The following is a 288358-nucleotide window of genomic DNA, read 5'->3' as shown; positions in this document are numbered from 1 at the left end:
ATCTATTTCACATTCATAAGGAGTATGAAATCCAAAACCAGCATAGACTCAATTATCCTCATTACTTGATCTTAAATGTAATTCCCTAACATATGGAAGAGGGAACATTTTGGGAAAACGTTAATGGGTCTGAAGCATCAGGGTGACAAAGTTCTCAAAGTTGGATACTCATCCAAACATATTTAATCCCCCTCATTATAAAAATTACACTAGAAATTTCATGAGAACCATCTTACTAGCAGAATTCTAGGTATTTCCTGTTCCCAAGGGCAGAGAAATACTGCAAAATCAACATTTTTAAAATGACATTTCAGTACTGTCTCTCTTGGCTGAAAACAGAAAAAGCAAGAGACACATAAAAATGAAAAAGAAAATAAAGGTTAATTAAACATTTTCAATGCTTAAATAGTTGATTTTTATGTTAACCTTTATGCAAATTTGTATTTTATCCAAATGAATTTGCTATCCTTGGTGACAACATCATGAATACATTAAACACATCTGCTTCCTCTAAGTTTAATTCTTCCACAATTACTCTAAAGAGAAATGAGTATTATCATTTCAGTGTAAAGACCAAGCATCATTTGATTCAACTGTTTGGCTGTTTCTGCATTTTAGAAAAAAAAAATTCTATCTTCTATCACTCATTTTGAATACAATCTTAGATAAGCTCAGTTGAACTGGTGGCAGAGTGTAATGTTTGTTGAAGTCTGTGAAATGAATTCACTTTGAATATGATCTCTTGGTCTGAAAGTTGAGTATCAAGCCAGCATAAACTCTTCTAGCAGTAAAGTTATAAATTTCTCTCAATTTGAAAAACTCCCACCCCACCACCACCACCACTCATAACACACGCACACACACACACCCTCCATCACATTACCTAGAAGCCTCCTCCTATAAAGTAGAGCAGGCTGCTCCTTTGTGCATTTGTTCTCAAATCTATTCTTCCCTGGCACCATGTTTTGCCCTGTAACAAGGATGTGCTGACTCCTGCAGGCTGCCTTCCCCAAGTTCCCAGTGGGCCTCTGGCATTTGCTAAAGAGAAGTAACTTGTGGGAAAATTGGAGAGCAGGAAAAAAGGAAATGCCCGATATTTCTACCTCTCTGTTTTCTTCAGGCTGTGTCTCCAGCATGCCTTCATGGCAGGAAAGGCCAGCCACAGTTCCAAATTCCACTGGATGACCCTCAATCCCTGGGATCCCATAAAAATGTCCCCCCCTTAGTCTCTCTTGGCATGGCATTCTTTGTTGCTAATCTCTGGGTTGCCTCTCTATCTTCTGTTTCATTTCTCAGATCTCTCATCATGCATATAATCAAGTCCTTCTATTAAGCTTCCACTATTTTACATACTTAGGGAGTTTCCTGTGTTCCTCCTTGGAAACTGACTAATACAGTTTCAGTCAAAGCTGACAAGGATTATAACTCATTGTTTTCTGTTATTCTTAACATTTGCTTCTTAGAAACATAAACTGTGAGAGAAAGTAAGAAAAGAAAGAAGAGGTGAAGAAGAGAAAAGAGGAGAAGACAGAATGGAAGAGAAAAAGGGAGGGTGGAGAGGAGAGGGGAGGAGGAAAGGGAAGGGGAGAGAACTCTTCCCACGTGCCTACAAAGGTTCAGTGTCGTTCTCTGTGGAGATTACTACCTGGATCTTTTTGTTTCTTCCCCATTTACCTCGAAATGCAATTGATTTGGAAAGTATTGGCTATAACATTCTCCACCCCTCTGCAGTCTCTGCTCTTCTTGTAATCAGAACAACCTATCCCTCAACACAATCCCCACCAGAATGCCACTTCTCACAGCAAAGATGGGAATAGTCCATGGCTGACTGATCCATCTGAGGTTCTAAGTCAGAAGCTATCTCTGCTCTGCCCCTTTTCATGGAGAAGCAAGAGCCTGGAATGGCCAAGAACTCCTCAAAAAATTCAAGAAGTTCAGTTGCTTAAAGGAGCAACATGATATCCTATGACGCACAGACTCGGGCCTGAGAAGCCTCATTTCTGGCACTGCCGGCCCTGAGAACTCCAACACGCCTGCCAAGGGAGTTGCCTCCAGAAGCTCCCAAAACTTAGTTTGCAGAAGGCATGAGCATTTCTCCCCAACTCCGCACTTCACTTTCCACCTGGGCTCCAAAGAATCTCTGCTTGCCAAAATCTCCAACACTCTCTCGAATAGCCAGTTCTTTGACACTCATTTCTCTAACAATAGGAATTGAAAACAGTCCACTGAAGCAAATGAGAGTGGCCATCCTCATCTTCTTGCTTCCGCCTTCCCTTGTTCAATCCTACATCTGCTTTCCCCCAACACCAAAACAAAACAAAAATGACAGCGGATATCAAGAAATGTAAAAAGTTCCTTAGCAGTAATGAGTAAAGCAACTATAAAGAAGGACAGACCTTCTTTAGGAAGTCATGTGAGATTCAACCTCAGACCTCCGTATATTTCTGCATTCTGAGAAAAATGAGTGTGTACATATGAGTGACACCACTCTATGTACAAAGTGCTATGGGACAGCATGGAAGAGAGAAGCCAAGCCTGCTTCAGAGGCATTAAAGACAGGCCTCTGTCCACACTTCTGCTGCAGCCAACAGATCAAGAACACAAGGGTCAAAAATCACATTCACTTTGGCTATAGTACCTTAGTCAGTTCAGGTTGCCATTACAAAGTATCATACACTGGGTGACTTATAAGTAAGAAAATTTTATTTCTCACAGTTTTGGAGACTAGAAGTATCCAAGATCAAGGTGCCAGCATGGTCATTTCCAGTAAGAACCCTTTTCTGGGCTGCAGACTGCCAGCTTCTCCTTGTGTCCTCACATGACAGAGAGAGGACTTGAAAGCTCTCTGCTGGAGTCCCTTTTATAAGGGCACTAATTTCATTCATGAGGGCTCCACCCTCATGACCTAATCATCTTCCAAAGGCCCCACCTCCTACTGCTAATACCCTCACATTGGAGGTTAGAATTTCAACATATGAATTCAGGGAGGACACGGAGAATATAGGGATTAAAGGAATTCAATTACTCTTTTACTTTTCTTGTTTCCCTCTTTGGGCTTTTATTGCTGTTGTTGCTTCTGTTCATTTTTCATAATAATCAAGTTCTGTGAAAAAATTCTGTTTGCTGTAAATAAATGCTCTTGTTGCCAAAATTTCTTACTGTGAGAAGTATTACAAAGTAGAAGAAGGAGCTGGGAAAAGAGAAGTTAATTCTGAGTTTGTGGGCCTAATAATTATTCTTATATTTGTAATTTGCAAAGCTTTTATGAAATACTCTGATTTCTTTTTTTTCTGGTGAGTTTTTTCTCTACTTTTTAAATAAAGGCATCAATATTTATAAATAACTACTGGCTATGTTGATTAAATAGAGCAGCCTAGACATCCAGGCCTTGGAAAGTAAATTGGTCTTAGTTTTTGACTGGTCAATTAATCTTGAGACTTAGCACTCACAGACTAGTACCTGCACTTTAATTCAATGTTATCTTTTTGGGGTTTTCTTTCATTCTCTCTCTCTCATTGATGCTATAAAATTCCAGTGCAGGCCTAATCTTTAACAAATACATAGCTAGAATGCTTTATTCCTTAGCTGCATGTACATTTAGCTTATGAGAAAGAATGATACTCACAGTAATGTGAAGAACTTCCGGAGGGGTCTCTATGAGCAGAGATTTCCATATTAGTCCTTTTCAGGGGGGAAAAAACAAGTCTAGGTTGCATACTTGAAATGTTTTCATTCGGCAGCTTCACATGCCAAGCTAAATCCGCTTTCTACTTCCCTAGTCAAATCTCTGAGATTTGTAAGGACTGTGGACTTTTTCAACTGGTCAGCCCCTTTTTGGAGTCAGATGTTCCTATCCTAAGCTCTAAGTTCAGTTGTGCAAAATTAACCACCTATACTGTGGGCAGCTTTCTGTCAGCCAGGTTTATGTGAGCTCAATCTCTGTCATTCTTCTTGGACTGGGGGTTTGAAAAATCAACCCAAGGCTACTCTGAATCTCTGAGTTAGCCCATTCTTCACTTCGGTTTCTGGAAATTAGCAAGTCATCCTGCTACACTAACCTCCTGGCTATAGACCACAGTATTGCATTAGAAATGCAAAGGAAAGCAATTTCTGCTCCTACTTTTCCCATATAATATAAAGCAAGACAAAGCAATATCATAGAGGGTTATAGGGAAGAAGCTATGGGTTTTTGAATTCAGACAAAGCTAATTTTGAATGCTAGTAACACCTGATATGAGCTACAAGATCTTGTCTCAAAACCTTAGTTTCTTATCTGTGAAGTGGAGATATTAAGAACTGTGCTACTGAAATTGTTACGGAAATTAGAGATGACAAACAGTAAGTAAAGCAGTTGCTACTGTTATTAATATTAATAGTGTGTTTTCAGTGAGAAACACAAACAGACTTCTATTAGATAATGGCACAACTGAGAAAAGAAAATATGCACATGGGAATATAAAATGGACAAATATCACTGCCCGGGGGCTTTACCCAGGCACAAGCAGATATTCTACGGCCATGTGTAGAGAAGCCTATAGCCCTCCCTGGAGGGAGGCACACTGTTGAAATGACATGCCAGGAAGTTAGGGAAGGTAACTATCACATAACTGTACAGCTTTAATGTAGTTTCACCAAGTGAGTGCCACAGCAGCCTTTCACTAAATAAAGGAGAAAAGTGTCTTTCCCATGTGAGTGACAGAGGCTGTGGTGGCTGGCCAGGGTATAGAGTAAGTCTGCAGTAGCAAACACTCAGCAGCACTCATACCCCAGGCTACATCCAAAACCATGGGGTCAGGCCATAACGAACAATAGTATTTTGGGAGGCCTGACAGTTGTCATCTTGTTATTTAGCCAACTTTTTCTTTTTTAAATTCATTCTGGCTGATTTTTAAAGCAACCCTCTTACTTGATCTTTAAGTATTTTTCTTCTTGATCTTAATGGGTAAATCACTTACAGCTGTCTATATAGTTGTGCGCTGGGTCTATTAGGGATTGTAAAGAGAAAAAAAAAGTGTAAAAGACTTGAAAATGCTATGATGCCCTTGTTCTTTTGGCTCTTTTGACAACTGTGCCTATCTTCAAATAGTTTTCCCAGGCACATGGCTCTGAACTTGGTTTAAACTCAATAAATGCTTCTGGAACCCCTGCTAAAATTAAGGACCCATTATGCCTTCCTCTAATTGACAGCATTACTTTTTTTAAAGGAGATTATAGTACTTTCCAGTCATCAAAGCTTCCCATTATTACAGATCAGCATTTCTGGTGTAGATTAACAAATGCCAGAATTATCCTTCAGCTCACAGCATAGATTCAGGTTTGAACTCTGTATGTAGAGCAGCTTACAATTTATGGGCAGCAGAAATGACACCATTGAGAAAAGTTATCATGAACCACAAACAAAAGATTAAATTGTTTCCCCAGATGCAGCTTCTGATTTTTTAAGTTTTAAGTAAATCTTTCACCCAATTAAAGCTTATTATAACTACAGAGTTTTCATTATTAATACATAGCCAGAAAATTCATTACCTCTATCGAATCTCTAGTTTTCTCTAGATTAACTTGAATCATTGAGTTTTAAGTGTGTTTGGGCTTTCTGCTGCTTGAAACATGGCATTTACTGGGCCAATCTCTGTCCTATGTTGGGAAAGATAGGAAAATTGAGATAGAGATGAGCAAGTCATCAAATTGTCAAACCTGAAAATACATTGGCCAGAGTGAAAAGCATTCAGGTGGAATACATGGGTAGAGCTCAGTTCAATATGTCAGATATCTACTGAGTAGTTCAAAGCTAAAAACTATGGATAGAAGTTCAGAGAAAGAAGTGACTGTTTAAATATACTTTAAACACATGAGTCTGAGCATTAATTACATTTAGAAAACTTGAGACCAGCCGGGAAAAGAGTTAGCTCAATCTTGAGTAAAATTGATTATTTGAGGAAAAAAATGAACAAAACTGTTTCCACTGAGTCAATAGCCCTAGACATTTGCACTGACCTTTAAGAAAGTCTGTACACAGCAGTCTTACAAAACACGTAGTGATTTCCCATTTTACATGAAGAATTCAGCAAAATTCCATCTGACATTTATGACTTGTGATTCAAATCTATCTCTTATAGGTAAGCCTAGAGATGGTGCTGCTATTATATAAATAACCTGAAGCTGGGGTTCTCAAAGTATGACCCATAGTCAAACAACATCATCATTACCTGGGAACTTGTATTGTAGAAATGCAAATTCTAGGACCCTCCCGGAGAACTGCTTTATCAGAAACTGTTGGGAGTGAACCCAGCAATGCTTGTTACCATTCTGACAGCAACTGGCCTACAGACTTACAGTTACAGATTGCAAAGTAAAGATGCTTCTACCTCTATTCTCTTCTCTGAAATTGGCTGAAAATAACAATAAGAAAAAAAAAAGGAAATTCCATTTTAAATGATATTAGCTACTACAATACCAAACCAAAAACTATGAGGAATACAGTGAGATTTGGATTCAATTGAGCGTAATAGATGCATACCTTAACAGACCTCAGGCAGAGCATGGAATTCTACAAAGGAAAGAGACACAGCCCTAAGGTGCCTGACCAGGGATTTTTTATTTGAAACAGCAAATTGTAGAGTGACAGGCAACGTGGGGTCAAATGATGAAGGAGGCAGACACACCATCTTTCAAACTACTAGGCTGGCAATATGGCAAGGAGAAATGGTGGGTAACAGTTGCTGTTTTACAGTTGCTGTTCAAAATTGCTAAAGTAAAACTAATAAATATGAATTCCAACACATTGCTCCATTGCAAGATAAGCAAACTGAAAAGGCACATCTGTGAAAGAAGTGAGCAAAAATCTGTCCACTGGCAGAAACTTTGGAAAAAGAATTGAAACAGCATAACCATAATAAAGCTATCTTCTGCCCCAACTTACTTCCCCAGCCCTTTTTCAGACTATTGCTTAGCAAATAGCTAGCTACCCCCCGAAACAATGGCCCCATTTAAAGATGAGAAAAATACCAGAAAGAAGCTGGAATAAAACCAACATATAGAGATAATACAAGAAAAAAATTAAAAAATTATACAAAAGAGGCACACAAATTAAATGTAACAATTATAGAAGAAATATATTATTTCCTCAAATAATTTTCAATGATATTGAAAAACAATTTTAAATAAAGCCTTTTTGAAGAAGTACTTAGAACAAGATAGAATGGCTCAAAGAAGAAAAGACAAGCCTATGGAAGGATAAAAAAGTAAGCTAGCAGAATTTAGCAAGGAAATAAAAGAAAGAAATATGACTCATTCAGAAATAAAATCCACTTTAGAAGCAGACATCGTTTAATGGATATCACCAAAAATACAGACTTGATTATGGAAGTTAGACTTGAAAACACAGAGTAAAATGAACAGGAGAAAAATAATTCGAAATCATTGGAAAGAAAAATTGAAGATAAATTAAAATTAATATGGAAGACAAATAAATAAGATCCAACATGCATATCCATGAAAAGAAGTAAATGAATTAGAAACAAATTCAAAGATGTATTAGAGAAAAACATTCCAGGACATTTTAATTAAAAAGCAAGTTACAATTTCAAGGCAAAAATTATTAAGTTAGTCAAAGAATGGGACTTGATAATGATGAAGTATATACTCCATAATGAAGGCCTAGCTACCTAGCTATACTTAATATCTATGCACCAAATAATATAACATCAAAATGCATAATGCAAAAAACTGGAAGAAGTAGACATAAATGGATAGTAATACAAAATATACACACAGTCTTTGACAAATGATATAGATTTAAAATAAGTACCAGCTGGGCGCAGTGGCTCACACCTGTAATCACAGCACTTTGGGAGGCCGAGGCGGGCGGATCACCTGACGTCAGGAGTTCAAGACCAGCCTCAACATGGAGAAACCCCGTCTCTACTAAAAATACAAAATTAGCTGGGCGTGGTGGTGCATGCCTGTAATCCCAGCTACTCGGGAGGCTGAGGCAGGAGAATTGCTTGAACCTGGGAGGTGGAGGTTGCGGTGAGCTGAGATCATGCCACTGCACTCCAGCCTGGGCAACAAGAGCGAAACTCAGTCTCAAAAATTAAAATAAAATAAAATAAAATAAAATAAAATAAAATAAGTACCAATACGGAAAAAAAAGTAACATAATAATATGGATGTTATATACATACACACATATATAAAATCAAATGAAGCAACTTTTAAAGACAAATGGAAAATGTGTTAAAGTTGGCAGGTAATAGCCCATAAAGAAAATTTCCATAAATTTTGTATTCTAATTAAAGAATGTCATCTATACTATTTCACACTAGAAAATGTATTAAGATTTTCCTTAAGAGCTATACTTAGATAATAGTTTTTAATTATGATGCCAGACATAAGAAATTTGCATTAACAATTAAGGCCAACAAACCAAGAACTGAAACATTCTCAAACAATTCAAGTCAAACAGGAAATCAAATTGAAATAGCCATATTAGGAGGTTGAAGGCTTGAGGGTTCTTGGTTTTAATTTCCAGCCAAGGCCATCAGGTTAAACCTTTAGAAATAACTTCAAAGAGAAAATAAGAGAATACATAAGATTATAAGTAATAAAAATCATACATAAAATTAATTGCTATCCTATACACAAATAATAACTTTTAAAATATAGGAGCTAGAAACATCTCACTTTCAATAGTAACTCTATCAGTCAGGGCCCAGCTAGCAATACAGAGTCCTGACATATAATAATTAAATAAGATAATTTAATGTGGGAACTAATTATAAAGGTATTAGAATAGCTGAAAGAGTAAATGAAGGAAGGTGCCATCAAAAAATTATTAACAGTGGAAATTTGCTAATATCCCGAAGCTGGAAGGACAAAAGGAGAGGACGATATTCCTAGGGTCTAGGCACTGGGCCCACCAAAAATGCTGGAACTCTGACAGGACTGCCTCTTCAAAGCTGGGACTAAAGAGGGAGTTAAAGCACAGAGGAGACTGGACCAGAGCTGCCACCAGGAGCAGAGGGGTGGGGAGAACTAGCCTCCCTTCTTTCCTGCTCCTTCCTTCCTGTATCTTCCCAGTGCCCCCTACTGGCAAACCTTAGATGAAAGTCACCCGGCAAGGGAGCCTGGGAATACAGCTCACATGGTGTTCTATCTTGTAACCTACAGGGAAAGGGAAAGAGATGGAATTGAAAGCAAACAGAAAAAAGACCACCGGCACAGCAAGCAAAAGAAAAAGAAGAAAAGAGAGAGAAAATTAGCTCTATTTCCCATACTTCACCTAAAGGTCCTTGATAGGAGATGTGTTGTGGGCAATGCATGTGTTTATTTAATTATTTTAAAATATGAGGGGAAAAACCCACATATATTGTATACAAATTCTATACAATAAAAAACAAGTTTATGTCTCACTTCATACCCCCAGTCCCTCTACACAGCATAGCCACTGTTACTTATTTTGTGTATTCTCCTGGAAATTTCCCATATACACGCATGAATATTTTTAAATGTCCACAAGCATAAAATGCATATTATTCTATCTCTGTTTTTTTTCCACTTAGGTATACATGTTGGAAACCTTGTCATAATTTATTTTTAAAAGTCTCCATTTGATGCGTAAATAGGCCATTTCAAGGTTTTTTTTTATTATAGAGAATATATTACAAAAGTAAGGGAGTAATGATAAAATTATTTGGCTAGTGTCTGTTACATGTCTGGTATTTGAAACAATCCAGTTAGCATGTGTTGGGCCAGGGGCAATACAGCTAAAAGTAGAACATAAGTGGGATATGGGATTTAAAAGTAAGTCACTAAAACATGGAGCTATCTCACATTCATTGCTACTTATAACTCATTCCCATATGTTTGTGAATGTTTGGAAGGACTTGCAGATGTAACGAACATGTGCATCTTTACCCCCAAGGCAATTGCACCTACCAATATTTTTATTCTCCCAAAACTAAATAAAACCTGATCCCCTCTGTTTTAGCCAGGCCTATTCACTTGCCTCTGAAATTTTTCAGGTTTTTGGGATTGCTTAATTGTGTAACCTTGGACAAGGCCCTAATCTCTCTGTCCCTCCGTTTCCTCATTAAAATGAAAGTGTCATCTTAATCTATCCTGCTCTTACAAATTCAACAATTCTACTTGTCCTAGCTCTGACTATCACATTTTCAAGAGAAAAGAAAGAGCAGGCCGGGCATGGTGGCTCACGCTTATAATCTTAGCACTTTGGGAGGCTGAGGAGGACAGATAGCTTGAGCTCAGGAGTTCAAGACCAGCCTGGGTAACATGACGAAGCCCTGTGTCTACAAAAAATAAAAAATAAAAAAATTAGTCAAGTATGGTGGCATGCACCTGTAGTCCCAGTTACTTGGGAGGCTGACATAGAAGGATGGCTTGAGCCCAGGAGTTGGAGGTTGCAGTGAGCCAAGATTGCGCCACTGGACTCCAACCTGTGAGACAGAGCCAGACCCTGTCAAAAAAAAAAAAAAAAAAGAGTGGACAAAATCCCCTCCCCTTAAAGACAGGAGAGTTTGAAGCCCATTCTCAAATAATTTAAAATTTTCACACTGGGGCCGGGTGCTGTGGCTCACGCCTGTAATCCCAGCACTTTGGGAGGCTGAGGTGGGAGGATCACCTGAGGTCAGGAGTTCAAGATCAGCCTGGCCAAAATGGCGAAACCACGTCTCTACTAAAAGTATAAAAATTAGCTGCGCGTAGTGGCAGGCGCCTGTAATCCCAGCTACTCAGGAGGCTGAGGCAGGAGAATTACTTGAACCCGGGAGGTGGAGGTTGCAGTGAGCGGAGATCATACCACTGCACTCCAGCCTGGGCAACAAGAGTGAGACTCTGTCTCAAAAAACAAAAAAAGAAACAAAACAAAAAAAAAATCACATTGATCTTTCTCTGTAATCCCTGTATTCTCCCCTTGATTCTTGCAAAGCACTGGAGCTTCCACATGTTTCTTCCCAGGAAGAAAATTAGAAGAATAAAATATTGGAGAGAGTAAGAGAAAGAAACTGTTGAACAATTTCCATAAATTCAGACTGCTGTTGCTTTTACTGTCTTCAAAGAGAATAAATTATGATGCAACCTTAAAATGAAAGTTCTATACTCAGTCAACCACTGTAACATGACAAGTCATGAAATTAAGGCAATAAAAGTTTCCAAATTTGAGGAAAGATCATAGAATTTTTAAAGTTAAAAGAGTTTAGTGGGAATACATAGGTCCTGACAGACTACTACCAGGAAAATTCTAAATACTTGGCCACTTAAAGTTTTCAGAAAATTTGTAAGGAAGTTGTTTAATTTTCAGTGACACATAATTCAGTTAAGGGAAAAAAAATCAAAAGTTTCATCAAATAGGAAACGAACTTAAAACTCTGCTATTCTTGAACACATCTTAGAATTATTTTATCAGTTCTAAAAGTGGAACTGCCTAAATCTCCAGGATGGATTATGAAAAACAAAGAGTTCTCATGTCTTCAAACACCACTGCCAAAGGACAAAGGTCCTGAGAAGTCTTTAGAGGAGCAATATTTAAAATGTACAGACTCAACTTTGGGGTGTTGAAAAAAGTGGTAAGTTGATTTGCCTTCCTTTAGAAATTATTTATACATTAAATATAATGTTTTGGAAAGATGACATTAAATGAATAGTTGCATTGAGGAATTATAAAAATTAGATGAGCTATGTTTCAGTAGCATATTATTGAGCTAGAGAGGCTAAAGAGTACTGTGAGGACATAGAATTGGCAGTCCCCAAAAAGGTGATTCATGAAGTCAGCCCAGGAGAGTCAGGAAAGATTCTACATAAGAAGTCAAATTTTAAATCAATTTTGATGGATGAAATGTAGATTACCAGTCTTAGAAGAAGGAAAATGTATTCCAGGAAGAGAAAATAGCAAGTACAAAGGCACTGAGGCATGTTTGGAAAGAAAAGAGAAAAGTTTAGTATGATTTCTGGAACAGAATTGTGTATGCATAATGGGAGGAGATCAGGCAGGAATGTAGGGTGGGGCCAGAATGTGCTGTGGAGTTTGAGGTATGCTTAGACACCCTGGCCTCTTTAACAACAAGAATCTATGCTAAACTATGGAACCATATGTTTTATCACAACATATTAATGACCACATGTTAACAGAGAGGGAACTGGAAAATAACCACTGGCTACGGCAATGACTCAGACCTTCTCCTATTTCAGTCTTCAAAGCACCAGCATGCAAGATGACACTTGAGAGTATACTTTCTTTACATCGTATTAAAATAAGCAGAAGCCCAGCAATCCAGCATTTAAAAAAACACTAGATCTTGGATGAAAACTAACTAAATAAAAGTGGTGGAGTTAAATTCAATTCTTGGAGTGTTATATGTCTTTATTACAGTTAATGGAAGCGCACCCAGGAAATACACAGAAAACACAGTGCCAGAGAACCACAGACCTCTCAAGATCCCAGCGTTTCTCAGCTTCTGAAACCAAAAAGCAGATTTGACTTTTTTTAGAACTTATGTAGAAAGTAACTGTCATTTTCCCAGTTATATCTCCTATTTTTCCCACCGTGCTGGCATATTTACTCTTGCACAAGCATATCTTGGTTTTTGCCACGTTCAGTGTTCATGCCATTCTCAACACCCTCTTCATCAAATCTACCCATTTTAATTCTACCCATTCCTTTTCCTTCCAGTTTGAGCATTACTGAGCATGTATAGGAAGCAAAAAATATGTTTTTGGCATAGGGTAGTAGTGAAACAAGAGGAATAGAGCAAACATAGGTTAAACACCTAGAACATATTCAGCTTGGGTTCAGTTTTTATTTTTTATTTTTTATTTTTTTTTGAGACGGAGTCTCGCTCTGTCACCCAGGCTGGAGTGCAGTGGCGCGATCTCGGCTCACTGCAAGCTCCGCCTCCCGGGTTCACGCCATTCTCCTGCCTCAGCCTCTCCGAGTAGCTGGGACTACAGGCGCCTGCCACCATGCCCGGCTAATTTTTTGTATTTTTAGTAGAGACTGGGTTTCATCGTGGTCTTGATCTCCTGACCTCGTGATCCGCCCGCCTCGGCCTCCCAAAGTGCTGGGATTACAAGCGCAAGCCACCGCGCCCGGCCTGGGTTCAGTTTTAAATGATTAATTTGATGTCATCATGTGTCAAGACCTCTCAGTGCCCTAGAGTCTAGACCCAAATGCCTGCCACTCTTCTCTTCACTGATTACAGTCCCATGCAACCCTGGCCCCTTCCTCCCTTTATCCATTCTACTATTCTTTCACTGGATTTATTAAAATCCTTATGTTTTCTTATTTTCTTTATAACAACCTTTTCTTCAAATACTTCTTATCCTTCACCAAAACTAAAAGGTCATTTCAAAGCCCTAAAAATATATTTAAAATTAAAAAATTTTAAAAACATCACTGTTACCATCATAAAAGTCCTTCTAATCAGTTTTCTCATCAATCAAAAGGAGAAATTTTCAAGATCATTTCCCTAGTTCTTTACAGGTAATTGGTAACAAATAATAAGAATTTCCCTAATTTAGTTATTAATGTATTATAGTCCTGATTTCTTTGAAGTGACAGCTCAATCATTTCTTACGTCAGCCAAATCATTTCTCTTCAGGGAGAGAATATAAGGTACCCAAGAGGTGAGGGCACCCAAATCATGGTATTGCACTCTCATGACTAAGACAGTTATTAGCTCATGTCTTCAGTCTCCAAACTGTTCCCTTCTGGGTAAGCCAACAAACAAGGATTCAAATGGCGAGTGGGACACAAAAATATTAAAAATAACATCAAAGATCAACTGGTTAAGGTCAAGGACTATTGAATATGAATTTCTGCATTTTGAAGGATGAAACTGCACCATTTTGCACTTCAAAAATGTGGTGAACTACGTCTTTAGAACATCAGTGTTTGCCAGACACAACATGTTTCAAGGACTTGATTACAAAATCCTGCCAGAAACAGGAATCTGATCCCTAGGGAATTATTAAGTTCTGTTTATTCTAGTTACATGAAAGCATACTTAAGTGAAAAAAATTAATGTTAGTTAAATCAGATAACAAATAGCTCTTTGGAGACTCTGGTGTGAGTCTCATGTGGGTCTGCGGTGTTTCTGTAACACTTCAGCTGGCTGAGATGTCCTGCCCCATATTGTCATCTTGCTCCCTCCACTTTCTGTCTTCTTTGAGACTGAAAGATAGATATGAGAGTTCTTCTAATCCAAAACCCCAAACAGGTGAAATTAGAAGTTTGGCTTAAATTTTATCTCAAATTTGAGGGTTATCAGACAGCATAAAAGGCAAAGCTGACAAAAAGGCAAGCAGAATGGAAGCAAAAACGATAATCAAATACATAGCCACGCTCTCCACACAGTCTCAAGAAATAAAAGCAGCTGAAATGGGACCAACTCTCCTTGCTTACCCTTCAGAGACAAAGCAGCAGGAAATTGTAAGATTCCTCCCAGAGCCCCACTTGCGAGGAAGCCCATTTAGTAAATGGTATGAGTTGTGGGATCTGTTGTTATTGGTTTTCTTCCCTGGGAACATAGCACACTGGGGATTCAACTGTACCACAAAACGGTCTTCTAAAGCCTCAGACATGTCAAATGCAGACTGAGAACTGCTCCTTCTGGGTTTGCAAAGAGCTGTAACTCTCCTTCTTGGCCCACTCATTCTTGGCACTCTTGAATTGCTGAGGAAAGGCTTTTGAACCCATCAGTCGAAGAGCTTGGTGCCATGGGCGGCCATTAGCTCAGCCTCATAACATCTGTTCTGTGTTTTTGTTGTATAGGGAGCCTGAAGCCCACAGGATGAAAGTGAGGGGACCAGAACCAAGTCATGGAGAGGCTTCAGGGAGAGAAGCCCCTAAAACATAGCCTGCGTCTTCATATTTATCAATATTGGGTCCTTTTTTTTCATTAACAAAGGTTTCTCTCAAAATGAAAAAGAAAAAAAGACCTCCAAAATAATGTATTATAACAAAAATATAGAGAAAATAATTCCCAAATGTATATATTTTGGGTGAGATTTTTATTATGTATAATAATATCTTCTGGGTGCCTCCTATATGCCAAGCAGTACTCTAAGCATTTTACGTTTATTAATTAATGTAGTACTCACAATAAGCCACAATAAATCAGTGGGGTAGATAACAGTATCATCTTTATCTCACAAGTGAGGGAAATGGGGTATGTCACATGTCTAAGGTCCCAGAACTACAAAATAGCAGAGCTGGGACTTGAACCCATGCAGCCTGGTTCCAGAACTCAGATTCTTAGCTATCAGATCATATTGCCTCTCATGCTTACCAAAGCATAAAAAGTCAAACAGAAAAATGAAAATCCAGTTTGGAGGCAGAAATTTCTCTTAAAGTACTTGTAATTGCTCCTACAGGAATCTAGAAATATCCAATATCTCTTTCTGGGGTCCATGGTGGGTGCACAGGACTCCACAAAAGTTATCTTTGAGTTCCTTCTGGTTCGTAGACTCAGTATCGCTGTGCCACATCAGGCAGCAACGGTGCTTACTGCACTTCCTACACTTGTGTGAGAAAGAAGTTCATGTGCCTTTGGAGCGATCATTCCCCTGTTGATAATAAGCTATGTGAGTTAGGAATTGTGTCTCTTGGGCTCACTGCTGTACCTCCAGTGTATAATAAAGTGCCTGACTACAGCAGATATTCAGTCGCTGTTTAGTAAAGAGTTAATTCTGTCATGTGTATGTATCACATGCATGCCATATATGTTTACTGTGACTCTATCGTGAATGTATGCTTTTATTTTATTTTATTATGGAGAGGGTTTTCCATAATTGTGAGTTGATAGAAAACAAACATCATACTTGACGAAATACCTAAATGAGTGCAGACTAGACTGTAAACATTACATTTTTAAAGGAAGAAGGAATCTTTGCTTAAATCTAACTAAAATTAATCTGACAAAACTGTACATTTAATGGAAAATGGTTGAATAAAATATAGATGATATCCCTTTAAAGCATTTTTAATAAATTGGGGGCTCAAAATAAATTAGAGGTTCTCATTATAATTTAGAGCTGCCAACTATTTATTAGAGAGATTGACTTTGGTGGATATAATTTTTATGATACTATCTTTACTGCCCACATATTTTTGAAAAATATAGTCTATTAAATAGGATAATGATTCCTATTGAAGATTGTACCAAAATAGTAAAAAAAAAAAAAAATCAGTTGTATTTCATCCAGAACAAAAAGAGATTAAATTTACCTCATCCCTGGATATGGTAATTGGCTCAAATTGCATTTTTGCAGTAGGGTGGAGTTTGAGATCAAAAACACCAGAAAATTATGCATTTATTGAAAGCCAACTTTCTGGCAACTAGGGTAAGCATTGTTTTGTCCTACTTCTGTGGAATTTTGGTCACATCCCAGCTATCAAAGAATATTATTTATTCCTACAGAACTATAGCCTCAGGAAAGACAGATACCATATTTGCAATAGTCCTTAATTTAAATGTCAATTGTGTTTCTCCGTTCACTGAAACAAAAGTACATATGGATAAACCAAGAGAAAACATTATACATTTAAACCCTTCACTTTAAAAATGAAAAACAAATGAAAGAAAGAGGCTGACAATTGATTGCCAGTTATACTGGCAAATCATTAACATTTTAGAGCTAAAAAAAAACCTTGAAAATAATTGTGGTGGTGAACACTGAGTGTCAACTTGATTGGATTGAAGGATGCAAAGTATAGATTCTGGGTGTCTCTGTGAGGGTGCTGCCAAAGGAGATTAGCATTTGAGTCAGTGGACTGGGAAAGTTAGACGGACCCTCAATCTGGGTGGGCACCATCTAGTCACCCACCATCATGGCCAGAATATAAAGCAGGCAGGAAAAACATGAAAAGACTAGACTGGCCTAGCCTCCCGGCCTACATCTTTCTCCCATGCTGGATGCTTTCTGCCTTTGAACATTGGATTCCAAGTTCTTCAGTTTTGTTACTCGGACTGGCTCTCCTTGCTCCTCACCTTGCAGACAGCCTATTGTGAGATCATGTGTTCGTGTAACTTAATAAACTCCCATCCTATTAGTTCTGTCCGTCTAGAGAACCCTGACTAATACAATAATCTATTCCTATCTTCTGGTTTCACAAACAAATAAGTGGGGATAGTAAAAAGTACAATGATTTATCCATGAACTCACAACTGCTGAAGGACAAAGCTGAGACTAGGACCCAGGCGTTCCATTTGTAGTCCAGATGTGTTTCATTGTCCCATGCAGTCCAGCTGCAATGCTGCCTTGTGCCACTCTTAGGAGATCTTGCTCAGTAGCATGGCATACTCAGCCTCTGGTGATAGTTCTGTGACTGGCTTTAACTTGAAGATACAAGGCAGCTCCTTTGGAACCTGGCACCAAATGCCCTTGAGTCTGTGTATAGTGGTTATCAACACCATTGTCTGGACTTTGTTGGGTGTGTGGGAGTTTAGTTTCTTTTCAATTGTGTCATTCACTCATGACAGCCTGGATCAAACACATCATGGCCATGTATATTTTGTGCTATTATATAATAGAGATCTCTAAGAAACTTACCTAAGAGTTATTTTTTTCTGAGTAGTAAAATTCACTATATTTGCCATTATCTGAAAAGAATTCCCTCTCTCAATCCCATGTCTTCATCCTCTTTCAAAAAAAAATCACATCTAATTTTTCATGGAGCATGAAAATTCCATGATAGAGCAGCACATATGAGAGTCAGAAAGACAAAACTCTGGTGTAACAAGTAACCTGTAAAGACTTGAGATGACTTCTTTGGTGCACCTAATCCTGTAATCCCATCAGTCACCAAGCCAGAAAGGTCAATCCTGATGGTGTTAATCCACCAACAAAAACTTTGTTTCTGATGATATTTCTGTCCATTCAGCTGAAGTTTTACCACACAGGATACCAGCAGATGCTTGGTTGTTCTCAGTGATGGCCTGATACTGTCATGTCCATGTTCACACGTAACATCCCATTTACATTCTCATTTAGAAAACAAATTCCTTCTAAAATAAAGAATTATGGCCCATTTACTTTATCTCTCTCATTCTGCAAAACCTGGAGATGAATAGACATTATGCCATTCGCAACAGCCTATATGATTATAATGAGGAAAGCCACCTGAGTTAGAAGTAAATCCAAACACTGTTTCATAATTGTTCATTTTCCTAGAATTGATAGAAGCACCATTTAGAGATGCAAGAAGCAGGGCAGTTGAAGTAATCATCAACCTAATTGCCTCAACCCTTGGCTTTGTTTGAGCCCCAGGGGTCCACTTTTGGGAACTGACAGACTTAGATTGCGATGCCAGTCTTGTTTCTTGCATGCTTTCACTCAACAGGCCCCTTCATGACCGCATGCATTTGATATCCACCAAGAGGACATAACATCTGCTTCCTCTAAAAAGTTCCATGTAATTTGTAGAGATCAGTGGGAAATAGTCTCTGAAGCATAGAGCTATCAAGATTATTACTGTAAATTCCTAATTCTACCTATTTCATTTTAATAGAAATTCCAGTTTCATAAAATAAAAATTATTGGTAAGAGAGACTGGGGTGACATTTATAAGTCCTTTATGTAACATTTTATAGCTTTACACATAATTCAGTAATAAGAAGAAAAAGAAGAAACATTCCATATTTTCTCTCAAAATTATTTGGTCGCATATATTCTTAATAGAATTCTTAAGAGAAATGATCAATTTTTATGAAATGACCTTAGTTATACCCATTGTATAAGGATATTTTAAATTATATTATCAGTTTCATATTATAATTATTGAAAATAATGACAAATAATTCTCCAAAATATTCTAGCAGAAAACTGGAACTTTATTCCCTTTTTCATATACTCAAAGCATCATTCACTTCAGTTATTGCTATCATAACTTACAACTCAATAATGATGTGTATGCTTGATTCTGTACTTTGCCTCAGTCAAGATCCCACATAGCAAAACCTTCCAAACCTTTTGACATGGAAGCATATTTTCAAATTTCTAAACTATTTATAAGAGGTAACTAATACATAACAAGCAGAGCAGATGAGGTGCAATAATATCTCATCCGTATCTATATCTATAGTATATATCCTGTATCTCAGGAATAGCAGTTAACAGCACAACTCAGAATAGAAACCCCAGTGTGAACCCCAGCCTAAATTTCAGGTTGAAGCAGAATTAACTGACTAGAGTGGATGAGTGGAGTTGGTCTTTATTATTAGTGATCTGAATTTTTTTTATTAAATACAATCACAACCATTCATGTAAGGTGCCAAATCTTGTGCTAAGCCCTTTACATAGAATTTCCTCATTACAGATTATGTACTTGAAGCTCTAAGAAGTAGATCACACGTAAGTAGCAAAGCCAAGAGTTGAACCTAGGCTTTCTGAGTCCAAGGTCAAGATCTTAATCTCATATGTAAATAGATAGGTAAAAACTTTAAAAACTCAGGAGTTCAAGGCTGCAATGTGTTATGATCTTGCCACTACACTCCAGCCTAGGCAACAGAGTGAAACACTGTCTCTAAAAAAACAAAAACAAAACCACACCATATTCTATCCCTTAATAAATTCTAATAACCGGAAAACTAAATGGTCAATTTCAAATAGACAATTTGAAAAGAAGTACAAATGACTCTGAACGTCAGAAAAGCTGTTTAATCTCTATTAATCAGGAAAATATGAATTGAAACAGCAATGTATTATCTGCTTTATCATCCATTATATTTGGATGTAAGTGTTAAAAACATTAACAATATCTGTTTTGGGTGAAGATGCTGATCTTCCTATTTCCTGTTCTGTTCAGGAGATTTTGGAGAGTTGCCTGTCTCCCCTTGTCCTGGCAGCCTGGGACACTGTTATCACATTTCCCTCCCTCTGCTAATACAGAAAACCCCATGGCTAGCCCCTCTATGTGTGTTCTAAGTTGAAGGAAGATATCACATCAGAGTTCCCTTTCTCCTGAATCAGAAGCCTCTAGCAACCTCTACTCCTTCATCGTGACAAAGTAGCAGTGGGGTTTCGAGGTCTGACTTACCTGGCATTTATTCCAGTTCCAAGACTACCACATGCACCAGGGAAGAGCTCTGCTGTCCTCTCATCAGGCACCTGTGCTGCAACCCTGCCTCTGAGGTCACTTCTTTTTCACATTCCTTTCTATAGATTTTGCAAGGCCCATTCCTTGCTGCTTAATCTCACTTCCTCTGACTTAACCCATTTCCTGTCTAGTACCTGTTTGCTCCTCCCTTCCTCTGGCACTCGATGTCCTTGTCTGCCTTATTTATAGTGTCTGCAGGATCTTCCTTTTCCCCTCCAAGCTTTCCTGGCCACCTCTGTTCCTGAAGACCTGAACACCCTAGTTTCCCAACTTTGGGAATTCAACAGCCAGTAAATTTTTAATAAAATGTAGAGAATTGTCAGAAAACTGCCAAGTGTCAATTTTGCCAAGCTGGCCCATCAAAAACAAGAAATACCATCTATCATCACCCTCATTTTGTGAACAACAGGCATTTTAAATTTAAAAATGGGGAAAGGTCATAATCTCAGACAATAAAAGTGTTTCTCAAAGAATACCAATTAAACAACTTTGGGTGGAGGGGAACCCTGATGTGGGGGAGGGACCTATGACTAGAAGAAGCTGATGTATTAGAAAACAGTCTGTCTGTCCAGCACAGGGATCCTCTTGGAAGTCAAAGCAAAACCACTGTTTGCAGCCCATCCCCACCTCCTCTCTCACCTCAAGGTCCCTTGCTTGAGTTCCTCATCTGCTTATGCTAAAGGATCATATTAGCTGCTCATCTCTCTCAGAAAACACCATGCATCAACAGCTGCTGGCAAGCCACAGTGGAAATGCCAGCAAAATGAAGCTCACTCATGTCTGGAGTATGCTGCCCTCCATCCAGAGACACTACATAGACCCCTCATTGTGTTCTATAGCTTAGGGTACTTTAAGCCCCTCCCAAAGAGTAGAGTTCTTGACAGGCAGAGAGGCTGTGGAGGTGTAGAGGAAAAGCCTCAGCAGAAGTATTAGGGTGAAACTAGACAGTGGTGTCCCTATAGTGCTCATTTCATCAAGGATATGTAACTGTCCATCGAAAGGTTTTTAGGGCAATCACTGGCACGTACTTCAGTGTAAGATTTTAAATCCAAAGTGTTCTAATTATGGAGAATATTTTTAGGTGAACATAGTTTTGAAATGCAGCTCTTTTCTTATAATCAAGTAAACTTTATTATTCATCCTGATTACTCATCAAAAATTTGTTCCAAAATCACAAGCTTAAGTGACTAAATGGCTTTTTTTCTTATTATTAAATGCCTAGGTTCTAAGGTGTCAACTACTAGGTTCCAAGGTTTCAGTCCTCTCTTGGTATCAGTGGGGGATTGGTTTCAGTACCCCCCACAGATACCAAAATTCAAGGATGCTGAAGTCCCTGATATAAAATGACATAGTATTTGTATATAGCCTATGTACATTCTCTCATAATCTTTAAGTCATCTCTAGAGTAGTTATAATATCTAATACAAATAAATGCTATGTATTAATACACATAAATGCTATGTAAGTAGCTATTATACTGTACTACTTAGGGGATAATGACAAGAAAAAAAGTCTGCACATATTCAGTACAGATGCAATCATTTTTCCTAATATTTTCAGTCTACATTTGGTTGAATCTGTGGGTGTGGAACCCGCAGAAGTGCTAGCAGATTTTGACCTGCATGTGCTAGCGGTAGAAATATCCTCACCCTCTGACTCAGGGCATCAAATCTTATACTTCTTATCAGGAAGCAGGGAAAGGAAATGGAAGGAACAGAGATAGGCCCATGGCCAAAAGGGCCTGAGTGTTGAAAAGAAATTGGTCAACTTGGTCTACATGAGGATATCTGGGAAGGACAAACTGCATAGATGTCCCAGCTCTCCACGTGCCAAAGAAATATTAATGGTGTATTTGCTCCACTAACATTTGGTAGCAAAGGCAGTGTCTTGCCCCAGGCTTATTGCTAAATAATACAGAAGCTAGAAGGAAATGTAAGAAGAAAGTTGGGAATGTGAAACATGTGGTGAGGTCAGGACACACACACCCACATGCCCACACAACACATGACTATGTGGTTTTTTTCTATCACTGTGAACACAACTGCCATTTCTGTCACCATCATTAATTAAGAATGAAAATTCTTAAAACTCGCTGCACCATTCATCTGTAGAGCTAAGTAGGATTATTCCGGGCTTTCAGCCCAAGTTTTCTAAAAGCCTAGCTGATTAAAAGGCATTAACATTTGTGTTTTGCCAACACTGATTATACTGATTGCTGGCAAGTGTTTATGTGATAACCAAGACCTAACAAGAGAGATGCAGAAAAGCACGGTGAGCATAACACTTGTATATAAGGGATACCCACCAGTTGCTGAAGTAATCACTTCTTCCTTGGCAAAGGAAGAAAGTTAACTCATTGTGGTCTTCCAGTCACCTTCTAGGGCTAACATTTTATGACTCTGATGAACAGAAAACTTTTCAGAAGGCATCTGCCAAATAACGTGAATAAAAATGCTTCAAAGGCTAGTTACCCATTTTAAGTACTCCATACTCTATTTTTACCTCTTTTCCTTCTGTTTCTTACCCGGTATTCATTTTTCATTAATATTGCTAAGCAAAGAGGAGAGAAAGAGAAGTTTTATTAAGTCAAATTTGATGGGATAGAAAGTTGAAGTTCTGAGATTATGCACAGAATTTTCCCACGTTTAGATTCTCTCAAATATATCTTTCTTCAGTGGCTCTGAACAGGAAGAGTTAGCTGCGATTTGAACCTTAGCAAGCTTAAAGATTGGTTGTAAAAGCACCTCTAAAGGAGAATGCTGGCAGAAAATGCAATGAACTTCTGCTAGAGACCTCAACACAGCTGAGAATCTGGAAATTTGTGCTATATGTGATAAGAATTTAAGCAACCAAAAGTCTTTTGTTTCTTGAAAATGAAACAAACAAAAAAAAAGCAGGCAAGTATACAGGAAGCTTATCTCCTTCAGTTCAGGAGTATTTGTTTGCCAACCAAGTGTTACTTTTCACAAATGTAAAGTTAAGTCAACAACTTTCTTGGCATTTATGACACTATATATAAAAGAGCCTGTGAAATATGAAATGAACTTTTCAGGTTTTGAAATTGATACACTAAGATTAGGAAAGTAAACCATTTGATGAGTGTTTTGCTGGCTCATTTAAACTACATTCCTAATCATAACTCTTGATTTCCCAAGCAAGGAAACAGAAAGAGAAAGAGAATACAGTGTGTTCGGAACAGAACTGAGTGCTCCTTGCATGACTTAAGAGTTAGATCCACATGAAACATTTATGCTTACCATTACTTACCACTCCCATTGTTACTATTATTAATGTTGTACATTAGAATTAAGTAGTTTCCAGAGTGCTTTCATATATTTTTTCTCATTTTTACATGACTTCCCAATACTGTGATGTAGATTAAACAGGAAGTATTCAGATATATTAAGTAATTTAGCATCCATCACCACTATCATCACCATCATCATCATTTAATGAGCACTTACTATTTGCTAGGCCCTGCACTAAATGTCTTATGTGAATAATCTCATTTAACCTTCACAACAATTCTATGCAATTGACATTATTATTGTCTGTGTTTTACAGAAGAGAAAACATGGTTGATTGGGAACTGGAACCTGGAGCTTATGAGACCAATTTCAGTGTTCTCTCCATACTGTTTTAATAACAGAGTTTAAAAAGAACAAAGAGAATCCTAAAGTTTCCAATTCATTTCATATCAGTTTCTTTTAGACATAAATAAGACAAGAAAGAGACCATGAAAAGACGGTTAAATTTTCAGCCTCTTCCCAAAATAAAGACTTAGAAAAATGCAATAGGCAAAAATATTTGCCATTATCTTTTGGAATTTTGTAAATTGCAATAAACTTGCAATTCCACTATATTTGCAGCTAAATGCAAAATTCTACTTTAATCCTGCTACTGACCAAACAATGTCTTTTGTTAAAAAAAAAAAAAAAGTCTTTGTTAAAAAGCCTGACAGTGTGTTGTAGCCTAACATGACTGATAAAGCTCTTGAGCTTCCAAACCAGCCTGGTTGCAGCTTGGTTGGTCTTTAACTAGGTCAGATTCAATTTCCACTCAGTAAGTCTTTAATGAGTGTCTACTACGTGATTGGTGTCAGGAGATGTGGAAGTAAACAGAACACTTGTTGTTTCTGCTCTTCTGAAGCTTATAATCAGACCAAGACAGATATAAGAGATTAATTATAGTGTAGTTTTACAACAGAAGATTTATCCTTGTCTTGGGACTTACAGGAGGCTTCCCTGAAAAAAAAAAAAATGGCATTTAGATGAAACCTGAAGGAATGCCATTAGTCTGATGGAGAAATGGCATGAGGACTAGGAGACATTTACAAACTTAAGCAAAATTTACATCCCCCATGAGATGAAGGAGGTTTCCATAACCTACTACAGCGTAGAGGTTTTGAAAGAGAAGAGGTTAATATATAAAAAGTCAATGGTTAAAACATTTTCCTTTCTTGGTCAAGAATTCTCACTCTGAAGAATCTAGTTTATAACTACCTATTCTGGAAGGAGGGTGAAAGCAACACACTACTGATGGTATCTTAGCTAATTGCAATAATGGTTTCATCAGCATCAGGGAAAAAAAGTAGGGTATGCATTTTAAAGCACATAAGACAAGAAAGTACAGATTGAAAAAACTGGAGAAGGAATAAAAATAGAGAAAATGGAAGAATACTCTAAGTTAAATAGAATTATAGTAAGAAAAAATAAAATTTTTACTATGATGAGTTCTCAATTATTTGCATGTGGCTGGAATAACTTATAACATATCATTCCATATTCATTTATACTGCACTTGGGACTACAAGGGAAGATTATATATTTGAGCAGATTCACTTTCCTGTGTTCTGCTTAAGTTGGTTAAGACTATGTATGGGAAGCAAAAATACAGCAGAATCCTTGATTATTTTCCCTTCCCTTTGAATGTGAGTTCCCAATTCACTTTAAAAATTATGCATTTGTTTTGGATTGCTGAAGACACCAACTGACAGAATAAGAAAGCAGCCCATTGAGTGCTAGGAAAGGAAGAAACTGATAGCTTTCCAGAAGTAATCCACGCAGTGAATAACCTCTATTTGTCCACCTGTATACACACATCAATCTTTTCCACCCTGCTCTGTGCTCCAAAGGTTGACCTGCATCAAGGAGCCCCTTGAGCTTTCAATTGGGTGTGGTCAATGGGAAACACCAGTAGAAGATAAGAGAATGAGAGACCTATGAGATTAATGTACTCTACCATCCCTTGGTGGTTTCCACTAAGGCTGCTCACACCCTGAAAAATAGTCCTTCATTAATCTCTCCTTAATGGCCTAAGCTTAATGTGCCATCTCTTTCCTCACCCCCAAAATGGAAAAAGAAGTGCAATGCAAGGTTAAGGCAATGATGACAGACAAAGAAAAGGTATATTTAGGAGATAGTATGTTAGATTAAGAAACCTATTTGAAAACATCTTTGAGAGATGTCCATTGTTTTCCTCTCATACCAAGAAGAGAGAGAACACCACATTAGAAGCGAATGAAAAAAGAGACAGCCAAACTATTTTGGACAGTGATTCACAATAACCCCTGAGGGATGGGGCATTTGGAGGAACTATTTGGGAGGAGTTGAAGATAAGCACATTGAACATTTCTGTAGCCTTTAAAAACAATAGTGCCTTCTAAATATTTACCTATGCAAATCTCTAGTGCCCTTTTCCCTCTTTGCCCAGGCTTCAGTAAACGAAGCCAAGATGACTTCAGTGGCCTCGTTCTCACCTTCTTTCCAAAAGTGAATATTTTATAAGAATAGCTACCAATTTAGTAACCTTTTGCATAAGTAAGTATCAAGTTACAGACCTCAGTCTGCTGATGGTATAATGAAAAATAATAACTTCTTGTCTCTTTACAACCACTGTGGTAAAGTTCTATTGGCTTCGTCTCAGTTGTATACATAAAAAAAACAATTTAGCTAGATGATAAATACTAACAAGTGAATCTCTCTCTAATATGTTTAAATCAATCATCAAATATTTATTAACTACCTCTGCATCTTAGAGGGAAAAAAGATTATACTTCTTGAGGTAAAGTTGCTTATTTTAATGTCTCACATCTTCCGGTGTTACTCCTTAAATAACAATGACAGCTAAATTATTTTTTCTCAGCCCAAGAATAATGCGTTGGGCTTCCTTTTTAATGACAACAATCTCTTTGTTGCCAAATGCTTCACGTCTTAAATAATGGCTTGGATCTTGGCTGCAATTACAAGATAAGCTTTTTTCTCATAACCTTTTCACAATAGATTTTCATCATCTCATTTATAAAGAAAATTAAAATATGCATTTAACTTTAAGCTCTTGTATCTAAAATTGGACACACCACTGGCACGTTTAGACAGTATTTATAAAGGAATAGAGTTTGCTTTAGAAGTTTTTATTTTTATTTAATTTTATCTCTAAAGGAAAAGAGAAGGAAAAATCTAATTGAAGTTAATAGTCAATGGAGGTTGAATGGCAAAGTGGCAGAGTAACTTAAAAGTGAAGACAATAAATATATTTCTATTAAGTACAGTGTGCTAAGTCCCAGATATTTCCCAAAAAATCAATTTACCTTACAACATTTCTCAGTAACATCTGAGATCCAGATAATATGGCTCTACATAGATTTGATATATAACAAAATGCATGTTGCCAGGTAATAAAGGCCACCATACATATGAATTTGACACAGTGAGTGACATCTTCATTGCTCTGAACAAACCTCACAATAATAGCCATGGTCTAATAAAATCAAGATGTACCTAGGAATTAGCAAGAAACTTCTTTCAGGCAAAGTTGTCAGTTCAATTTTTCCAGAACCCAAGCAGGGACTTTGTATAACCTGAGAGTAAACATCCCTCAGGCCAGGACTTGAGAAATACCAAACTCTAAACTTGTGGAGAAGTGTCTGTTCCTGATCCGGTGTTCCAGCTCCCTGGCTTGCTCTAAATGTCTCCTTCCTTCAATATTAGGCAAGTATTGCCAGCTTTTATGGTAGGTGGGATTTGCCCATATTACAGTCTCAACTCAGAGAAAACATTCAAAACTAAATGAGACAATGGCTAATTCAAAGGCAACATCTGTGGGAAATATGGTTGCAAACTAAGAAGGCAAGCTGTCTATCAGGAGACAAGTGATTCATAAATGTTTCTGGCAGGCACTCACACAGATGGAGTTGTACACACATGCTATTTTTTTTCCACTAAGATTTCTGCCTAAAACAGAGTAAGTGATCGCAGGCCTGAGTGAATATGCATTGCAATCTGAAGCAAATGTAATGAACTTTCTGATCAAAGCACAATTGAATCTCTTTCCATGTGGAATTCACAACTCTGGCTTCTTCCTTTCAGTAGGCAAGTTGGGGAGATTCTCCACTGAAATGTTTGTGCAGGTGCAAATATTGTGACTTCTCTCCTGAAGGGGATTTCAACCTTGACAGGATATAGAGGAAAGAAAAGTCCTGTGCTTATTTCCCAGGAGCTCTAGAAAAAAACATGCCGTAAGGCCTGTTTGTGCCTAGGGTTGAGACATAGAGATGGTCTCTAAGTGAAAACACCACACACACAGAATTTGAGAATGGTAGAATTGGGGTATTAAAAGTTCACAGTCCTAACTTCTCATTGGACAGAAACTGAGATCCAAGAAAGTCAAATGATTCATAATTAGTCAATGAGGGAACCAGGATTAGAACCCAGTTGTCTTGATTCCTCTTGATTCCAAGTTTAGTAAGCTTTTTCCACATTATGACATCAATGTTTTTTTCATTCATCAATTCATTGTCCACCATATGGCAAGCTACATTCTGAGTTCTGGACAAAGAACAAGCAACAAGACAGACAAAAGTTCTACCTCAATTAGTTTATATTCTTCTGGAAGAGATGAACAAAATTTAGATCAACAGATAGTATCATGTCAGGTGGGTAAATGCTACAAGGAGAATAAATGAAAATCAAGGGACAGAGAATGATGAAGGGATGCTATACAAAAGAGATTAATCAGCCTGGGCATGGTGGCTCATGTCTGTAATCCCAGCACTTTGGGAGACTGAAGTGGGAGAATTGCTTGAGGCCAGAAGTTTGAGATCTGCCTGAGCAACATAGCAAGACCCCATCTCTATAAATAAAAAATTAGGCAGGTGGAGTGGCAGGCACCTGTAGTGCCAGCTACTCAGGAAGCTGAGCTGAGAGCATCACTCAAACTGGGAATTTGAGGCTGCAATGAGCTATGATAGCTCCACTGTACTCCAGCCTGGGTGATAGAACAAGATTCTGTGTCTAAAAAAAAGAGAGAGAGAGGTGAGGGTTAATCACAGGAACTTTCTCCAAATGATATTTAAGCAGAGTCTGAATGAAGTAAGGGTGCAAGCCACGCAAACAATGTGGGAAGAACTTTCTCACTGAGAGAACAATATGTGCAAAGTCCAGGAAGCTGGAATGAGCTTAATGTGTTTTTGTATGGCTGTCATGGAATAAATGAAGGTGGGGAGGAGTGAAGAGGAGGGTAGAGAAGCCACTAGAGGGCTTTCAGCAGGGAAACAATGATCTTATTCAGCTTTTTACAAGATTATTCTGGCTGTTATGTGAAGAATGGGGGAAAGAATAAGAGGAGATCCAAGAGGCCAATGGGGAAGCATCTCCCTAAAGCAGAACTTAAGTTCTTGAGAGAAGGGGCTTTTATTTGACTTACTCATTGTTGCAAAATTAGCACCAAGCATAGTGCCTGATACACTACAGGCACCTTCTAAGTCTTTGCTGAACAAATGGACACCTGAGAGGTAGAGCTAAGGAGAAAGTTGATACTGGCTTGGACGAGGATAATAGCAGTAAAAACAATAAGAAATTTTTGGGTGGAAGTATGTTTTGAAAGTAGAAGTGACAAGAACAGTTTCAAGATTAAAGGTGAATATTTTGTAAGAAAGAACTTAAGATTGGCTCCTAGGTTTATAGTCTAAGCCCACCAGGTGAATAGCATTGACTTCTCAGGTCAGTGGGAGAAATTAAGAATTCTGATCATGTTACATTTGAGCTATATACTGGTCTTTAAAATGAAAATATTGAGTAAGGGCCGGGCGTGGTGGCTCACACTTGTAATCCCAGCACTTTGGGAGGCCGAGGTGGGTGGATCACGAGGTCAGGAGATCGAGACCAGGTGAAACCCCGTCTCTACTAAAAATACAAAAAATTAGCCAGGCGTGGTGGCGGGCGCCTGTAGTCCCAGCTACTCAGAGAGGCTGAGGCAGGAGAATGGCATGAACCCGGGAGGCGGAGCTTGCAGTGAGCCGAGATTGCGCCACTGCACTCCAGCCTGGGTGACAGAGCGAGACTCCATCTCAAAAAAAAAAAAAAAAAAAAAAAAGAAAATATTGAGTAAGAAGTTGAATTAAGATGTCTGGAGTTCAGAGGAGAGATTAAGATTGGAGACACAAGTGGATAGTGTTTAAAATCATTGAACGTAATAAGATGACCCAAAGAATAAGTGTGATGGGAAATTGATAAAGTCCAAGAAACTCTTGTCATTCCAACATTTACAGGTCAGTAATGAAAGGACCAACAAAGGATTTCTTTTTTTTTTGAGACAGAGTCTGGCTCTGTTGCCCAGGATGGAGTGCAGTGGCGCAGTCTTGGCTCACTGCAAGCTCTGCCTCCCAGGTTCACACATTCTCCTTCCTCAGCCTCCTGTGTAGCTGGGACTACAGGCGCCCACCATCACGCCCGGCTAATTTTTTGTATTTTTAGTAGCGATGGGTTTCACCATGTTAGCCAGGATGGTCTCGATCTCCTGACCTCATGATCCTTCCGCCTCGGCCTCCCAAAGTGCTGGGATTACAGGCATGAGCCACTGCACCCAGCCAAGGATTTTTGATTAACACAAAATAATACAGATGAAGAAGCCTGAAAAGAAGAAACACCAAAAATTGTGGTGTGCTAGAAGCCAAGTGTGAAAGTGCATTTTAAAAAGGAGTGATGAACACTTTTAGTTTCTCCCCAAAGGTCAAGATGAAGACTGAGAATTGACCACAGAATTTGGGAACACCTAGAGCACTGATACTCAGTTTTCATGGCATGATGAGGACAAACCTCACTAAGTGAGTTCAAGAGGAAATGAAAGAAAAAAAAGGGAGGCAATAACAGGCAATCTTTGCAGAAATTTTGCCTCACATAAAGGGAGTAAAGAAATGGAGAAACAGCTGGAAAATAACAAGGAGATCAAAGGAGGGTTTGATGGGCTTTTTTTTTTTTAAGTGCAAGACATTACAGCATGTTTATATTCTGATAGGAAGATCCAGTAGAACTGAAGGAATTCATGTTGGAAAGAAATGGGCAAGAGAAAAATCTAGGTTAGACAACAGAAAACAAGATCCATTGCACAAGTGGAGGACTTAACAGTAGAAAAGAGTAGACACAGTATATCTGAAAGGGACTAAAGGTACAATATACTGGTACAGATATTATTTGGTGGTAGAAAAGAAAGTCCTTTTCTACTTGCTTCTTTTTCTCCAGTGATAGAGAACTTCAAAAAGCCCATGGACACGGAATTGAAAGATAAAAAATATGCAGTATTTCTTACCATAAGCCCCATCAAGTTCAGGATGCTTTTGTAAGCAATGAAATCAGCCATTGGTCTATCGCTAAAGAACTGAGGGTCTTGGGAATTTAACCATGTCACTGGAGACTTTTTTACACTATTCACTGAAAAGAAAATGGGCACCTTTTACAGATTTTTTAAGATTGGGCAACAAAAAGAAGTTAGAAGAGGCCAAATTAGGATGGTAATCGTGCCCCATTTAAATTCCAAAATTGTTCTTTGATGAGAGGAATGAGCAGGAGCACTCTCATGGAGAAGGACTCTCTGGTGAAGCTTTCCCAGGCATTTTTCTGCAAAGCTTTGACTAACATGCTCAAAACACTCTAATAATGTTATTTCTTTGGCATTCTAGAAAGTCAACAAGCAAAATATCTCAAGTATCCCCAAAAAACTGTTTCCATGAATTTGGTTCTTGACTGGTCCATTTTTGCTTTGACTGGACCAATTCCACTGCTTAGTAGCCATTGCTTTGATTGTACTTTGTATTCAGGATCATATTAGTGAAGCCATTTTCAACCTCCTGTTAACAATTCTTCAAAGAACTTCTTCAGGATCTTAATCCCACTGGTTTAAAATTTCCATCAAAAGCTTTGCTCTTATCTGCAGCTGATCTGGGTGCAATGATGTTGACCCTAGTTGAGTACAAAGTTTGCTCAACTTTAATTTTTCCATAAGAATTGTGTAAGCTGGGCCAGTTGAGATGTCTATGGTGTTGAAATTGTTTCTGCTGTTAATCATCAATCCTCTTCAATTTGTGCAGATGAGATTAATTTTTTCCTCACAAATTGATGTGGTTCATTTGCCACCATGGGCTTCAACTCCAACATTGTCTCATCCTTTCTTAAAATGAGATATCCATTTTTAAACTGCTGATTTCTTTGTGGTTTTTCCCCCATAAACTTTTCATAAAGCATCAATAATTTCAACATTCTTTTATGCAAGCTTCACCATAAATTTGCTGTTCTGACTTCAATTTTAGCAGGATTCATGTTATGCTGACAGGAGCTCTTTTTAAACTGATTTCTTATCCTTGTTAGTGTCTTCAACTAGATTCCATTCAGTCATGTTATAATAAGTACAAGTTTATTTTAGTACAAAATTTTGAAATCCATGCATAGTTTTTTTGTAATATGCATTTCCCATGAACATTTGAAGACAAATCGAATAACGAGAAAGGTCGTCAACTGAGAACAATGGGAAGGAAAGAGTATCTGAGATCTGGAGAAAAGGAAGAAAGTGAGAAAATGTGTAGGACATTGATTTCTGGCAAGGTACCCTAGGTAGCAGCAGCAGAGAGTGAAATAGCATCGGAAAACATCAAACACAGTCATTAAGTGGCCAAAGAATGGGGAACATTCTATGGAGCCAGGTGTGCACATATAAGGGGGAGAGGTGGCTCCAAATAAGAAAAAAGAGGTAGGAGTTGTTTTAGACAACTTCTACCTACTTCAAATCCAGCTGCAAAGCTAGTAGAAGAAAGGAAATAACTAAAATCAGAAAAGAACTAAATGAAATTGAGACCCAAAAGTCCATTAAAAAGATCAATAAAATCAAGAGTTGGTTCTCTGAGAGAATAAGAAAGAAAAAAAATCTCATTTGCACAAATTGAAGAGGATAGATCATTAGTTTGATTAACAGAGATGATCCAAATAAGCACAATCAGAAATGAAAAAGATGATATTACAACTGATCCCACAGAAATATAAAGGATCCTCAGAGACTATTATAAACATCTCTCTGCACACAAATTAGAAAATCTAGAGGAATTCATAAATTTCTGGAAATACACAAACTCCCAAGATTGAATCAGGAGGAAAGTGGGAAGAGACCAATAATAAGTTTAAAAATGGAATCAGTAATAAGAAACCTATCAACCAAAAAGAGCCCTAAACCAGATGGATTCACAGCCAAATTCCACCAGACATAGAAATAGCAACTGATACCAATCCTACTGAAAAATCAAGGAGGGGCTTGTCCCTAACTCATTCTATGAAGCCAGCATCAGCCTGATATCAAAATCTGGAAGAGACACAATGAACCAAGAAAACTTCAGGCCAATATCCTTGATGAACATGAACACCCTTAACAAAATACTAGCAAACAAAACTCAGCAGCACGTCAAAAAGTTAATTCATCTTAATGAAGAAGGATTTATTTCTGGGATGCAAGGTCGGTTCAACATATGCAAATCAATAAATGTGATTCACCACATGAAAGAATTAAAACCAAAAACCATACAATCATTAGAGTAGGTGCAGAAAAAGCCTTCAATAAAATCCAATATCCCTCATGATAAAAACCCTCAACAGACTAGCATCAAATGAACATACCTCAAAATATTAAGAGCCATCTATGGCAAGCCCACAGCCAACATCATGCTGAATGAGCAAAAGCTGAAATCCTCCCCTTGAGAACTGGAACAAGACAAGGATGTCCACTCTCACCACTTCTATTCAACATAGTAATAGAAGTTCTAGCCATGGCTGGGCATGGTGGCTTATGCCTGTAATCCCAGCACTTTGGGAGGCAGAGGCAGGCAGATCACCTGAGGTCAGGAGTTTGATACCAGCCTGGCCAACATGGCAAAACCCCATCTCTACTAAAAACACAAAAATTAGCCGGGCATGGTGGCTTATGCTCATAATCCCAGCTACTCTGGAGCTGAGGCAGGAGAATTGCTTGAACCCAGGAGGTGGAGGTTTTAGTGAGCCAAGATTGTGCCACTGCACTCCAACCTAAGTGACAGAGTAAGACTCCGTCTAAAAAAAAAAAAAAAAAAAGTCTTAGCCAGAGCAAATTTGGAAAAGAAGTCAAACTGTTTTTTTGACTCTCTTTTTGCCAATGTTATGATTCAATACATAGAAAACCCTAAAGACACTCCCAAAAGGCTCCTGGAACTGATAAATGACACAAAGTTTCAGGATACAAAATCAATGTACAAAAATCAGAATTATTTTTATAAATCAATAGCGTTCTAGCTGAGAACCAAATCAAGAACACAATCGCACTCTTAATAGCCACAAAAAATAAATAATGGCCTGGCGCGGTGGCTCATGCGTGTAATCCCAGCACTTTGGGAGGCTGAGGAGGGTGGATTACCTGAGGTCAGGAGTTCGAGACCAGCCTGACCAACATGGTGAAACCCCGTCTCTACTAAAAGTACAAAAATTAGCCAGACGTGGTGGTGGGTGCCTATAATCCCAGCTACTCAGGGAGCCAAGGCAGGAGAATCGCTTGAACCCAAGAGACGGATGTTGCAGTGAGCCGAGATCACACCACTGCACTCCAGTCTGGGTGACAAAGCAAGACTTTGTCTCAAGAAAAAAAAAAAAAGTGTAACTGTTATTTTATTTTGCTATCTCCTACCTTATATCCTTTTAGTGGCTTTTAATTGCATCTCGGGTAAAAACTTATATCATTACTGTTAGTATAGTCAACAAAACTATTGAGTTTTGCCTATCTATAGCCAGTGAGGTTGCAGTGAGCCAAGATCGTGCCATTGCACTCCAGTCTAAGCAACAAGAGAAGAAGAAAAAAAGAAAATTAAATACCTAAGAATTTATCTAACAAAGGGGGTGAAAGATCTCTACAATGAGAACTACAAAATACTACTGAAAGAAATCAGAGATGACACAAATAAAATGGAAAAATATTCCATGCTGATGGATTGGAAGAATGAATAAAATTAAAATGGCCATATTGTCCAATGCAATTTGCAGATTCAACACTATCCCTATAAAAATACCAATGTCATTTTTCACAAAATTAGAAAAAGCTATTCTAAAATTAATTGGGAATGAAAACAGAGCCAAAGCAATTCTAAGCAAAAAGAATAAAGTCTGAGGCATCACATTGCCTGACTTCAAACTATACTACAAGGCCACAGTAATCAAAACACTATGGTACTAGAAAAAAAAAAAAGACATATAGACCAGTGGAACAGAATAGAGAACCCACAAATAAACCTGCACACCTACAACCATCTGATCTTTGACAAAATCAACAAAAGTAACCAATGAGGAAAGGATCCCCTGTTCAATAAATGGTGTTGGAATAACAGGCTAGCCACAGGCAGAAGAAGGAAACTGGACTGCTACTTCTCCCCATATATAAAAATTACTCAAGATGTATTAAAGATTTAAATGTAGAATCCAAAACTATAAACGTCCTAGAAGAAAACCCAGGAAATACCCTTTTTGACATAGGTTTTGGCAAATAATTTATGACTCTTTCCAAAAACAATTACAACAAAAACAAAAATAGACAAATGGGACCTAATTAAACTAAACAGCCTCTGCACAGCAAAAGATATTACCAACAGAGTAAACAGATAGCCTACACAATGGGAGAAAATATTCACAAACTATGCACCTGACAAAGTTCTTACATCCAGAAACTATACGGAATTTAAACAAATCCACAAGCAAAACCCAAAAAATCTAATAATAAATGGGCAAAGGACATGAACAGACACTTCTCAAAAGAAGACATATATGTGGCCGACAAACATGAAAAATTACTCAACATCACTAATCATCAGAGAAATGCCAATTGAAACCACAATGCGATACCATCTCACACCAGTCAAGAGTGGTGATTATTAAACAACAAATGCTGGGGAGGCTGTGGAGAAAAGGACATGCTTACAAATTGTTAGTGGGAATGTAAACTAGTTCAGTTCCTGTGGAAAGCAATTTGGAGATTTCTCAAGGAACTTAAAACAGAACTAGCATTCAACCAAGCAATCCCACTACTGAGTATATACCCAAAGGAAAATAATTCACCCTGTCAAAAAGACACATATATATGTTCATTGCGCACTATTTGCTAGCAAAGACACGAAATCAACCTAAGTACCCATTAACAATAGATTGGATAAACAAAATACGGTATATATACACCATGGAATACTATGCAGCCACATAAAAAAGAATGAAATCATGTTCTTTGCACTATGGATGGAGTTGGAGGCCATCATCCCAAGCAAGTTAACCCAAGAGCAGAAAACCAAATACCACATATTGTCACTTATAAGTGGGAGCTAAACTTTGAATACACATGAATGTAAAGAGGGGAACCACAGATACTGGGACACTAGATGCGGGAGGGAGGGAGGAAGGTATAAACTGAAGAACCACCTGTTGGGTACTATGCTTACTGCCTGGGTGATGGGATCATTGGAACTCCACACCTCAACATCATTTAATTTACTATGTAACAAACCTGCATGTGTATCCTGTAATCTATAATAAAAATTGAAATTATAAAAAAATTGAAAGAGAACATCAAAATGGAATAGATAAATCTTGCTCATTATGGATATGAAAATATTAAAAAGTAATAAAATATTTTTTCTGAATAAAGGAGGAAAGCATTTGTCACCTAAAAGTATTAGTTCTTTCATTTGAATACCTCAAAATGAAAAAATATAGTCACACTCTGAGTCAACAATCACACTGACTCTGTAGGATCCATGAAGTAGGATCCATGAATACTATGACATTTAATTACACAGTAAAGCATTCTGTATAGGAAAGATTAATAACATAAGTTAATTACCTAAGAACAATAATAGTAATAATTACAGAACTATATTTTCCTTCAATGTGCTTGAGAGTATAATAATTGGAAAGACTTACTCATTTAATCTGAATAGTTCTATTATTTATTCTCTATGGTGGTTTTTATTTTTAGATGCTTGCTTCCTTTTTATGGAAGGTTTTAATTAATTCCTTTTATTGTTTTATTAATCTTTTATATATATTTTATTATACTTTAAGTTCTAGGGTACATGTGCACAACGTGCAGTTTTATTACATTTGTATACATGTGCCATGTTGGTGTGCTGCACCCATTAACTCGTCATTTACATTAGGTGTATCTCCTAATGCCATCCCTCCCCCCTTCCCCCACCCCACACACTGGGGCCTGTTGTTTTATTAATCTTTCTCTTAACCACAGTTTTAGATAACAGTGAGGTTCAAATCTTTGAGTAGTTTGAGGGTTTCCTTTTTCCTTTAACACTTCTAAAGCACATAAATTCCAACATGAAAGGTCCAAAAAAAGCGACATAAAAAAAAAACAGCTTAGCAAGCTTGGAATTTCTTTGGGTTAAAGGACCCATAACATTATTATTTTCAAACTGGGTTCTTGCATCACTTTGTTGGGAAAGAGGATCTACAAAACATGCACATAACACAAATACACACACACACACAAACTTTATTTCAAAGTCGAATTTAGGGAAAGTCTTTGCATAGGGTTTAGATTTCATTGCAAGGAAATGTTCTCATAGTTAATTTTCTTTCGTTTTTATTTGAATTTAAAATGAACTTTCTATTTGAAATATCTTGCATTTTGCTAATTTGGTGTTGAACAGAATATTTTCAAAGTGATTCATTCAACATATTCTTCTAAGTTAAAACCCTTCTGACTTTCAAAAAAATTCTTCTTTGTTTTTTCATGAGCTCCTTTTACGTATTTTGCTGAGCTACATCCACACTGAGTTTCTGGAGGAATGTCACTATGAACACAAGATACACCTGCATATTCCCATTTGGATTTCTTCGTGTGAAGCAGAAGCCCTCTGGCCCCATCAGTCAAGACCACAGCTAGATGGCTACTTTTTTGAATGAGCGGAACCCAGTAGAAAGGAGACAAAAGAGTCATTGCTCTACAGTGTTCATTCCTGCTACAGTGTTCATCCCTTTTTTTTTATCCCTTTTTTTTTCATCCCTACAGTGTTCATCTCTACAGTGTTCATTTTTTTTTTTTTTTTTTTTGAGACGGAGTCTTGCGCTGTTGCCCAGTCTGGAGTACAGTGGTGTGATCTTGGCTCACAGTAAGCTCTGCCTCCTGGGTTCACACCATTCTCCTGCCTCAGCCTCCCAAGTAGCTGGGACTACAGGCACCCACCACCAAGCCTGGCTATTTTTTTTTTTTTTGTATTTTTAGTAGAGACGGGGTTTCACCATGTTAGCCAGGATGGTCTCAATCTCCTTACCTTGTGATCTGCCCGCCTTGGCCTCCCCAAGTGCTGGGATTACAGGCGTGAGCCACCACACCCAACCAATCAATCCCTTCTATCTATGTTGCTATACCCAAGTAACTGCATAATCTGAGGGCTGAGAACCAGGGCTAAGTAAGATAAAGGCTTGGGAGCCTAGGAGTTACAGAAAAGGGCCTGGATTGGAACAATTAGCCAATCTAAGGTCATATAATGTCAAAAGCTCAATCTTTGAAGTTAGACCTATATTTAAGATCTAGCCACACAATTTAGTGGGTGTTTAATCTTCAAAAAATGTACTTAGTTTCTCTGACCTGAACTATACAATGGGGATAATAATGGCCCTACCTCAAAGGCTTGTAAGGCTTAAAAGATATGATGATGTAAGGTGCTATACAGTTTGAATATTTGTCCCCTCCAAAACTCATGTTGCAATTTAATTGCCACTGTAACAGTATTAAGAAGTGGGACTTTTAAGAGGTGATAAGGCCATGAGGGCTTCACTCTCTTGGGTGGGGTTGGTAACTCTTGGCCTCTCTTGCCCTTCCACCTTCCACTATTGGATGACAAAGCAAGAAGGCCCTTGTCTAATGCTAGTCCCTCAATCTTGGACTTCCCAGCCTCCAGAACTGTGAGAAGATTAATTTTGTTCATTATAAATTACCCAGTCTGTGGTATTTTGTTATAGCAGCACAGAGCCAATAAGATGTAAGGCAACTAGCATATAAAGCATGAGTTAAGCTTTCATTGGTTCAGTTTATAGAAGAGGAAATGGATCTCAGTGAATGCTCAAAAAAGTCCCATGAGGTAGGCTCCATTGTAACAATCTCTGTTTTATAGATAAAGAAACCAAAGCACAGAGAGTTTGAGTAGCTTGCTCAAGAATATAGCCAGTCAGGGCCAGAGATGTAATCTAAACCCAGGCAATCTGGCTTTGGAATCTCTCTTCCTAACCAGAGAAAGATAGATTGGATAAACAAAATATCCAGTTTTTTCTGTTCTTGGGTTGGTTTGCTATATAGCACTGCCTTTCATAGTTCTTTGTTGAAAAGAGAGTTAAGACAGTGATTGAAATTAGTCACTAGATGGAAAAGTGGAAGACATAGCAACAATGATGCCAGACAAAATCTAGCATTAGGATCCAAATAGGCAGAACTTGCTCTTATGTCCAATATGCCCATAGAAAGATAGACATCAGACAGTAGGACAAGAACCAGGAAAGATGAGGAATGTAGGAGGGGACCAGCTTCTGTCTGATGTCTAGTGTTCATAGAGCAAAGCTTCAAAGCAGGGTATAGAGATGCAGCTAATGCTTCAACTACAGGCTATAGAGTGCCAGGTCTCCCCTTCATTACCCTAAACTCTAAGTTTAATTGGTGAGGGAAATAACATGGTACACAAAAGACAACCACAGACCATAAAGAAAAAAAAATCAAAGCAAGAACAAGCACCATCTATTTCCAGGGCACCACCCATAAAGTAGGATGGATTTGTTGAGACCTCTCTCATAATCAGCAGGGTATTTTATACTTTTTTCCTATTGATGGACACTTTATGATGGTTATAGACTTAGGATATCAGTCTGGATACACTTTGCTGATTTTGCTTAACAGAAGCATGACTCACGGTTTCAGATTAAACAGAAAACATTATGCTGGTCAAAGGCTTCTTTTTTTTAGACCTCTAAGGGTCTGCACCCTTTTGTATAACCTCTACTTAAACGGCCCTCTCCTTAAACTGGGCAGTAGCTTGACATTGTAAATTTGTAATTAAACTTGCTTATACTATAATTCTGACGTTTCAAAAGTTTATTTCCAACAATGGACTACTGGAGATATGACAAAACAATCCTACGATTAGGTTGTATCTGGTTTCCCTCATATTGTGAAGTAGGTATTGAGATTCTTCCATGATTACCTGCAAAGGGCCTAGAGAAACAGCAGCCCTTCAAACAGATCATCTTTATCTAGTTTGTGTTCATATCAATGCTGTTTTTCTTCCTCTCCTTTCCTCTTTTCTTTCCTCTTCTCCTCTCTTCTGTTCTCTCCTTTCCTCACGCCTTTCCAGATGGGACTCACTAAGACCATCAACCTATTCCCACGTATTTTTTCCTGTTCCTGATGGGCAAACAAGCTGTGGGCAATCAGCACCAACACCAAGGACAGCTCCTTTCCCTAGGGCTTCTCTGTCAGGTTAGGTTCCCAATTGTGATTTTTATTGCAAGGCTGACATTGTAGCTAGAAGGTTCTTCAATCTCCCACCCTCATTGTAGCTTTTAATACCAGAATCTGGCTGAAGTATTAAGTGTATCTGCTGCAATATTTTCTTAGCTCTCAAGGTCTAGTGGTAGATAAATGGAGACAGCAAAAACTCACAGGAAGCATATTTGATCACAGTCCAGTCTAAAGTCAGCATTCACTAATCAGACTCTACTGGCATTTGTGAAGGGCCAAGCCTCAGATGGATGCTTGGGTACATTCGGAATCATGGAGGGTATGGGTAAGGAATAATATAACCTCTACCTCAGTATTTCAGGGTCCTTCCTGGCCTGAGTTGAACTTGCTAGGCTGGGCTCCTGAAACATCTCTTTGCTTCTAGGGCCTCAGTAAGCTCTGTTGATGCCTCCACAAGGTCTCACGAGTGTCAGCACTGTTCAGACAGACCTAACAAGCTTTAAATGGCACTTCTAGTATAATTTTAGCACATTTCATGACATAGCCCATGTGCTCTGTGATATTTTAGACAATCCCTTGGAGTCCCAACTCAGGTTCATATGTTCTCTGTAGGCATCCACAGAGACTGAGTTGGAATGTGGTTCAGAGACAAGGACTGTTACATTTTGGGGAGTCAGTGTGCCCTGGAGGAAACTTATAGAGCCAATTAAGTCTCTTCAGGGAAGCCACATAAGGTACTCCTGTCTGGGAAAGCAGGTTCCTCCAGAGCTAATACAGAGTACTGATTTATTACAGAGTAGTCCCTATATTCTCCAACCTACCTGATCTAACTCACAGAGAAATTTATGACCTATATTAATGGAATTCCAAGCACATATTTTTCCCATGTGTTATCAGAGTAATAAAACATTTGAGGATTCTTTTCATATTTCTCATGTGGGGGTCTAGCACCTCAGCATATATTTCTAGGAAGAAATAAGCAAGAACAGTTGGTATGAGTTTTCTAAGCTAAAAAAAAACTTTCTATAACAAATAGCTTTCTGAGATTCAATATGTTCAGCTGTGACTATGCCAGAAAGTTCTAAGTAGGCAGCTTGACACTTGCCCTTAAGTTCAGTGAGCATGTTTCAAGGAATTCAGAAAATGAGAAGCTGGGTACCTCAGCTCAAGAGAGCTAAATGAGTTTGTAGTTATAGGCTCAAAGACACTGGGCTGCTAGTGGTATGAGTGTAGCTATAAGAGTGGGCCATCTTTAAGTTGAGGAGACACATTTATCAAACTCTTGAACTCTAAGGAGCCACTGGATTATCCTGACCTACATAAATGTGATTTTAGAAAGAGTTAACGTTGCTAGTGGATCAAGGCATTTTACAGGAAACTGTGTCAACTCCTTGAGGGGAGGCCTTTGTCTCAGTTATTTACTATTGAATCACTAGATCCTATAACATACCTGGCAAGAATATGTATTGACTGATTGGTGAGGCAATCCAGAGCACAATTAAAATGCCCAATAAGCTTGGCATATATGGCCAAAGGAGGCTTAAAGCTTCAGGAGAGCCAGATATGGCCTGTTTCTCAGGATACTTTCCGAGTATTAAGATCATTCAGGAAGCTTGTTAAACTGAATATTCTCAGGCCTCTGCCCAAAGATTCTGATTCAATATAGCTTCTAGAGTAGGGCTTTAGAATTTCTTTTTAGCAAGCCTCCGGTGAGGTGAATTTAAAGTGGTTTGTAATTTGAGAGTTACTAAACTAATCTCTCCAAAAATGTGACTGGTCCCTAGTCCTAGAACTAGGAGCATAATTGCATTGGTCTTCACAGGAAATAAATACAGAGCACTGGCTAGCTATCTTTGGGCCATCTCTAGAATAGCCTTGTTCCCTGGGAACACCCAGAAGCCTACGTCTAAACTCAATCAAATACTTAGAGAACCTATATTGAAGGGAGTGCTTCAAATAGAGACATAAAATGTGAATTTTTCTAAACATTTCAGTTTTAAGGCAGTCATTTCAATGGTGGAAGTAATAGATAGTATCTTATTCCATCCTGTGTCTCACAGGACAATTTATCTAAAATTTCTAGGCATTCATAATAATGTTATGCTAGTTTCATATGTACACGTTCTCTTGATTATGAGAGCTTGGTCTGAGCTTCATTATATCCAACAAAATTAACTGAAATGTAATAGATATTTTACAAGTATTCCAGAGGTGCCATTTTGACTGTATATGCCAGAAGACACACATTACCCTAGTACTAAACTCACCCACTTCTGTTTGATGAGAGAGCAGAAGTAAAACATGTCTAGGAAATTTTAGGAGCGACTCAGAAGCTACAGAGATCCCAGTAGATGAGAAGGACCTCTCTTTTCAAGAACTTTTTTTTTCTATGGAAATTGAATTTCCTGATTTTTTTTCAACTTTTATTTTAGGTTCCTGGGGGTACATGTGCATATTTGTTATACGGGTAAATTGCGTGTCACTGAGTTTGGTGTACAAATAAATGATCCTGTCACCCAGGTTGTGAGCATAGTACCTGAAAAGTAGTTTTTAACCCTTACTCCCCTCCTAGGCGTACCCCAGGTGGTCTTCAGTATCTATTGTTCCCATATTATGTCCATGTGTACTTGATGTTTAGCCCCCAGTTATAAGTGACAACCTGTGGTATTTGGGCTTCTGTTCCTGTACTAATTCACTTAGGATAATGGCTTCCAGCTTCATCCATGTTGCTGCAAAGGACAAGATTTCGTTCTTTTTATGGCTATATAGTAGTCCATGGCACATATCTATGACACTTTCTTTACCTAGTCAACCATTGATGGGCATCTCAGTTGATTCAATGCCTTTGTTATTGTGAATAGTGCTCCAGTGAACATACAAGTGCATGTGTCTTTTGGTAGAACCATTTATTTTCCTTTTGGTATATAGCCAGTAATGGAATCACTGGCTCTAATTGTACTTCTGTTTTAAGTTTTTAGAGAAATCGCCAAACTGCTCAGCCCCTGTGGAAGACAGTTTGGAGATTTCTCAAAAAACTTAAAACAAGCTTGCATTCCCACCAACAGTGTATAAGCATTCTCTTTTCTCCACACTCACCAACATCTGTTTTTTTTTCTTTTTTTTGGCTTTTTATTAATAGCCATTCTGATGGATGTGAGATGGCATCTCATTGTGGTTTTGATTTTCATTTCTCTGATGAGCAGTTTTTCATGTATTTGTTGGCCACGTTATTTTGAGAAGTGTCTGTTTAGTCCTTTGCTCGTTTTTAATTGAATTTTTTGTTTTTTACTTGTTCAATCATTTAAGTTCCTTACAGACTATGAATATTAGACTTTTGTTAGATGCACAGCTTGCAAATATTTTCCTCCATTCTGTAGGTTGTCTGTTTATTCTGTTAGCTTCTTTTGCTGTGTAGAAGTTCTTTAGTTCAGTTATGTCCCACTTGTCTATTTTTGTTTTTGTTGCAGTTGCTTTTGGAGACTTAATCACAAATTTTTTGCCAAGGTAGATGTTTACAAGAGTATTTCCTAGGTTTTCTTCCAGGATTTTTATAGTTTTAAGTCTTATATTTGAATCTTGAGTTATTTTTGTATATGATAAGAGGTAGGGGTCCAGTTTCATCCTTCTGCATATGGTTAGCCAGTCATCCCAGTACCATGTATTAAAAGGAGAGTCCTTTCCTCTTTGCTTGTTATTATCAACATTGTTGAAGATCAGATGCTTGTAGGTGTGTGATTTTATTCTTGGTTTGTCTATCCTGTTACACTGCTTTGCATTTTTATATCAATACCATACTGTTTTGGTTACTGTAGCCTTGCAGTATGGTTTAAAATCAGGTAGTGTGATGCCTTGGATTGCTTTGCCTAATTAGGCTCTGTTTTGGTTTTATATGAATTAAAATAGACGTTTCCAATTATGTGAAAAATGACATTGTTAGTTTGTAAATTGCTTTGGGCAGTATATTTATTTTAATGATATTGATTCTTCCAATCCATGAGCATGAGATGCTTTTCCATTGGTTTTTCTCATCTATGATTTCTTTCAGCAGTGTTTTATAGTCCTCCTTGTAGAAGTCTTTCACTTCCCCGGTTAGACATATTCCAAGTATTTTGCGTGTGTGACTATTGTAAATAGAATTGTCTTCCTGATTTGGCTGTCAACTTGAATGTTATTTGTGTGTAGAAATGCTACTTATTTTTGTACATTAATTTTTGTATCCTGAGACTTTACTGAAGTCATGTATTAGTTCCGGGAGCCTTTTGGTGGAGTCTTTATGGTTTTCTAGGTATAGAATTATATCATCAGTAAAGAGAGATAATTTCTTTTTTTTTTCCTATTTGAATGCCTTTTATTTCTTTTTCTTGCCTGATTGTTCTGGCTAGGACATCCTTTAGAAATCTTTACTGAAGCATTACATCTGCAGCTGGACAAGATATGGCATAGTCACATATGGGTTCTTTCTGTAGGAAGCCATTAACTTATTATAAGGTAGGAACTGTACAGCACGGTGATTGTAATCCTAGACTTTTTACTCAATAAACTCCTAGGAGATTCCAGAAATAATACCTAGGGAAAGAAGTTTAGTCTGCAGCAATTGTACTAATAATTTTAACATTTTCAATGTACCCAGTGATAAATCCTCGTTATATCAAAATTACTTGAAGTAATGGTGTCTTTGAATGCTTTCATAACTCAGTCGGGTTCCAACATGAAGCCTCCTATAATCTTGCACATGAAGAGAAAGGAAAAGAACTAGTGGAGATGTGATTTTTGGAACCTGACTAAATACAGAGAAGGTCTCGGCCAGAGCAGCTGAACATATGTATATTTTAGTATATGGTGTGTAAAGGTCAAGTGATATCCTGACAAACTTAACCGCTGTTTGATGTTTTTGTGAGCCCAGAAAGAGTAAGTACATGGATCTAGAGCTCAAGAATAAAGCCAGGAATCCATTTTTTTGTTGTTGTTGTTCTGCAAATTGCTTTATTCTCTTAACTCAAATGTGTATATTCCTGAAAAGCCACATTTTACTTATTTTTTTATTTTTCTGGACTTAGGGGTACAAGTGCAGTTGTGTTACACGCATATCTTACACAGTGGTGAAATCTGGGCTTTTAGTATACTCATGATCCTGATAGTGTACATTGTACCCCACAGGTGACATTTTATCTCTCACCCCTCTTCCAATCTCCCAACATTTGGTCTTTCCAATATCTGTTATTCCACTCCACATGTCCATATATACCCATTGTTTAGCTCCCACTTATAAGTGATAACGTGCAGTTTTTAATTTTCTGTTTCTGCAGAGCTCAAATTAATTCCTTATTTAATCCACAAGACAAAGATCAACTTCTAAAATCTGACAGGGCCAAGAAATTTCCTGAAAATCACATGTGGATTTGGAGGGCCTATCAATCAATTATCGCTACAATAATGTTGCATAACAAAATCTACTAAACATTATTGGCAAACAACAATAAGCACTTATTTAGCTCATGCAGTGCAGGTCTACTAGAGGTAGCTAATCCCGGCTGGACTTGACTGAATAGTTACCACCCCACCCCCATGTGTCTCTCAGCTTTCTCTTAAGACTACCAGACTAGCCTGGGAATGTTATTCTCATGGATTGCAGAAGCACAAGACAGCAAGTCGATACACACAAAGTCTCTAGGGCCTAGGTTCATAACTGGCACCCTAGACTTGCAACTAATTCTACTGGCCAAAACAAGCCTTGTGACCAATCCCCAAAGTCAAGGGGGAGGAAATAAACGGTAGCCTTTTAATGAGGGAAACTGAACAGTCACATGGCAAAGAAGATGAATACAGGGGAGAGAATAGAATTGTGATCTGCCACAGAGGTGGTCAATAAGCAGACCAAATAACAAGCAGACAATAAATGGGACTTCTGTACAGATACGAAGATGAGCAGCAGACCTGTCATCTTAGGCCAAGGCTACTTCTGCAAAGTGTGCTCCCTTTACGTGATAGTTGGCCTTTGTTACTATTGAATCCACAATAAGAATAATGAATATTGAATCAAATCTACTCTGGTCAATATATACCTTCTGAAATAGCTTAACAAAAATGAAATGAATACTCATTCTGCTCCTTAAATATTGTTCTTTAAATTTACTTAGCATATCACTAATACTTATGAATAAGTGAAAATATTCAAAATAGTCTATAAACTCCTTATTATTTGGACACAGAGCGGTGCTCACTAGTTATTGTATAATAACTAATGGGGAAGAGATAACCTCTCATAATCTTTACCAAGCTTTAATGATTTGACCATCTGGGTGTAGATAGCATGAATTTCAAAATTTCTCTTCAGAGATTTCCAAATGTATTAAATTCTCAGTAGGCTTGGCAGTAATTGTAGATTGTGTTATGACTATCAAGTGAGAAAGCTAGGTCCATCCATCTGCTACTTAGGAATTACTATAACATTAAAAGGAATTCAATAAGGCTTTGGCAACTTAACTTCAAAATGTCCTTGCATTTTGAAGAGGGTGTGAATCCATTCAAATTATCCTCCCTGGTGATAGTGAAAATATTTTTTAGAATCAGAGAGATTAACACACATTTGCCATTTATTTGATTTTTGGATCATACTTTCAAGGTTGTCATCTGTCTTCACAGACTTTCTTGTTTGTTTTTCAAGTGTCTTGCCAGAGTATTTTAGCTCAGAAAATTTAACCACGTGCAACTCAGCAGCTGTTCTTAGTTATTATCTTCAGGTTAAATCAGTACACACACTATAAACTAAAACTTGCCCTGCATGTTTGTTTTTAAAGTTAGCAAGTGCATTCACAGCTTTGAGACTTGTATTCCCTCTCCCAACCCCTAGCATTCTCCAAATCAGGATGTTTCAAGGAGTATCAATAAGTCATCAAACTTGAAAAAGTGAACATATTTTTCAAAATATAAACACCATTAAGGAAAAGTAAGATGCATATTACTTTGGTTGCCTGGATTGTCAATGACTGCTACTAGAAAATGTATCTGCCTATTCGACCATAGTCTCACAAAGGCATATAAATAAATAAACACATTTAGACATGATTAAATAAAACCTCATTCACTAGATAATCCTCTTTATTTTTCTAAATAAGGTATGCCACCTAGCTTCCAGGGAAAGAAATAATACTTCAAAAGATTCTTCCTCTAAGATGACTGCTAGGCAAATGTAAGCTGTTTCCATTTAGGAAAAGCATATGAGGGCTTTTAAGACATTTTAATACTTTTCAAAGTAAGAAATTAGGGCACCAAAAGTTTCCATTGATAGGACATTGTGAATGCACAACTGGATGTCATAGTTATAACATGAACTCATCACTTCATGTAGCTGCTGCCTAGACCAGTGACTTTCAAACATTTCTGACAATGACACACAGCAAAATACACATTTAACATCACAACTCAGTATGCACATACTCACACCCTCAAACATACACACATACATGAATCAACAGTTTTAGGAAATGGTGCTTATATTCAGTATATAAGATATACCCTGATATTTTGCATCTGTTCTATTTCATTATGTTCTCAAATGCTGATGGTGATGCACTGAAAATGATTGCATAAACTACTAACAGACTGTGACATACTGTTTAAACTTGGGAGAAGTTGAAACTTAGCAGATGTCCAAGTTCAGATTTCCTGGAAATCAGACCCCATGGTAAGGTTTTAGTGTTTGGGGGGCTTTATCTCAGGAAAGCAAGAGTAAAAGGAAGAGTGAGTCGGGGAAAAGGAAGATCACATATAAGATGGTGCATTATTCTGCTGGCCACAGCTTTATAAGAACAAACAGGTGGTTGCTCAGTCACAAGGGAGGGACATCTCCAGAGTGGCCACATGGAGCCATTACATCCTAGAAGAGTCCTTTGTAGAGGGTGGATGAGGAAGGGCAAGCTATTGATTACTAGCTCCTTCTCATTTGCAGTCTCTCATTGGTCAAACTTCATCCCAGCTCAACTCCTCTCCCCACTATTTCTAGATTGCATCACTCAGTCCTTCTGGGCAGAGACTCCTCCAGTGAGGTGAGACTTGTGCCAAGGCTCAGCCTGGAAACACCTGCCCTTGGAAACAGTGTCAATGGCCAGGTTTTACCCTCAAGGGAGGCTGAGACAACATAAGATTAGGGACTGGTCATACAGCTAGTGCTTAATACCTTAGAAATGACACAACCTGTCACTGTTCTCTAGCTAGGAAAAGGAACAAGCAGCTAAGGCTCAGGAGTCATATAGGGCTGAGCACATTTGGGGATGTCCAAAATTAGGGCCACTATTTGGGAAAAAGCACAGATCTTGGAGTTGAACACTCCTAGATTCAAATCCTCACATCTCTACTTCCCAGCTATGTGAAATCTTTGTAAGCTGCTTTACCACTTTGAAGGATGATACTAATATCCTTGCAGAGCTGCTATAAAAGCTAGAGATAACATGATTTCCTCCAGAAAGGTCTTTCCCTTCCTATATTTATTTCCAGTTTATTATAGTTTATGTTTTTATGCTAGCATTATTTTTTTCCTTTCTTCTGTTAATTAATGCAATTAAATAGGCAAACTTTTATTTCTGGTATCGGAGGAGAAGTTTTCAGTTTCACCATTAAGTTTTATTTCTGTAATAAGGTTTTGTTAGTTGCTTTTTTTCAAGTTAACAAGTTCTTTTTTATTTCTAGTGTTCTGAATTTGTATCATGAATGTATTTTGAGTTTTATGAAATGATTTTCAACATCTATTGATATATTGCTTTTTGCTTTTATCTGTCAATATGGAGAAAAATATTGACTTTTCTAATGTTTCTTAAAAACTTTGCATTCCTGCAATAAACACAACTTCAGTATAATGCGTTATTCTTTTCATATATTGCCGGGTTGGCTTTAAGAATACTTTGCTTAAGATTATTTTTATCTATGCTCCTAAATAAGATTTGCCTTGAATTTTCCTTTCTTGTACTGTCCACATTTGGTTTTTGGTATCAAGGTTACAACAGCCTCATAAAATGAATGGCCAGACACAGTGGCTCACGCTTTAATCCCAGCACTTTGAGAGGCTGAAGTGGGAAGTTCAGTTGAGCCCAGGAGTTCAAGACCTGCCTCGACATGGCAAAAACTCATCTCTACAAAAATTACAAAAATTAGCCAGGCATAGCGGCATGCACCTGTATTCCCAGCTACTCTGGAGGCAGAGGCAGGATCATCAATTGATCCTGGGAGATTGAGGCTGCAGTGAGCAGTGATCATGACACTGCACACCAGCCTGGGCAACAGAATGAGACTCTGTCGCAAAAAATAAATAAATAAAATAAAATGAGTTCTCTTTCACTCTAAAATGTTCCCTCTTTTACTCTATTTCAAAATTGTTTCTATAAAGTTGAAATTATTTGCTCTTTGAATGTTTGGCTGGACAGCATGATAAATTATCTAGGTCTGGAGTTATCCTCTGTGGGAAGATATTTAACTACCTGTTCAATTTCTTCAATGATTATGACCTTTCATGTGTCCTATTTTTTAAAATCAATTTATGTAGCATTTTCCTAGGAATTTGTCCATTTCATATAAATTTTCAAAGTAACTGGCATGAAATTATTCATACTATCATTTTATTTTCTCCTTAATAGTGGCAATTATATTCTCTTTTTTACTCTTCATATTATTTACTTGGGATAGCTCTTATTTCCATGATCAAAGATTTGTCAAATTTATTAGTCACTCCAAACAACCAACTTTTGTTTTTGTTCATCCTTTCTACTCTATGCTTATTTTCCATTACATTAATTTCTGCTCATATCTTCATTATTTCCTTTCTCCAAGATTCTCTGCATTTACTTCAGTTTTCTTTTCCATTCCTCTTAAGATGGCTGTATCAGTCATTAATTTTCAATCTTTGTTTTTGTTGTAATATAATCATTAGAAGCTAGAATTCTTTCTAATTGCTGCTTTATCTGCATCTTATAAGTTTTAATGGTAGTATTTTCACCATCATTCCATTCTAAATATTTTCTGGCTTTACTATGATTACTTTATTTAACTTGTGGTTTATGTAGAAATGTATTTCGTAATTTCCCAATACATGAAGTTTTATTGGTTATCTGTTGGTTATTGATTTCTAGCTTAACTGAACTGTGTTCAAAGAATGACAGATAACTTTGGAAATTATTGAGACTCGCTATATGGTCAATTTTTGCAAATGTTCCTTGTGTTCTTGTACAGAATTTGTATTCTGCATTGTGTGAGTACAATATTACATAAGTCTAGTAGGATAAAGTTGGTAAATTGTATTGTTTAAATTTTCATTTCCCTTACTGATTCCTTATCTGCTCCATCACTTGTCTTCTGATAGATATCTTAAAACCTCCTTTATAATTGAGAATTTATTTATTTATCTTTAATTTCTGTCCATTTTTGTTTCATTAATTTTGAGATATGCTATTAGGTTCTATTTATCTTGCCTTTTCTTGATTCCTTTTTTCTCTCATTTCATGCCTTTTTAAAACTGGTTATTTTTTTTATCACCTTTTTTCCTCTACTAGTTTCAAAGACATGTACCATTTTTACTATTTTAATGGTCTTCCTAGAAATTATAACATTCATACCATAGAAAATCTTCATTTCTCTCTTGAACAACACAATTTTAACTTTATTCATTCTCTTCCCAATTTAAGTGCTATTATTTTCCAGTATTTTAGTTCCACCTTTTGTTTCAGTATTTTACTTTTGACCTATTCCTCATGCCCTTCTTTCTTTCTCTTTGTTTTTTTCTTTTCTTTCTTCCTTTATTTATTTCTTTCTTTCCTTCATTTTTTTGAGACAGAGTCTTGTTCTGTTGCCCAGACTGGAGTGCAAAGGCATCATCTCAGCTCACTGCAACCTCTACCTCCAGGGTTCAAACAATTCTCATACCTCAGCCTCCTGAGTAGCTGGGATTCCAGGTGCACACCACCATGCCTGGCTAATTTTTGTACCTTTCGTAGAGACAGGATTTCATCGTGTTGCCCAGGCTGGTCTTGAACTCTAGACCTCAGGTGATTCACCTGCCTTGGCCTCCCAAAGTGCCACCTTTATTTAAATTTACCATAATCTTTGCTCTGCATTTCTTACTGCATCTCAGATTTCCCATCTAGAATCATTTTCATCCTTCTTGAAATATATTATTTAGAAATATATCCTTTGATACAAAATCCATGTACAAAAATCAATAGCATTTCTATACACCAACAACATCCAAGCTGAGAGCCATATCAAGAATGCAATCCCATTAACAATAGCCACACAGAAAAATAAAATAAAATGCTTTGGAATACAGCTAACAAGGGAGGTGAAAGAGCTCTACAATGAGAATTACAAAACACTGCTGAAAGAAATCAAAGATGATACAAACAAATGGAAAAATATTCCATGCTCATGGATAGGAAGATTCAAAGTCACTAAAATGGCCATACTGCTCAAAGCAATTGACCGTTTCAATGCTGTTCTATCAAACTACCAATGACATTTTTCACAAAAGTAGAAAAAAAGACACTATTGTAAAATTCGTATGGAACTAAAAAAGAGCCAGAATATCCAAAGTCATCCTAAACAAAAAGAACAAAGCTGGAGACATCACACTACTCAACTTCAAACTATACTACAAGGCTACAATAGCCAAAACAACATGGTTAAGTTACAAAAACAGACATGTAGACCAATGGAACAAATTAAAGAAATCATATATAAAGGCACACACCTACAGTAATCTAATCTTTGACAAAATCGACAAAGCAAGCAATGGGAAAAAGAACCCCTTATTCAATAAATGGTGCTGGTATAACTGGTTAGGTTAGCCAGATGCAAAAGATTGAAACTGGACCCCTTCCTTTCAGCATATACAAAAATAAACTCAAAATGGATTAAAGACTTAAATATAAAACCTCGAACTACAAAAAACCTATAAGAAAACCTAGGAAATGCCATTCTGGATGTCAGCCTTGGCAAAGATTTTACAACAAAGCTCCAAAATCAATTGCAACAAAAACAAAAATTGACAAAGGAGACCTAAGTAAACTAAAGACCTTCTGCACAGCATAAGAAACTATCGACAGAGTATACAGACAACCTACAGAATGGGAGAAAATATTTGCAAACTATGCATCCAACATAGGTCTCATATCTAGAATCTATTAATACAAGAAACTTAAATTAACAAGCAAAAAAATAAACAACTGCAGTAAAAAATGGACAAAGGACATGAACAGACACTTCTTAAAAAAAGACATATATGTGGTCAACCAATATATGAAAAAATGCTCAGCATCACTAATGATTAAAGAAATGCAAATCAAAACCACAATGAGCTATCATCTCACACCAGTCAGAATAGCTATTGCCAAAAGGACAAAAAATAACAGATGTTGGTGAGGTTGTGGAGAAAAGGGAATGTTTATATACTTTTTGTGGAAATGTAAATTAGCTCAGCCTCTGTGGAAAGCAGTTTGGAGATTTTTCAAAGAACTTATTAATAAAACGAAACTACCATTTGACCCAGCAATCCCCATTACTGGATATATACCAAAGGAAAATAAATTATTCTACCATAAAAACACATGCACACATATGTTCATAGAAGCACTATTCATAATTAGGAAAGGCATGGAATCAACCTAGATGCTCATCGATGGTTGACAGATAAAGAAAATGTGATACATATACAGCATGAAATACTATGCGGCCACAAAAAAAGCACAAGATCATGTCCTTCACAGCAACATGGATGAAGCTGCAGACCATTAACCTAAGTGAATTAATACAGGAACAGAAAACCAAATACCACATCTTTTCATTACAAATGGGTGCTAAACACTGAGAACACGTGTACCCAAAGAAGGGAATGATGGACACTGGGGCCTGCTTGAGAACAAAGGGTGAGGATGGAAAAATAACTATCCTAGTACTATGCTCATTACCTGGGTGACAAAATAATCTGTACACCAAATCTCAGCAACATGCAATTTACCCACATAACAAACCTACACATGCACCCACTGAACCTAAAATAAAGTTGGAGAGAAGGGGGAAAATCTAATATTATGATGTAAATTTAAAAATAAAAAATAAAAAGAAACATATCCTTTAGAAAGTACTTCAATGATGATCTTTGGGTAGTCAGTTGAGTTTCACTTTAGGTTTGCCTGAAAATGCTGTCATTTTGCCTTTGATTTATAGATAGTTTCACTCAGTTAAAACTTCCTATTCAGCAATTATTGTCTCTTACCATACGGAATATACTATTTCTCTTCTTCTGGCTCTCATTGTTGCTGCAAGAGATCAGCTGTCAACCATTTCTCTATAGGTGATCAGTTTATTTCTTCTGACTGCTTTAAAGATATTTTCTTTGTCTTTGGTGTTTTGTAGCTTACTCATGTATTTTGGTAAGGATTTCTTTTTTAATGTCTGCTCTGGATTTATTGGAATTTATGTATCTTAGGATTTATGTCTTTCAATAATTTTGGGAAATCCCCAGCCATCATCTCTTTGGATATTACCTTTTCCCATTCTCTTTTTTTTTTATTGAAACTCAAATTATACTTACATTAGATATCTCACCCTCTCCTGTGTGACTTTTAAGCTCTTTCATATTTTCCAAATATTTATCTTAGTGGAGGGTGTGGAATTTATAGTTCACCCTCCCTGTTTTTCACTCTCTCTGTTGAAGGGAGAGTGTTTTTGTCCCAGTGTCCCATGGTCTCTGTTTCTTGTCTCGTAACTCTATGAGGAAATTGAATCTGAAGGCTACTATGTTCAGTAAATGTCCTCTGGATAAAGTAAAATTTAGCAGTAGTTTAGCTGTCTGGACTTCTGTTTTATCAACCTAGATTTTAGCCAGATAGTTATCTACCTTATTGCCTGCTCATTGATGCTTTTAAGCACTATTAGATAGCATTTTTTAATGGTTTTCATTGGGAAAGTTTATTTGAGTATCTGTCCCACCATATTATCAGAAATAGAAGGTGACATTATTTATATAAATTATCAGACATGGGTTAGGCATTTAATAAACAGTAGCTATTGTTATTATTGTTTATTCTCCTAGCCTAAACAGCTTCTGTCTGTTATCTTCTTTCCTTCATGAAAATGTCATGCATGGAAAAAAATGATAAGTTTTTTAATCATTAAGGGAATAATTCTTCATTTGTTTTTCTATTAGCGGAATGCCAAGGACAAGTTCTGAATTCTAATAATTCAAACCAGAAAAGTAAAAAGCATGGTCATACACGTGTTCCAAGGCTCTGTAATAATAATATGGAAAAGACAAACAACTCCCTTTATTTTAGTTTTGAAGAAAATAACTTTGATCATGCAAAACACAGTGAATAGTTGAAAAAAAAAAACAAAAAAGCACTCAAATAGATTAAATTATACAGCAAACTTTGTCAGAAAAAAAGAAAATTAAAGACCTATTTTTCCACATGAATCATAAATATCAGTTGATTAATATAAAATAAATATAAATAATAAAATTAATATAAAATAAATATAAATTAAAAAATAATATAAAATAAAATGTTTTCATGGCTACATGGCCATATCTGATCAAAACTGCAGTGTTTGATGAGTGTTGCTGCTTCTGTCTGCAGGAATAGGAAAGAAGTAAAACACTGTAATTTCAGAATTTATAAACCAGACAGGGTTGCTGTTAGGATACTGACCATGAAAGCTGTCATAATCCTAAATCATAAAAGTAAGTATGAACACGCCTAAATGCCAATATCTCTTTACTATTATCTCTTGCCAAGTTTGTACTGACAGAACTAATTAAAGGAAAAGTGATACCGCATTCATCTCATTGGTAAAATATCAACCACATGACTAGCTTTTGAACTGTCAAGATTATGGCAACATTTAACACTTCTCAAGGGAAGATATTAAATAGAGTCCCAGATTGTTGCTCAATGCTGTTGCCTCCTTTCAGATGTGAAGATATGATTCTGAGGACAGAAGTAAGGACGTCAAGAACAGCACATCTGTTGAACAGAGTCAATCATGACAGAATAGTTATTTTATCTGTTTGTTTAGTTTTGCCCAGATATTTTCTATGGATCAAAGTTACTGAAACTCTAAACTCTCACAGCTCAGAAATGCGAAGTATTCATTAGCCATCCTACAGAAGGATATCACAATTTAAGAGTATGTGGATATTTCCTGTTAGGTAGCAGAATCATAAGGAAAGTAAATGTGGGGTCACATAAGTTGCATCCCCATTCCTGAGTAAAAGATAAGCAGTAAAATAAGGGGAAGTAAGCCAGTAAGGAGGCAGTTTGGAAGTAGTGGAAAGTGTAGAGGACGAGTTGTTTGTAAATCTCAAACAAGCCCTGGGAGAGGAACTAATAACTGGGACTGGCAGGGATCGAAGGAGTGAGGGGGACAGAATTCAGACATCTGACTGGTGTATAGAGGAACTTTACTCTGGAGTATCAACATGCAAAGGGAGGGCCAGCACACACTGGACAACCTGGAACCGTGACAAGGGACAAATACTGATAACTAGATTGGACACTGATGGTAGTCACCAAGGAGAAAATGCTAACTAAGCCTAATCACATTAAATTTTTGAGAAGCAGGTATAATTGCTGAATTTGCTGATTCTTGAATCTGCTCCAGGCATTAAGCCTTAAATGTGCTGATGGTTGGGGCACTTAAACCATAAGCCATAAATAATCACAATTAATCTTAGTAATGAATCAAAATATGGATCATTGTGAACACCAAGAAGATCTATATTTTAAAGAGAAAGAAATAAACCTAAGCACTTAAAGAAGTTTTTCCTTCTTCACATATAAGTTGAAGACCAGAGCAGAAAACATTCCCTAAAGCATAACTTCCAAACCACACCAAAGCCTTTGGCTCTTGACTCCCCAGTACCATGTGCTGTTGAATCAACAGTATTGTAAAACCATTCAGTCTAGTGGGACAAATAGAAGTTGAGCTCCTATTATGTGCCAGGAAGGTGTCCGGAGACAGAGAGATAAATAAGACATTGTCCTTGCCACTGTACCAAGCATTCTTTTTTCTTCCAAGCATTCATTATAAAAAGGCCATAAAGCCTTTGAAGAGAACTTTGTGTAATTATTTTTGGTATTTACTTAGTGTTTGTGTCCATGTGGCTCTAGACATTAGACATGAGGCAGGGGCTCCATAAACCTTACTAAATGGAAAAATACCACTTATTTCACTTACATGTTAGTTTTTTCTTGCTGCCATAACAAATAAACACGAAGTTAGTGTCTTAAACAATAGCCACTTATTATCTCACAGTTTTGTGCGTCAGAAGTCCAGGTACAGCCTGCCTTAAATGGGTCTTCTACTTGGGGAATCATAAGGAATAAATCCAGATGTTGGCTGGGATGGGCTCTTATCTGGATGCTCTGGGGAAGATTCTGCTTCTGAGTAACATTCAGTTCTCTGTGGTTATAGAAATAAGGCCTCCATTTCCTTCACACACGTAGCCAACAGTAGCACCTTAATTCCCTGACTTCCCCTTCTGTTACTAGCCAAATAAAGAACTCAGCTTTTCAGTGCTTATGTTATTAGATTAGACCTGCCCAGATAATCCGGGATAATCTCTCTGTTTTAAGGTCAGTTGATAAGTAACCCCAATTATACCTGCAAAGTTCCTTGTGCCATGTAACATAACATATTCACAGGAGGAACACAAGGGAGCCAAATGTCTGTCTACCACAGCCCATTTAATTGCAAGTGATATAAAACTGCCCTAAGTGGTTTACACCAAAAGAGAGTCAAAAGAGAATGTATTAGGTAAATGGGAAGTAAAGGAGTGATGCATCTTTACCATGAATACAATCATGCCTGAAGACATTATCAGATCTCAGTCTCTGACTCTTTTTAATTTTTCATCTCTGCTCCCCTCTGTGTGGCCTTATTCTCTCCAAGGGCAGACTAATTTTCTTTAATTCCAATTTTGTTTATTTCCAGATTAGTGACCCACCGAAAAAAAAAAGAAAGAAAGAAAGGAAAAAAAAAAAAGCTTTTCTCTTGCAATGTCGAATCAGAGCCCCGCTGCCTGGACTTTGAATTTAAGTAGTTTTCCAGTAATGGGTAAATGGTTGTGACTCATTAATTCCAATACCATGATAACTCATTCTTGATACTGAGGACTCTGGTCCATGGTCACAACCCCACTAGGGCCATATGGAGTGGGAATGAAGGTTGTGTTGGGAAAGGTAGGAAAAAAATAGCATTATAGTCTACTTCACTAGTAGTTATTTTCAAGAGTCTCAAATTTCTGACTAGTTTGTATATCTGAGAGCCAGGGCCATGTGCTAGTCACCTTTATATATTCCATAGCATATGGCATAAGGCTTTGCACAAAGCAGAATCTCAATAAATATGAATGGATCAATTGCACAGAGGTAAATTCCCCAAAGTGTTTACTATCTAACAAAAGGCAACAAGGAAACAGACAAACTGAAAAAAATAGTGGTTTTACTACATAGTTCATGCTAATTACAACTAGCTTTACATAGTAAATTCCAGTTTACATAGCATGTCTACATATAAAGACAGCTATAATAGAAGTTGGGTTTTAACAATAACCCCATTTTACAGATGAGCCTGAGTGAGGTAGAGACTTGCCCAAAATAGTCAAAGTAGTAAGTATTGAACAAGAACATCTGATTCATATGTTCTGTTTTTTCTACGACTAAATATTGGACAGGGAGTCACACCCCACCCTCAACTTGGCCTTGTGTTCCTTGTGCTGGGTGCTTTTGGCACCTGAGACGAAGGAGACTGACTGGACTGTGGTGATGAGAAAGTGTGCTCTGTGAACTGCCAGTCATTTCAAAAGAGAGGTTAATGGCGGCATGAAGTAAGACCACAAGGGGTGCCTACCTTAGACCTGCAAAAGACAGCCAGCCAGGGATATATGAAGAAAGAGGAAAGACCCTACCCTATTCAGAGTTAGGCTTTATTATTATTTTCTTCTAATTCCTGGCATCTATTATTTCAGCTACTGAGCACTTTCAATTTCTCCCCCAAGAAGAAAGCAAAGCCAATCCAATTTCTCTTCAGTAATGTAGTTTTGCTCATATCCTTTAAACATAATTAATTAGGGTGGTGGGTGACCACTTCCGGACCAAGAGCCAAAACTTTTCCTGTAGCCGTTAAGAAAACATCTCCCACCCAAAAAGAAAGCCCTCTTTGCTCGTTCTCAATGCCAAAAAGCAGAGAGTGAGAACAGGTCATCTGTCTCAAATCTATAGGTACCATCTGAGCCCCATGTCTGGTGTCTGAGGTCCAAGAAAACACAGAATCCCATTTGAGTAGCTCTCAAAAAATTCCTTTGCAAATCTGTTTGAAATTGTCTGCTGGCTAGAGCTTTCATGTTCACACTGATGGTGTCTGATTTTCCATTTTTTCCTTTAATAATGTGTTTCTACCTGGGACTATTGATTTCAAACTATTTTACTTCAGGAATATTAGACTTCATACTGGCCAGAAAAACAAGAGAACCCTCCCTTGGATCAGCTTCCCTGCCTGTCCATCCCCCACTAACAGGAGTCCCTATGATCTTTCCTGTCAATGTCCTCAGCTTTAGAAGATTCTTCCAAGCAGAATCCAACACTAACAGAAAACAAAAGTCATCTGCCCTGTTACATTTGTCCTTTACTGGAGAATTTCAAAGCACCTCTCCAAGAACCAAAAAATAAAATATCCCTCCATAGAGAATGTTTTGGTGGCCAGTATTGTTACAGCCAAAAAGATCTCAGTCCCATATTTGCTGATGTTCTGATTCAAGGGTTAGAGAGGTTAAGGGACACACCCCAAATCATGCAGGGGTTCAGCAGTCAGAGGTGGAGCTTCTTGTCCACACTCCACTCCCTAAGTCTTAGCATGGTTGTTTTCAAATACCATTTTCTTTGAAAGAGTTTGTGAGTTTTTCTTAAATTAAACCAATTACCTTGGTGCTAAAATCCCAAATACTTTACCACCCTTTTTGTCTTTCATGTTCCCTAATTAAAAGGTCATTATTTTTTAAACATCTAATGCTTATTAATTTCATGGAGAGAAGGTGTGGAGTTGAAGAAAGGAGGTCCGAATAGGAAAGTGAAGGCATACCCAAAAGTACAATAATTCAGAGAAAGGGTGTATTTCTGAAGGATGTGTGAGTTTGGGGGAACCACAAAGGCTAGTTCAGTAACCTAGAAAGAGTGAGAGCTGTTTGAACCACCAGCTGAAAGAGAGAGAGGAGGAAGCAATTATCAGAATCCAGAATGAGGAGAGTTGGTTGGAGTCCACTATCTTGAGAAGAATTGTGACTTTTGGTAAAGGGACACAGCCAGTGTCACAAGGAAGGGGCCAAGGGATAGTACATCCTTGACCTCACCGTCTTTCCCTGCCACAGGATCCTGCAGGATCTTTCCGTTGGCCAAATCGTGAAGAAAACCTCAGGACATGGAGAGCACTGCTGATGTAGTCCACACAGGAAAGCCTTTCAGAACCGATAATTTTTGTGAGTTCTTGCAACTCTTAGAAATGATAATAACAAAAACCATGTATAGTATTTATTGTATGTACTAGTCACTAGCACTTTATTTCTTTGCTATCTCTACCACCACCCTCTGTGGTGGATATTTCCTCTCTGTCTTACAGATGTGGAAACTGAGGTTCAAAGACTTTCAATAATTTGCCCAATGTCATCACATGGCTAGTAAGTGCCACGTCCTGGTTTAAAACTCCATTCTGTCTACCATCAAAGCTAGTGTGTTCCTAATATGCCCCACTGCATACAAAGTGCCAATCATCATGCTTAGTACATAACAAGGTTCAGAAAATAGTAGCTAGGCAGGTAATATTATTAATGATAATAAAAAAAGACCTGTCTCTTACTATCACTGCAAGCTATTTGCTGTGCTAAGCCCTTTATATACATTATCTCAGTTAATCTTCACAGCCACCAATAGATGCTCTCAAAAGAAAGCTCCCCTTGTTGCTGGACAAATGCACAAAACTTGACCAAAGACTACATTTTAGCCATGAGACTACGCCTCTTGGATCTCCCTCTGCAGGGTGGGTTATTGACAACAGCTCCAGAGGTGGCACTCTCAAATCTCATCAATGCCTTTGCTCCTAGGTCACACTTTCCACCAGCTACTCCCAGGCCAGTGATTGAGTGCAACAGGGACACTAAGTCAGGCCTTTTCCTGGGAAATGCAAGATTCCTTTGATAGCCAATTTTGGCCCAAGGACTCTTCAGCAGGGAGGTCAACCTTTTCTTAGAACTCTGCTTCAGTCAAACATGTTTCCACTCAAACTTTCCTCCTTCTTTCTCGCCTTCATTTGCTGTTAGACCTGTGTTTACAAACTGATGTCTTTCCCAGCTCCCCCCTTGTTTTTGCTCTCAGGCATTTTCCCTAAAAATTTCCCCTAAAATATTCTTGCAAATTTAATCTTGTCTTGGTGCCTGTGCCTGCTTCTTCGCAGACCCCACTAACAGAGATCGTAGCAGTTTCACTGAATTGTAATCCTAAATGTAGTACTATTGACAATTATTGAGTATCTATTATTTACTAAGTTGCTATAAAAAAATTAAAAAAGAAACCAATTAAGAACTGAAATTCAAGTCACTTACAATCTAGCAACAAGTTGTGTATGTACAAAGATACACTGTTAGCTGGTTACCTGGTGTTCCAGAAGAAGAGACCACACTGGGAGGTCAGCCTGTTATCCTTTCATGTTTTATGCTATTATTGGTGGGAATTCCATGTATGTCCCCTGGCAATGAATTTCTTTGAAAATTTGGTTCTGAATTCAATATCGAACTGTGGTTTTTTTTTTTAATCCTAAGTAGAAATGGCTTGGCAGGAAGAAAAAAAATGAACCAGCTGTCTTTGTCCAACTGTTTAAAATATGTTTTTTCCAAGCATCCCATTCTTTCCACTGTTTCGTTTGTTTTTTTTTTTCCAACAAAGACCCCCACTCCTTTTCACAAAATATGTTTGCACTCAGGAAGTCTTCCTTTCCTCTGAGGCAGATGAAGTTAACAACAAAGCCACTGGTCTACAGCATTCTTTTAATTTATGTAACAGACTACTATGGTACATCCCCCTACCCCATTCCACTTCCCAAAAAGAAGGGTCTCCTAAAATTGTCTTATGCAGATATTTGACCAGCTTTATTTTCTTTCCTCATAATACATTTTGGGGTATATGTGAAATATATAAAGAGATACACAGAGAGAAATAATTCTAGTTGCTTTTGTTGTCAGGTCTGAAACTTATCTTGCACAAGTTAAAGAATTAAGAAATGAAAGACAATTCCAATTTTCTACCATTTTCTTACTTAAGGCAGTTACGGACTTTTGTTAAGCCGTGAAGTCCAAAAAAAAAAACACACACACACAATGACTTTTTTTAACAAGCATGGGGTGTATAGCAACTAATTAATCACTCAGGAGATAGGATAATAAGTATAGGGATAGATCATGAATTCCAGTTATGCTAAGTTAGTTTACTGAGTGATTCAAGTGATTTATCACCTTAGGCACATTGGTGTGTTATTGAAAAAAAAATAAACTTATCAAACTATTACCTGAAGGAAACAGGGAGCCTCCAAAGCTTTCAGATGTTTTCCCAACTAGCAGGAGGCCCCTGCTTGCTGAAAACAGTCTATGCTTTTTGTTTTCTGGGTGTTTGTTTGTTTGTCTGTTTGTTTGTTTGTTTAGAGACAGGGTTTTGCCATGTTGCACAGGCTGATTGATCTCAAACTCCTGGATTCCTGGGCTCAAGTTATCCACCCAGCTCAGCCTCCCAAAGTCCTGGGATTACAGGTGCGAGCCACCATGTCTGGCCTTAGTCTATACAATTTAAGCAAGAGATTAATGGAGAAAGTCTGCTTTTCTAAGGGTCTCTAAACTTTGTGGCAAGATGTCTTCAGTTGTTATATTTATATCATCTCACTGATTCTGAGAATCCCAGCATGTATTCTGACAAGGACTCAATAAAACATCAATTCCAAGTCATCTCCTCACCAAGCTTGACTTATCAGCATCCTCCATCAACTGCCTGGCAGAAATTCACACCAGAAATCATTCAGGGCACCAATACAGCTGAGGGTCAGAATCCTCTCTACCTTACATTTCAGATACCCCCAAATAATTGCTCTTATTTGTAAATAACTCTTAACAAAAAGTAGAAGAAAAATAAGAAGGTATCCAAGACTCAATAAAATGAATGAAATAGCTATTTCTAGTCAATTTTATATAAACTTTATTAGGGCTCAAGAAGAGTCTGTCCTTTTTACAGAGCCATGTGTCCCTTCTCTGTAGCTTTAAAATTTTCACTGTCTTGGTGTAAAATTTAACCCAATTTATCTTAAATGTGCTGTTCTTATCTTCCTTTAATGTAACTCCTTGGATATTGATGCAAAAATTCTCAACAAAATACTAGCAAACCACATTCAACAATACATTAGAAAGAACATTTATCATGACTAAGTAGGATTTAATCCCTGGACTGCAAGGATGGCTCAACATATGCAAATCCATCATTGTGATATATCACATCAACAAAATAAAGGATAAAAAAAAAATATGATAATTTCAGTTGATGCTGAAAAAGCATTTGACATTATAAAATTCAACATCACTTCATGATAAACACCCTAAAAAAATTGGAGATAGAAGGAACATACCTCAACATAGTAAAAGCCATATATGACAGACCCATAGCTAGTATTGTACTGAGTAAGGAAAAACTGAAAGCCTTTCCTCTAAGATTTGGAACTTGATAAGGGTGCACACTTTCACCACTATTATTCAGCGTAGTACTGGAAGTCCTGGCTAGAGCAATCAGACAAGAGACAGATATAAAGGGCATCCGAATTGGAAAAGAAATAGTCAAATTACCCTTGTTTTCCAATGATATGATCTTATATTTGGAAAAACCTAAAGACTCCACAAGAAAACTTTTAGAACTGATAGGCAAACTCAATAGAATTGCAGGATACAAAATCAGCATACAAAAATCAGTAGCATTTCTATATGCCAACAGTGAAAAATGTGAAAAGGGAACACATGTATGCTGTTGGTTAGAATGTAACTTAGTACAACCACTACAGAGAACAGTTTGGAGGTTCCTTAAAAAAACTAAAAATTGAGCCACCATATGATTCAGCAATCCCGCTATTGGGTATATACCAAAGATAGGAAATCAGTATATTGAAGAGATATCTGCACCCCCTATGTTTGTTGCAGCACTGTTTACAATAGCTAAGATTTGGAAGCAACCTAAGTGTCCATCAACAGATTAACAGATAAAGAAAATGTGCCACATATGCACAATGGAGTACTATTCAGCCATAAGAAAACAATGAAATCCAGTCATTTGCAACAACATGGATGGAACTGGAGATAACTAGGTTAAGTGAAAATAAGCCAGGCACAGAAAGACAAATATTGCTTGTTCTCACTTATTTGTGGGACCTAAAAATCAAAACAATTGAACTCATGAATAAAGAGTAGAAGGGTGGTTAACAGAGTCTAGGAAGGGTAGTGGGGGGCTCAGGGAAAGGTTGGGAAGGTTCATGGGTACCAAAAAAATAGAAAGAGTAAATAAATCCTACTATTTGATTGGACGATAGGGTGACTATAGTCAATAATCACTCAATCATACATTTTAAAATAACTTAAAAAGTATAATTGGACTGTTTGTAACTCAAAAGATAAATTCTTGAAGGAATGGATACCCCATTCTCCATGATGTGCTTATTTCACATTACTTGCCTATATCAAAATATCTCATGTATCCTATAAATATATTCACCTACTATGTACCCACAAAAATTAGAAAATTTGTTTAATAGTTTAATGTAGCTCCTTGAGGGTAAGAATCAGCATATTTCCTCACTGTACCCAAACCACCCCTCCCAGCAACATACACAATAGTTTGCACCAAGTAGATCAATAAATAGGTAATAAAAATTAGATGCCCCAGAAAAATAATCAATTATTTTTACCTTCTAGACAACTGATTGATGACCAAAGTATTAAAAGAGAATTTCAAAAATTCAAAAAGATCTTTTCTATAAAAGCATACAGACATGTAAAATGAACAATCTTTGTCATTATATTTCTGGGACAAAAGGTTTATGTGACCACAGAATTATCAACTGATTATTTTTGCTCTGAAGCCATTTTGAGTCATTTTTTATTTCTTCCTCTTTTGTGACTTGCTTTCTTTCATTAAGTCTTCCTGGGAAACTTCCCTTTCAGATTGGGTCAAAAGGCTATGGATTTCCTGGTTTCTGTGAGACAAATGGCTGGAGGAAAATGAGAATTTACCAGGAAGGGTGGAGATGAGAATTCTTTGAGGAACAGTTGAGCTTCAAGAGACATTCCCCAAGATTATGTGGAATGGCCTTTCAAGGTGGTTATTCAGGATTGTCACTGGAGGAACTCAAGATTATAGTAGTAAGGTTAAAACATTCCAAATCTGACACAGAACTGATCAAGATTTAAGGAGACATCTGGGAAGCAATTCTCAGTCCACAAACAGCATTTGCCTGTTTTGTTTCATGCCCAGAATATTTGGAGAGGATTGATAGGAGAGTCAGGACAGGAAGACGGAAGGTGTTTAAGGAAATCCTTCTATGCTGACTGCTTTTCTCTTCCTTAGATGTTATCTTGATTAAGAAACAAACCATAATCCTTATTAAAGACAAATACAACAGGGGCTATTTTTGCCTGGGAATTGCCCTCTATAACTTAAAGCTACCATGTGCTTTTCCTGGCACATCTGGTGTTATTAATGACCTGGAATATTGAAAGAATTTTCAAACCCTCAGACAAAAACACAAGTAGTTGCATCAGTAATTAGCACTAAAGAGAATTTATAGCATCTGGATATTTCAGTAATTAAGATGGCCCAGAGCATTTCAGTCTGTTATTAAGCACAGACCATCAAAGGAGTGATTTCCACAATGTGTAGATTTATTCCCTGTCTCACCTTACTTGCAGCCTATAGAGGCTGAGTGCTGGACTTAAGTCCCAAGAACTGTAATTGAACCCCAGCTATCCCTTACTACTTTGTAACTTTGGGCAAGTTTCTTAGTCCCTCCAAACTGGAGCTCTCCCATCTATAAAATTGGAATATTTTCATCTACCTTACTTAGACAAAAGGATTTTTGTGAGGTTCAAAAAGGAAAATAGATGTGAAAGCATTTTACAAATCCAAGGCACCATGCAGGAGTTACTGAATAGGATCGCTGTTGTAGGGGGTCCTTTGATGACCCTTGCCTAAGTTATACTAACAGTTGTGTGGTCCTCAACTGACCATCATCCAGCACTCAGGCAGACTTTCCATTGCCCAAATCCAGCATCAAGTGGAGCATGAATGAATTGAAACGAAGTCAAATCTGTGTTCACCTTGTTCCTGACAGCTCTCCTGTTAATTAGTACTCCAGAGCTGTTTTCAAAGATAAAAATTGAGAGATAAATCCTAATTGCATTGTCAGTTTCATGTATTCTATTACATTACTTTTGGAGAGGCTGTATTAAATGATGTAACAAAGGTATATGTATTTCACAAGAATGTACATAAATATTAATATTCTTTGCTTAAGTTCAGGAAAACTATTATGAAAAGTATTCCTTTGCCCCTCAGACCTCAGTAAAGATGTTTTATCCTTCCTACTAAATCACTTCAGATTATGTTCCATGCCAGTGGTATACGTTATATATCCTGCAGGTCAATAGCTGGACAGCAATGGCATTCATCCAGATTCTCATTTTTACATAAATGGCTTTAAAACACATTCTCTATATTACACCCTCATCTTACCCTGGCCCAGCAAAATACACATGATTCCATATAATGTGAATATTATTATGATGAGAAAGAGTTACTAAGGAGTCAAAATGGTGTTATAACAACTTACTATAAAATCCATGTGCTTGGTCTGAAAATAATCCAGATAAGCACTAGAAACTGACAGTTTAATGTGGTACTGAAAAGGTCAGATCAAGAAGCAGGAAGGCTCATGAAACAAAAGCATATGCAAAAGAAATAGCTAAAAGAGTATCATGACTCCTGCAAAGATTTTTATTTGGAGACCCAAATTTCTAGCCCTAAACTTGATATACTTCTGTTCATATCAGAGAAAAAAAATCTCCTTATTAGAAACGTTGGAAAAGTAGAATAATGTAGATATTGTGTGTTTGCACTGATTCAAATCAATGGAAATTTATACATTTTTAGAATTAATAAATGTGAACACTTAGATTTTAAATCTGCCCACATACCAAGATGTTACATATCCATCTGCCATTTAATTCAGCTGGTCTGATGAGAATTCTTCATGTGCATTATACTTGAATACAGTTATGCTTTTCTACACAGTTATACTTTTCCACATTATACTTTTCTACACAGTTTGCTGTTGGCTTTTTAAGAATAATGTTTTCAAGCATGATTATAGATTTATATATTCTAATAGTGCTTTGGGGGGCAAACCTCTTAAATAATTTTTGCTTAATTAAGTGTAACTTCAAATGTGCATCTTCTAAAAGTGGACTTGAAGGATTTGCCAAGGTCTCATAATTATTTAGATTTATGGCCCAGTAAAGCATCGTTCCTATATTATACCCTATACAACACCATTTGTATATTCCAGGTGGAGAAACTGAGGCAGAAATGGGAAAACCTTGATTTAGAATATTCAGTGATTGAGTCCAGCAAGAGAAATCATGTTTCAAAATTCCTTTTCCTGTAATTGTTTTCTAGAGCTGCCTTAGAAGACCTTGCTATTGGTATGACCAGAATTATGACAGACAACTTACTGCTTTTTAAGACGAAATTGACTGCTGGCACTCCCTCTAATTGGTATGAGTGAAATCAAAATCTGGTAGAAACCAAAGAACCTTGGCTCACGCTACATGACAATTCTAACAGTAAAATTCTGAAATGCAAACAGTCAGCCATTCAACAGAAAAAAAAATAAAAAGCTTCAACATGTGTCTCACGCCAAAATAAATCAAAATAAACAATAATAGAATCATGAGATGCTTTCGACTTGGCCTGGATAAAGCAAATAACAAAGTTGTAGCATAAAATAATTGAGGAGAAGCCCTCTTTTTGAGATTGGGCAAAGAACCCCAGGTATCATGTCCCTCCCTCTTCTAGCTTTCCCACCAGGACGGTAGCTACCCGACTCGGTCTGAAACTGAGGCTGCTGCCTAGTGAACAGAGCTCAGTGGGAAGATGCTGCCACCTCCCTTTAAACGAGAATGAGTCAACAAAGTACTTAATCAGACATTTTCTGTATTGAGAAAACACAAAACAAAAACAAAAAGGACCACAGAAATCATAGGCAGAAAATAGGATATCCCAGCATTCCTCTATCCCAGAATGAGAAGTTGGAACAAAAACAAGAAAATATTAAATTTTGAGGATTCTTTGGTTTGTGGCAACTGCTACAGATTCCTATGTTTTGATTCAAAAGTTATTTATTCCTTACAGCAAAATTGGTAGCAATGTGCACTCAGGAAATGGCAATACTTTTTAATTCCAAACTTGAGAAATTGTTTCTACTTCAACAATTATTATATGAAGTGAGAATTAGAAAAAGATATAAATAACAGTGTCACAGAGATTGGTTGTAAGTCAGTGAAAATAATAGCAATAGAAATAAAAATCTTAACTTGCTAGCTCAGCAACTCTTCTTCCTTTTCAGCAATGTTTGTTACTATGTAAGTACAATTTTATGTTTGCCTTGCTATGTATTTTATGACAAGTTCTTCCTCAGTTGAAGGGTAATTTTGAAAATGTTTTGAACAGCAAAGTCTTTCGAATCACTCAATAATTCTTGGCAAGTTAAATTAAGCAAAAATAAATTATATACAACCCAAAGACAAATCTAACTTGAGAGCCATTCAAAGAAGTGACTGTTTATATATATACCTGCATTCTATCTGTTACGAGTGTGTGATTTTTTTTAAAAGGAAGCTGTCCGTAGAGATGCCAGGATCATAAACCTAATAAGCCTAAGTGGAGAAGCCACAAGTTACCATCCCTTCAGTAGAAAATGAGACTGGGTCGCTCAGCCTTCAACCTGACGGTTTCAAAGAGAAAAGAAATCTATTAGCAAGTTGCTGATGGCTTACAAAAAACATATTGCAGAATTCTTGCTCTTCTATTTAAAGGCATATTCCTGTCCTTTCTCATTAACTCTAAAAGAAAAAAAAAAGAAATCAGATTTGACATCCTGTAACTTGCTCCTTAAATATCAGAAGCCATATGTACACAGCAAGTTCTTTATAATTATAATTTTATACCTTCTTTTCTACTTTCCTATACCTTAAAATATGTTTTTCAAAGTTGTGTGTGATGTGTGTATTTTTAAGAACTATTGTGAGCATAGAGGAAATACAAGTAGATGCCTCTTTTTGGTGTTTGAAGAGAAAAAAGATTTGTATTCCTGGCTGCATGTAATGAATGTTCACTGTTGAAATCATTGTGATATTTCAGGGGGAAAAAAAGTCATCAAATTTCTGAGGGGTTGGGCCAGGCATGATGGCTCATGCCTATAATCTCAGCACTTTGGGAGGCCGAGGTGGGTGCATCACCTGAGGTCAGGAGTTTGAGACCAGCCTGAGCAACATGGTGAAACCCGGTCTCTACTAAAAATACAAAAATTAGCTGGGCGTGGTGGTGCACGCCTGTAACCCCAGCTACTTGGGAGGCTGAGGCAGGAGAATCTCTTGAACCCAGGAGGCAGAGGTTGCAGTGAGCCAAGATCATGCCACTGCACTCCAGCCTGGGCACACAGAGAGACTCTGTCTCAAAAAAAAGAAAAAATTCTGAGTGGTTATAGTGAATGTATTATAAATAATACCCATTGGCTATGCTTTCTTCTTGCAGAAGGAGTGCATAGAATTCATAAGCATAAGCTGACATGCTAGAACACGCTAGCCATGGATCCTTCACCCAAACAAGAGACTGCATTTGATAACTGTTCTTTTTTACCAAATAAATCTGCTCATAAGAGCCTATATTTCAGGAAAGTTAAAAGGTAAACAAAAAATAGCATGTATAAAAACATATATATATATGTTTGGTATGCAATCTGTCAGCATCTTAAAAACTCCATTAGTACATACAGATACATATATATTTTACCTGACTCATCATGTCTAAAATGCTTAGAGTTTAAGTCAGGACAGTGTTTCTCCCTCAGCTATATTACTAACATGTAATGTTTGTCTTTTGGAAAACCCCACCAGCCTTTTGGGGTCACTGTTTGACTTGTATTATAGTGAATTATTTATGAATCTGGATCCTGCAACAAATTGGGAAGCACCAATTATCTATGTTTATGTTTGTTAACCTGTTTGTTCTTAAAAACTCCCATTGCACACAGCGCATCGCCTCACCCGGGAAGCGCAAGGGGTCAGGGGATTTCCCTTTCTAGCCAAGGGAAGCTGTGACAGACTGTACCTGGAAAAACGGGACACTCCCACCCAAATACTGCACTTTTCCCAAGGTCTTAGCAACAGGCAGACAAGGAGATTCTCCTATGCCTGGCTCGACGGGTCCCATGCCCATGGAGCCTTGCTCACTGCTGGTGCAGCAGTCTGAAATCAAACTGCGAGGTGGCAGCCTGGCTGGGGGAGGGGCATCCTCCATTGCTGAGGCTTGAGTAGGTAAACAAAGCAGCCAGGAAGCTTGAACTGGGTGGAGCCCACCGCAGCTCAGCAAGGCCTACTGCCTCAAGACTCCACCTCTGTGGTCAGGGCTTAGCTGAACAAAAGGTGGCAGACAACTTCTGCAGACTTAAACGTCCCTGTCTGACAGCTCTGAAGAGAGGAGTGGTTCTCCCAACATGGTGTTTGAGCTCTGAGAACAGACAAACTGCTTCCTCAAGTGGGTCCCTGACCCCTGTGTAGCCAAACTGGGAGACATCTCTCAGTAGGGGCCAACAGATACCTCATATAGGTGGGTGCCCCTCTAGGACGAAGCTTCCAGAGGAAGGATCAGGCAGCAATATTTGCTGTTCTGCAATATTTGCTGTTCTGCAGCCTCCACTGGTGATACCCAAGCAAACAGGGTCTGGAGTGGACCTCCAGGAAACTCCAACAGACCTGCTGCTGAAGGTCCTGACTGTTAGAAGGAAAACTAACAAACAGAAAGGAATAGCATCAACATCAACAAAAAGGACATCCACACCAAAACCCCATCTGTAGATCACCAACATCAAAAACCAAAGTTAGATAAAACCACAAAGATGGGGAGAAACCAGAGCAGAAAAGCTGAAAATTCTGAAAATCAGAGTGCCTCTTCTCCTCCAAACGATGGCAGCTCCTCGCCAGCAACAGAACAAAGCTGGATGGAAAATGACTTTGACAAGTTGACGGAAGTAGGCTTCAGAAGATCGGTAATAAAAAACTTATCCAAGCTAAAAGAGCAAGTTCAAACCCACTGCAAGGAAGCTAAAAACCTTGAAAAAAAGGTTAGATGAATGGCTAACTAGAATAAACAGTGTAGAGTAGACCTTAAATGACCTGATGGAGCTCAAAATCGTGGCATGAGAACTTCATGATGCATGCACAAGCTTTAATAGCTGATTCAATTAAGTGGAAGAAAGGGTATCAGTGATTGAAGATTAAATTAATGAAATAAAGCAAGAAGACAAGGTTAGACAAAAAAGAGTAAAAAGAAATGAACAAAGCCTCCAAGAAATATGGGACTATGTGAAAAGACCAAATCTACATCTGATTGGTGTACCTGAAAGTAATGGGGAGAATGGAACCAAGTTGGAAAACACTCTTCAGGATATTATCCAGGACAACTTCCTCAACCTAGCAAGGCAGGCCAACATTCAAATTCAGGAAATACAGAGAACACCACAAAGATACTCCTAGAGAAGAGCAACCCCTAGACACATAATTGTCAGATTCACCAAGGTTGAAATGAAGGAAAAAATGTTAAGGGCAGCCAGAGAGAAAGGTCGGGTGACCCACAAAGGGAAGTCCATCAGACTAACAGCAGATCTCTTGGCAGAAACTCTACAAGCCAGAAGAGAGTGGGGGCCAATATTCAACATTCTTAAAGAAAAGAATTTTCAACCCAGAATTTCATATACAGCCAAACTAAGCTTCATAAGTGAAGGAGAAATAAACTCCTTTACAGACAAGCAAATGCTGAGAGATTTTGTCACCACCAGGCCTGCTTTACAAGAGCTCCTGAAGGAAGCACTAAACATGGAAAGAAACAACCAGTACCAGCGACTGCAAAAACATACCAAATTGTAAAGGCCATCGATACTATGAAGAAACTGCATCAAGTAATGGGCAAAATAGCCAGCTAACATCATAATGACAGGATCAAATACACATACAACAATATTAACCTTAAATGTAAATGGGCTAAATGCCCCAATTAAAGGACACAGATTAGCAAATTGGATAAAGAGTCGAGACCCATCAGTGTGTAGTATTCTGAAGACCCATCTCACATGCAAAGATTCACATAGGCTCAAAATAAAGCAATGGAGGAAGATCTACCAAGCAAATGGAAAGCAAAAAAAGCAGGGATAGCAATCCTAGTCTCTGATAAAACAGAGTTTAAACCAACAAAGATCAAAAGAGACAAAAAAGGCCATTACATAATGGTAAAGGGATCAATTCAACAAGAAGAGCTAATGATCCTAAATATATATGCACCCAATACAGGAGCACCGAGATTCATAAAGCAAGTCCTTAGAGACCTACAAGAAGACTTAGACTCCCACACAATAATAGTGGGAGACTTTAATACCCTACTGTCAATATTAGACAGATCAATGAGACAGACGGTTAACAAGGATATACAGGACTTGAACTCAGCTCTGCACCAAGCAGACCTAATAGACATCTACAGAACTCTCTACCAGGAATCAACAGAATATACATTATTCTCAGCACCACATCTCACTTATTCTAAAATTGGCCACATAATTGGAAGTAAAGCACTCCTTAGCAAATGTAAAAGAACAAAAATCACAATAAACTGTCTCTCAGAACACGGTGCAATCATATTAGAACTCAGGATTGAGAAACTCACTCAAAACTGCACAACTACATGGAAACTCAACAACTTGCTCCTGAATGACTACTGGGTACATAATGAAATGAAGGCAGAAATAAAGGTGTTCTTTGAAACCAATGAGAACAAAGACACAACATACCAGAATCTCTAGGACACATTTAAAGCAGTGTGTAGAGGGAACACTAAATGCCCACAAGGAAAAGTAGGAAAGATCTACAATCGACACCCTAACATCACACTTAAAAGAACTAGACAAGCAAGAGCAAAGAAATTTGAAAGGTAGCAGAATGCAAGAAATAACTAAGATCAGAGCAGAACTGAAAGGGATAGAGACACAAAAGCCCTTCAAAAAATCAATGAATCCAGGAGCTGCTTTTTTTAAAAGATTAACAAAATTGGTAGACTGCTAGCAAGACTAATAAAGAAGAAAAGAGAGAAGAATCAAAATAGATGCCATAAAAAATGATAAAGGAGATATCACCACTGATCCCACAGAAATACAAACTACCATCAAAGAATACTATAAACACCTCTACACAAATAAACTAGAAAATCTAGAAGAAATGGATAAATTCCTCTACAAATACACTCTCCCAAGACTAAACCAGGAAGAAGTTGAATCCCTGAATAGACCAATAACAGGTTCTGAAATTGAGACAATAATAAATAGCTTACCAACCAAAAAAAGTCCAGGACCAGATGGATTCACAGCTGAATTCTACCAGAGATACAAAGAGGAGCTGGTACCATTCCTTCTAAAACTTTTCCAATCAATACAAAAAGAAGGAATCCTCCCTAACTCATTTTATGAGGTCAACATCATCCCGATACCAAAACCTGGCAGAGACACAGTGAAAAAAGAGCATTTTGGACCACCATCCCTGATGAACTCAATACGAAAATCCTCAGAAAAATACTGGCAAACTGAATCCAGCAGCACATCAAAAAGCTTATCCACCATGATCAGGTTGGCTTCATCCCTGGGATGCAAGGATGGTTCAATGTACACAAATCAATAAACATTATCCATCACATAAACAGAACCAATGACAAAAACCACATGATTATCTCAATAGATGCAGAAAAGGTGTTTGAAAAAATTCAACAGCCCTTCATGCCCTCAATAAACTAGGTATTGATGGAATGTATCTCAAAATAATGAGAGCTATTTATGACAAACCCACAGCCAATATCATACTGAATGGGCAAAAACTGGAAGCATTACCTTTGAAAACTGGCACAAGACGAGGATGCCCTCTCTCACCACTGCTATTCAACATAGTGCTGGAAGTTGTGGCCAGGGCAATCAGGCAAGAGAAAAAAATAAAGGATATTCAATTAGGAAAAGAGGGAGTCAAATTGTCCCTGTTTGCAAATGACATGATTGTATATTTAGAAAACCCCAGCGTCTCAGCCCAAAATCTCCTTAAGCTGATAAGCAACTTCAGCAAAGTCTCAGGATACAAAATCAATGTTCAAAAATCACAAGCATTCCTATACACCAATAACAGACAAATGGCCAAATCAAGAGTGAACTCCCATTCACAATTGCTTCAAAGAGAATAAAATACCTAGGAATCCAACTTACAAGTGATGTGAAGGACCCCTTCAAGGAGAACTGCAAGCCATTGCTCAACAAAATAAAAGAGGGCACAAACAAATGAAGAACATTCCATGCTCATGGAAAGGAAGAATCAATATTGTGAAAATGGCCACAATGCCCAAGTTAATTTATAGATTCAATGGCATCCCCATCAAGCTACCAATGACTTTCTTTACAGAACTGGAAAAAACCTACTTTAAAGTTCATATGGAACCAAAAAGAGCCCTCATTGCCAAGACAATCCTAAGCAAAAAGAACAAAGCTGGAAGCATCATGCTACCTGACTTCAAACTCTCAAGGCTACAGTAACCAAAACAGCATGGTACTGGTACCAAAACAGAGATATAGACCAATGAAACAGAACATAGGACTCAGAAATAAAGCCACACATCTACAGCCATCTGATCTTTGACAAACCTGACAAAAACAAGAAATGGGGAAAGGATTCCCTATTTAATAAATGGTGCTGGGAAAACTGGCTAGCCATATGTAGAAAGCTGAAACTGGATCCCTTCCTTACACCTTATACAAAAATTAATTCAAGATGGATTAAAGACTTACATGTTAGACCTAAAACCATAAAAACCCTAGAAGAAAACCTAGACAATACCATTTAGGACATAGGCATGGGAAAGGACTTCATGACTAAAACACCAAAAGCAATGGCAACAAAAGCCAAAATGAAAAATGGGATCTAATTAAACTAAAGATTCTGCACAGCAAAAGAAACTACCATCAGAGTGAACAGGCAACCTACAGAATGGGAGAAAATTTGTGCAATCTACTCATCTGACAAAGGGCTAATATCCAGAATCTACAAAGAACTCAAAGAAATTTACAAGAAAAAGCAAACCCATCAACAAGTGGGAAAAGGATATGAACAGACACTTCTCAAAAGAGGACATCTACGCAACCAATAGACACATGAAAAAATGCTCATCATTACTGGTCATCAGAGAAATGCAAATCAAAACCACAATGAGATACAATCTCATGCCAGTCAGAATGGCAATCATTAAAAAATTAGGAAACAACAGATGCTGGAGAGGATGTGGAGAAATAGGAACTCTTTTACACTGTTGGTGGGAATGCATTAGTTCAACCATTGTGGAAGACAGTATGGTGATCCCTCAAGGATCTAGAACTAGAAATACCATTTGACCCAGTGATCCCATTACGGGGTATATACCCAAAGGATTATAAATCATGCTACTATAAAGACACATCTACAGGTATGTTTATTGTGGCACCATTCACTATAGCAAAGACTTGGAACCAACCCAAATGTCCATCAGTGATAGACTGGATTAAGAAAATGTGGCACATATACACCATGGAATACTATGCAGCCATAAAAAATGATGAGTTCATGTCCTTGGCAGGGACATGGATGAAGCTGTAAACCATCATTCTCAGCAAATTATCACAAGGACAGAAAACCAAACACCACATGTTCTCACTCATAGGTGGGAACTGAACAATGAGATCACTTGGACACAAGGTAGGGAATATCAAACACTGGGGCCTGTCGGGGGTGGGCAGTGGGGGAGGGATAGCATTAGGAAAAATACCTAATGTAAATGACGAGTTGATGGATACAGCAAACCAACATGGCACATGTATATCTATGTATCAAACCTGCACCTTGTGCACATGTGCCCTAGGACTTAAAGTACAATAAAATAATAATAATAATAATAATAATAATAATGTTTAAAATTTTTTTAAAAACTCCCATTGCACTCATTTACATTTGTGTGCCCAAACATAATTTTAGGTAAACTACATACCAAAACAGCATAACATCGTGTCTGACATATAGTAGGTACTAAAATATATATATAGCTACACTACATTATGAAAATCTTCCTAAGGTGCTTTTATAGCATTAATGCACTCTTTTTAAAGACTGCACTATTCCATGGCCTGAATAAACCCATTTTATTCAATCATACCCTATGAAAGACATTTACTTTCTTTCTTATTTTCAGCCATTACGAACAGAGTAAATAGTCTTATATACTCAGCTGCAGTAAATAATCTTATATACTCAGTTCTGCTATAAGATAATATATGCATCCTGAAAATCACTATGCAATGCAAAATTGTGCAATAAAAATCACAGAGCTTCTGGAGAAAAATGGGTTGGGGACACAACATTCAAAAAGTCTCCCAAAACAGCAACATATAAAAAAGATAGGAACCTAAAAAATGGTTTAAAATGGTAATACGCCAAATCATGAGTGAACTCCCATTCACAATTGCTTCAAAGAGAATAAAATACCTAGGAATCCAACTTACAAGGGATGTAAAGGACCTCTTCAAGGAGAACTACAAACCACTGCTCAATGAAATAAAAGAGGATACAAACAAATGGAAGAACATTCCATGCTCATGGGTTGGAAGAATCAATATCGTGAAAATGGCCATACTGCCCAAGGTAATTTATAGATTCAATGCCATCCCCATCAAGCTACCAATGACTTTCTTCACAGAATTGGAAAAAACTACTTTAAAGTTCATATGGAACCAAAAAAGAGCCCGCATCGCCAAGTCAATCCTAAGCCAAAAGAACAAAGCTGGAGGCATCACCCTACCTCACTCCAAACTATACTACAAGGCTACAGTAACCAAAACAGCATGGTACTGGTACCACAACAGAGACATAGATCAATGGAACAGAACAGAGCCCTCAGAAATGATGCCGCATATCTACAACTATCTGATCTTTGACAAACCTGACAAAAACAAGAAATGGGGAAAGGATTCCCTATTTAACAAATGGTGCTGGGAAAACTGGCTAGCCATATGTAGAAAGCTGAAACTGGATCCCTTCCTTACTTACACCTTATACAAAAATTAATTCAAGATGGATTAAAGACTTAAATGTTATACCTAAAACCATTAAAATCCTACAAGAAAACCTAGGCAATACCATTCAGGACACAGGCGTGGGCAAGGACTTCATGTCTAAAACACCAAAAGCAATGGCAACAAAAGCCAAAATTGACAAATGGGATCTAATTAAACTAAAGAGCTTCTGCACAGCAAAAGAAACTACCATCAGAGTGAACAGGCAACCTACAGATTGGGAGAAAATTTTTGCAACCTACTCATTGGACAAAGGGCTAATATCCAGAATCTACAATGAACTCAAACAAATTTACAAGAAAAAAACAAACAACCCCATCAAAAAGTGGGCAAAGGACATGAACAGACACTTCTCAAAAGAAGACATTTATGCAGCCAAAAAACACATGAAGAAATGCTCATCATCACTGGTCATCAGAGAAATGCAAATCAAAACCACAGTGAGATACCATCTCACACCAGTTAGAATGGCCATCATTAAAAAATCAGGAAACAACAGGTGCTGGAGAGGATGTGGAGAAATCAGAACACTTTTACACTGTTGGTGGGACTGTAAACTAGTTCAACCATTGTGGAAGTCAGTGTGGCAATTCCTCAGGGATCTAGAACTAGAAATACCATTTGACCCAGCCATCCCATTACTGGGTATATACCCAAAGGACTATAAATCATGCTGCTATAAAGACACATGCACACGTATGTTTATTGCAGCACTATTCACAATAGCAAAGACTTGGAACCAAAAATGTCCAACAACGATAGACTGGATTAAGAAAATGTGGCACATATACACCATGGAATACTATGCAGCCATAAAAAATGATGAGTTCGTGTCCTTTGTAGGGACATGGATGAAACTGGAAAACATCATTCTCAGTAAACTATCGCAAGGACAAAAAACCAAACACCGCATGTTCTCACTCATAGGTGGGAATTGAACAATGAGAACTCATGGACACAGGAAGGGGAACATCACACTCCGGGGACTGTTGTGGGGTGGGGGGAGGGGGGAGGGACAGCGTTAGGAGATATACCTAATGCTAAATGACGAGTTAATGGGTGCAGGAAATCAACATGGCACATGGATACATATGTAACAAACCTGCACATTGTGCACATGTACCCTAAAACCTAAAGTATAATAAAAAAAAAATGGTAATACGTGTGTTAAATACACATTAAGAAATACATAAATACTATAATAAATATGACACTTAACCTTGAAGAAAACCTGAAATTTGCATGGAGAACTGGGCAGCAGTAGGGTTGCAATTTGTGAGTTATTGTGAAGTGGTAGATGGATGGTTATCTGAAATCAGACGGAACATTGGAATACTAGATGTGGATAGGTACAGCTCATAACACGGTGAACTGAGGTAACGGGAGATATTTGAGGTGTCTGTTTTGTGTTTTGCCAGGCAGCTTGGTTCAGCCGGATGCAGTTTCCTGCCATACTCTAGTATTTCTCACAGAAAAAATAATGCAGAAGCAAATGCAAAATCCACATTATGTTCAATGTGTTCCCTAATATATCAATTTCACTCCAACAAATTCACATTTTAAAAGTCAAGTGTTACAGCAGTATTGACTATATATGTGTCATTATATGCCAATGCTTTCATTCCTATGAATTAGATTTCCAGGATAGAGACTAATGGATTTTTTTAAGATGCTAACAGATTGCATCCCAAACAGCTTTAATAATTTCAAGATATTTTCTATTTTCACAACCTCAGAGAAGACAATTCAGTCCCACACCCTGAACCTAATTTTTTTTTTCTTTCTCTGAGATAGAGTCTCATTCTGTCACCCAGGCTGGAGTGCAGTGGTGCAAACGAGGCTCACATCAACCTCTGCCCCCCAGGTTCAAGCGATTCTCCTGCCTCAGCCTCCCTAGTAGCTGGGACTACAGGCATGCGACACCACACACAGCTAATTTTTGTATTGTTAGAAGAGAGAGGGTTTCACCATGTTGGCAAGGTTTGTCTCGAACTCCTCACCTCAGATCATCCGCCTGCCTCAGCCTCCCAAATGAACTTCATTTTTTACAAAGTTTGAGACAATTGTGAGACTGGGTGAGATTTCTAATAATGGACACTGACTCTGCTTCCTACTAGTCAAAGTAACCAAATGATTCATTTAAAGAACCAGGCGTTTCTGGGGACAAGCAGGAAAAGGAACCATCCCCTACTTATCCACCCTTCACCTCTGCCTCTGTAGCTCAGCATCAGAAGTAAAAGATTAGACCACAAGGTCTACTTTCTGAAATAAAATTTGCCGCATTGTAAAATTTAAAAATTCTCTCTTGGAAAGGGTTGAAATATACATTTAAAAAGATAAAATGAAAATAATGTATTTATTACTTTACCGGGGGAGAAAACCATTTTTAATATCTTGTCAAAGTCTCTGTCTTTGTGTTTTGACATGATATTTAGCTTTATCTTGACTATTTTCATGTCATAATTATCCTTAAGTTGCTTCATATTAACACTACATACCTGCATAATACATTCTACTATGTGCCATAATTTACCTGGACATTTTTCTATTATTGAAAATTTGGTTGTTTTCAAATGGATTCCGTCATAAAAAATCCCTTCCAATTGGCATTTTTGTCTATGTATATTATATGTGTGTGTGTGATATTATATATATAACTTCTTCAGAACAGTTTCTAAGAAGGAGAATTTCTGGATCAATATAGGAGTATGTTTAAGGCTAATATATTTTACAAAATACCTTTTCAAAAATGTTACACCAACTTATAGCTCTACAAATCTGGCCTTAACCAGATTTTATTACCTTTTGTAAACCTCTTCTAATTTGATATTTGAAATAATATAGCCCAGCACATCTCTGGCTGGGTTATATTGTAAATTAACTCTAGTTTTTTTATCTGGTGCCCAGAAGTGCAGGTAAGGAGAGTTCCTGAAAAGAGCATGTGTTGTCTTTCAAAGCCTGTGTGTCATCTTCAAACAGGATTTATTGGGGAGTGGGCTACTTATGTGGGCCCAGAGGATTCAAAGAAATAGGCAGGTAAAAGATTTTTAAGGAAATTAACCTAGATGTCCCCATTTCAAATCTTAAGAGTCCTTCTGCTTCCTACCTAGGCCCTGATCTTGGTATAGTAGACTTGCTGAGGTTGAAATGACAACCTTCTCTGCAGTTCCACTATTCCCATAATTAAGTCCTGGAATTAATCTTAGACTTTTTCTTCTGTTTATAAAAGATAAAATTCATTTTGTATGCTGCCAAGAAAGCCCCCTGGCTTTCATACTTTACCTTAAAGTGGGGATTAATCACCCTTAGCCTTTCCTTGTCTTTCTTCTTCAGTGCATTGCTAGTATCTAGGAAAAGCAATCTGATTCCCTTGGCCTGGTAATTGCTACTTCCCTAGAACCGCTCAAATGCCTGAGATATTGCTCCTGCCAGTGCATTACCTTCCACTCGTGTCCTATTCCAACTCAGAACTTGTAAAAGTTCTAACAACTGCACTGCTATAGCATGCTAGGGGCTATCAGTTCCCCACCTAATACCAGTGGCAGGGTTCTCATTTCCCTGCAGCCAGCAGGGGATCCAGCTTCAAAGTTGCATTTTAAAGTCTGCTTCCTCAGACATTCTAACTGGTGTTTAAATTGGGTTCCCTAGGAAACAGATTCTAAGATGGAACAATACTCATAAAGGAATGAGAAATAAGAATTGGACAGACGGGGAAGTCGAACGTCAGTGTGCAATTCTAACAGGTCTTAGCCAGTCCTTCAAGAGCCCAGGAGCTAGAATGGCTCTTCCAAGTTTTCCAGAATTGAGACAAAAAGTTCAGGTCTTTGTACATCTGCATAGACCAGTTCTTTGATGTGAGCTAACTCCAGTAAGAGGGTATAACCTTGAGCAAAGCAGCTCCCTTTATTCTAGAGCAATCTCCAAAGAGGTACTCAGCCATGAAATGTCTACAGCCAATACTTCTCGCAGGTGTGGGAATGCACGCTTCGGACCTGAAGGGGCAATGCAGAAAGCATACCACAGCATCCACCACATGCTTCCACAACAACAAAAAATAGTTTGAATATTACTTAGCTTAATAGTTCGAAGATGTGTCCATAAAAGTCAGCATAATGTTCAGGTAAGAGAACAAATGATGTTTTAAACAGGTAAATCAATATGCTTAAGCAAAAATGTAGTTTGAATATTAAAGTTGGGGAAGATGTTCATAAACATCAATATATAAACAGGTAGGATAATAATTATTTTATAATATAGAGAAATTAATAGTATATAGCCAATAGTAAACAAAAATAGGGAGGGACCAAACTCTTTGGCCAAGAAATAAGCTTTCTTTATGGCACATGGTGTGTTCTGTAAGTTGCACATCCTCTCCACTCCCGGATTTTTCTCCACCTTTGAGTTGCTGTGCCGTCTATAAAATTTGTTTATACAAATTTTTATCTGCCTAAGTTCCATGCTGCCTCTCATTATGCTCAGCCTCATAGGCAAGGAACAGTGGTAAAGAAGAGAGGGCATGGTTCCCAAAATAGATTTCATTTTGTGCAATTCCACTAACTACTGTTCAGTCAGCTCCCTGCTTTAACTAGAAAAAAAATATAGTAAGAAGAGGTTGAAATTACTTGAATCCTCTTACCTCCAATATGAAGATTATTAATCAGCATAGATTATTATAGGAAGCATGAATTTCAAAATTCTGTGGTCTAGGTGATTCTGAGAATTTATCTAGATTAGTCTTCCTCATTCAATTTAGTGTGTATTCTAGTCAAGACCCTTGAGACCCACCGGTTTGCCATGGCAAAGAAAATTCTTAATCCCATTAATGAAGAAAATTCTTAATCCCATTAATGAATGAATCAGCACCATTTCAAATAAAGAGCTAATGAACTTTATTGAAGTCATAGATAAATTACTATGCTATAAAAGTGTAGAAATTATTATATTGTGACTATAACTATCCTACTAAGCAACCCAAGGCCAATTGTCAACTCTAATGAGATCTGGTAATATGGCCCATATGATCTTGGGATTTCAATAAACCCAGGTTCAAGTCCTGGCTCTGCTACCTGGTAGCTTTGTTTTCATAAGCAAATGATTAACTTCTCTAAGCTTCAGTTGCCTGTTTCATAAAATACATATATCAATGCCACCTACTTCATAGAGTTTTGCAATAATATGAGCAAATAGCATAGTACTGGCACCGAGAAAGTACTAAATAACTTTTATCTATATTAATTTAATATTATTTGTAGTGTAACAATAATTGTTATTTGTATTAATGTTTTTCAACGTGTAACTGATCTTTCTCAATGTTCTTGGGTTGTAAGAACAAAGCCTAACAGAAGCAGAGTTGATTTTTCGTGTTTTAAATTGTGGCCCTCCAGAGGACGAGCAGCCCAACTGTGCTTGTTTAATGTGGTTTGTTCTGCACCATATGCGTGTGGGCTTTTAATAAATGCTGTTTGATGATGATGATGAGTTCTTGGAGACAGAGCTGTGTTCAGCAGAGTCACTACATTATGCTTGGCCTTGCTTTCTACTACTCAACTCCAGGAATGCTCTTGTGAGCAGTACCAAAACTTCTGAAATTTCCATTTGAGGTAAAGTATCGCTGCCAGCAAGCCGCACGAAGGGAGTCATTAACCCTCACCCTCTTTTCTTGTGGCTCTTGCCAAACTGACCCTCGGAAGGGCTTTCTCAGTGGGCTGTCCTGCAGCTCTCAGCAGCATTCCACAGCAGTGCTATCTGCTGTCCTTCCTGAGAAAGCAAGGGGAGAATAGCCACTGAGCTCAGTGGGCCAACTCCCAAAGTCCAAACTATGGGGAAAAATTTATTACAACCCTACCTAGAGGAAAAACAAAACCAAGGACTCGGTCTATAGTCAGTCCCTAATCAATGCAAAAGATGCTTACAGCTCCAGGGACTCAAATAGGATTTAAACATTTTAGAAATGTTTACATTAAAAACAATGATATATTAAAGCAACAAGCCTGAAAACTAAGATCAAAAACAAAAATTCTTTCTCCCCAAACTTACATTAAAGTGACTGGGCAGTATGAAGCGTTTTCTGTCCACTGGCAATCAGGCTTTTCAAGAGCCCAAGCCCTTTTTCTTGGACAGTTCACTTTCCAATCCAAGATAGACCTTTCAACTGAGTTTTGTCTAGTACATTCTCATCATTGCTATAAAACAATTATAATTGTCTTTGAATTAAGTCTCTTTTGTTTCAGATGTGCCTCCCAATTTTTAGAAGAAAAGTATTTTTTCTTGAGTGAAATGTCAAGTTTCTTACGGACAAAACTTTCACTCTCCTATCTAGGAGTTATCACTGGAAAGGGTCTAGAGACCCCTGGTACAATCTTTCCAAAAAGGATACTTTAAATAAACAATGCAGAAAATGCTGTAAATGAATAATGCTTCTTTTCAGACAACCTGGGTTCTCCAAACACAGACATAGCTGTGATGTTTTGCCAGGTCAAGAAAGACCCCATGTTTAACAATGATGACCTGGATTTTCAGCAACATTATTAGCTTTGCTGAAAGTCTGCCTATGCAAGCTTAGACCTGATTTCCAAGGTTCGTTGAGACTATTGCCTGAAATATCAGAGAAGAGTTAATAGAGTGAATAGAGATTCAAAAGAGCAGAAGAACATCAAATCACTTTTGGGGGGAGAGGGGACACAGGGAGAAGCCTGAGTCAATGTACCTTGACTTGGAAAAAGACAACAAGACTATAAGTTTAACCTTGCAAAAGTCACAGAAATGAGAAATTTTGCCTTACTACACCTAAGTTTATGTGTTTACAGTTGCACTCTAAGTCACTCTTTGCTCTTTGATCCACTTAATCAGATTTTACATCCAGTTGATCAATCATTTCATCGTTTGTTTGTTTGTTCATTTGTTTGTTTGTTAGTTTGTTTGTTTGTTTTTGGAGACAGAGTCTCGTTCTGTTACCCAGGCTGGAGTGCAGTGGCACGATCTCAGCTCACTGCAACCTCTGCCTTCTGGGTTCAGGTAATTCTCCTGCCTCAGCCTCCTGAGTAGCTGGGACTACAGGCGCATGCCACTACGCCCGGCTAATTTTTTGAATTTTAGTAGAGACAGGGTTTCACCATGTTGCCCAGGCTGGTCTCGAACTCCTGAGCTCAGGCAATCAGCCTGCCTGGGCCTCCCAAAGTGCCAGGATCACAGACATGAGCCACCATGCCCGGTCTTCATCAAATTTTTAAATCCATCCACAGAGACTTTGCAACAATATTCCAAGCATTTTTTTTTTTTTATTGTTGACAAGTCTGTTGTTACTGGCAATGTGTGTAGGAACTAGTCCTGGTGACCTCCCTGTGAACCCACCAAAAAGTCAAAATTTGCAATTTCTTGTTCAGTGTAAAACTGAGCTTTGACCTTGAGGACTTTGTTGTGGTGGCTTCCCCTAGGAAATCAAAGAGACTGGTCATTTCTCAAGTCCCCAGAAGCAGTTCTGTTGTCAGAATCTCTCAGGGGCCTTTGAGTAAGAATCTTTCAACTTAATGGTTCGAGTTCAAGTTTTCATTGGTATACAGAAGCCGTAATCTAAATAACAAGTCTTTCAAGAAGTGACAGGAAGACACAAGGGAGAGAAAAAGAGGAAACTGTTTTTGAGAAGAGGTAAGATAATACAAAAAGTAGTAGGAGGGAGTCAGTTTGAGCTACATAGCCACATCAGTCTCTCCATCTTTTTGGAATGTCTCATTCATTTGCTGGGTCCTTTCCATTGTTCTCGCTGGCTCTTCTCATGTAGAAAGAAAATACTTTCTCTGCCAATTACAATTGAATCTTTTACACCTCAGCTGAGAACATTCTGTAGGTTGGACTTTATTCTAATTTACTTGGATACCCTTCCTATTGGCCTTATTTTTCTTGTGTCTCAGTTATAAGCCTTCCCTAAGATGTTAGGTACTGCTATTCTACACCTTACTCAGATGTTGACATAACTTTTATAACCAGCAGTTCTACTTGTCAAAAGTAATTAGGCATGCTATCAAATGTCTGGCGCCAGGCAGATCTTCTTCATGATACACTTCAGCGAGACGCTCAATTTGTAGGTTTATTCATCCATATCCTTCTCTGCATGTTTGCCCAACCCGTAGGACCACTTCTCTTTCTTAGAACCACATGATTTTGTGAAGGCCAGGATCAGTCAGTATTTTTTGAATGAGTACCCATTATGTGCCAAAACTGTGTGTGAGAAACAAAAAATAAACATGAACAGAGCTGAAAAAGACCCTAAAGCTTTAGTCTAAAATTTTCTTGTCTCCCAACAATGAAATTGAGATCCAGAGAAATAATTTTTTCAAGTCATTCTATAATATCATGGTGGGACTGGAATAAGAAAACAGTTCTTACCACAACTCCTGGACTTTCACAGGTTCATAAGTCTTTCAATTAGTTGCAACGACAAATTCCAGAACATCGTAACCCAAAAACATTTCCATATACACTTATATGGTCCCCTCTAGTCAGAAAAATCTATCCTGTTTGAAAATGTTTATTAATGCCTCATCTTTCTAAGATTTTCCACAAAACCAAGCTCTAAAGAGAAAGGTAAGGAGTTCTTTCCATTTTTTTGTTATTCAAATTCTCACTGACCTCACAAGTCATAGAAAATCACTATCAACAATTCTGCAAGAGTTACGAAGTAACACGCAAGTCAGCAGTGGCCTCAGTGAATACAGAACCGCATATGTCAGGAAGCCTGTGAGAAGAGCCATATGTAAAAACTGAAATGTGGTAACTCTTTTGTTTTTTAACTTTTATTCTAGGTTCAGTGATGCTTGTACAGGTTTGTAACATAGGTAAATTTTGTGTCACAGGGGGGTGGTGTATAGATTATTCCATCACCTGGGTAATAAGCATAGCAGCTGACAGGCAGTGTTTCAGTCCTCACTGATCTCCCGCCCTCCACCCTCAAGTAGGCCCTGGTGTCTGTTGTTCCCCATTTTGTGTCCATGTGTACTCAAAGATGAGCTCACACTTGTAAATGAGAACATGTGGTATTTGGTTTTTCTCTTCCTGTGTTAGTTCACTTAGGATAATGGCCTCCAGCTCCATCCTTGTTGCTGCAAAGGACATGATCTCATTCATTGTTATGGCTATGTAATATTCTACAGTATATATGTATCATATTTTCTTTATCCAGTCTACCATTGATGGGCATTTAGGTTGATTCCCTGTCTTTGCTATTGTGAATAGTTCCACAATAAATATACGTGTGTCTTCATGGTGGTACCCTATGATTTATATTTGGGGGGCATATACCAAATAATGGGGTTGCTATGTGGAATGATAATCCTGTTTTTAGTTCTTTCAGAAATCGCCAACTGCTTTCCACAATACCTGAACTAATTTACACTCCAACAAGCAGTGTATAAACGTTCCCTTTGCTCTGCAACCTTGCCAGCATCTGTTATTTTTTTTTTATACTTTAAGTTTTAGGGTACCTGTGCACAACGTGCAGGTTTGTTACATATGTATACATGTGCCATGTTGGTGTGCTGCACCCATTAACTCGTCATTTACATTAGGTATATCTCCTAATGCTATCCCTCCCCCCACCCCCCACCCCACAACAGGCCCCGGTGTGTGATGTTCCCCTGCCTGTGTCCAAGTGTTCTCATTGTTCAATTCCCACCTATGAGTGAGAACATGCGGTGTTTGGTTTTTGTCCTTGCAATAGTTTGCTAAGAATGATGGTTTCCAGCTTCATCCATGTCCCTACAAAGGACATGAACTCATCATTTTTTATGGCTGCATAGTATTCCATGGTGTATATGTACCACATTGTCTTAATCCAGTCTGTCATTGTTGGACATTTGGGTTGGTTCCAAGACTTTGCTATTGTGAATAGTGCCACAATAAACATATGTGTGCATGTGTCTTTATAGCAGCATGATTTATAATCCTTTGGGTATATATCTAGTAATACGATGGTTGGGTCAAATGGCATTTCTAGTTCTAGATCCCTGAGGAATCGCCACACCGACTTCCACAATGGTTGAACTAGTTTACAGTCCCACCAACAGTGTAAAAATGTTCCTATTTCTCCACATCCTCTCCAGCATCTGTTGTTTCCTGACTTGTTAATGATCACCATTCTAACTGGTGTGAGATGGTAGCTCATTGTGGTTTTGATTTGCATTTCTCTGATGGCCAGTGATGATGAGCATTTTTTCATGTGTCTTTTGGCTGCATAAATGTCTTCTTTTGAGAAGTGTCTGTTCATATCCTTTTCCCACTTGTTGATGGGGTTGTTTGTTTTTTTCTTGTAAATTTGTTTGAGTTCATTGTAGATTCTGGATATTAGCCCTTTGTCAGATGAGTAGATTGCAAAAATTTTCTCCCATTCTGTAGGTTACCTTTTCACTCTGATGGTAGTTTCTTTTACCGTGCAGAAGCTCTTTAGTTTAATTAGATCCCATTTGTCAATTTTGGCTTTTGTTGCCATTGCTTTTGGTGTTTTAGACATGAAGTCCTTGCCCATGCCTATGTCCTGAATGGTATTGTCTAGGTTTCCTTCTAGGGTTTTTAGGGTTTTAGGTCTAACATTTAAGTCTTTAATCCATCTTGAATTAATTTTTGTATAAGGTGTAAGGAAGGGATCCAGTTTCAGCTTTCTACATATGGCTAGCCAGTTTTCCCAGCACCATTTGTTAAATAGGGAATCCTTTCCCCATTTCTTGTTTTTGTCAGGTTTGTCAAAGATCAGATAGTTGTAGATGTGTGGCATTATTTCTGAGGCCTGTGTTCTGTTCCATTGGTCTATATCTCTGTTTTGGTACCAGTACCATGCTGTTTTGGTTACTGTAGCCTTGTAGTATAGTTTGGAGTGAGGTAGCGTGATGCCTCCAGCTTTGTTCTTTTGGCTTAGGATTGACTTGGCAATGCGGGCTCTTTTTTGGTTCCATATGAACTTTAAAGTAGTTTTTTCCAATTCTGTGAAGAAAGTCATTGATAGCTTGATGGGGATGGCATTGAATCTATAAATTACCTAGGGCAGTGTGGCCATTTTCATGATATTGATTCTTCCAACGCATGAGCATGGAATGTTCTTCCATTTGTTTGTATCCTCTTTTATTTCGTTGAGCAGTGGTTTCTAGTTCTCCTTGAAGAGGTCCTTCACATCACTTGTAAGTTGGATTCCTAGGTATTTTATTCTCTTTGAAGCAATTGTGAATGGGAGTTCGCTCTCCGTTTGTCTGTTATTGGTGTATAAGAACGCTTGTGATTTTTGAACATTGATTTTGTATCCTGAGACTTTGCTGAAGTTGCTTATAAGCTTAAGGAGATTTTGGGCTGAGACTATGGGGTTTTCTAAATATACAATCATGTCATCTGCAAACAGGGACAATTTGACTTCCTCTTTTCCTAATTGAATACCCTTTATTTCCTTCTCTTCCCTGATTGCCCTGGCCAGAACTTCCAACACTATGTTGAACAGGAGTGGTGAGAGAGGGCATCCCTGTCTTGTGCCCATTTTCAAAGGGAATGCTTCCAGTTTTTGCCCATTCAGTATGATATTGGCTGTGGGTTTGTCATAGATAGCTCTTATTATTTTGAGATACATTCCATCACTACCTAGTTTATTGAGAATTTTTAGCATGAAGGGTTGTTGAATTTTGTCAAAGGCCTTTTCTGCATCTATTGAGATAATCATGTGGTTTTTGTCTTTGGTTCTGTTTATATGCTGGATTACATTTATTGATTTGTGTATGTTGAACCACCCTTGCATCCCAGGGATGAAGCCCACTTGATCATGGTGGATAAGCTTTTTGATGTGTTGCTGGATTCGGTTTGCCAGTATTTTATTGAGGATTTTTGCATCGATGTTCATCAGGGATATTGGTCTAAAATTCTCCTTTTTTGTTGTGTCTCTTCCAGGCTTTGGTATCAAGATGCAGCATCTGTTATTTTTTGACTTTTTAGTAATAGCCTTTCTGACTGATGTGATGGGGCATGGTGGTTTGCATCTTAATCTCGGATTCTTGGAAGGCTGAGGCCAGGAGTTTGAAATCTGCCTGGGCAACATAGTGAACTGTCAGCACACCACTATATTCCAGCCTAGGCAAGAGAGAGAGACCCCATCTCTAAAATAAATAATTAAATAAAGAATGGGGTTTTTTTTTTAGAACAACCCTTAAATTAGCAGAACCTACTTAGCTCTGGCTTTCAAATAATCTAAACTTTTTAAAAACATGGTCAACTTTCTGTCAGAAAAATTAGAAGTCATTAAAACAAACTTACATAAGGAATTCGCTCTAAAAGTATTCCTGTGTGTCCTGGGATCAGGATCAGTGTTAGCAATCTCACACTAACCATCCTAAACCAAGAATAGTCTATTATTCACTGGTTAAGGATTAAAATGGCCCCCATAGCCTCATGGATACCAAAGTAGGAGCATACGTCGATGTATGTTAGAATGATTTTCAATACTAAAAGCTTTGTCCCTTAATATTACAGCAAAAATTAACTAAACAACACTAACTTTTAATATTCCAATCAACCGAGATTTTAAGATATTGAATACAATAGAAATCCATTACAATCTTTAGTATGTCTAACAACTGAGCATCAGTTTCCTAAAATACACCTGCATTGAGATAACATCACTAATCCTACATTCAACAGTAGCTATACCTAGTCAAGTAACTTCAAGTCTTTAAGTATCACCTCTCTTAGGCTTAAAGTATAGGTGGTGAGCATTCAGCTAAGTGAGTTTTAAAGTCCTTCCCAACTGTGAAGTTATTTGATTATGTGGATTCTATAGCACTGTTTGTGTTATCACCCAAATGTTATTCCTGTCCTCTGGCAATAAAAGAAAAAAAAAGCACAAAATAAAGTCTTATACAACCTCTCCAGTGTGCTGAAACCCTGTAATTCTCATTGACTCTAAAAGCAGCTCTGCGGATGTAAGAGGAAGAACATAAATAGTGTGCACCTCTGCAAAGTGAAACTGAATGACTGTGAGCCAGCCAGCTGCACCAAGAATGACTTCACTTGAGCTATGAGTTGGTAACTGGTTCTCAAACCAGCTCTGCCACAATCCTTGATCCAGTCTTATTTGCAACAAGAATGTGTACGGAGACCCAAGGGAAAACATTTATTTGCCTGCAAGAGATTAAAGATAGAGATACCACAACCAATTTGCAAGTCATTGGTGACTATAAGAAATTTCTCAAAACAGAAATATTTGCTGAGTATTTTGTTTTTTGTTTTGTTTTGTTTTAAACCAATACCCAGTTGAGTATCTACAATGTATCAGAATAGTAATAGACACTGTGGAGATAGAAAGATGAATAAGGCATAGCTCTTGCCTTCAACTCTGTAGGGGAAATAAGACATACACAAATAGATACAACACAATGCAGTAGGGATGGGCCTACAAATAATGGAGACAAAATTCTTTAAGAATCAAAGTAGGTTTTTGGCTTGTCATCATCAAGTCATTTTGACATATATCACATAATCATTAAAGATATTTATACACATACACACTGGTTGCAAGCCAAGAAATATGACCATGGCAATTAATTTTAAGAAAACAATAACAAATTAAACAAAGTTGGTGAAAATTTAGTGAGGTTTGTAATTATAACTCTAGTTTTATCCCATTAACAAAGGTATTGGAATTTGGTGTTTTAGAGATTAGTAAATCTGATCAAAGTAGACATTTCATACATGTCACTCTATTAAATGAAATGTGTTTTTGAAAACACTAAACTAAAAGCAAAATGGATGACCTCACCCCAACATGCTATTCTTGGAATTTCTGACAGTCTTGTTTAATACTGTTTCATTGTCTTTTTATCAAAAAAAGTTTTTAATGGAGCCCTTCATATCTTTAGTGGAAATGGTATATTTAGTAGAAAATACAGAGTAAACCTAAATTCTTATATACAGACAACTTAAATTTCCTTATGAGATTGACCATATGCATGTAACTATTCTCTCCAAAAAATGTGCTACAATGTCAGTAGAGGAATAAAAAGATATCAGTTCTAAAAAAACAAAATAAATTATGAATAAGACAACATCAGAGTGTGAGAAATTTCAGCAAATTTTTGGAAAACTAATGGAGCGGTGGTAACTAAGCTTATGGAGGAATACAATCTCAAGTGCCTGAAAGGTCTTAGGTCAGGTTCCTTAGAAGCAGAGCCTTAAACGGAGATTCCTGCGTGAATGACGTATTGATGAAATACCCTCAGGAGAAACTTATAGGAAAATGAGGGATGTTGGCTAGAGCATAAGAAAAGGCTAGGCAAAAATGTGATTTCAGAGAAGTCTAGCTTCAGCCTGATCCCACAAAGAGTGCTGGAGGATAAATAGTACCAAAAGGTTATCCCTTCCAGACAGAAGAATGCTGGGCTATTATATCCCTGCATCAGTCAGTTACAGGTCTGCCCCAGGCAGAGGGAGAGAAGTGTAATCTCCCATGTGTCTCTGAACCAACAAGCTCCCCTTCGCCAAGGACAATCTTTCAAAGAAGTGTACAGGTGTGAGCCACTAGAGCAGCCAGCATCTCCAACAGCTGGAGGCTGGGTGTACACCCTTAGTAAATGGAATCTGGGCAAGGTACCAACAGTATCTTCTCTAGCCATCACTTACACAGCTTAGGCCACTTGCTTCTCACTTTAAATGTACTCCATCTGGTCACTGCTTCTTCAGGGTTCTAATGGTTGCAATTTCCAGTAAAATTTACAGGAGGAGAGTTATTGGGAATGAGCTACTGCCTCCCTGCTGAAATAGGTTTCAAGACCTTAACTAATATACAACATCTTCCTCTTCTTCCATCCTTTCTATATTTCCTCCCCTTCTGATAGCACTTCTGATAATCTAGGTGACTTAGCTATTGGGAAGACACAGGCCTTCATCCTCGAGTAGTCAAAGCCCCTTGTTAGCAAGCATTTATTGTTTCACTTGCCAGTTTACAATTGAGATTGGGTGTGACTTTATCGAGAGATGTCACACTGGCCCAGTGGATCATCTGAATGCCAAATATATTCCTCCCTGCCTCTTCATATGGCAGTAATTTTACCACTTCAATGGTGAAAAGGGTCAAAATTAGCCTTCCCAATAGACAATTCCTTTCTTTGCCTGCTGGTAGGCCACGATGCCAGGTGTTAGCTGTAGTTTTGTTTTTATTTGGTTTTTCTTAGCCACTAGGCCACCAGGGACATAGTTTTAAATTAGGTTGAATGCTTTCTGTGTTCCCAGGTGAAAGAATTTCCCGTGTGGGAACCAGGATCTCTAGACTCAGAGAGCCTAGAGCTTCATGGTAATGTGAATTGGATCATGCTTACTTATATCCCTTAATTTCTATTTTTATTATTACCTTTTATTTAGGTTCAGGGTTATGTGGGCGGGTTTGTTATACAGGTAAACTGCATGTCACAGTGGTTTGATGTACAGATAATTTCATCATCCCTAGTAATAAACATAGTACCTGATAGGTATTTTTTGATCCTCTCTCTCCTCCCACTCTCCACCCTCAAGTAGGCCCCAGTGTCTGTTGTTCACCCCCTAATATCCCTGTGTTCTCATTATTTAGTTCCCACTTATAAGTGAGAATATGCTGTATTTGGTTTTCTGTTCCTGTGTTAGTTTGCTTAGGATGATGGCCTGCAGTTCTATCCATGTTGCTGCAAAGGATATTATCTCATTCATTTTTATGGCTGCATAGTATTCCATGGCATATATGTGCCACATTTTCTTTATCCAGTCTACCACTGATGGGCATTTAGGTTGATTCTACATCTTTTCTTTCATTTTTTTGAGACGGAGCCTCGCTCTGTCGCCCAGGCTGGAGTGCAGTGGCGCAATCTCGGCTCACTATAAGCAATTCTACATCTTTTCTATCAGGCATATATTCTACAGTGCTGCAATGAATATATGCCTGCATGTGTCTTTATGGTAGAACAATTTATTTTCCTTTGAGTATATATCCAGTAATGGGATTACTGGGTCAAATGGTAATTCTGTTTTAAGTTCTTTGAGGAATTGCCACACTGCTTTCCATAGAGGCTGAACCCCCACTAGCAATGTATAAGCGTTTCCTCTTCTCCTCAAACTTGCCAGCATCTGTTATTCTTTGGCCTTTTTCTAATGGCCATTCTGAATAGTGTGAGCTGGCATCTCATTATGGTTTTGATTTGCATTTCTTTAGTGATCAGTGATATTGGACTTTTTTCATGTGCTTGTCAGCTACATGTATGTCTTCTTTTGAAAAGCGTGTGTTCATGTCCTTTGCTCACTTCTTAATGGAGTTGTTTTTAGCTTGTAAATTTGTTTAAGTTCTTTATAGAGGCTGGATATCAGACCTTTGTCAGATGCATAGTTTACAAATATGTTCTCCCATTCTGTAGGTTGTCTGTCTACTCTGTTAATGGTTTCTTTTGATGTGCAGAAGCTCTTTAGTTTAATTAGAGCTCATCTGTCAATTTTTGTGTTTGCTGCAATTGTTTTCAATGTCTTCATCCTAAAATCTTTGCCAAGTCCTAAGTCAAGATAGAATTTCCTAGATTATCTTCCAGAGTTTTTATAGTTTGAGGTTTTACATTTAAGTCTTTAATCCATCTTGAGTTGACCTTCGTATATGGTATAAGGTAGGGGTCCAGTTTCATTCTTCTGCATATGGCTAACCAGTTATCTCAACACCATTTATTGAATGGGGAGTCCTTTCCCCATTGCTTGTTTTTGTCAGCTTTGTCAAAGATCAGATGGTTGTAGGTATATGGCATTATTTCTGACTTGTCTATCCTGTTTAATTGGTCTATGTGTCTGTTTTTGTACCAGTACCATGCTGTTTTGGTTACTGCAGCCCTATAGCATATTTTGAAGTTGGATAAGTGATGCCTCCAGCTTTGTTCTTTTTGCTTAACATTGCCTTGGCTATTCTGGCTCTTTTTTGGTTCCGTATGAATTTTAAAATAGTTGTATCTAATTCTGTGAAGAATGTTTTTGGGAATTTGAGAGGAATAGCACTGAACCTGTACATTGCTTTGGGCAGTATGGTCATTTTAACAATATTTATTCTTCCTATCTATGATCATGGAATTTTTATCTATTTGTTTGCGTCATCTGATTTCTTTGAGAAGTGCCATAATTCTTGTTGTAGAGACCTTTCACCTCCCTAGTTAACTGTATTCCTAGGTATTTTTTTTGTGTGTGGCAATTGTGAATGGAATTGACTTTTTTTTTTTTTCTTGCCTTCTTAATTTGGTTCTCCGCTTGGCTGTTGTTGGTTTATAGGAACGCTAGTGATTTTGTACATTGATTTTGTATCCTGAAACTTTGCTCAAGCTGTTTACCAGGTCAGGGAGATTTTGGTCAGAGACTCTGGGGTTTTCCAGATATAGAATCATGTCATCTGCCAACCGGGATAGTTTGACTTCCTCTCTTCCTATTTGTATGTCTTTTATTTCTTTCTCTTGCCTGATTGCTCTGACCAGGACTTCCAATACTATGTTGAATAGGAGTGGTGAGAGAGGGCATCTTTGTCTTGTGCCAGTTTTCAAGGGGAATGCGTCCAGGTTTTGCCCACTGAGTATGAGGGTGGCTGTGGGTTTGTCATAGGCTCTTGTTATTTGGAAGTATATACCTTCAATTCCGAGTTTATTGAGATATTCCTTAGTTTCTAGATCCATATAGTCTACCTACTGGGGACAATAAAACATACAAAGGTCATTGGTTTTGAGCAAATACAGTATCCTGAAGAGCAGTGCCCAACATTGGCAGGTGTCAGTGGATCCCTCAATTGTACCACCAAGAGATCATTCCAATGCTCTATCAGGACAACAGCTTCCAAAGAAGGCTGCAGATGTAAGCTATTAGCAAGCACCATCCCCTGAAGCAGAGGAATGTGTGCAGCAGCCTAGTAAAAAGAATCTGGCAGTACACCAACAGCATCTGCTACAGGAAGATCAACCAGAATTTAAAATTGAGCTGATTCATATTTCAGAACCCAAAAAGGCTAAGAATTCTACAGAATACAGGTAATACAGGTAACAGAAACAAAAAATCATTAATAAGTTTAAATTTTCAAAAAGATTAGTAAGAAACAGCATCACAAAATAGAAAGATGTAATTTTGAGGGTGCTTGGATAAAGAAACAATCCAAAAATAATGAAGAACTTTTAGAAAACAGAAATGTGATAAAATAAAAAATTCAATTGAGTGATTAAAAGATAAATCAAAGCTATCTCTCAAAAATAGAATTAGAAGATTTTAAAAACTGAAAAATAGGAGAGAGAGAATAATAAGTTTAGAATATTCCAACATTTGACAGAAATGGGGGGAAGAAAATCATCAGTTAAATTATTCAAGAAAATTTCCCCATCAAGACATGCCTCCACAGACTAAGAGAATCGACTAAATGCTCACACAATGAAAAGACCTATTGCACACACATCATCACAAATATCCATAAGCAACCAGGATACAGAGTGCAGAAGTTTCCAGAAAGGGAAAAGTTGCATTCAAGATAATTAGAATTGTATTAGAATTCTCAAGAGCACCATTAGATGATAAAATACCATGGGAAATTCCTTTCAAGTTCTGAAGGAACGTTATTTTCAACCTAAAATTCCATATCTAGCTAAACTGTCAATCAAGGTTGAGGGAAAAGTAAATGCTGTTTTCTTTGCATTCTTTATTGGGAAGCCACTAAAGTATGTGTTCCAGCCAAAGAGGAAAAGACAAGATCCAGGCTATGGGACATTTAACCCAAGAAAACAAGTATGAATGTTAAGCCCAGGGTAACAGCTATGCAGAAGGCTCAAAGAGCAGTGTTTTTGGAGCAGAAGAATAGGGACTTCAACAGGAAAGATCTCGAGGGAAAAAAATAGTTACTATATTAACCAAAACACTTGACCACGTGAGGCAAAAATACTATGGGTATATGACCCATCTGATAGAGCAAATGGGAAATAGTAAGAATAGGTACAAAGAAAATTGTGCAAGATAAAATTGAAATAAATAATTAACTCCAGGCAAAATAGATATACAAGAAAAGAAAGGAATCATAATACATTGTAGCTGTACATGGAACTATTTGCACTATTATTATTATGACTACTGTCTATTGATTTAACTAAAATTGAGAGGATATATAAACAAAGGCATTTAGAAGATCTAAATTTTCCTCTATCCTAAAAGCAAGTCAATAGATGAAGTCTAAAATGGGTAACCCAGGGACTCAGGGGAAGACTGGGAAGGGGTGAGGGATAAAATACTACATATTGGGTGGAGTACGCACTGCTTAGGTGATGGGTGCACTAAAATCTCAGAAATCACCACTAAAGAACTTATCCATGTAACTGAAAGACCACCTGTACCCCAAAAACTATTGAAATAAAAATAAAAATTAAATAAAGTAAAATGGACGATTCTCCCCTCCACACACACACACACACACACATACAAAGGACTATCATTTAGAAAAATGGAGGCAATTCCAGAAAAGGCAGCTAACAGAGTTGATAGTGATGGTATCTGAGCATAGCGAGAGATGTATCAGAGAATTACTGACTTTTTATAAGCCTTGTCTATAAATATTATATTATCTACCAATAGGTATGCATTATCTTGATAAAAAATTTCAATATTAGATTAAGGAAATAATATATTGTGCAATAACAAAAATGTGTTTCACATTTCTAGCTTCTCTATATAGGTAAGACAGATAATTTTTGGCATGCTAAGAAGGAACATGTGAGGCAAGTGTTTAGCAAGTAGAAAAAACAAAAGTAATCCAAATGAGAAGCTGAAAACCTTGCTTTGACCCCATTATTGCTTCCTATGCTTAGAACAGCACAATCGTCATTTGTCTTATTTTTATAAGCTTGGTTTGAAGTAGTATTAACTAAGTACTGTTTTATATATTTGTACTTACATAAAGTATGTAGAACATAGGGTGCTTAGGACTGTATTTCTAACTTTACAGATCAAAGTGCACAGAAGAATATTTTTAAGAAGTGTATCTGATAAATGACTTGAATCAATAATATACTTTTTAAGGGCTGGGTGCGGTGGCTTATGCCTGTAACCCCTACACTTTGGAGGGCCCAGGCAGGTGGATCACTTGAGCCCAGAAGTCCAAGACCAGCCTACGCAACATGGAGAAACCTCATCTCCACAAAAAAACACAAAAGAAATTAACTGGGCATGATGGCACATGCCTATAGTCCCAGCTCTTCAGAACACTGAGGTGAGAGAATCACCTGACCCTGGGAGATCGAGGCTGCAGTGAGCCATGATCATGCCACTACACTCCAGCCTGGGAGATAGGGTGACACCCTGTCTCAAAAAAAAAAGTATGATTTATGTTTTTAAACATAAAAACTCAGTAATAAGTAAACAGGCAATTCAATTTAAATATAATATATATCATATATATTTAAAATATATTATTATTTTAAAATACATAAATATATTACATATTATATATATAATGCATATATGCAAAAGATTTGAATGGTTACTTTACCAAAGAAGATATATACATGGCAAATAAACACATGAAAAAATGTTCATTACAGAATTAGTCAGTACAGAAGTGAAAATTAAAACCACAATGAGATACCACTACATACCCATTAGAATGGCTAAAATTTAAAAGATTGTCCATACCAAATGTTGGTAAGGAAGTTGAGGGACTAGAATCCCCATAAACTGCAAGTGAAAATTTTAAATGGTACAATCACTTTTCAAAAAAGTTCGGCAGTTTCTTAAAAATTTTAAAACATACCATATTTAAACCTCAAACAATATGATCTCACCATTATATTCCTATGTATTTATCCAAGAAAAAATAAAGCATATGTCCATATAGAGACTTGTACATGAGTATTCTTGACAGCTTTATTCATCCTAGCCAAAAGCTAGAAAAAAATGCAAATCATCAATAAGTGAATGAATAAACAATTATGGTATGTCCATACAATGTAGTACTACTCTTCAATAACAACTAATGAGCTTTCAAAAATAAGGAATGAACTACTGACACATGCAACAACACAACATAGATGAATCTCAAAATAATTGCACCAATTGAGAGGAGCAATACAAAAAAGAGTATACACTGTATGATACCTTTTATATAAAATTCTAGAAAATGAAAACTCATCGATAGTGACAAAAAGATGGTGGTTTCTTAGGGAAAAGATAAGTGGTATGGGCAGGAAAGGTAATTAAAAGGAAGAATGGAGAAACTTTTGGGGGTAATGTCTATGTTCACTATCTTGATTGTGAGAATGTTTTCTAAACTTATGAAATTATATGCTTTAAACACATATAGGTTATTACAGTCTATTATAACTCACAGCACACTATTTTTTTCACCAAAACCGAAGTTATTTTATTTTTAATTTTTTAACTTTTATTTTAAGTTCAGGAGTACAAGTGCAGGTTTCCTACATAGGTAAACTTGAATCATAGGGATTTGTTGTACAGATTATTTCACTACCCAGGTATTAACCCTAGTACCCATTAGTTATTTTTCCTGATCCTCTCCCTCCTCCCACCTTCCACCTTCTGAAAGGCCCCAGTGTATGTCCTTCCCCTTTATGTGTCCATGTATTCTCATCCTTTAGCTCCCATTTATAAGTGAGAACATGTGGTATTTAGTTTTCTGTTCCTACGGTAGTTTGCTAAGGGTAATGGCCTCCAGCTCCATCTATGTCCCTGCAAAGGACATGATCTTGTTCTTTTTTATGGCTGCATAGTATTCCATGGTGTAGTTGTACCACATTTTCTCTATCCAGTCTATCATTGATGGGCATTTAGGTTGATTGCATGTCTTTGCTACTGTGAATAGTGCTGCAATGAACAAACATGCAGTAATTGGATTTGCTAGATTGAATGGTAGTTCTGTCTTTAGGTCTTTGAAGAATTGCCATGCTGTCTTCCACAATGGCTGAACTAATTTATACTCCCACCAACACTCTTTAAAATACACAAACATAAAGGGAAAATTTTAAAATAAGTATAGGAAATAAGTAACCCATATCACTCAGATATAGTCATTAATTCATTCAGTCAAGAACTACTGCATGGCTCCTATGTGCTAATCATTGTGCCGGATGCTGGCAGCAGAAATATTTCTACAACATGACTTGCCTTCCCAAGGACTTCACAGATTTGTGAAATAACAGACACGCACCACTGGGTAAAGTAAGCTATGGTATTTGTTCCCGAGATGGTAATTAATGCTCCTTGCATTTTTCTTTACATCAAAATATTAAATAAATATAATGAATGTTGCTAGGAATACCTATTAATATAAAGCACTCTTTCATGAGTAGCTGTTTCTCTGTTATTCTCACTGTATTAACCATATGCTCCTTGGGTAGCGGTAATATCTTCCCTTTTCAACATTAGTGTATTAATACTCCAAAATCATTATAACACATCCACCATACTAATAACGCAGCCAGCTTTCAATTTTGATGGTGGATTCCAGAAATCTGGCTTTGGTCCTTGCACCCTTCAGCCACTTGCATTTAGGGGCATTTCATGGCTTGTTATCGCCTCTGTCAAGGGTGTTCAGTAGAAAAGAGGAGGCAAATCTCAAGCCTACGTAATATCCTGATGACAATCATAAAATCTTAAAATTGGAAGTAATTTCCAGCGTTATCTATTCCAATTCTCACTCAGTGCTAGAATCTCCTCTATCCTATCCCCAACAGATATTTATGCAAGCCAGATTCTGCTTGAACACTTTGAATAATAACAGATCCAATTCCCAGTTACTCCACTAGTAAATGTTACAGTCTTTTCCATGTTTGCAGTTCAAATAGAAGCTCTGAGGGGTGATTGGAAACAATATTTAAATTTGGCTAAGGAATAGTAATATGTATTATGTATTTCAGTTATTACATACACACACATAATATTTATCAGGCAAATAAAGATAAATTCTTCCAAAGTATTATGTTATAAATACCTCACCCCAATATTCCCTATGAGTCAGGCAGGAAGGACGGGAAGGAGGGAGGAAATTGTTAAACTGAAGAATCAATCTATTAATGCATTTGCCACCATCGTCTGCCCAAACAGCATGTGAGGACACAGCGAGAAGTTGGCCATCTGCAAGCCAGGAAGAGGGCTCTCACCAGAACTCAACCATACTGGCACCCCAATCTTGGATTTCCAACCTCCAGACCGTGAGAAAATAAATTTCTGTTGTTTGAACCACCCAGTCTATGGTATTTTGTGATGACAGCCTGGGCTAACACAGTCAGTCTTAGGAAGACTTTTTTGAAAGTCTATCGAAAAGTTTATCAGAGCTCAAATTACTTTATTGCCTACTTCGACTTAATGCCTACAATTTAAAAGATGCTGTGGATTCATTTCTGTTCAGACTACTTAATCTTATTTTTTAAGAGACCAAACAGAATGTAGAAGAGGAAGAAAACCTACAAAGAGGGTGACTGCCGGCCTGAATCCTAGACTTGGACTAAACAACATCATTTGACATAACTGATGCAAGGTTCCTCTTCGATAAAATAAAGGGTTGCAAAGTGTGCTGGTGTGCACCTGTAGTCCCAGTTACTTGAGAGGCTGAGGATGGAGGATTGCTTGATTCCAGGAGTTTAAGTCCAGCCTGAGCAACATAGAAAGACTCCTGTCTCAAAAAATAAAGGATTGAAATTTTAAATGATCCCGAAATATCCTCTCCATCTATAGAATTCTCCAAATCTTTTAATTTAATATTGGAGGAAAAGGAACAGATATGTACTCAATTTGGTTGACTGTGTAAAGAACTTTGGAACAAGGTAAAAAGGGAGCAATAACTGCCTCCTAACCAAGAGCATTACTGAACTCTCCATAAGGAAACTGAATTTTTCCTGTTAAGAATTAAAGTATTCTCGAAGTAGATATTCTTACTGGAGCTCAAGTATGAGAGAAAAAATTATAGCTGAGGCCTTTAAAATGTACTCTGTAATTTCCCCTTCTGTCTAAAAGCATTCATTCATTCAACATATACTAGGGACTGAGATGCAAAGACAAAGAAAAGTTGCCCCTGCCCCTTAGAGTCAAAAACTAGGGAACAATCGATTTGACAGAGTTTTTCTAGTAATCTGAATAAACATGATCTCAATAAACATAATTAACTATATGGCTTCATATCTTCATAAGCAATATAATATCTCAATTTAATACAACAAAATGTGCACACCGAAGAGGCAGGATGTCATAGATTCAGGAAATTTTCATGTGAAAGGCATTTCAGAGACTTTCTTCCCTGAAGCCTCTTCAAATGGCTTTGGGGACAGCAAGCTGCTCCCTTATTGGAGCTTGTACAGGATTTGATTCTCTTCCTTGCAACTGCATCTTCTTATGTTGTAATATCTATTTAAATATTTCTAGATATCAAGGGGCATCAGGCAGAGGAAACAAGCCTTATTCATTTATGTTTCCCAGGAACTTGCACCACATTTGATTAATAACTGATGCTCAATACTACATTTTGTGGACTTAGGATCATCTTAACTGAACTAGATAAACTGGATGAGGAGGCTAAGGTTTGTAGCTACTTGTCCAAGGTCTCACAGGCACAGCCTGATGTGACAGGGCCAGGGCTAGGCCCCAGATCTCAGGCTCACAGTTTAGTGTTCTTTCCTTGAATAGCTTGCAATTAAGGAGCTGGTACCTCACTTGGACTTTGAATGTGTGTTCCCTTGAAGTAATTAGAAAGCCTAGCAGTATAAACAAAGAAGCAGACCAGGCATGGTGGCTCATACATGTAATCCCAACACTTTGGGAGGCTGGGGTGGCAGGATTACTTGATGCCAGGAATTCAAGATCAGCCTGTGCAACATAGTGAGAACCTGTCTCTACAAAAAAAAGGAAAAAAAAATATTAGCCAAGCGTGGTGTCTCTAATCCCAGCTACTCAGGAGGCTAAGGCACAAGGATCACTTCAGCCCAGGAGTTCAAGCCATGATCACATCTCTATACCCCAGCCTGGACAACAGTGTGAGACCCCATCTTGAAAAAAAAGACTTAAAGAAAGAAATACCATTCGACCCAGCAATCCCATTACTAGGTATATACCCAAAGGAATATAAATCCATCTATTATAAAGACAGATGCACATGTTTGTTCATTGCAGCACTGTTCACAATAGCAATGACATGGAATCAACCTAAATGCCCATCAATGATAAACTAGATAAAGAAAATATAGTACATATACACCATGAAATATTACACAGCCATAAAAAGAACAAGATCATATCCTTTGCAGGGACATGGATGGAGCTGGAGGCCATTATCCTTGGCAAACTAACACAGGAACAGAAAACCAAATATCGCATGTTCTCACTTATAAAAGATAGCCGACTGATGAGAACACATGGACACACAGAGGGAAACAACATACACTGGGGCCTTTCATAGGGTGGAGAGTGGGAGGAGGAAGAGGATCAGGAAAAATAACTAACGGGTACTAGGCTTAATACCTAGGTAATGAAATAATCTGTACAACAAACCCCATGACACAAGTTTACCTATAAAACAAACCTGCACTTGTACCCCTGAACTTAAAATAAAAGTTAAAGAAAAGAAGTAAAATTTTAAAACAAGAGGAAATCATGCAAAAAGAAAGAGAACTGATTTGAATAGACATTTCTCCAAAGACAAGAAAATATATAAAAGGCTAAGATACACAAGAAAAGATGTTCAACACCATTAGTCATCAAGGAAATGCAAATCAAAGCAACAATGAGATACAATTTCATACCCACTAGGAGAGATATAATCAGAAAGACAGACAATAAGGCTATAATTAGAAATATGGGCAGTAACCCATGTTGACAAGGATTTGGAGAAATGGAATCCTCATCCATTGCTGATAGGAATATAAATAGCACAGCCACTTTGGGAAACAATGGCAATTCCTCAGATAGTTAACATAGAGATACCATATTTCATTCCTAGGATATACCCAAGAGAAATGAAAACATATGGCCACATAAAAACTGTACATGAACATTCAAAATAGAATTATTCATAATAGCCAAACAGTGAAAACAGCTGAAGTGTCCATATATTCATGGAATGAAATATTATTCAGCAATAAAAATGTATGAAATACATGTAACAACATGAGTGAGCCTTCTAAACATTATGGTAAGTGAAAGAATTCAGTCACAAAAGGCCACATATTATATGATTCAATTTATGTGAAATATTCAGAACAGGCGAATTCATAGAGATATAAAGTAGTTTAATGGTTGCCAGGAACCAGGGGAAGGGGAGTGGCTGCTAATGGATATGAAATGTTATAAAATTGGTACAACTTTGCAAATATACTAAAATCATTTAATGTGCTCTTCAAAAGCATGAACTTTGTGGTGAGTTACATCTCAATAAAAAGTACCATAAAGGAAAGAAATCTACATAAAACAGTCAAACTTATACAAAATAAATGTCTTTATAGAACAATTTTTAAACAGGGTTATGTAGAACCTGGTATGAAGTGAAATGAAATATTAGTACCTAATATGTCCCATGAGGAAGATTGAAGGAAACCAATGTTTATTTAGAGCCTAGTGTAGGTCTCTCAATAAATGCATTTTCTGTATTTTCTCATTAATCTTTTGAAGAATCTATTACTCATTTTACAGATAAGGAGACCAAATGTCAGAGAGGTTAAGTAATTTTCCCAAATCACACAGTAATCTAAGACAGATCTGGGAATCTAGTCCAGATGCCTTATTCCAAAGCATGTGTTCTTTCCACTCTTGCACAACACTTCCTTAGAGATTTTTCCATAAAACTTGGTTTATTGCAATAACCAATAAACCAAGTTTATTTTATTGCAATAACAATATTCTTTAGAAGGAAATTCCATAAAACTTGGTTCATTGCAAGTTCCTTCAGAAATTGTGAAGTAAACTAGACAAATATCTTCAAATGCCTATGCAAGTGCTTGACAAAACTGATAAGCCCAACGTGCTTTTGTATTCATCCCACCTGCCTTCCTGACCACCTCCTTCATGACCGCCAAAGTTGAGGAGAGCATTTTCCCAAAGCCCTTGCCTACACCTAGTGGACACTGTAACCCTGCAGCATTCAGCTTCATCATTATAGTCTCCAAAGCACTCAAAGCTACTTTGCATTCAGTAGGACTTCAGTGCATGATTGTGGTGATTGAATGAACAAACATGTTATCTCCCTTCAAATGCTCATTATACATGGGACAGATAAGATGAAGACACAGTAATATTAACCATTTCATAACCAAGTACACCCCAGGAAGCCTCTTTACAGGAGAGTAAACCTGTGGACAGACTTGGTAGATGTGAAGCTATTCCCCAATGCTTCTTACAGCGGGTTATAGACTGATGGCAATGCTATCTTCCACATAATGATAGACTTATACTCCATAGTCCCCTTGGGTGGGCCATATAACTTGCTTGGAATAGTGGGTTGAGAACCAAAGGGACAGATGTTTCTTCTGGGCCAAGTATAATTGCTGACTTCATGCACTTCTCTCTTTTCCACTGCATAGTGACCAGCAACTGCTGAGATGGTAGCTGCTTCATCAGGTACATGAGTCCTCAATTGACCCACATGGATATATTGTTGTTTCTGTTTCTACAGCAAAACCTATCCTTCCTTGACATCCAAATCTCCAAAGGACAAGTTGTACATGAAAATGGTGAGCAGCATAATTTAACTGGAACATGCTAGGCCATGAGGAGCTAGAGGAGATAAAATCAGAAAGAGAACTGGAGGTCAGATAATACAAACCCTTGAAATCTAGACTAGTCTAGAAGATATATTGCAGGAGGAAAGTACTACAGATGGAAAAAAATAATTAGGTTGGTAAGCCCAAAGAAATGTGTCAGGAAAGAAACAAAAAAAAATTCTCAGTTAATATCAGATATCGAGGCATGGATGATGTCTTCATTTTGAGATCCAAGAGACAGGGTTGAAAGTAGATAATGAGGTCAAAATAGAGAAGCCACTAGGCAGGAAATGCTAAACCCAATCAGGAAGCTGCTTAAAGCCCATGGCTAGGAGGAAAGTTGTATTAGTTTTCTCTTGTCGCTATATCAAATTATTACAAGCTTGGTGGCTTATAACTACATAAACACTATCTTACAGGGCTGTAAATTAGCAGCCTGACATGCATCTCACGGGCTAAAATGAAGGCATCAACAAGGCTGTATTTCTTTCTGGAGACTCTAGGGAGTAATCCATTTCCTTGCCTCTTCTAGTTTCTTGAGGCCACCTGCATCACTTGGCTCGTGGAACCCTTTCTCCAACTTTAAAGTCAGCAAGGCAGAATCTTTCTGACCCTTCTTCATTTTTGACAACTTATTTGACTACAGCTAGGAAGGGGGTGGAGTGGAAATATTTTGAATGGATAATGGTGATGAGATTTTGTCCATCTGGAGAATCCCAGATAACCTCCCACTTTAAGACTTATAACTCAATCTCATCTGCATAGGTAACATATGTATCACAGGATCTAAGGGTTAGGATGTGGCCACCCTTAGGAGGCCGTTATTCTGCCTACCATCATAGCCAAGTATTAAGAATGAGGAACACAGTCAAAATATCAAGAAACAAAAGTGTGGTACTGGACAGGGGAATGCTCAGTTCTAATGTATTCTGAACTATCGTGGGTCACACCTGTGTACAATGGCTCTTGTCTTAAGGCCCATAAAGGGCAAGTTCAGTGGTCTAAATGAGAAGTGATTCACTGGCCTGAACTCTGCCAGTAATGGGGAATGGAATATTATAGACAGCAGTGCCCATGGTGCCCTGAGACTGACTATTCCTTTGCCTCAATAAGTGCAAGCTGAATGAATGAATTGATGAGTGAGATGTCAATCAAATAAACAGGACTGAACAACAGTTTGGATACAGAAGGCAGAAAAGGGGAAAGGATTTTTAGAAACTTTAACAGTCAATGAAGCAGCTAGGAGAGGTCCAAGGCTAGATACTAAAAAAACACGAAAGAGCGAAGGATGGAATTTCTTAACTGAGTTCTGAAAGCGTCACTTTTTTCAGAATTTAATTTATTTTACATAGATGAAGGGAATACACTGGCAAATAGATATAAGCTAGAGAAATGTAAAATAATTGCATGAATTATACATTTAGAAAAGGATCATCGGCCAGATGTTTTGCAGGAAACCAAAAACTAGACATAGGGAAACTAGACATAAAAAAGGATTGAGGGAACTTTTAATTAGGAGAGTAAGATCATTTTTAAATGCATTTTTATCTGTGAATAAATGTGAATGGATAGGACCATGTTTTAATTATGAAACAGGGGAATTGGGATAGAGCAAGACAGTGGAATAGAAGGCACTACAAATTGTTCCCATCCCCACCCAGGACACCAATTTAACAACTATCTACACCAAAAAAAACAAAAAAACAAAAAAACAAACAAAAAAAGCACTTTCATAACTTTCATAAGAACCAAAGAAAGGTGAGCACTCACGGTGCCTAGTTTTAACTTCATATTGCTGAAAAATGCGCTGAAGAGTTAGGAAAATCAGTCTTAAATTGCTGACACCCACCCCTCTGTTCCCGCACCTGGCAGTGGTGGTTTGGCACAGAGAGCATTTCTGTGTGCTGGGAGAGGGAGATCACAGCAACTGTGAGGCACTGAACTCAGCGCCACCTTATTATAACAGAACACAAAACCAGACCAAATTCAGCGGGCAACTGCCCACAGGAGGAGCATTTAAACCAGCCCTAGCTAGAAGGGAATCACGGATCTCAGTGGTGGGAACTTGAGTTCCTGCAAGCTTTGCCACCATGGGCTTCAGTGCCCTGGAGTCCTAAACTTGAAAGGCAGTCTAGGCCACAAGGACTGCAAGTCCTAGGCAAAACCTAGTGCTGAACTGGGCCCAGAGTCAGTGGACCTGGCTGGTGGGTTGTGGGGGGGCCAGGGAGGACATGACCCACTGAGACACCAGCCAGGCTGGCTAAGGAAGTGCTGGCATCATCCCTCCCCAACCCCAGGCTGTACAGCTCATGACTCCAAAAGAGGTCCCTTCCTTCCTCTTGAGAAAAGGAGAGGGAAGAGTGGGGAGGACTTTGTCTTGCCTCTTGGTTACTAGCTCAGCCACAGCAGGATAGGGCACCAATCAGACTCATGAGGCCCTAGCTCCAGACAACATTTCTAGACACATCCCAGGCCAGAAGGGAACCTGCTGCCTTGAAGGGAAGGACCCAATCCTGGCAGGATTCATCACCTGCTAACTGAAGTGCCCTTTGGCCCTGAATAATCAGCAGTGAAACTCAGGTACTATGTCAGGGCTTTGGGTAAGACTCTGAGACCCTGCTAGTTTTGGGTAAGACTCTGAGACTTGCTAGTTTCAGGTAAGACTCAGCACATTCTCAGCTGTGGTGGCTTTAGGGTGAGGCTCCTTCCACTTAAGAAAAGCAGAGGGAAAAGTAAAGGGGACTTTGTCTTGCATCTTAGGTACCAGCTCAGCCACAGTGGGGTAAAGTGTCAAGAAGGTTCTTGGGGTCCCTGATTCCAGGACTTGGCTTTTGGACAGTATTTCTGGACCTTCTCTGGGCCAGAGAGGAGCCCACTGCCCTGAAGGGTGAGTCCCAGGGCAGGCAGCATTCACCACAAGCTGACTGAAGAGCCCTTGGGCCTCAAGGAAACATCAGCAGTAGCCTGGCGGTACTCCCGGTGGGCCTGTGGTGGCAGTGGCCACAGGGTGAGGCTCCTCTGCCTTTAGAAAGGGGAGAGAAGAGTGGGAAGGACTGTATTTTGTGGTTCAATGTCAACTCAGCTGCAGTACAATAGAATACTAGGTAGACTTCTGGGAGTCCCTGGCTCCCAGACAGCACTTCTGGACTTACCTGGGGACTGGAGGACCTCGCCACCCTGAAGTGAAGGACAAAGGCATGGCTGGCTTTGCCACTTGCTGATTGTAGAGCCCCAGAGCCTTGAGAAAACATAGGCAGTAGCTAGGAAGTGGTTACAGCAGGCCTTAGGCAAGCCCAGCAGTATGCTGGCTTATGGTTTGACCCAGGGCAGTCATAGTGGTGGTGGCCACGGGGATGCTTGTGTCACTACAGCCTGCAGCACTAGGTGGCTCAGAACAGACAGACTCTGTTTATTTGGGAGAAAGTAGGGGAAGAGAACAAAAGATTATTCCTGGTGATTAAGAGAATCCTCCCGGATCATATCCAAGACCATCAGGGTAAGTACGTTTATGAGTCTGAAAGAACCAGTGTCAGTGAACATGGGGTGCCCTCTAAAGCAGATACAGCTTAGATCACAACATCCAAGTTCCTTTGAATATCTGGAAAGCCTTCCCAAGAAGGACAGGTACAAACAAATCCAGACTGACAAGACTACAATAAACACCCAAGTCTTCAATGCCCAGACACAGATGAACCATCTACAAGTATCAGGGCCATCCAGGGAAACATGACTTCATCAGATGAACTAAGTAAGGCACCAGGGGTCACTCCTGGAGAAACAGAGATAATATGACCTTTCAAACAGAGAATTCAAAATAGCTGTTTTGAGGAAACTCAGAGAAATTCAAGATAACACAGAGAAGGAATTTGGAATTCTGCCAGACAAACTTAACAAAGAGACTGAAATAATTTTACAGAATTATGAAACAATCTTTTTGAAAGTGCCTTAGACCTCTGCAGTGGAGGTATGCTGCCTCTGGATTCATTGACTCAGTAAGATGTAGTGAAAACTGAAAACTATAATAAATCTCAACTCCTATGAGCAACATCCGATTAAATTTCTTTCTGGCTTTTGCACAATGGTGGCAATGGCTATAATTCGGAACATAAACAAAAACTCATATGGAAGCAACAAACACATTTTTAAAAATCATATGTTATTCCCCAGCCCAAAGAACTCTTTGTCTAGGACTTTTGTGACTTATATTTATATTACTGAATAACTCCACCCAGTGAACATGAAGCACAGATGAGTACAAAAAGGCAACATTTACATAGTCTAATGATTCCCATATATGGACAATAGATATGCACGCAAAGAAGTCTGGCAATTCAATCTTTTTTTTTTCTTTTTTGAAATTGACTTAATGAGATGGTGACAAGTGAAGTGTGTGCATGGTCAGTCCCATGATAACTCAGACATTTACATTTACATTCTCATCTCTTGAAAATCAAGCCACTCGTTCTCCATTGCCAATATGCTTTAAACCAACATGTCAATAATGGGCAAACTGCCACAAGTCAAATTTGCTAAAAACAGACCCATGGCATAAATAGAAACCAGAGCTTTAACCACTACTAATGCAATGTGAAAGTTAATAAGAACGACACAAGTCTTAAACCTCTTGCTTCTTGAAGCTTACCCTAGGGACTTGACAAACAATGATAAACAAGGACCAGAAAAAATCCATTCGGACTGTCACTTGAAATATGGGTTCTTCCACATCTCCACGTTGATTATCCTGCTAATGTAGATTGTCTCTGGTTAAACTTACAACATATGCTGACCCTCTCTGCCACCGCGTACATTCTGTTTACTGTGTATCTGTGTATGAGTGTGGGGCTTACCTAGTTTCTCCAGACGGGAGATGAAACCAGATTTGAAATCCCCATTGAGTCTTCCTACTTCTTTGCCAACTCCTTAAAAGTTTTGCATAATTCAGGTTTTTATAAAGACTAGTCAAGAAGAACTGATTCTATACTATTAAAAAGTTAACAAGAATTTGCCAGTATATAATACATATGACATACAACCATGAGGGTGTATATCTGAAGTTTACTACCAATCTGCTTCTCCTTTAATAAGGACAACTTGAGTGATATACTCTACACATTCTTGGTTTTCCTCTTTTCCTGTTTCCAACCACTATGTCATTTTTAATCCAGAACCTGGCACCATGAGGTTTTATCTCGTCACCCTTGATGCTCTCACTGACTAAGCACTGCACCCCAATTTCCATCCTGCCTGTCCCCATCAGACTTAGTACCTCTGTCATTGTTTTCATCACTCATATTTTCCATACATATTTATTGAACACAATTTTGTGTTCCAAGCACCATGGTAGGCACTGAAGATGTAATGGAGAAGACACTGATATTTGACTCTCAGCTCTTCCTAACTCAAGTCTCAGTCTGTTTTCTCCAGCTATGTCTCCTGAGTCTTGAATAGTTCAGTGCTCCAAGATGACCCCTTAGCCCACTAGCTGGCATTAATCATTAGGTAAGCATCTCAGCCAAATTGATACTGATCCTCCGGCAGGGGAAAAGAGGATATCGGTACAATGTCAGAGCCTCTGTCTTAGAGCGGCGCTTCAGCATCCCACCACACTGTCCTGTCTCTTCCTGGTGTCAGGGCAGATGCTACAACACCCTTGAAGCCTCTCAGCCTGAAATTGCTTAAAGGTCAGTGATTACAGTTGAAGATTTCTATATATCTTATTTACTTTCTTTTACTTTGGTTATTTTTATTTCTGCACCTAATGACTTTGTATAAATCTGTGTCATTCAAGGACATCAGGAAATGAATCTGTTTGGTACCACTCACTCCTTTCCCATATAAAAAGTGGGGGCAGAGGAAAGTTTTCAAACCATTCAAAATGAGTTGACTATATGCAGAATTTCTAATAAATCTGTACCAAATTCTCTGCTATAAATGAGATGTTTTGGCTGGACTTCAATAAGGACTCTTTTTCTCCTAATTCCATTATGATCTAACATTAAATTAATCTGTTTTACACAGGCAAATAAGTGCATTTGGCATGTTAATGCTGAGTCTGAAGCATATCTCTGTCCATATGGGACAGTATCTGAAATCATGCAGAAATCACTACACACATTAGAAACACTTCCTCTGGACAGAGTGCTGAGACAGAGAAAAATGTTTACAAAATAAAAAACAGAGAAAAACTCTATATAAGAATTACTCAGTCATGGCTCTGTGTTCTCTTTACACAGATCACTGAAACTCATTAAATTTTTTGACATACTAAGGCACGACTATTGATATATTGTGTCTCATTTCTCATCTACCAAGTTTTAAAATACTACTTGCCTTATACTAATCATAGCCAATGAAAATGAAATGAGATGATACATATGGAATGTCTTTGAAAAGCCTCAAGGCCTTTCTGTATTTAAGAGAGAGTGGTGATGTTGCTATTGGTAGTAGCACCAGTAGTGGAAGTGTAGCCTTTTTTTTTCTTTTTTTCTTTTTTGACAGGATCTCACTTTGTCACCAGGCTGGAGTGAAATGGCACAGTCTCGGCTCACTCGGCCCCACCTCCCAGATTCAAGTGATTCTCCTGCCTCAGCCTCCTGAGTAGCTGGGACTACAGGCGCCCGCCACCACGTCCAGCTAATTTTTTGTATTTTTAGTAGAGACCGGATTTCACCATGTTAGCCAGGATGGTCTCAATCTTCTGACCTCGTGATCCACCCGCCTCGGCCTCCCAGTGTAGCCATTTGTTTTACAGTCTCCCTAATTTAGGGCCCACAGAGCATTAGTTCTGTGAGAAGCCCCTCAGAGGGCAGGCAGAGTATGGGGTTGGTTTTTCAGTCAAATAACCTCAGAAAACACTATATATGACATTTCACTTTTGAAATTTGAAAAGGACGTTAGCCATTCAAGGATTAGAATAGACTTACAATAAAGAAATATGTTTAATTTTAATAATGCAGAATTTCTAAGACATAAATGGATTCGAAATATTTTTTGCTATGTAACATCTGTTAATATTCCAAGGCATTAGAGTTCCACAGAGAATCATTATTATTTAGAAGGAACATAGAATTAAATGTTCAACTGAATCAAATGCTTATCATAATAGGCCAACTTCTTCCCCTCATGAAACCCCAAACTCTTGCCTATACTAGCAGCATGCAAGGTGGGATTCTTAATTTATGAGAAAACCACTGATACTGGCATCCCCTTCAAAAATGAAAACCCAAGTTTGGGACCTAAAAACAATATCCCAAATACCTATCATTTACATGTGCCTGTAATATTTTTGTCACAAAGAGAAAAAATCAGAGGAAAATATATTCATGGATTTTAAAGACCTATATAGCCCTCAACTCAAAAATGAAAATAAATCAATACATGTTTATTAGCGTGGTTAGCCCTATACTAGTGCTTTGTGTAACACAGCATTTCCTGCTTTCAAGGAGCCCACAGTCTTTTGGACCCCTCTATTTGAGAAATATATGATCTAGAAGGTAGAAGGAAGGACAAGATAACAAAAATTAAAATAATAGTTAATAGGCATTTGTTCAGATATAAACATAAGTTATCTTGATAAATGTCACCAGCTGTGAGAAACCCTCCTGGCCCAGCTACAGAGAGAGTGGGGAATGAAGAAGCCCATCTGATCCTGAACAGGTGTCCTTCCTTTGCCATGTGGCCAGATGAGATCCCAATACCCTCCTAAAACTCTATGATAAGTCAGGTTTGGTGGCACACGCCTGTAATCCCAACACTTTGGGAGGCCGAGTTGGGAGGATTGCTTGATCCCAAGAGTTCGAGACCAGCGTGGGCAACATAGTGAAACCCCAACTCTACTGAAAAATAAAAAAAAAAAAAATAGCTGTGTGGGGGCACGTGCCTGTGGTCCCAGCAACTTGGGAGGCTGAGATGTGAGGATTGCCTGAGCCTAGGAGGTGGAGGTCACAGTGAGATGAGATTGCACCACTGCACTATAGCCTGGGTGACAGAGTGAGACCCTGTCTAAAAAAAAACTCTATACCCTATGATAATAAATACAGCACAGAAAGTCTAATAAAGACATATAAATGAAGTGCAACATGCAGAAGAAAGAATGCAACATGCAGAAAGGATAAATTGAAAATGTAAGAGAATAAGGAAATTAGAAAGCAGAAGAAATGAGACTAAGAAAAATAAAATGAAACCAAGACAGAATGACACAAATTCGTTCTGTAAAATTCAAGAAGGCCAAAACTATGAGTTACAACTTACAGAGCACTTTTTTTGCACAAGAATTTAAGTCTCATTTCTTAACAGGTCATTTCTCTTCCCACTCCCTTACCTAGTGATCTAAAATTCATTTAGTCATGTGCAATAGCTGTGATGTTCTGGCAAAGAGACCTACCTATTTCCTTATGCATAAAATGAAACTCCAAGAGTTTGACTTTCCTTCTAGGAAAACAAACCAGCTGCCAGAAATGAAGAGATCTGGTATTGGCACGCTCAATGTGCTCACAAAACCATATGGTGGTTCTAAGCAGAAATGACAAGGGCCAACCATTATATGTCCACATTTAGGGAATAAATTCATAAATAATATAGAAGCCAAGGTATATGGGGCTCTAAATTTTCCCCCTCGTCACAGAACTCTCTAAGGATATCTTAGAAGATTATTTGTCTTTAAGGGAAATAAATGGGAACTAGGCACCATGAGGGTGTCAAGCCATCATAGAGGGTCCAAAAATAAGTGCTCCAGTTCTCAAGTGCATTCAGCATTAGGTGTAACTTTTGCTCTGTCAGTCAGGCAAACCTCTTAGTGTGCAGTGATATTTACAAAAGAGTATATTCTGACCCTTTATATTTCAAAGCAATGTTGAAACACATCTGTTCAAATAACCCTCCCACCTCGACTGACTCACCTGGCAGGAAGAGTTAATTTCTTGGCCAACATGTAGCCAGACCTTCCTGATATTCAACCAAAATATATAAAGCATATCATTGTCTTTTCATCCCAAAAAGCACAGAGATGAACCAAGCTTTTCTTTTCTGTGTGTTACTTAAAGATATTCTCTGTCTTACACCTGGCATTCTCAGTAACCACCTCAAAGCTCCCTCCAATGAGCAGGCTCCATTAGATCTCCTATAGAGTCCCATACTTACCTTGCCCATAGAATTTACCTCAGTGAAGGGAAATTATCTACTTATCTTCCTCTCTCCCCTACCAGACTATTTAAAATCCTCAGAAATGGGAAGCAAGCCATATTGATCTTCAGAACTCATTTCTATGACCCTGCAAGAAATGTACCAGGAAATTCTAAATGTTTATTTTTCTTTTGTTTTGAGCCAAATGGGGTAAAGGGGGCTGGGAATAGGGAAAGATAAGAGAGTATTTAATTATTTTTTAGTCTCTACAATCCACAGATACATATTGAACACCTTACTCTATGCTAGGCTTAGTGTCAGGAAAAAGGATTAGGCTCTCAAGGAAAGAGCAGTAAAATTGCAAAGAAAAGAGGTTAGCATATGTATAAGACAAGGTAGACTATAAAAAATTGCATAAGAGAAGTACCAATTTTCCTGGGCAGTTCAGAAAACTAACCAGAAAGCATTTCCTGAAGGTGGCATGGAATTAATAAAGGATTTGAGCATGTGTCCGTAGGTGGACCCAGCAGCAGGAGCTCCATTAGCCACCATGCAGGAGCTGAGAAGTTAACAAACAAACATTTGGAAAAGCAGATTGTTTCCCCTGGCTGAAGCATAAAGTATGTAAATCAGACTGGAAATAAAGACTGGGCCTGAACCTTGGAAAGGGGCTTTGAATGTCAAACACAAATTTAGGGTCTTTTGTAAATGTTGTGATGCCATCAACAATGTCTGAACAAGGGAATCACATAATTTTTGCTGGGGTTTACGGTGATTACTTTCGAGGCAACATGGGAAGTGATCTGGGAATCGGACATGCCAGCCCCAGGCCAGCACACCTGTTAGATCTCTCATCTCAGATCTTCATTTTTGCCTTTCAAATCAGAGTTTTCAAATCATGAAAAATCTCAGGCTGTATAAGATATGATAACTCCGAGCAGAAAGTACTGGATTTACTAAAATCAAACATGAGGTAAATAATAAGAACATAAGAGACTAAACCATAAGTAGAAGGAACAGAAGATAGAAGATAAAGCAGAGATAATTATTCATCAGGGAAGTCTAGGATAAAGACAATTGCCATATGGTAGCTAGGGTCCAAGATAGCACACAGCGGGAGTGAATTCTATTTCTACTGCCCTGGAAGGCTTTTTAGTTTTCTCTCCTTGAGTGGGAAAAAAATACCTGGGCTACATTGCTCTCCCTCCATTGCCCTGCCCCCATGAGAGAATCTCAACAATTAAATTTCTTAAGGAATAAAAAAAGATTGAGGTGACTTTAGTTGGCATTGGTAATAGGGAGAGTGAAAGCTGGGAAAAGGGTTCAGAGACCAAAATAAAAGTCTAATAGTTTGGAAGACTAGAAAGAGCTACAGTAATTTAGTCTATAGCAAAAAGGGTGACCAAATTTTTCCTAATTAAATAAAGGGTACAGCACTGGGGAGAAGGAACTGTTTACAGTAAGAGTAGAGAGTTTCTTAGGAAATCAAGCTAATGTATTCAGGCATCAAGTAAATCTGGCACAATAGGGAAATTTTTCAGAAACCAGAGATCTGTGCGGTGTGGTTACATTTCCATCAATCAAAAGGACAATACTACTTGCTTCAGAAGAAAAGAGTTAAAAGGCTGATGGCTGGGTCTGGGAGATGCCCACCAAGCCCTGAAACTTAGAGAGGTAATGGTTGCAGTCAAGATCTACTTAAGGAACAATGGTAAGCCCCACCTTTTGGATTCTGTACCTAGGATACAAATAAGGTTTAATATTAAGGGGTACTCTCCTTGTAGCAAACACTGGAGTAATGAATTAGGAGCTCTTCCATGCTGTGATGGTTAATACTAGGCATCAACTTGACTGGATTGAGGGGTGCTTAGATGGCTGATGAAGCATTGTTTCTGGGTGGGTCTGTGAGGGTGTTGCCAGAGGAGATGGACATTTGAATCAGTGGACTAGGAGAGGAAGACCCACCCTCAGTGCAGGTGGGCACCATCCAATCAGCTGCCAGGGCAGCTAGAACAAAGCAGGTGGAAGAATGGGGATAAGTAGCTTGCTTTTTAAGTCACATTTCTCTTTCTCTCTTCCTGTGTGGTGCTGGAAACTCAGCTTCTCCTCCTTCTGTCCTTGGACATCAAACTCCAGGTTCTTCAGCCTTTGGACCTTGGGACTTGCACCAGCAGCCCCCTAGGGGCTCTCGGGCCTTCGGCCTCAGACTGAGTGAGGGCTGCACTGTCAGCTTCCCTGGTTTTGAGGCTTTCAGACTTTGACTGAGCCATTACCCGCTTCTCTCTTTCCCCAGCTTGCAGGGGACTTTGCCTTGTAATCATGTGATTCAATTATCCCTGATAAACTCATATATATCCTACTGGTGTGTGTGTGTGTTATGTGTGTGTGTGTGTGTGTGTGTGTGTGTGTGTGCGTGCGTGTATCTCCTACTGGTTCTGTTCCTCTGGAGAACCCTAATACACATACCTAAATTGAGCACATGTATCATTGTATGTTGAGTTGACTTCATGGGGATGTTGAGTGAGTGGAGTGCCCACCAACTGGCACACAGCAGGCATCTGGAAGGTGGAAAGAACTTTAGAGAGGGTCTGGTTAAGCCCCCTTATTTTACAAATGCAGACACATTTACAAATGCAAACACTGAGGCCAAAAAGGATAAAACACCTGCCCCAAGTTTTCACCTGGGTAGTCAGTGGCAGAGCTGGGACTAAACTCCAGATTTCCTGACTCTCCATGCACTGCTCTTTACAAAGCCAGCAGGAGCTGTGAGGCAGTCATCTGTGGGGTCACCCGCAACAGTCAGCTCTACCCTATGGGCCAACAGGAAAACAGTGACTCACAAAATCCAACGGTCCTTTGGAATGCGTAAGAGGTGTGCCTTTCTTCTGTGCTGTAAAGCGTTTTCCATTTTTGTAAATAAAACCCCATTTTAAACACGCTAGGAGAGTTGGCAATTTTAAGTGCCTTACGGACTACAATCATATTTGGTCATGCTTAGCATGGGCTAAGACTGACTGACTGATGAGTCATTTGATAGATGGAGAGCAAATTTCTGTACACCGTATTTCAAATTGTCAGATTTACTTCAAGTGAGCACACCTGTCTGTGACTTTTGCTTAGGCCAAAGCCACATTTATTGCATTTTAAAGCTCTAAGGAGTGAAAGGAAGAATCAGAGTTTGAAATCTGGCATGGGCAGCAAAAACAAATAGTTAAAAATTAACTATTTGAGAACATAGATGTGAATGTGCAATTTTTAAAGCCAGATCACATTGTTTTCCAATCCAGAAATCCTTGAAAACTCAAGGATCTCATGGATCAGGTATATTATTTAGGGATAATGTAAAGCTACAGCAGATGAGAAAGAGACTGGGCTCCTCGGACACACAGAGAAGACATCACTCTTTATGTGAATCCCATATGTCATCCTGGCCACACCGTGAGAGGGTCCTGCCTTCCTACCCCCTTCCTACAACCATACAGGGCACTCCAGGGAAAACTGGGCTAGAACCACTACTGTTTCTGCCACCTTGCTCAGGCCTCCAAGTCTGCAGGATGCAGACACTCTGTTTTCTCTATTTCTAAGTATGCTAACAGTCTGAGATGTACAGGCAAGCATTTATCTGCAAAGCTACAATAAAGACCCTATATTCAAAGAAAAATGAAATCTTGAAAATATGCCACTTTCACCATGCCATTCTATTGCTCAAAAGTCTTCATTGATTCTGCATTGCCTACAGAATATAGTTTATAGTTCAGACTACTGAGGTGACCTCTTCCCTCCTCATCCGTCCTCTCCATTTCTCAGCCTCATTGTTCTACTACACGGACCTTTCTATTCAGTCATGCTGGCCAATTCACCACCTTCTGAATACTCCTGTGATTTCCCTGGTTGCACACATACCCTCCCTTGCCTGAAACGTACTACTGTCCATCACTTGTCTATTCAAATGCTACTTTCCATGGCTCAGCTCAAATGCCACCTCCTCCCTGAAGTCTCTTTACTAAAATTCAACTATCAGGATTTCACGCTTTTCTTCCTCTGTGAGAACAGATGTCATATTTTCCTCTGCTTTGAATACCTCACATTGTCTGATATTCATTCTTAATAAATATTTGTTAACTGATTAATTCTAAATAAACTCCAAAAAAAAAAACGATTACATTTGCAAAGCTCTCAAAAGTAAGGTAATGATCTGTAGCTGTTATAGCCACACAATGGAAACTTCAGAGCATCTAGTATGTTGTCATTGGATTCCTTTCCTTCCACAGAAGACCAAACTAGGTCATTTCAAACCTCAGTCACCTTCAGAGAGATTCTAGGAAGGGCACTCTAAGAGTCAGCAAAGAGATCACATTCCTGGGTTCCTGACTTGTTGTCCAGATCTGCTACTGAATCAGATTCAGGCAAGTGTGAATGGGAGAAATGAACTAATTATTAGTGCCATCCAAACAAAACGAAAGCAGTGCTTTTGTTATGTTGGCTGGATATTCAGGTTTGAAAGGAAGAAAGAATTAAAAATAAGAAGAGAAATTCAGCCTACAGCCATCAGTTGTCTTTTCTTCGAATGTGCTTTTCTTGCCTTTCTGGTTTTGTTTTTGTTTTTGTTTTTCACATGTATATGATGGAACTGGAATGTTTGAGAGGCATTAACTTAGGATTGAAAAGATGATTTGTTGTAATCTGATAAGGGTATTTACTAACATACTTTATCACCCAGATTCTCCTCTAAAAGTTCCATTTTGTTTCCACAGAACACAATTCTTTGCTAAATTAAAAAGTTCCAAAAGTGGTATTGTGCTTATAAAATCACATCTGATTTCAGCGTTATGTCCAAGAATAGATAATGCAGTCCTATTTCTAGGTCGAGTAACAAGTGTTATTCATTTGACAGACTTCACTCAGTAGATTTGGCCACATCCTCAAAAGACATACTATTTGGGAAGAGGAAAACTGAGTTATGGAGGGTAAGAAGAGAGTAAAACCAAATAGCAAATGGGCAGAAAGTTGATGTGAAAGTTTTAGCTTTCTAAGCATTCATTAAACTAACAAATGCTGACCATTCTTTATTGTCAGTACTCAATATTGCTGTTTATTCAATTAGCGAGACTATACATATTTATTGAGCACTTATTTTTTGCTAGCTAGTAAGCCACTAGTTATAATTCTGTGCAGCCAAAAAATTATTGAATATAATTTGAATAGGGAACATAGAGATAAAAAATTAAGGCAAATAATCAATAATGCAAAACATTGTGAGTAAATTTGAAAACTCTAATGTCAAATTTGTGTTTACGATAAAAATTTTAAATTTTTTATTTCATATATTATTGTTCTTGCTTCGTATCCCAGGCACATGGGAGTTTATTTCGTTGACTCCCAGATGTAACCAATTGAGAATGAGCTTCGTTACAAAGGAAGCAATTGAGGCTTTGAGCTCTTGAAGCTAACAGATGGAAATACGTATGTAAAAAACTAAGTGCAGTGTAAACTCGGCACATATGGACGTAAGTATTATTATCCAAATGGCACTATTGGGTATTTTCTTAATAGATTCTTTTAAAATGCTTTTTTATAGTTGTGGACCCTTTTTAGACCAATAGTTCTTAAGAAGAGGAGGGGATTTTGCCCCTCAGCGACATTTGGCTAAATCTAGAGACATTTTTTATTTTCACAGCTGGGTGGAGAGTGCGGAGTGGGTACCGCTACTGGCATCTGGTGGGTAGAGGCCACGGATACCGCTTAACATTCTACAATGCACAGGAAAGATCCCTACAACAGAGAAATATCCTCCCGAAAGTTTCAGTAGTGCTAAGTTTGAGTAATTCTGCTCTTCACCATCATGTTTCCTTCTCTTGGAGCCTGCTACCAGCCAATGACATCAGGATCTAACCTGAGACCAACCTGGGTGTTCTATATGGCAGCCTGGTGTACTGAAGAGTGCCTAAGGTTTGCAAGCTCGCTAGCTGTGCCTCCCCCTCTCGCTAGCTTGAACTAGTTATTTAAACTCTTAGAGATGCCTTTCTTTAAATTTAAAAAAATAAAAATCTGCACAATAAGAATCATAGCTACCTCATAAGGCTGCTGTGAACACTGAATCAAGTACATATACACATATTCAGTACAAGTTCGTTCCTTTATTATTTGTAGCCTACCCATCCCTCCCCCGTCCCATTCCCGCCTTTTCCCCCTCCCGGTACTGTATCTCCCACCCCAAGTCTCAGGTTCTCTTTTAAAATGCTTTAATTCCTTTGGTGGCAAAAATCAGGCTTGGGCTAGGAAGTGAGTCACCACTCAGCAGCGAAAGGAGCTTGTTTTTCTTTCTCTGAATGCATTTCTTAGTAATTTCAGACTGATCCTTTAGCCACTTGTTGGTTGAATCCTCTCTTAATGTTTAAGACACACTGAGAAAGAACTGTGGCACCAAGACGTTTTCCGATTGTTAGGAATGAGAGAGTTTTAAATACCGAAAATAACCAGAGGGCAGAGAGCTCTGAAATCCTATGTTACATAAGCAGATGCTGGAAGACCCAGGCTGGTTCTGAGGTTCCTCTCTCCACAAGCAAGTCCACGCGGATCCTCCCCGTTGCTGGATTTACTTTAACGATGCCGAAGTCTCAAAAGGGGCCTCTGGATGCTCAGAGGACAGGGAGGGCAGGAACTTTCTTGTCTAATAAGTCTTGCCTGGAGGGAGAGGGATGGGGCGGTTTTCACCAGCGGGCGGTGGGACGGGGCTGAGGGCTGGGGGCTGCCTGGCTCCAGGCTATGTCAATGCCTCCAGCTCCAGGTCCGGGTCCACCCTGCACTTTGGCTCTGCTGCCCAGACGCCCAGCTTCCCCTCCCTTGCCTTGCTTAGAAACCCTTCAGTTCTCCCGGACCGCTATGTAGCTTTTCAAATTCCCAAATTCACAGAAAACACCTTCGAAAGTCACAATCACCCACAACTCCCCTGCCAAAAAATGTCATGCAAAAACGGAAAATACTCCAATTCCCCTTTCCTCCCAGACTCTCTCTCTCTCTCTCTTTCTCTCCCTCTGCTATTCATTTTCTCCCCCACCTTTCCCCATCTGTGGTCTAGATCCCTTTCTCTATTTCTCGTTCCCTCTCTTTTTTCCCTTCTCCCTCTCTCTCCCTTTTCCACTCCTTCCTCCGTCGTGACCGCGCCTCCCCTCCCCCCGCCCCGTCGTCTCTCCTCCGCCTTGCGGGCTCCCGTCTCTGCCCGCCCTCCCCAGAGAAGAGTGTCCAGCTCCTCCAGAGGCTGCCCGCCCGCCGCTCCTTCCCTGCCCACCTACTATGAGGAGCAGCTCCTCCCACCTGCCCATAAAAGCCAAGTGCATGTTACCAGCAGCGGATCACAGCCCTTCCCCGATCCTCTCCGTGGGAGCCCGCGAGCCTCTCTCCCTGATCTTACGTGCTCAAGGTAAGATAGCACTTCTGCAGGCAGCTCACCTACCAGGGGTTGCTGTGGGGGAATAAGTCACCCTCTGGCCAACGCGTTTGCTGTTTGGTTAGAGCTGATTCTTAGGGATGCGCGATCCGCTGCTCCTTTAACTAGCAACTGGTTTGAAAACAAACTTCTGTTTGAATGGTAAAATAAAAGCTCCTTCAGGGAAGAAACAGCAGCATAAATATTGCGAAACCTTTCTCTTTTTAAATCACTTTTTCTCCTGTTGCTGACTGTTGCTGAGGTTAAAATGTATCTGTTTGGGGTGTTGTACTGACGTTTTTCACTGTACATATTTCACACATCAGTGGGGGCAAGGAAAACGTTGTCCCATCGTCAAAAATGTACTTTAAAAGAACACAGTTAACTTTCTAAAAATAGCACAGTCAAAAGGTCTGCTAACAATTTTGTGATGTTTTCCAAACCCCCAAGACAGCTTCTGTGAGTCCTTTAAAAAAATATCTTTCCAGGTTTTAGCGATTGGAAAAAAAATGATGTGAACGGGTGCCCTTTGCATGGGGACAGTAAGTAATCAGGTGGCTGGTAGATAGGAAGGAACAAATCCAAATTTACAAGCCAGGGTAGAATGTGCTCTCTCACCAGGCTATCTTTTCATGACATCCTAAAATGAGAATTGTGATGGAACTAAGAAAGTGTATAAAAGAACTTCATGAATTTCTGTACACTCACCTAAACATAAAGCGTTTCAATATGTTTCACAGTAAGAGAATAATACAGGCCAGATTATACAATACTTCTGTACACACCAGATGGTTGTAAAGAAAGATCAGCGAGAAAGGCTTTGGAAGTTTTAATCCTTCTTTCCACCTTTTTTCCCCCTCATTTAGTAAATTACAACCTACCTGATTGGCATCCAATTATCAGAGATATTCAGTGTTTAAGCTATCCTCTTTAAAATAAAATGATCTCTTCTTATTCCTAAGGTAGAAAAAATGTGCACCTGTGAAAGGAAAAACATACTCCACAGCCACTTCTGTAAAACCAGACACTTGGTCCATGAAGTTTGCCATCAAATTCTGTGGGTTGTGTGGGATGAAACTCTCTCAAGTGGGAGAAAAACCCTCTTCAAATGTTTCCTCTGAGGAATTGCTCAAGCTCACTTAGAGAAGGCAAACCAAAAGTGCCAGTCAGGAAACCAAACCACTCCTTTAGCCCTTAAGGTTCTTAAAGTAAGAAGAGAAATGTTTCACTTTTTTATTTTTTTTTGTTTATATTATCTCATGTGGAAAGAAAAAACTCATCAAAGCTGTATAAAATTCTCCCCATTAAAGAAACAAGACTCATTAGAAATTTAACTTAGGTCTTCCAAACCATTTCTCCTTAGTTTTGCATATCAAAAGTAATAAAAATATTTAAAAGTTCTGTTTGAGATGGAGAAGATTCAATGCTGTTACTCAAATGCAAGAGTTATATGTAAAGTTTCAGTCATGTTAAATTTTTCTTCATTGGAAAAAGATATTGCAAGAAGTGCAGTTTCCTTTAAGCAAATGATATAAAATTACTATTGGCCAAGATAGTATGTGACCTGAGCATATTAACGTACCTTTTATCTCATGCCACAATGCAGACTGCTTGCTTTATATCTGATGTACATAGGTAATCAACCGTGACAAGAGTACAGGTATGGGACAAGGCCAGACCAAGTATGTGGCACATTCAAGTTAATTCTTCTTTTATGGTAGTGCCTGACTCACACCCGTTATCACAAGGATGAAAATACGCTGCTTCATTCACCAGATCCCCTTGAGGGAAGTTATCTTTTCTTGGGGTGGAGGGTGAAATGCTCCCAGTTTAAATGAGCTTCCAGTTATTCCTAAGTTTGGGGATAAAAGTACTCTCCAAGGGTTTGCTTCTGCTTTCTCTGGCAATTAATCCACCGGACCAGCTATGGACCGTTAAACAGTAACTGCCTTCCCTATGTCCCATCAAGTTCAAGCCCCTAAATAACTGAGTGAGATCATCTTAGATTGCTCATGACCTAACTTTCCCAGGGGCAAAGCTATCCTTTCTCCATAGGGTACATACCAAGCAAGATGACACTGCTCTTCTTAATCTTTTAGAAAAATCAGTGCTGAAGTTTCATGTAGTCGCCCCCAAATCTCCCCTTCTGCATGAGATGTGGATACTTCACGTTAGTCCCCTCTTTTTGCCATTATATAGCTGCCTCTTGATCAAGTCCATGACTATACCCAACCAGTGCCATTGCGGCAGGCTTGGGAGGACTTCTTAATGTTTCTCAGAAAAGACAAGATGAGAAGCTGCCCCTTTCACTAGAGACACAAGAAGGGCGCTCTACTGACTTTGAGGGCTTGCTGATCCTACAGAAATGTGCATTTTAGATGTTCTACTATTGTCAAAATTATAAAATGATATCCTTTTCATGATCAGAAAACATATGCCACTTTATTCCTATTTATGAAATAAAAATCAAAGAGAAGAAGATTCGGGTGAAAAGTGACTTGAAAGAGAAGCTGGAGGAATCACAGAAGTGCCCTAGGAGAAAAGCAAGATTAGGAGCTCTGTTACGAAACGCAACTTCTCCCAACCTTCGTTTATGTGAACATGAGGGGATGGGGAAGAGCAAAAATCCATGTCTGCTCTTGTCTTTTTATTTGTTTGTTGTTTTTTAATCAATGAGAGTATAAGATCCATCTCTACTGCGCCCTTCTCCTTAGCCCTCCTTCTTTAACAGAAAAGAACAGCTTGGTTCTAATGATGAAAATGATTTCAGGTTTGCCCCATATTTAAAAACCCACAGTAATTTGCTAGTCATAATTCTAAAAGCTATACTATGAGTTAAAAAAAAAAAAAAAAAAAAAACTCCTTAAAACATGTTTTTAACTAATGGATGGGTCATGTCAACAAAACCAACCCTAAGTCTCCTGAAAAGTGTAATGTTGAGTGCTTATTTGCAAGTTAAAAGTTAGAAACAGCAATTTACTCCTTATCCATGGTTACCCACTTTGGTATGGAAACTTGCAGACAGATTGAGACACACCGTATTTCCTAAAAACTCTGGTCCTCCAAGTAACCCTCTGGGAGCTAGGTGTTTCTGCCTTGACCTCCTTCTCTTCAACCAGACCCCTATAAACATATATGTACATAAGTTAAAGAAGGTACAGATCTTGAAACTTGAGTGTATTCTTGTGAAAGGGGTACTGGTCTAACTATTGAGTGAAAAGAAAACCAAAAGGAGAGGAGAGGAGAATTAAGGGGAGAACGAATGCCCTTTGGAATTTAGAGAATCTTTCTTTTTAGCATTGTGTGAAAAGGATCTCTTAATCCCTAAAGCATCTAGGAATACACATTTTTTTAAAGAACATGTTCAAAAGTTGTCACAAAATGCTAAGAGTATAATGAAGAAGATCTTCCAGTGACCTGGCAGACATTAACAGCAGGTTACACCCCACAGTACTAAATTATAGCTCTACTGAACTTCCCCTTTCTAGAGAGATAAGGAGTGAGAAGTATGAGCATTAACCACATTTCAACACCAACAGAGAAAAGCTGCTAATCAGAGATCCCTCTATCACTTTAGTAACTGTGTTTGTTGTTTGAGGAAGAAGGTTCTCCATAGTTTTTCCTCAAGCAGATTGCAGGAATGGGATTAATGGGAGTTACACAAGGTTAGAATGTCTGTAAGCCTGGAGCCTTGTGTACTCAAATCCATGAAGCCATTGAAATTGCATCAGTTCAAACTGAAGTCAATAAAACAAAAAGTGTTCACCAAAACTGATCATAGAGTAATCAATTAAAATAAAAATAATGAATTCTAACTTCTCAATGTAGGATAAGAGCAAAAGCAACAACTTTAGCTGACTATGTAAAATATGAACACACACCTGACAATTCACCTTCGGTGTCCTCTATTTATTTGGAGCTCACTTCTGTTGTCCCTCCTGGACAACAAAAACTGACCCTTCTCTCCTTCAGCAAACTTTTCATGATGTGCAGATGCAGTCATAGTCCCTCTGTGACATCTCCTTTGTTCTTTCACTGGAAAAAATCTCTTTTTAATTCTCATAGAACAAGTTTCCAAAGAACCACTCATACTTGTGGCTTCTCTCATTACCAAAAATTTCCTCACACTTCTCTTAAATAGGATATAAATTTTCACCCAATCAAATGTAAAAGTTTCACATTTTTCTAAACTTTAATTCACATACCTAGAAGAAAGTAATTTAAAATTGCTACTTGCCTCCAACAGAGTATCCGAGATGAGGTTTCAAAGCCGTTTTACTTATCCAGTACCTATTATAACTTCTTGGAAATTAAAAAAACTTTAGAGAATCACAAAAGATAAATGCTGGAAAAGACCTTGGAGCTAATTGTAACTAAAAGTTAATTTTACAGGTGCAAAAGATCAGAAAGGTTAATGTCTTTCCCAAGGCCACCCAGATGAGTACAGCACACCCAAGACTGGAGTTCATACAGCCAGAGTCTCCAACCAGTGCTTAATCTTGAATAACTACAATGTGGCTCCTGGTATAATCTAAGGTGTCTTTGACTATGCTGAGCATTCCGTAGGCACTTAACATACAGGGCTCTCAGAAACCATAGCTTGGTAGAGGTTTGGACTACAGCTATACCTCTACTACTAAATGTCTAGGACACGTTGACATAAATTCTTGTGAAGAGTGAAGTCAATGGTCATCACCGTCACAGGGATGGTATGTTTTTAACCAGCCCAGGATATGTTACATAGTAGCTGCTCAGTAAATCTGTGTTGAGTGGGTGAATGAATGGGGAAAAAAGCGAAGTATAAAATATCCATTTTCCTAAACTCCTTTCTTACTTGTAGAAAATATAGTCTATAAAACTACTTTCTACAAAGTAAGGGATTTACAAAGTAAATTTTACTTTGTAGAAAATAGAGTCTATACGGACATATAGTGACTCAGGTCTCAAATGTATTGAGTTTAAGATTCTCCCTTGCTTTGGGAAATGTAGGAGAGTTCATTTTAGCCTTAGCAATGGCTAAGCCATTCTCCTGTCTGGAATATTCTCACTAGTTCTTCCCATATTTACTTGAGTTCTAGAAACTGTATTATTTTTTACAGGAGGCCTAAGATCTAGTTCCAATATTCACTTGAGAGAACAAATGTATTAGAATGTGAGATTTCCAGCGTAACTCTCCTCTTCTTCCACCCAACAGACAGTGTTGCCAATTTAACCATTTTGTACCTTCCTCAGCCTCTAATGAGAGAAAGAGCAAAATATCCATAATGGATAATCAGGAAAAACATTAAGGGACACATCGGTCAGAATGTGTAGGTATAAGATTTGTTGTAACAGAGGAGAGAGGTGATCAAGGGACCAAGAGTATAGAGACAAGACAGTGAAGCCAAGAGAGTTTATCCCTCTGAAACAGAGGAGGGAGAATCTCCGAGAGTTTTGAAATGCTACAAGAGATTTTAATAGGATTCTCTAAAACTAGACCCTCTCAAGTGCTTGAGAGATGACTTTCTGTTTGAGTCAGGGTTCTTTAAATACAACACTAATTGAAGACTGGATCACAGAGGTGTGAAAGCTTTATAAGTACTATATCTATTAAAACTCTTCTTATCACTTGACTGGACCTCAAGTGGGAAAAGAACTTCATTTCACCTCCTTTTAGACTTGACTCTGACCCAGGATAATAACTCCATGGATGTCAAGTCATTGAAATGTTCTCTGCTAAAATAACAACACAATTATTGGTAAGACATAAAGTTAGTCCATCATAGAAAGTGATGAAGGCAGGAAAGAATATTCTTGTATTGTTTCTGTAAACAATTTACCCTGAATAAGCAGACAGATGTTAGCCCAGATGCTTCTTCACTTTCCTCTGAAGCATGCCTGACAATTGTTTCCATATCTCCGAAATAGTAAGTGTGTTTCTAAAATTGATTTATTATATGTTAAATTTAACACAGTCTGTGGCTAAGCATCATTGTGAAAACACTCTTTTAAGTAAGTCTTTCTTGAAGACTGTCTCTCTTAAGCTTCCAGTTGATGTGTTTACATCACAGGACATTCAGGCATTGGATCATTTGATGTGCTGAGACTGAAGACAGTTAATCACTTCATGTGCTACTTTTCCAACTCTAACTAAATAGGCCTGGGTGTGGGTGTCAGCTGTCAACTTCTCTAGGAAATAACATGTATCTAGCCTATTGGGGAGCTTCTCTAGTCCCTTCTGCTAGCTAGATAAAACAGCTGCTTTTTGGAAGTCTGGGCCAATGGCCTCCATAATTGAGGCTTTGTGTTCTAAGGCAATTATGGCTAGTTTATGGCAGCAGAGGGGTTAAGTTGCAGCTGCCTTCAGTTCAGTAGGAGGATTTCAAATATTAACAGCTGACTGAAGAGCACTGTGATGGGGCAGGTGGGACGCATTTTCAAGCCATCATCCCATTTAGATTCTCCTCCAACTAGCATGCTGTCTACACTCTGACGATAAGCCTAAACTTCATTCATAAATTCAGTGATGATTGTACATTATTGTATTTCTTTAAAGATCTACTTAGCGATTGCCCAGTCTTAAAGTCCAGGAGTCATGGTGTTCATCAATGCTATCAATCCAAACAAGCGGCTTCTTGTTAAATGGCAGACATAAGATTAAAGCCAAAAAGTACATGAAGGGAGGCACTAGGGGGAGCCACGAATTTGTAAGTTAGGTAGCCAAGATTGTTGAGGTTGGAAGAATGAGGAAAGAAAGGGGATCTGTGGCAAAAAAATATGCTGGATCCACAGTTCTAGTTTAAGGACATGCCTAGTCCCTTTCCAACCCCCAGTTAATTACAATCCCCTGCTGCCCAAATGGAGAGGGAGGTTGTTCACCAGTAGAGGGAGCCAGGGGCTGGGTGTCTCAATAGAAACTGATCTGGTCCCAGAAGGGGCCTTTAGATTTAAATTTTTCAGATCGAAGGCAGAGCAAACTGTCCCTTAAAACCAATGGCTAAAATGTATACCATAGTAGTACATCACATTGTTAGTTTTCTTTTTTTAAAAAAATCCTAATTTAAGCCTCTAAGAATAAATCACCCACATTTCTGGCATTAGCAATGCCTGAAATGTCCGGGCTTGTGGAAGTTTATTTGAAAGAAAACTAAAACAATCTTAGAAAATGTTCTTTCCAAGGCTACCACCAGCCAAGACTGAATCTAAATGCTCAATTCAGTAATAAACAAAGCCTGGCAGCTGGGGGTCAGTGAGAGACAAGCGCAAAGACTTCTGACGAAGCCTGCGGTGACTAGACCCTCCCTGTCAGCAGAGTAAGGGGAAGGGAGCTGGGAGAAAAAAAGACAGAATGGGCCAAACAGGCTTCTCCAGCTCAGAGGGTCCAGAACCTGCTCCCCTAAATCTGGGTCTCTCCAGGGAGCAGCCAGGGTCTTGCCTAGACTGAAGTGAATACCTTTCTGTTGAACATTTCCATTGCACAGCTGTGTGGGGATGGCTTGTTAAGACTTGAGACACTTGCATAATTCAGAACCCTTTGGGGGATAGAGATCAATTAGGACCATAAAAAAATCCTTGGCACACCAGAGGAGAGCTGCTTGCTTAGTAAAAATTATGACATTCACAGCAAAACAGCAATCCTCTAAGATCATTTTTTGCGTCCATAGAGATGAAGCTATGGAGTTGGTGTGCATGTGACTTGTGAATCACCAGAAAATCTTCAGTGTTTTAATTTCAAAAACACCTTGACTCTCTCTGGGGCAAGACGCATGTCACTGATCATCTCTGTGCCTTAATTTATTTATCTTAAGCAGAACAAGTTTTAAATAACTACCTTCTTTACCACTTAGAGACATGTGAGGTCCTGTCAAGTATTTTTCAGAAAGATACTAATTAAGCATGCATTTTATGGTTACTAATTTAGTATGGTAAATGGATTATACTTACAGTACCTAGGAAGGGCTCAAAGTATTTATACAAAATCAGTCAAAATGGGATAAAATGTCAAATAGCCACATAACCTTCCAAGATATAGAAAGAGCATTTTTGTTTCTCAGAATACAGAGGTCAATCCCACATATCTCAAAAGGCCAAACAAGATCAAGGGTAAGTGGAAAGTAAAAAAACAAATAATAATTAGAAAATGGCTTAAAGAGTCTTAAAAGGCTTATATTCTTACCAATCTGTATTTTGAGACCAGCCAAAGGGGAATTTCTCACATACAATACAGGGTTTCTGATCTAAAAACTCTATTTTAACTGGAGAAAGATAACTGTTTAATAATGACTTTTGTATAAAATCTCTGTATCTCTTGCTTCAACATTTTCCAAAGTGTCTTTCCAAACACCACTACCTGGGATTCATCAATGTTTATACAGAAAAAAGTTCTGTGGTCAAATAAGTTTTAGAAACACTCAATGAAACAATATTAAACATTTTTATTCACTGCATGACTTCACAGAAATTTTTATATGCTATATATATTTTCATCCTTCAAAGATGTTACAATCGAGTGTTCCTTAAATATTTGATGACAGATCTACCCTGCCTGAGCGCATCTCCTGGGACTGATATTCTATGGAACAGCTTAAGAATAGTTTAAGAATCACTTCCTGCAGCATTATTTCAACATCAGTCAGAACATGGTATTTTCAGTCTTGCTAGTTGTTAAGTAATACATACTGAATGGCACTATAAGATATGTAGAGAGATTTCTAAAACCCAGGTGAAAAAGGAACAAAAGAAGCAGATAACATGCCTTGGTTCTATGGCTCAATTCTTTATTACGATAATAGCAAGAATGCCAGGATTATTATTCAAGTCTCTCTCTCTCTCTTTCTCTCTCTCTCTCTCTCTCTCTCGTATCTTCAACCTCCACTTCTACCCAAAAAAATCTTTAGAACACTGGACAAATTGAAGTTGTCTCTTCCTTTCCATCCCACTCTCTGGATACTGTACAGAGAGAAGCGGCCAACAATGAGCATTAAGTTCAATAAACAAGGAGCCTAGATAATTCTTTGAACTAGCTCATCAGTCTCTGGAGCTGTTAATTCCCTGCTTTATCTTTACTATCATTAACTAACCAAGATCGTTGGCCAAATATTTTCTTTGAGCATTTGCTTTCTCACCATCAATAGGGAGCTAATTTCTGTAGGAGGAACACACTGATATTCTGGTGTAATTTACTGAATGAGGAATTATTTCGTTTATCTGTGACACTCAGACCTCCCACTCCATACAATTTACTATTTCTCTTAGGACATTACTCTGGGAATTATCTTTCCACTTCACAAAGTTAGTGCCTGGAGGTCAGTATCCCATAAGTGTCACAGTTGAGCACCCTCTCCTTTAAGAAAATAAGTAGCTCATAGTCATCTAAAGGAGAAGGGAGAAATTCAAACACATCATTAATGGTTATAATAATAAAAGCTGTTTGTTATCTAACAGGACCAGATATTGTGCTAGTCCCGTTATCTATATTCCCCATGTCAACCCTACAAGAAGGGTATTATTATTCCCAATTTAACAATGAGAAAAACTAAGCCTCCACTCATTAAGCAACTTGCCTAGGGCCGCACAGCTAGGAAGAGGCAGAGAAGGTGCTTCTATCCAGGTCACACTCCAAAGCCCATGGTCTTCCTGCCTGGCTGTGCTGCCTCTCATGATGTCTTGTCCTATCATAAAGGAAAAAAATAAAAATAAACTTCCTATGACAACGCCTCTGACTCATAAAGAAAGTGAGAGAATTCTAGTGGCTCTGTTCCTAGACACTGCTTACTGGCTCTGTTTCTTGTTTAATACAGTGATTTTAATTTCTTTTTCTTTTTTGTTTTTTTTTTTTTTATCTAAAAGCATGCTGTCATTTCAGAGCCAAAAAAGTAAGGACTGAGCAATTAGAAAAGCAAAAAACAAACAAACAAAAAACAAAACAAAACAAAAAACATCATTTCTCCCTAGGGTAATTTTTAAGGGCTAAAAGTTAGTCCATAAACTCTCCCCAAGTGAAAACAAGTTGCTTGGCACCAATCCGGTAAAAAGAGTGACAGTCTGGCATGTCATTCTTAAGGCAATAGAAATTTCCGTGATTCTCTGAGAAACACTAGAGCAAAGGCACTTCCGCACATTAAATGAACTTGTATCTAGCTCCCCAGATTATTCTCTTTGGCATGGCTTTTACCATAAACCATAGCCAGATGATGACAGTAAAGATGACTTAAATGTTTCCCCCAAGCCATGACAGTCACCTAGGAAAATGTCTATGTTGCCTACACCTGCTGCTTAGCCTGCAGTGAGAGTATATATAGAAATAAATATACCTCAAGCCCTTCCTTTATCCTGTGCCAAAGACAAAAAAGGAAATAAAGCCTAGCTTTTTCCCCATGCTCACATTCTCCTATGCTTTTTGGATTTTGTTCTTGATCTTCCCTCTCTGCTTGTAGTATTTCTCACTTAATCTACTAGATTAATTTATACTCCTCTTCCAAGATTCAGATTAAGTATCTTCCCCTCTGTGAGAACATGCCTGAAATCAGCCTGACCCAAGCTGCCTCATGGATCTCCTCCAGACTCCCTAGAACTCTGTTCAAGCCCTGCCACAGTTGTCTCCATTCTATAATGGCATGGGTTTAATTTGTGTATCCATCTCCATAAAGACCGTGAGCTCCTTGCAGAAAGATTTGTGCCTTATTTACCTCTGCACCCTCAATGCTTGGCACATAATAAGGGCTTAAAAATGTGAAAAGAGAAAAATAGGGGTGGGGGAATAAAATGAGGTGATGGTGAATAAAGAAGATTTTAATTGTGCTACTCTCTGTCCCCATAAATTGTTCTAAAAAGGGACAATTTGGCCTAAGTTCATTCTTGAAGCCTTGATGTAATTAGGGTATATCCAGATACGGTAGAAACTCCTTTCCATTCTGAAATATTCCTTATTTCATCAATACATCTTAGAAATAATAAACATTCTGAATAAAATTTAGAATATCCTGATTTCTTTAGGACTTCATGAAATGACCAACACTACCCCAGTCTTCCGTGTGGTTTTCTGAGAGAACCAAGAACTGAGCTTCCACATTCCACATCTCCCTTTCCTCCCCATCCCATAGCATAAATATGTGCTCTCTCTTGCTCACTCTGTCTCTCTCTCTCACACACACACACACACATACACAGTGTTACTAAGCTTTGACTCAACTCTGCAGCTAACCATGGGGCATAAGATGAATGCCTAATGGTATTCTAATATTAATATTGGTGCTCCATATACCAGGTTACACAAAGAAAAATTATTTTCCATGTGACCATTGCCCCAGGATTGTTAGTACCCTGCTCAAAAGGATTTAATGGCATTATAAAATGTAGAACAAACACTTTAGCTTAACAGTCGAGTCTCACAACCCATCTCACTCCAAAGCTTCTTTTCATCTTCACCTCCCTCAAGTCTATAAACAGGAATTAAAACTGATGGGCTACTACTCCCCCAAACATTCCTTTTTCCTTTGTCTACAGAAAATGTCCCCCATTCTCCTTTCAACCTGTCAGAATAACCATAATTTCAAAATCCTATTAAAGCCTTCATCAATATTATAACAAGCACTGATCTTTCCCTATTCTCAACTAACAAGCAGTTACTCTAAATGTCAGTAATATGTCACCTATACACTGTATTGAATAAGTCAGGGCTGTCTAATAGAACTTTCTGCAATGATGGAATCATTCTACCTTCTACAGCTGAGCTCTCCAATATGATAGCCACTAGCCACGTATGGCTACTAAGCACTTTATTTTTATTTATTTATTTTTTGAGACACAGTCTCACTCTGTAGCCCAAGCTGGAGTGCAATGGCATGATCTTGGCTCACTGTGACCTCCATCTCCCGGGTTCAAGTTATTCTCCTGCCTCAGCCTCCCGAGTAGCTGGGACTACAGGTGCACGCCACCACACCCAGCTAATTTTTGTATTTTAATAGAGACAGGGTTTCACCATGTTGCCCAAGATAGTCTCAAACTCCTGAGCTCAGGTGCTCTCCCCACCTTGGCCTCCCAAAGTGCTAGGACTACTAAGCACTTTAAATGTGGCTAGCACAAATTAGATACTGGATTTTTTACATTTTATTTTAATCTCTTTAAATTTAAAATTAAATAACCACATGTGGCTAATGGATACTGTATTGAACAAGAAACTATTTAACTTTTTATGTGCTATGGTTTAGGTCCCTTGGTGAGCATATAAACTACTGAAACAATTGAATAACATATGCTTTTTTCTATCCCCAGTGAATGCTATGACTGCAGTAGTGTTCATTAAATATCATGTTCAGTGCATTGCCTGACTACAGGGTCTTTTCCCAACTGTTATGTTATTTTAAAGAAGTCTTCTTCCCTATATCTGTAATTTTAATAATATTGTACAAATGGTGTTTGCCTCCTTTTTTTCCTTTATTTTAGTGGCTTAAAATCCCTCAGAATGACACCCTATCACTGCCTGGATTCTTTATCACTATATAAACAAAATGAGATGAGGAATGAAAAAGTTCCATTGTTCATTACCATCTCATTTCTTTTCCCTTTGGGGAAAAAGCATGGTTTAAATACCTGCTGAGACATACAATTGCTTCAGTCTTCAATATGACCATTTCTACAGAGACAGACTATCCTTGGGTATTGGAAACAAGTTCAGCTCACAGATTTTTGCTTTTCTTTCCTCCTGAAACCTCACCACGTTTTAAAGAAAAGTAGTTCTTTATCATAGATTTTCCCAGAGCATTTTTGTATCTATTTCTGTGTTCTGCAGTGGACAACCTGAAACACTGTGAAGAAGGCTAAGCTCTCCGCCAGCAGGTCAGGGGAGGTAGCATGTCTGGGAGTTTGACAATGATGTGCCCCTGGCACTTGCTGGCTTACCGACAGCCCTTCAGGAATCATCATGCCAGCAGGCCAATCATGTAATAAAATCCCTTACCTGGCAAAGCCATGAGCAAAGTGATCAAATATTCTGTCTGCAGATTAGATTCTAACCTATTAGTAAGCCTTCAGAAAATAAGCCCGAGTGAATCTCTAACAGCAATAGTTTACAGAGATATTTATGATTTCAGAGGTCGGCTACCCTACATGCTTTCCTTCTGACTCAGCACAGAGCAGGACAAGGGCAGGAGAGCCACTCCAGAAGCCAGGGCAATCAGCTGTATCTTTTCCATTCACAGCTAAGTTTATTTGGAATGACTGGAAAAACCTTCAATGAAAACTCTAAAATAATAAAAGACTTTATCCTGCTGTCATGAGCCAGACAACATCGAGAAATAATTATGGGTGTGTATTTTCCTCTGCTTTGTAAAATGTTTACAAATTGTATCGTAAGAAAGCTCTAGAGTCAATGGTAAAGATAGCAATAACATTTAACTTGTAAATTTTTTATATCTAGCCATAAAAGAATCACCAAGTGTTTAAATCACATTTGAATACATATAAATAAAATTCTCATCTGCAGACATGAGCCAGTGGCTAAAGGAAGAATCCATGACTCCTTTTCCACAGAGAAAGTACACTGGAGATGTTTAGCTTCTCGTATTTATGAAATAGAATTCATTGTCGCCACATCAGCAAAAGAGTGTTAGCAAGGATCTTAATTTGGGAACTTTGAAACATGAAAATAATCTATGAATAATGATGATAATAACCTTTGTGGAGAAACTTACAGTTTACTACATTTATTTTATGTACATTCCTTCATTTGAATTTGGTAGGGAGGGATTTTATCTACAATTTACACACAAGGCAGTAGAGGCTTACAGAGATCAAGTCAATTTCTTTATATCAGTAATATAGTGAGTGTTGGGACTGGAATATAAACCTGGATCATCCCGTCCCTGAAGTCCTCTTCTTTCTACTAATCCAGGCTTAATCTTAACAAAATCACATCCAGAAATAGTTTGGAGCATCCTGGTAGCAAAAAAAAAAAAAAAAAAAAAAAAAAAAAAAAAAAAAAAAAAAGTGCAGCAAAAGAAAGCAGACCGACCTGCAAGGTTTGCTTAGGGAAAAGTGATTGAGAATGTGCTTTTCAAGAAGAGAACCCAAACTCTCCTCAATAATATGGCAGCTAACATGTCTTGATGGGCTAGTCAGCAGGAATAGTTTTGTAGGTTATCTCCTGTATAGTTTATTATTTTAAAGGACACCCATTTTAAACCTGTCTGTAAATTTTTAAATGATAGTTTTAAATCCCCCTTTTTATTTAATGCCCAAATGTGTGTAATTTATGCGGACAAAATAAAATACCTTAAATTATCTATGGGAAGCTACTACCATGACCTGAATAAAAAGCACTGAAGTTAGCATAAGAAGCCCTGAGATGAAGTCCCACTTTTACCACTGAACAATGCAGCCATCCTGGGCAAGACAGTAAGTCTTGCCAAGTCCTTGCTTCCTCTGTTCTAAAATAAACTTACCTCTCAGGATTGATGTGAAAGTTAAATAAGATAACATGTAAGAAAGTGTCTGCTAATCAGAAGGTGCTCAATAAAAGTTTATTTAATACTAATGAAAACCAATTATTAAATGTTTAATTAAGTGCCAGCACAGTGGTCATTTAGGTGAGCAGCAACTCCAAGTGTCGCTGTCTACATGTTGCAAATAAGGGCACTAAGGATCTCTGTGCCTTGTAGCTCATTTAATGAGCTCTTTACTATGCCAGAGTCCTGCTGTGCATTGGTCATGGTGGCAGTGTAAACTACTTATGGGCTGATTGACATTTTTGGTCTTTTTTTTTTGGTTTTGGTTTGGTTTGGGTGGGGGGGTTGTTTTTTGTTTAATTGTTCTTTATTTGCATTAAATGGCAAGAGTTCAATCTCCCCACCAGTTCCCCAAAAAGGAAATTTTGCTGGTTGCACAATGCCTGTCCAGTTCACAAGCACCTCTCTCCCTTCACCATGTCAATGCACAGTATATATAGAGTCCACGTGTGGGTTGTGTGTGTGTGTGTCTCTGTGTGTGTGGTGGGCAGCTGTGGCATCATCAGGAAAAATCTGGCTGTTCTGAATGTCTCATCTAAGATCTTACCTCATGAGTTTCTGGAGTTTTGTGCTGCTGTGCTCTACTACACTCTCCTTGAGGCTGCCAGCATCCTAGATGCATCCTGGCCCCTGTACTTTGATGCACCAATAAATCTCCTTAAGCCCTATGCATATTCCCTACAATATTTAATGTCAGTGTACCAGAGTCCTTGTATTAGTCAGGGTTCTCTAGAGGGATACAGCTAATAGGATAGATGTATTTATGAAAGGGAGTTTATTAAGGATTACTGGCTCACATGATCACAAGGTGAAGTCCCACAATAGGCCGTCTGCAAGCTGGGGAGGAAGGAAGCCAGTCCAAGTCCCAAAACCTCAAAAGTAGGGAGGCCAACAGTGCAGCCTTCAGTCTGTGGCCGAGGACCTGAGCGCCCCTGGCAAACCACTGGTGTAAGTCCAAGACTCCAAAAGCTGAAGAACTTGAAGTCCAATGTTTGAGGGCAGAAAGCATCCAACACAGGAGAAAAATGAAGACCGGCAGACTCAGCAAGTCTGCTCTTTCCACCTTCTTCTGCCTGCTTTATTCTAGCCGTGCTGGCAGTTGATTAGATGGTGCCCACCCAGATTGAGGGTGGGTCTGCCTCTCCCAGTCCAGTGACTCAAATGTTAATCTCCTTTGGCAACACCCTCACAGACACACCCAGGAACAATACTTGGCATCCTTCAATCCAGTCGAGTTGACACTCAATATTAACTATCACAATTCTACCTTACATGATTTCAATTTTCCTGTCAGAAATGTCCTGACTTTTTTAGCCCTGTGTCTTAATTACCAAGAATCAGTCCAGGTTATCTTAAGAAAATGGCTCTAAGAAGCCCAGTGTGGCTGGGAGCATTGGCTCATGCCTGTAATCCCAGCACTTTGGGAGATGAAGACAGGTAGATCACTTGAGCCTAGGAGTTTGAGACCAGCCCAGGAAACATGGCGAAACTCCATCTCTACAAAATATACAAAAACTAGCCAGGTGTGGTGGTGCATGCCTGTAGTCCCAGCCACTCAAGAGGCTGAGGTGGGAGGATCACTTTAGCCCAGGAGGTGGAGGCTGCAGTGAGCTGTAATTGTGCCACTACACTCCAGCCTGGACAACAGAGTAAGACCCTGTCTCAAAAAAAAAAAAAAGCACAATGTGAGAATAAAGGAAATTACAAGCTATAGTGGAAGAGATTTTAGTTCATAAAAACAAAGGAAGAAGGACCATAAGAGGTTTTTTTTAAGACTTTTCTTCTCAAGTTCTATTATCTCAGTTTTGTTTGGTTAGGACTTCCATGCCAACCTCATTTATTCATTCATTCAATAGTTATTGATACCCACCATGTGCCCAGCCCTGTGCTAGATGCCAACAAGGACTCTTTCTACTGCACCCATAGGTTGCAGTTGAAAGGCACAGAAACCAGTAAAAAGCCACTTAGAGAACAAATGCACGGGGAATGTGAAAACCCCTTTCTTCCTTTTACTATGGAAGAGAGGCCACTTTTTCTGCATTTCTCTGAGCCCTCCCTGGGGCAAGTGTCCTCTCACATCATACCCATCTCTACCCAGCAGAAGGCTCTCACTCAAGGACTGTCAAGGATAACTAATTCAAGACCCATCCCACCCACTAGGTGCCAAAAAGCTAGAAAGTCAGCTACCTAATAGGTGTCTTTTGAGACACTCAACACACATAGATTTAAAATATACAAAACAGGAAACTGTCTTTACATGGTAGTCTTTCAACTAAAATGGTTACAAGATCTTAAATTTGTTGCCATCAAGTTACTATACAATGAAAACTGGTGGTCCCAGGAATGACCCTGAAATACTGTGAGGTCCTGAGGCCCTGCAGCAGACAGAGGCACTCAGCATTCAGTAAATGCTCATTGGGTAAATAGTATCTGAATCGCTGGAGAAAAACTAAATTATTGCAAGTTGAGTTTTAGAAGTAAAATATATTTAAAGTGATATTTCATTTATCTAAAATTCTAACTCTTGACAATTTCAACTTCATAGTACACAACTGAGGACAAAAAGTAAATCAAAAGTGCTCAGAGAATAAAAGACAATGCTCTTTAAGGTTTATGTTCGTAAGCAGTCATGTGGAGTCTTCACTTTGAGCCTATTTACCTTTACTTCATGAATAATGTTAACACAAATGGTTCTCTGAGTTCTCAGAACATAGCCGACTTGAAGCACCGACCTAGAAAAAGGAGAGGAGCTGCAACGAGTAAGTGCATTGAGAGAAGGAAGAAAGAAAAGTATGGAGGCCTAACAAGAAAGCAAGAAAAAAAGAAGCTATACAAACACAAGAATTTAGAAAGCAAAATGGCATTCACTGTGGACACAAATAGTTGTACGATTTGAGGACATCTTTAAAAGAATCACTGAATCGCAGCTAATTATAAATTTATTGACATATTTGGTAGCATCTTTTAAAAATGAAAAACATTATGTATTTTAAGTATATATCAAAACAAGTATATTTTGATCCTTAAAGGTATAAAATATCAGCTATTGGGAAAATTTTAATTATCCAAACCGTCTCATTTCCTAAAGATTGTGGAAAGTTGAGGTTATTCTAATATGTGTGTGTCTATGCAAACACACATGCATAAATACATATAAATTATATGAAATAGAATTTCTGTTAAGCTAGAAAACCTCATCTCCCTAACACACAGTAGAACACATTATTAACTTTTTGGTTGTCAGCTTGACATGATCAAAGTGGTTATCTAAAATCCCAAATCTTAAGTTTGTGCTTTCTTTTCACTGAATGCAACCAAGACCAGGGAAGTTACTTCACTGGTCAATAACTCAATTTATCTATTTGTATAATGAGAAAAAAAAAAAAGCTTGCCTCACAGGGGTCTGTTGGGCTTTGTTCCTATTTCAAAACTTGAAAATGCTTAATATAAATCTCAATAATAGCTCAGTTTGGGGTTATTATTTTGTAAGCAAACACCCCTCAAGGAAAAGATGCAAAGGCCGTCAGTCTTGCCCTGCTTTTCTTTCCTTACAATCTTTCTTTTCCAAAGAACACAATAAAGAAACAAAGAGCCAAACACACTGACTCACGTCTTTTTCTAATAGTGTTGTGGTCAATTTGCTCCTGCATAAAAAACTAGTAGTTAAGCTTTGAACTCTGGGTTTTGGAAGGCCAAGAGTGGAAAAATGTCTTTAGCAGAAAGAACAGCACATTCCAAATCTGTCCAGTGTTATGCATTTTTGAGAAAAGTCCACTTGGGCATGCCATCCCCATTGAAGCCCTTTTGTGTTGTCAGAACTTTCTTGACAAAGAAATGGCTGAACATTGCCTTTCAGTGGAATTTCGAGTTGGTTTTTCTGTACCTTTTTTTATCAGAACTTCCTCATTCAAACCTTAAGATGGTTTCTCAGCTTGAACTTGCTTTCAGGACAAATAGGAAAATGGTATAGCTTTGTACCTAAAAAACTGACTTCATCCTTTTATGGGAGGAAAAGATCTATATGCTTCAGAAAGCCAAAGACGTACTGAGAATCTTCACTAAGGCATTTCCTATAGTAAAATTGATGATCACATCCCAAGCTTGATCAGATGTCATGCCTTTTGTTTTCTTAGATGTTGTCACAATCTAACATAGTCATGTGACTCTAGTGTACTAAGGGCTTTCATGGGTGTTAACTCATTTATTAGACCTAGCATGCACCTGACTTCATAATTATTTTACAGTTGTTTCTTGGTTTTGATTCTAATTTTTAAAGACACTCACAGTCTGAAAAATAATAGTATCGGTACATTTCTAAATGGCTAGTGTCATCTTTTAGCTGATAAGACTGAGTAGCTGGTATAGCCTACATATCACCCAGTTGAATAATTTATTTCAGTACTAAAATCTCCTTACCTAAAATGCTCTCAGGAATGTTTCAAAAGTGTCTTTACTCTTTTCTCCCCAGGAGGATGAAACACCCTCAACTTAACGCATCTTAGCTTCAGGCCGTCTCTTACACCTTCCCTCCTGATACAGTAGAGGAGCTATTTATCTTCATTCATTTTCCCTCACCTCTTCTCTAAGTGCCCCTCACCCCATGCCTCCTACCCTCTGGAGACTTCACTCTTAATTGTTTGCACCATCTGCCACACATAGTGTTCTTTCTCAGTACACACCGGATTGCGACTCACCCCTGTTTAAAACCTTTCAGAGGGCCGGGCACGGTGGCTCACGCCTGTAATCCCAGCACTTTGGGAGGCCAAGGCGGGCGGATCACAAGGTCAGGAGTTTGAGACCAGCCTGACCAACATAGTGAAACCACGTCTCTACTAAAAATACAAAAATTAGCCGGGTGTGATGGCGTGCTCTTGTAATTCCAGTTACTCAGGAGGCTGAGGCAGGAGAATCACTTGAACCTGGGAGGCAGAGGCTGCAGTGAGCTGAGATCCCACCACTGCACCCCAGAGCAAGACTCCATCTCAAAATAAAAAAAAATAAAAAAAAATAACACCTTTCAAAGATATTTCATAGCCTTCCACTGGAGTCCTGACACCATCTCAGGCCTTCATCATCTGGGCCTGCCCATCTTCTCAGCCCCATTCCTTGCTATACCATCTGCTGTCACCAGCCCCACCCTACACTACAGTCACAGCTCTCTTTGAAATTGTCAGACCTCTTAATTTTTAGGGCTTTTATTTACAATGTTTTGTTCTCTCCTCCCAGAACACCCTGCCTTCTCATCACCTCTTAACTCCCCAAGCATTCCCAGAAGTCTCCTTTGACCTTCTGGCCCAGATAAAGTGGCCCTGCCCTGTGCTCTCACATTGCCAGCATCCCTCTATGGCATCCAATACTCTCACTGTTTCTGTTTAACTGTCTCCATGGCTAGCCTGTAAACCAAGTTACAGCCTGATTTGAGTCTGCCTTACCAAGCAGTCTTTCCCCAGCACAGAGCCTGAAACCAAGTGCAGGTACTCAGTGCTGTTAATGAAAGAATGAAGGAAGGATAACAAATGATATTCAGAGAAGCAGATATCAGAGACAAACTGGCAGATACAAAAGTCAACCAAGGGTCTAGGAAAAGTGAGTCGCCAAAAGTCTAATCAAAGAAGTCAGAAAACAAGACGTCTTTAGCAACCAACAGTTCAAGGCAGGAAGAAAAGATCTAAGACAGGCCCTTAGCAATAATGGTAAGCAAACTTGATAATCACATCTCTCAATCAGTTCCTCTCATTCTCACTGTGGGCAAAGTTTCCCAGAGTGTTTTAAAGTGTAGTCTGAGGACTACCTACGTCATGATTCCACATCCCCACTGGCTCTACTGAATCAGAGTCTCATGGGTTGAGGCCAGAAATCTGCATTTCAAGCCAGCATTCTAGGCGATTCTTACGCACCCTAAGGTCTTCAGGCAGGAACTGGAGACAAAAACAATAGCTGGTTGACTAGGAAGAACAAGACCAGAAAGCAGATACCTTTCCCTGATGGTGGTTAGCTCAGCACTGTGAGACCCCAGTTGCTCCACATGTAGTACGTGACTCATGGATAAGGCCACGCTCACCCTGATTCATCTATGATGATCTAACGCCTAGCTGGCTCGTGGTTGGACCTTAGAACTTTCAACAAGGGTCATATGTATGTGGAGGAGCCAGTGCTTTCACGGCACATTAGTCACAACTCCCACTTAACTTCTCACGGCTGCCTCCCCTTCCCTGTTTGGGGCATGGCCCAGTATAATCCATCTGTGCATTCTCTCTGGGCAGATGAATGTTTAATCAGCAGTGAATAAAACAATATTCCCTTGTCCAGGATCTGGATAAAGTGCTAATAATAATAACTATCACATCATTCTAAGGGAATACTCCTCTGAGGAAAACAATAATGTCCCGTTTGGCCCCACTGAGACTGTGGTTTTAAAGCCCTAATTTTGTATTATTGACAAAGAAAAATAAGTAGATATGGCTGGCTCACAAAAGCATTTCTAGAAAGTTCTATGGCAGAAAAAGAGGTTTACCTGAAATTAGTATTCCTTGTTTTGATCTTGCGTTCCAAGCAGTCTCATTTTTTCTCCTGGGTTTAATATATATTTTTGTCCTTTATGATCGTGTCCATAATCTGCCATGCTCAAAATGAGTCCAGAATAAACACTCGATTTCTGTTTCTCTGCTATTATTTATAGCTTACAGTTATCCTTTACCTTCTACCCAAGACCCTGTTCTATTGCTGGCCATTTGAAGTCAGCGCACTGCACCTTAAATTCCCGATGAACCAGAATATATGTGATGTGGGCAGGAAAAACAATACATATTGCTTTTCCCAGAGTAGTTTGAATCAAACCTTTTAGGTGTAATTGAAAACATATTTTTACAAGCAAATAGAGCCAATAAACTAGAAAAACTGTGTGGAAGCACAAGCCCAGCTTCTCTGGTTTTTAATAAACTGCAGTAGAGAACCTTAGGAACAGGAAGACATTTACATTCCAACCCGGAATCACGCAGGACAAGTGAGTGTGGTGCGTCACAAGTGCTCTGTACAGAAAGTTCCAGCGGGGAAAGAAGAGGAAATTCCTAAGGGCACTGTGGCTTTGCATAAGCTCTCCAAAGTCAGTGTAGGGACCTCATATGCCTTTATACAGGTGGTATGATTGAAGGCGGAAAGCATGCCTTTTTCTACTTCTGGTCCCAAGACCTAAAATCATGATTATCTTCCTATGACTATTATTTTTTAAATATAACCATAAAAGAAATATCCTCCTGAGACAGGTCCTTTTCTCAATTGCAGTGACATAACTCCCACCAAATCAGTGGGACATCATCTTCCATCATTGTTGTTACATCCTTGCAGTCAGCCTAGCCTTTCCAGCCCCTAAAACCGGAAGTCTATGATGGTGCAAGGGTGCTGGCAATAGGTAGAAGGATTCTGGGCTGAGACTGAATCCTTGGCATACACTGAATTGTTCTGGCATATGGGCTTCTCCTATAATTTCTCTAGCTATGAATTGGGGTGGACTTATTTACTCATTTATAAAATGGCACCATTTATTAGTCATTAAAGTAAATCACCTGAGGTATAAGAACCAATTAGAAAGCTTATAATAGAAATAAAGTAAGAGCTTTTTACCCTAGGGCTGGGGGCAGAACCAATTTCTAAATTACAGGTTTTTACTTTATGTACATGTTAAACTCCAGGGAACATGATTTGGCCCAAATTTGTTTAATAGCTAACCATAATGTAACAGGCTTTTACTGTTTGAAAAACAGAGTGGCATGTATAAAAACATCATTCTCAATGTCTACGTCAATTTTTAAAATACACCTCATGCAGTGCTGGAAAGGAAATGGAAATGGGGTAATGATCACATACTGTTGGTAAGAAGCTAAATTGGTATGGCTCTTAGAGGGTGAGTTAGTAATTCCAACCTAAGAAGCTATCCTTCTCACATGTAAGATAAATGTGCAAAGATGAATATGTATGTCTTAGGATATAAAAATAATGGTGTTCATCAAAGGATACAATCCACAGAGTAACAAGACAGATGATAGAATGGGAGAAAATTCTTACAAAACATATATTTGATAAAGAGTTAATATCCAGAACATTTTTTAAAAACTCCTACAACTCATCAAAACAACAAAAAGAAACACAATTCAAAATGAACAAAAGACTTAAATAGATATTCCTCCAAAGAAGATATACAGATGGTCAACAAGCACATGAAAAGATGTTCAACATCACTAATCAGTGATGCCAGGCACAGCTTAGGCCCTCAACTACTATTTGTTGAATGAATTAATGTAACAAGATATTTTTCTCCAATCACAGCTTTCAGACTGGCTCTACTAAGCCATCTTTTGCTGTCCTTTAATGACATCTATAACTTCATGGTCACTTTCAGCAATTAAAGGCTCAATCCCGTTTAAAACTTTAACCTCAAATTCAATGCAAATCTTTCTTCTCTCCCACCAACAGCTATATTTGCACCCTGCTCTCCTACTCCTCCTCCCAGCTCAGTGCCCTGTTGTGGATGCTGGGCATGTCCCGACTCTGACATCCATCTTCCCACTTCCCTGTGTGGAGACCTAGGTCCTCAAGTGTTTGGGGATGGGAGGAGAGAGAAGAAATGGACTAGCTTTTTAAAAATTATATTCAACCTGCTATCTTCAACCTGCTTTCCATTGACTGAAGCATCTTAATTGCGTAGTATCAACCGGCTGTCAAATATTTAGGCATGGCCATGCAGCCCCAGTGCTACTTCTCTCCAGGACATAAGTGGGAGTTCTTTGGAGAATGCTGGAGGGAATGAAAGGGAGGAGTGCACCTCTCTACTGCATTTTTCCTTGAAGCAGAAACTCAGCTTCCACTGTCCTTCAGATGCCAGGTCCTACCTGCAGCTTCTTGCTCTCTCCTGGGAATTTCAGTCCAGCTACCATCTCTAAAGTCCACTTGACTCCCAAGAAACTCACACATCCTCATCACATCCAAAAGTGGGATGTGAGCTTCTCCATGCTCTCCCATCCCCTTCCATGTTGCCATTTCTCAGACTAGAAGTCCAAGGAGCAGGTGCCAGGCTCTCTCCTTCTTGCATGTATTCTCAGCTCTCACAAGAGAGCTTCTTAGAGCTGCCTGCCTCTCTACTCCCAGCCTTTAACTTGGCTTTGGGAAATAGAAAGTACTTACCATCTCCTCCCTCTCACAGAAAAGCTTCTCACCATGATCGCTGACTTCTCTACAGGCAGACGGTTTTAGTCTCCAACTTTCCCCCATCTTTATGTCCTTTCTCAGATAACATGGAGGAGAGGGAAAGTGTTAGGTGTCTTTGCCATAGGGCTGGTTCTTCTGGGGTCTCTTAGTACATCTACCTTTGGGTATGAAGAGCGATTGGTGAATCTTTTTAGACTTGACCACCTTTCTGTTTTCAACTGGGACCATACACACCAATTTCAGTGCAATAGTAAAAGTCCCATTAGCATCCAGTTACTTATGCCACATAAATATTGCCTTTTATATTCACACCTCTCTCAGGGGCTAGCATAGTGCCTTGTTTTGGAAGCAGTGGGGAGACAGTTAATAAATACTTGTTGAATTAATTCTTTTTTTTTTTTTTTGAGACAGAGTTTCGCTCTTTTTGCCCAGGCTGGAGGGCAATGGCACAATCTCAGCTCACTGCAACCTCCGCCTCCCGGGTTCAAGCAATTCTTCTGCCTCAGCCTCCCAGGTAGCTGGGATTACAGGTGCCCGCTGCCACACTTAGCTAATTTTTTTTTTTTTTTTTTTAGTAGACATGGGGTTTCACCATATTGGCCAGGCTGGTCTCGAACTCCTTACCTCGAGTGATCTGCCTGGCTCGGACTCCCAAAGTGCTGGGATTACAGGTGTGAGCCACTGCGCCCAGCCTGAATTAATTCTTGACAGAGCAGTAGGTGCCTGAGATGTTGATCAGAAATTCCAGGCTTCCAACTGAAATATTCTGGAAGAAACTTGTAGGTGTCATGTCTGGAATCCTGATGAAATCTTGGAGACTTCAGACCACTACATGAATATCTAAACCCCACTCTGAACCTTCACAAGGTTCTTGGCTGCATGGCTTCCCAGGTGCTCTAATCATCAAAAAATCTCCCATGTGAGGAAATAACAGGGACAATATTTTAAAAATTAAATCCATACTTAGAAGGAAATTAAAAATGGAACTGTTTGATAATGAGACAGTCTTTCATCTCTGCTTGCTGCAAGTTCCTTGAGCTCCTTGAGCTTCAAAATGTCTCATTAGCTCCTGGCATCGAATGCCATCAGAATACCGAAGCAGAGCAGTTGTTGTATAATCATCCTTCTTGAGATTTGATTCATATCGTGGACCTTGTCACTGGGTTGTCTTTCTTCCACACTCAGATAAAGTGGGACAGTTGATATGGTTTTGCTTTCACATTCACAGTTTCACCAACCTTTTTGGATCCTCCTCAAACACATTAGACACATGTATCTGTAATATACATCCAGGGAACAAAAATTTAGACTAGTGTGGAAAGTTAAGGTAGGGGAGAGTGGATTAATCTAATTTTGTTTGTTTCCACTTTCTGTTGAAATTTGTCTCCTATGCTTATACAACCCACTTCCCTCTCTGTCCTTCCTTCGTTCCCTCAGTATTAAGGGGTAATATCTACTTTTCTCAAAGAAATGCTATAGGAACTAAGTAGAAAAATATTTGCGTAATGAACTTTCAAGTTTATGGAAGAAATTCCCTTTGCTCCACCACAAGTTCTCAAACTAAATACATGACATTTGGCAAGCCTTAACCTCTATTCTTTATTTTCCTTTTCTATCAATACAGGACCAGGATAATTTATTGTCCATTTATTATTTATTCTATAGCATGTTCTGTGGAAAGCATTTATTATATATTATTATTTTACTTTGTATTCATTACATGTGTATGAAAAGAATCATAATCTGCATTTTGTACATGAAGAAACAGATTCAGGAAGGTTAAGTAACTTGCACGGCATGTGGTTTTGGCTAGTCAATGACAGAACCTAAATCCAAACCCTCATTTATTTAGTTCCAAACCCTAGTTCTTAACTCATACAATTTCCTATCAAATGAGCTCTGAGTTTCCTAAACTATTCCTTTGGGTTCCTTGTTTTGAGCCATGGAACTATTTTATTTTCTTGTAAGAGGCATCATTAAGCATTTTTTGTTGCTGGTTCCATACATAATAAAAGATAGTATACCTTAATTTTTGCAGCACTTTTGTGTTGTGAGTGATGGAGATAAAAGAAATATCAGGAAGATTTATCTTCTTTGACCTTAGGACTCAAAAATACTCTACTTAAACAAGTGGGGTTTTGTTGTTGTTGGGTATGTTAGAGATTCCCTCAGATACAGATTGTACAGCTTTCCTTAGAAGATCATCTATCGCTTACTATTAGGAGGAAGAATTTTTCTCTGTCTGATGTGGCTCCCTTCTATTCTAATGTATTGTCAGTACTTCAGAGTGAATTTGATCATTTTTTTCCTGTTCCTTTCTTAACACAGGAACTAATAAGACAGGATGCGCTTAAGGGAAGATACAGAAGTATTGTGTTGAGAAAGCACAAGGAATGTTAATTCCTTCTTGTAATTAGTGTTGCAGTGGTTGTCTGTTTTCACAGATTAAAAATAGAAGAAATAAAATGTCCATAAATGGGCAGATGGGTAGCTCAAGTCTTACATAAAAGAAAAACAAGTGCACTTCCTCATCTACTCCTCTTTTAAATAACAAATATTCAGTATCCTCTCTGCCTAGGTTTTTATCTCCTTGGAGAAATAATGCATAAGAAATTAGCTCCAACTGATAGATACACTGATTTCATAAAAAAATTATCTAATATGCTTAATAAGAACTATTTTCTCCATATGAGCTGGAGCAGAATGTGAAAAATATCTATCAGTATTTGAGTTAATAATGATTTTCCTATCAGCTAAGCATTCAGTAAAAGGAAAAAAATATTTGAAAAGATAACATGGCAAATTTAAAAAAATAGAAATGAGAATTTGTAGACCTCCCTTTTTTTAAACTTTGGCAATGCTATTATAAATAGCATTTTTAAAAACCGTCTGGCTGAAACAAAACAAATGTTTCCTGTCAGTGTGGAAAAAGAAATTCCTGACTAAAATTGTGTTATCAGGTTTTCGGTCCATTTAATTAGGAAAGCTGTTAAATGTCATGCTACATGTCATCAAATGCCCTTTTAAAAAATGATTTCAATTTTTCATAAGTTTATTCCAACTTTTGTGTTTTCATTATTTAATTCTTTGGGGATTTCTTTTAAGTAAAGTCGTCATTTTTACAAGTAAAACATACACTATTCTTGCCATAACTACACATCAGACTTAAAAATATACCAGACTTAAAAAGAATATAGAAACATGTCGAAGATCAAGTCATCTTCTAAAACATAATGCCATTTCACATGTATCATTAATATTTACTTTTAAGGAGAAAAACTGAGATATGGAAACTACTAGAGCTAAGCTCTAATTAAGTCTAACTCTAATTTTTCACATAAAAATACCTGAGGCTCAGAACTTGAATGAAAAGGAGTTTATAAAGTTGGTGGCAGATGATTTCCTTTCTGCAAATCCAGTGAACTTACTTTACTACCATACTGTTCAGAAAACATTTAATAAGTAGCTGTATAGTAATATGCCAGGCACAGTATTAGCTTCTGTTGATACAATGATGAATAACACAGGGTGTCAGGTCTAAAGAAGTTAGAATCTAAGAAATAGTAAAATAAACAAATTGACAAGTAAATTACTGCATAACACATTACTTACAAACTTAACAGCATAAAACAATACACATTTATTATATCACAGCTTTAGTAGGCCAGGAATTGGGCATAGCTTAACTGGATCCTCTGCTTCAGGGTCACTCACAAGGCTGCAATCCAAGGTGTTACTGAAGCTGAGGTATCACCTGAAAGTTCAACTGGAGAAAGATTCACCTTCAAGCCCATATGGTTGTTGGTAGGTTTCAGTTCTTTGTGGCCTGTGGGACTGAGGTCCTCAGTTTCTTGCTGGTTGTTGTCTGAAGGCCACCACCCTTGATTGCTTGCCACATGGGCCTCCTCAGCATGGCTGCTTTCTTCATCAAAGCATGCAAGTCAAAACAGCAACTGAGAGAATCTTCTAACAAGATGGAGGCAGGTGGCTCATACCTGAAATTCCAGCATTTTGGTAGGCTGAAGCAGGAGGATTACTTGAGGACAGGAGTTTGAGACTAACCTGGGCAATAAATTGGACCGAATACCTACCAAAAATTTAAAAATTAGCAAGTGTGGAGGACTGCACCTGTGGTCCCAGCTACTCAGGAGGCTGAGGTGGGAGGATTGCTTGAATCCAAGAGGTCAAGGCTGCAGTGAGCTAGGATCATGACACTACATTCCAGCCTGAGCAACAGAGCAAGACCTTGTCTTTAAAAAATTATATGTATATATATATATATATATATATATATATATATATATATAGAGAGAGAGAGAGAGAGAGAGAGAGAGAGAGAGAGGCAGGGACAAAGGGATAATTGGGGGACATGTTAGAATTTATCTGCCTCATAATTTTACAGTAAAACATGATCAATGCTGTGAAAGAGAAAAGCACAGGGGCAGTAGAATCACAGGAGATGCACTCTAAACCAAACTAGGAGGTTGTCATTTAAGTTGAATTTTAAAGAGTGAAAACTCATTAGATCAATAAAAAAAGGAAGGTCATTCCAGACAGGAGCAGGGTCTGTAAATGCATTGAGTCATTAAAAAGCACAGCATTGTTAATGTCTGTAGTTAAATTGGAATGGCATAATATCCATTAACTGAGATAATTGAGAAGAATTATGTTTGCTTAGAATCAGCAAATTTTAGAGTTTAAGACTATAAAGGGAGAAACCAAGGCTCAGAGATAATAGGTCTAGCAAATGATATATATTCAATAAAGATGAATAAATAAATGAATGAATGAATGAACTGCCTTTGTAGTACTAGAAATGGAATTCCACTTCCATATCCTACATAATAACCATATAAGTCAACCTCTATCTCTTTAAGAAAGATAAGAGAGACAAAATTACAAATGCTAAAGAGATAGACAGAGGGAAGCTATGTCACAACCAGTCCCTGATGGAACAGAAAGAAAGTTTATATTTCAATTCTAACATCTAATTGCCATGGTGTGATCCCTGCTCTTTGAGGGGTGGGCTTGGGAGGAGAAAGTGCTTTATAGATACATAGAGTAATGTTGAAATTTTTACAACTAGTTCTCTCACTTCATTCCAGCGGAAAAAATGTTTTCTAGAGCCTTCTTGAGCTCCAAAATTCTGTATAATTTCTGACTCAAAAACATGCAATACATCACCTCCAGGACCCAAAGAAGAGACGGTTTATATTTTCATAGATTCATATATAACTCAGCATTTTTGCATTGGTGTGAAATATATACATATTCTTGTATTTAGCTGAAGAGTTTATTTTGCAATGAGGTAAAGACAAGGTAACATCAAACTGACACTAGCAGTAACCACTAAAAAGAAAAATATTTTTAAGTAAGAACCATTATGGGAAGTTTTTTGAACCAAAAATGAATTTAGTAGTAACAGCCATCTCTCTTTTTGCATCTCAAGTATGTTTGCATGAAATACATTGAATAGAACTACACATTCACGATTCTTCCATTCATGTGAAGTCAGACCTAATAATAGTCAAATTTAGTCATCCTTTGCTAGGTTGATGAGTAAACACACTTGGAACCAGTTTTTTGGAGAGAAAGCTGGTGAGTCTTAGAGTCTGTAAAGATATCCTTTTTCTTATTATTAATATTAGTTTTGATTGATAAATCATAATTATAAACGTGATTTTTTGATATATGTATACCGTGTGGAATGATTAAATCAAAATAATTAACATACCCATCACTTCATTTAGTTGTCACTTTTTGTGGGGAGATATTTGAACTTTGCTCTCTTAGTTATTTTGAACTATACAACACATTGTTTTTGAAAATAGTCACCTGCTGTACAGCTAATCTCAAAACCTCTTCCTCCTGTCTGATATTTTGTGCCCTTTGATCAACAAGCCCTCATTTCCTCCCTCCCCATACCCTCAGCCCCTGCTAACTATTATTCTATTCTCTACTTGTATGAGTTCAACTTTTTTAGAGTCCACATATATATCTATGGCCGGTTTAAGGTACCCCCATTCACTGCCTTTTGAGATGGTGAATTATTTGCCTTCTTTCCTTCCCCAGTTGTAGCACATTCAGGCTCATCTGGGGTGTGTGTGTGTGTGTGTGTGTGTGTGAATTTGAGTAATGTGTGTGTGTGTTAGAAATGCGTGTTGTTGGGGGGGTTATTTAAAAGTATAACTCCTTTCTGCAAATTCTCTATAAATCTACAACTGAATCAAAATCTTCAAGGAAAAAATGTTTTAAAAGAATGTGGAGCATGAACTAATGGGAAGGAAGATGATCTCAAAGGAATAGGAATAAGATTATTAAAACAAATATGAAAAATACAAGTAATAAGTAAGATTATGTGATTTCAAAACATTGTTTGAGAGGATTGTAGAGAAGATAATTCTTCAGATGTGGTAAGGCTCAAAAACATTTTTTAATGTCTTTGATGAGAGGATGTTCTAAGGTAGAAAACTTACAGCTCTTGATATGTACATCCGTTTTTTTAACTGACAAAAAATGTTACATATATTTGTGGTTTCCAACATGATGTTTTGATATTAACATACATTGTGGAATAACCAAATCAAGCTACTTAACATATGCATTACCTCATACTCTTTGTGGAGAACACTTAAAATCTACTCTCAGTAATCTTCGAGTATACAATACGTTAACTGTAGTCATTATGATGTACAATAGATCCCTTGTACTTGAAACGGTGTGTCTTTTCACCAACATCTTCCCAGTCCCCAACCGCCTACCCCATAGTAACCACTATTTTACTGTGTTTCTATGAGTTTGACTTTTTTATACTCCACATAACAAGTGTTACGAAGGATGTGGAGAAAAGGGAACCATTGTACGTTGTTGGTGGGAATGTAAATTGGTACAACCATTATGGGAAACAGTAAGAAGGTTCTTCACATAATTAAAAATAGACCTACCATATGACCCAGTAATCTACAACTGGGTGTATATATCCAAACAGAATGAGATCAGTATGTCAAGGTACCTGCACCCCCATGTTCATTATAGAATAACTCAAACTAGCCGAGATATAGACATCAAATTTTGAGAGAAGCAAGTATTTAATTATCTAGAATATACCCAACCTGCTACAAGAGAACAAAGCAGGTGTTTGGAAACTTTATTCAATTTTATTGTCTTCAATAGAACACACTAATTGAATTATGCTGAGTTAACCACTTTAGAGCCTGAGAGCTTTTAACAGAGAACAGACACAAGCAATCTAGAACTGGTGAAACCTGGAGGGCTCCACAGAGGCAAACACAAAACTGATCCATAGGAAGTTTCCACAGCTCAGAGCAGTAAGAATTAATTAACTTCCTTGTTTTCAGAAAAGCTATCGAAAAGAGAGGTAGAAAACCTATTCTCTGTTTCAATTTCTAAATTTCTTATATGTAGGCAACATCATTTCTTCTTTTTTGGAAAAAACTATTACTTTGGTTCATATTTTGGTACTTCCATGTCAATTGGAACTACTCATAGCTATCTTCCATGTTTTTCTAACTTCTCTTGTATTTTCCATCTTTTTATCTCATTAGATTACATTCTGAGTGCTTTCCTTATGTAGTCAGCTTATCTAGTCCTTTAATTCATCTCTTGAGGTTTTTAAAAAATTTTATAACACATTTTCTTTTTAATAAACATATTTTATTTCTAGAATTTATATTTGGTTCTTTTTTAAAAAAATGCTTTTTTTTCAGTGTGCCCTTGTTTTCTCATAAAATTTATTCATTCCATTATCATTGATCATTCTTAACACACTTATTTTTAAGTCTTTTAAAGATAATTATACTATCAATAATTTAATTTGTCTAATAGAATTCTTCCATTTATTGCATTAACTAACTTCCTTAAGCAGGGAGTCTCTGCTTATACTTTATAATTTTGGTCTATGAGCTCATCTTCAGAGAGTTGCCTCACACCTGTATGCTGATTATTCCACGAGCTGTGGAAATTCCTTTTGGAGTAGTTCTCCATTTTCTTTTGTGGAGCTCTACACATTTCACCAGTTCCAGACAATTTTTACCTTAGACTTGTGTTCGTGCACTGCTTGGATTATGATTAAAATCCCATGAGTAGCTCAGATTTAGACTTTCAATTTCCGCAAGTCTCTCCACCCACCCAACCAGGGAAGATCATCTGTTTCCATTCCATATCCCCATGCTATATCCCAGGACTGTCTCTGAACCAGATTTTCTAGCTCCCTTCATGAATTGGACAGACTATTTCCAGATATATATCTCGAGTGTACAAAGAACTTTTGACATACGATTTAGACATGTTGACTCTCATTTTTGTAGACTTTTTTTTTTAACAATTAAGAAATGCTTTGTAAGTAAAACCGACGCAAGGTCATAATTTTATCAAAATCACTACATGTGATTACTGAATGGGCAACGCATAGCTCAGTATCACTTACTTTGATGCCAAAATGTGAGGGAGAGGGGCTTGGTTGCCCTCCTTGATCAAGAGTAAAAGTCCTGAAATTTTCTAGCTAAAAAGACTCAAAAGACTTTTCAGACTCGGATATTAGGGACATTGTGCTTCCTTTCAAAATCCTTTATGGGACTACCACCCATGAGTTTGCCTAAATCATTCTATACCTCCTTATATATTAAAACAGTTTCTTGCCTTTGGTGTGAATAATATGATTTTCTTATTCACTGCATTAAACAGTGTTAGTCTTTAACATTTATATAAAAGTAAATTTTGAAGAACAATATTTTGGGGAGGAAATTCTTTTTCTTGTTTTTTATTATTTTATTTTCCTGCCTTTCTTTCACTCTGATTCTAAGATAATTATTGGTTTTGGGGGATTTCTTTTAGAATATCATTTTATGTGCCATTTTAATAGAGGTGGCAGAGCATAGGTATTAAGATTCAATTCCCAGTTCTGGAGTCAGACTGCCTGGGTTTGAATTCAGTCACTTACTACTGATTGTGTGACGTGGGGAAGCTTTTTAACCTCTGTGTACCTCAGTTTCCATATCTGAACAATAAGGATGGTGATGTTAATAATAGTGCCTACCACATAAGTTTATAAAATGGGCTAAATAAGTTATTACACATAACGCAGTTAGAATAGTTCCCAATACATGTTACATATTATTATATTTCAAATTTTCATGAGGGCTTTTTGCACAGACATCTCCATAACCTAGCCCAATTATTTCATTAATTCTGGGAAATTTTCAAGGCATGTGGAAAGAAACAATCCTATGCTATCAATTTTTATGATCTCTTGCTTTTTCATGAATGGGTGCTTTGAAAATTATGAATCCAAATAACCCTTCCTTTTTTCAATCAATACTTTCGTTGAGACTGTTTATAGGAAATCTCTCGGGAATGGAGGGAGTTGAGGTAACATAAGAACCTTTCAGCTTTGTGGCCAGAGTGTGCCTTCATACCTCCCTGCTGGTCCTATGGGCCAAGATAAACATGCCTGGCAAGGAATGCCTTGCTCACTCCACCCTGTCAACCAGGAGGTAAAGGTTTTGGACTGTGGTATTGCTACTCCACCCAACTTCTGTTCCATTTTTAATATACCTTTGAGATAAAGTGTATTGTCTCCTTTTTTTTTAAATAAAAAAAAAAAAGCCTTGAAGGTGTGGCTGACAAGAAGGAAAGCAATATCCTGCCACTGCCTCACACATGAAAAGTCTTCCAGCCCCAGATCATGACTTGACTCTCTATTCTGGCTATGCAGCTCAGGCTCTACATTTTGTTCGGTAAAAGCAACAACACTCACATACCTCACCACCTGGAAAAAATGCTAGAAATTGTCCCTGGCAAACACCCAGGAATGTAATTGAGCTCACAATGGCCAGCACAGAAAGAATATCAGCATACGTCACTTTCCTCAACAACTGTGTTGCTGAAAGTCTGCATGAAAATCAAATGTTTGAAGTTGGATCATTTCTTTCTTTTTTTTTAAATTTTTTAATTGTATTATTATTTGACTTTAAGTTTTAGGGTACATGTACACAACGTGCAGGTTTGTTACATATGTATACATATGCCATGTTGTTTTGCTGCACCCATTAACTTGTCATTTAGCATTAGGTATATCTCCTAATGCTATCCCTTCCCCCTCCCCCCACCCCACAACAGTCCCCGGTGTGTGATGTTCCCCTTCCTGTGTCCATGCATTCTCATTGTTCAATTCCCACCTATGAGTGAGAACATGCGGTGTTTGGTTTTTTGTCCTTGGGATAGTTTGCTGAGAATGATGGTTTCCAGTTTCATCCATGTCCCTAAAAAGGACATGAACTCATCATTTTTATGGCTGTATAGTATTCCATGGTGTGTATGTGCCACGTTTTCTTAATCCAGTCTATCGTTGTTGGACATGTAGGTTGGTTCCAAGTCTTTGCTATTGTGAATAGTGGCGCAATAAACATACGTGTGCATGTGTCTTCATAGCAGCATGATTTATAATCTTTTGGGTATATACCCAGTAATGGGATGGCTGGGTCAAATTGTATTTCTAGTTCTAGATCCCTGAGGAATCGCCACACTGACTTCCACAATGGTTGAACTAGTTTACAGTTCCACCAACAGTGTACAAGTGCTCCTGTTTCTCCACATCCTCTCCAGCACCTGTTGTTTCCTGACTTTTTAATGATGGCCATTCTAACTGGTGTGAGATGGTATCTCATTGTGGTTTTGATTTGCATTTCTCTGATGGCCAGTGATGATGAGCATTTTTTCATGTGTCTTTTGGCTGCATAAATGTCTTCTTTTGAGAAGTGTCTGTTCATATCTTTCACCCACTTTTTGATGGGGTTGTTTGTTTTTTTCTTCTATATTTGTTTGAGTTCATTGTAGATTCTGGATATTAGCCCTTTGTCAGATGAGTAGGTTGCAAAAATTTTCTCCCATTCTGTAGGTTGCCTGTTCACTCTGATGGTAGTTTCTTTTGCTGTGCAGAAGCTCTTTAGTTTAATTAGATCCCATTTGTCAATTTTGGCTTTTGTTGCCATTGCTTTTGGTGTTTTAGACATGAAGTCCTTGCCCATGCCTATGTCCTGAATGGTATTGCCTAGGTTTTCTTCTAGGGTTTTTATGGTTTTAGGTCTAACATTTAAGTCTTTAATCCATCTTGAATTAATTTTTGTATAGGTGTAAGGAAGGGATCCAGTTTCAGCTTTCTACATATGGCTAAGCAGTTTTCCCAGCACAATTTATTAAATAGGGAATCCTTTCCCCATTTCTTGTTTTTGTCAGGTTTGTCAAAGATCAGATAGCTGTAGATATGTGGCATTATTTCTGAGGGCTCTGTTCTGTTCCATTGGTCTATATCTCTGTTTTGGTACCAGTACCATGCTCTTTTGGTTACTGTAGCCTTGTAGTATAGTTTGAAGTCAGGTATCATGATGCGTCCAGCTTTGTTCTTTTGGCTTAGGATTGACTTGGCAATGCGGGCTCTTTTTTGGTTCCATATGAACTTTAAAGTAGGTTTTTCCAATTCTGTGAAGAAAGTCATTGGTAGCTTGATGGGGATGGCATTCAATCTGTAAATTACCTTGGGCAGTATGGCCATTTTCACGATATTGATTCTTCCTACCCATAAGCATGGAATGTTCTTCCATTTGTTTGTATCCTCTTTTATTTCATTGAGCAGTGGTTTGTAGTTTTCTTTGAAGAGGTCCTTCACATCCCTTGTAAGTTGGATTCCTAGGTATTTTATTCTCTTTGAAGCAATTGTGAATTGGAGTTCACTCATGATTTGGCTCTCTGTTTGTCTGTTATTGGTGTATAAGAATGCTTGTGATTTTTGTACATTGATTTTCTATCCTGAGACTTTGCTGAAGTTACTTATCAGCTTGAGGAGATTTTGGGCTGAGATGATGGGGTTTTCTAGATATATGATCATGTCATCTGCAAACAGGGACAATTTGACTTCCTCTTTTCCTAATTGAATACCCTTTATTTCCTTCTCCTGCCTGAATGCCCTGGCCAGAACTTCCAACACTATGTTGAATAGGAGTGGTGAGAGAGGGCATCCCTGTCTTATGCCCGTTTTCAAAGGGAATGCTTCCAGTTTTTGCTCATTCAGTATGATATTGGCTGTGGGTTTGTCATAGATAGCTTTATTATTTTGAGATACGTCCCATCAATACCTAATTTATTGAGAGTTTTTAGCATAAAGGGTTGTTGAATTTTGTCAAAGGCCTTTTCTGCATCTATTGAGATAATCATGTGGGTTTTGTCATTGATTCTGTTTATATGCTGGATTACATTTATTGATTTGCATATGTTGAACCAGCCTTGCATCCCAGGGATACAACCCACTTGATCATGGTGGATAAGCTTTTTGATGTGCTGCTGGATTTGGTTTGCCAGTATTTTATTGAGGATTTTTGCATTGATGTTCATCAAGGATATTGGTCTAAAATTCTCTTTTTTTGTTGTGTCTCTGCCAGGCTTTGGTATCAAGATGATGCTGGCCTCATAAAATGAGTTAGGGAGGATTCCCTCTTTTTTTATTGATTGGAATAGTTTCAGAAGGAATGGTACCAGCTCCTCTTTGTACCTCTGGTAGAATTCGGCTGTGAATCCATCTGGTCCGGGACTTTTTTAGGTTGGTGAGCTATTGATTATTGCCTCAATTTCAGAGCCTGTTATTGGTCTATTCAGAGATTCAACTTCTTCCTGGTTTAGTCTTGGGAGGATGTATGTGTCCAGGAATTTATCCATTTCTTCTAGATTTTCTAGTTTATTTGCATAGAGGTGTTTACAGTATTCTCTGATGGTAGTTTGTATTTCTCTGGGATCGGTGGTGATATCCCCTTTATCATTTTTTATTGCGTCTATTTGATTCTTCTTTCTTTTCTTCTTTATTAGTCTTGCTAGCGGTCTATCAATTTTGTTGATCTTTTCAAAAAACCAGCTCCTGGATTCATTAATTTTTTGAAGGGTTTTTTGTGTCTCTATCTCCTTCATTTCTGCTCTGATCTTAGTTATTTCTTGCCTTCTGCTAGCTTTTGAATGTGTTTGCTCTTGCTTCTCTAGTTCTTTTAATTGTGATGTTAGGGTGTCAATTTTAGATCTTTCTTGCTTTCTCTTGTTGGCATTTAGTGCTATAAATTTCCCTCTACAGACTGCTTTGAATGTGTCCCAGAGATTCTGGTATGTTGTGTCTTTTTTTTCATTGGTTTCAAAGAACATCTTTATTTCTGCCTTCATTTCATTATGTACCCAGTAGACATTCAGGAGCAGGTTGTTCAGTTTCCATGTAGTTGAGCGGTTTTGTGTGAGTTTCTTAATCCTGAGTTCTAGTTTGATTGCACTGTGGTCTGAGAGACGGTTTGTTATAATTTCTGTTCTTTTACATTTGCTGAGGAGTGCTTTACTTCCAACTATGTGGTCGATTTTGGAGTAGGTGTGGTGCGGTGCTGAAAAGAATATATATTCTGTTGATTTGGGGTGGAGAGTTCTGTAGATGTCTATTAGGTCCGCTTGGTGCAGAGCTGAGTTCAATTCCTGGGTATCCTTGTTAACTTTCTGTCTTGTTGATCTGTCTAATGTTGACAGTGGGGTGTTAAAGTCTCCCATTATTACTGCGTGGGAGTCTAAGTCTCTTTGTAGGTCACTAAGAACTTGCTTTATGAATCTGGCTGCTCCTGTATTGGGTGCATATATATTTAGGATAGTTAGCTCTTCTTGTTGAATTAATCCCTTTACCATTATGTAATGGCCTTCTTTGTCTCTTTTGATCTTTGTTGGTTTAAAGTCTGTTTTATCAGAGACTAGGATTGCAACCCCTGCCTTTTTTTGTTTTTCATTTGCTTGGTAGATCTTCCTCCATCCCTTTATTTTGAGCCTATGTGTGTCTCTGCATGTGAGATGGGTTTCCTGAATACAGCACACTGATGGGTCTTGACTTTATCCAATTTGCCAGTCTGTGTCTTTTAATTGGAGCATTTAGCCCATTTACATTTAAGGTTAATATTGTTATGTGTGAATTGGATCCTGTCATTATGATGTTAGCTGGTTATTTCACTTGTTAATTGATGCAGTTTCTTCCTAGCCTCGATGGTCTTTACCAAGAAGCCTTGGTTTTAAATTGATTTTATTTACAGGGAGAGTACAAAATAAGGATAAATTAATACACGATAGTCCAAAGTCTCTTAAAGGCATAATCTTACATGAAATCAGATAGCTTCTTAATGCAGAACATCTTATAGTATGTCACATGAAAATATACAAAGTGTTTAGGGAAGCAATTTTGAACTAATAGAGAATTTCTGAATACTACGTCAGGCAAGGTGGAAAGTACTCAAATAATGTGTGAATTTATGATGAATTTGCTAGAATTCAGGGCCAACTTGAAATCCTCTTTTTACTCCTCCAGACATTTCCATACAGTTCCTCGCTCAGAACAGCTTCAGCTGTCTATGGGAAGGCTTCACAAGACAAAGAGCTAGGACTTGGCCATTTACACAAAACCAAAAATGAATTACCCAGAGTGTGCTGGCAGAGAGACTTGAATGTAAGGACATGGGAAAATCTACACAGGTTGCCAATGGTTTGTGACTGAGAAAAGAAAAGAAAAATTAAAGAAAATCTTACTAGCATAATTCACATTGGACAACATGCGCACGTTCCAGTCAATCCACTTTATAGACATGATCTCACTGGTCTCCCCAGCATCCCTACAAGGAAATGAGGGGGACCAGTATGGCTCCACCGTTAGGTCAAAAGCCCATCCTTCACTCCCACTTGTGGCTGTGAGTGGGTGGAACACATTTAAACAGGGGAACAAATTACCATCTTCCTTGCTTTCGACCCTTTAGCATGTGGGTGAGCAAGTCTGCCTTTTCCCTGCTTGAGGCCATACAATTCCCAAAACAACTTGTCTGAAACGTTGGGGGCTGAGTCATTGGCCAGTGATAGTTCTCAAACAACTGCTGGTTTGTTTCTCAACCACTGCTTGGCCATGCTGACTTGGACACAATACAGCATGTAATAAAAGTGCCTGGGATATTTTCCTCCTTGGCCCAGAGAAGACTTTTAGAAAGGAAAGACAATGGTGAATATGGAAGGGGAGGTGAATGCACCAGAAGGATATGTTGCCAGCATTGTGCTCAGCTGAAGAGAAGGTTTGAGACCAAGAAATCTGAGCATATTGGGCATCTAGAAGTTCTCCCAGATAGTAGCATAGACCTCCATTTTTCCAGGTTGTTTGTTGTTGTTGTTGTTATTTTCTGCACTATGCTGCCTCTCAAGACTCCCTTACATGTGCTATAAAAAAAAAATCCGTGACAGAATGGTTTATTCTCCTCAAAAATAATTACTATTGTTGTTGAGGTGTTACTAATAGTTACTAGTCGTTACAAAAATAGTTACTAATGTTGTTCAGGTGAAGTCATTGGGAAAGATAGTAGTAAAATAGCTAAAATGTATTAGATAGTGTTTTTCACATTGGGAATATAAGACAATTCATTCAAAAACCAACTCCTTAGGATTCATTTTATTATCTTATACTTTAAAATATGTTTAGATTTTTCTTTCTCCCACTAGAAATTAAATTGTCCTATATATTGAGGGATGAAAAGCACAGATGATTATCCATATAAATATTGACATACATACTCTATCCACATAGCTATCTCTTATGCATAAAGAACTCGGCAACTTCTAGCAGTCATCTGAGATGAGCACCATATGTGCATTATTTCACTAAAGCTTTCAGAGCTTGAGAAAAATAGCCTGAAGAATAAGACTGTTTCTTTCTGAGCCAAGGTTGCAATCTTCCAAGTCCAAAATGTGCTTGAAAATACTCATTAGGTAATTGTCAAAGCCTAGGAAGATCAGTTTAAGAATATGAAATAATAGTACTACTGACTTCTCTTTTTGTGTTCAATCCATATAGAAGCTGGACACATGAGAAGTGACGTTTGTATAATAGCAAAGAAAAGAACAGAGAACAAGGAAGCAAAACCCTTCACACCTATGTTCTCTTTATAGGATCTCATTACTGTTGCTCTCTATAATCCCCAGAAAATGGAAAAAGTATATCTATCCAATAAGTTGTGGAAAGTCTCCCTCTGTCCTTCTATAATAGAGTTTCCAGTCATTGTTAGACAATTGCATTTCATTCATCAATAGTAGCCTATTGAAATCATCAGCAGGAGAGACAGTTCTTAATATCAAATAAAGAGTCTTGCAATGGAAGTCAAAATACTTCACTCTTTCACTAACTTGGTGTATGATCTTGAGCAAGTCATTTAACCTCTCTAAGTTTGCTTGCCTCATCTGTCAAACGAGAGAGATGAGATAAATTATCTCCACAGGCATTTTCAGAACTATTCTAGTCTTTTTGCAAATTGGTTTATATTTGTAGAAAAGGTTCAATCTGTTTCTGGCATGGCAGTGACCAAGTCAGAATTTCTATTTGGGAGTTGAGAAAAACACATTAACAAGATTAATTACGGTAGCTGAAAGATACATAAATATGGATTGGGGTGTATTTTTAATATCCACAAAAACTTCCATTCTTGAGTTACTTCATTAGCAACTGTTACTTCAACCATCTCGGTTAAGGTTTTCCAGTAATTCTAGGTCAGCAATTATGGACCCTATTCATTTTCTTTTTTTTATTATACTTTAAGTTCTAGGGTACATGTGCACAATGTGCAGGTTTGTTACATATGTATACCTGTGCCACATTGGTGTGCTGCACCCATTAAATCATCATTTACATTAAGTATATCTCCTAATGCTATCCCTCCCACCTCCCCCAACCCCACGACAGGCCACGGTGTGTGATGTTCCCCTTCCTGTGTCCAAGTGTTCGCATTGTCCAATTCCCACCTATGAGTGAGAACATGTGGTGTTTGGTTTTCTGTCTTTGCGATAGTTTGCTCAGAATGATGGTTTCCAGCTTCATCTATGTCCCTACAAAGGACATGAACTCATCCTTTTTATGGCTGCATAGTATTCCATGGTGTATATGTGCCACGTTTTCTTAATCCAGTCTATCATTGATGGACATTTGGGTTGGTTCCAAGTCTTTGCTATTGTGAATAGTGCCACAAAAACATACGTGTGCATGTGTCTTTATAGCAGCATGATTTATAATCCTTTGGGCATATACCCAGTAATGGGATGGCTGGGTCAAATGGTATTTCTAGTTCTAGATCCTTAAGGAATCGCCACACTGTCTTCCACAATGGTTGAACTAGTTTGCAGTCCCACCAACAGTGTAAAAGTGTTCCTATTTCTCCACATCCTCTCCAGCACCTGTTGTTTCCTGACTTTTTAATGATTGCCATTCTAACCAGTGTGAGATGGTATCTCATTGTGGTTTTGATTTGCATTTCTGTATACTATAAGGCTACAGTAACTAAAACAGCATGGTACTGGTACCAAAACAGAGATATAGACCAATGGAACAGAACAGAGCCCTCAGAAATAATACCATACATCTACAACCATCTGATCTTTGACAAACCTGACAGAAACAAGAAATGGAGAAAGGTTTCCCTATTTAATAAATGGTGCTAGAAAAACTGGCTAGCCATAAGTAGAAAGCTGAAACTGGATCCCTTCCTTACACCTTATGGAAAAATTAATTCAAGATGGATTAAAGACTTAAATGTTAGACCTAAAACCATAAAAACCCTAGAAGAAAACCTAGGCAAGACCATTCAGGACATAGGCATGGGCAAGGACTTCATGACTAAAACACCAAAAGCAATGGCAACAAAGCCAAAATTGATAAACGGGATCTAATTAAACTAAAGAGCTTCTGCACAGCAAAAGAAACTACCATCAGAGTGAACAGGCAACCTACAGAATGGGAGAAAATTTTTACAATCTATCCATCTGACAAAGGGCTAATATCCAGAATCTGCAAAGAACTTAAACAAATTTACAAGAAAAAAATCAAACAACCCCATCAAAAAGTGGGCGAAGGGTATGAACAGACACTTCTCAAAAGAGGACCCTACTTATTTTCTGAGAAAAAGCTCTCGTATTTTCCATCCGTAAATTTTCACACCAGTGGCCTTGTTCCATAGGGTCCAAAGGAGACTAAAAGATTGGAGGGAGGAATTAAAAAAAAAAAGATTTATGAAAAAAGTTTAAAGGAGGTAGAAAGAGTTTGAGTGGGGAGTGTATTTAGTCTAGAAACAAAAACTATGAAGTGTGGCTTAATAAAAGTCATCAAGAATATGAAAGGCCAGCTGCTCTCTATTTCCTCAAAGACTAAAACCCAAGAAGACTGCTTTCAGTTACAACAGCAGGTGGTGCTTTGGGTTAGACCCAAATTATTTCCTGGTTGGGTCCCTGAAACAAGTCACTAAGGGAGATTTTCACCACTTCTCAGGGATATCTTAAGACTAAGGACAGATATGAGGCTAATATTAGCTCATGTGTATGAAGGGCTTCTATATTGAGGCTTGTGCTAAGTATATTACATTGGTTATCATCTTTCATTCACAACAGCCCTGTAAAAAAAGTGTTACCACTTTTCTCATTCTGGAGATGAGAAGACTAAGAGTCATCACATGGCTAGCAAGCAGCAGAGTGTGATATGCAACCAGGGTGTTGGGCTCCAGAGCCAGCTCTCTTCACCATGAGGCTCTGCTGCCTCTCTGAGATGGACTGAGTCTCACATAATTAGTTGCAGTTTTCTTTGGAATGAGAAAGGGAAACTATTGAATTTAACTTTGAAATTTAGGAAGGCCTTTTATACAAATCCAAAGTTCTCCATCTCCACCAACTGTGAAATAATTAGAAGTGCCAGCCGGGTTCCGTGGGTCATGCCTGTAATCCCAGCACTTTCAGAGGCCAAGGCGGGAGGATGACTTGAGGGCAGGAGTTCAAGACCAGCTTGGGCAACGTGGCGAAACCTTGTCTCTACTAAAAAACAAAAAGAATTAGCTGGGCCTGGTGGGGCACGCCTGTAATCCCAGCTACTCGGGAGTCTGAGGTGGCAGAATGGCTTGAGCCCTGGGTGGTCAAGTCTGCAGTGAGCCAAGATTGTGCCACTGCACTCCAGCCTGGATGACAGAGCAAGACCCTGTCTCAATAATAATAATAATGATAATAATTAGAAGTGTCCTAAGCATGCTTTTGTCACAGTATTATAATCACCTGCTCACTAACAAGGACATGTAACATGTTACATCATGATTCTGTATTATAAATATTTTAAATCCTTATAAGGTTGGGGTACTTCTGGTCTGATTTTTATGTTCAGAATTAAATAAAAGGAATGTGAAATTAAAAAAAAAAAGAAGTGCCTTAAGTGGTTTAGAGATGTAGAAAGACCATAGAACATATAAGCTCTCACCAGCTTTGTGACCTCAGACATCTCCCTTAAGCCCTCCAATGCTCAATTTCCTCTCTTACCTATTGAACAGTATCTGTTGAGCATGTACACACTCACATCAGAAATTCAACGGTAAATAAAGTCTGAAAAATAAAAAAAATAATAACGACCACACAACACTGTGTTTAGCACTCAGTGAGCACGAGCTCCCTCCCCACTTTACCTTCTGAATACGGGATTTAGGTTGCAGAGGAAAGAACTCGCTGACATTAAGTGTGAAATATGCCACGAAGTGTAGAAAAATAGAACAGAGAATCGTTATCTTCTGTATGAACTTTTTGAAAGTCCAGAGAGAAAAATCACCAGTAGGGTCATTGTTTGCTTTCTCCTTTGTATGTTCAGAATTAAATAACATGCATATGAAATTTTTTTAAAAGAAGTGCCTTAAGTGGTTTGGAGTTGTAGAATTCTCATAGAATTTTTTCATAGCTTTATTATAGTACTTATCATATTTTAATTATTTTTACATGCCTTTCTCCCCCATAAGACTCTATATTCTACAAGTCAAAGTTTGTCCTTTGCTCTTTTCCATATTTACCAAAATTTTACCCAGCCAGGGCTTGGCACATAGTAGCTACCAATAAAATATCTGTTAAAGAATGATTGAATAAAAAATAAATAAATGAAAGTTCTCAGCTGGAAAAGAAGGAAAAGAAAATCACAGGAGATAATATATAAACTGGAACTTATTTCACAAACTAAGACTTATTTCATTGAAAATAAGACTTTTCATTGAAAATGGAGATAAGTTTTTGTTTCATTTAGATGTGGGAAGACCTATAGTTAGGCACAATATGTAAGCATCCCTCATGATTGTTTAAAACTTCAGAACTCTCTTTTTGGCAGCTCTTGAGGGACAGGGTAAATTTTAGGGTTTTTTTCTCAAAGGAGTGGGTTGTCCTTCTGGGAAGCAGGTGGATAGGACCACAAGATTTCTTCCAGCCTGAACTTCTGTGACTCAGTAATTCTAAATGAACCCTCAGGAATCCTCTCAATCCAATGATTTTTTCCAGTTAACCTGATTGTGCCACAAACAAGCTCACACTGAAAGAAAAGCCCAAATATTTAACCCAATATTGTCATATTGCAAACATTCTGTTTTTACCTAAGTGCATGCTTTCAGCCCAACAGAAGTGCTGTGACTGGACTTTTGTCTCTATAAGACCAAAACAATAAGGTAAAAAAAAAAAAATCAACATTTCATGAAATTAGGTTTAGGTGCCAAAAACTGAAATGAAGTTTTTTTTTGTTTGTTTTGTTTTGTTTTAGTGAATTGACTATGTACACTGTTCAGAGCGGTCAAACAGGTTCAGGTTCTGATTCTTGGACACTACTTCAGTGCTCTCGGGTCTGAAATCCCCATGATGTTCTGCACTTGTTTAGGCCTGTCATGTAGCAGGTGATGGAAGGCCACCATGCCACCGAATCAAATTTAGAGCATGAATTTACAAGAAGGGCACTCTTCTCAAATTTAATCACTGTGTAATGAGCTCCTCCTGGGTGCCTAGTACTGTACTGGACATTTTGTATATATTCTCTATATCCCTAAAAATAATCTTGTAAGGCAAGGGTCATTATTTCTATTTTAAATGTGTAAAATTGGACAAATTTCCCAAGGCTATCAGTCTAGCTACCAGGTTAGAGTCAGGATTCGGACTCAAATGTATCTCTCTGCTTGCCTTCCTAAAGCAGGAGGGTTGGGGTACTGGTATCATTTACTGGCATTTGATCCTGAAAACTGTAAAAAGATAGAACAGTATACATAAGGCATATTGAATATGCAATTGTTAATCTTTAGTAAGAGTTTATCACTCAATTCAACCCAGTTGTACATCTTTTTCCTGCTGAAATGGACAGTAGTCAGATCTCAGTAACCCGTTTCCCATTGCTATTTGTGAATTGTCAGTATTTATTTTAATGATGGAATCATTTCTTAAGGTAGAGTTGTATGTTTACTTTATAATGTCTGAATTTGGCTCGTTGTAGAGTAATTTTCTGAACGGGAATTGTGCTTCCATTACCTAATTGCAAAAAGTTGCCAAAATTTAAAAAGGCACTGGGAAGAAGAGGCGGTACAAGAATTCAAGTGGACCTCAAGGTCTCACTCTTAAAAGAAATGGAAATATTTTTGGACTGGATTAGCATGACTGAATTATCATCCTATTTGCTGGCATAATTGCAGCTGGGAGGGGAGAATGAAAGGCATTGCTTTTCTACCGACTTCCTCCAGTGATATTTAAAACTGAACTATGCTATTCATAAAGTAAATCTTTCCAAGTAGTTTGCAGATTTTACCATCTTTAAAAATATTAATATACCATTTTAGTGCCTCATTCTGAGGAATAAATTTATTCTTAATATAATAAAAACTCAGAAAAAATGACATCAACCAACTAAAATGAAAGCTCAGACTCTAAGAAAACAAATGCAGATGATGCAAAATGCAGCATTGGAAGCTAATGGAAAGGAATACTTCTTAACACTGTCTTACCATCATCAAAAGCAATGAGAAGGAATAAGAATTTACATGCTTTTGGTATGCCCCAAATCTTAGTATCTTCCAAATGCCATATATTTCAGGCTTCTACTTTTAATTTTATATGTAGAATCATGAAATAATATTATTTTAGTCACATTATACTGGATAGTAAAGTTAATATATTATTTCTATCCTTGCTAATCTTATGTCTTTTTTAGTTTCTGCATGATCTTAGAAATTTGCCAAATATAAACGTGTCAACGTGAAGTTAAGAAGTGAGACTCACCCGTCCCTGCAGTCTATACTATGCCCTTTTGCAATAGGTATTTTTTCTACCTTTTCTCTCTGTCTCATGTTATGGAATCGTAGAGTCTTTTTATTAATTCTCCTATGTTGGTTTTCCATTTAGAATTCTTCTTCTGATACCTTTCCACATAGTGTAAATGATTTTGTTTTCAATCCATACATACAGAACTTTCCTCTGGATACTAAAAGCCTATGGCCAAATCATGTTGATTTTATTTATTTAAGTCTATAATATGGTAATAAATAGAATAAGTTCTTAATAAGAGTGCTAGTTTATTTACCATGGCAGGTCTCCATGATTAAATAAATATGAATATAATAGTCAGACTACCTTACCCATGTGAGGCACACAGCAAGGGAGTTGGCAACCTTTTTAACCATATGAGAGGTTTTATTTTTATCTTTGTTGTTTTCAATATTACATTAAATACTTTTGGCTCTAATAAATCTTAATATTATCTCCCTCATCAAATAGTAGGACAAAAATCTCCCAGAGGTAGGTAGCTAGTTTTGAAAAATCCACACAAAACCAAAATCATTGTAATCAATTGTAACCAAGCATCAACTCACTTCATCAGAACTAATCACATAGCCCTCAATAGGTCCTAAAATTTCCCAGACAATGCATAGTAAATTTAAACAACATGTCGCATCCTCAAAATAATAATAGAACCATTTTTTACCATTAGTTACATTTTTTACCAAAGACCTGCAGACATCTTTTAATATAATTTACTACAATACACTATGCAATATTAATGATACATTTCATTCGATTTAGCATAAAGCTTGTTACAATGTATGAAAACGAAGAAAAGAGAATAATAAAGTAGCTAATCATTTATTTCATTCCAAGTTGCTTTATTTAGTAGATTTCAGAGAGAGTAAATTTAGAGAAAGATTGAATTCACAAAGGAGGAAAGACCCTGAGGAGAGGGTCTTATGAAAACCAGAAGTCAGAGAAATGCCTTCCTTATCCTATCCTAAGAAGAAGAACAGTGAAGATTCAATAGGAGGTCTCTCAAGGCCCAGAGGCAAAGAAATACAGTCTTCAGAGCAAGAGAACATTAGGAGCAAGTGGACTGGACCACACAGTGGGCACTCCAGCTATAAGTGCTCAGTGTGATCATCACAATGACTTTGGCCGAGCTCTGTAACTGCTCATCTCTTATTATTTTTTTTCTTTTTTAAGACAGGGCCTCACTCTGTCACCCAGTGTCGTAATCACAGCTCACTGTGGCCTCAGCCTCCCTAGACTTAGGTGATCCTCCCATCTCAGCCTCCCAAGTAGGTGGGACTACAGGCACATGCCACCATGCCTGGCTAATTTTTGTTTTGGGGGGGGGTTGTTTGTTTTTGAGACAGAGTCTCACTCTTGTTGCCCAGGCTGGAGAGCAATGACACGATCTTGGCTCACTGCAACCCCTGCCTCCCTCCCAAAGTGCTGGGATTACAGGCATGAGCCATCACACTCAGCCAATTTTTTTGTTTTTTATAGAGTAGGGAGTTTCGCTATGTTGCCCAGGCTGGTCTTGAACTCCTGCACTCAAGCGATCCTCTTGCCTTAGTCTCCCAAAGTGCTGGGATTACAGGCACAAGCCACGGCACCTGGCCTGTAACTGTCCATCTCTGAAAATCCAAAGGCAATGTGGAGCCACCTAGCAGCAGACCAACCAATGGTTTCCAGGTCAAAGAACTAAAATTCAAGTCTTTCCTCAACTACTTACTGCCTTTTTGACATTAGACAAGTCACTGAAACTCTTTTGGCCCATATTTCCTAATCTGCAAAATATTGATCATAACAGTGTTTGTGCTAAGGATTATAAGATAATGGAGGCAAAAATGCACTTTGTGTGCTGTTAGGCATCATGCAAATGTTACTTATCCTTATCTGTTCATGTGTGTGTGTGTCTACAACTTTCACATGTCACAAATGGAGAGGAGTAGATGACAGAATTGCACTCCATGTGATGAGGTTGAGAGTGGGGAGCTATGCCTGGGCAGGAGGCTACAGATGTGCACACCAGAGCACCTAGGAATACATACACTAGGTGCTGGCGGTATAAGACTCTGCTGTGCTCTTAATGTCATCCAATTGCTTCCACACGTAGCTGATACGGACCAGGGAAAACTGACACCATCTTTATTCAGGGTTCAAACTGAAAAGCAGCATTTCAGTGAGGACTTGGTGAGAAATTTATTATACTAATAACATTATAATAACAACCAACTTAACATAGTTGTAAAAAGTTAATGAAACCATTTAAGTAAGAGCATAATGTTTATCATTTTGGCAATTTTGCAAATAGTTGTTCAGCTACTGTCACAATAGTTCCTTGTACTCTGCATCTTCCAACATATTTGATGGATTATTATCCCCATAAAGTGCCCGTGAAAGAAGGCAGCACAAAAGAGTTGGCTTATTTAGGATTCTATCAACCAGCTGTTACACCCACCAGCACTTCACCCGTATGATCATCAATATTCATGCAAAATCCCAAAATGCCTCCCAAACCTTTAAGGGAATAAAATGTTCCAAATAGCTATAGGTTTAGCTGTATTTTGTGTTTTAATACAATGAAAATATGAAATCTATTTATGTTATATGTGGAAACACGTATCTACTCTCAAATTATGCCAAATGATAATGTATTTCTTGCTTACTGTTGTAACAAACCACCACAAATTTAGTGTCATTGAACAACACAAATTTAGTATCTTACCATTCTGGAGATCAGAAATCCAAAAAAGTTTTACAGAGCTAAAACCAAGGTGTCAATAAGGCTGCATTCCTTCTGGTGGCTCCTGGGGCAAATGTTTCCTTGTCTTTCCAGCTTCTGAAGCTGCCTGCATTTTTTATCTTGTGGACTCTTCTTCCAACTTCAGAGCGCATCGCTCCAACCTCTGCTTTCGGCATCACATCTTCCTTTCTGACTTTTACCCTCCCTCTATAAGAACCCTAGTGATCAGATTGGGCCCACCCAAGCAATCCAGGATAGTCACCCAATCTCAAGATCTCAAGATCCTTAACTTAATACACCTGCAAAGTCCCCTTTGCCATGGAAAACAATATATTCATAGATTCTGGGGATTGAGACATGAACATTTTGGGAGGTTCATTATTCAGCACACCACAGCTAGTTTACTGTATTATTATTACTTCATCTCTGAAGGAAAATAATGAATTGGCAGCATTAAAAATTATGTTCGAATATGTTCAATGAGCCCATGTGATTGAGCTCTGTAATCATCATGTTCAATTCTTCCTGCCTAAGTCAGTCCAACTCAGGATTTCTCACCCTCAGCACTATTGAAATTTGGACCAGATATTTCTTTGCTGTAGGAGGCTGACCTGTGCATTGTGAGAGTTTTAGAAACATCCCTGGACTTTTACTAGATGCCCATAGACATTCTCCCCTCCCCAGTTGTGACAATCAAAAGTGTCTCCACACATAGCCAAATGTCCCATAGATGGAAAAAATCACCCTCAGTAGAGAACCACTATCCTACACAGAAAGCAGCCAAATTATTGTAATGGCCCCTTTAAGGCAATAACTCTTAGAAAGCAAAAGATCCAGCAATATTAATTAATGACTAATTTAAAAGGGCAAGTGTAAGTCATTTATCTCAGCATTTTTGGCTCAATTTACTACTAATTTTATTTGTCCAAGGAAGTCAGAGTTGAGTTTTATTCACTGACACTAACTCCTCTACATGGCCTGTTTAAGTGTAGGGTTACATATGAGGCATTTAATTCTTTGGATATCAGACTAAGAGTAGAAACTTAATATGCAACATCTCCAAAAGCTGTGAGCCCTTAGTGGCAGGAATCAAGTCATACTGTCTTTGTTTCCACAGACCATAATCTCCTCAATCTTAACCCAGCATTATTTCCATTATACTGTGATTGTTCTCAGGCACAGAGGTGATAGCCTCTCTAAAAAGATGCAGACCAGGCCCTGGAACCCATTTCTTGCTTAATCCTCTAGGCATTAATTCCCAAGCTTTAGTCATTTGTACACTTCTTTTCATAATTTTTGCCATTATTTATTTGGAATTCATCTTTAAATTGACTTACTTTTTTAAACATAAATACTACTTTAGCAATATGTAATTCTTCTAAAACACATTAAATAAAATACATGGCTATAAATTATTTAACATTCATCCATGTGCCATTTAAAAGTTTCTCACTATTAGCTGCACATATGATACTTTGAAAAACACAGACCTGGATGCAACCAACATCAGCAAAAGCCTGAATTTTTAACTTTGAATTCTAAAAATGTCTTCCCATCTATTCAACTTTCTCACAGACGAGAGAACAGCAAAGGACAGTGAACCAAACTGCTCATGGAGAAATGCTGAAAGCTGTCACACCCAGAAAGAAAAACTCGGGCTACTGTTTACACACTTTACCTAAAAATCTTCCTTTTTATTTTTCTTTAAAATATGACAGTTAAAATGCATGCCCTTAAAAAACAGCATTTCCAAACAATTTGTACTGCCACATTCCACATAAGACATCAGCCCGATAACTATAGACAAAGCAAATTGAAAAATCAGCATTTCCCAAAGTGTATGCCACTGTCGGTTAGTTCTATAGGATCTTAACAGGCATTACATGAGGAAGAGTGGGTGGAGAATAGGGGTAAGATCTGTGGTCAAATAGGATTAGGAAATGTTATTAAAGTTAAAATGACATATATATTATAAAACTTCTGATACTTTAATATTCTTCTGTACTTTGTGAAACTTAAAGGAAAATATATATTAATCAGTCAGTCCTAAATTTATGTGATAAAAAACATTTTTTTTCTCTAAGAGCATTTCATGAGACTAATATTCTAAGGAATGTATTTTGGGAAATCCTGATCTATCTAGATTAGAAAAATTTTTATTTTCCTCAGACGAAGGTGGAAACAAATTCTAGGGTAATGGATATTTTAAAATGCATTCTACCTTAGTTTTTAAAGTCCCTAGAGGTACAGGATGTCTTTTCTTGATTAACTTTGTTAATCACTGCCTTGCACCCCCAGGGACTCAAAAAATATTATCGGATGTGGATGATGAACATGAAAGACAATGTGGCAGTTATTTTACTGGTGGTAGCATGGTTTGTATTGGCTACCTCTTTGCTTTGAGAAGTAATTAACTTTCATTTTATCTTAACTCATAATGTTCCACAGAATGTGGGCCCTAGTAATCTAAAAACAATCTTTGTTGTAGCTGATATCACCTGAGGAGCATAAATGGACAGCTGTTAAAATTCATGGAATCAGCAAACAGGATATTTTCCCTGGAGGACTCTTACTTCCTCTCTGTGCACAATGCACAAACCTGCAAGGGGAATTCTAAATGGAGATTAAAGCTATGAAATTAGTTAATGTAACAAATTTAATTTTCCTAACAACCACTGTTGACCCCTGAACAATGTGGATTTGAATTGCAAGGGTCTGCTTACACATGAATTTTTTTCAACCAAGCACAGCTTGAAAATTCAGTATTCACAGGATACCAAAAGGCTGACTTTTCCTGTATGCAAGTTCTGCAGGGCTGATGGCAGGCTTGAGCATGCACAAATTTCTAGAACCAATCCCCTGGGTATACCAAGGGATGAGTGCGCTGCATATTGTTTGAGATGACATTGTGAAAGTGAATGAGATAATGTGGCCAAAATACTGAGCCCAGAATGCCTCCTAAGACAGGTGAACCACAAAATGTCATCCTCAAATGGCTTTTAGCAGCAGAAGCCATATGAGAGATGTAGCAAGTGATATTGTAATCAAACTGATAGTCATGATACCATGAATTCTTATATAGGGTGTACTACCCAACTGTTCTATGAGCTTGGGTAAATCACTTTGCTTTTCTAGGATCCAGTTTCACCTATGGAATGATAAAGTTGGGGAAGAAGTCATCTAGCATCTTACTACTCAAAGTGTGGTCCATGGACCAGCAGCATCAGCATCACCTGGGATCTTCTTGGAAGAAATGTAGAAACTCAGGCCTCACCCCAGAATCTGCCTTTTTATAAGATCCCCAGGTGGGCCAGTACACAGGTTTGCTAACTCTGTTCCTGGCCCCTCAGAGCACTCTCTACCTACCTCACTGCCACCCAGCCACCCTCATGGGGCTTCATTCTAAGGGAAGAATTAGCAGTGAGCTTTTTTTTTTTTTTTTTTAAAAAAAAAAAAAAAATGGTAGAAATCAAATGACATGATAATATGTAAAAACTGACATTGACATTAAAAACCCTAAAGTATAATAAAAAAAAAAAAAAAAAAAAAAAAAAAAAAATAAAAATAAAAAAAAAAAAAAAAAAGCCTCTAGTAATCCAAGCCCTCTCTTTCAACAGGTGAGGTAACTGACGCCCAGAGAGGTAAAGTTGATTTCCTGAAACCAAACAACTAATTAGGAACAGAACCCAGATTTTGTTATTAGTTTTCCAGTGTGCTTTATTATAACGTTTCAGGAGAATGTTACCAAAGGGATAGGATTAAATTGCCAAGTGTTAGTATTACAACAAATGAATACCAATGCTTTCTTCTTGCAGAAAAGCCCTTTTTTAAGCCTAAAAATGACTACTTTTTAATGAAATTACGTTATTCCTGGAGATACTTAGAGAAGAATTGAGTTACAGGGTGTCTCATTCCTTTTCCAGGTGGTAGTAAAGCCTCAATACTTGGGCCAGATGTTTACTCTCCTCTTTCCTCCGTCTCTCACCACCAACCCCTACTCACACACACCAACCACAACCACCACCAGCACCATCAAGTGGAATTCAATTATGAAAACTGGCAGAAACGACATGCATCCATGGCACAGGATGCTCACAAGCTCAGTTTTAATAAATAACTCCTCAGCAACCTGCATTTACCTTGTCTAAAACAACTGAAACCTTCTGTAGCTCAAAAACCAAGTATATCTCAAACAACCACAGAAAAATGGATAGTAGGCTGAGAAAATAATATTATGGCCATATCTAAACTAATACTGAGTTTAATGGACATTTGTATATTCCCTGGTAACAAGTCTCTTTTGCCTTGGGGCAATCTTTTCTTTTCCGTTTTGTTCTCACTCCTTTTTTCACTCTTGTTACTGACGGTGACCAAGAAAAAAGGCAAGTTAGTACTATCAAAATCAGGAAGAGTAGCAAAACCATTTGAAAGAACAATTGATCACACTGCATTTGGTCTTAGCAAGTCAAATGTGTTCTTCAATTTGCCTCAAGACTATTCTAGGTTTTGCCTGGGAAAAAGTCCTAGGTACTATACAGTCATGAGCTATATAAAGACAAAGCTTTATATAGCTTTTGGTCAACCACAGACCGCATGTATTACAGTAGTTCCGTAAGATCACCATAGAGCTGAAGTCTGTAGCCTAGTGAAGTTGTAGCCATTGTAACATCATAACACAACATATTACTCAGGTGTTTGTGGCAAGGCTGGTGTAAACAAACCTACTGCACTGCCAGCAGTATAAAAGTATTGCACGTGGCCGGACACGTGGCTCATGCCCGTAATCCCAACACTTTGGGAAGCCAAGGCAGGCAGATCATTTGAGGTCAGGAGTCCGAGACAAACCTGACCAATATGGTGAAACCTTGTCTCTACTCAAAATATAAAAATTAGCCAGGCAAGGTGGCGTGTGTTTGTAATCCCAGCTACTTGAGAGGTGCGTGTTTGTAATCCCAGCTACTGGAGAGGCTGAGGCAGGAAAATCGTTTGAACCTGGGAGGCAGAGGTTGCAGTGAGCCAGGATTGTGCCATGCACTCCAGCCTGGGCAACAGAGCGAGACTCCGTCTAAAAAAAACAAAAATAAAAACAAAAGTATAGCACATGTAATTATGTACAGTTCATAAAATTTGATGATTGTAAATGACTATGCTATTGTGTATGTATTTACTATACCATATTTTTATCATTATTTTAGAGTGTACTCCTTCTAAATATATTTTAAAAAGTTAACTATAAAACAGCCTCAGGCAGGTTTTCCAAAAGAAGGCATAGGATATGACAGTTCCATGTGTATTACTGTCCCTGAAGTTCTTCCAGTGGGACAAGATGTGAAGATGTGGGTGTGGAAAACAGTGATATTGATGATCTTGACCCTGTGTAGGCCTAGGCTAATGTGTGTGTTTGTGTTTTTAACAAAAGAAAAGTCTAAAAAGTAAAAAGATAAAAGAATTTAAAAATAGAAAAAAGCTTACAGTATAAGGATACAAAGAAAGAAACATTTTTGTAGTGCTGTACAATGTTTGTTTTAAGCTGTTATTTTAAAATATTCAAAAAGTTAAAAAATTAAAAGGAAGAAATGTTACAATAAGCTAAGGTTAATTTATTATTGAAGAAAAATAATGTTTATAAATTTAATGAAGCCAAAGTATATAATGTTTATAAAGTCTACAATAATGGGCAGTAATGTCCTGGGTGTTCACATTCACTCACCACTCACTCACTGACTCACCCAGAGTAACTTCAAGTCCTGCAGGCTCCATTCATGTAAAGTGCCCTATACAGGTATACTATTTTTAAACTTTTAGACTGTATTTTTACTGTACCTTTTCTATGTTTAGATACACAAATAGTTAGTACTGTGTTACAATTGCCAACAGTATTCAGCACAGAAACTTGCTGTACAAGTTTGTAGCCTAGGAGCAATAGGCTATATCTATAGCCTAGGTGTGTAGTAGGCTCTACCATCTAGGCTTGTGTAAGTACACTCTATGATGTTCACACAGTGACAAAACTGCCTAATGACGCATTTCTCAAAACACATCACTATCATGCGACAGATAATTGTACTTACAACAAAGAAAAAGTGGCTGGGTGCAGTGGCTCACACCTGTAATCCCAGCACTTTGGGAGGCTGAGGCAGGCAGATCATTTGAGGTCAGGAGTTCGAGACCAGCCTGGCCAACATGATGAAACCCCATCTCTACTAAAAATATAAAAATTAGCTGGTCATGGTGCCTGTAGCCCCAGTTACTCAGGAGGCTGAAGCAAGAGAATCACTTGAACCTGGGAGGTGGAGGTTGCAGAGAGCCGAGATCGCACCACTCCACTCCAGTCTGGGCAACAAAGTGAGACTCCATCTCAAAAAAAAAAAAAAAAAAAGAAAAAAGAAAAGAAAAAAAGAACTGCACGGTGCCATGTGCACGCTTTGAAAATGATCTTTTTCTTCTCCCTCATAGCATTTAACATGATCATCACATCAGAGAATTGTCAAACTAAATGTGTCAAATCAAAAGTTAATTTCAGTATTTGTTTTATGCCTGATAAATCTAAATTATCAATTATCTTCCTCATTCTTCAATTCTTTGCTACCTGCAAATCTTTGTACCTTTGAGGGATTCTTTGTTCTTAACCTCTTCATCTTATATAAGATTGCAGGGCTTTATTGATAGATCAGCATTCTTCAGTGTGACAAGATTAGGTGATTTACAAAGTTTAGCCAAATAATAAAAATGTCTAGCATGAAAGGAAGCTAAGAACTCAGCAAAATGCATACTTTCTTGGTTCTCAAGAAATTTTTTACTACTGGCAGGAGTAAAAGCTGCAGTAAACTCTTATAAAAGACAGATGTTAGGGAATATAATTAACATCCTCTTTGGCCAAATATTTTCTTTTGTTTAGTAATAGTTGTTAAGAGTACTCATCTTAAACCACAATCTAACCAAATAATAAATAAATTTTCATACCAAGATCCTATAGGAGTACTACTTAATGGAAATATGAGAACCACATATATAATTATAAATTATCTGGCAGTCGCATTTAAAAAGTAAAATGAAACAGGTTAAATTAATTTCAATAATATATTTTACTTACCCAATATTTCTCAAATATTATCATTTCAACATGTAATCAAAATAAAAATTACTCAAGAGGTATTTTATATTAGTCATAGTGGTCCCCACAAAGCATGTTAATCTTAAGAGATTAGGAGAAAATGGTTAAAATTTACGAGAAAAGCATAAATGATTTTTAAACAATTTAAAAGCCATTTTTGGCAATAAACCAGCATAAGTCTTAAGATAATTGAATTGTCATGGTCTCTTGTTTTTTGTATCAAAAAATTCCAAGAGAAAACTGAAGAATTTTTTCATCACCATGGGTGAGATTTGCAGTTAGTTGGTCAGGTTTCTCCATAAAAAATAAAAATAATTAAAAATCAGAAGACCAGCTGGATTGGATGTTCTCTCTTCTCCTTCCCTCCCTCTTTCTCTTACTCTCTCCCTCCCTCTTTCCCTCCTTCTCTTTTCCTGCTTTCCCGGTCCTCTCTCCCTCCTACTTTTGTTTCTATCATAGCATTGCCACAATTTTTAATCATTCATTTATTTGTTGTTTTCCTTCTTTTTAACATGTATTGCACAAAATATAGGCTCTGTAGAGCAGAAACCAAAGGTTTTGTTCATCGTTATATCTAGAATACTTGCCCCCAAGCCTGGCATATAAGAATCACTGAAAATTTGTTAAAGAATTTAAAAAACAGGCCAGGAGCAGTGGCTCATACCTGGAATTCCAGCAAGTTGGGAGGCTGAGGTGGGCAGATCACCTGAGGTCAGGAGTTTGAGACCAGCCTGGCCAAAATGGTGAAACCCTGTCTCTACTAAAAATACAAAAATTAGCCAGGCGTGATGGCAGGTGCCTGTAATCCCAGCTACTCAGAAGGCTGAGGCAGGAGAATTGCTTGAAGCCGGCAGGCAGAGGTTGCAGTGAGCCAAGATTACACCACTGCACTCCAGCCTGGGCGACAGAGTGAGACTCCATCTCAAAAAGAATTAAAAAAACAAAGTAAAGAGTATCAGCTAGGTGAGTATAAAGGTAAATCGTTTTTTCATTAAAAACTCTAGAATTCTAGAATTCTAAATATTGTTTATCCTAACATCTGATAGACTAAACAGAAAGAGTGAAGATATCAAAAGTTTCAACTTCTGTTGCACTTTCCATTCCTGGATATTTAAGAATAACTTCTTCTTTCAAATATTCTTAAGATTAACAGGATTTAGAGCTTCTCCAGGACCTATCCACAAGGGTAGGAAGGATCTGCTAGGGGCCCCTACCAGGAGAAGCCTGGACTGAGGAGGACAAATCTGACAGTTGGGATATTTTCACCTAGAGCAACCACAGCGGCTAAGGCAGAAAGAAAGCTTGAAACAGGGCCAAAGAGGGAAACCAAAGATGGAAGAGCAGATTGGAAGGAACATCCCTCTGAGAGGACAGGCAGACAGCACAGCACCAAAGATGTTGGAGGCCTGTTTGCATATGGCCAGCTGCTGGCGGGAGATTCCATCTACCAGGGCTCCAGCAAAGAGACAATGAGCAGCCATTCATCAGTCCCCAGGGTTACGCGGTTAATGCACCATCATAACAGAAACAAAAACCAGCCATGCTCACACCGGATTCTGACTACCAGAGTTTACTGTGGTAACCGAAGTTTCAGAAATAGAGGTAGTTTGTAATTCATGAAACAGATTCAAATCTACTTTGTCATACTTTCACCATCGACCTCTTAAACCCACTTTTTTCTTGAGTTTTCACATTTAACAAAAATAACATGTTGTAATTTAGTCCATTTGCTATAATCCCCACCTGAAATATACACAAAATTTAAAATAACACAAAGAACTTGAGTGTATATTTGAGCTATCAAATATTTCCTGTTAACTAGAGGAGACGTTAAAGGGGTGGCTGCTATAAAGAAACCTTTGGAATGATTAGATCTGCTAATAAACTTTATAAGTTTATGACTCAGAATTAAATTAGTCAGATTAGGAAGTTAAAAGGAAAACAACCAAATTGTTTAAAATGCTGGAATTGCCTAAAGAGATGGGGAAAGCTGAGATAAAAGCATGTTTTAGGGAGTTAACTGAAAATGCTTTGGCACGAGAAAGGTGATTTGAGACTCTTTCAGCACCTAGGAGTGTCTCCAGCTTGAAAAATACACAATTCTAACAATGAGGGCTACAAATTCTCACTGACCAAAGATAGTTAAAAGACATGAGATACTCAAGATTCGGTGCACCTGCTTACATCTTGGAAGACCAATTTCTTTGGAAAAATTTGTGGATACACATTCGAGCATTTCTTCTTCACTTCCTAATTTATAATCCAGTTCATACCAAATTGTATTTTTCTTCTTTTTTTTTAATTATACTTTAAGTTCTGGGGTACGTCTGCATAACGTGCAGGTTTGTTACATAGGTATACATGTGCCATGCTGGTGTGCTACACCCATCAACTCGTCATTTACATCAGGTACTTCTCCTAATGCTATCCTTCCCCCAGCCCCTCACCTGTTCCCTGCCCTGTGTCTATGTGTTCTCATTGTTCAATTCCCACCTGTGAGTGAGAACATGCGGTGTTTGGTTTTCTGTCCTTTTGATAGTTTGCTGAGAATGATGGTTTCCAGCTTCATCCATGTCCCTGCAAAGGACAGGAACTCATCATTTTTTATGGCTGCATAGTATTCCATGGTGTATATGTGCCACATTTTCTTAATCCAGTCTATCATTGATGGACATTTGGGTTGGTTCCAAGTCTTTGCTATAGTGAATGGTGCCGCAATAAACATACGTGTGCATGTGTCTTTATAGTAGCATGATTTATAATCCTTTGGGTATATACCCAGTAATGGGATGGCTGGATCAAATGGTATTTCTAGTTCTAGATCCTTGAGGAATCACCACACTGTCTTCCACAATGTGTATTTTTCTTCTTACTGATAGCACTAGTGCTACCTGGCCAGCTCAGAATACAAATATTTGTGTAAGAGAAATAGCAGAATTGATGTCAGAGAAGGATCTAGCGTAAGTGTTCAAGTCATTCGCTGATTCGAAAGGAAATTATGAAGGATGCCAAAGTAACAGAAAGCTGGATCTCTGCCTTCCATTTCCTTACGTTCTAGTTGGAGAGAGAAAACATACACAACTAGAAGCTAAACCACTCCATTAAAAAATTAATACAATAGTAGCCCCCAGGCTCCATCACATCACTGTATTTGATTTTCTCTATATCACTTGTCACTATCTGAAATTGCTCTGTGTATGTACTGTATGTATATTTCTTATTTATGACATGTCTTTCCTATTAGAATGTATGCTCCATGGGAGAGACTGAGACTGTTGAATGACGAATGTCAGTGTTAATGTTGAATAAAATAGATCACCTGCAGCTGTATATCATTAGGTATTCAAAAGTGATGCAAATAATGTGAGCTCCAAGCATTAGAGGAGGAGTACAGTGAAGTTTTATAGTCAAGGAATGCTCCATAGAAGCGGGCAAGATAAGTCAAATTTGAAGAAGTAGAGGACCACCAAAATGAGGGAGGATGTGAAAAGCAGAAAGAAGTGCCACTAGTAGAATAGTTTATAGGCTAGCTCCTGAGTTTCTCCATGTGATAAATTCAAAACTAAAACTTCCTCTCACCACACCCACCGCGTATGTTCATTAAAATACCATTCTCTCCATCACATGTATCCAAACTCTACAGCCACTTCCCTACTTTGCTACTACCCAACAGCCAAGAATTGTCCAAGTTCTACAGACTACTCCAGCCATTTCTCTCTCATCTGTAAACTCTCCTCCACTCACACCATCAACATTTGAACCAGCCCTCATTAACATTTACTTTAGGTTATCTAAAGGCAAACACTGGACTTGTAAATCACAGCCTGTCTCTGCCTTAGTCTTCTCATCTGCACAGTGAGGAGCTTAGAGGGACTAAATCTGTCCACCTTCCTCTTCCTGCTCTCACATCATAGAATTTTATGATGTTTCTGTCCTCTGCAGAACCTAGCACTGCACTTGGACAGACAGGTGATCAAAGGTTAATATAATTAACACCAGATAATACTATGAAAAATTATCTAAGAGCTTCAACTCAAAGACCTTTTAGAGACATTTCTTTCTTAGGCTTCATTTTACTTTCTCAAATACATTTGCACTCTGAGCACAGGGCTTTCTCCATTCTAACCAAAAATATAGCTAATTTTCCATTCTAAGGGGAAAAAAACCGAGCTAAAACTTTTTAATCACAAAATTTTAAGAATCAAGTAAACTCTCCATTCTGAATAAATAGACATCCTCTCTCTCTGTCCCCCCCCCCACCTCACATACGCACACACACACACACTCTTACACAAACATACAGTCTTTTTTAACATTTTAAGTACAGATCAAACAGTCTAGTCATAATTAATACAGAGTCCTGCTCATAATGTGTGCTGAAATTCCTGGCTGTTGATTAAATAATCAGATGAATAAAAAACAAGATTAGAGAGCAGTGCCTCCCCAGTGCTAATGTGCGCATGAGTCATCTAGGGATGTCACAAAAAGGCAGACTCCAACGCAGTCGGTCTGGACTGAGACCGGAGACTCTGCATTTCTAACTCCCAAGTGATATAGAAACTGCTGCTCTGAGAACCAAGATGCTAACAGCAAGGTACAAGGGCACAGGGAAGCTCAGAGATCCTCGTGGAAACTCCCTCATTTTTATAGATGCAGAGCATGAAATAGCATGAAATGCACATATACCTATGTAACAAACCTGCACGTTCTGCACGTGTATCCTATTGCTTTTTTTATTTTTTTTAGAAGAAAAAAAAGAACTCGCATGAAATGGTGTGCTCCAGGTTCCACAGCTGGTGCTCACAGAAGAGGGACAAGCACAGACAGACAAATACTCCACTGGGAGTCACAGGCTCACTCTCCCACCGCATAGACATGCACCCTCACGCTCTTCTGGCCCCACTTGGTACATGAAGTCACCTTTTAGATGAGCAGTAAGTTTCTCACCACCTTCTACTGTGAGAGGAGAGAAGTCTTCATATATCATCTTTGTTACTTACTTGTCTCAGTGGGCTTAACCTCCAAACCACCAAAACTGAGAATCAGAAAGAATACTCCTAATTCTGCCAAACCCATTTGGCTGCCTTTTTTCCATTTTTACCACCTTTACCAAAATCTCAAGAGAAAAGATGACTGTTTTTGAAATTTCTTAAATCAGCTGATTATGAAATCTGAAAGGCCCAGACTTAGACATGCTGTCACTACCAAAACATGGCTGAGTCATCCTTTAAGTTGTGTTGTGTGCACGCATGTGTTTGCACACATACACACACCCTGGCCATGTGTATGCTGGACATTTGGACCACGTTCTGGTTATTTTCTGGAAGTTCCGTCTCTACACGTGGGCTGACTTACACTTGGAAATTTCTAGTAGCTTCCCACGTATAGGCCTTCTCACTCTTCCTCCCGTGGCCTCATGATTTTGCGTCAGGCTCCTGAGCTCAGAAGGAGTTGTTTACAACATGAAAAGCAAAACAAGAGAAATATCCAGACAATAGCATGAATTTCTTTTCCTCTGATAAGGACCAGAGGTCACTCACAGCTCACTGAGAGGCATCTAAAATCATAGCAAGGCCCTGGCTGAGGCAACCAGGAAACACACTCATTTTTAGTTTAGTCTATTAAGAAAAAGATCAGTCTTGAATTCATTTGGTTTCAATTTACTTTTCACAAAACACATATATAGTAAAAGATCTTGGGTTTGTGTTTTCCTTTCTGCTTGCAAATTTCACCCCATTTAAAACATGAAAGGAGAAAAATAATGGTGCTAACTAGAGCCAAACAAAATATGGGTGGTCACAGCACAAACTTTCCCTTAGAAAGCTTTACCCCTACAGATAATGGGTGAGAATTTTCGTTACTAGAGAAAGAGAGGCATGTCCTTTGGCAGTGGAGTATTTTGTCATCAATGAGACACAACACATGCCCACAGGGATCTGCATTCTCCTCCACTTCTTGGAACCCGAGTCTGTAGTACAAAAATGGAAATTAGAGTAAGCAGAAGTTTCGTTGAGTGAGAGGTGTTATCCTCCTAATTTTGTCCTTTTGAAAGTAGTTTAATTATTTTCTTGAATTGTGGAGTCCTTTTCCAGTCTGTTTCTGAATCTCTCAGCTATCAACTTCCAACTTCTGGAGTTATATAACTCTAGAAATCATTAATTTTAGATCTGGAAGATCATCCTCCATGCATGCCTCACTGAGGCCTTTTCAGGGAAATATTAATATTTCTTAATTGGAGACAGGGCCAGGACTTCTAATTCACAATCCCATGCTCTTTTCACATAGTTATAATATGGAAAACTATTTCAAGTTTTACATGAAAGAATGAAAAACTTAATTAGAAAGCACTTTGATATTATTGGGACCCATTACTGTCCTCTACCCTCTCATATTTTTGTTGTTCAGAAGGAGCCTATGATGAAGAACGAGGTAATATAAGCCACTAACTATGCATGAACCTAAGAACTTGTCTCCTTCAAAATGTTATTTAAAAGGCAATAGAAAGACTTCTGCTAACTGTCTCCCAGCCCTACCACACATCAACAGCATCCACTCTTAGATATTCTGAACTTCGGGCTAAGCATTACCCTCTCTAGTGCCCTGTCATGAAATTTAAACATTCTTGAGAAATGATACTTAAAGTCATTAACAAACAACTCTGAGTTTGTCTATAAGACACTTCTCCCCATAATGGAAGAAATAGAGCCTTGGTCTGAGTATCAGAAAGCCCACAAAAAGAAGAAAAGTGCAAAAAAGAGAGATGAAGTATGCCGAACTTAACTTGCACCACACTTTTGCTTAAGCCAGGTCTTAACCATTATTGTCATGCAATAAAATATAAGTAGCAAAATTCACTTAGAGTCTAGTTGCCTCTAGTAACTGTAGCTAAGGACTGACTAGTGTCCAAAGAGAACATAAATAAAGATAAGTTATCATTTCCAATTAAATCAACATGTTTTTGACTACTAATATTCCAGGGGCAATGCAGGGCAGATTTCAATTCCTGTGAGTGATGATGATCATGATGACAATGACAGCTAATGTCAGGTGTGTCAGGTACTATTCTAAGCACTTTTATTCATTCATTTATCAATTCATTCATTTATCCAACACATGCTTATTCAGTACCTCCTATGGGTGAGGCATTGTTTCAGTTGCTGAGCCTTCATGAAGCTCACATTTTAGTAACCAGTCAGAGATAGCAAGCAAATAAGTATATGCAGCATGTATCTGATGGTGTAAAGTGCTGCGGAGAAAAATATAGAAAGCTAAAGAAAACGTGTTGTTAGGTGGAGTTGCTTTTTTATAGACACGGTCAAGGAAGGCTTCAGGGTAAGACCTAAAGGAAATGAGGGAGTGAGCTATAAGGATTTCAAGACAAGAGAAAAGCCCATGCAATATTTTGAACGGGGGGCATGTTTGGTGTGTTTGAAGCAAGGAAGCTGGTGAGGCTAGGGCTTAGTAAGCAAGGGGGAAGAATGGCAGAAGCTGAAGTCAAAGAGGAATCCTCAATATGCAGGACCTCATAATGCATCAGCAAGACCTTGGTTTTCACATTAATGAAGATAAGGAACTAGTGAGAGTGTTGAGCAGAAAAGTGATGTGATCTGAGTCATATTTTAAGAGAATCAGTCTGGCTGCTCTGTTTAGATTAGACTCTAAGGAAACATACGCAGGTGCTGTATTAACTGATTTACGTCTCACAAGCTATGAGATTTGCGCTGTTTCCCATTTTACAGATGACAAAACTGAAACAGAGAAGTCACACAGACGGTAAATTGCAGAGCCAGGAGAACAGACCTGGCAGCCGGCTCCGGAGGTCATGCTATTAACCTCTACACTCTACCCCTCCTCAAGAAAGATGTTAAATGCAGAGGCAAGGAAAATTGACGCAAATATCAATGGAATGAGACCACTAGGGGTTGTCCTAATAGGGAGAAGAAACATCATTTTTCCTCATTCTATTGACATTATTTCACAGACCATGTTGCACTTTGTAGATAATGAGTCAGAAATACTTGACTGTGTCACATAGTTAAAAAGGAGAAAGTCTATTACAAGGCAGTAATATCGGAGTTATTAGTAGAATTTCATATTGACTTTGTTTCGGTTACCAGAACTGTCAACTGCAATACTGGAAGAGGGCCTTGCACATTTCTTTGCCAGGCCTGCCCAGCACAAAGTTAAGAGGCATGTGGAAAGAACCAAAGTTTGCTTTCAGTGATCTCTCTGTTGATATTCCCCATTCAAGATTCTCAACCCTCACTCCTAGACAACCTGTGTTTCTCTAATTATTTAAAACTTATAAAGAAATTCTCCACAGTGGATATATTTTTTACTCACTTCTCATCTACAGTTTTTTTTTTAATTCAATGCCTGGTTGCCAAAAGTTCTAAGAGAAAGTTGTGATTAAATGTTTTGAACACTATCTTAAAACAAAAAGAAGCATAACTAAATTAGCTTCTTTCATGATGTGCCAGAATTTTAGAACCCTTAAAATTAGATGTGTAATGTTAATAAAAAGCTGTACTTTTTACACAATTATGTAAAATGTTTACATATATAGTTAGGTAAAATGTAACTACAGATACATAAATAATTATGTACTAAAAATAATACTTTAAGAATGATTTTTTTCTCATTCACTTTTTTTAAAGATTGTCTAAAAATTGAATGAATAGAATGAATCCCACCAGATAACCAAGAACCAAATTTAGCTCAAAGAGAATCTGTTTAGTGCCTTAACACTTTAAAGGGAAAGCAAAAGCAGTACTACACATAGGATTTTCCTACACTCAAAGATTTTACAACCTTGTCAGAAGGACAAGGCTTATATCTTTTTTTTTCTGTTTTTTTTTAATTATACTTTAAGTTTTAGGGTACATGTGCACAACATGCAGGTTTGTTACATATGTATACATGTGCCATGTTGGTGTGAAGGCTTATATCTTTTATATTGAAAAGAAAAAATATGCAAAGATAGTAGTTAATATCAGGGTCGAATTACACAGAGCAGCAGCCCCTGCTCTTTGGAGCAGCCCTGGGGTCAGCTTCCTGCCAGCGCTGGCCCGCTGAGTCCTCACTCCATCCTGCTGTCAGGTTTGGTCCATTCTCCAAGCCCTGCAGACTCTGAAAAATCTGGGTTACTTTGCATTATTACACTTCCAAAGTACCAATCTGAGTCTTACAAAGTGCACCTCTAGGAGTGCTTAGGGCTTTTCTCTCTTTCACCCACTTGGAGAGCCCCTGATAAAGCAGGAGTTTTAATTGATTTGAGAGAGGAGAGGCTGAGCCAGGCAATTTTGAACATGGATCCCATGAACAGGGTGGCAGTCCTAGGGGAAGTTCCCAGCAGGCAGCGTAGGGCAGCAGGAAGGGACTAGATGTCCAGAAGTTTGGGAAAGAACATATTGCAAGGCGGAAGAGGAGCCCAGCAAGACATGTACCTTTCAAATTTGACAGGTGTGACTCTGTACCTCAGAAATAGATGACAACTTTCTCTACACCTTTTTTTCGTCTGGCCTATATGTTATTCTCCTTCCAGCCCCCACAAAACAAGGTAAGGGTAGAGTTATTTAATTCAAAAACCCGGTTTCCCATTCGAATCCCCAAGTAGTTTTGATGTACATCCAGGTTAGTGAATCATGTAAAAGTTAATTTATTCATTTAACAAATTTATGGAGCCTCTGTTATGAATTAAGTAGGCCTCTGAGGGCCAGCCTAATGTCCAACTTCCACCGTTTCTATAGGCAATCTATGTTCTGAGCTTCTAACTGCTGATTTATGCCATTGGGAACTTGTCCCAGTGGCAAATAGAAAGGTTATTTGTATTCTTTCTCTACTAGAACTTACATGCTGCCTTTGCCTTAATGTAAAGAGAGCATTGGAATCCAGAAGAAGGGACAGCAGACCCCTTGATTTTATTTATTTGTCTCCCTTTCTTTGTACTTGAATTATTTGCATGCTGAGAAAGCCTCATGGTACAATTTTTCTAAAGGTTCCAAGAGAGATATCTATCATAATACTGGTTGATAAAACTCTAATACATGACAGATCACTTAATTTATATAACAGTCAGCACAAAAAGACAATGATTCGTGTTCCTAAAATGAGAAGATCTCAAAAGTTCACTTATTTATAAGAAGCAGGGAGACTTTGCTCCTGTCTTGGGGATGAATAAACTCCTGCCCCCAGGTATGATATTTTTTGGGGAAGTCATAATGAACACAATAAAAGATAAATAATTATTTTATTAATTTAATTTGTCCAAGTTTTTTACCCAGCATAGAACAAATATGATAATGAATAAGTAATAATACCTATTTTTAAATGTCAATTTTTTTCTTAGCATACATTACATTTTTGTATCTTTCTATTCTACACTTTCATAAATATCTTAGGTATTTTTAGAAAAAGATCCAAGTTGTATGGTCCTTAATTATAACTACAGTCAACTGAGTGACAGGTAAATAACTTACTGTTGGGTCAGGAAAAATATGTAGCCTGTATGCACACTTTGGAAAAGGAAAGGGCAACATCATCTCACCTTCTGTACAACCTCACCCTACTCCACTATACACCCCACAAAAAAGACCACACAGGTTTGTGTTTGTGCCTGCCCTCCTCAGTACTGGAAAAATAGTGACAGTGTGAACTTTTGACAGTAGGAAAGGATGTTAATCTCTGGTTCAGGTCTTCTATTTTCCTAATATAATCTCATTTTTAAAAGCAGAGGAAATTTTCTCAATGAAAACCAGCTTTGTTCCCAGAGTGGTTTTTTTCTATTATTTATTCCTTACCTAGAACCCAGCTCAGGAGAACTGGATGTTCAGTCATTTTCTGAAACAGAAGGTGCTAACCATATCTGATGCAGTCATTCTCCTAAGAAAAAATAGAGAAACATTGCCAAACCCTAAAAAGAGTTCCAGCACTAGAATTCCAAAACTTTAAACATGTTTTCAGACTGACAGCCTTGTGTTGTTACCAAATTCCCTTTATCTTTGATCATAATAAACAGTTCTGACTCCTTGGCTGGTTAGGACTGGTTAAGTCCAGAGTGTGTCGGCTGCCTTCACTATAAAACATAAATGAATCAATTCAGTCGTCTTGATGTGCATATTTTCATATCACTTCTAAATAATTAACTCAGCTCTGTCCTTTACAGCTCTGCAATGGTAGATTTTAGTAACTACTTAAGAAAGGTTTATAAACTTTACTGTTCATGAGTAATATTGGATTTTCTTGAAATCACTGCAAAAGGAACATTCTCATAGAGTACCCGGGAAGAGAGCTAAATATAAGTAAAGGAGCTACACCAATCTAGTTTGATGATCAGTGCCTTGGATTGATTTATATACATGTTTTCAAATGTTTAGCTCTCCTTGTTCTGAAAGGATCTGGATCAACTTACAATGACACAAATAACATAGTAAGATAAAATAGATGAAAAATAAGTAAAGAAGATGAGTTAAATTGGAACTAAGGACAGAAAAGTGAAATGCAGTATGGTGAAGAGGATACCCTGAATATGTATGAAGACACGCTGTACAGTTGTGAGACGGAGGCCACAGGTAAGGCCGCGGTCTCTCTAGCAGGCCCTGTGATAAGGGAAACATGTTCAGTTATCAAAAGACACACAGTAAATTAACCCACGTCTCACCACCATTGCTGACACACTAAGAGGGTAGAGCTGCACTGGTCTGAGAAAAGGTGCAGTACAGAACTTTCTGGGCTGAATAACCAGGCTCTCAAGCCCTCAGAGGGCACCAGGTGTTGGTTTGACTTCACATCCAACTAAAGAGCTGTCTGCTTCATGTTAGTGGTAAAACCAAGGAGCTTCAAAGCCTCAGTTAGCTAACTATTGTCCTCCTTGCTTCTGCCTGTAACTAGCCATCACTCCTGAGGGAGTGCAGGTGTTCAACTCTCCCTGACAAGCGTGGCAGGTGTGTTTAGGAAAAGGTCACTGGGCTGTCCCTTGCTTCCTCTTGATTTTGGTCCCTATTCGCTAGGTAAGAGTTTAGGGAAGACAGAGGATCTACATGATTGGGCCCATGCCCTGCCGAACTTGGGGCACTTCCAGAGACAAAACTGCAGAAAGTGCCATCTAGTAACAAACACATAAAATAAATAAGTAAGAAAAGTAATAAGATTAAAAACCTGCTAGTCTCTGTCCATGTATATGTTTAATAAAATAATAGTTAACCTTAATTGAGCACTTACTATGTGCAGATACTGCTCTAAGAGCCTTACGTTTCATTCAAGTAATCCTACCAACAACCCCATGAGACAGATGCTGTTATTTTTTTTTATTTTTTGCAGATGTAGAAACTGAGGCAGGGAGAGGTTAGGTGACTGCTTCAAAATCACACCGCCACTAAGTGGGACAGTTAGGATTTGGACCTAAAAGTCTTACTCCAGAGCTCCCCTCTTAGCTGTGAACTCCATCCAGCACCTTCTTTGCCTCATCGTTCACCCTTCAACAACACACATTCCAGAGACTACTGTGTCTGATTTCTTTTTTCTTTGGTTTAGCATGATTTCCCCTCCATTTAAAAAAAATTAAGGGAAAATCACAGAGTGTTAATGGTGCTACCCCTACATCATCCTCAACCACTTCTCAAAGACATCACTGCTTATGTGGTGAGCAGGCATCCAAGGGTGCATGCACTGAGTGAGTTCTGTCCTAGAACTGGAAACTGAAGAAGATGCCAGATGCCTCAAGACAGACTGTGGTCAGAGACATAACTCAGAGGGAGTGCCTGTCCCTAATTCCTCATTTCTCCTTCATTGTTGGGTCTCCATTCCTCTTTGGCCCACGTCAAAAGCTAAGACACTCACTTCTCTAACTTGGCCCATTGGCTTGCCTTGCCAGAAAATCACCAGCTTGAATTATTCTGATGATAAAACCTTCCACCCGAGGCTGGAGCCCACTTCCTCTGCCCTTCTTTGATCTCTGAAGAATTTTTCTTTTTCGGAAAAACCATACTGGCAAGCATACCAAACTCCTTCACATACTTGAGATTTTACAGTGGCTTTCTTGGAACCCTGTTGTATTTTACATGTTAGTTGATCTCTGCTGGATAGGGCCCCACAAAGACCTGTTGACACCTCACAGCAGAATTTCACAAAATGTTCTAGGGAGAGATAATTTTCTAATTATAACACCAAATTTTGCTTATAAAGGCATTTTCCAACCACTTCATTTCCAGTAGTGGGAATAGTCTGAGGGTGAAATTAGACCCGGGGTGCATACTTTTCTTTCTTTCATTTTTTTCTTTCCTTTTTGGTATTAGGAAGTATTTCCTGGAAAACTAGGCCTTGCTTTCCAAATGGTCACCTGAGAATGCAACCCTAAATGTTACCTTCCTTAGACTAACCCCTGGAAGCAACAACACCAAGGCTCTGCCCCTGGACAAGCAGGCTTAACACCCCAACCCCCGCCCCAACCAAGGAATGTAGCCTACCCTTCTGGCCTCCTTGGCCCTTTTTGTTCTTTCTGTCTGCCTAGACGTCTCGTCCTCCAACCAGTTAGAAATGCAACTCCTTCTCATCCTTTTGACCTTGTTCACTCTCAAGGCAGCCTTCCCTGACCCACTATATCAGTGTTTCCCAAATGTGGCCTGTGGACCACCCACATCAGAATTACCCAGGGCCTAGGGACCTGAATTTTAACAAACTCCCATGAGATCTATATACACATGAAAGTTGGAAAACGTCTGCTCTATACTGAGTTCAGTCTCACACTCCACCCTTCCATAGTCCCTGTCTAACCCTGCATCATTCTGGCAATGACCTTTTTAATGTCTATCTTCTACATCAGAACATAAACTCTCTCAGTACAGGGACATAGTTGGGTTTTCAAAGCTAGGCAGTCTCTGGCTTACAGTTGGTGCTCAATAAATATTTATTGACCCAAATTACAGCAAATAAATTTTGCAGAGCTATTTTTTAAAAGAAATCCTGTGTTTCAGGAACTAGTCTCACTCCACTTTTTAAAGAAGGCAATAAAACAATCAAAAGATGTTTCTATGAGGAATTTAGCCAAAAACTAGTACCCACAGAATGTCATACGCCTCTCCATATTGAATCTGACCCCATATCTATTTGGTTTGACCTGTGTGATCACATCAATGTTGTGAATAGCAACAGAGGCATTATCAGTGATTAAAATTAATTTCTGCCCAGAAGATGAGTGTTTTGGTGTAATGTTTTTTGAAACGTTTTTAAGAACAAAGCTTAAGATGCAAAGAATTTTCCTATCAAGATACAGCTAAAGAGAGATAATGACGCATAAGGAAATTCCTTTTAAGAGCCAACTCCCTTCTTCACATGTGTGAGGAGAACCTAGCTATCAGGCTATTTATTTTTTTGGAGGGGACAGGGGAATCTCAGAACTATACTGACTATTTAAATAGCCAGTATAAATTTTTTAAACCATACACTCATTCAAATGCCATTTAACTCTGCATTTCATCGAGAGTATGCATGCATGTATGTGTGCATGTGCACACACATTTAACACTAAAAAGGTTGTATCACTGAAACAAAACTCTGAGTTATATGTTAAACTAGAAAAAAGATGACCTGGGAATCTCAGAGCAGAGCAGCAACACTGTCATCCATGGAACTGCGATATTTCCCAGACTTTTGCCTGAGCTACTCACCAAATATTCTCTTTGCCCCGCCCACAAAGGAAATGGCATCATGGGGAGGAACAGGTTGTGACACAGCAAAAACCACAGGGCATAGAAAAAATAAGCCCACTCCACTATCTCCATTCCCTCCAAGCACCAATAGGAGGATTTAATACAGAAAAATAATAAAGTTATGTATATTTTAAGGAATGTCAGTTATGTCCAAATAAAAGGGACATTGTTAAACTAAGCTAAGTTGCCAATGGCCCATAAGCAAAATTCCAAAAAGCATTTAATAAACCAAAGCTGTGGAAATTCCAGCATAAAGAAAGAGGTTTTTCACAAACCTTCCATGAGTTTAATCCACTTGGTCAGCTACTGTCAGGAGGAGCAGCCAGTCTGTTGGCTGTTAACAATAATGCTTGTGCCAGGCACGGGTGTGCTAACATGTGGACCAGGCATGTGTGTTATTAATATTATTATCATTATTCCTATTTTATAGATGAGACAGAGTTAAAGACATTAAATCACTAGCCCACATTCATACAAATGGCTAAGTGGTAAAGTTAACATCCAAAATCAGATTATATGAGTCCTGGGTCAATGCTCCCTATGCTATTAAGAATCTGGAAACTTCTGCTTAAAATCATAATATCTTGAAGAAGTAGGTAAATGTGAGGTAGATAAAATATATACTTTATTTTCTTGATGGAATTTCTGGCTCCACTCCAGGGCCTTACCCAAAGGTGATGAAATCCACCATTTTGGAACTCTTAATGGGTACCAAAAGGCAAATATGTTCTCAAACTATAAATGGTGGAGGGGAGGGTCTTGAAAAAATTATCACTATAGGCAATTTATTGTGACAATTCCAAGACTATTTTCTAAATTATTTTTTCAATTGCAAATCTTCACAGTGGTCAGTCCTGCTTTTTCACCTCATTATCTCACATATGAAATCACTTCCTTTTCTGGTTTAGAAGGAGACAATTTGAAAACTTCAGACTTGAAGAAACAACAAACAAGAGAAAGCCCCCCAAAATGTGATCATTATTCAATAGTTACATAAACAGGGAATTGAACTAGAGTCTGAAAACACAGGGAAAGTAAGTCACTAATAGAAACAAATGTAATAGTCACCATATGATTAATTGTTTTGTTTTCAGCCTTCTGAAAACCTTTTCTTTTCTCTTTTCAAAACCCTTTCTCGCCTTTCCTTTTTCAAAACTCCTGGGATTCTTTTGCACATCTGCAAAACCAATGTCAGTTCCAGGTTCCTATTCTGGTGTTGAACCAATCTGGCCTCCAGCCTTGGAAAATGAAGCCAGTTCTCACCAGACAAACAAATGGAGGTGACCTAATACCTGGCGGATGTGGGAGTGGGGCCCCGACTGATAAATGGCAAAGGATTTCAGGCCTATCTGGTCCTCAGACCATTGACAAACAGAACCACATCATGGCTTAGCAGCAAATTGATGCAATCACAGGAAAAAGGTGAATTTTACTTTGAGAGTAGAGAGAGAGTATATGGGATACAGAGAATTATAAGGTCAAACTAAGTAGTTTTATTCTTAACAGAATGCTTTTACAAAAATAGTCAGCAACATAGGGATAATATTTTCTACCTCTCTATCTTCCTAAGGATGATTTATGTCTACCAAACCAAGGCTGGTGGGGGAAAAAAGCATTTTGATGCTATCAGTAAATAGAAGTAATACTCTTGGTTTGTGACTTTCTTTCCACTAATAAAAATACTTGAGCCTTTCAGGGTTTTGTTGACCTCTATTAAATTCAGGTAAACTTGGAAGTGAGCAAAACAGAAAACCTGTAGTCCTTGGAAAGCAATAAAGTCATACTTTGAAATGAAAGGTTTTAAAAGGTTAGAAGAGAATGCATTTGGGGCCATTTGTGGCAGAAACCAAAATCAGATGTTATTATCCTCACCAACAACCATGAAAAGAAACTTAGTTATTTGTGACTATTCAAGTGGTACTTTCTTTGAGGAAAAAGATTCCAAACAATTCCTGGAAACTCTACCTCTCTAAGAAGATGGCATTTTTGTGAATTGAGGATAAAGGCATCAGCAACATATGGAGTACATTTCCCTTTATAACACTGATTTGTTTAAAATTGAGGGGAAAACCGCTTGGCAAGGTGTGCTGGCCAAGCCAATGACAAAAAGTCATTTCAGTTTATCGTGATTCTTTTCCACAGTCCACCTCCCAGCCTGTCGGACATCCGGGCTTATGATTTATAGGCCCTGAATTGAAAACCAAAGGCAGCTGAGGATGCCTAACAAATATGACTTTCTCTTGGCGTATGAAACACTACACTTCCTTTTCTGCCCCATATCAGCAGAGATGATGGCATAAAAGGAAAGAGCTAAAGATTTTCCAGAAACAAGGTGAATCTGAAAAAGCCTCAGAAGTGGCTGTTTTTTGAAGGATTACTTAGTCTAAGGAAGAAATCCCAGAACTGGGAATTAGACAGACATGGAAGCTTTCCAAAAGTGGAGTGACTTATCACCCTGGCTTGCCCAGGTCTCTCCTTGTTTTATTGCTAAACGTCTTGCATCCCTGGAAACCCCTCAGTTTCAGGCAAACTGGGAAAATTGAGCCACAAAGGCAACTGAAGTCTATAATAGACTTGAGATGCCTTTCTTTCTCTACATTTCTCTTTTTCTCTACATTTGAGCGAGAAAGTCATCTCAAGTCTTTTATAGACTCAAATGTAGAGAAAGGAAGGTTTTCACAAAGTTGAGAACAGCTTGTGCAATGTGAGCAAGGTGGAAAAGAGTAACAAAAATTCTGATAATAGTAGCTAATATTCATGTAGTCCTTGATTTGTGTCAGGCCTCTGCTGTGTGCTTTACAAACATTATCTCAGTTAATCCTGATTACAGTCCTGAGAGTTACTTCTTCTTATTGTCCCCAGTTTACAGATAAGGAGGCTGAGGAACACAGAAATTCAAGTAACTTGCCCAAGTTCACACAAGTAGTAAAGATAAAGCCAGAATTAATGTCATGAAGTACATTGAACTTAGCCAAGAACAACCCCTTCAACCACTTAGTCTTCTCATGCCCCACGTGCAGCCTCTTTAAATTTTAAGATGGAATTAGAACAGGACATAGTCTTATTTTTGCTACCCCAAGAACTTGCTAGATGCCAGATGCTTCCTCAAGCAACAGATTAAGAAAAAGAGAAACCAGTAAAGCTCACACTTGTTAAATGGCAATTGGTTTAGCACCTCCTAAAACAGAATCCATGAGCTTCTATGGAATAAAGCTGCAAACTCTTACAGCACGGTTACTTGAAACCTGCATCAGTAAGATGTTCAGTGCCTTCCCTCTAAAGCATTCTTTCAGCCGTTGATCCTGAGCATTGGGCAACCTCTGGTGAGCTAAGCACCTTGCCAGACGGCTGTCGTGAGCCCTGTTTAATCCTTCTCTCAAGGAGCAGTGGTATTGTTTCAATAAAGTTGCCACTGTAATTGCTTGGCTTACCGTTTAAGAGTATTATAAGCTCTGGGAATGGATTTGTGAAAAAAAAATACAATTAAAAGAAATTTTAACAGTGTTCTATTGAGTATGTAGTTGCACAAGAGGAGCCAACTTGCCCCAGACTGGCCACTGGAGGATTTATCTTATAGAAGAAGCTGTTTTACTTAATCTGGTTTCCTATATAAAAACAGAATGCCAGGAGCCTGTGGCTGTGATGAGAGGGGAGGAGAAAAAGACATTATGGATGTATCTCCAGATTAACCCTTAAAATCAAGGCAAATGAAAAACACAACCAACCCGGGAGTTTAACCATAGATGCACTTGGATGACAAATTCAGACTTCCATGTTTTAAATGAGAGCCCCTGACATAGCTCTCCCTGGACTTGTCTAAAAACACATGTATTTATGATTAGTGGGCCAGAGACCACCACCACACAATTGTGGCTGTAATGCAAGTAGCTCTATCTTTTTTGTATTCAGACCATCTGTTTTCAACTTAGTGCTGTACTGGACTTCCTAAAACCTGACCTACCTCAACGTCATGACCAGGGATTACATTCTATTTTCCCCAAGGGTGCCCTCCACTATGAAAGAAAAGCATAAGCATTTGGACAGGCTGGCTGGAAGGAAGCAATTTCTAAAGCCTATCCCATAAAGTTCCCAGATTCTCAAGGAAACAAGTGACTCATGGAGCTCTTGATTTAGGTAGCTAGTGCTTCCAAAATGTTAACAGAAGAATGATGAAATGGAATCTATCTGAGGAACTGACCTTTGTTCTGGGGCAATTACAACTTAAATATACTCTGCATCCTACTGGCCACCTGTGAGCAGCTCCCTTTATGTTTGTTGACAGTAGTCCCAGGGACCTGTTTCCATCCATGTATCTATCATTCATTTATCCATCCATTCTTCATTCATTCAACAAATATTTAAGCCATGATCTTAGGCTCTGGGAATAAAGTAAAGAACAAGGCAGGCAAAATTCCTTACCTAAAAGTGCTCACACTCTAGTGGAAAGACAGATATTAAATAAGAAAATAAATAAATAAAATTTTTCAGATGACGAGTGCCATAAAGAATAAGCAGAGGTGTGCCATAGAGGGAGAAGGAACCACTTTACATAGGGAAAGCCCCTCTGAGGAAATAACACTTTAGCTATTTTATTTAGGAATAATTTTAAAAATTGAAAGAATAATATTCTAAACCAAAAGCATTGTAAATGCAAAGTCCTTAGGGAGCAATAAGCTTGGTGTGTTTCGGGAATAGCAAGGTCTTTGTGGTTGTAGGAAAACAAGCACAGTATAGTCCGGTTACGATGGAGTTGGAGATTCACATAGGATGTCTAGCCTAAGGGAATTTTGTGTGTCATTCTAAAACCACCAAAACGTCACTGAAAGATTTGGGGGAAGAGAGGTGACATGATCTGATGTATAATTGTAATGAATCTATATGACTGCTGGGTGGAGAGTTAGAGGTCAGGAGGGATGCAGGATACAAGAGTGGTCACAGGAAGAATATTTAAAAGACTGTTGCAGTAAACAAACGAGAAATGATTGTGGCTTGGACTATTAGCGGAACAGTAAGAGGTGAATATATTAGGGATTTGTTTTAAAGATAGAGCTGACAGGTCTTACAGATCGTTCAGATGTGAGAAACAAGGGAAAGAGGAGAATGAAGAATGATTTGAAGTACTGGGCTTTTGCCTTTGGGTAGGTTGTAGTGCCCTTTCCTGAGACTGGCTCCCCATGAATAACCCTAATCCAGAGAGGCAGAATGAGTTAAATGTTCTCCATTTTATCCATGTTGTCCTGAGAAGCAGGAGGCTTTTTATGTATCAGAACTTGTATCTGTAATGACAGTTCCCAACCTCCCAATGCTTTTTTCTGTGTTTATCTCAGAACAAGCAAAAATTTGTTGGAGCCAGAGCTACATAAGCTGTCAGCAAAGAAAGAATAATTTTTTTTCTAGAATATAAAAACATGAGAGAACAGGCAAAGACATGGCTTTTTATTTTGCAGTCCTCCCCTCGAAATGAATGATTTTATTGCATCACTCACAAGTGGGAATACTAAAGTGGGGTTGGGGTAAGGGCTTGAAGTGTTTACTCTCTAGACCATTCTGCAAAGACTAGTGGACTCCTGGAGATGACTCTGAACACTCTATTGCATTTCCCTATTTCATGGAGTCTGTGACAGAGAATTAAAAGGTCTTATGCCTTCACTCTGGGATATTTCTCAGATTGCCTTTATTAAAATAATTTTACAGTGGTATAACCCTTTTCGTCCAAAGGTAGAAGAATTTGCAATCAGCAAACTGATTGCTATGTGATACACATTTGAGTCCAAATTAAAACTTGGTGTGCCACATCTCAGTTTACCATACTCCATCATACACAAGTGGGTAATTACAGGGCCAGAATTAACTAGGAGAGTACAGAGTAATAGTTCTTTTAGTAGAATTATTTACTAAAACTGGTTGATGCATGAACATAATGGAAAAGACTATCTTGAGCAATCTAATTCTCACATTGGTGGGGTAGCACCTTTTTTATCTGAATTCTTACAGCCTGTGAAAGCTCACCCATCAGACCAGCATCTTAAACACTGAGGCAGTTGCACTGGAAAAAAATACTTGTAAGACAAACATTCCATCAGAATGATTAGCACCAAAATGCAAATTCATTAACTCCCTGAAGATAATACATAGATTCATTTAATAATATTGACAGTGAAATTTTTATATGCATGTTCTAAAATGTGCTACAAAAAGGAAGCTTATTAAATACTAAAAATTTCAATCAGCATAGTTTGTCAACAATTCCAAACAAAGTCAAAACCTAGACAGAAAACGTAGTAGGTGTCCTTCCTGTTACATCAGATGACTCATGATCCCCCTCCTAAAAGCCCTATTAGTGACACAAGCCACAACTACAGCTAACCCTCAGCACTTCTTTGCATGACATTTGAACTGAGGAAAAAAGTATTTTTCTAACCCCTTGGTGCTGAATATTTGACTCTAAAGCTTGCTGTTTGCTCCTTTTTTGTCTCAATCCTCATGACTACAAATGCTATTATTAGTCATAAGATTGTTCAGTCCCTTTTAAATTCCAGCCATGGCATTTGACTCTCTGGCCTAAACATAATAGGGAACTCAAAATCCTAATTATTTCCAAGGGGTCTAATTCTTCAGCATTCACTTTGAATTTTCCCAGCTTCATACGGAATCAAGACCTGTGTTAAATGTTAGCAATGTTATACCTCTGAATTCTTCACTGAGCATGGAGACAATGCTTCCTATCAAAAAGTGCATAGGTTTGTGTATGGGCAGTCCTGGAACTGAATCTCAGCCTTGCCACTGATAAGTTAAGTGAATTTAAGAAAGTAGTAATATCTCTGTTTTGTGCTATATATAGAAGATAATATTTATATGAGGGGTTATTATATGACATATTTTACGTAAAATTATTGGCACAAAATAGGCATTTAGTAAATAACAAATATTACTCATTATATCATCAGCAACACCACCACATTTATGTAAAGTAACTAACAAAGCACCATTTTCCATTTCAGCCTATGCTTGGCAGGGCTTATTTTAGCCTTAAAATCTTTGATCTGATGTTTGGACTGTTTATGGTCCCTCAAAGGCACGACACATCCAATACACCACTTAGAACAATCTAAGAGAATCTAGGCTGTTAGTTGGGTTTAGTCTGACAATCTAGTTACATGATAAAAGATTATATAGGTTCAAAAATGCAAAATAAATCATTAAATCACAAACCTTAACTGCTCAGAGTGCCACTAGAAATAAAATGGTTGAAACTTATTATTTCTAGATGTGAAAACTGAGCCCTCACCAAATTAAGTAGCTTTTACAAGGTCATGCAACTTAGTAATGAGCGAACAGCAGACTGAGCCCAAACCCCAATTAGGTATATAACTTAAAACCTCTCTTACTCTAGTGATGGCTCTTATTTTTTTAACTAATGATGATCTTTCAGAGAGCTTGACTTGCCCAAACTAGGGCTGTAGATAAAGTTGGAGCTACATTTTTTGTTGTCGTGGAATTGCTCAATTCAGATACTCTCTGAGGGCTCATCCAGCTCTAAATATTTTATTACTGTTCTTCTTGTTATTCAAGGTTACCCTTTACATGGACACATATTGTTCATCAGTCTCCAAAATGTTTTTTCTCTTCTAAACAGACCAGGGTCTTTGCAATCTCACGAACATCCATTCCATTGCCAAATTTTTCCCCAAATGCACAATAATCTCCCTCGTTTATCCAATTCCCATTCACTCTGCAAGACCCAGCTACCCATCTCCTCCATAATATCTTCCCTCATTTTTCTGGCCTTAATCAAATTCCCTTTCTTCTGAGCACCTGTAGTCCCCAAGACTAGTCCACACAACTGAGAACACAGTAATCCACTGTGTATTATGTTATCCCTATTATTTCTTGTGCACATCTTATCTTCCCAATTAGATGATGGCCCCTTGAAGACAAGTACCATGGCTTAGCCTTACCAAACTGCTGTGGAGCAGAACATTGTAATGAATGAGCTGAGAGTAGGTATTCAAGTAATACTCAGTTGATTACGCAGGGGGGCCAGAGAGGAGAACAAACATTTTCTTGTTTCTCCAACCGTTCTTGGTTAAGTTCTGGGAATCCTCAATGCTAATACAAAAACTGAAAACTGGCAAGTTTGATTCAGGTTTTGAACTAATTAGAACTAATTAGAGAGGGCAGAGAAGGACAGAAGATAGGCTACTTCTAATTCCATCCTACAATCCTTTCTTTCAAATGTAGAGGAAATCCACTTGAAACTGCCCAAGTGACTGATAGTTGTTTCTAATTGAGGTTTCTACTTCTGCAGCATTGATTTCTGGCACTAAGTCCTGTCCTTAGAAGTTAACCTTTTTTCTGGGGTAAGAAAAACTTTATTGAATCCATGTGATGAAAGATAAATGATATGGAATGTTATGAGCCAAAATTAGTAAAAAAAAAAAAAAAAAAAAAAATCAGTTGCATACTTACGTGTACCAGAATGCCACAGCATCATTATACAAGGAAGTGGCATTGGGAAAATCTTAGGAAAAGATTTCATATTCCAGCTTCATCTTATTTAGCATGAATTTATTGAGTACCTCATGACAGTTACAATCATGAAGATGATAATAATAGAATATTAAATACTAAACAAAAATAATAAAAAGTTAAAGAGTCCAGGTTCAAATGTTAAACACTCTGGGTTTGCATTCTGATTCTATAACTCTGTGTGGGCAAGTTACTTACCATTCCTGTGTCTCACTTTCCTTGTCTACTAAGCAGAGATATTAATAGCACCAGCTCAGAGACTTGTTTTAAGGATTAAACTGAGAAATATGTGAAAAAATATTTAAATAAGTATCTAGCACATAGTAGACATTCAGTAATATTAGCTTTTGATCATTACTATTATTATTATCATTAAAGACTTAAAAAGACTCTCCATAGTTCAGGCTCTGTATCGGGTAACTTATATATGCATATTTTTAGCAGATACAAATATTTTTTACAATTTGTGTGTGTTCACTAATATATTTCAACCAAAAGGAGTTCCTAGCCCATAGTAGGCAATCAGGAAATAATTGTTGAATGAATAAGAAATTTCATTTACTCCTCACAACAGCCTTAAAATGTGACAGGCACTCAGAATATAACAGTGAGCAAGACAGAGTCCTAATTTTCAGGTCTGGTGTGACAAATCAACAGGCAATTCCTGTCCAGAGTGATTGCTCTGCTAAGGTAGTACAGGGCTTTTGGGAGCAGATATGAGGAACACTTAATCCAAACTCAAGGGAACAGGTAAGACTTTCTGGAGGAAATGACATCCAGGCTGAAATGTGAAGCATGAGTGTTAGCCAGGAAAATCAGAGGTAACAATGTACGGCAAATCCAGAAGGTAAGAGAGTATGGTGACTTCATTTAAATGAATGTAGTTCTGTATAGATGAAGTGAGAGGTGAAGAGAGGAGAAAAGAAGATGTAGATGTCAGTAGGGCTATGAGTACAGTACTAGGGACCCAGACTTAGATTCTAACAGCAGTGAGGCAATGTAAATTATTTAAGTGAGTGAGTGACATGGGCTTCAGAATGATCACTCTGGTCATTTCTTCCATTTCAATGGACTCTCAGAATTCTAACACTTGCCTTGAGCTAGATCAACTTTGGTATTCATTTGCATATTGGTAAATTTTTTAGTCCACATTACTAGAATTATAATCGTTTATGGTTTTGAGACACAGACCCATCTTTGTGGCAGTGGTCTCTAAGACCAAAACTATCCTGAACCTTATGAACCCATACTCTGTGGGTAGGCAGTTCTTATCAAAAGTAGATCCAATTAGATCTGTTAATTGTGTCATAGAATTTCTCAAAATTTCTCAGTTGGCTACCTTCCCAATACCATATTATGACTGAACTAGTAGATCTCTCTCTGCTAAGGTTAGAGCAAAGAAGGCGAGTTAACTTTTTGTGCATTGGCTGACCCAGCCTCAGAACATTTTATATTATTTTCTAATATTGAATGACAGATGGAAAATTTTCAAGGAAGGAGGTAAGTGGTAAGATAGATATGGAACAAAAAAGTTCCAGATTCCTATAGACCTTTCATTTAATATGTTATTGATATCAATATTTAATGTATATTAAATAACAATATAGTACCATGGGTAACTTCCTATATGGTTAGAATTCTGCCAATCTGAATTTTTCTTTCTCAGAATTCAAGGCGATAACATTATAAAAATAATAGTTATAGATCCTCAATAGGATATTTCAAGGGAATTACATTCACCAAAAGGCAGCCTTTCATATAAACGTATCATGCAAGCTGACATAAATACCTAAGTGAACCTAAATTAAAACAATCTTTTCTATTGCTCTGAGCTCTGTGTGAATTGGCTCATCATAGCAAAATGAGCTTCTTAGTGGTCAGTGCATTGAGAAAATGAAAGAACTGTCATGTATTCAAAAACCAGAACCAAGTACTGGATTAGAGATTAAGAAAAGACAATCTTTGGTTTTGCAATCAAAAGTGGGGAAGAATTAATTTAAAGCAAGATTTTAGAAGGATGGTGAGGAGTTTCTGAGAACTAAAGTGAATGGGAGGAAAGACCTTCATAGGGATCCCCTTACCCTCACTTTTCCCTCAGTGCTTTGTTGATTTCAGTGTGGTGAGTAGAAACGGAGAATGGGCCGAAGAAGACAGGTGAACCAAAGGAAAGAAGGGGAGGAAAAGATGAAAGGGCTGATGGAGAGCATTCTCCAAGCCACTCAGAATTTGGGGAGTACCACTACAGATAGTGAAGCACAAAAGAGCAAACATGCCATCCCCTTTGCTCACTGCCAACTCCAGCACCAAGTTGGGCGACTGCCAGGCAGGCACTCCCAGTGGTCAAAAAGTGCAAATGTTACTCAGGGAACAATTAATGTGAGTTGTGTAATGTAATATGGGTCAAAAACATGAAAAGACATTTAAAATGTCAGTGGATGGCTCAGCAGACCCATCAGCCAGCCAGAGAGCAGAACACCTGTTTTGCACTCAGTGGCACAGAAGCCACAATTTAGATTAAAAAAAAAAGAAGAAGAAGAAGAAAGGAAAGGAAAGTAAAGGAAAGGATAGGAAAGGAAAGGAAAGGAAAGGAAAGGAAAGGAAAGGAAAGGAAAGGAAAGGAAAGGAAAGGAAAGGAAAGGAAAGGAAAGGAAGGAGGAAGGAGGAAGGAGGGGAGGGGAGGGGAGGGGAGGGGAGGGGAGGGGAGGGGAGGGGAGGGGAGGGAGGGGAGGGAGGGAGGGAAGGGAAGGGAGGGAGGGAAGGGAAGGGAAGGGAAGGGAAGGGAAGGGAAGGGAAGGGAAGGGAAGCAAAGCCTGGATGGTTAGGGTTGAGAGAGAGAGGAGACAGGGACCCTGGGGATGTCCACAGGAGGCCAAAGGAAATGGCTGGAAACCAAGGCAGATTTGTTGTTTGAGGTAGAAAATAAAATGCTGATACAGTTGTAATAGAAGAAGAATGGCTTAAATTTTATAACAATTATTCATCCTATTTTGATATCTGGAGTATAATTAAATTCAGACTTCCTTTGTTTAATTAGCCATTAGGTTTGGTGAAGTACATTTTCAAGTCAAGCAGAAAATGACTTTAAAGAAAGGTATGTCTGCAAGTGAAAGGGCAGGGGAAAGTCAGGCTGATATGTGAAAAGACAAAAGGACAGAAGAGTCTATCCACCTTTATTATAAAACCCCTGAGAAGATTGCAGCACTGGGTTCTTTTTATGCAGGTGGTGATGTGGCTAACTCTGATGTGCCCTTTTCTGCTTAATTCAAAGTTCAGCAAAAGTTTAAAAGGAAATGAAGTGAAAATTGATACTCAATAGATAATCACAGGAGAAACAGATCAACATATTGCTGCTATGGACTTTTTTCAATGCTATGGACTTTTTTCAATGCCCTACTTTTGAGGATTCTTTTGATCACATAATTTTTTTATTCCCTAGTACTTAAGTTTTTGAAATAAAGGAATTACCTGCTAAAGGGAATTCTCTGTGTCATCATATTCTCAAAAGGCTCATTTTGTTACCATGTGCTTTAAAAGATTCCAGGACATGAAAGACAGGAAACACATCCATGTGAATAAAAGAGATTGAGAATTACAGACTCCTTTCCAGTGGCATAAAAGCCCTTTAATAAAAACTCTTATATATGATATCAATGGCCTTGCAAAGACATTTAGGCAATAATAAACTGCAAAATGATTGAGCATGTGCAAAAACCCACCAAGCTGTAAACTTACACCCTTTGACATTAATCTGTCATATAAGCAGGAGTAGGTACCTGACAAAACTTATATTAAAATATGTAAGTTATGCCTCAGTAAAACAATTAAAAACTAATTTAGAAGTTCTCGCTTGAGAAATCAGTGATAATGTGACACACATTGACCATTGTGGGTAAAATTAATGATAGTTAAAAGAAAAGAGCTGCTCTTTTTGGCCAAAGGAATACTTAGAACATATTCATAGAATTGTTGAGTATTAAAGGTGAATAAAACCTAACATTTTTTGTCCATCTCTTCATTTTATAGTTGCAAAACAAGGCATTCCTCTCATCATGATATCTAGAGATAATGTTCTTGCCTGAAGTGTTAAGAGCTAGGAAGTGACCATCACTATCTTGAGACTATCGTTCACTTCACCCATTCCAAGGAAGCATAAACTACAAATTCCAACATTCTTATAGACGATTATGATTTAATAAATAACGTCTGATTGGAATTAGAGAAATAGAACATATTTACCTGTCAATATTTGTAGAATAAACTTCATGAAATTACTTATGGAAACACAATTTTAAGGGATCTGTAGTGGGTTATCTTGAGAAAAAACCAGAGACCAAAGTTGTGTGTATGTGTGTGTGTGTGTGTGTGTGTGTGTGTAATAAATAGATTACTTCTGAAATGAAGTCATATACATTCAGGAAGGAAGCCTAAGATGTGTGTTTAGCAGATGTATTTTGAGAAATGCCTATTGGTGAGTAGTATTCTGCTCTCTAACAAGAAAAAAGAGGAAATGAATTTAAATTAGAACCAAAGGAATTTAAGTTAGATGGAAAGATCTTATTGGCAGTGAAGATTTTATAAACCCTGAAAAAGATTCCTGGAGAGGTTTTCAAATTCTCTATCTGAATGTACTTAAAAGAAGAGAGATACCTATCAGCTCAGGGTGGTTGAGGTAGAGACCTGCCTGGAAGTTGCTTTCAGCTGAATTCTCTGCAAGTCCAGATTAGTTCCTGACAATGCTCAGGATGTCAAAGACTGTAAATGCTAGACAGTGGCAAGCAATATTGCCCCTTAAAACAAAAACAAAAACAAAACTCACCAAAGTAATCATTTCCTTGGAAAGTTAATTGGCATATGGTAGTTGGTTATAAGTGAAATGTTCAATTATAATACATTCTTGTTTTATTTTCTTTTTAGCCTAGTTTCCAGTGGAAAGAAGGCTTACGAAATTTCTCTGGCAGGCTATGCCCTGCTTACTACAATTTTTATTTTCCTTCTGTCAGTTGGTTACAACCAAATCTCTTAGAAAAACCTAAACCTAAGTAGCAATACATGTACCCTCTGAGTAGATTCCTCTGAAGGAAATACCCTCTCCCTTAACTCCAAAGGAAAACTTTCTCTCCTAATTGAAAGGAGCAGGATGATTATCCCACCACCATCAGCCCTCTTCTTCCTTACCTTCACAGAGTCCACACAAATTCTCTTCATCTTGCAGAATTTCTTCTCATTTCCAACCCACAAACAGCACATGCACTAACAGTTCATACCAAAATTCACTAATTTGCTGTACTTCTCTGCTTATACAGCTGTGTGTCTCTTTACCCCATTGTGTTTGCCACAACTATTGTCTGGTTTTTATTGCAAGCTCCTGAAGGTGAAGGATGGAGTCTGTTTAACTTGCTTTGCACGACACTGTGTGTACATGCAGGTGGACACCATGTGACTGTCCTTGACAATAATGGTTCCTGACATGACTGGATGCTCAAAAAATAATCCCATGGATTAGCTAAAGTTGGAGAGAGAGGACTCAGTTTGCAGAATCTGTGTCATTGGTTAGTCCTCCTATATGTCACATACCAAGGTGATACCTGTCTGTCAGGAGTCATCAGGGCAGTCAGCAGTGTGGACAAGGGCCCAATCAGCAGCTAGAAAATCTAAGTCTAGCCTAAAATGCACAGAAATCAAAATGCATTTATTTGCATGCTTTCCTTCCACCATGATCCGTCCTTCTCTTGTGTATAAATCCAGTCTTGCTGGAGTTCTCAGCTCAGAGCAGTGTCTGCCAGTGCCCATTGCCATACCAGGCTGTTAAATCTCAGACACACCCTGGAAGACTATCAAGTTCACAGTATCTTGTTTTTCTTATTTCTTTGTGTTTATAGTCTAGAGGGAACAGAAGTCATTTTTACAAAGATTAATATTTCTTCTTTCCCACTGATTCCTACACAACCCCTTTCAACCTTCTTTTACATCAGTCTTCCTCACTGACCCAAGAGGACAGAGATAAGTCAATCCACATTTCTTAGTTAGGTTAAAAAATTCCAATGCTTTTTCATATCTAGGGTCTTCAAAGTTAGGTTTTCAGAGAACAAAATGATTGATAAAAACCTGTTTCTCACAGAAAGCACAGGAAATGACATTTCATTTAATTCAACAAATATTTTCTAGGCACCAATTATAAGCCACTCACTGTGTATTGGAGAAAGAAAAGGGAACAAAACATAGACTCTGGCTTCATATAATATATTTGGAGGTGTGTGTGTCTACGTCTGTGTAATAGTCAATTTAAGATTTTATTACATGATCTTTTTTATTATTATTATTATACTTTAAGTTTTAGGGTACATGTGCACAATGTGCAGGTTTGTTACATATGTATCCATGTGCCATGTTGGTGTGCTACACCCATTAACTTGTCATTTAGCATTAGGTATATCTCCTAATGCTATCCCTCCCCCCTCCCCCCACCCCACAACTTTATTTTGGATTGTGGTAAGGATTAAATGATGTATAATATAGTTAAAGTATACTTGACACAGAGCCTGGCATGTAAGACATCCTCAATAAACAACAGCTGTTACTATTACTGAAAGAGGCTTAATTTAGAGCAATTCTGCGGGGAGTGCTCTCTCTGGAAATCAAATTTTACCTTGGATTAAGGGCAATGTATTTTGATTGTTATGGGAAGAAGAGGAATCATCCAAGAGTTGGATTCTCACCGGACTCTCTCTGGACAGAAGGACATTGCTGAGCTCACCCACTGCCATAAGAAAGTTCTTCTCTTAGCTTCTTTTAAACGTCTGTTTGAAAACTTTTCTTACGGTAAAATGTTACATTTCCTGAAAGAAGCAGCACATCATAAAGTGTTTTGGCACAGAGCTCATTCTACCTGCTCATTCTACCCAGATTCTAGAGCATTTCAGAACCTGGATCATATCCCAAACACACACAGCACATACTTTTCTCCTTCCTGCTTCCTCCTACCATGGTCTGGATTATGGTTGTTCTGCAGGGCAAGCGACTACGAAAATACACTTGAAGTTTTTCACATTTATTTTAAAGGTATATAAAATGATTTTATAGAACATCATTTTAATGATTTAGCTCTTACTGAATCCATATCAACAATTAATCTTAAACAGGAATAAATCAGCTTTTAACCTCAGGAGAAACTAAGTCAAATTGTAGTCACTCGATGAATTTCTTTTTTAAACTTGCCCAATACAAATGGCTTCACTGGCCATCTTAGCTGACCTATAGTATTTAATTAATTAATCAATTATTCAATTAATTAATTGTATGGTTAAATATATGAATGGATCATCATGTAAATGTCAAGATAATTGAATACAAGTATGTCATAATATTATTAGCCCAAGCAAAGGAATCCACTTACTTCATTCTTTTTGGTTCAATTTAAGATTTGCTCTATACTCTCAAATATCTGGATAAGTAAAAGAAGACTTCCTGCCATGTTCTCCTTTAATATTTACCATTAGGAAAAGCCTGTCTTTTCCTGACCTCTGTTATTTAGAAGACCTCTGACCATGTCCTGCATCACCATTATATTCTCAATATGTTATCCTGACTGAAGGTTCATCCAGTTGTTTCATTTGAAAAAAAGCTAGTATTTCACCTTCCGTATTTCTTCAACAAGAATGAGGAATTCTGGGAAACATTTGATGTATTTCCATCTATTGCAAAAGTATCAGAAGGATGCACAAGAATGAAAATCTTATAGGTATCTTCTGTCAAACATTGCCACTTAAATTATAGTATGACGGCCTAATTTTAGCTTCCAACTATGGAAGCTTCTGTTCTCCAGCTCTCTAAGCTAATGTTGCTATTTCTCAAATTTACTTACATATTGAAGTGTTAATTTCTCACACCTACCTTCTTTATTCCAAACTAATAGAATCCAAAGATTTCATATATACTTCAGTTATTTAGATCTTTTCAGTGTTTTCCTTTACCAGATTATTTAGGTTTGGCTTCTTTGAACTTTGAAACCATTAAATATGGTCATGAGACCATTGCATGGGTTTTATTTTTTAAAAAAAGGAAAATTAAGGTCTCTCTAACCATAATGTACTCAAAAGAAAGCCAGTGATCTACCAGTCTAGACCCTCAATGGTGCCTTAGTACAACCTTAGGGAATTTTTTCCTCTCTTCTAATTTATCACGATTAGCTGTTAGTTCAGAACTGATCCTATTTCTTTAGAAATGGATGTCATAATCCTAGAGTTTTATGAGACTATACAACCTTTAGTTTTTGTAAAAATCAGCCAAAGGCTTAAAGAGTTCCTTCAGATGGGTAAAGAAAGGGAAATTATCTCTCCCCACCCCTTCCTCTAGCTCTCCAAGCATTATAAGTAGCATGAAACCAAATCAGATGTACTACTCTATGAGAAGGTAAGAATAGCTTAAAGGAACCTCAAGATGCCTCAGCCAATTGTCTTTTTCTAAATCCTGGCACTTTAATACAACACAAATGTGCAGTTCTTATGGAAACCTTGTGCCCAATTTAATAGCATTGTTGATCAATGAACATTTGTCATGCTCCAGACAACTGCCATGAATCAGTAAAATAAAATACGGTATCCCTTAAAAAACTTGAAGCCAAACGCTGGGATGATGTCAATGGGATAAGAATAGGCAGTTCCTTTCTTTTCCTGATTCCTCATTCACTAATCTTCTCCTTCAACATTGCATGAAAGAATAGAATCTTTATTTCCATTGCCTTTGTTCATTTACTGCACAGATTAAATGAGACTGTGCAGATAACACAATTACGAAGGAGACTGGCTCAAAGGACATGTTTAACAAATATGTGTTTCCTCTTCCTTCAGGTACCATAAGAATGTGGTAAGCCTGCTTTGTGAAGGAAATTCAAAACTGGTGAAGATAGGCTATGTTGAAGTGCATATAAAAACTTCTGCCTGATCATCTGAGAGAATACTATATACTTTTTGAAATGTTATGACATATCTGTAATTCAGATTTTGAGTCTGGTTATCATACCTGGCCACTGAGGCCCAGCCACTAAGTTTCCTGAACCCCAGAGTGAATGATAGAGAAACAGCTTGAATTCCCATGCACTCAATGGAGTCATTAAGACATCTCATTCTGGAAGCTTGTATTAAACTAGCCTCCAAAAATGAAACACTTTTTTCAACACTTTCAGTGCTGAAAGGGAAGTCTTTTTATTAAGACTTGTTCCTTAGTAAATAAATCACATATTCGGCAGCAATAAAAATATTGGTGAGAAGTGAACGTTATTCATTTCAAAGCAAGGAGCCTGTTGAGTGGTGGTAGTTTTTAAAATATTGATTTGACAAAAGACCTCTCAGCGAACTCATGAAATAATTTTATGCTTTTGTAATTTCGTTTGTGGGCTTTCTTTTTTCAAAATTGAAGCTATGTACTTAACTCTAATCAGAACCATTAAAGTCTTTTAAAATGCCCATATAGTTTACAATTTCTGTTCTTTTTTAAAAATCATGTCATGACATTTCTTTTGTAGTGCTAAGTTCTGTGTTTCAAAAGTACAAAGAATATTTATTTGTAAGGAGTCCAGTAAATATTTATGGAATGCCTACCATGTGCCAGGCCTGGTTCTGGTTGCAAAAGATGTTACAGTACACAAAGCAAGTTTCCTGCTTTGGAGTAGTTGGGGAGAGAAGAACGATAGGTGTTGAGGCAGACTTAAAATAAACAATATGTATAATTAAGTAAGGAAGCTATCACTGTTACTACAGAATTAAAGATATATAAAAATGAGTGCTTAACTTTAGATTGGATGTTCAAGAAAAACCTTTTTGAGGAAGTGATATTCAAGAGGAGATTGAAATGGTGAAGCGTCCAGACAGCCATGCAGTGTTCTGGAGGAAGAGCATTATAGACAGAGGAATGGCAAAGCCCTATAAGTAAGGATCAGCTCTCTGTTTTTCATAAGTTGAAGGCCAGTGTGGCCAGGGGTGAAGGATAAGAAGGGAGGGGTCAAGGTTGGAAAGAAGGCAGAGTGGGAATAATGTGGGGCATAGCAGCCAGGAAATAAGTTTAGATTCATTCTCAGTGCCATGGGGAGCTATTGGGTATGGGGACTGGGGTACAGAAGCAGGAGAATGCCATGATCTGATCTACATTTTTCAAAGTGCACCTCATCTGCTGTGTGGAGAGTAGAGCAAGACTAGATGTGTGTTTAAGGCAACTGCAACCACTGAAGGGATGTAAGCAAGAAAACTGACTCATTGGTTTTGGTTTTTGTTCTCAAGATCTCACTATGGCATAGAAACTGGATTATGGTAGAAATGGAGGTATCAAAGGAGCCAGAGTGAAAGAACTTTCAGTAAATTTGGAAAGTGGTGTGAATTCAGATATGGAGATCAGATGGTGTCCTTGGGTTATAAGAAGAGACAACACTCATGAACAATTATTATGCTTATTATTTATAAACACACAAATATAAGTATAAAACTATTAAGGCCACATAACAAAATGGGAGTGATGCCTCTACAAGCTGAGAGACAGCAAGGCTTGTTAACAAACACCAGAGCTGGAAGGGGTGGAAGAATTCTTTTCTAGAACCCTCAGAGGGGGCATGGCCCTGCCAATATCTTGATTTCAGACTTCCAGACTCCAGACTTGGAGAGAATATATTTTTGTTGTTTTAAGGCAAAAACTAATTAGTAAAATGATTATGTATTGTTATTTATAAATACATAAATTCTTTTAATCATCACCATATTCAATGGAATAGGTACACAGCTCATTTTCCTTATATGAAGAATCCAAGTCAAAGTGGTAAATCAAGTTTCCAAATATCCAGGTGTATTAGTCCCTTCTCATGCTGCTAATAAAGACATACCCAAGACTTGGTAATTTATAAAGGAAAGAGATTTAATTGATTCACAGTTCAGCATGGCTGGGGAGGCCTAAGGAAACTTACTATAATCCTGGTGAAACAGGAAGAAAACATGTCCTCCTTCACATGGCAGCAGCAAGGAAAAGTGCCAAGCAAAAGGGGGAAAAGCCCCTTATAAATCCATCAGATCTCATGAGAACTCACTCACTATCCTGAGAACAGCTTGAAGGTAACCACCCTCATGATTAAATTACCTTCCCCTGGGTCCCTCCCATGACACATGGAGATTAAGGGAACTATAATTCAAGATGAGATTTGGGTGGGGACACAGACAAACCATATCATTCTGCCCCTGGCCCCTCCCAAATCTCATGTCCTCACATTTCAAAACACAATCATGCCTTCCCAACAGTCTCCCAAAGTCTTAACTCATTCCAGCAGTAACTCAAAAGTCCAAGTCCAAAGTCTCATCTGAGACAAGGCAAGTCCCTCCCATCTATGAGCCTATAAAATCAAAAGCAAGTTAGTTACTTTCAAGACACAATGGGGGTACAGGTATTGGGTAAATACACCCATTCCAAATGGCAGACTACAGGCCCCATGCAAGTCAAAAATACAGCAGGGTAGCCAAATATTAAAGCTCCAGAATGATCTCCTTTGTCTCAGTGTCTCACATCTGGGTCATGCTGACGCAAAATGTCAGCTCCCATGGCCTTGGGCAACTCTACTCCTGTGGCTTTGCAGGGTACAGCCTCTCTTCCAGCTTCTTTCATGGCTGGCATTGAGTATCTATGGCTTTTCCAGGTGCACAATGCAAGCTGTCAGTGGATCTACCATTCTGGGGTCTGGAGGACAATGGCCCTCTTCTCACAACTCCACCAGGCAGTGCCCTACTGGGGACTATGTGGGGGGGCCAACCCCACATTTTCCTTTGGCACTGCCCCAGCAGACGTTCTCCATGAGGGCCTCACCCCTGCAGCAGGCTTCTGCCTGGATATACAGGCATTTCCATACGTCCTTCAAAATCTAGGCAGAAGTTCTCAAACCTCGATTCTTGACTGCTGTGTACCCACAGGCTCAACACCACACAGAAGCTGCCAAAGCTTGGGGTTTGCACCCTCTGAAGCCACAGCCCAAGCTGTACCTTGGCCCCTTTCAGCCATAGCTGGAGAGGCTGGAACACAGGGCACCAAGTCCCTAGGATGCAAACAGCCAGCCCACAAATCCATTTTTTCTTCCCAGGCCTCTGGGCCTGTGATGGGAGAGGCTGCTGTGAAGGTCTCTGACATACTCTGGAGATATTTTTCCCATTGTCTTGGTATGAACATCCGGCTCCTCATTACTTATGCAAATTTCTGCAGCAGGCTTGAATTTCTCCCCAGAAAATTTGGTTTTTCTTTTCTATCATATCATCAAGCTGCAAATTTTCCAAACTTTTATGCTCTGCTTCCTCTTGAACACTTTGCCACTTAGAAATTTCTTCCACCAGATACCCTAAATCATCTCTCTCAAGTTCAAATTTCCACAGATCTCTAGGGCAGGGGCAAAATGTGCCAGTCTCTTTGCTGAAACATAGCAAGAGTGACCTTTATTCCAGTTTCCAACAAGTTCCTGATCTCCATCTGAGACCACCTCAGCCTGGACTTCATTATCCATATTACTATCAGCATTTTGGTCAAAGCCATTCAACAAGTCTCTAGGGAGTTCCAAGCTTTCCCACATTTTCCTGTCTTCTTCTGAGCCCTCCAAACAGTTCCCACCTCTGCCTGTTTCCCAGTTCCAAAGTCACTTCCACATTTTTGGGTATTTTCATAGCAGCACCCCAGTACCAGTACCAACTTACTGTATTAGTCTGTTCTCATGCTGCTAATAAGACATACCCAAGGCTGGGTAATTTATAAAGGAAAGAGGTTTAATTGACTCACAGTTCAGCATGGCTGGGGAGGCCTCATAAAACTTACCATCAAGGCGGAACGGGAAGCAAACATGTCTTTCTTCACATGGTGGCAGCAGGGAGAAGTATAAGTGAAGCAGTGAGAAGCCCCTTACAAAACCATCAGATACTGTGAGAACTCACTCACTGTCACAAGAACAGCATAAGGGTAACCATCCCCATGATTCACTTACCTCCCACTGGGTCCCTCCCACAACATGTGGGGATTATGGAAACTACAATTCAAGATGAGATTTGGGTGAGGACACAGCCAAACCATATCACCAGGAAAAGTAAATGGCAAATCTAGGATTCAAAGCTCAGTCTATGTGTCCATACCAAGATTTTTCTGTTCTGCTATGGTGTGCCCAGATCAGAATTAACAAAGGAAAAATATTGAAAATTCCATTCTAAATAATAAAACAATATTCTATAATATAAAATACATAATTTATTTAACTGTATTGATTTTTAGCTCGTTTCTATACTTCTATAAATAGAACTGTAGTAAACATTTTCTATATTATTTTACCTTATTTCTGATTACTTCCTTATCTGAATTCCTAGAAGCATCAAAGAATATAAATATTTTTAAAACTCTGGGTATATAATGTCAATTTATTTTCCAGTAAGTCTGTGCCATTTATACTCTCACTTAACCCAACCAACATTAAATATATTTTCATCTTGGCTGATTTGATAACTGAAATTTTAATTTCATAGATTAATTTGCATTTCCTTTCATTACTAATGAGATTGAAGGCTTTCTAATATGTTTATTAGCTTTTTAATATCTTCTTTTGTAAATTTAATTGCCTATTTTCCTATATGGTGTTAGTATTTTTTTCTTGGTGATTTGTAAGAGCTCTTTATATTGGAAGGATACTAAGACTGTTTTTTTAATTCTTGCAAACAACTTTTCCCAGAGTGTATTCCACATTCAGTTTTCCAACTTTCTGTTGTAAAAATATCATAAATACAAGAGAGTATGCTCCAGCTATCTTTGCTGCATAATAAACCACATCAGAGTTTAGCAGCATAAAACAACAAACATTTTATATTACAATTTTAGGAGTCAGGAATTGAGGTAGGTCTAGAAGCTTTTTTTGCTCTCATGACTTACTCATCTGGCAACTGGTTGATTGAAGGGCCCAACATGGTTTTACTCACATGTTTAGTACCCTGGCAGTGATAAAAGGAAGGCTGAGATTTGCTGGCATTGTCAACAGGAGTGCCTACAAATGGCTTCTCCTGCGTGGTGGTCTCTAGGTAGTCAGACTTCTCACTTGGAGACTCAGGGCTCCAAAAAACAATGTTTCAGCAAAAAAGGTCAGCCTCATGGCCTTTTGTGATCCTGCTGCAGAAGTTACATAATGCCTGCTCCACTGTGCTCAACTGGTCAGTTCGTAAACTCTCCCAGATTCAATGGGAGAGAACACACAGGAGAAACAAAGAATCTAGCCATGTTTTAAAACCTCCATAAGGTATAACATTTTTTAAGGAATAAAGCAAACTCCCCTTCATCTTTTAATTTTGTTCATGATATTTTCACCTGCAACTGGTTTTTAAGTATTTATATATGCTTATCTATCTTTTGGTTTCTTTCATTGCTTCATAATTCATTTTTAAAAATTATTTTTAAGCATCTGTCTACAACATCAAGGACATTACCAATTAATATATTTAGAACAATTACTTTTTGGTCTTCAAATACTTTAAGTACTAAGTATTGTAGTTGCATTAATTTAATTCTTAATTCTTTTCATCCTTAGATTTCCATCAGTGAAATATTTAAAAATTCACTTTATAAATGCAGGTCAGACAATACATTTAATTATGCAGCTGCTGTGTGGAGAAGAAAAAACAAATCTAACTAAATAATTCTTGCTTAGTACTGTGCCAAATTTCTGGCTCATTCTTCAAAAATTAACTGAAATACAATGAGTTACACATTGCCTGTGTAGCTAATGGTTCCCTTTAGTTCCTGCAATGATGCTTGAATATTAAATAATTTGATTCATTTCATAAACAGTAATTGTAGCACTCTTTCTCACAGTATTATGAATAACAAAGTAAAAAAGTGTCATCACATTAACAGCAACAAAAATGTCTTTTAATTAGAAATTATTTTAAAGGACATTCTTCTGGATCATAAAGAGAAAAGAGCCTCTTTTAAAAATATGTGGTAAACACTCAATGTTAAATGATCCTTAGTCTCAGGGTTGACATTTGGGATTGGTTCCAAGTCTTTGCTATTGTGAATAGTGCCGCAATAAGCATACGTGTGCATGTGTCTTTATAGCAGCATGATTTATAATCCTTTGGGTATATACCCAGTAATGGGATGGCTGGGTCAAATGGTATTTCTAGTTCTAGATCCCTGAGGAATCGCCACACCGACTTCCACAATGGTTGAACTAGTTTACAGTCCCACCAACAGTGTAAAAGTGTTCCTATTTCTCCACATCCACTCCAGCACCTGTTGTTTCCTGACTTTTTAATGATCGCCATTCTAACTGGTGTGAGATGGTATCTCTATTTCTCTTTTTTTTTTGAGACAGAGTCTCGCTCTGTCGCCCAGGCTGGAGTGCAGTGGCGTGATCTCGGCTCACTGCGAGTTCCGCCTCCTGGGTTCACGTCATTCTCCTGCCTCAGCCTCCCGAGTAGCTGGGACTACAGGTGCCCGCCACCACACCTGGCTAATTTTTTGTATTTTTTTAGTAGAGACGGGGTTTCACCATGTTAGCCAGGATGGTCTCAATCTCCTGACCTCATGATCCACCTGCCTCGGCCTCCCAAAGTGCTGAGATTACAGGCGTGAGCCACCACGCCCGGCTGATATTTCTTAAACAAGTTCCTGTGAAACACACGAAAATAAAATAGAGAGTATCTATTACCCAAAACGGAGTTAAATTTCTGAAATACATTTTAATTGGAAACAAGTCCCATATGATTTGTAAAAAGTCTAGGGTATAGAGAACTTACAAAGTTTATTCAACTAGTTAAATTGTGCCAAAAACTCAAATGAAAACATAAAAGTGTCACCATATTAAAGCCCCGTCACAAGTGATTTGATAAATAACCAAGAATAATTTATAACTCAAATACTGCTATATGTAAATTGATAGGAAATGTATTGTTTAAAAAGTTCACTTTTCTAAAGTAAAATTAACTTTTTTCCCTGAGGTATTATTAATATTTATTCATAAATTTGCATTCTCTATGGCAAATGCCCAAAGTCTTTCCAATTATCTCCAATCTGTATTAATGGAAACTGAATGAGTGAGAACTTATCATATAATATAACCATGAAAAGCAATAAAGATATACAATTTGTTGTTTATTTGAACAAAAACTACATATAGTATAGCAGAAAAATAAACTAATAGCATTTTATGTATTTATACATTCCTATTATGCAAGTTCTCCTAAGATCCAGAATAATACACTTTGACAATGCACTTCTAATTGCCTCGAGTAAAAGTATCCTCTTTTTTCTACTTTAGAAGCTGTTGTGAAGGCAGAGCAGCATCTGCTGAAGAGACAGAAACCAGCCCCAGAGGTATTACAGGAAGGCACCAGCAAGGACATTGGTCTTTGATTCAGCAGTCCTGTCAAGTATAAATGTAAGTGTGAGGAGAAACAGAGGGCAGGGCAGTGGTCTGGGTGGTCCACAGGTAAAGCCGCAGATCGCTGTCCAGGAGCACAAGGGCCCTTGGCAGATGCTCAGTGTCTAGCCTGCCTGCATGTCCTGTCTCCCATCCCTATCTCCATCGTTGCAAAAGCCTTGAGACCATCACTACTAATATTAGGTTTTCAAATCCCCTGTAGTAAAATACATGTGCAGAGTGTGATCCTAGCTGATTTTTAAGTCTAGGCATGTTGAATAGAGTCTTAAAATAATCATTTCCGTAGAACTTGACTAGGTATCCAAATGTTCACCAGATGCTAGGAGTTAGATTTTGCAGAGGAAAATTGCAAACTTAAGCTTCTTTTCATGATTCAGCAGAGGGTTTTAAGTAATAAAAGATCTGGAGATTTGTAACATAAATAATTCCAGTGCAAATGGGAAAATTAAAATAATCTTATCATCTCTCAGTCATGTCTACATATGTTTTTCTACCATTATCATATTTCTCTTAATTGGGCCAATTTTTTTTCTGGATATTTTATAGTTTTAAGTTATGAGCTGTAATGAAGAAATGATTCCTTTCAGATGACTGAAGTGATATGTACTAAATTTTCCTAAAAACAATCTAGGATGAATGAAACAGAGCATGATATGACAGAAATGGTTTTCTTTGTATGTGGTATTGAATATACCCCCAGCGAAAAATAATAATAACAGCATGCCAGAATCCCTTTTATTCCTTAATTGATTTCTCAGCAGAAGCAATAAAAACATAAAATACATCATTAATTTTCAAACTTTGACGGAAAAAAAACCCACAACATACCATCCATTTCTGACAAGTAGACATTATCTCATAGTATCCACAGCCATCCTACGCTTATTACTATTGCCTGGTCTTAAGTGTAGACACACGACTCAATATTTCCTAATATATAATAGTACAATAGTTTTTATAGTCGATTTAATTTTATTTCATAATTAAGAGAATGAATTGCTAAGATTCCCCAGATTTTTCGTGTTCTTGTTGGGGCGGGGTGGATACCTGAACAAAAGGAAAAGCACAGCATTTAGCCCTATCGTTAATCCCTCATTGACTGCATCCTGTCTAGAATGCATCCATTTAGAGTTCCTGGAGAAATGCAAATACATTAATGATTTTACTAAGGCATTACATTTTTAATATAGGTACCACTAATTATTTTGCCTGGATTCCATCAAAGCCAGATGTCCTCCAAATGAAATATTTATAATGCAAACCCCGGGAATAAAAAAATACATGCTCATCGAAGCAGCAGATTATAGGACTTGTGGATATTAGAAAAACTGAGGAAGGAGGCATGATGTGGGTAACAGTCATAATGTCAGAGCAAGCCTCTGAACTCAACCCAGAGAAACTTTATAATTGTTGGAACCAATGACAGGCTCCGCTTCTCGATTTCTTGTAACAAAATCTTACTGCCAAGAGCATTGATGAGCTCTCCCAGTAAAAAAAGTATAAAAATAATGTTAAACTAAATCATAAAAATGCAGAAGGTGGTTATTAAAGGGCAGAGGAGAGAAATTGCTTGTAAAGTTCTGGTGGAAATATCAAAAATACATTTTATTGAACTTTTAAGAAATTAAGCTCTTTGTTTTTAAACTAGGGTGCAAAAGCAATAAAACTTAAAGGCTATTCAATAACTATTTCATTCAATGGTCAACAGCAATGATTCAGCAAGTAAAAATAAAAATTACATTTATTCAACATGGTCATCAATCCAGGCAGGCCTGAAGCTTACAAATGATAAGTTTTTCAGTGAAAATAACCAGCTGAAAGTATTTTTGAAATGAATTTTGACTGAAAAAAAGACTAAAGAATTTTTTCAATGTACACCTTTTTCTCAGTAAAAATGGACTTGGTTTAACTTGACATACTATACAACTCTTAGTGTTTTATGTAGTTTATTAAGTTCTATGAAGAAATGTATTTGAAACGAATGTAAATAATGACCAAAATAGCTTAAATATGAACACCATGATAGGCATACAATTAAGAAAATGGAAATAGATCATGATAACTAATCTTTTGCATGCCCTCCAAAAGCACAGAATGTAACTTTTTAAATTTTTTTTAATAATCTAGAGTTTTCTTTCTGATCCTTTTACCTTCCAAAAATATAGATTCCTGAATGATAGAACATAGACATTTTGGTAGACAGATTCTATATTTTCCTCAAGTTAAATAACATATACCTCTAAGTGACAATAATCATAAAAACAAGCTTCTTCTCATTAAGATACCTAATGTGCCTTACACATAGTATGTACTAAATAATATGGGTTGAACTGAATTATTCCCATTTTCTGTTCAGCTATTAATGTGTCTCTTGGATTTACACTAGAGAGGTGGTGTCCCACACATGGGAATTAATGAGCTACATCTGTAACCAAAAATATCCATGGAAAACCTGTTGAATTGATCCATATCTGTTTTATTAATCAAGCCCACTATGGAAGGGCTTTCTTGTGGTTGTACTACACTTTGGAAATAAATAGAGTGGGGAAACCACAGTTCATTTTAAAAGTTGTTTGAAACTTTGAAGAACATGGGATTTTATATTATAAGACAGCAATAAACTCCAATTTTTGATGGCTGTAATTCTGAGTATATAAGTATATAAATATTCTGTATGTATAATTTTACTGCAGAACATTATGACTGTGGCCAAGAAGACCCTTACTGTTCAATATGGAATTTACTTCTTACTGCCACTGTTTTCCTTCCTCAATTTTTAAAAATAAAAAGACTTTTAAAAATAAAAAGAAATTTTAAAACTAGCTTGGTATGAATAGCCTTCAGCTGAAGCAGATGGCTGAAAGTCAGAAGCCCCAGATTCTATCCTTCATTCTCCTACCAACTTGGAATGTGGCCTTGGGCAAGTCATGAGAGTAAATCTACAATAAAAGAGCTAATAATGCTTTACATGTGTATGGTGTTTTATGATCTAACAGAGCACTTTCACATACAATATCTTATTTAATCTTCCCCACAGCTTCCTGAAAAGAGTATGGCAGTTATTAACGATCCCCATTATAAAGAGGAGGAATTTGAGACCCAGTGAAACTAAATTGCTTTTTCGAATCAGGAACAGTCATAGTCTAAGATTCCCGGCTGGTCTTTGTCTTTCCTCTACACCACATTGCCACCCTCTGGCACCTCCAGTGGTGGCAAAGCAGGAATGACCATAGCTGCACTGTTCAATATGATAGCCACTAACCACATTCTGGTACTGAGCATATGAAATGTGGCTAGTCCCAATTGAGATGTGCTGTGAGTGTGAAATATACACCAAATTTCTAAGACTTGGAATGAAAAACAGAAGGTAAAATGTCTCATTAATACTTTATATATTGATTACATGTTGAAATGATAATATTTTTAATATTTTGAGTTAAATAAAAGTAATAAATATAAATATATTAATAAATATTACCAAATACGGTTTAATAAAATTAATTTCACCTGTTTCTTTTTACCTACTAATATGGATAATAAAAAACATAAAGTTCATATGTGACTCACATTGTCCCTATGCGACAGCACTGACCAGAGGATTCCATTGTTCAGAGCCCACATACTAATTTCACAGTACTGGACTTGTTTATGTACCTGGCTTGATGTGGCTGATACAAATTCCCTAAGATGCTGTCAAACAGAGGGCAAGGTAGATTAGCGGCAATGATTTGGGCATTCTCACACATCTTCCACATGCAGGAAAAAATCTGGCTTCATTAGTTGATGCCCCAATTTGCTCATTCATTAAAAGGGTCCATTTTATACCTGTTGAATACTTCAGAGACTTAGAAGTAAAAGTGCTATGGCAAGAACTATAAATTAGTACGGCTCTATAGCACTCTTTATTTTCAAATATGTTCCCATTAAACATTATGAATGAATGAGGCATTAAACTGTTAGGCTCATATATACTATGTAAAATAATAATTATATATAAGTTTGTTGTACAGTATGTTTTATTCTACCTAGAAAGTCTTTAAGATATTTTACATACAATCCCTAAATAAATAGCTTATTTCTGTTATGGAACAATCTAACTGAAAGTCTTCAGGAAAAATGAGTTCTTATTTAGAAGAAAAAATATGTACAGTAAAAAATAGCACAGATAACTAAAATCTAGCATCTACTTGGCAGTTATTATGTGGGCTCAAGTACCATGCTAAGAGTTACACCAAGGTTCTCTCACTTCATCTTTACAGGGCTTTGAAAATCAGCAAGAGGGAACAGAACCAAAGGTCTTAACCACTACTGCTTCTTATTTCAAAGCAATTTAAAATCATAACCTATCACGACAGTATAAGAATATTTGGAATTGATTTTATTTTATTCATTTAAGCTCCACAAGCATGTACCTAGAAAATACAATGGACCACGAACAGTTCTAGACACTGAGGGAATATTGAGCAATAAGACCAGAGCTCTACCCTCAAAGAGAGCACTGATTGATAGGTTTATGAACATGCTTTTGAAAAATGCATACTTATGACTAAATAAAAGGGGAGTCACTATTCACGTTCTAAAGGGCTTCTTTATGTTCCAACAGAAATCTTTATAGTGCTATTCCTCAGTTTGTTAAAATTTACCTATTGTTCATAAAGCAAAGGTCTTATGTAAAAAAAAATTTAAAAATAAACTACGTAGTTTGAATTTCAGAGGTTTGCTTTCCTCCATTATACTCACTTGGAAGAAGAGGTACTGAAATTACCTTAAATATTTTCTAGAACAAGGAGAGATGAAAGCAAACAAACAAAAGGAACCTAAATCAAAATGGCTCTAAGAAAATCACAAAATAATGAAAACTAAAGAGTTTTATAAACTTTTATACAATAATAGTGATAACAAGTTACCTTTGAAGGTAGAGATTTAAAATTATGCATGAGTTAACTATATATTAATTTTTTAAAGAATATTTCAAAATAGAATGTATAACTTGTTGCCAATTTCTTTTTCTTTTTTTCTTCTTTTTTTGAGATAGAGTCTTGCCAAGGCTGGAGTACAGTGGCATGATCTCAGCTCACTGCAACCTCCACCTCCTGGGTTCAAGCAATTCTCCTGCCTCAGCCTCCTGAGTAGCTGGGACTACAGGTGCACACCACCACACCTGGCTAATTTTTGTATTTGTAGTAGAGACAGGGTTTCGCCATGTTGGCCAGGCTGGTCTCGAACTCCTGACCTCCAGGGATCCACCCACCTCAGCCTCCCAAAGTGCTGGGATTACAGGCGTGAGCCACTACACCTGGCCCCAGTTTCCTAATGTTCATGTTTACCTAGAATTAAATAAAAAGAAAATATTAATAGCCAACTCTGGGTGGCAGAATTTTACACAGTTTTGTGCACCTATGTATACTCTTTTGTAAATTTTTCAAAAAAACATACATTGCTTTTATAATTGGTAAACAGAAAATATTGTAATCGACTCCAAAATCGATAGGTGATAAAGACAAAATTGTCCAGGGGGAGAAAAATGCAAATTTTGCTCTCAATCACAAAATTTTTAAAAATAATAATAAATGTAATAGGTTCTTCCTTCCAGGTGTTATTGCCCTTTCTCTCATTCAAGATAAAGCAACCTGTAGGCCATTCAACTTCTCTAGACAAGGAAGGTTAAAAATTGGATTGAATTTTCAAGATTTTCTTGAGAAAGCATTTCACCTGCAGCTATGAACATAAGTGTAAAGATCAAAGTTGTAATACGGGCTGGTAAAGCTGAAAGTTGTTATTGTGGCAATCAGAAAAGCAGAGCATCATTAAACTGTACCTCTTTCACCTTAAAACATAAACTGGCCATCAATCATTTCTAATGGCATCTACTTAAAACTGGCCTTATTATTGGCTCCTAAGATGTGTAAAATGTCAGGTGGAAATACATAAACACATCTTTGAGCTGGATAGAGTCTCAGTGATCCTAAAAAGTGAAATATAGAGCTATTTTAGAGATGCCATTTAAAAATTTATGGAGAGAGATTTGGTCTTATAATTTCTTTCATGAATACTAAAATTTTATTACAAAGAAAACTCAGAAATGAGTTATTTGTGCCATTTAATCATTAAATCATAAATCCACAGACCATTAGAGCTGGAAGGGGCCTTCTAGATTATCTCCTCCAATGCCAGTATTTTGCAGATGAGAAAGTAGGAAGAGAAAATTTATTTTCTCAGGGCTAAGCATGGTGGCTCACACCTGTAATCCCAGCAACATAGGAGGCCAAGGCGGGCAGATCGCCTGAGGTCAGGAGTTCGAGACCAGCCTGGCCAACATGGCGAAACCCTGCCTTTACTACAAATACAAAAATTAGCCAGGTGTGGTGGTGGGTGCCTGTAATCCCAGCTACTTGGGAGGCTGAGGCAGGGAGAATTGCTTGAACCTGGCAGGTGGAGGTTGCAGTGAGCAGAGATCGCACCACTGCACTCCAGCTTGGGCAACAGAGCGAGACTCTGAAAAAAGAAAAGAAAATTTATCTTCTCAGGAAAAAGTAAAATCACTCAAAAGTATCTTAAAGAATCCAGAAACATCTTGAATCTTACCTAGGAAAAATTAGGTATTTTGAATCCTACTAGAACTTTAATTATAACTCGAATTTTTAGTTTGGTTGTGGGCAGTCCTACGCAATGAAGGAAAGACGCTAACAGTGACTGTGGAAAGCACATTCACAATGAACACTTATAAAGTTAAAACTAAAAATAAAACAGACCAATGATTTCAGACCAGGTTATTCATTCATTACTCAGCTTCCTTTCTTTAGTGAGTCAAGCAATTGAAATGAGCGTTCTCAGCCACTTTTAAGACACAATTCTTCTATTATCATGAAAAATTGGCTACTTCTAAAGTTGCTGATATGCTGAAGAATAATGAGACATTCATTCTTTGAGTTAAAAAATCCAAATTATTGCCAAAATCCTCCTGATTTAATGCATTTATGAAAATATGCTTATAATAAAATTATATATATTAAGAATATACTCCTCATCCCCTGTAAATAGATACTCACTTTGCATTATGTACATCCTGGAAGAAGTAAACATGAAAGCTCTTTTTCTAAATTTAATGTTGGTCTAAGAAATAGAAAATAGTAACACTTGGTTTTAAGGAAACTAGCACAGTGCAGGCATGTTCATTGTCATCTGTAAAGTAGAAATAAGAGTAGATTCTTGCAAAATTATTTAAGAATTAAATCAATAATAGATATAAAATGGTTAGTACAGGGCTTGGCTCACAGTTAACATCTAATAAGTCCCAGCTATTAGTAGTAGTGGTAGTAATATTATTATTATTTATAACATGATCACTCTTCCACTACACCCTTCCCTTCAAGCAAAACTCTTGTGATCCCCCTACACTATTTCATGGCTCCATGTGCTTGTATATTCTGATCCCTTTCCCCAAATGCCCTAACCTGACTTCTATATCTGCTGAACTCCTACTTATCACCCAAGGTCAGCTCCAAAGTTTTTTCCTCTTACCTGTGTTACCTAATCCCTGATTGCACTCACTTGTTTCCCATGGTACTCTGCATATATCCCTCTCCTATCAATTGAGATGATGACTTTTACTTGATTCTCCCTCACGCCCCCCACATACCCCCCCACACACATGCATGTACACATGTGCACACACTCTGGACTACAGTGAATTCATCACACTCAATTTTCTATCACCATAGAAATATCTATTGAAATGAACAAACTCCTGCATAAATAAATGACTTTTGAATTTCATGAGTAGGTATCAGGCTAGAATGTGCGCCTAGTGGCCTCAGTTTAGACAGGGAGAAGGGGAGATGGGTATATGAGGAAAGCTGGGACATGCAACTCACCAGCCCTGGAGCCCAGCTCTGCCACATGCCTACTGCTATGACTTGTAGTAAGTCATTTAACTTCTCTGGACCTCAGTTTTCCTTCTCAGCAAAATGGCAGGACTGGGCAAAATGTTATCTGAGGACTCTTCCAGCACCAACCTTTATATATGATGCTATGCACTGGTTTATCTCAATGGTTCTCAAACTTTAGCAGACATCAGAATCATCTGGAAGGCTTATTAAAATACTGGTCAGCAGATCTTATGGAGCCCAAGAACTTGCATTTTTAACAAATTGCCAGATGATGGTGAGGCTGCTGGCAGGGGGACCACACTTTAAGAACCACTAACTGATCTTCTAGACACAGGATCCTGACACTGCCCTGTTGTTATCTGGTGAAAGGCGCTCCTAATATGATAAGATGCAGGCAAGTAAACCCACACTTCTGTGAGGCTGCCATCAGAAGGACTAGGTGCCTACGGGCGAGCCCCAAGGGTGACCACAGAATGAAAGCTTTGCTGACTGGAATTTTGTTAAAGGCTCACTTTGTGGGAAAGAAACTGCCTGACTTCTCAATGCTGTAAGGTATAGAAAACACTGACGCCAGTGTTGGACCCATCAGTTAGTACCTGCTGCAGCTGAAGTCGCATGGATCACAACTGCCATCTAGTGATGACTTTGAATTACTGCATCAAGAGACTACAGAATGAAATGTTTTTTCATTTAGAAACTGCTATTTTTTTTTTTTACACAAAACTATGTTCAAAATGAGAACCCTTAAGGATAAACTCTAATGTGCTCTAGTCTTATCTACATTTGTATCTCAGTACTATAAAAATAAATACATATATAGTACTCACTATGTGCTAGGCATGGTTCTATGCTTTATATATGTTCAATTATTCACAGCAAACCAATGAGATAATACAAATTTTCCCATTTTGGAGACAAGAAATAAAATTACAAATGTACAAAGCAATGAAAAGACTTGCCTGAGGTTGCCCAGTCAGTAAAATTGTAGAGCTTGGATTGAACCTAGACAGCTACTGGGAAGATACTATGCTAACCAGTCTCTCTTATATCAACTTAAAACATAGTTGCTGAAACAATTAGTACTTGTAAACAGTTGTCAGTTACAGATATGGGTCTGCAAAATTTTATTAAGTATACACTGAATAAATAAATTTTTTCTGATCCTTCCAAATGAAATCAGTTCATATCCAATAATTAAAGAAATGTTTCTACCTACGGGAAGCCAAATGCAACAAAATGAGCACCAACTTGGATTAAGATTTGGAATCATTTTTCCACCTGCTATACAATCTTAGACAAGTCACTTAGATCCACTTTTTCATCTATGAAATAGAAAAAATAAAACCATAGTTTACATAGTTATGTAATTCCCAAAGATGTGGTTTGGGGGTTCTGTAAAGTCAGACTAAATTTTAGAGTAGCTGCTCAAGTTATCCACTGAATGCAATCACAAGAGCAAAGATGGAGATCATGGATAATAACTATACTGTTTTTTTTTTCAAATTGTCTCTCATGTGTGAAAGAAGCCAGGACAAGAGATTTGATCTCCTGGTCTATCGTCCATAAGTGCTAGCAGTAAACAATAACACTCATGGTGTTTGTGGGAGAATTAAAGAGCTCAATAAGAAAGATACACATTTCCTTTATTTTTCTGAATACTGTACTTGGCCTGTGGACCTGAGCTCTGCATCCCTGCCTGTTCTCTGCCTCCCAAGGGTCCTCACCAAAGAACTCCTACAGAAAGATCACATATTTGCCAGTGGATTGAGGTCCAATCCCCTCTCACTCCAATCTTCTCTTACCAGAGATCTTCTCGGATTTAAAAACCAGGTCCCTGATAATCCTTTTAGCTCCTTATCTAAAACATCTCAGTTACCAAATAATTTCTTATCTCAATAGACCAAAACACAGTTATCAAACCAAAGTACTAGAGTACTAGGTTTCTTTGCACCTGTATATGTATAACATGCTAAGACTTGCTGGCATCAAATTCATGGTAATGAAGGAAAAATAAACATAGACAGAGTCGGAGGAATAATGGGTAACAATTAAAATATAGTAGGGTAAACTATCAGTACCTCACTTTAGTAGATTTCTTGATGTCATGTCAAGTATTTGCACATATTTAGTCACCAAAGCAACCCTAAAATTTGGCTAGATAAGTTTATTATCAACACCATTTGAGACATAAAGATATTGACGCACAGAAGTGTAAAGAAAAACAAAGGAAATTGAAGCAAAGAAACTTTAAACAACTTGAAAAAATAAGTGAGGGTTCATATATCCTAGTTATTAGGCCTTGCTTGGCCCCACAATTATAGTTTAACAATCAAATCCTGATATAAGATGACTCCCTCTGATAGTTGAGTTTTATAAAAGTTCTTTATACAAATATAGTAGAAGTAAATGATGAATTAGACTTCAAGGATAGTAAACACTCTATTAATTCACTCAACCAACATGTGTTGAGAATCTACTATGTGGCTGGCCCTGTTTTAGGTTGGGGAGTTTAGCAGTGAATGAGGCCAAAAATGCCATTCTACACTTAAAGCTTACATTCTTTCTAGTTGGACAAGAGATGATAAATGTGAATATAAATAAATATCTAATACCATGTTGATCATGAAGAAACATCAAATAAGGGAAAGAGATAGAGAATGATAGGATGAGGGATGCTGTTTAAAATCGAATGGTCAACACAAGCCGCTCTGAGGAGGTGACATGTGATCTGAGGTCTGAAGAAGGCAAGGCCATGCAACACAACGATCTGGAAGACAATTCAGGCAAATGGGAAGTCCCAAGGTTGAGAACCAGTTTGGCTTGTTGCAAGATGGCAAGAAGACCACTGGCCAGAGCCTGGTAACTAAACAGAAGATGGTGTCAAAGAAGAGAGCAGAGCCAGATCACTCAGGTCTTGCAGGCTGTGGAGGGGAGTTCAGAGTTTACATGAACTGGGGTGGGGAGCCACAGGAGGATTTTGAACAGAGTGACAGGATCTGGTCTGCTTCTTTAAATCATTACTCTGGTTTCTCTGGGGAGATTGGACTCGGCACATGAATGGAGATAGGGAGGTAAGGCAGTGGTCCAGGCAAAACATGATCGGTGCCCAGTGACTCAGGATACATTTTCATTAAAGAGATCATAAAACTTGCAGATGGACTGGATGTGTGAGAAGAAGAGATATCGAGAATGTCTCCTGCACTTTGAGCCTGAGCGACTAGATAAGTACGAATACCATTTATCAAAATAGGGGAGCTTGGGGTAGAATCATTTTCTGAATCTTATAATCCTCTAATTGTACCAGTGAACTTGATTTGAGAATTCATTTTTGAAAGTGAAAAAGACTTTTAGTCCAAGAATCTTTAGAAAATGTCACCACCTGTTTTAGGATAAGCCATGTATAGCAATAATTATATTCTGCCACATGGAGTATTCCACTCTTAGAATTCTGAACCAGACCATGGTTCTGATATGATGTAATATTTCTAAGTGTTCCTTTGTAAAAATAGTTTCAAAGACTCATGAATTATAAAATCATGCCTCCTGTTTAGGACATGTTTATAAATATGAATAATAGAAGCTTAGCTCCTAACTCTTCCAAGAAGTACAAGGTAAACGTCCACATTTCAGTTACAAAGAATGTTAAATATCGGCCTGAGATTTATACTCTCAAGAAATAAATGTTACAGTAGAAATGGGAAGAAATGTGCTTGGTCTCTGAGCCAGTGGTTCTTTTATGGGAACCAGGGACTTCAACTTCCAGGCAGCTATGTTGTGCTGAACTTGGACTCAAAGATTTGGGGACAATACCATCACATCACCTATGCATGATCAAGAAAACACTCACTTTGGGGATACAAACCAAAATCACCAGTAAATCCAGCATAGAGCCAAAACTATGTAAACAGTATTGTAAAGATTCATATGCAGAGAAAACTGAAGGATCACTAAATTCCAAGGAAATGTGGTTTCTTTGTCAGTCCCTACTTTTTACAGAGAATGTTCCTTTTAAATATTTTAGCTTCTCTGATGGATCTGAATTAGCTATGATCACTTTTGTAGATGAAGAAGAAATGAAATTCTAGTGGCATATAAACTCTAGAAAGACAGGGACTTTTCTGTCTTCTTGCTGTATCCCCAGCAATTAGAACTGTACCTGGCAAATGGCTGGCATTCAGCAAATCTTTGTTGAATAAAAAAATGAATAAAGAAAAGCTTGAATAAATTGCTGAATTTAAAGGAGAAAAATAAAATAGAAATGAATCTTTTCTACTTGTTTTTATATCAAAATTCATGTTGTCAGGTGAAACCTAATAAAAATGTTGGGAGAAACTTTTCTTCCTCGGGGTGCAACTCTTGTCTAATACACTCTTTCTCTGGTGTCACAGTTAACCTTTTATTGATCATTCATGACACTGACTAAGCATTAACAGATTTTTATCTTAGGTTCCTGCAGATTTTATGGGGTCTACATTTCTCACCCATTCTTCATACTCTTTGTTGGGGAGCACTGCCAACCTGAAAAGTTAAACAAATAACTACATAATTGTCAGGCTGGTAGCCCCAAAAGATGACTTCTTTGACTGCCTTGTTAATTCTGTCTAATCTTCTAAGATCCATGTCTAAGATTCTAGCCTGACTTAAACTTCTATCAGTTCATTCACCTTTATCAGTTCTGACCTCATGCTCAGGGCTGGCCTTTTTTCCATCACCATCATTTTATCTGTCGTAGCTATTGAGTACCTATGGATGAAAACTAGTAAAGAGATAAAAATGAGAAATGAAGAAGGAATTGAATGGGATACATCTGTTCCCAAACTAAGGCCCTTTTCAGAAAGTATTTAATGAGAAAACAGAAGCCTCACACTTTTACAGCATAGAATCTAGACTGGATTTTAGAGGCTACCGTCACTCAGCCTGATCAGCATGAATCTATCCTTGTATCAAGTGTTCCTTGAGATCTTTGAATCTAAAACCTTTTAAAATTTGTATAAGTTATTCTAAAGTGAAAAAATAAATATAATAGCATACATTCTTTTAGGTTGGTACCAAAGTAATCATGGTTTTTGCCACTACTTTCAATGGCAAAAACTTACTTTTGCATCAAGCTAGTAGTAGAATGTTACAGACAGATAAAATAAATCTTTCTCATCTCACCTTTTGGTGACCTCACACTTTAAAAATAGGTATGAGCAGGAGCCCAAAGGAGGAATTTCAGTTAGGCTAATCTGCTTACAAGTAGAATATCTTCCAGGATTCAAGAACTTTTGGCAAACATTAGTTAGCACATTCTTACTAAAAGGTAAAAACCTTTTTTTTCTTTGTCAGGTTTTAAATGACACTTGAGAGGGAAACTTTCCAAACCATAGCCAAAAGCAGGTTAATCCAACTTCCCCCAGCCAGCTCAAGATCAATGAAAAAGTTAGCCCTGAGGATTTCAGGATGTTAATTGTGAAACATAATTCCATTACATTTATGGCTGTACAAACTGAGCAGAGCTCCCCTTGAATATTATGAGGTGTTCTTGCAGTGTGGGCAATTGGTTATACTGATGCTGTAACAGATACTGTATTGAAAAGAACCACAGTTTAATCACAACCTATTCATTAGGACTGTGGTTCTCAACCTTTATGGGACATAAAAATCAACTAGAGTATGCTTGTAGAAAATGCACATGTCTGGTCCACTCCCCAAGCCTTTCTAATCACGTTCCATGTAGAGAAGACTGGGAACCAGGAAAGCAAGTGAGTAAGATACAAGTCGTCTGTAAACCACACATTGAGGAATACTTCACTGAAGTCTGGCTTGAGCACCTTGAAGTCAGGTCTCTCTCTTTATAAACCTTAATTCCCTGCGCCCACCACTGAGACTGGAACCTGGTAGACACTCAATGAATATTTAGTGAATTCAAAACAATTAGCATTTATAGATGCCAGGCACTGTTCTAAGCACTCTACACATACTAGCTCATTTAGTCCTTATAATAAAGGACTATTATTGGCCTTGACACTTGCTGAACACTCTGCCTGTACACTGTCCAGAAAGTCATATGGCTGGCTTCTTTCAGCTGCCACCTCCTCAGGAAAACCTTTCTTGATAGCCCATCTAAAGTTGCATCGATCCTACTCCCAACCCATCACAAGAGCCTGTTCCTTTTTTTTTTTTAAGCAGTTACCTCTATCTAAAATTATTTTGTTTGGTTTATTGTCTTGCTCCCTTCGCTAAAATACAAGCTCCACGAGAACAAGAATCTCACCAGTCTTATTTGTCACTGTCTAGAAGTACAGTGCCTGAATCACAGTAGACAGTAAGAAAATATTTGTTAAATTAATGCATTTAGCAAATGCATAACAAATGAAAGCAAAGGAGTTGTATTTGCTATGTAATTTCTCAGTTCTCTCAGAGCTTCTAAAATTTATAAGGGTAAAAAGCGACAGAAACACTTCTATCCTAGAAATATCCTCAAAATGATTTCCTAAACTACCCTGTCCCAAGTCATAGCATAAACATGAGAAAAAGGGAAAACTACAGAGGGCTAAAATATCTGGGTAGATTTTTCATTCTATGATTCAATATTTTGCTTGAAATGAACTCTCAGGACGTCAGACACATCCATGTTCAAACATAAGTAAAAAACACACTCCAAGATCAAATGTACATGATTTTCAGATTAACCAATTTTTTTTTTAGTCACACAATGACTCTGCTTTATTAATTTGAAAAGCTGTATCTACATGACACCAAAAGAGCTAGTTAAATCAATAAAACCCAAGCCAGTTGTTTCAACCGTAAAAAGAATAGATAGAACAATTCACTTCAAATGATGACTGTGCCAAACTCATTGATTGTATTGCTTTGTGCCAACAAAATCATCCTCAGGAGCTGACTGGCTGTAGGCTTGGGAGAGAACATTTTAAATGGGTTTCTCCTACAGTATGATCATGGTTCTTTTGAAAAGGGGCCACTTGGCTAACCAAACCCATGTAGTATTTCTACCATGGACAATCACATCATTCTCTTCCTCTTCTTTAATATGTTTTTGAGTCTCAGGCAAATGAGAGTAAGGCCTAGGAATTGCTGCTATATGAAGCAATTTTTACCACTTCTACTAAAATGTCAGACAGTGAATGTTGTCAGTGATGTTGTTGGATAGAAAACACTCAAAATCAACTAGAGACTCAAAAAAAAAAAAAGTATTCCTTGTTTTGAGAATGTCTTTTCACTGTGCTCATGAGGGAGTTGGCCAGATCAGGGTTGGCTTCATTAGTCATCTCAGAGCATGTGAATACATCATAGAAAAATCTTTCCATCTTTGAGGAATTCCTGGTCTCCAATCACATTCATTTCAGTCAGTCATTGAGGCTTAGCATGAAACTTGGAAGTACCAAAATAAATGGTAAGAGGCAAAGGGAGGGGTACAAACAGTGAGGTGGCTCTACTAGGCAAAGAAAAGATCCTCTCTTTGCAAAGAACTTCAGCTAGAAAGAATTTTGCTGACCCCTCTCCCATAGAGAAATATTAAATATTTAGTCAGAATATTTTAAAAGATAGATAGGAATTTTTTTATTCTAAAAATGTCCAAGGGCAATCTAGTCGAGAATGAACATAAATTCTACGTTCACAACCCAAACCCTCAAAACCATCTGACTTAACTCAAAGCCAGGTTTAGCACATTTTGCTTACCATTTTCTGAGCTAAACATCATTTGGATTACAAATTTCTCTGACATTCATGTGTAGACCTGAGAGACTCTGTCATTTCCTTATCAGAAGCAACAGGAGAAATTCTAACTATGAAGACCCACAGAGATTTATCGCCTCCATTCCCAGCCTGACATTTGGCTCAGCACAGAGGGTAGGCAGCCAAGAAGAAGTCCTCTACTAAGGTATGAAGGGAATTGGCTGCTTGTAAAGTCCAGACTTGGGAGTGACACAAACAGGGCTTTTACATAGCCAGCAAAGCCTCGTCTGTTTGAAGTCAGATCAATTGATGTCTTGAACATTTTAAATAAGCAAAATTCTGCAGAAAATAGGAGCCAGATGAATTTTTTACTCAGGAGTTCCTTGGAAGAGAGGTAGAAAATAGTCAAAGAACATCTTCTAGTTTCACATTTGCTCTCCCAATAGACTTACTCTCCAGAACTATACCCACATGACGTGTATATAGAAACAATGATTGAATAAACTTAAGGAGGGGTAGAATTTTTCTTATTGAAATAAAAAAGGAAACACTATATATCTGATATAAATATATACCAATTTCTCTTAAAATATTACACTGATTTTGAAGGAGCTCCAAAACACTTAGCATCTATTGTGGACCTGGCACTGTCTTGGCAATTTTTGCAAACCTCAAAGGTTAGTTATTATTTTCATGGTACACCTAAAGAAACTGAGGTTTATGGTGATTCTGTAACTTGGCAGAGGACACAATGATTGTAAATGAAGAGACTCAGATTGACTCCTCAAAGGAGTCCCCAGCTGATTCTCGGAGTTGAAATTTAAATGGAAAGAATCAGATTTCTAAGACTAAGTTTCTTCTCTACCTGCTATTGCTAGTTTGCACCTCCTTGCACATGGTACAGGAATAAATTCGCAGCCTGCGTTGAAGCTGTAACTACTAGGTCAGGATTAGTCAGGCAGTTGTGTGCACGTCAGGAATGCTACCTCGCCAAGCAGGAGCAGCCTATGCACAAATTTCCCCAGGAACAATAAGGGGACAAAAATGGAGTCCTCCCCTCTCTCCAATCCTCTCTGACTTTAGATATCTAGATATCTAAATATCGAGATATCTCTGGCTTTAGATATCTAGAGAAAACACATGGAACATGAAAAGAAGAAAACAGACACCCTCTCATATCTAGTTGTTATCTTGTTAACACCTTGTTCTTTGTACTTGTGACTTTTACAGAAAATGAAATACTTCTTTTCTCTTAATTTCACATATGCTGCTCAGAAGCCCCCAGGTTTCATGGAATTTTTATTAAGAATTCCAGTTATTCCAGCAATAAATTTTAGACACCACAGCTTTGGCTAACACAAAGGCGATACATACCATGTTTGGTACAACTGACCTCTAGGGATTTTTCTCTCTGCTTTCTTCTGCTTTTTCTTCTAGTGAAACTGTCCCGTTATTGGTTTTTATTAATACGATCATATTTTCCCTTCTCAGAAATCTCATTTTTGAGATAAGAAAATAATAAAAATGGTAATAGATAGTCATCGCTGGTATTTTGTTGGCTCTCCTCTGCTCTCGTATTTGAACTGGCTGCTCTATTTCTTGAGCACTTTGATACCAGCAAAAAAAATCACGCACATTTTAGCGTGGGCTTTTTAATGTGTATCTATGTTAATCAGGCCCACTCCTAACATTTGTCATGCTTTGGGCAAAAGTACAAATGAAGGTTCAGATACCATACGTAAATACTTGAAAGTTATCAGTTGAGTTAACAAACTGCTAAAAAAAATTATATTCTATCCTTCTGCCTTGGCAATATGTCTTCATATCAAGCTGGGAGGTAAAGTTCAAATTTTCAGACTCTTTGGAGTTCTGAATGCGAAGATGCAGGGAGACCAGCCTCCTGCTGAGTTCTTTTGTTCCCACCCTCAACTCTGCCATGGACCACAACAGATTTCACAGCCGTGCATGTGAACACCCCATTCACACAGCAAAACTCTATACACAGCCTCCAGCAAACAGCTGTTCCCTAGCCCCACATTGGTCCTAGGCTTGCACCCCAGCGATACAGTGTATGTCAAGAGGCAGGACCCTCAACAAAAGCCTGTGCAGACACTAGAAAGGGCTTAAGATCATCTGCACAGAGAATTCCAGGATCCTGTGCATCCAGAGCATGGTCTAGGAGTGTGGGCTCTGCATAGCACAATCCTTTGGCTTCTCACCCCATGGCAGCTGGGGGAGACATGGCTGGAGAACAGTCAGACCAAAGGCTCCTCTTGGCCCAACCTGGGTAGTACTTGGAGTTAATGTCCCCTTTGTTGTAATGAATAAGTGGGAATCAACCTCTTTAACTGCATGCTTTTCATTCATACCTTCTAGGTGGCAGAGAAAGGTATTTCAAAAGAGATTTGGAACTAGAAATTCAAGATCCCTAGCTTCATATAAGGCAAGATATCTGCACCTTGGTATCACTGAGGATTATGCAACTTGCTCTTTGAATTGCAAGTGCAGTCATCTGATTTCCTGCCCCAGTTTCCAATGGTCCAAAGCCAATGAAGAAACACAGCCTGTTATATATTCCAAAGGAGACATCATAACAATGAATTATTATCTAACACAGAAATAACTTTAATTAAGAGGAGCGAATACAAGCACATATTTCATTGTCATAAATTTCTTTAGAAGACAAAATAAGCAGAAGTCAGAGAAATGTACTCTGGGAGATGAGAGGGAAGGATGGGTTCTTTGGGTTTACATTTGTTCTAAGTAAGATAGGCTGTGCAACTCCTGCCTGTCTAAACTTCTGAATCCACTCCTGCCTCTACCACTAATGATAACAACAATAATAACAGTTAATACCTATATCGCACTTACTTCATGCCAGACATCATTCTAAACACTTTACATGCATATACTTATTTAATCTGCATTAAAGTTCTATGACGTTGGTATTATTATTATTATTCTCATTTTCTAGAAAAGGAAAATGAGGCACAAAAACATTTTTGGAAAAAAAAAAACAAACTTTCCCTAAAGTCACGTAGGTAATAGCGTTCAGAGCTGGGATTTTAACCCAGGCAGTGTGGCTCTAGAATCCATGCACCCAGTACCATGTTCTGCTTCTTGAGGTGGTCTACCACCCAAGGACTAGCCAGCTCAGCCAGTTGGTCACCATCTACTCTGCTGTGATTCCCCAAGTAACCACACATTTGACCCCAGTAGTTGGAGGCCTCACCTAGAAAAACTGTCTTTTTGGCTGACCTGAGATTTCTTGCTTTCACCTGGGGTGATCTACCACCCAAGGACTAGCCAGCTCAGCCAATTGGTCACCATCTACTCTGCCAGGCTTCCCCAAGTAACCATGCATTTGACTCCAGTAGTTGGAGGCTTGACCTAGAAGAACTGTCTCGTTGGCTGACCCAGGATTTCTTGCTTTCTCTGCGGTAAGAACAGCCTCCTCCTTTTCAGGCCCAGTGACCATCACCCGCCAGAGGCCTGGAAAACCATATCACCCCCAAATTCTCTTAACACCTAACTGAACTTTTTATATAGAAGCTTTGTGCATGAGAATTTTCTTATTTTCTTGTCTTAGGGTTCACAAAACATTAGAGATTGTGCCTTATTTTTGTTTCCAATTTACGGTAGAGTTCTTTGCATGTAAGAGATATTCAGAGATTTCTTAATAAATAAAGTCCTGCTGTATTCTTCAATAACTCTGAGTTTTAATCTGGCAGCTCAATGAATATAAACAGCAGAACAACATTTGTATAACATTTCAAATTCAATTGTGTTACATGAATATGAAAAGTATGTATGTGCCTCTGTACATATATTTGTGTGCATGTACACCACGATCTATTCAATATTCAAAGTTCCCATTCAAACAAGTAATATGTTGTTAGTAGTTAAGTGCTTAGAACCTGGAGGTAGATTCCCTGAGCTCAAATTCCAGTCCTGTTACTTACTGACTGTAGGACTTTTGACATGCTATTTAAAACCTCTGTGCCTCGAATTCCACATAGATAAGTAAGAATAATTATGGTAGTAGCTTTCAGTCAGGCAGATTTTTCTTTTTTTCTTTTTTGAGATGGAGTCTCCCTTTGTCGCCCAGGCCAGAGTGCAGTGGCGAGATCTTGGTTCACTGCAACCTCTGCAGTCAGCCAGATTTTTCTAAGAATTAAATAAGTTAACTAATATAGGTGCTTAAATAAATTAATCAATGTAAAGTGCTTTCAACAGTGTCTGGCCAATAGTAAGTTCTCCATAAATGTTAGCTGTCATGTCAAACCATCCCATAATTCAAGTATAAATATGGTACCATTCAACACATAAAATAGTTGCATTTTTTAAGGGATTGATGAAGTTGTTAACCATACTTTCTCTTTATGGTTATTAAGAGAACAGTTATTAATAATAATAGTTAACAGAAAAAATAACAAAGACGATACAACAAGGAATAACAGAATATAATACATGCTGCATTGGCCACCAAGTGTAGGCAATGTAACAAGTTACATTATGAAATGGCTCACAGAGACATGGTCTTGGCTATCATCATTATCAGCTGATTCACTATTCTGCTCTGTCTTAGAGGAAGCTTCACCCTTCTCAGAATAACAGAAAGCACAGACTTCAGTCTTAGCTCCAGTCTGGTACAACTGCTCAAACTCACACCAACCAACAGCAAGACAATGAACTTCACAGTCCCCAGCCAACATCCCATCCATTCAGCAAAGGGTATCTAGTAGAACAGGGAATACAATGAGAATCCACAACCATGTCGTTTTTTGTTTACACTCTACAATGAAGCCAGAGGGAATTACAGCAGGACTGCTGTATCCAAGATGTTTCAAAGCACATGCACCAGTCTAATCCTTTTTGGAGGCCAAATTCCTTCTTTTGTGATGTTAACATCTGCTGTACAAACCCCTCCCAAATTTGTCCCCATGCCTTCTTCAAGGTAAAGCTTGGAACACTTCTTATTCTACATCTAGTTCTAGTTTACGTCATTAGGATGTGGTATTTTCTCAATATCATTCACATAAGTCAGGGATCCCTATAACCAGAGTAATGCTCGATTGGTCCTTTAACTCCTTTTGGTCAAATCTATGTTCTTGGCACCCAACCTAAGAATGTTAACATTTCATGGTTACTAGATGTTTTTAATACCATTCTCTTCTCTAACACAACAGATTTATCTTCTGATGCCTTATCAAAATTACTAAAATTACATTCCAATTTCAGAAAAGTGTACTAAACACCATTCAATGCAACACAAAGTGGCTGTGACCACAGGTATTTTCTTTCTTAGGCTAATATATAGTATTTATATATCAAATGTTAGCTCAACAGACCCAGGAGATATTACTTCTTTTAAGGACAATTTTGTTCATAGATGTGCCGAAGGTACCAGAGCTGGTTGGTAAAAAGAATATTAATATCCTATTGGATCCTGGAACCACAGTAGTGGCAAGAATACAAAGGCTATATACTGTATATTAGTCAAGCTACCCTTTGTTGAGTTTCTGCTAATTGTCAGGCATCAGCATTTGTTACCAAATATGATCCCCATAGGGATTATTATTCCCATTTTTCATGCTAAGATATGGCTGTGTATTCTCTAAGGTTACAAAGCTGATCAGTGGCAAAGCCAGGATCCAAATCCAGGTGGCTAGGACTCTGCAGCCCACAGGCTCTTTCCACCTTGCAGGCCACCTTACAGCACATGATCCCCAATCACTGAGGCACACTTGGGAAAGAAGAACTGAGACTTAACAGCTCACTCAATCCATGCACTTAAGGCTGGGAAGCAAATTATCACTACAATTATCTGGAGAAGAAAAAGTAAACTTTTATATTCTTTCCTCATTAATATAATCCTTTAACAATACTTCATTTTCCCCTAGTGTTTTCTTTGAGAAAGAATATAATCAACCTCAAGGAAAAATGTGAAGCTATTAAAATTAATATTCACCATAATAATTGGACTTGCCTCTCAGAAGCCAGTACCACTGACAGTTAAAGTTGATGTCCTGGCCAGGTGCAGTGGCTCACGCCTATAATCCCAGCACTTTGGGAGGCCGAGGCCAGTGGATCACCTGAGGTCAGGAGTTCGAGACCAGCCTGACCAACACGGAGAAATCCTATCTCTACTAAAAATACAAAATTAGCCAAGTGTGGTGGCAGTCGCCTGCAATCCCAGCTACTCGGGAGTCTGAGGCAGGAGAATCACTTGAACCCGTGAGGCAGAGGTTGCAGTGAGCCAAGATTGTGCCACTGCACTCCAGCCTCGGCAACAAGAGCGAAACTCTGTCTCAAAAAAAAAAAAAAAAAAAAAAAAATGATGTCCTCTAGGGGAGGGGGACTCTCTTATGATATTTCATCACAAATTTGTATAAAGCATTAACTCTTTTTGGTTCCTTCAGATATGTTTTTGCATTCTACCTTAACAATAATAAGTGTAGTACTGTGACACCTTCAAAGACATGGTGCCTCCTCCAAGCCTGAAATACTCTGTGGTTCATCTTTTCCCTATGAGTTTGATCCTACGGCTCAGAGGGTGACACTTTTTACAATACAACTTCATTCATTTTAGAGCTTGCTTTCTCTGATGATTTAGGATCTTACCTATTTTGCCACCATTTATTAATCTTAGAGCTCCTCAGACACAAGGTTTTCATTTAATATTTAACTTTGGCACAGAGACATTTTTAAGTTTCTCCAGCCCAAGGCTTGGAAAAGAGCTAAGGAAGTGTAGCCAGGAGAACTCTACAACAATATTTTTAAAACCTCATATGTCCAGATTTAAAACTACATACATTTATCTTTTCTTCAGGAACAGCAATAACTCTAAGCTGACAAGATTTTTATTAATATTCTTGGTAACAGCTGGTGGACCCAACATGTTTTTTTGGAAAAAGAAAGAAACCTCAAATACCTTTCATTTACCCGTGATGACCTGGCTCAGTCCTTGAGAGGATTAGGAGCATTTCTTTCATAAAGTCACATTTCATTAGGATGAATGTTTTGCCGCAACCCAACTATATTGTAGCCCATCATCACCCTTTCAGTTGATCACCAAAAAGTGGATCAACATATAAGGCATCCTGCCACTGAACCTCTGAGTCTTAACATGCAGCAAGGTATAGAGGTGTAAGATATTATAAAAGACAAAGCAAATGCCCCAAAATAAAGGAGTGAGAAGTAAAGATAATACTAATGATAATAAGGTCATATTTTTCAGAATGAGTTAGCATGAGAAACTAATACTAGAAGAATTATATCAATTTCCTGGGCCTGGAACAAGAATATTGCCCCATTCTCCTGTTGAAGGTGATATAAGGTGATTGTCATGAACAGTAAAATACAATGGAAGCTTGTCTGCATAAAAGTAACATTTGATTGAGCTCAGTACATAACTAATCCCATTCAAATTCAAAATAAAATCAAAATTGGCGACAGTAAGGCAAATTATTAGCAGAGTTGTAAGGGCAAAATAAACATTCCTTTTCTCAGAAAGGTCCTACGTTCCTGGATAAGGGGCTCCCATAAACTCAAACTCTTGAAAGTTAAGGAATACTGAAAGACATTTTCTTTTTTGCACAGTTGTTCCTACAATCAAGCTCCAAATCACCTGGTCTGATTTTACATGTACTAGAAGGATCACATGGGACTCACAGTTTGTAATCTGCTGATAGCAAATAGGACTATTGCACACTAACAGCTGACATTTATGAATCACTAGCTACCAGATACTTTTCAGAGTACTGTATATGGAGAAATCTCATTTACCCTTAACAGCACCCAAGTGTAATATGTATTTCTAGATATCACCATTTTATAGGTGAAGAACATGGGGTAAGTGATTTGACCAAGGTCACAAAGACCATGAGGGGCAGAGACAGCATTGAAGCTTAAGGGTCTGCTTTAGATCTCATACACATAACTTTCCTGCTATGCTGACTCTCATACACTTACCATCTTACCAGTCAGAATTCTCAGTAAACAACTTTCTGAGTACCTGATAGAAAATGTTAGTACAGAGCCAGGTTGGTGCAGTCCTTGGACACCACCCTCACCCTTCTTATTGTCCCCAGTCTCTAACTCTACCAGAGGTCTTCCTCCCTGAGAGGCTATACTCTCAGAAACTCTCCATCTGCCCAGCCCTTCATTCCAACTGGTACCTTCTCACTGGGATAATGGTCTCCATTAGAGAATAGGTAAAGGGTAATCTTATCAAAGTTATTCAGACACATGTGAATTCTAAGTTATTCATGTGTGTGAATGACTTCGTAGGATAACTCTATCAGAGAGTACTTGCATTTCAGAAGAGGGTTTTGTTAACTCAAATGAATCATATAGGAAAGGATTTTGTTGTTATTTGGTTGCTTTTGTGGTGCCTGGCATGTGGAGCACGGCATATGGAGTCAGAAAGAAGCTGAAATCCTAGCTCTGTCAATATCAGGTATGTAAAATTGTGCAAGTAACTCAATATTCTGAATCTCTGGTTCCTCAACTTATTTTTAAGTTGACAACTCTTCATAGTAGTGTTGTCACAATTAAATAAGATTACGTATGTCTGGCACCAAACACACTGCCTGGCATATGAAGGGCATCTAATAAATGTCAGTCCTTATCCTATCCTCCAACCATTTCCCGAAGGACAAGAGCCATGGGGCTAACACCTGACATAGACTGCCATCATTTTACTAGGGATATTGGATTGACAAGGTTTCTAGTTGTTGATAAGGGCAGACATTCTGCTATCTGCCTCCTTGGTAGCCTGCCAACTATTCATGTGCTTCTTGGAAAAGGAAACTTTTCCAAAAAGCAGGGACTTCAGAGGGCTGGTGAGACAGTGTCCTGTCATTAAAGCTTCATTAGAGATTGGCATTCCCAATATTAGCATCATGTTGCTATATGCTGTAAAGGAGACAAAGTACTATATTTTCCTTACCCATTGTAAGTTTCACTGGGACCCCTGTAACAAAAGACAGATTGGGCCAGGCGCGATGGCTCACGCCTGTAATCCCAGCACTTTGGGAGGCCAAAGTGGGTGGATCACGAGGTCAGGAGATTGAGACCAGCCTGGCCAACATGGTGAAACCCTGTCTCTATTAAAAATACAAAAATTAGCTGGGTGTGGTGGTACGCACCTGCAGTCCCACCTACTCAAGAGGCTGAGGTAGGAGAATTGCATGAACCCAGGAGGTGGAGGTTGCAGGTGCAACTCAGGGAGTGCAATGGCGCCATTGCACTCCAGCCTGGGCGACAGAGTTAGACTCCATCAAAAAAAAAAAAAAAAAAAAATTACAAAAGACAGATTGACAAGAGAAAATCATACAATTTCTTGTTTTGATTCAAGCTTCCACAGACAAGTTTATTTAATATAAGTTATATGTGACATGGGAGCCTTCAGAAATGAAGACCCAAAGACCCAGGACAAACATTTTAATGAACAGTTGTGCAGAAGTATGATTAGAGAACAAAAGGGTATGGTCTAGTGTTAATTAACTGGGGGTAAATGGGAACTTAGCAAGGCCTGTTTGTTCAGATTCTTCATGGCCTCTGGGTATAGAGCAGGACATGTTTGGAATGAGGGTTGTATGACCTACTTTCAGGAGAGGTAGGTCAGAGAATTCTTTTAGGCTCATTTCAGGAAAGAAAGGCAGGAGAAGGTCAAAGCGTGACCTTCTTGCTTCTGAGGTTTTCTCAATTACCTTCACCTTAAAATACTCAGTATGCCAAGGTATCATATTGTAGAGTAGTGTGTCCTTCACGGTATCAACGCCAAAATGGCATAGCCTGCTTTTTAAAGAGATTCATCCGCATTGCCTACAAATTTATTTGTTCACTCAAAAACATGTATTCATCAACTACCATGTGTCAAATGTTGTGCTAAGCACTTAAGAGTGCAGAAATAAATGACAGCCAGTGAACTGGGCTTCCTGATAGCACAGGTGACAATAAAAGAGAGAATGGAAAAGAGGTGTTCTACCAAGAGGTACACACATATATGCATATACATATATACTCACAAGACACAGAATCATACTCAAAGGACAGTGATTAGCATCCATGGTGTCATCCATTCAATCATTTTTTTCCACACTTTTTGGAGCACATACTATTTGCCAGCCACTGGGGAAACAGCGTGGTGATAAGATAGGCCAGGTCCCTTCTCTTGCAGAGTTTAAAAACATGGCAGAGGAGATAGGCAATGAAATTAAATAAGCAGGATAATTTCAGCTACTGAGAATGCTATGAATGAGGCAATGTGATAGAGAGTGACTGGGTTTGCGCACTGCCTTCGCCAGAGTGGTCAAGGAAGTCTTGTCTGAGGGGACAGCATTTCACCAAGACCTGCATGACATGAAAAGGGGCCAATCATGTGCAGAGCTGGAAGACCTTTTGGGCAGAAAAACAGCTTGCCCAAAGGCCCTGGCAGAACCAAATCGGTGAATCCAAAGAACAGAGAGAAGGTCAGTGTGGCCGATGCTTATTCAACAGGTGGAAATGGAATTAGGGACAAGAAAGAATCAGACAAGATAGGGATCTGTAAGTCACCGAAGGGAGACTGGATGTTATTCAAAGAATAATAGGAAGGTATTGGAGGGTTTTTAAAAGAATGCTATGACCTGATTTACATTTGTTAAATAAGAGAGAATATTCATATAATCACACTCTAACAAAGTTAAATACATTCATGAAAAGACTGATGACCATTTTTGAATAATTGCAACTTAAAATATACTAATTCTAACTAGAAGTTTAATTTTAACATCACTAGGTTAAATGTAATGATTGAGAAGTCATTGATGATATTTCAGTGACCTGGAGGTCTATAATGACCATCATTTATTAGGTGTGAGGCAAAAAGGTGTCTTTTAATAAATTCTGGCCAAGAAGATGCCAGGTAACGTAAACTCCACTTGAAATTAGTGCCCCTCAAGCCTAATGTGCTTTCTGCAAAACAGTCATGGTTGAGTGGGAGCCTTTCTAGCTCATCAAGCTAGTTTTGTGATTTTAATTCTGTGCAGCTGTGAATAAGCCAGCGTCTCTCCTGTGTTTTGCTTTCATGAAAATCCCATAATGCTAACTGTGAAGATGCTAATGGACCAAAAGTGTAATACTAGGCATGGCTAGGTTTTCAAGGGATCTTAGCTCACCCCCTCTGTAGGATGAGGTGTCCATATGGTGCCATATGGGGCCATTAACAAGCCACCTTCCCTCAAAGGTCCTCTGAGTGAGCCTCAGACTCCTGGCTTCCCCGTCACAAATTCCTCCTTGGGTGACCAGAACTCTAGTAAAAGACAACTGTTTTATTCTGAAGGAGTAATCCAATGATACCATTGTCAGTCATGAATACCTTCCAATGTTGGTCTGTTAAAGTATCCAGTTACTACCTAGCAAAGTCCGTATGCATTTTTTCTTAAGTCAGAGGAGAATTCCAGGAAGCCCAAACTGTGGCTTTAAGATCACATCCATAAATAAATAATAGTACATCCAAACAATAGAATATTATTGAGTGCTAAAATCAAAGGAGTTATCAAGCCATGAAAAGCCATGTAGGAATCTTAAGTGCATATTACTAAATAAAGAAGCTAATCTGAAAAAGCTACATACTGTATAATTCTGGAAAAGGCAAAACTATGGAGACAGTAAAAAGATGGGGAGTTTTCAGCGGTTGGGGAGGGTGGGTAGAGAAGAAAGAACAGGCAGAGCACAAAGGATTCTTGGAGCGGTGAAACTACTCAGTACAATACATGTCATTATGCATTTGTCAAAACTCATAGAATGTATAACACTAAGAGTGAATGCTAATGTAAAATAGACTTTGGGTGATAATGACGTTTCAGTGTAGGCTCATCATTTGTAATAAATGCAACATTGCGGAGCAGAATGTTCATAATGGGGGAGGTTGTGCCAGTGTAGGGGTAGGAGGAATATATGGGAACTTTGTACTCTCCCATATATTCCTGTAAACCTAAAACTGCCCTAAAAAATAAAGTCAGTTTTTAGAAATTAAGTGATACATGGCAGAATGAAATAAAATTAGATCTTATTAATAAAAAATGGGGAGCAGATTTATGTGGATGATCTCAAGGAGTAATCCCAAGCAGCTTGATGGGGATGCCAAAGGATCCAGGGCTCACCGAACAACGGCCAGAACTCGTAGGGATGTGTTTTGTGGCCTCCTGGAGAGGATGTTGCCAGCCTGAAGATGTCTGTACTAATGAGAATAACCCATACATAACAATGAGGCATTGATGCCATGTAGTCTTCCAGTGTCTTGAATCCAGAGTAGTCCTAAAGAGTGAGGCCTTTGGAGATAGACCAGCAGATTCAAATCCTACTATGCTACCTATTAGCTGTGTGATGACCTCAGGCAAGTGGTTTAACCTCTTTGGGCCCTCATTTCCTTGTCTTCAAAATGATTATAATAATAGCAACTGCCTCCCAGGGTTACTGGGATTGTATTAAATGGGATAATTTATGTAAAGCATCTAGCGCAGTGTCAGAACTTGGTAAACCTTCATTCAAAGTTTGTGATGTGACTGAATATAGTCATTATTAGTAGAGCGTAATAGTGTTTGAAAACAGTCTAAGCCCTCACAAAATATGTTGTTTGAATTGTTAATAATAACAGGACTTCAAGTAGGCCATGGCAGTTCCAGTTTAATGCCTGGCTTCCACGTCATAGTGAGCAGGCTCTTCTGGGTTTTTAAGGGGAATGGCAGTCAAGAGTGAGCCAAACCCTCCTCTAACCAATTATCACTGCATTTTAGTATGAAGTTTCTCCTCTGATTGTTATCTACACCTGTATGTTTCATGAGTAGGACAGGATAAAACGAAGCCTCAGCTGATATCATTTCTATTCACGTAGAATCTTTATTGTAGGGATCTTTATTTTAAAAGTAACTTTGTATTAACTTGAGGTCTTTAAAGGAAAAGCTTTAGGTAAATTATAATATATAATTACATTTTATGTGTTCAATCCAAAAGGCACTTTAACGAATGCTGGAAATGTTTATTTCTATATCCAATCAGAACTCAGGATCATGCATAGCTTACCCTATGTAGCTTACCCTGTGTTTCTGTACCATTATGCCTGCATTGATAACTACGCAGGGGAGAGAAATGATAGGTTAGAAAATGAATACATAGGTAAGTAGATGATTTTATATATATATATATATATATATATTTTTTTTTTTTTTTTTTTTTTTTTTTTTGAGACGGAGTTTCACTCTGTCACCCAGGCTGGAATATAGTGATGCACTCTTGGCCCACTGCAACCTCCGCCTACCGAGTTCAAGTGATTCTCCTGCCTCAGCCTCCTGAGTAGCTGGGATTACAGGCGCCCACCATCACGCCCAGCTAATTTTTGTATTTTTAGTAGAGATGGGGGTTTGCCATGTTGGCCAGGCTGGTCTTGAACTCCCGACCTCAGGCAATCCACCTGCCTTGGCCTCCCAAAGTGCTGGGATTACAGGCATGAGCCACCACACCCAACCCGATAGACATACATTTTTTAAAAAAGAATTTTCTTCACAAGTTATGGTGCTATTTGATTGTGTTAGAAGCCAGAACAAGTAGAATCCAGCAGTAAGAATCTAGTATGGTTCCTCTAAAAAAAATCCAGAATATCATTATATGCCAAAAAATATGTATATTTAGTAATTCTTAGCCTGCCTCAGAGTTCTTATGAATAACTCATCATTTTTTTCAGTGTGCACCTGTATAAGGCCAGGTCCTCACAGAGACCATTCAAAAGCTATTTATGTTTGCTACGCAATGTCTTCCATTTGCATTCTTTGCAAGTCTTGTTCAGACTGATATTAAAATAAGTTTGTTTTTTATGGATACACATCAAGGATTGGAGAGCAGAAGAAGCCTAATCACATGCTGGGAGATGGACAGAAGCCAGCACGAGATTGTAAAAATGTTGGCAACTATTACCCAAGCCCAACACGTGTTTTGGGCTGCTCATATCCAGCCCAACACACGTGAACAAGAGTTTAATGATTCCCTGTTACTCATTTCACAGAGATTGAAACTGACACAGGGAAGGCGTCTGAGGAGTGAACTCCTCAGCTAGGAAACCCCTCTAGACTGTGAGTCATTCCAGGACAGGAGCCTCATTCTCCACTCATTAGTGAGTCTCCAGCACTTGTGTCTCAGCACTTGCTAAGTACTGAAAAAGTCGATCAATGAATTAACTAATAGGTGAAGGCATTTCTCTGCATTCCTCTAGTCTTAGACCTCCAATCTTCAAGTTGAGCACTAGAATGGATCTGGAGATTGCTGAGCAAACCAAAGTAAATGGCCAAGCAATGTTTATTAGGGAAAATGTATAGAGGAAGAAACAGTAGTGGGTGTGAGGATCCCTTGTTATGTTGGCACATTCCTGGCTAGGGTCATACACAATGATCCAGCAGGCCTGAAAGTCAGATGCTACAAGAGGTCTCCTGCCCCTTGCATTATAAAGCATTTAAACTACACGATTAGAGAAGCATCAGCCCTTCCCCTGATGTGATCAGGGATAAAATACCAATAAGACACAGCAGAACCTGGGCTCCAGTCTCTCCTTGCCACTCATCAATCATGGCTAAAGAAAGCACCAGGCTGTCTGGTGCTCTCCCATGTGGCATATGAGATTCAAGTTTTATAACTCTAGCTATTTAACATGGTGGGCTAGTGGCAGGATTTGCCTCATCCATGTGCATGTGTGGGAAGCACCATACCCTTCTTTGGCATGATGTAGGAAAAGAGGGCTGGGGTCCAAGCCTTGCCAATGATCAGGATTGTTCGTCTCATGCGTAAACTGTAACCAGTTTCCATGGAGCTTTGGTGGAGGTCAATTCCTTTCCTGCGAGGCCAGGCTGCAGGAGTTTCCTCTTGAATACATTAACTCTTGTCTCTAAGTGGTGATGTGATAGACACAAATTAATTGTGCCATGATGGCCAGCCTCTCTTCCCAGAAACTGTGAGAGAGGCTTATGATGAGGCTAGGCTTCTCTAGGGTTCCTGTTACCTTGTGGCTCCATGTTACTCTCTACCTATTCCCAGCCAGGGCAATCCACCTATACCTCCCAGACTGTCCCAGGCCCAATACTCCTAAATTTCCTGGGTCCCAGTTCCTTGGGCCCTGTTCTCCATTATAGATCAATCATCTGTCATACAAATCTTTGGACTGTGGGTAAGTCACTTAGCTTCTGTAGGCTTTTGGCTTTTCTGCTGCAAGATAGTCATAAAATCTGGGTATTGAGGAAAAGATCCCTCCAAAAGAGGCACTACCATCTAGTGGACTATTTTCATTTATTCTTTATTTTGTTTGCTTACAATTCTGGAACTTTAATAGAAATTTCAGGCACAGGGCAGACCTATGGAGGAGGTATTTTGAGTTTTAATGCCACCCTACTTATATCACATTGGCATTTTCTTCTTGCTTACAAGAAGTTGGCCCCTGAACCAGTGAGGAAGAAGATGATTTTGATTCAGTGTCCCACTGTGGCCTGTGAAGGACATTAGTCTTTACTGTGTTTCAAGTTCAAAGTGATCTGATGAGATTGTAAGCACCGGATGGGACTCAGAAACCTGGGAAAGGGCAAAGAATCAGGGAAACCACAGGTAAAAGAGAAAAGGGGAAAAAACAGAAAGTCTGATAAGGAAAGGAAGGAGGACTGGTTTCTTTGGTTTTTTTTTTTTTTTTCATTTCTGTCTTTGCCTTGGATTGACATTGAGGCAGTAGTGACCTTTAAGTTGTGCCTGAATCCTCTACAGCTCCTAGCATGGTAGTTCAAAAATGTTTGTTGAATGGGATAAACAAGAAATCTAAAGTGGTGTGTGGTCATGAGCTCAGGGGAATGGGTCATCAACACTGCCCCAAACTTCACTGAAATGTCCCCTGGTTAGTTTCACTTTGTAAGCAAAAAAAATAAGGAATAAATGAAAATGTTACCGGAAAGGGGTCCCAATCCAGATCCCAAGAGAGGTTTCTTGGATCTCACACAAGAAAGAATTTGAGGAAAACCCATAAAGTGAAAGCAAGTTTATTAAGAAAGTAAAGGAATAAAAGAATGGCTACTCCATAGGCAGCGCAGCAGCTTGGGCTGCTTAGCTAAGAATATTTATAATTGTTTCTTGATTATATGCTAAACAAGGGGGTGGATTCATGAGTTTTCTGGGAAAGGGGTAGGCAATTCCCAGAACTGAGGGTTCCTCCCCCTTTTAGACCATATAGTGTAACTTTCTGAAATTGCCATGGCATTTGTAAACTCATGGTGCTCGTGGAAGTGTCCTTTATTATGCTAATGCATTATAACTAGCATATAACGAGCAGAGAGGAGGGCCAGAGGGCACTTTCATCACCATCTTGGTTTTGGTGGATTTTGGCCAGCTTCTTCACCACAACCTGTTTTATCAGCCAGGTCTTTGTGACCTGTATCTTGTGCCGGCCTCCTATCTCATCCTGTGACTAAGAATGCCTTAACCTCCTGGGAATGCAGCCCAGTAAGTCTCAGCCTTATTTCACCCAGCCCCTATTCAAGATGGAGTTGCTCTGGTTTGAACACCTTTGAGAAAAATACTCCACTAGAGAGTAGTGCCTGTCTTGGGGGAATCTTTTCCTCAATACCCAGATTCTATTACTGTTTTACAGCAGAGAAGCCAGAAACCTACAGAAGCTGAGTCACAGAGGCTGGTGGCGAGCTCAGGACAGACACCACATTTCCCAACTCTCAGAGTTAGAACTGTGAGATTCAGATGGACGAATAAAATATAAAAGATGGGGAAAGTAAAATAAATTTCAGACTGCACAAAGTTGAACTGGAATCATGACAACCAATCCTTAATCTGTTTGCTATTAGGGTGGAGAACAAGATTGCATTCTGCTCCTCTGGAATTCAGACACACTTTCTGGTATTTAAAGGAATACAAGGAAAGCTCACACAGACTGAGCTGGGTCTCTTTATAGTGTAAATATCTTTCCAATGGGAAAAAAAATTACTGAAAGATGGTAAGTTTGTCTTCTGACAATATTTCCCAGACGTTTTTCTAGTGTTAACAAAGCTCTCTTGGAGTATAACTGTTTTTGAGGAGTGGTAACTTTAAAGCAAAAGGAAGGAAAATTTCAATAAGAACCAAGCTGCCCCAATTCTCCCTTTATTTTTAAAGAGAACCATCAAAGGGCAGCTAACGGAAATATACTTAAGTGGCATTAATTCATCCTTAAGAGAACTTTCAAAGAGTTTTATTGCTACATAAGGGAAAGCTATAAACCAGCAGGAGAGGAAAGCAAAGAAAATAAGTCTGGGGAGACATCTTGTGTAAGAAAGTGAGCAGGTGGTCAATAATGTATCCTTGGCTGGTTTCCACAGCAAGGAGACAGAAATTCATGGCAAGGACATGGCCCACAAAACAGACCATCACAGAGAAAAGAATTATGGAACTTTGCAAAGTGCTATTGAAGAGTTCACATGAATATGAAATAATAAAATGCTCATCTCTCCTCCTTTTTCTCAACACCCATCCCATTTCATGTTAATACTCGACTCCAATAACCTACTGCCTGACTCAGTCCAGTCCCTGGCACGATTAAAGACAACAACAACAACAAAAATAACTAAGATGGGTAGGGCCAACGACAGTGAGTTTTTAGGCCTAAAAGTAACATTGGGGTCACTTAGTCCAACAATCTGGATTTTACAAACAAGGAAATGGGTCTTAGAGGTTACTTTTGGAGAGAGAGAGAGAGAGAACTTCAGAGATTTTTCCTTGCAATGAGAAGTCTTAAATTGCATATTCAGACGAGATTTAGAAAAATGCCTCTATGATCTTGTCATTCAGCTCAAGCTAAGCCTGAGACATTTATCATAGGTATAAAGAGAATCTTACAAGCATCCTGAAAATGAGTAAAAGTTATCACTGATCTCAAGAATATTTTACCATCGGTCAACACTTCATCATTCTTTACAGGGCTTTTAAAATAAAAAATAGCACTCTTTATTAATTTCTAAGAAAGAATGGCTATTATATAGGATTTTCCATGCTTGTAAGCTGGCAGGAGACCTCAGGACACAAAATCAGGAGAGTAAGAACGGAAACAGTAGGCATGGGGAAGAGTAACATCGATCCAGTGTTCGGGTGCTCTCTCAGCCATCACACTACAAAGATGGTACTTCAACATTTAGAAAAGGGGTAGGCAGGATGAAAATGGTGCCATTTGACAAGCATTTGTCAAGACTACTTTCTGCACAGTTATGAACTAAGTGCAAAGAGAATTCCCAAAGATGAAGGTTTGATTCTATTCCCCCAGACACTTGAGTGAGCTGTTACATGGCATGTCCCTCCCCAAACCAGCTTCTAGAATTTATCACCAAGAATTAGTTTTTCAAAATAAAATGCATTACAGATTTACTTCACTTGGGGGGAAATTAACCTTTTGTATTTCAGCAAATACCTATGGCTAAATATTGTTTGAGATCTATTTGGCATTTTAGATGTGAGGATACTACTTTTCACTATGTATAAAAAGAAGTATATACGAATTAAGTCTGTGTTTTTTCATACACAAATCCTGTGTTTTCTTCATACACAAAATTATGTAGAGGTCTATGGGTAAGGAATGAATCTTTTAGACATAACTCTTTAAATATGGTAAACAATAAATAAATGTTTGTTGTAGCAATATTATTATTCAAGTCCCCCAAAACAGCATGGAAAGATAAAGCTTAAAAAGTGATTGTAAGCTGATGATTTTGCTGACCTAAAGGTTTATATATGTATTACTTGTGGATTTTACTTCCTTCAGCAGTAAAAGATAGCCTAAATTCTATAGTCACTCCCACAAGGGCAACCTGCTGCTATCACCTGGCAGAAATGTCTTCAGTTCTCTGAATTTCAAAGCCAAAGCCCTTTGCAGTCAATACAAAGAGGGCTCCCCAGAGGGGCCAGTTTTCTGGGAAAGGGAGCAGGATGAGATCCAGCCTTTGAACTCGTGTTTCCATGTGGCTAACAGGTAGGAGACGTGCTGCACTGAAGTGGGCAAGCAGACATAATATTTGTTACTCACTTATTAGAAACTGTCTTTACCTTGCCTTTCTTCAGACAAAGAGAACTTCAGAGATTTTTCCTTGCAATGAGAAGTCTTAAGTTGCATACTCAGACTGGGGATTTAGAAAAATGCCTCCATGATCCTGTCATTCAGCTCGAGCTAAGCCTAAGACCTTTAACATAGATATAAATAGAATCTTATAAGCATCCTGAAAATGAGTAAAAGTTATCATCGATCTCAAGAACATTGAGCCAGGGGACAATTGGTAAGCCTAGTTTTCGAAACAGTTCTGGAGCAGTGTAAAAACAAAACCATTACCTTACAAATTCTTCAAGATGAGACTGCAGTGAAGCAAAGTGTCATGGAACATGTGCTCAAGTTCCCATCTATTATTACCACTGCTCCTCCTCCACCACCACCGCTGTTTTCTTTTTTTTAATTTAAATAATAGCTAACACTTATAAAGTGCTTACCATATTAGACACTGTTGTAAGCACTTTACTTGTATTAATTCCCTTAATCTTCTCAACAACCTCATAAGACAGGTAACGTTATCATCAGTAGCAATTTATCAAAAAGAAACCAAGGCACAGACAGGTTAAGTAGCTTGCTTAAGATTACACAGCTAATAAGTGATGGAATCAGGATTTATTTGTTTTTTTGTTTTTGTTTTTTGGTTTTTTTTGAGACGGAGTCTCGCTCTGTCACCCAGGCTGGAATGCAGTGGCGCAATCTCGGCTCACTGCAAGCTCCGCCTCCCGGGTTCACGCCATTCTCCTGCCTCAGCCTCTCCGAGTAGCTGGGACTACAAGCACCCGCCACCACGCCCGGCTAATTTTTTGTATTTTTAGTAGAGACGGGGTTTCACCGTGGTCTCGATCTCCTGACCTCATGATCCGCCCGCGTCGGCCTCCCAAAGTGCTGGGATTACAAGCGTGAGCCACCGCGCCCGGCCGGAATCAGGATTTAATTCAGGCAGTTTAGCTCATACTTTCTGCTCTTGCTAACTTCATCACAAACTCTAGTCAGCCAGCTGGACTCATTCATGCCCCTCACTACTTCCTGTAGGCACTGGGCTTCTACAACCCCCAATCCCCCATCTAATTCACTCCCTTCATTTTACAGTTTAGTAAAGGAAGCCCTGAAAGGTTTACAAGGATATCACGATAGAGAAGTTTACAGAGAAGACTCCGAGTCTCCCATCTCCAGCTCAGTGCCCTACTCACACTCTAAGTCCTAAGAAATAACATTTTTGATCCATGTTTATCAACGAAATTCCATATGTTCTTGTAAGTTCTGGTGCCTTGTAATGAGTTTTGCTCATAAAAAGAAAAGTCCTTTACACTCTCAGCCTCCTTAACTGATATATCCTGAAGACCTGGCATCTGTTACATAATACTCTGCCCTTTCCTTTCTCCACTTCCATTTTTCTTTGAAAAATATTCAGTGGATTAACTGTGAAAACCTTATGATTTTTCCTTCCAGACACCACATCCATCTCTCTATCCCTCAAAATAAATTCCACCCCTTAAATAAACGGAACTTCCAATACCAAGATAGCTGTGGTTTGGTTGCTCTCCGAGCTTTGCCTTTGTTCAAAGAGCAGGATGTTACCACACAGGCTAATTATCTAGATGGGGCTGTGGTTGAAAAGTGGTGGATTTTAGAGACTGCCCTCTCTGTGGCTGATGATTTATCACAATTGAGTATTTTAGGCTTAGCCCCAGGTTTAGAACTAAATGTTTTTCAATTTAAATTTATTGTTGGGAACAGTCCTGTGGAATGATTTCTGCTACTCCTGAACCATGCACCAAGGAAAGAACAAATCCACATTTTCACTGACCAAGAAATTGTCAAGATGTTTTAGTTCTTTCATAATTCAGAAATTGTCAGGACTAAATATTGCAACTTTAGTAGGATTGCCATTCTGACTGAATGGTGCCTTTGTGTGTGGTGGTGGGTGAGGGGGTAGGAGGAACCAATTTTAGAAAACATTGATTAACTATTTTTATTTTCCAAGTGTATTGATATGATTTAATATTCTTCCCATGTAAGACAGAAACTTAACTTTGGCTTAACTTTTAATATCAAGTCATTCAGGGTTATATGATTCAAAATAACCTTAGCTAAACAAAACTTCAACAATTGGACCCCCAAGAAACATGCTATAAAATTTATATTTTACATAACACATTATAGTTGTTTGCTCTAAATAAATATTTTTACGATGTCCACTTTAATGGATTATATTAGATGAAATTTCCCCACACATCTCTCCCTTGCAAAAGGCCTTAAAACACTTATTTTACATTGTGTTGGTTACACAAACTACTAGTGCCGAGAAAGCAGAAAGCTGTTCATGTAAGTAACAGTGTTCCGCAGTCCTTCTAGAGTCATACCAAGAAGGAACTCACCTTGCTGTGTATCGCCAGGTCCATGGAATGGCAAGGACCTTATTCTTACAGAGCCCCCCCAATGCCCTACTTTACTGTAGAGCTGCCTCTGGATTTTAGATCTTCCGTTTTTCTTACAAAATTGTTGTTGCTCCTAAAACATGACTATGTCACACTCATTAACTACCCATTTCCCCTTTCCAATGTGCATACTTTGTACTTGTCATTCTTATGACTGGAAGCCTAACCAATATTTGCTGAATGACTGCAGGAATTTTTGAGCACACACATTGTAGGAAGTTTTTATCTTTTATAGCCACTTTTTAAAGGTTTCTCAGTAAGCTTCACATTTGTATTCAACCTTTGAATGTGGTAAGAAAAAAAAGCCATGTATTATTGTTATTATTGTCCCTAAATCACGTTTCTTATTTCTTCCTTTGGTTTCTGGACAAGTATAGCTTATTTGACCAGAGGAACATTTACGGGGGGTAGGGGGTGTACAAACTCTCCATCATTATTCCACCGCCAGCTGTAAGAAGGGAGAGTGCAATATTGAAAAGTAACTGCAAGTATGAGATTGATCTAACTTTCTGACATACAAACGCTTGAGTACCTAAGTTCCTAAAATTAGTATTATGTATTTATTTATTTATTTATTTATTTATTTATTTATGTTTGAGATGGAGTCTCGCTCTGTCGCCCAGGATGGAGTGCAGTGGCATCATCTCAGCTCACTGCAACCTCCGCCTCCTGGGTTAAAGCAATTCTCCTGCCTCAGCCTCCCGAGTAGCTAGGATTACAGGCATGTGCCACCATGCCTGGCTAATTTTTGTATTTTTAGTAGAGATAGGGTTTTGCCATGTTGGCCTGGCTGGTCTCAAACACCTGACCTCAGGTGATCCGCCTGCCTCTGTCTACCAAAGTGCTAGGATTACCAGCATGAGCCACCGCACCCGGCCCCTGACATTATTTATTTGTAAGTGTGGATATGTTCTTCACATTCACAATTCCAAAAAAACTTTAGAAGTAGAAGGGACCTCAAAGTCATATAGCTAATGTTCTCATTCTGCAAATGAGGGAACTGATGCCCAGTCAGGATAGGTGACTTACTTGGGTCCGACCTAAAACTTAGGTATTTTCTGCTCTGAAAGCAATGACGCTTTCATATTATGGAAAGAAAAAATATATATTCTACTTTAGAATTTCTTTTTTAGGGGTTTTCTCAAGTGTTTTATAAACTGTTTAGCTGCTGACACTATTCCAGTTAGAGAAACAAAAAAAATTAATTGCAAACTTCAAATATGTGAGCTATTATTTTAAGAAAAATATTCTCCAGATGTTTCCCAACTCCTTTGAGAGTGGAAAAAAGGCAATGAGCTTACAGTTCGGCAGAAGAGATTCGGATTAGATATTAAGAAATCTAATGTGAAATCCTACAATTGGTTACTAGGGAATGTTGTAAAATCTCCTCTGGAGAACCTTTGGAATGTGGTGGTTGGCCATTCATTTCAGAGGCATTATGTGTGTGGCTCATTTCTAGAGCTGGGGGCACAACCTAATTGACTTCTCAAGTTTTCTTGGTCCCATGAGGTCATTATCTGCCTATAGCTAGTACATGGGGGTGATTGCCTGCTCTTAATTACAGAATTCAGGATTTGTTAGTGAAGCATATAATTTAGGCTGTTTTACATTTATAGCCATCCTGGTAGATGTAAATGAGCAGATTGACCAAAACCAGTAAATGTTTATTGGATGGTCTTGCCCACTGCTTCCATGTGATTGATTGACCAGAATCTGACAGGCTTATTTATTTGGGCTATTAGTCCATTTTCACACTGCTATAAAGAACTACCTGAGACTGGGTAATTTATAAAGAAAGGAGGTTTAATTGACTCACAGTTCCACATGGCTGGGGAGGCCTCAAGAAACTTATAATCATGATGGAAGGAGAAGGAGAAGCAAGAACTTTCTTCACAAGGTAGCAGGAGAGAGCACGTGCGCGCAAGGTGCGGGGTTGCGGGGGAACTGTCAAACATTTTTAAACCATCAGATTTTATGAGAACTCACTATCATGAGAATAGCAAAGGGTAATCCACTCCCATGATCCAATCACCTCCCATTAGGTCCCTCCCTTGACATATGGGGATTACAATTTGAGATGAGATTTGGGTGGGGCCACAGAGCCAAACTGTATCAGGCTCCATCTCAGCATATTTACCTTGCCAGTGGCTTTGTGACTTAATGAATACTTTAAGCTTGTATTCCTAGTCAGAAAACCAAAGAGTAAGAAAGCCTGTCTAAGAGCTTGTCTTACGTAACAGAAGAATTCCTTATTTCATGCAAAAAGAGGGCCTTGATATTTGGAAGACAAGATGGAGAAAACTGATTGTGCAGTTAGACGGATCTGTACCTTGTAAAACAAAGCTGGAACTTTGTCAGCTAATATATTGGATGGCAGCTCCTACACGTAATTAAATAACAGTTTTCAATTTTTGACTAGGAATGTAACAGGAATAACTGTATACAGTCTTGAATTTCAGTAAAATAATCAATCATATAAATATAGGATGGGGATATTATCAATTAGAAACTGTAATGTCAAAAAAGACCTAAGAAATGGATATGGGATTAATGATATAATGTATTTGAAGTATAGTTATGTGTCATTTAACAACGAGAATATGTTCTGAGAGATGCACCATTAACTGATTTTGTCATTGTACAAACATCATGGAGTGTACTTACACAAACCTAGACGGTACCACTTGCTACACACCTAGGCTACGTGGCATAGCCTGTTAATCCTAGGCCACAAACTTATACAGCATGTTACTGTACTGAATACTGTAGGCAACTGTAACACAATGGTAAGTATTTGTGTATCTAAATATATCTAAACATAGAAAAGATAATGCATTGCACCACAGACATTATGATGGCTAAGACCTCACTAGGCGACAGGAATTTTTCAGCTCCATTATATTCTCATGGGACCACCAGTAAAAATATGGTCCTTTGCTGACTGAAGCATCATTATGCACCTCATGACTACATAGTACCTGGGTCTTTTTTCCAGTAAATAAAAAACAATATTGAGATAATGCTGAGTTACTTACCTAAGGGTCATAGATCAATATAGTTAGAGTCGTTAATATCTCTAATACTAATCAATTTTGCAACAAAGGTACATATCCTTGATCAGATGACCCTAAGGTGGGCTTATTTGAAAATGATCTTAGCATAACAATAAAAGGTCATGTGCCCATCCTTTATCTTATGACCAAGTTTTGGGATTCATTTTCTCAACATGCCCTCCCTTCCTCCACTACTAATAGTAAGCTACATGTGCACCTCCATATCCAATCAAAAAAGGTAAGTCTCTCTAAAAGTTGCTTAGATAATTAAAAAAGCAACAAAATTGTACAAAATAACGAGCTGCCTTTTAAATGTTCCCATCATTATTAATATCCAAGTCAAAAATATGAGAGCTTTCTATCAACAACCTCTGTAGGTAGAATTTTCAATGGGGACTGAAGCTGAATTAGGTATTTTTGAAAGCCCCTATCAACACACTAAGACTTTTGATTATGAGGATCCATCAGTAAATATTGACAAGTCAAATTATTCTTGTCCTCAGAAAGCTTACAATCATGTTTAGTCTAATGGACAAAGAACAACAGGAAAAAAACATAAGCTTGGTTACAATTACATTTGCCTTTGTATTAAACTTTAGGAGAATAACAATGATGGAGAAGGTGGGGAAGGCTTCACAGAGGAGGCAGGAATAGAGTTGGTCTGGAGGAAAGAAGGTGTTATGGGCTGAGTTGTGTCCCCCAGAATGCATATGCTGAACCCCAAGTACCTCAGAATTTAAGCGTATTTGAAAATAGGGCCTTTAAAGAGGAAATTAAGTTAAAATGAGGTCACTAAGGTGACCAGTGTGGCTGGTAAATAAGAAGAGGCAATTAGGACACAGACACATGGAGGAAAGACCGTGTGAAGACGCAGCGAGGTGACTGCCATCTACAAGCCAAGGCAAGAGGCTCCAGCAGAATCCAACTCTGCCAATATCTTGATCGTGAACTTCAATGTCTCTAGAACTGTGAGAAAATTAATTTCTATTGAGCCACCCAGTCTGAGATACTTTGTTATGACAACCAGAGAAAACTATATGGTAGGACTGAAATCTACAGAGAAATAAAAGGAAAATAATTATCTTCTAGGAAAAAAGAATATCGTAAATAAAGAAGTCAAAATGAGGTCAGGCATGGATGAAGAACCTACTTTTGAAATGAGTCTATATTAGTGAAAGGTACCTTCAACTAACATTGTAGTAAATAGGACTCTTTCCTTTTTTCCCCATACATTGTCTATCCAAAATTTACTTCCTCAGATGTCGTTCCCTACTGTTCTTTCCAAAACATCGGAGCTCTTCCACTCCGTCATTATTGAACCCTTTACCCTGCTGCTACACACTGAATGTTTATGTCCCCAAATTCATATGTTAAAATATGACCTCCCCTGAAAGTGATGATATTAGGAGGTGGGGCCTGTGGGAGATGATTAGATCATGAGTGCAAAGTCCTCATGAATAGAATTAGTGCTCTTATAAAAGAGACTCCAGAGAGCTCCCTTGCCCCTTTTATCGTGTAAGGATACAGCAAAACGGTGTCATCTATCAACCAGAAAGTGGGTCTTCACTAGACACCCAATCTGCTGGCACCTTGATCTTGAACTCCCCAGCCTCATGAACACTGAGAAATTGCTGTTCTTTATAAACCACTCAACCTATAGTATTTTTGCTATAGCAGCCCTAATGACTAAGACACCTGCATTGCTTCTTCACAGCACTCAAATCTCAAATTATAAAATTTATTTTTAACGTTTATCACCTGTCTCTCCACGCTAGACTGTGAGTTCAATAAGATAAGACCTTCACTCTCTAATTCACCACTGTATCTCCAATACTCAGAACATTTCCTAACAATTTGTAGGTGTTCAATAGGTATATCTAATGAATGAATTGCCCTGAGAAATGCAATCAAGAGAGAATTTTCTTTGAGAGGCATGGAAAAACCAGGAAGGCAATTCTGGTGAACACTGGAAGAGGATTCTGCCTGACTTTCCCTTGCTTTAGGGTGGCAAATCTGAGGCTCTTGAGAGACTACAAATCTTGTACAAGTAGGAGGCACAGAGGACCAGAGCAGGAGCTGATTAGAGAGGCTTATACACACCACACACAACAGAGACACACATACATACACAAAGACATGCTGTGTTAGCCTATGTGAAAGGGAAAGTTGGATTCAAGGCAAGGACCAACAGATTAAATATTTAAACATTCTTCTGTATAGTAAGCCAATGAGGATAAATGTACAAATAGAATGCTGACGAGCATTTAAAATATCTATCACATTGTTCTGTTAATAAATATATCACATTATTCTGTTATATATATTACAGGTCATATGAGGAATCTGAAACTCTCTGCAGCCCTGCACAAATATAGGAAGCCATTTAGGGCTGTTCAGAATATCTAGGATTGGTAATTTTTGACACATGAATGAATGACTGCCTTGGTTCAGCTGTTCTTTTTCTAAATCATTTTTAACAAGTGCATTCTAATGGCCATTACTGTTTTATTCATGTTAGGTTATCATTATTGCAGTTAACCTCACATTTACTTTGCTAGTATCCTTCTTTGAAAATCTTTGACATTTTAGTTGGTTTTGATTTGTCTTTCTGGTCACACTCAATTAATAATAACTTAAATCTGAATAGTCATTTTTGGCTTACGAAGAATTCATTTTATCATTTGAACCCCGAACAGCTCTGAGGGATAGGCAGAGATTATAATTTCTATTTTACAGGTAAGAAAAATGAGGCTTAGCGAACATAAAGGACTTGTCCAAGGTCATAGGCATGAAGAATGGCAGAGCCAAAACTTAAATACAAGTCTTTTGACTTCTTTGACAGTGCTTTTGTCATATGACATGACACCCATCACTAAGCCAGCCTGGCTGGCAAAGATTCAATGTTCACACACATTAGATATGCTTATGTTCAAGAACACAAACACACACACACACACACACACACCAGCTGTCGAACAAATAGAAATCAAAGAAAATATTAAGGAGAACTCACAATATTATTGTGCTCCAATAATATCAGAAGAGAGGCAAGAAAACCCACTATCACAATTTCTTCCCAGCAAAAATTCCAAGGCTCCTTCTTTCTCGCCAGGTGTTTGTATAAAGTTACCCAAATTTGATGTTCTTTTGAGTGATTTGGGAGAACCACCACACCACTTTGACCACCAAAAATATCCTCAGGGACAGGAGAAAAATTAGTAGGAATAAGTAAAGCGGTAAATTCTAACCAGGGCCCTTACATAAATATTCAAGTTAAAACTGAACAAAGTTTATTTAGATAAAGAGCCAGAGAAACGGCAGAAGGCAGACCTAAAGAGCTGGTTTACAGGACAGAAAGGCCAAGCTATGAGAGGAAATAATTCAACTGGTATTCTTCCAGGCATTTTGTCTCCTTCCAGTTTTCCAGGATTTCATTAGATTGTCCTGGTTTAAAGATTATGAAGTATAATCCTACACATCCACTGAATTGATGGAAGGCTCAAGGGCCAAACATGCTAGCTTATTATTAAGGACTTCACCACAAGTCTGGGGTTCAATAATTAAAATCATTCATCCCCAAAAGTAGAATTAAGTACCAGCTTATACATTACCAGATATTACCACACATTTCTGGTATGGATTAACACTTTCAGATCTCTAGTAACTGTCTTACAGACATTGAATGTTAGAGCTAGAAAAGACTTAAGGGAACATCCAAGTCTTATTTTAATAAATGAAGAACTTAAAGAAATTTGTTTAGATACACATAACTAGACAAGAAATAAGTACTGATCTTTCAGTGAAAAAAGCAAAAAATAGAAGTGTATATAGTACACTGCAATTTATGTTTGAAAGGGACGTATATTATACGTGCATATCCACAGACTATCTGAAAAATATGAGGAAAAATTGTTGCTTCAAACATAAGGGATTTTAGATACTGGAGAACAGAAGTAGGAGGAAAATTTACTTTTTGCTAGATATCCTTTGCTACTCAATAACAGTTTACACATCTGTCACCCCCACTAAAAGTACAAACTCCTTGATGGTAAGGCCCACCGACCCTATTATATTCATCTTAGTAACCCAAAATGGGCCTAGCAACTGTTTCCTCATTTTTTCAGGGGACAAATGATTAGTTAGTATGTTTAGAAAAATTGTAAAGCTTGAATTTTGTGATAGGGATTCATTTTAAATATTTTCTTAAGTGCTTTTTATTAACCAATCCTTTTGTAGCCTGTATACACTCTTGGCATTACCCTTGAATAGGATATTACAAAATCAATGCACATTTTCTAAGAAGTAGAAAACTATGATCCAGAATTAAGCAAGGCAAAAGCAAAGAAAACAACTCTCAAGAGAATGGAAATTGAATTATTTATAGACAAGTTTTTCAAAGTTTTCAAGAAGATACTTACATTAAAAATTGTGAGAAATTTGCCACTTCTCTCTCTCTCTCTCTCCAGCACTATGATGACATGCCCCTTAAGATTCAAGTTTTCATTAAGTCCCTTAATAAAGTGTGAGCATGGAGTGGGTGTATGCCCAGCGTTAGTACTACAGAGGGCAGGGGGTGAGCAGGCAGAATATTGAACAGACCTAAGTGTGTATCACACTTGCCCTCTAGTGTGCATTTGCCAACAATGCACTTCTCTGGGCTGTCTGGTTTTAAGCCTAGGGCGTTTCCAAACAGAGGTCTTTTCAAGCTGGTTTTTATAAACAGATAAGCCCCATTTATATTAATTCTGTTTACTCCAATTTGTGAAGAGTGCTATTAATGGGCTTAGAAGCAGCGTATTCTTATCAATAGTTAAACATCTCCCTCTTATTTATACAACTCATTTGCTTCGTAAACTCCTTTCTTTCAGAAAAGAACAAAGATAGACTTTAATAGTGCAATTAACCAATTTCTTGGTTTTTTTTTTTTTGTTTTTTTTTTGAGAAGGAGTCTCGCTCTTTCACCCAGGCTGGAGTGCAGTGGCGCGATCTCGGCTCACTGCAGGCTCCGTACCCCGGGGTTCACGCCATTCTCCTGCCTCAGCCTCCCGCGTAGCTGGGACTACAGGCGCCCGCCACCTCGCCCAGCTAATTTTTTTGTATTTTTTAGTAGAGACGGGGTTTCACCGTGTTAGCCAGGATGGTCTCAATCTCCTGACCTCGTGATCCGCCCGCCTCGGCCTCCCAAAGTGCTGGGATTACAGGCGTGAGCCACCGCGCCCGGCCCAATTAACCAATTTCTAAACTAATGAATTCATAGTACTTTAATACAAGAAATAAAGGTGCGTAATTATGATAGTGATTTTTAAAATATTTCATACTGTCACATGAAGAAGCATTTTCTCTTCAACTCAGAAGACTTCTGCAGTCTTTGTTCCTGTTTGGTCTTTACATTTACATTTATTTGTGACTACATCAAAGCAGCCCTCATCTGGTAGATGAAAAATCTCTACTGTGGCATAAAGCCTATAAATTATTAACTGTTTCCATTTAGAATACAATTTTGGCACTTATTAACAAAGACTAACGTCACCAGTTTTGCCTCCTTTTATCAGAATGTATTCTGTTAGGATTAGGTTTCATGCAAATGTAGACTGCCCAAACTAACAGTGGCTTAAAGAAGATAGAACTTCACTTCTCTCTTGGGTAAACAAAGTCCAGATTTAAGGATTGGTATGGCATCTTGTATTCAACCAGGACCGATGTCTATTCTAGCTCGTTTTATCATTCTCTGTGCACTGCATTCACTTCATGGTCCAAGATGTGTGGTCTGTTTCCAGGAACATATCAGCAATCCAGCCAGAAGGAAGGAGGAAGGGGAAGACATATCCACTCCTTTTTAGGATTCTTCCTGGAAGGTACACCCATGACAACTATACACAGTTGGCCAGAATGGCTGAAATGGCCCTGCCTGGCTGAAATATCTTCATTCTGGGCTGCTCTATTCCCAGGTGAAGACGGGAAAACAGGGCAAGAAAGGCAGAATCGATATGGTGGACAACCAGAAGTCTCTCCCACAGTCTATGTTCATACCAATTACCTTCATTTGACAGATTCCACTCTTCTCTATTTTTTGTTTGTTTGTTTTCTATAGAAAGGTAGCATTTTCCTTTTCATTTGCCTTCTATCATGAAGTTCTGATGTTAAAGACTATTTCTCTTTTTTTTTCCCCATTCTATCTCTAAATAAACTCAAGTCACTTGGCCTTGCAGAGTTTCACCGGGTTGGTGCATTGTTTCCTTCCACAGGTGATGGCTGTGCTGCCTGGCCCTCTGCAGCTGCTGGGAGTGCTGCTTACCATTTCCCTGAGTTCCATCAGGCTCATTCAGGCTGGTGCCTACTATGGGATCAAGCCGCTGCCACCTCAAATTCCTCCTCAGATGCCACCACAAATTCCACAATACCAGCCCCTGGGTCAGCAAGTACCTCACATGCCTTTGGCCAAAGATGGCCTTGCCATGGGCAAGGAGATGCCCCACTTGCAGTATGGCAAAGAGTATCCACACCTACCCCAATATATGAAGGAAATTCAACCGGCGCCAAGAATGGGCAAGGAAGCAGTACCCAAGAAAGGCAAAGGTAACATCATACTCCCAGGCTGTTATAAAACAACGGCTTTCCAAATCTCTAAATTATGGGATCAGAGGGGGAAGATACATTTTAGAAACTTTAGTTTTAGAATTTGTTATTGGCATTTTTAAAATGCCTACTGTGTTCTAACCATATTCTTGAAAAGTTCAAGCCTTAAAGACACAGATAAGATTATCATTTATGTTTTGCTTTATTATTTTAACTAGAATCAGATGAAATAAAATATATTAAATCACAAATAGTCTATCCCCTTATTGTTTGTTTATTCAAACATTCAGCAACTATCCATAGTGAGCACCTATTTGTGTCAGGCTCTGGGCCAGATGCTGGGAGCTAAAGCAGTGAAAAAAAGAAAGGTGACAAGTCAGTCTTCTGAACTAAGAGAATAATGTCGTAAGGACCTTATGTGTTAAAAGAAAAGTCACAGGAAAGCATTTTGCGAACTAAGTATTAGATAGGTGCAAGTGTTCTTAATACTACTCTAATTACATATGTCAACCAATAGATCAACAGAAGGAAACTAAGAGTATAGACTGCATCTAGGGATGACACCTGAAAATCTCTCCTGTTGCTTTCTTGGCATATTTATTTAGCACTCAGTGTGACAGACACTTGACGATAAATTCATGTGGTTTGTCTGGAGTTCTCAGAAACCTAGCACTTGCTGCATCAGAGCAGCAATTACCTTTGAGGAAGTGGAGCCAGTCTCACTAGTCCCTACAATGGCAGGAAGCTCCACCTCTGGAGAACTACTGGATTTGGAACTTAGAGGCCTAGATGCCTGGATGCCAGAAATGAGAGAGACCTAGTCATTTGACCTTTCTGAGCCTATTTTTCTTCATTTGTAAAATAAGACTGTTGAGAGAATCAGTGACATACATGGTAAGTAAAGTGCTGAGTAAATGCTAAAGCACCATAGGAAATTGGAGTTGCTACAACTGCTCATTCAACAAATCCTCAGTAAGAACAGAGTGTGTTCCAGGCACTGTACTAGACACCAGGGATTCCTGATTCATCTCTCCTACTCTTCCCAAATAACTCCTCAATACAGTAACTACACAATTCGCTGGTTAGAAATAGCATGCCTGAATAGTACTATAATCACATCTATTCATATAAAGAAAGTATTCCTGACTTTCTTCTCTTTAGGAGCTACTATTATACTTAGAAGATTATCTCAGACATTTCTTTTCCTTCCTTTATTGAATGGCTTGCCTGGCCTTTGGCACTTCTTGTACTTACTCTGATGGGTACTCATATCTTAAAATAATATGAGTTCTCTGTTTGTATTTTATTCTCTGACAGTAGCTCAGTGAAAAGTACAATGGTCAGGATTAAGGTGCTACTAGTGACATAAGTATTATGCCAAGAAGATATTCGGACCATACATTTCATTTCTCCATGTTATCCATTAGTCCGAGCAGCATGGGAGATCCAGAGTTATGTTTATCTGAAAGGCACAGCATGTTCATTATAACAGCATGTGCTGTGTATTTCAATAACAATTTGAGAAACGGTGACACCTTTCACATCTATTCTCTAATCTTGTAGTGTGGCTGTATTATTCTTATTCTTACTGTATAGATAGGCAAGCAGAGATGCTGATGGCTTAAGGGACCCAGTCACAATCTCACACCAAGACTGGAAAGATAAGCAGAGCTTCTTATTCCTAAATCAAGCTCTCAACTTCATCCATACTGTTTATCATTCTAAAATATCTTATTCATCTCTCCTACTTAAAAGCCAGATTTGCATATGAGAAATTATTTGTTAAATTAATGAACTAATATTTGATGCTTAGGAAATCCCACAGCACATTCAAGAAATTAAGCAAATCTACTAATTCTAAAGGAGAGATGTGGAAAGATGTTATTGAACCACACAAAAAATAACTCTATTCTTTCCTTTTATATTCCACATCATACTGTATTTAAGCATAAGAGGAAATATCTTGGCCATAAATTATTGTATTTAAAAACTTTGCCAGGCACAGGAAGAAAAATCCTGCATATTCTCTCTTAAATGTGGAATCTAAAATAATCGAACTCATAGAAACCCAGAGGAGAATGGTGGTTACCAGAGGCCCTGGGGTGGGGTAGGAGGGACAGAATGGAGAGATGATGATGAAAGGTTTAAAGCCTCAGTTAGGCAGCAGAACTAAGTTGTTTTTTGGATATCTATTGCATAGCATAGCGAGTATAGTTAATAATAATGTATTACACACTTCCAAATCACTGAAAGAGTAAATTTCAAATTTCTCATGAGATAAAAATAAGTATTTGAAGTGACAGATATATTTAGCTTGATTTAATTATTCCACATTGTATTCATGAATCATAGTATCACTTTGTACCCCATAAATAAAATACAACAATAATTTGGATAATGACTCCAATATTGTTTAAATACATACACACACACACACACACACACACACACGTATCCAGAGCAAATGAGATGAAAATATATATACATGTTAAGTGATTATATCTGAGTAGTGGGCTTATAGGCAAATGTGATTTTTCTTTATACATCTTTGAATCTTCCAAATTCACTATAATAAACACACCATAATATCTCCAAGTTTTATACTTGGAAAAATGTTTCTTCTTCATTACTTTTTAGCTACTTTACTTAACCAATGCTGATACAAGCAGCTTCACATATCAGTTATCAAAAAATACCTCAAATACATTAAAAAAATTGTCAGCTTGATTATTCTTTCTTATTTATTTATTTTTTTCTTTTTGGAGACAGAGTTTCGCTCTTTCACCCAGGCTGGAGTGCAGTGGTGTGATCTCGGCTCACTGCAACCTCTGCCTCCCAGGTTCAAGTGATTCTCCTGCCTCAGCCTCCCAAGTAGCTGGGACTACAGGCGTGTGCCACCACACCCAGCTAATTTTTGTATTTTTAGTAGAGATGGGGTTTCACTGTGTTGGCCAAGCTGGTCTCGAACTCCTGACTTCAGGTGATGCACCTGCCTGGGCGTCCCAAAGTTGTAGGATTACAGGCACTAGCCACCATGCCTGGCCTGATTTTTAAGTTCTAGAAGATGAGCATATTATTCCTAGTCTTTCCTCTTGATAAGCATTAGGCAAATGTGTCAGAACTAAATAATGGGTGTCAGTACATCGTTGATGTGAGAGACAATCTACTAATCAATCTCTCTCTCTCCCCCCATACCCCTTCTCTCTCTTCTCTTCCCAGTAGAAATACCATTAGCCAGTTTACGAGGGGAACAAGGTCCCCGTGGAGAGCCTGGCCCAAGAGGACCACCTGGGCCCCCTGGTTTGCCAGGTCATGGGATACCTGGAATTAAAGGAAAACCAGGGCCACAGGGATACCCAGGAGTTGGAAAGCCAGGTATGCCTGGAATGCCAGGGAAGCCAGGAGCCATGGGCATGCCTGGGGCAAAAGGAGAAATTGGACAGAAAGGGGAAATCGGGCCTATGGGGATCCCAGGACCACAAGGACCTCCAGGGCCTCATGGACTTCCTGGCATTGGGAAGCCAGGTGGGCCAGGGTTACCAGGGCAACCAGGACCAAAGGGTGATCGAGGACCCAAAGGACTACCAGGACCTCAAGGCCTTCGGGGTCCTAAAGGAGACAAGGGCTTCGGGATGCCAGGTGCGCCAGGTGTAAAGGGCCCTCCAGGGATGCACGGCCCTCCCGGCCCTGTTGGACTGCCAGGAGTGGGCAAACCAGGAGTGACAGGCTTCCCTGGGCCCCAGGGCCCCCTGGGAAAGCCAGGGGTTCCGGGAGAACCTGGGCCACAAGGCCCTATTGGGGTACCAGGGGTTCAAGGACCTCCTGGGATACCCGGAATTGGAAAGCCAGGCCAGGATGGGATCCCAGGCCAGCCAGGATTTCCAGGTGGCAAAGGGGAGCAAGGACTGCCAGGGCTACCAGGACCCCCAGGCCTTCCAGGGATTGGGAAACCAGGCTTCCCAGGACCCAAAGGTGACCGGGGCATGGGAGGTGTTCCTGGGGCTCTTGGACCAAGAGGGGAGAAAGGACCAATAGGTGCCCCAGGAATAGGGGGTCCTCCAGGAGAGCCAGGCCTGCCTGGAATCCCAGGTCCTATGGGCCCTCCAGGTGCTATTGGTTTTCCTGGCCCCAAAGGAGAAGGTGGGATTGTAGGGCCACAGGGGCCACCAGGTCCCAAGGGTGAGCCAGGGCTTCAAGGCTTCCCAGGAAAGCCAGGTTTCCTTGGTGAAGTAGGGCCTCCTGGCATGAGGGGTTTGCCAGGTCCCATAGGGCCCAAGGGGGAAGCTGGGCAAAAAGGTGTGCCAGGACTCCCTGGTGTTCCGGGGCTTCTCGGACCTAAGGGAGAGCCAGGAATCCCAGGGGATCAGGGTTTACAGGGCCCCCCAGGTATCCCAGGGATTGGGGGCCCTAGCGGTCCCATTGGACCACCTGGGATTCCAGGCCCCAAAGGGGAGCCGGGCCTCCCAGGGCCCCCTGGGTTCCCTGGTATAGGGAAACCCGGAGTGGCAGGACTTCATGGCCCCCCAGGGAAGCCTGGTGCCCTTGGTCCTCAAGGCCAGCCTGGCCTTCCAGGACCCCCAGGCCCTCCAGGACCTCCAGGACCCCCAGCTGTGATGCCCCCTACACCACCACCCCAGGGAGAGTATCTGCCAGATATGGGGCTGGGAATTGATGGCGTGAAACCCCCCCATGCCTACGGGGCTAAGAAAGGCAAGAATGGAGGGCCAGCCTACGAGATGCCTGCCTTTACCGCCGAGCTAACCGCACCTTTCCCACCGGTGGGGGCCCCAGTGAAGTTTGACAAACTGCTCTATAACGGCAGACAGAACTACAACCCGCAGACGGGCATCTTCACCTGTGAGGTCCCCGGTGTCTACTACTTTGCATACCACGTTCACTGCAAGGGGGGCAACGTGTGGGTTGCTCTATTCAAAAACAATGAGCCCATGATGTACACGTACGACGAGTACAAAAAGGGCTACCTGGACCAGGCATCTGGGAGTGCGGTGCTGCTGCTCAGGCCCGGAGACCGGGTGTTCCTCCAGATGCCCTCAGAACAGGCTGCAGGACTGTATGCCGGGCAGTATGTCCACTCCTCCTTTTCAGGATATTTATTGTATCCCATGTAAAAACAAAAAACAAAAAACAAAGAAAGAGATTTTATAGAAGAAAATGACACACCAGAAAAATCCAAATGAAAAACATAATTGCTTCAAAACATTTATACAGTTGGAAAGTTATATGTAAGTGAAAATTTGGACCATCATGTACAAATAAAAACTAAGATGCATGTTTAATACTCCACACAGCAGCCTGTAATTGCGAATGATGGGATAGATTTACGTATCAAGTACTGACACTTGGTTGTACCCACTGGAATCATATTAGCTGTTTTATGTTATATGCTTCCACAATAATCTGCTTATTCAGATCAGTCAAAATATATCAGTATGAAAGATCACTGCTAATGAAAGGCACTCACTCATATTGTTTACTTTAAAATATTTATAAATATGCCTTAAAGAAATATAAATGATAACAATTACATACCGTATTTACTTGCTTAATTTCCTCTGTATTTGTGTAGATACCTTGACATGGAATGTATGGTGGGGAGACCTGTAGTGTTACCACCCCAGTGGGAGGGGGCCCTGGGGACCCTGGTAATGCTTTAGTCAAAGGGATATCTCTCTCATATCAGAGGCTGTGTCTTTTAGTAACAGGAGTCCTCGCCAGAATTGCATGTCTGTTGTCTCTAAAAGAATGGGTGAACCAATCGGCCATTGTGAATTTATTCAGTGCCTTCTCTGTACCAAGCACTGGGTAAGGCACTTTTGTGGAGCATTAGACAGTAACCCTCAAGGAGCTAGAGAACCGGATGGAGACATGAGCAGTAATTAACTCACTTGTTCCCCAGAGTTTCTATTTGTTTTTTTTTTTCTGTGATTTATTTTCCTATTTTCTTTCCTCAATGTAATTTTTACTATGGCCCGACTAATATAAACACCTGGAAATTACAAGGAAAAAAAACTCTTCCTCCAATAACTTTCCAAATTTGTGGAATATTTATTTTTAGTAGCAGTTATCAGTTATGCTTATATAGCGTTAAAAATTCTCCTCCTTTGACCACACACACAACCACAGTGTGGTTCTAATCATGGAGATATCAGTAATTTTTAGTAACTGAATTTTGAAGACATTTCTCTGTTCAGCATGTATGCAAATTGATGTATAATCTGAGGTTACAAAGTCAATTTTTTTTTTTCTTTTGAGATGGAGTCTTACTCTGTCACCCAGGCTGGAGTGCAGTAGCACGATCTTGGCTTACTGCAACCTCCACCTCCTGGGTTCAAGCAATTGTCCTGTCTCAGCCTCCCAAGTACTGGGACTACAGTCTTGCGCCACCCTGCCTGGGTAATTTCTGTATATTTAGTAAAGATGGGTTTTCGCCATGTTGGCCAGGCTGGTCTCAAACTCCTGGCCTCAAGTGATGCACCTGCCTCAGCCTTCCAAAGTGCTGGGATTACAGGCATGAGCCACCACGCCCGGCCAAAGTCAATTTTCAAAATCCAAGCCATAATTGGTGAGGGGGGAGTTTCAAAATTACATAGAAAAATTAATATTTGAAAAAAATAATTCTGAAATTTCGAATTTAAAAACGGATGTGCTGCTTCTGGGTGTAGGTAGTAAAATTATAGGAAAACAACTGTTTCTTTAGAAGCGGACTGTGGAAGGGCTATGTAGAATGTCAAAGGGGAACAAGAGCCTGTGTTTTTAATGTCATCCTGTACTTGGCACAAATCAAAGGGCAATACAAGTCTGAAAAGGAGAAATAAATATTTTTCCAGGTTTTTGCTTGGGCACATACTAACTGCTTTGGGCATTCTAATCTGGTCTCCAAACACCGAAGACCCATTTCGAGCCTGCTATTAGCCTGCTGCTGACTCTATTAGTCACTTGGAGCAATAATGTGGGGTTATGGTGGTGGAATCTTGTATATTTTCGTCAAAAATAAAACCGTGAGTTAAGGGGATAGATATAGATGGAAAAATACACAAATAAATACGGTATGAAAACACATGGAAATGTGTCTTTGTCAAATCTGAATCATTATTACCATCACAAAAATTCTTCTCTTGGCAAATATCTCATTTCCCTATATAGTACACAAGCACCATTTCTTCTCAATTTTTAAGAAGAGAAATTAGTCCACTACCACAGGGGTTCTTGTCACTACTATTATACAACAATCTTTTCCCAACAAAAAGATGTCCTCCACAACCTTTGTTTTCAAAGCAGACAGCATCTATGTGGCCAAATATACTTTGGGTTGTTCTTGAGGATACTGGTTTGGGCTGATGACTATGGGGGCAACATGGATCCATTGGGCTCCTTCTGCTAAATAGCCACACCGAAATGGTTTAAAAGCAAGTCAGATCAGATGATTTGTAAAATTTTATTTGTATTTATCTGTACATGTATGGGCTTTTAATTCCCACCAAGAAAGAGGAAAATTATCTTTTTAGTTAAAACCAAATTTCACTTTTCAAAATATCTTCCAACTTATTTATTGGTTGTTACTCAATTGCCTATATATATATATGTGCGTGTGTGTGTGTGTGTATGTGTGCACATGTGTGTGTATGTGTATTATCAGACATAGGTTTCTAACTTTTAGATAGAAGAGGAGCAACATCTATGCCAAATACTGTGCATTCTACAATGGTGCTAATCTCAGATCTAAATGATACTCCATTTAATTTAAAAAAGAGTTTTAAATAATTATCTATGTGCCTGTATTTCCTTTTTGAGTGCTGCACAACATGTTAACATATTAGTGTAAAAGCAGATGAAACAACCACATGGTCTAAAGTCTAAGGATTGTGCTATAATCCCTATTTAGTTCAAAATTAACCAGAATTCTTCCATGTGAAATGGACCAAACTCGTATTATTGTTATGTAAATACAGAGTTTTAATGCAGTATGACATCCCACAGGGGAAAAGAATGTCTGTAGTGGGTGACTGTTTTCAAATATTTTATAGAATACAATGAACGGTGAACAGACTGGTAACCTGTTTGAGTTTCCATGACAGATTTGAGACTTGTCAATAGCAAATCATTTTTGTATTTAAATTTTTGTACTGATTTGAAAAACATCATTAAATATCTTTAAAAGTGTGTTTCTCATCTTGTCCATATCATTCAGTTGACACTGAACCTCACAAGTATTTTTAAATTCCTACTCTTAAGAATTAGCTACTGAAATAGAGACCTAAAATAAGCATAGCTTACACAGAACAATTTATTCCTCTTTGACATAAGGGCTCCTAGGGTAAGCAGTCTAGGACTCACATGGTAGTTCCAATCACTACCAGGCTCCTTCCATCTTATTGCTCTTCTACGTCAAGGGTGTTGCCGTCATCTCCACGGTCCAGGATACTAACCATCAGTCACATTCTATCCCCGGGGAGGATGAACAAAGCAGGAAGGACAGGACATGCTTTTTGTCTTAAAGGACTCAACCTAGCAGCCGCTTGGATCGCTCTCTCCCACATCCCGTGGCTCCAAATTTAGTCACATGACCACAAGAAGCTGTAAGGAAGTGTGGGAAATTGAACAGTCTATGTAACCATATGCCCAGCTAAAAATCAGTGGTTCTAGTAGTATGGGAGAAGAGATAATCGATATTAGCGAATAATTAGCTGCTGCATCTGCCACTTCCATCACAAAAGAAACAATGGCCATGGACTTCTCTTTTCCCACAAGAGACCAATCTTCAAATACTCCATTCTATTTCACTCTGCCACAAAAAAGCCAAATATTTTGAGGGGAGATAGTGGTGAGTGGAGGTAAAGGGAAGAAGCAGACCTGTTTGAAGAGCCTAAGGGTCTTAGTAAGACCCTGAGAAGAAAGAATTATTTTGTGATGACTTACCAATCCCAGAATGATCATAACTTACCATGTCTAAAATATTATAAAGAGATTATTCAAATCATTCAATAAGCAAGTATGTACCACCAGTCTATGGCTGGTTAACTTACTTGTTAAAACCATCAGGCTGGAAACGCAGGACTACAACTTCCATTCCCATACAGCCCAGTTAGTTTGGTTTTATTTCACAGCCAAATACACTTCCCTCACAGTCATCTTACTGGCATAGAGTGTTGTCACAAAAGTGAATGGAAGAACAGATAGAGGAAATGGAGGCAGGGAAGAATAAATGGTTAGAATTCGGAATGCTGAACAGCAGGGCAAATCTATCATCACTCTTACTAAATAAAGGAAATCAAAATACATCTTACAATGGGTGTATAGTACCCCTTTATATTAGAACACAAATAAAGTAGGCCCTACTTGGTGCCTGATATTACTAAGCAATGTGAGGCATACGAAAGGAGAGAAAACATCTCTTCTCCTTAAAAAATTATCTTCTGGGCCGGGCGTGGTGGCTCACACCTGTAATCCCAGCACTTTGGGAGGCTGAGGCAGGCAGACGATGGGGTCAAGAGACTGAGACTATCCTGGCCAACCTGGTGAAACCCCATCTCTACTAAAAATACAAAAATTAGCTGGGCATGGTGGCGCACGCCTGTAGTCCCAGTTACTCAGGAGGCTGAGGCAGGAGAATCGCTTGAACCCAGGAGGCAGAGGTTGCAGTGAGCCGAGATTGATCCACTGCACGCCAGCCTGGCGACAGAGCAAGACTCTGTAAAAAATAAATAAATAAAATTATCTTCTGCTTGGAGGATACCAAGATGTTTGTTAAACAGAAAATTGATTTCCAAGAGCAGAGCCTGCACAGAGCAGGGTGGTGTGATGTTGACTAGATTCATACATGCTAAAGAAATTCAGAAAGAGAAAGACAGTTCCATGCTGCCCTCTTCCTGGGAATACCTTCTCTGACCTGTCTGCTGGGTAAACTCCTCACCCTTCAGGGTCATTTTCTCCCCCACATCACCAACCTGCCTCATACATTCCTCTGTCCCTTCACTTTGTCTGCTTTGTAACTGAACCACTTGTCTTTCCTATTATAGTATAAGTTTCTTGTGAGCAGGCTAGTTCTTTCATTTTTTCATCCACAGTCCATCATAGAGTAGGGTCTAATACCAGCATGAGGAAAGAATGAATCTCTGAAGAACGCTGTGGGGTAAGGGGTGGGGGCAGGGAGTCCTAAACTGGATGTGAGGTTAGACCGAATGGCAGGAAACTCTCTTCTAGCTCAGGTATTCAAGATTATGTGAAAGCTAACTGTGGGATAAAAATTTCAGATTGTTTTTTGGAGAGCTGATTTTTAAAGAAATGTAGAATTTGGATGGAGGGATCATGAAAGCATCCCAACAGAAAGAGCTTCTCCTTCTCTAATCAAGAAGAGAAAACTAGGTGTGTATGTGTATGTGTCGAGTGGCAGGAGGAAAGGAAGTTGAGCTCAGGGAAATGGTCTGACTAGATCAGAGCATCTACCCAAGGACTAGTAAAGGAAATTAATTTAATAACTGAAGGAAGGTTAAGTGACACAGTGTTTTACAAACAGGGAAGAGACATTTCTATTTTTAATATGCAGTAAGATATTATAGGTCCTTAAGTAGGAAAATGGCATAAAAATAGGTATTTTGGAAAAATTATTTTGACGATGCTATGAAGCTGACACTGAAGAAGGCAGGTTACACGTAGTAAAACCAATTATAAGACCAGACCATCTTTTATGCAGAAATGAAATGTTGGGTGATGGTGAAGGACCCTAAATAGACCTTGCAAGTGAGGAGGTAGAAGCAGGTAGGTTCAGCTGTCAGGGTTTAAGGGCTGCATGACAACGAAGCTGTTTGAGGGCCTCAGAACTGAGATGACGAAGAATGGAAAAACTGAAGAGCTAGCTAAAAGACTGAATTGGACTTGGGGACAATACTAGATGGCCTTACAAGACAGAAGGAAGCTTGGCCCCAGAAGAAGGAAATTTGGCCCCAAATGGCAGTTTCCTCCCATTGACAAACTTGGAAAACAGGGATGGTGCCATCAACAGAAATGGGTAGGCCATCAGTAGAACCCATGCCAGGCAGGATACAGGAGAAGACACCAGTTTGTTTATAGACTTGTTGAATCTGACCTGATGGTGGGTTTTTTAGTTTGCTAGGGCTACCATTAACGAAGTGCCACAGACTGAGTAGGCTTAAATAACATACTTTATCACAGTCCTGGGACTAGAAGTTCAAGATCAAGGTATCAGCAGGGTTGGTTTCTTCTGAGGCCTCTCTCCTTGGCTCATAGATGGCCAGGATTTATCTATGTCTTCACATGATCTTCCCTCTATCTGTGTCCTAATCTCTGCTTTTTATAAAGACACCAGTCATATTAGATTAGGGTTTACCTTTGTGATCTCATCTTAACTTAATTGCTTAAAGGCCCTATTTCCATATATGTCACATTCGGAGGTCCTGAGGTCCTGCAGATTAGGACTTCAACATATGCATTTTGGGGGGACACAATTCAGTACGTAAAAGTGGAAGATGCCTGTGCTCCAAAGATGTGTTTTTGGCAGGAAGATGAAGGGTAGAACTGTGAGCACAGGGAGAGGCCTCATGGCCTCTTGTAATAAGAGGGAGAAAAAAGACTGACCTGTAATTAGTAACACCATTTGCAGAACAAAATAAATTGCTTTACAATTTCCTCCTTTATTTACTGCAGGAAGTTAGTTTAACACATCATTTCATCAAAGATACAGCAAAGGTAAACATCATCCAAATACATATGGAATTACAAGGAATTCCAAACACACAGCGCCAACATCGAGTTGAAACCAGTCATGTTTTATTATATTTTGGGAGTTTCTCTCCTTAGTGGTTCTTGTGACCATTAAAATGCAAATATTCATGCTCATTCCATATCCTGAATAACAAAAATATCTCTGAAGTAGCCTTAGAATTATCTTTAACGGAGAGTTGCACAGAATTTTGGATATTTCCTTTCATTTTACAGAACCAATACTTGTGTCCAGACAAATTTTATTCTCAAACAAGTTATTCTTTATGAGTCAAAATCATCTAATGAGTTTTATTATGAAAAAACTTTTTTTTGCTAATTCCTGAGGATACATGTAATGGAATTTAAATCAAAGTGGGGCACATCATCTCACTTTTACTAGTTATTCAGAAGCTTCTTTTGTGTGTTACTGAAACACTGGACCATCTAATCAAATTTTCCTTAGACATATCCAGAACCTTTCCAGAGACTTTTTTCTTTGCTATCTTACTGTAAGTAAAAATAGATTTGTATTAGAATCAAAGACACTTCTAAATTAAAGTTTATAAATCTTGAGGACATCTATATTTCACAAGCCTTATTAAAACCATCACAACCTAAAAATTAATTTTGTAATGAGCACAGCCAAGTCACTTCTCATCTGACAAGTGAGTGGCTGGCAGCAATTTTCACATCTGCTCTTCATTCGTGGGATGAGAGACACAGGGGAAAAGCTGATGGAACACTGATGACTCTCCACTTGCCTACTACTAATAATAGTCATCTTTCCTCAGCAAAGATGATGCTGTCCTTGCTATTTATTCTGCCAAAGAAGAGTCAAAATTTAAAAAAAAAACGTTAGGAGAGGGTTCTAGGGTCAAACCAAAAGAGAACAAATCTCAGCGCCTCTGTTTACCAGCTGTGATACCTTGAGTCAATTACTTAACCTCTTTAAACTTCAGTTTTTGCACTTACAAGATAGTAAATGATAACAGTGAGTATCTTCTACATTAGTTGGAAAGGGAGGTGAAGTAGTAGGGTGTGGTACGGAAGGTGTATTAGTCCATTCTCTCACTGCTACAAAGAAATACCTGTGACTGGGTAATTTATTATTTATTTATTTATTTTTGAGACAGGGTCTTGCTCTGTTGCCCTGGCTAAAGTACAGTGGTGCAATTATAACTCACTGCAGCCTTGAACTCCTGGGCTCAAGCAATCCTCCTGCCTCAGCCTCCCAAGTAGCTGGGACTACAGGCACACACCACCATGCCTGGCTAGAGACTGGGTAATTTATAAAGAAAAGTTTAATTGGCTCACAGTTCCACAGGCTGTACAGGAAGCATGGCAGCATCTGCTTCTGAGGAGGCCTCAGGAAGCTTTTATTCACGGTGGAAGGCAAAGTCAGAGCAGGCATCTTCTCATGGCTGGAGCAGGAGGAAGAGAGAAAGGGGGGAGGTGCTACACACTTTAAAACAACCAGATCTCATGAGAACTCACTCACTATCATGAGAACCACTGCATGGGGACAGCGCTAAATCATTTATGAAAAACTGCCTCCATGACCCAATCACCTCCCATGCCCCACCTCCCACATTAGGGCTACATTTTGACATAAGATTTGGGTGGGGACACAGATCCGAATCCTATCATTCCACCCTTGGCCCCTCCCAAATCTCATGTCCTTCTCACACTGCAAAATCCAATCATGCCTTCCCAACAGCCCCCCAAAGTCTTAACTCATTCCAACATTAACTCGAAAGTCTAAAGTCCAAAGTCTCATTTGAGACAAAGCTAGCCCCTTCCATCTATGAGCCTATAAAATAAAAAACAAGTTAGTTACTTCCAAGATACAATGGAGGTATAGGCATTGGGTAAATACTCCCATTCCGAAAGGGAGAAATTGGCCAAAACAAATGGGCTAGAGGCCCCATGCAAGTCTGAAACTCAGTAGGGCAGTCCTGAAATCTTAAAGATCCAAAACAATCTCCTTTGACTCCATGTCTCACATCCAGGGCACACTGATTCAAGGGGTGGGCTCCCAAGATCTTGGGCAGTTCCACCCCTATAGCTTTGCAGGGTTCAGCTCCCAGAGCTGCTCTCAAAGGCTGATGTTGAGTGCTTGTGGCTCTTCCAGGCAACAGATGCAAGCTGTTAGTGTATCTACCATTCCAGAGTCTGGAGGAAGGTGGCCCTCTGCTCACAGCTCCACTAGGCAATGCTCCAGTGGAGACTCTGTGTGGGAGCTACAGTCTCACGTTTCCCCTCTGCAATGCCCTGGTAGGGGTTCTCCATGAGGGCTCTGCCCCTTCAGCAGGCTACTGTCTGGACATCCAGGCTTTTCCATACATCCTCTGAAATCCAGGTGGAGGCTCCCAAGCCTCAACTCTTGCACTCTGCATACCCACAGGCTTAATAGCATGTGGAAACCACCAAGGCTTATGGTTTGCACCTTCTGAAGCAGTGGCCCAAGCTGTACCTGGGCCCCTTTGAGCCACGGCTGGAGCCAGAATGCCTGGGATGCAGGGAGCAGTGTCCCAAGCCTGCATAGGGTAGTCAGGCTCCGAGTGAGGCCCATAAAACCATTCTGTCCTCCCAGGCCTCCAGGCCTGTGATGGGAGGGGCTGCCACAAAGATCTCTGAAATGCCTTGGAGGTATTTCCCCCATTGTCATGGCTATCAGCATGTGCCTTCTTTTTAGTTATACAAATTTCTGCAGCCAGTCTGAACTGCTCCCCTGAAAATGGACTTTTCTACCACATGACTGGGTTGCAATTTTTCAAACGTTTGTTTTGCTTCCCCTTTAAACATAAGTTCTAGTTTTATGTCCTTTCTTTGCTCACACATTATTAGCATAGGTTGTTAGAAGCAGCCAGGCCACATCTTCAACACATTGCTGTTTAGAAATTTCTTCTGCCAGATACCCCAAATAATGACTCTCAAGTTCAAAGTTCCATAGATCCCTAGGGCAGGGGTACGATGCCACCAGGTTCTTTGCTAACACATAACAAAAGTAACCTTTGCTCCAGTTCCCAGTTCTTCACTTTCATCTGAGATCTCATTACCCTGGACCTCATTGTCCATATCATTAACAGCATTTTGGTCATAACAGTTTAACAAGTCTCCGGGAAGTTCCAAATTTTCCCTCATCTTCCTGTCTTCTTCTGAGCCCACCAAATTGTTCAAACCTCTGCCTGTTACCCAGTTCCAAAGCTGATTTCACATTTCCAGGTATCTTTATAACAATGCCCTACTCTTCAGTACCAATTTTCTGAATTAGTCTGTTCTTGCACTGCTATCAAGAAATACCTGAGACTGGGTAATCTACAAAGTAAAGAGATTTAATGGACTCACAGTTCTGCAGGCTGTACAGGAAGCACGGGCATCAGCTTCTGGGGAGGCCTCAGGGAGCTTCCAGAGGGGTAACAATTGCTACCATTTAGTGAGTGCCAACCATGTGCCACAAATTGCTTTAAATGTTTTTATGTATTGACTTAGTTACTCCTCATAATAATTTTATTATTAGCTCCACTTTACAGCTAAAGAAATGGAGGCACTGGGCATGGTGGCTACTCACACTGGTAATCCCAGCACTTTGGGAGGCCAAGGCACAAGGATCACTTGAGCCCCAGAGTTCGAGACCAGCCTGGGTAATATAGTGAGACCCTGTCTCTACAAAAAATATTTAAAAATTAGCCAGTGTGGTGGTGCGCACCTATAGTACCAGCTACTTAGGAGGCTGGGGAGGAAGGATCCCTTGAGCCTAGGAGTTCAAGCCTTCAGTGAGCTATGATTGTGCCTGCACTCCAGCCTAGGCAACAGAGTAAGACCCTGGAAAAAAAAAAAAAAAAAGAAAGAAAGAGAGAAAGAGAGAGAGAGAGAATGACAGAAAGAAAGAGAGAGAAAAGACAAGAAAAGAAACAGAGGCATAGTAACTTGTCCAAGATCTAATAAATGACAATGCCATGATTTTAATGCAGATATCTGGCTTCACAGTCCACACTCTCAGGTATTATGCCAGATTGCCTCCTCAAGGAAGGAGACAAAAGTTCTTAGCTATCTAAGAAGCAAACAACTGCCAGTGAGGGTTCAGGAGATGACAGGACTCTCTGTTGTTTCTTGATTATTGTGCTTACCAGAGACAATAGACATAGTCAGCTACAAAAAGACTATGACAGATGTCATGGTGACATTCCCATCCCTTAGAATATACAAAGGCAGCAGGTTTTGAAAAGGAAAGGGACCTACCTCACACTTATTAGGAAGACTACTATCAAAACAAACAAAACCAGATAATAACAAGTGTTAGCAAGGATGTGGAGAAACTGGAACCCTTGTGCACTGCTGGGGGGGAATGTAAAACTGGACCACTATGAAAAACAGTATGGTGGTTTCTCAAAAAATTAAAAATAGAGTTACCATATGATCAAGCATTTCCACTTCTGGGTATATACCCAAAAGAATTGAAAGCACGAATTCAAACATACATGTGTATATTCATGTTCATAGCAGCATTATTCACAATATCTAAAAGGTGGAATTAACCCAAGAGGCCACTAATGAATGAATGAATACACAAAATGTGGCCTATAATGCAATGGACTATTATTCAGCCTTAAAAAGAAAGAAAATTTTGACACATGCTATAACATGGATGAACCTGGAGGACATTATGCCAGTCACAAAAGAACAAATATTGTATGACTGTACTTATATGCAGTACCCAGAGTAGTCAAATTCATAGAGGTAGCAAGCAGAATGGTGGTTGCCAGTGGCTGGAGTGAGGGGAGTTTTTGTATAATGGGCACAGAGTTTCAGTTTTGCAAGATAAGAGTTCTGAGGATGAATGGTGGTGATGGTTGCACAACAATGTGAATGTACGTAACGCCACTGAACTAAACTGTACTTAATATACTTAAAAATGGTTAAGATAATAAATTTTATATTATGTATATTTTAGAATTTCAAAAAATGATGTTAAAAAGTAAAACTAAAGGGTAAACTATTTATCAATAGGAATAAAGCATAGGAGGCAATTGGAAATGACTTCTAGCAGTCTCCCTTACCTCCAAGTTCACTACACTTCTCACCAATCATGCATCAGGGGCCTAAGTAGCAACATTTTGATGGTCCAAAAACCACAAATCCCAGCTCTCCCAGGAAAGCTTCTGCAGACCATTATGGAAACTGCCACTTTCTGTGCCTCCTCTACTTCAGTGGATGTTACCTTCTAGAGACCTTAAGACCTGGCTGCTGGATGCAGATGCTCCACCTTCACCCATTAACTTCAAAGTACAAACTCAAATGACTGGATTTCCTTTTCCTCAGGCCCAAATATGCAATCTGCATGCCAATTCTCTCACTACAAAAGCAAAGTTAACGATCAGGTTTTTCTTCCCCTAAATGAAAGGATATTTACAGAGTCCATACATACTCAAGATATAAGATTAGAAAAAGAGGCCGGGCGCGGTGGCTCAAGCCTGTAATCTCAGCACTTTGGGAGGCCGAGGCGGGCGGATCACGAGGTCAGGAGATCAAGACCATCCTGGCTAACACGGTGAAACCCCGTCTCTACTAAAAATACAAAAAAAAAAAATTAGCCGGGCGTGTTGGCGGGCACCTGTAGTCCCAGCTACTCGGGAGGCTGAGGCAGGAGAATGGCGTGAACCCGGGAGGCGGAGCTTGCAGTGAGCGGAGATCGTGCCACTGCACTCCAACCTGGGGGACAGAGCAAGACTCCGTCTCAAAAAAAAAAAAAAAAAAAAGATTAGAAAAAGGAAGCTTTAATTCAGCCACCTGACCTCAGCAGGCCCTGTCAGGAGAAGGAAGGAAAATCCACTGCCAATCTAGGCAGGGATCAATAAAGGAATATGGTTTTGGCAGCTTGCAGGTCCCTAAGGAACAAGGTCTCCCTCTCGTGGCCATGATAGAAACAGCAGTTCAACAAGCAGGTTTCAGTCAATTTTTTTCTTACAGGAATTCTGTTATGTCAGACATTCAGAAAGGTCATAGTGGGAATGGGTAGCCTCTGCTCCATGATGTCTTGGACCACAGCTTGGGATCAATCAACAGCTGGTGACTGGAATCACCTGGGGGAATCTTTATTTATAGGTCTGGCTGTGGATGCTGTCAGCAGGGACCTTAGCTGAGCTGTGGGCCAGAATAGCTACACGTGTTCTTTCCACAGGGTTTCTCTGTGTGGGCTAACTTTGAGCTTTCTCAGAGTGATGCCTGGGTTCCAAGTGAGCATCCGAAGGAAGCAAGGTGGAAATGCACAGAATTTTAGGGATCTAGCCTCAGAAGTCACCAAACATCATTTCTACCATGTTCTCTTGGTTGACATGGTTCTGCCCAGGTTCAAGGAAAGGGAACACAGATCCCACCACTCAATGGGAGAACTGTCAAGGTCAGATTACAAGAAGAGTATGTGAGATGGGGGATATTGGTGGCCATTTTTGAAAAATACAATCTACCACATTGTCCACCTGGTTGGTCAATGCTTCACTTGTAGTGGACACTCTGGTGGACACACACGTGCCACAAAGATACACACACTTTGTGCTCACTCCTTTAGGTCCCTCCACATGCCTCTTCCTCAGGTCTCTTTATTATTGAACTTCACATATTCTATCTTAGAGGCCTTTCACCCAATCAACCATACCATTCACTGTTGCTCAAGGCCCTACATTTACACTGACCTCAGACTATTTTCTCCATTCAAAGGAGATGAATGCATGTACTGAAGCTCTGCCAACCAGGATTCTGTTCACCTCTGTCCTTTAGGGCTCCTCCCTGAGTGGCACCGCAGTATAGTAGCGATCCATTTTCAGTTCTACCAACATGCCAAGTTTAACCAGTTTTGAGCATTTTCCAACATTATCAGCTGGTCATAGAGAATAACCCAGAGGACATAGGTGTGAGCTGAGAAACACAAAAGGCAAGGAGCTCTGAGCCATCTGTTCACGTATCTTGTGACTTTTGGACTTGCTTAGATGTGCTCGCATGTATACCATTTCTGTTGTTCAGTGGATTGTTACTGTGAGCACCCAACCTTACAATAGCCAGTTCCTGAAGGGCGGTTCTGGTCATATAGTCATTTGATATTCCATCGTCAAGTGCCTGTTTCTGCTAGGACTCAACATTTTGCCCACAGCTGCTTTTCAAATGGTTTGGCTGAAGAGGCAAAGCTGTACTAGAAAATCCTTGGAGCAGGCACTTTGATTCTCTCTTTAGGATCTGCCAGAGATTCCATACAGCATCATTATCTATCACCCAGCAGCTTTGGATCTGCCATGTCATTATGGCCTGAGTGGCAGGGCAGCTTGTGCCGTAGCCGAGACTTGCTGCTGAGCCCTCCCTTCTCTTGACCCTATTCAAAAATGGCAGCCTTTTGAGTCACCTGATATTGAGTTAGAACACTATTTCCAAATGTGGCATAGGCTATCTGCACAAAATACTGTTTCTCTTAGTGGAAGATGAGAGATACAAAAAATTTTCCTTTACATTGAAGGGGATTCCCAGGCATGCCTCAGATCACCAAACTCCTAAAAATATAATCAACGTTGCAGGTCCCTGAACATTTGTAATTTCTCTCTCACCCTCTGGCATACATGTATTTTACTAGGGCATCCAGAATACTTGCCATTACCTGCTCTCTAGATCCAATTAACACTATGTCATCAATACAACGGATCAATGTTTTGTTTTGAGAAAAAAACAGTCTTTTTGAACTATATGATGACGGATAACAGGAGAGTTAACCAGCCCTGAGAATGTTCACAGCAAAATATCCACAGCCTTGAGTTAATCTGAACTCAATCTGTCCAAGTGAATGCAAATTGCTTTTGATCTTCCTTCCTCACAGAGATTGAACTGAACATATTTGCCAGATCAAAATCACACATGAAGTGCTAGTGGCTATGTTAATTGATTTAACCAAAAATACATTATCTGTTACAGCTTCTCTGATTAGGGATACCATTGATTCAGTTTACAGTAGTCTACTATTATTTGCCATGGTCCACCTGGCTTCAAAGGGATCATACTGGTTAACTGAACTCCTTAGTCACCATTAGTCTTTCAAGTTGGCATTAATCTCTGCAATTCCACTGGACTGAGGTATGGCCTATGATTTATTATCTTTGCCAAGGAGTAAGGGAGAGGGATACAGTTTCAGGGACTTCCACTAGGCCCTTCCTACCATAATGGTTCATATTTCATTGGTCAGAGGACCAGTGTAATGGTTCTATTAGCTGCTATCACAATTATGTACACAGTAACCGGGGAATGACCATAAGTTTATGGACCCATGACAGCCAGTGTGAAACAGATTAGAAAAAGTATCCTATCACCCAGCCACTGCATGCCCCACTCTGACAGGGGTTTATGGTGCACCTTAGACTCCCTGATATCGATGTAGTTCACCCTGTATCTGACAGCCCTTGAAAGAGCTAGGAATTCCCAATTTCTCCAGTATGGTTCCTCTGAAAAAATGGCCACAGGTTCCTGTGGAAAAAGTATGGGTAAATACTATATATATTTGTGGTGTTGCAGGGGGTCTTCCTCAGGGGGATCCAGATTCTCTTTAATTGATGAGCTCTGGGTTTCCAAACTGGCTCACATCTGGAAACCGGTCGAGAGATCATACTATTCTATTTTGGCAGTTGACATGTGCCTTCTGTTCACCAGCTCAAGTTCATTGTTATTGCTGTTATATAATTCAATCAACACTTTCATTAGCTTTCTATCTATCTTGCCCCTAGGAATATCATAGTCTATGGAACACCACAGATATCCTGAATATCAAGGACCTCTGACTGTAATTACATCCATTTTGCTTCTGATGATTCCGCGCTGCCAAATGCCTTTGCTATTCTAGGATTCTACGGTACCTATTGACACTAGAGCATCATTCCTAGCCTGCACAGGACAGTCGCCATTAAGACTCTCAGCCAAGTTGGTACTCAATCACTACAGTAATCTTATTGCATTAGTGAAAAGATTGTCCTCTGGCCCTCCCAGGGAACACAGTGAGCTGACAGGTTCTTTGGTCTTAAAAAACAAATACATTCTAAAAAAAAGTCCAGGGCTCTGAGCCTTCTGACTCTTTCCTTAATAATCTGCCAAGGCAGTTCTGACGTCTCCATCTCATTTACCGTAGCTCACCATTGTGTCTAAGCTTCAAGTTACCTCACAAAATTGTTGGTTCTTGCTGACATAGAGAAAACCTATAGCTTTTCTCATGAATAAGTAATTTTCTCCTGTAGTAGGTACTATACTTTCCACTCTCTCTATGCTGAGATTTAACCCTAGTTCTTGGTGAAGAGGAAATTTAGAGAGGTGAAAGCAGATCCTAAGACAATTAGACAACAAAAACATCATGTTTGTGAGGTGCTCAGAGAATGAAGCTATCAGTATGATGGAAATGGTCAATCACAGCTGCAGAGCGGCTCAGACAGGGGTCAAAGGAAAATGGAGCAGGTTATCAACAGTATTGCTTCAAAGTCATAATGAAAGAAGAGGACGGTATGAAAAAAACCAGGAGGATTTTAATAGAATCCAAATCTTTACATACACATACAAATCTTTCCAGGAAATTCCACCAAGCAACCAGCATTGAGAACCATTGTCCTAAATTATTGGGTTTCAAAATTCATTGAGAAAAGAAAAGTCACAAGATAGGAATGGCTTCATCGTCCTGCCATCTCAGGAATCTTCTTAAAATGAAGTGACCCTGCTCCTATCAGATGGCATCTCCTCCATGTGGCTCTGAATCTCCATCTGTTTCCCCTTTGCAAGAACTTGACTCTTGCAATTATCCCCTTTTCCTTGACTCTCAGCAGTGCACCCTTGTCTCGGGACTACTCTTCTTTCTTGATTCGACGGGATCATATTTGTATCGCTCTCCTCCTCCCTCTGGCTATTTTCTCCTGGGCTCTTTGGCCTCTCCTCCTACACCTGACATCTAAATAGTGGAGGCCCAGGAACTCTTTTCTGCTCTCTACACTGTCTCCCTAAGTAATCTCATCCCGTCCCACTTCTCTTCATTTCCATTTCTACCATCAAATTCCAAGACACTGCTATCTCGCTTTGATGACTACGAGAGCCTCCAACCTAGTCTTTCTGTTTGTACTATTACTACACATCATCCAGCTTAAAAAACATAAGCAGATCTCACAGCCTAAAAATTCCCCAGTGGTTTCCTGCTTGAAATCCTTATGATTTCTGAGAAGCTCTTTCAGGTATGGCCCCCATCTACTTCTCCATCTTCATCTCTTGCCACGGTCCTCCACTAACCCTCCCACCTAGGTCACAATTGCTATGTAGTTCCTTTATAGCACTTTTATCTTTTAGCTGAATTTATCATTTTTATCTCAATTTATTTATTCATTTAGTTGTCTTTTGTCTCCTTTGTCCTTATTGTTTATGGTCTGTTTTGTCCTTGTCTAAGGCCTACCTCATCATTTTACCCCCTAAACTGTTCCAACTGTTCCCTCCTCATTTTACTAGTCCCATCTAAGATGTTGTTTTTTTTTTTTTTTAGTTTTTAAGATTTGAACCTTTAGATTTTTTTTACTTCTGTTTTCCTCACCATCCTATTTCCAAAATATTAGCACAAATTGATGGTTATGCTCCTTATTTTGGTTCTTCCTTTTTTTTCTATATTATTGTTACCCTAGTGCAGTGACTGTGGGTCATTTTGGGGACACAGACCACATTGAGAGTGCTATGAAAGTCATGGGGCAGATGGGAAATCACTTACTAGTAACTCAGCAAGTTACTTAATTCTCTGTGCCTTAGTTTCACCATCTATAAAATGGAAAGAAAAACAGTATAAAACTGGAGCAGATGCTTTTTATGCCCCTTAGCTCATTTTGAAAGTGGCTTAGCCACGGAGGAAAGTTCTGGGCACACTGTCATCATCCCACCTCAAGTGAGCTGAGGTATACTGCTCTATGCTTCTGCCTCAGGGCTTTCTCCAGCAGCAGCACAGCCTGGGAATATCTGCCAATTCATATCCCTGGCAACAACCCTCACTCAATGGTGGATGACAGTCAGTGGATAAGTGTCCTAGCCTTCTGTCCTTTTGAAGATGCTATGTTGTCTGGGGTGTATACCCTGGGGTTCATTGTGGTGCACCAGAAAAATTTAGGACCTGGGCACACACGAGGAGGTTAGGAGCGTACATTTAACAGGCAGAAGAGAAGAGAAAGAGGTGTCTTCTTTTTACAGAGAAAAGGGTCTCCAAGCAGAAAAGACTGGCTGGTGGCGGAATGTGCCGAATTTTCTAGTCCAGTTTGAGGAGGCGGTGTCTGATTTACATAGGGCTCACAGATTGGTTCAACCAGGTATGATGTTTTCATAGCACACGGGGAAGGCTGGTCACTCCACCCTAATCTTATTATGCAAATGTGCTTTCCAGTTGATCAGTGCCATCTTGCCTGCTCCTTGCAGTACACATGGCTGGCAGAGAAGGGAAGACGAAGGCGCCATTTGAACATGTCTAGTCCTTAGTTCCTGCCAGCATTCATTCATGTAAGCTCCCAGCTTGCAGGCTGCTCTTTGTTAGAAAATTATTTGGGGCTGCTTTTCATTAAAAAGAAAAGCCTTACTGAGGACTCCCATACCCTTACTATCTGTCTAAGTAATTTCTCCTTAACTCCTGTACCACTTTATGAGGCTAATTCTGGGGTATATCCTACTTTTTTCAGAGGGTCTCCAACAGGATAAAGAGCCAGTTATTGTCTATATCAAAAAAAGTTTAATATCAATCCTCCTTCCTTGTCTCATTCTCTCTGCCTTTATTCCTGCATCCTGGTATCACCTCCCAAATAAACTACTTGCACCCAAGCCTTTGTCACTGGCTCTGCTTTGAGGGGAACCCTAAGTAGGCAGTTGATTTTATCAGTTGGGGTCCTACCATGCAAAAGATGACCCATTTAAGCTGGAAAACTAAAAAGAATTTAGTAAGGGGAGTATTTCTGAACATGAGGTCGGGTTAGGGAAATGAAACATGGTGTAGAACCCCAGGACTAGTAATGGTGGGGAGCAGTTACCAGTCCTAAGTCTGAAGAGGCAAAGGCAGTAAGTAGTTACTAGACTCAGAAGAAAGAATTGAGGAGAGCTGCTGAACTAGAGCTATGGCCTTCAGTAAAGGGACCAGCATCAGGACTCAAGTGAGACAAGCATTCTCAGGTTGGTGTCAGTGTCAGCCTGAGAGGGACTGCCTCCTTAAATCTGGTGTCCTAGGTCTCTGCTTTCCTCACCCTAGTCCCAGCACAGTATCTCATGGAGTTATGATTAAATGAAGTAAGATATAAGAGGCATAGAGAGGTACCTACAACATGCTATTGTTGATATTGTTACTACCATTATTGTCTACATGATGCAAAAGTTTGAATACATTATGACGGTTCCTGAAGTACACTTACAGGCTGGGCTTATTGACTAAGAACCTCTGCACTGATTAAGACCTTTTCATTGTGTGGTGACCGTTCACGAAACAGCCTTCAAACTTTATCGCTCTCTTACTAATTCAGTTTTTGCCCATCTTTCACATCATGGCATCCATAGAAAATGGTAATATTTGTACAACACTAGAGTGAAAAGATGATGATACCCTCGACCTGAGGCAACTGCCCCAAAGTCACTGCTTCCTCCAAAGACTGCGGGGGTCAGTCTTCGACCCACCCATGCCAGGTGGGAAGCTCTGCTCAAACCCATTATCCATCCTGCACAGTAATACCAATTTAGCTTTCCTAAAACAATACTTCCATCATGTCCTTTGCCTCTAATAACAACAACAAAAATTCAGAATTCTTGGTCTGATACTCAAGATTAAGACATGGAGTTGGAAGAGACTACAGGAATCATGAAATTTCTCCCCTTTATTTTACAGACTCACAAAGAAAGGCCCAGCAAAGTTTAATAACTTATTCAAAGCAACATTCCAATCTTTCTGCCAAGGAACTATTATTTACCCTATCCATTTTTGCCGACAGACATCCACTGTCAAGTGCTACCTCCCAGTTCACCCCATTGGGAAACGAATGCTTCCTCCTTTAAACTCTAATTAAATACTCATTCAGATACTGAACAGTAAGAGGGAGCAGAAAAAGACCTAATAGTTATTTCAGCCTGAGCTTCCCTGTGTTAGATGATATGATCAGATATGGGAGAGTATGGTTTTACAATACATTGATTTATAAACCAGGATGCCTATTCACTAATAACCAATTCACTAACAACAGAACAAATAGAACAGAAATGGATGCTACAACTTAGGTTGGCTATTCAATATAATCTGGGGTCAGTAAACTTTTTTCTGTAAAGTTAGAGCAAATATATGAGGGAATAGTAATAAATAGTAAATATATGAGGGCTACAAACAGACTCTGCTGCATATTTTTCTTTACCTTTTTTTTGTTGTTGTTGTTTTGTTCTGTTTCTTACAATGCTTTAAAAATGTAAAAAATGGCTGGACACAGTGGCTTAGGCCTCTCAACACTTTGGCAGGCTGGAGTGGGAGGACTGCTTGAAGCCAGGTGTTTAAGACCAGCCTGGGCAGCAAAATGAGACGCCATATCTACAAAAAACAAAAACAACAACAAAATAACCAAGCATGGTGGCATGTGCCTGTAGTCCCAGCTACTCGGGAGGCTGAGGCGAGGTGGAATATAATGTAAGACCATTCATAGTTCATGGTACAAAACAGGTATGAATTCCCATTAATGCACAGACACTCCATAATTTAGTATTGCCAGACTTCTTTTTTTTTTTTTTTTTGAGACGGAGTTTCGCTTTTGTCAACCAGGCTGGAGTGCAATGGTAC

The 288358-nt window shown here is 38.6% G+C and overlaps 1 protein-coding gene across 2 annotated transcripts; it reads left to right on the top strand.

Moving 5' to 3' along the window:
* The first annotated feature begins 120641 nt into the window (after window positions 1-120641).
* Window positions 120642-270974, top strand: COL8A1 (collagen type VIII alpha 1 chain). 2 transcript variants are annotated; one of them, XM_003261723.4, is made up of 4 exons: window positions 120642-120712; window positions 215946-216065; window positions 262464-262794; window positions 266017-270974. In XM_003261723.4, the coding sequence occupies exons 3-4, from the start codon at window positions 262467-262469 to the stop codon at window positions 267921-267923; spliced, it is 2235 nt and encodes a 744-aa protein (XP_003261771.1). In that variant the 5' UTR covers window positions 120642-120712; window positions 215946-216065; window positions 262464-262466; the 3' UTR covers window positions 267924-270974. The 2 variants fall into 2 exon arrangements, with proteins under 2 accessions (XP_003261771.1, XP_012356550.1); XM_012501096.2 differs by having other exon boundaries at window positions 120664-120712; window positions 266014-268058.
* Window positions 270975-288358: the final 17384 nt, after the last annotated feature.

The sequence above is a fragment of the Nomascus leucogenys genome, chromosome 21, assembly GCF_006542625.1.
Source record: "Nomascus leucogenys isolate Asia chromosome 21, Asia_NLE_v1, whole genome shotgun sequence".
In the NCBI taxonomy this organism is placed as follows: domain Eukaryota; kingdom Metazoa; phylum Chordata; class Mammalia; order Primates; family Hylobatidae; genus Nomascus; species Nomascus leucogenys.
The sequence above is the reverse complement of the archived record's forward strand: the minus strand, read 5'-3'. Positions and strand labels throughout refer to the sequence as shown.

What these genes read in the sequence shown, in the direction of transcription:
- COL8A1 (XM_012501096.2), top strand. Translation starts at nt 262,467, where the DNA reads ATGGCTGTGCTGCCTGGCCCTCTGCAGCTGCTGGGAGTGCTGCTTACC. An exon ending in AGTACCCAAGAAAGGCAAAG is followed by an intron (nt 262,795 to 266,013) that starts GTAACATCATAC and finishes TTCTCTTCCCAG; the next exon opens with TAGAAATACCATTAGCCAGT.